General features: G+C 48.1%; 2 protein-coding genes across 4 annotated transcripts; one reads left to right on the top strand and one right to left on the bottom strand.

Moving 5' to 3' along the window:
- Positions 1–66,232: 66,232 nt before the first annotated feature.
- On the top strand, positions 66,233–215,350 carry LOC119444234 (ARF GTPase-activating protein GIT1-like). Of its 2 annotated transcripts, XM_049663219.1 has the most exons (14): positions 66,233–66,412; positions 71,978–72,111; positions 75,041–75,150; positions 78,271–78,373; positions 98,865–98,951; positions 102,523–102,653; positions 112,489–112,583; positions 120,791–120,836; positions 152,988–153,036; positions 165,912–166,079; positions 168,405–168,507; positions 177,699–177,772; positions 204,980–205,101; positions 215,221–215,350. In XM_049663219.1, the coding sequence occupies exons 1-14, from the start codon at positions 66,355–66,357 to the stop codon at positions 215,270–215,272; spliced, it is 1,332 nt and encodes a 443-aa protein (XP_049519176.1). In that variant the 5' UTR covers positions 66,233–66,354; the 3' UTR covers positions 215,273–215,350. The 2 variants fall into 2 exon arrangements, with proteins under 2 accessions (XP_049519176.1, XP_049519177.1); XM_049663220.1 differs by lacking the exon at positions 66,233–66,412 and having other exon boundaries at positions 98,840–98,951.
- Positions 215,351–239,199: 23,849 nt separating this feature from the next.
- LOC119445350 (glutaryl-CoA dehydrogenase, mitochondrial) lies at positions 239,200–283,245 on the bottom strand. Of its 2 annotated transcripts, none has more exons than XM_037709659.2 (10): positions 283,170–283,245; positions 282,856–282,949; positions 276,909–276,932; positions 265,489–265,744; positions 262,579–262,818; positions 249,784–250,003; positions 247,618–247,721; positions 243,418–243,543; positions 239,397–239,557; positions 239,200–239,329 (listed from the first exon to the last, which is right to left on the bottom strand). In XM_037709659.2, exons 2-10 carry the CDS (start codon positions 282,914–282,916, stop codon positions 239,259–239,261), a joined length of 1,263 nt encoding a protein of 420 aa, XP_037565587.1. In that variant the 5' UTR covers positions 282,917–282,949; positions 283,170–283,245; the 3' UTR covers positions 239,200–239,258. The 2 variants fall into 2 exon arrangements, with proteins under 2 accessions (XP_037565587.1, XP_049519178.1); XM_049663221.1 differs by having other exon boundaries at positions 283,180–283,245.
- Between the last annotated feature and the right edge of the window lie 5,113 nt (positions 283,246–288,358).

The raw sequence follows: 288,358 nt of genomic DNA, 5'->3' as shown, positions 1-288,358 counted from the left end.
AACGCGCACGCCATATCATATAATTGTTTGTTTGTCTCCAAGAGTGGCTCATATCATATAATTGAACTTGCGTTGAGGAATTAAGCTGAATTATCCTACAATCGAACGTGATTCTTCAGTACCTTACGAAAATGGGTATTGAATTTCCGTTGTTGATCCGTTGTACTATTATTGATTCAACACTTTGCTGTCACTATCACTGCTTCCCCTTTCCTGGGAAACTGTGACTTTTGGTCACTGAAGTTTGTTTATACCAATTGCCCGATAATTTGATCATTTTTACTCCCTTATCCGGGTAAGAAAATTCTGTCTGTGACAACTAAATGCATAAACGGTCGAATGTACATTCAACTAAATTTCTATATAGTGAAGTGCCGATTTTACTGACTTTGCTATAACGAGGGTTAACTGTACCTGTAAGTGAATTATATAAAATTTCACTGAGTACCTGCTATCCCATCAACCTGTGTTTCCGGCGCGGCAAGGAGTTTGGCGTCAATACTGAGATGTTTACCTTCATTCTGTCTCCACTCTTAACAACATTATGGTGCACACCTGATAACTGCAGACTCTGGCTCAAAGTATAGCTGAATGACTGTGTGATAGGGCAATTTGAAGGCACTGTGCAAAGTTGAATTGCAGATACCTCAAAGCATGAAAGCTGCCTAGTGTATGCGCAGCCACTGAATGTTTTCTCAGGACTTAATTTCTTTTTACGACTTACCGCTGTATTCAAGAACGCAATTTCAGTTAAACCCCATGTCTGGCTTGATCTGAGTGACGCCTGGCGTGAACGTGCCCAGGGCACTCGCGGCTCTTCCTCCGGTGCGTTCACGACAGGCGTCACTTAAGTCAAGCATGTGCTTCAACTTAAGTTGGGTTCTTTAATACGGGCCTTACAGTAGCAGTGTAGCCTGCATTTAAGCATATATATAGCAAGTTCTTCTTTTATTAGGCATAGTGCTTGTCACAAAGAAGATTAGGTTTGCAAATTCTGATGCTTTAATGGTAGTCTAATGCTGTGTTTCTTTTTCAGACTACTCATGCTCCAAGTTTCCTTCGGCCAGCATCTCATACATAAAGAACAGCCTGTCCTCAATGCTCGCAAGGGAGTTGAAGGAATAAATGACAAATAAACTGCAGAGCCATTGTATGTACCAAAAGAACCCCGATTCATGTGCTTTTTCTTAATCACAGAGTTGGAAGTTTCTTTTTGCATAACATTACAGGGAAAGAGGCCTTGTAATGGAAAGCCAAGAAATGCACCTTGAAGATGTCAGTGGAGAATATCAAGATTCATTGATTTCATGTTGCATTCCACTTTACATTTGATGGAAGTACCATAGTTCATCTATGGGAATTGCATAGAAGTATAATTGTTCATCCATGGGAATTTTGTAGAAGTACAATTGTTATTCCATAGAAATTCCATATGAAATCAACGCAATAACTCGTAAATGAAATTACAATGGTTCCACGGTGGCCACTTTTCAATACTGCTCAACAAATCTACAATGAAGGCACAATGGTATTTCAGCAAAAATTTTGTTGATTGAGCAACAGGACGTCAATGGAATTTCTACTAGAATACAAGAAGAATTTTCATAAGGGGTGGCGTCATTTTATGCCGCTCTTCTTCAGCTTCGAGTGGCACGAACTGTAATGTAAGAGCGCCTTCGTGGATCTTTTTGAATAAGTGTTTTCCTACAATAAAAATTGAACTGTTTGTTCCAGCATCGTCCTGTCATCTTGTTGCTTGTGTACGTTGGGTCTTTCTCTGGGTTTTCCCGTTTAATCATATACCAACTGGCCGAGCTTTCGACTTTGTTTCTTCACATTTCTTATGCCATGGGCAACGTTCGTCTTGTTCAACCTCCTGTAGGTCATGCGTCCACTTGCGTGAGTGCCATCGCTGTCGCCACTTTTCATTACCGTTCGATGTCTTACCATTTAAAGTGTGACACCCGGATTCAGGAATTCGTTTCGCCTATTGGACTGTTTAAGCCATTACTGGGCACTGGAAGCGGATTTGTAGAAAGTTAAAATCGGAATAGTGGAGGCAAGTCAGATTGCTTCAAGATTGGCTTTTGGTATACTGCATCATGCAAGAAGATGGGCGGATCAGAATCCAACATTTGCGGGAGCATCGTCGCCTAGCTGCGCAGGCAACCGACTCCTACAGGAACCAGATACGACGCAATATACCGAGTATAAGGAAGCCAGCTATGCGAGACACCATGGTGATGTACTTGGCACATGGTACATGTGCCAAGTACATGGTGATACTTGGCACGTCACTACAATCAGTCCATGATGACGTCCTCAAGAACGGACCAAAGTACTGCTTACCTCTGCGTGTAAAAGGTCTTAAAGCGCTGGCAAGTGTGCGAACTATCGCAGACAAGACGTCACCTCAAAAGAAGACAAGAAGTCGCTCTAAAGGTGCGGATTGCCTGATGCGATGCTAGCCCAAATGAGTTGATGAGTTAAATGATTAAACAAAGATGAGTTACGGCATGTAGTAGGCTATTTGGCGAATGAATAAATGAGCCTGCTTTTGGTCTTATAAAGGAGGCAGGTTCGCATTGGTTCCAAAATATATCTTAACAAGAAAGCTATGGCTGATATAGAAAAGAACTTCAAGGAAGGTAACAATGAAGCCTAGCAAGACGAAAGCTACGGCCATCTGTATACCTTAAGTCCTGTACATTACGGGGTGTAGGCTCCGTCAAGCCGAATCTTCGAGCTTTTATCCTGTACTCTACACATCTGTTACTCGATGTCAAAATGAAAGCGATTTACATCAAGTTTCTCAGGTGGTCAGACCTGGAGTGGTTGGACAAAGAGTCAAAAGCATGTAAAGGTGACGGGTTGCGTGTTTTCTTTATAGCTAAGACACGCGAATCAAAATGCCCGTCATCAACCATTCTCCCAAAACATATATCTTGGCAGAAATTAGTCAGAAATGTATTTCAGCCCAAGTTAGCAGTTACAAAGCTTAGCGGCCTCTTTGCGGTTATGGGCTCAATTGCTGTGACTGACGTCTTCAGAGTAGGGCTTTCGGGTGAAACTTCAGAATTTTCGGTTAGCATTGAAGAGCTCTTCAATACAGTGCCTGATTATGAGTTGAGTGTAGTGGTGCGGGACTTCTTGGGAGACAGCAGCGCTGCTTTGTCGCGACTGCTGTCCCTCTGCTGTCGGCAGTTTTCTGGAGCATCTTGCACAGTGTTTGAATTTTGTGATGGTGTTTATGTACAAAGACCTGGTATTTGTATAGGGTTCAGTGTAGCTCCCACATTAAAAACCGTTTACCTGGCAAGATTTGGTCAAGTGCTAAAAGGGAAAAGGAGTTTAGACTGCTATCAAGTTGTTAAGGTATACCTATATGTTGACGATTTTTTTTTTCAATTTTCTGGAATATATTTTTCCATTGAAAGCCTAGCTTTTATGGTCACAGATGTGTTTGATTGCTTCTAGTTTTGTTCTGAGTCGCTGCATTTTACATGTAGACTTCCAGAAAGGAATTATATTAGATTTCTGGACCTTGAAGGGAGATTTATAATTGCGATATGGACACTCCAGGTGCATAACACCGTGCACAGTATGTGCGAGTGAAAGCGTGCGAGGGGAGCCGACAATCGAGGCTCAATCACACGCGCAAGGGAGGAAAGCGGGAAGGAAGCACGCCGTCTTCCGTCGCGCGCTAGGTTCCGGGGCGAGACGAGGGAAGTGGGCGGCGTTGTACTTCCAATGCAACTGCGTATTCCGCGGCCGCGCACGCCATACCTTGAAAGCGACCTGCGTTCAGGGCAGTCTAGGAGCCTCGACGGCTCATACCTTTGTGCGTGCTGCGTTTTCGCCGCTCAGTTTTCGTTGAAGCGATAGGCAACACGAAGGTCACTTCGCTCGCTGCTGCGCGGCAGAATCTAGGTGTGCTGACAACTCATACCTTTGTACGTGCTCCGTTCACGCCGCTTAGTTTGCTTTGAAGCGATAGACAGCACGAACGTCACTTCTCTCGTTGCTGCTGCAGCGCTTCTTCACGCAAGCGTTTTGACTGCGAGTGTCCGCGCTCATCGAGTGTGATGTCATCATACCATGTTGGTGAAGCAGCTCACTGACCAGGACAAGGTGAAGAGACACAAGAATACACGACGCTCGCTGTGTCTTGTATCTTCTTGTGTCTCTCCGCCCTGCCCTGGTCAGTGCACTGCTTCGCCAACACGGTATGATTATTCACCAACTCGCCCAACTTTCCACATCACCGAGTGTGATGTGTTGATGTTTGCCTGTGCACCATCTTTCTTAATTTAGTTAGTAAGCGAACGTTTTCAAGTTTATAAGGCTGATAAAACTACTGTCCTTACTTTGTATAGCTGTCTATTATTTTGCTATCGCAATGGATGCTTCGTCTTTTGGGCGAGACTGCGCCTTTTTACAGACGCGCATGTTGATTGGAAGTATTCACCACGACCCAAGATGATCCTCTTACTTTACAGTTATTTGCCACCCGAAGCTGACGAAGATGAGCATAGCCTAGCTCTGCGTCAAGATTGTGTTGGGAAAAAAGTTGATTTCCGAAGATGCAATCTAGTTTCTAGAAGCACACAGAAAGACTGAATGCAGCTGGTTTTTCAAGACCTTGTTGAAAAGCGGAAGGAGCAACGGATAGGAAGAGGAAGGGCAGTCGTTGTGCAAAACAAAAAACATGAAGTAATACCGCGTGCACGTAAACTCTTACAGAACAGAAAGAAACTGGCGAACATATTTGATGTCCGCGTGGCGTTTTCCGAACTTCAGAAGCTGTCTAGCTTGTGCAGGCGCATCATCCAGTAAAAGCAAAGAATAAGTATCGACCGCATTGCTAAATATGCTTCCTATTTTACACATGGGATCTCTTGTGTCCATGGAATTGTCATGCGGAATGGTACACATCGGCCAAACTAGACAATGCATCAATAATCGCCTAAGATAATATTGTCACGTAGTAGTGACGGTAGAGAAAACAGTCGCAAAACTGTGTATGACGAAACTGGTTGTTTATTGGGTGAACCTGTGCCCACAAAAGCAAGCTACACTCAAAGCACAAAGATAGCGGCGAACACAGTCGGCGATCGTCGAAAATCTGATCAGCGGCGAAGCGCGTCGGCTTTTATACCTGAGTCATCGAAGGTTCCAGATTAATCCCTGATGCCCGCGTGTCTTCCAGAAAGTTCTAGACAATTCGCGTCGGTCATACGATCAGATAACATAAGCGTCGGTGAAAACAGGCAACGGAAAGAAGCATCGATAACGTTCTAGAAACTTCCGATACAGGCGCGTCCTGCGCCGAGCGATAACGTTTAACATTTGTTAGCCGGTGGAAAGTGGCCACCGGTGCCAAGATAAACATGTATACGTGTCAATATGAAGAATTCCTTTCGACAAACGACAATGCACACTTGCCGAGGCATTGAAGGTAGTGTGGATGCCCTCCGATGTTTGATTGCGCCATGCAAGAACAAAGATAGGAAAATTTTAGCGGCTTTTATATCACTAGGCAGGGAAGTCCATGCGTGAGCGCGACGTCCTTGAGCCGCACAGACTAGGAATTGCGAGTGGTAGCTTGTCGGGTCATTTGTTTCTACATTTAGGCTTTTGCATTCCCATTATGATGGGATTTGACGCATGTGCTGGAGTACTGCTGAAGGTTGCATATGTGTTGTTTCCATAATGAAAAGTCGCAGTTTCGCCCAAAAGGCGAAGCATCGATTGCGATACCTAATTAGCAGAGAGCCATACGAAGTAAGGATAGTACCTTTATCGGCCATATCGACTTGTAAACATTCGCTTGCTAACTAAATTAACAAGCATAGTGTCAGCGCGCACAACAAACATGAACACATCACACTCGGTGACCGCCGACACTCGCTGTCAAAACGCTCGAGGAAACGCGACAGCAGCAGCAGCGAGCGAAGACGCGCTGTTGTCTTTCGCTTCAACGCAAGCTGAGCCACACAGCACGCACAAAGATACGAGCCGCCGACGCACCTAGGGCGCTATAACATAAAATCATTCCAAGCTGTTTTGATTCCAATTCCTGCAATCAGCCTCCACGATTGGTCAAAACATTTTCGAGCCACTCCCAACTTCGCCTGTCTGTCACACGACGTCACGAAAACCACGATACCTCCCCATCTGATATAACGTGTACACACTGATTATGCATGATTAAACCACACAAAAGAAAAAATAATCATTCCTGTTTCGACGCCTTTTCACCATTAGCCCTCTGCTATTGGTCCAATGTTTTCTGGCTATGCCCACTTCGCCTGTCTCTCACGCGACGTCACAAAACCACGGAAACTCACCACGTCAAAGTGACGTGTGCACGAAAAAAATGCATTAATATGCTGAACAAAACTGAATTTTTTTCTGAATAGCGACAGAGTGCCCCATTCCGAAAGGAATAGAAGATGGCTGCCCGCCGATCGCTCAGGCCCTCGCTACTCGCACCTGCCGGTGAGCACGTATTTATTTGCGCATGATAAACCTTTTTGCGTGGCATTAAAACGTTATCGAGCCCTTTCGGCACGTATACGACGTCGCTCTGCCAACTCTTCCTTGCTGAGGATCCGTTTTAGCGGTGTTCTTATCCTTCCGTTGCACGCCGCCGCGATTTTCGACCAGCCACCGCAAGCTAAGTAAGGCGAAGCGGACCAATCGGAGAAGCTGGCACCACCCTCTTCATGCTGTTATCAATTTTCACTGTGCTGGCTTGGCCCCATCGAAACCCTCTCCACTAGAGCCTGCTCCTCGCCTGTTGTCAGCCAATTAGATAAGAAAAACCACTGAGTGTAGACAATGTTATTGGTTTTGAAAGCGAACAAAGATGACCTCCTGTACACGAGGAGAGTGTTTGATTGGACTGTTCGGACAACGCCGCGGGTCACCGCCCGAAGCTTGCGTCGGTGGTTACGTAAATTTGACGTCAGGAGTTGGGAATCAACATAGTGGGGAATCATTTTACGTTATAGCGCCCCTAGACTGTATCCCCAACGCTCTCAAGATACGGCCGCGCAGCCGTCTTATACGCAGTTACATCCGGAGCAGAACGCCGCACCCCCACTCCCCCGGTTGCTCGCAACGTTGCGTGCATCGCGCGCGGCGAAAGACGGCGCACTTCCTCCCGCTTTCCTCCCTTTCTCGCGGGCGTGAGCGTCGGCTCTCCTCGCACGCCTTCACTCGCGCATACACCGTAGGGCTCGCGGCAACGGTGTTATCGCCCTTGGACATTATACGGGACCTCACGGCGACGGCAGAAATTTGCCTACAGTGCCCACATAATTGCTATCGAAATAAAATAAGTATGTTGTTATTTTCAGATTCGTCCCGTCATCTTCTTTCTTGTGTACATTGTGTTTCGTTCGTTTTTCGCCTTCGGTTTCATTTTTGGTCTCTTGATCATGTACCAAGTGGCCTCGTTGTTTTGGGACAGTCTTTGTATGTCAAACTTAAAAGGCGTTGCGGCACCTCCAAACCGTCTTGTTTATACGAGAGATCCTGTGCTAACTTACTTACTCTAGCCTCATTTCCATGTCTGTCATGTACAGTACAAAGCACAAAGGTGATATTGAAATACCCTGGCGCAAGTGTTTGTGAATGCAAACACTATCTCTTTACTGGTTAGTCCTTCCCATACTGTGTGTGCTTTATATTCTCTTATATTTGTTTTAATGACTATGATCATCACTCCTAAGGATGTTCCACAAAAGTTCTGTGTTAACGTTGTCGTATGCACCACTAATGTCCAAGAATGCCAAGTATAAATGTGCATTTTCTGTTCTATCTATTTCGGTAGACTGTGTATTTAACTAATATCGTATCGCCTATGTAACTGCATATTGTCGATTCGTTTTGCAGTTCATCCGGTGTCTCGTTCTCCTCAGATCGTGCTTCAAACTTCAGTTTTATGGCTTGCACTGCTAACCTGCATACTACCGGCGATATTGTGATCAGTCTGAATAATTTGATGTGGTATTATCACCTTCTACGAGTTAGTTCATCCTAGTCCCTCGCCAACTATTGGGGATTTGTTTCTCCTGTACGGATTTTTTACATGTTTTTGTTATGCGTGTTTGCTTCTTAGCCCGTTTATAAACTAGCCTCATTGGTATTCTATTCATTCCTGTTGCCGTAAAGCTTGGTATTTTCTCTCCCGCTGTTTTGAGTTAAGGTTGTTCAGGACCAGTTTCTTTTCTGCATCAGCCTCTCAACTTTGCCTATCCTGGTCTGCACTGCTCTTGAATGACTCCGCTTTGCTTCCTGTGGCGCATTTCATTGAGTATTCCACCTCCAGCATGTTCCACTCGTCATCTTGTATACATATAAGCCGGAACAATTTCACTTCTTCTCCCTAGATACTTCACGTATTCCTGAAGTCAAACGATGATTGTTTTCTTTGACTTTCTCCCGGACCAGGTTCTGGACTTTCCATTTCTTCTGTCGGTATATATTTCATTTTGTGTCTATTTACGCCTCTGACTGCTGCGCCTTTTTTCGTATGTCTTTGTTCTCTGGCTGTTTTTCGCAGCTCTTTGATGGCATCCTGCGAAATCGGTATGCCCACTCCATCCTCTTTTCTCTGTCCTTTTCTTCTGTTACAGATATAGCTGTCGATAAGCGTGGCAGTGCTTCTAAATTCATTATTTGAGTTTTCTACTCAGTTGTGCCTCAAGCTCTAAGCACTTGGCTTCTTTTCTGCCCCGCATGTTATTGTAAGTGATCGTACTACTTTTACGCTTCTTCATTTTGTTGACGTGACCCCTGTCTTTGTTCCTTACACCATCCGTGCTGTTCAGATATTTATCGGCACTTAGTAGGTCTTGCTGAAAGCACATGGGCCTCCTAAGAGACGCTACTGCTTGGGCCCCTATAGTCGCCAGCCTACAGCTCCAGCTGGCATATCACTGAAGCGGGCGCCATCCCTCGGCCTCATCCGTCGCAATCCCCTATTTAGGTAGACTACCTCGAAGTACGTATTCCGTCCAAGCTGCCTTTGTTAGCAGCGACAACTGCTTTTTTCCACTTCGCGTCTTTATCTTGCAACCTCTGGTATATTGCGATCTGTGCCTTCGGACGGGATGCCCTAAATTCTTCCCCTTGTTTGGTGATTTCCTGTCCCACACCACCACCTTCACTCTTAAAAACGCCCAACCGGCCGGCCCCCACCACGACGAGGTTACAACCTGCTTTCAGATTCGACCATTTTTCTCCCGCTTCCATGAGAACCGTTCTCGCTGTTTCTTCCGGGAAACGGGCCAACCCTCATCTCTCCAAAACTGCCTTCTCGCAGCTGGCCCTGTTGGAATCCTCCGGATCCTCTTTCTTTCTTTGCTCACCTTCTTTCCACTCTCCTTGGCGAACATTGTTTCGTTCTTTCGCTCTGTCAGCTCCTGCTTGGGGTCTTCCTCCTTGCAGCTGCTCTTAGCATTTCCACTAAAGTCGTTCTTCTTGCCCGCTTCCATGCTGGACCTCGGCACGTTTACCGCCGTCTCTTGAAGCCTCATATTAAGGCCCAATGGCAACCTCCACTAGTTTGGCCATCAACTCGTATAGCCTCTGCAACAGCTGCTTTTTCTCACCTTTCTCCTCACTCACCGCCACTCGAGTTCGGAGTACGCACCGCCGACATAGGAGCTCCGCTCTTTCCTCCTCTTTCGCACAACCAAATCTAGTCGCCGCCAGCGTTCACTCTGTGGAGATTTATTATAGGCCTCAGTTTCTTGGCCTTAGTTGAGGGCATAGTTCCTCAGCACTCTCTTCCAACAGGAAAATCTGAACTGCACTAGAATAGGCTAACAAAAATAACACTACCGTGTAGAACAACGTACAAAAAGACAACGTGAAATATAAATGTAACACTCCTAGTTAAGAGCCACGTGGCTTTCTCCACGCACCGCTCACGGGCCCTAAAAACAAACCTAAATACTCTAGACATTCCTGTACTCTACTCCTAAAGCTCACTCGTCATTCATACACTTTCAAACCATGTTGTAAAAAAATTTACTTATCGTTTACTTGCTGTCGACTACCTAAATACGCGTGAAAAGGAGCGGCAGGCGCCATGGCTTGGTGCCAACTTCACCTTATTTTTGTATCTTCGAAAAACAATTTGCTTCATTTCAAAATAGTGATCATTATCGGTGAGCTTTTACAACCATCTATGTCGGTCGCCGTCTAGTGGCTCCATCACTGCAGCAGCTTATCTCAAGATAAGCACGTTTAGAGAAATAGAGAGCTCACACAACGTGTGACAAATTTTTAAAGAAGCAAACAAAAGCACTTTCGTGTGCTTTTTCGTTGACCTCGCTTTCACAGACGCATTCTTATTAGCAGGTTCCTTTTTACTAATCCTGCTAACATATTTATGAGACACCGTATTGCCCACCATCACCTTGACTAATACACAAATTACCAAAAATGGTGCTCTCTTTCTAAAGAGTTGAGTCTGTCATTAGCAACCTTGGTACGTTATCCCCGTAATCACAGACTGCAACCTAGATTAACAAAAAAAGATATTAAAAATTATCTTCCGGTGCAACAATCGGTAGTGTTTTAACGATAAGCTGCCACATTGAAGCAACAGAAAAAGACGCACCTGAGGTAAAGCAGTCCTCCGCACTGAGTGCGGTGGAGCATAGCGCCATAACCAGGAGAATCGACGCCAACGCCATCGCGTCCAACTGCGGTGACTAGTCGCGGCCTCGGGAATACGAGGCTCCTCATTTCAGCAAGCATTTATAAATGATAGCCTCGAGCTTAGCGTGTGTTCCAGATGTCTTTGTTTGAACATGTGTTGTGAATCCCGCTGTGTGTGTGCCTGTCATGAAAAGAAACTTGCTCTGTAAGCGGGCACCATTGCGTGCACCATGTTATATCGACATCTCACGAATTTTCCGTTACGGCCTAATAGAGAAAGCCACCAGCGAACCTCGCCATGCAAGCGTGTGCGCAATGAAGCTCGCCCGTTCTGCCAGCTAAAAGCCGCTCACGTGAGAGCCATTAAACGTGTCGTAGCCGGATAAAAGGTTAAAATGCCGGAAGGCCGCCACAGATCCTGTTCCAACAAACCAGTACGCGCTCTAAATAGAAACGCTTTTTTTTTTTTTGGGGGGGGGGGGGGGCAGCTTTCGTCATGTGGCTTTGATCAGTGCGTGCATCGAGCGTTCCTTTCTTCTCTCTGAGGCTACGACACAATGCAAGCAGTAGTGTTTGCACGCAACTGCCTGCTATCACGAACAAAAAAAAAAAAACGTGGGCATAACTGTGGCTCTTAAAGACTCTCGAAATACAGGTGGTGTGCATCCTTGAATATCATACTATATAGCGAATTAGATGAAAGCATCTGAATGCCAAAAAAGAAGATATTTATTTAGTAAAATATCTCACATGGTTTGAAAACGAAGGAACAAAAGAAAAAATATATAGTTCCGCCACTTGACAATGAGAGTGTTCCATTGTACAGGAAGCTTCTACGTTTTTCATAACATTCTAGGTTGTTCCTTAGATTGTCTAGCAGTGGTGAAGCACAAAATTGACCAACGCTGACCAGCTAGTTTGCCGCAAGGTGCCATTTTGAGACCCAGTCATCGGCCGATTGCGAACCGTTTGGAAAACATCAGTTTCCTTATCGCTATCAGTGATCACCAAGGTTGAGAGCAGCGTGGATAGTATTGAGTGAGTTAGGAGAAAAGTGATGCAAACATTCAACTTTTTGAAGTATGAAATTACCTTAGCATCGCGCGGAGCGAGCTGTGAGACTCGTTGTTCATTCTATAACTTTAGGGGAAGCTTTCGGAGCTAGCGTCGGCAGAACTGTCTCGTTGTAGCGGCGTGCAATCTGTTCGCAGTCGTATACAAAAAGCTTTCACTGATTGAATGTGACATCACTTAATCACTAGCCGAGAGCACGGCCCTCTGGCGACTTCTCCAGTGACTTTAACATGTCTTCAAGCAAAAGGATCAGGCTATGTCCATGTTGTTCTTAATTATTCTCATTAATGAATATTTTACCGGGCACGAATGACAAGATAAGAACGTAAACGTGAGATTATACAATCTTGGAACGAAGTGTTTACTGATCATTTTATGTTTTAATGTCAGACAACCCAGAAATAATGCTTAAAAAATGTCATCTAAGCGTTTACGTTATCTTCTGAATCTTAAAACTGATCCACTTAAATAACATTGCTGAGAATTTAAATGTGTAAGCAGTTCTATGCTTACCCAACGAGATTGTGTTATTTATAAGAAAATAACTTGCATGGCCGACGTCGCAGAACTACACTCTGATCTGTCAAGGTTAAAAGAATGATGCAGTAATTGGCAAATGGAAATTAATGTCGAAAAAAAAGAAACACTTAAAATTTACTAACCTTTCTTCTGCATGTTCAAATTCTTATAAAGCAAATGACATAGTAATAGAAAAAGTCACGTCATTTAAGTACCTGGGCGTCATACTTACTTCCGATTTAAGCTGGGCTGCCCACATCGAGCATATTACGAATAAGGCTTTCAAGAAGCTCGGCCTACTTAAACGACGCATCCATTTCGGTAATAAAGATACAAGACTGCACGCTTTCAAATCATTGATTCGGCCCTCTCTAGAATATGCTTCTATCATATGGCATCCTCACCTGACAGGTCTTACTAACATGCTCGAAATGGTACAGAACAAAGCCGCGCGGTTTGTCACGTCATCCTACTCACGTTTCATAAGCGTTTCATCACTAAAAGCTGAACTTAATCTAGCTACGCTTGTGATGCGCAGGCGACATGCTCGACTATCGTTTTTTTTTTACTCACTTTACCACAGCAACACAACGTTCACCCAATCGCACATTTTTCATTTTGACTCTTTTTAGCTTTTAGTTTATGGAGGGTAGTTGCTCTCGGGGAGTTTGGAGAAGCACGACGTTTACACGTTCAAGCATCCAAAACTATGTTCTCAGTGGTATCTGAACCGGTCTCGTGAATGTTAAAGCCCTCAGGTTCGACAGGAGTTGCGGGAGCTGCGGTGTCATCTGTACTGCGAGGCGAGGCCTCTGCCGATAGATGTTTCTTTATATTTTCGTTAGAAACTGTGATTCTAGAAGGAACACTTGGACGCGCAGTAACATGCAAAAGTTGCGACAACTGAGAAGTGAGAACTTGCCGAATTGTCTCTGAAAGGATCGTAAATAAACTGTCAGGGGCTTTTGCCATAGCCTTCTCTACAGCTGCAGCTACATCACCAAGAGATGCATCCATAGCTTTGGAGTGACGAGCAGCAGCTTCAGCATAACCACATGATTTCTCTAATCATGTGGTTATCATGGAGCTTCACGACGCGAACACCGTTTCCTTTCTGTAATTTGTATAATGTCAAGCTTTTGGTCTCTCGCAGGGCATTTCGTAGTCCGCAGGGTGGGAACCTTCAAACAAACAGCATCGCTCGCTCTGAGAGGAACACGTTTTTCCATCATGGCCTTCTCCGCAAATGCGGCACCGAACATCGACCTACATCGCTTAATACTGTGGCCATATCGCCAGCACTGAATGCATTGCACTGGGCGGGAAGAAAGTGCTTCCACCCTGTATAATAAGGGTCACGCCTTGATCTCTGACGGCCTAGTTGTGCCTGCAAAGGTGACAATGACCGACTCTGTGGGGACTCTGATTCTCAGAAACGCGTGAACATCGGTAGACTGAGACGGCACCTGCCGGGGAGAACATCTGCAGGACCTCGGAAGCACACAGACTCGCGTCGACTCCACGAACTAGCCCCTTAACGCAAGCTAGATGAGGAGGAATAAAAGACCTCACCGGGTGATTCGCGAACATTTGACACTGCAGAAGGTTGGAGGCACAGGTCTGGTCCGGCGAACAGCATAGAATGCCCCCTCTGCCAAACTGTCGAACATCGTTTATGCTTTGGAAGAGCGGGGTTGCTTTCCGCAGTTCTTCTTGAGTCGCCTTTGGATTTTTCACGCGGATGAATCCCCCATTGGTCGGCACTAGGGCCACTGGAACGCTGTGAATGCCACTGCGCAAGAAAGCCTCTATAGGAATATCATTAGTGGGAAGCGAAGCCGTCCAGAGGAAAGACCTCTGGCCGGGAGAAGACAGAGACATTAGGAACTCACAATCAGATTAATTACACAATAAGAGGAAAGTACTAAACAAAGCTAAAGAAAAATAAACCGCCTGATACTTGACCAATTCCCCGCAACACGACTCGAACAGCACCGGCGGCGAACCAACAAGCGTTCCAGTTCTTGGAGCCTCGGTGCAGCGATCTTGCTGCACGGCAGGCATTTCCAAATCCTGACTGGGAGCTTACCACTGTCGTTGAAAAGAAAAGTGTACAATCATTGTATTCTACCGGTGCTAACATATGGGGCAGAAACTTGGAGGTTAACAAAGAAGCTTGAGAACAAGTTAAGGACCGCACAAAGAGCGATGGAATGAAAAATCTTAGGACTAACGTTAAGAGACAGGAAGAGAGCGGTGTGGATCAGAGAACAAACGGGGTTAGTCGATATTCTAATTGACATTAAGCGGAAGAAATGGAACTGGGAAGGCCATGTAATGCGTAGGATGGATAACCGGTGGACCATTAGGGTTACAGAATGGATACCAAGAGAAGGGAAGCGCAGTCGAGGTCGGCAGAAAACCAGATGGGGTGATGAAGTTAGGAAATTTGCAGGCGCAAGTTGGAATACGCTAGCGCAAGACAGGTGTAATTGGAGATCGCTGGAAATGCATTTGTCCTGCAGTGGACATAAAATATAGGCTGATGATGATGATGATGATGATGATGATGATGATGGAAAGTGAGTCGGATAGACCGAAAGAAGCCAGGCTTCGTCGCCCGAACGAATCCAAGAGGAGGCAGATAGCCGAGGAGACGGAGGAGTCACGAGCCGCACGCCTCGAGAAACGTCGTAAGTACGAAGCGGCCAGGCGAGTGCATTCAAATGAGGATAGTACCGGAAACGTGTTCAAGTCACTGGAAGACAACATCCCGTCTCACCGACCATCGGGCCGTCTTTGTGGCAATTGAGAAACAACAAGATGAGGACTTTCAAAATAAATGCGTTACCCTTTAAAAATGTCTAGTCTTTAATGTAACCATAACCTAACGAGAGGTAACAACCAAACCTAAACACTCAGACGTACGAAGCTAAACGATAAAGATGTAACCGTAGAGAGAACCAAGCTAAACAATAACATTACCCCGTTCCTCTCGCTACGCACACCCAGGCATAACTCAGTTAAGCCACAGCCATTTTTTTAAGCGAAGCTTTATGAAAGAAACTTTATAAAAAAAAAAGGTGGTAGTCGTCGCGGCGACGGTGTCGCGCTGAAAAGTGTGCCGATCCTGCAGATAGTGCAGAAGGGGTCCAAGCTCAATGGCACATACCGGGGACAAAAAAAGAGAAATAAAGAAAGAAAGAGAGGAGAGAGAAAGAGAGATAGGAAAGAGAGAAAAAGAAAGAGAAAAGGAAAGGAGAGAGAGAGAAATATAGAAAGGAGGAGAGAGAGATAGAGAAAGAAAGAGAGGGAGCGAAACAAAGAAAGAAAATCATCACGAAGGTCAGATACACACACGGCAAGCTTCGCTTACCCCCATTTTCTCGACAGAGAAAGGGCTGGTGATTTTTTTTTATTATTCAGGGGGCTTAGCAGCGAGCTGTTGTGCCATAGTACGTGCCAACTCTTCATCGAGGCGACAGGAACTCCGATTTATCCGCGTCGAATGGATTTGTCGTGGGTAATTGCAAGCAGCACCGGCCATCATCGCCACCCGTCCCTCTGGGTCCTGTCGACGAGTCGCCAAGGGGACGCGACAACACAATACGACGCGGGTGCCGTCAGCGGCTGCCTCGTCTGGGTTCTGTCGACGAGTCGCCAAGGAGGCGCGACGACACAATACGACGCGGTTGACGTCAGCAACCGCCCCGTCTGGTTCCTGTCGACGAGAAGTCGCCGCCAAGGGGATTTAAGGAAGAACCGGCCCATTGTTAAGCCAGAGAGTCGCCACCGGCCGCCACGTCGGTCTGGTGCGCTCTTATTGCTTTGACCAGCTATCGCCAGCTAATGGCAGCTATTACCAGCTATTACCTGCTATATCTGTACATATTTGTACATATTGTATAAAGCTTTCGTCTGCTCCAAGAGTCCGTCTCTCGTTCCTCGACCCCGAGTCACAATAGAGCACACAGACGCGCTCCTCGAGGTGACGTTCCGCTTACGCCACCCAGCAGCGGGCAGCCAGCTCGCTGCGACAGCGAGGAGCGCGTATACGCAGCCATAGAGAAACATACTTACGTAAAGAGCGGACACTCGAGCCCTTTCGCGACCGATCAAGTAAGGGTCTGACCACCTCCCAGACGGCGTAGCGATGTCCGTTTCATAGATTGTAGGGCTTTACGCTTCCACTTCACCTCAAAGGTTGACAGCTTATCATACATCCACCGGGTTACGTCCACGCATCCCGTTTCCATAGAGACGTTGATGCAGCGCCGGTCATGTGCCGCTGGTTACGCCCACCACACCGTGCTTTTCAACGCGTCGCCTCGCTTTTGCGGTAAGGTGTTTCCTTTTGTACGCGGAAATAACTTTGCTCTTTCTTGCGTCAAGAACATTGTCAGCAAGGCGTTTGTTATGCTGGGTGAGCGTATTTTGCACCGGTAGCATGAGCCGTGGCATCCGTTTACAGTGCAGCACCCCGTTTGTTCTTGCACCCGTCTTTTGCGGAAGAGCATTACTTCCAACGCGTAATTTTCTACAAGTCACTCGCAACACGTTCGGTTTAAAGAACAGAATTTGTTATTTGTGGCTCAATCGTATCATCACAAAAACGTTTTATTTGGCGTGGCTCGAGCGTTTTGTGAATACTGTTTACCTCATTGTATATATATCCATAATGCATGCGCTTGGGCGGGTTCGCAAGAGCCAGTTTTATTGACGCGTTGCTTGTCATGGCTAAAACATTTTTATTGTGCTCTGTATTTTTGGTCTGTGTGTTTGTCTTTATCAGGTGTGCGATGTAGTATTTTTTCTGTGCAATTCCCAATGTAAACAAGAAAAAAATCAACTTTTTTGTAAGGTACCACTGCTTTCAATTGTGTGCAACTAAGAAAAGCGGCTCAAGAATGGCAAGAAATTGCAATCAAAACAGCTCTGATCGCAACATTTTTCCAATCTGCATGAGTTAACTCAGCCTTGCTTAGGTTCTTCGAGAAGCTTGGCGGTTTTTCCAGTAAAAAGGTTGCGATCCGCGAGCTTATTACGTATGTATGTACGGCATGCTTAAAAATGAAATATTAAAGCTCTTGCACTCCACTATAGGCACCGGGCGCGGGATGAATTTGGACGGGTGGCGCCTTCATGCGGCGGCGCCGCGACTGTAATGGCATGTGGCGGCCGGCCCGCGCGCAGCAGGCGCTGCCGTGAAACCAAGTCTCATCAAACATGTTGCGTTTTGGGTGCACCAACAGTTACTGAAATATGACTGAAGCTGGTTAGGACATTCAATTCAACCGTTGTTCATCGCGGCATGGCGTTTTTCAGGCGGAAAGTCTGTATACGTGCGGTCTGTAGGCAACAGCGCGTACAGTGCTCAGCAATTGAAACGCGATACTCGAATCGCATGGTCGCCAGCGCTTTTTGCACGGACTGTAAGCGCTGGGGACACCAAACTGATGCATTGTGGTGTAGAGTGAAAGCGAGAACCTTCGTAAGGCATTATGACTGCATTTGGTCCCACAGCGCTCACCTGTGGCGCGAAAAGAAACAAAAAAAAAAAACGGTGGCAGCCGCGCGCTGCCAGTGCTTCAATCGCTGGGCACTGTACATTTCCGACGCTGATTTGCTATGGTCTAGTTGTTCTAACGTTAATAAAAAAAACACCGCATATCCACGGGGTGAATGATGATGAGTGGGCGAAGCTACGGAGGGAATCATCGGTAAACCGTGAATCTTCCGTGTAATATTCGCCCAGTCTCGCCGCACTAAGTCGAACGATTGACTTCCACCAATGACACGCGCCATATGTGACGTCATTCCTATTTTATAACAGCGCCCTTCATTATAATTGCACCATCTCCCGCTTAAGGGGACGCTAGCACAAACGCGTTAGAAACGTGCAGTACTCTCTAGTAAGGGGGAGATGCCACAGTGTCTTACGCAGCCGTTTACACATGCCGGAACGTGCACCGCGTTTGCCGACGCCATCACATGACTGCTGAGAGAGTATAACCCCCGTATTCATAAACGCTCTTCGACTTGAACTTAACTTGCCACCGCCTTCAACGCGTTTCGAACGCGCTGCCCAAGGCGGTGGCAAGTCAAGTTCAAGTCGAGGAGCGTTTATGAATACGGGGGTAAGGCGGAGAGGCCACAGCGTCTTACACCAGCGTCTTACACGGGCCGTAACGCGCTAGCACAAACGCGTTAGAAACGCGCAGTCTTTCGTTAATGTTGGGTATTTATTGTCATCGTGGTGCGTGTGTCCATGTGCGCTTCGTGGCGTAGTGGTTAGCGCCGCGCGTTCGGAAGCGAGGGGTCCCTGTTTCGATTCCGCGCTATGGACACAACTTTGGGAATTTTTTTTTCATAAAAGTAGACGTGGCTACCTACTACTACGACTACGACGACGACTACTACTACTACTACATACTACAGAGGAGGGACAGACCCACACCCTAAGGAGCTTCGCCCCTAAAAAGCCGTTCATACTCAAGAGCTTCGTGTCCCACTTGCCTCTCTTCGCCTCCGCAGTGTAACGGCTCCGGAGCTTGGGCACCGAAGGCGAACACTCAGAGTTGTAGTCATTTTGCAGTCTTATCAGTGTATCAGTCTTCCTTTTAATGTACATTTTCCTTCCTAGCAATTCCCAACTCTGGTTGCGTCCGGCACATGACTGTGCTGTGCATCGAGGGCGAACGCTAATGCAGCAGTGTTCACACTCGCCGCCACCGACGGCTCCCGTCGCGCTAAGCTATATAAAATGGGCCGTGCCTGAAGATCTGGCTAGTTTATAAGCAATTGAGAATGGGGAAGCATTGCAAAGATAAAAGAACTGCAACGAACAGAGAACCGGAACTTACTGACAAATGTGCGATCGGCGAAGCTGCTCAAGAAGCAGAATAAGGAAGATGTATGTCTCCTTTTTTTTCTCTCCATAATTTTTGTGTTCTTCGCCTATTCACATGACTAAATATGCGAGAATGTTAACGCGCACAACAAAATAACATCTGGAATATAACTGCTGGAGTTCCACTTCTTAGCTTGTCGCGGTGAGCTCCATTCGCGTGGTGCATTTGCATAGCAATTTGCGCTCGTTTTCTGCTCTATATACTACCTGATGCCACGAATGTGATCTTCCTCGTACAAGTGACGACCTTTCTGAAAAGCATACACACGAAAATGGTTTATCTGGGGTGTCAGCCCTTTAAACCCGCAGCGCCAAATCACTGGAAGCACCGAGCGCCTTCGTCCCGTCGTCTGCTTCACATGCCAGTGCTTTGTTAGGTGCCGTTCGCGGAGCTGTTCGCCAGCATATCGCCGGCGCGCCGGTGGCGCCTTACGACGGCCGCCCGGTGCCTATAGAGGACGTAGTTGAGTATCTTAACCGTCAAAGCTAAACCAAAATCTAAAGCATTGCTATCGAAACCGAAACCCAAACAGACCTAGACCACGCGTCCAAAATCTCGGAAGACAAAATTAGCGGTCTCTAGCTCCGGGCGCGGGCGGTAGTGCAGTCGCTCGGCCGCAGGGCCCTACGGGAGTGTCTGCTCTTTACCTATTGAACCTTTTCGCGGAGCAGTTTGCTCTGGAGGAACGATATGGCGGCTTCAGCGGCGCACCATACGTTCTTTGCTTGCCCTCTTGAAGGTCAGCGCATTGCCAGAATACACCGTGAGAGGCACTCCCCTGCGAGCAAGGAACCTTCTGAAGGCAAGAAGGAATTAAAGTGTCTGACGAGGGCCGTTACTGTCATTTCTAGATGCACCGCTCGAGTTGCTGCACAGGTAAAGAGCAGAATGTAAACCTTGGTGCACTTAGTTTCTGTTGTGCTCCGCTTTGCATATAATGGGCCTGCAAAACCGATTCTCCCCACTTCAAATGGACGAGACATAGTGGTTCGGTCTGTTGGTAGTGGAGCATAAACTACGCTTATGGGCTTGGTGCGGAATCGTTTGCAGTGAAAGCAGTTGTTTATGATCTTTTTCATCTCCTGACGGGCATGGATAATCCAGAAGCGCTCACGAATTTGAATCAGCGTGGCTGATGCTCCTCCGTGTAGAAGACGACAGTGTGCCTCCATAATGACCAGTCTCGTGAATTCATGATTCTGAGGCAAAATCACAGGATATTTTTCTTGATCTGAAAGTTACGCTTTCTGTAGACGTCCACCCAAATGTTATCTAAGAACGGATGCAAGTCTCGCAGAATGGAGTGTCTCGAGAGAGTGCGTCCACCGGACAGCTGCTCGATTTCCTGGGAGAAAGCGCCATGCTGAGCTCGCTTTATCCAAAACTCTTCGGCAGCATTCAACTCTTCCGCTGCAATAGGCCCGGTATGCACAGTCCGTGCGTGCCTAGTCCTTTCCACAAATCTGGACACTAATGCCGTGAATCGTAGAAGCTTATATAAGCTGCTGTACTTTTTCACGTTTATGACGTCTTCACGTTGTTCTAGTGTCTGGAGAACTTTCTCTGATGCAATTTCTAGTTAATTTTAGCATTCAACTACTGTGACGCAAACGATTGTTGGTTCGACTGGCCACGTCGTTTCAGACCAGTCTGGGCCGAGCCACCAGCAGCGGTTCTCTCGCTGCGATGTTTCAGATAATCCCCGTGTCAGCAAGTCAGATGGGCTTTCCTCACTATGACAATAACGCCACGTATCTCTTTCGGTAGCTTCAAGCTGTCTCAGCCACTCTGCTCTTGACGAAAGGGCTGAGTTTGTCGTGTATTCCGTGAATCCAGCTCAGCACAATTCTAGAGTCCGACCACATGGCATGTGAGAAATGTATGGCGTCCCATGATTTACTTAGGTACTTCAGTAGTCGCGCTCCTACAACAGCACCCATGAGTTCCAGTTTCGGCAGTGTCAAGGCTTTTGTAGGTGCAACGCGAGGATTTGCTACGATGAGTGCCATAACTCAACAGCTATGAAAATAAGTGGTTCTGAGGTACGCGTATGCTCCGTAATCTCTGGGACTTGCATCAACAAATATATGAACTTGCGCCATTGTCATTTCTCCTGTTAGTTGACTCCTGATGCACCTTGTAATCTTGATAGATCTGAGTTGAACTACTTTAGCGCACCACTCTTTCCATGCTGCTTGAATTTCCTTCGGTAGTTCCGCATCCCATGGTATTTCCAAGGACCATAACCTTTGGAATAGCAGCTTGGCGGTTACGGTGAAGGATGAGAGAATACCAAGGGGGTCGAATATCCTGGACGCTGTTCTTAACAATGTGCGCTCGGTATACACCTTGGCAGAAGCTAAAAACTCCACGATTGACTTTGTAGAGCATATCAAGTAGTCATCTTTGGTGTCCCAGCGCATACCTATGACTGCTGTTGAGCTGCTGTCAAATCATTCTAGACACTCTTCGTTTTCCTCAAGAACGTCCTGCAGTTGGCTGTCGTTTGTCTTCCACTTCCAGGTTCCCCATTCCAGCGTTACTCATAATTAACTTCGCCCTGTTGTACACATCCAAGCCTTCGTCAAAACTTTCGGCTCCTATCAGCAAATCGTCAACATAGAAACTCTTCTTTAAATTTCCGGCGAGCGTTCTGTCTTTTTCGCCTACGTTGTCCAAATGGTGGTGTATTGTTGCCATCTGGAGAAAAGGGCTTGATGTCGTTCCAAACGTCACGAGAGTCATTCGCCATTCGACAATGTTGTCGTTTTCGCCACAGGGTACTTTCTCAAACCACATAAAACGAAATTAATCGTCATCCGATTCCCCTACTTCTATCTGCAGGAACGCCTTCTCGATGTCGGCATTTATGGCTATTGGACACCATCGCAAACGAAGCAGAATTTGAAGAAGATCTGGATTAATGTTCGTCCCCTTTTCTAAACATTCTTTGAGTGACAGGTATCCATTTGCATGCAATGACGCGTCGAACACAACTCGCAGCTACGTTGTCAAAAAGCCTTCTCGGATAACCTCGCGATGTGGCATGTAATATACTCTATTTTCACCAGAGCTCACTTTGGGCACAACTTCAGCGTATCCCAACTGTAAGTATTGCCTTATCGTGCTGCCATACTTTTCCCGTAGACCATTATGTTCAGCAAGTCTTTTGACAAGCTTTTGAAGACGATTGACAGCTGTATCGCGGTTGTCCCCCAAAAGGTGCTTCCGGTCTTCTTTCCACGGCAGCGCTACCGTGTAGCTGCCGCTAGACTCTTTGACCGTCTCCTTGAACTGTACGAGGCTATTATCACAGGTACATTCGCTCGAGTCAGTGATGCCCATAGACTGCATAATTTCTGCTGTGGATTCTTCTTCTGCAGCATCCACTCGTAAAACTCTGATCATCAGGTAAGTTCCGCAGTCCAAAAGAACATTTTGACATACTAGGCCTTGGATTGTCCAGCCGAATACAGCGTCAATAGCGACGACGCCTGGAGAGTCTGGACAGCGGATGACTTCACCTTTCACGACTTAAATTGCCGTAGGTAGTCAGAACCTATTAGCAAGCGAATCACAGCGCCTGAATCTTCAAAAACTAGGTTATCGTTCGCCAGTAGCTTGCCCTTTCTCAAAGCTTGCACAATTGTGTTCTCCACCGCCGGCACATCTACATCATGGCAGATGGTAGTGCCGCTTCTAAATCGCAGATAGCGATTCGGCTTTGGCTACCTCCATCCAGAATACCACGGACGGATCTGCTTTTGTCGTGATCTTGGTGAAGAATTTTTGTAGATACACTGCGTTGTCCGTATTGCGTTGGTTGCTTGGAGATGCATTTTCGCAGAAGGACAGAGCGGTAAAAGAAGCACACCGTGCTGCTTCCTGGTGATCTCGTTGACGTCATAGTCATCGTTGTGCTCTTGTAGTAGGGGTCACACATACTTGACGCATGTCTTCCGCGGCAAGAAGAGCAGGTGAGCTTGACTAAGCAATCTTTCGATCGATGGCCTATTGACGTGCAATGGAAGCATCGGTTGTCTTTTGTTAGCAGCTCTTTTTTGACGGCGAGGTATATCTGCGTTGCAGCTGCGCGTCCCTTGTTGATGAGCACGACAGAAGAAACATTCTAATCTTGCAGCAGACGTAGCGTGCAAAACGATGCTGTTAAGTCGCCTGTCCTTGCGCTCATCTATGGCAGGTCGCTGAGATGGTGACACGCATTGCTCTCTGCTTTCCAGTTCCACTCACATAAACTGGAGCAGATTGTTAAATTTAGCGTCTGACGTAACTTCCCGTGAAACCAACTCGGAGGCTTGTTCAGACGACTGTCAGATGAATGTGACCTCAAAGCGCGGCTTCGTTTTTCTCGTATAAAACTGAGAATGACGTCGTGAGGTAGAGCCTGTTGATTGATGTCGATGAGCATCGCTGAGAATGTTGGAAATGGCACGTTAAGTGCACCCAGACAGCGGATGTTTAGCTGTAATTACCTTCGAAGACAAGTTATGTCGTTGGCCGATTTTACGTTCGGAAGGTGTCGCAGTGCCGTCAAATGGTACTGAATGACCCGTGTTCGATCGCCGAACCTTTCCTTCAACAGCGTGATGGCGTCTGCGTAGCACGATTCGGACGTGGCCAAACCAGCTATTGCTGCTGCAGCATGACCAGCCAGGAAACTCTTGAGGTAATAAAATTTAGTGGAAGGCGTCAAATCGTTGTTGAGGTGAATTGTCTGTTCAAATTGCTCCCAGAAGCCTGTCCACTCATTCAGGTCCCCCTTGAACGTTGCGATATGCAGCTGTGGCAGTCGGGGTCCCACAAATCGGCCTGGAGTCTCGTCTCTGGTGGGCGATACGGCCTTCAGCGCTCGAAGCTCGGGATCGCATGCGTTGGGCTCTTTCTATTTGGGCAATTCGGCAACGAAGCACAGCAAGCATGCTAACTGCTTGATCGCTATATTCCGCTGCAGTAGCATACTCCTGTTCGAGCTGTTCGGTGGGAACACATTCCTCAAACTGGGCGTTCATCTGTGAAAGTTCCACGTTTTTCACGGATAGACGACGAACAGCTGCGAGTTTCGCGATGTCGGCGTTGGAAGAATCAAGCAAGGATCGGGCTTCCTGAATGACTTCAGTGCTCTGAGCCGTCGCGCAGATCACCTGCCTTTTAGCCGATCTATTTGGAAAGCGTTGAAACTGGCTGAAGTCTTTGCACCCACGCCGATCTTCACATCCACGATCAGTCGATTCCTCGCCGCCCGCAACGCGAGTGTAGAGTCCGGTCAGGCGTGCGTAGAACAGGGGCAGGTCCGCACGTGTCTTTGGCACCAAATATAAATGCTTAGACGGCAACGGGTTAGAAGAAGACGGGAACCATGGTGTAGCACCTACGTATTCCAAACGTCTTCTTTCTTTTCTTTGCCTACACTGGCTGGCTGCGTCTATTTAACTTCTTTTTCTGCAATGTGTTCACGCGTGATAACGTGCTGGTTAATTTAGTTAGTAAGCGAATGTTTGCAAATTGATATGGTTTGTACAGAGACCTCGCTTCAATTTCCCAATGATGATAAGCCCGCTGAAATTAGAAGCTGAAAAGTCAAATAATAGATTTTGGTCAATTAGCGACTAATTACCGCGTATCACCCGTCAACCCGTAGTCGCCACCACTCACGGCACGTCTTCAAACGAACCGTCCAACTTGGCTATGCTTAAATATTACGCAGAGTCTTCGTAGAAACACCCGGTTATAGAGAATTCATGTGCCGTGCGATCATTGACAACTGTAGTATTCACGATTTCAAGTTACAGGCATCTGAAGTTCTGGCGTGTGCGGACGATGTCGCAGTTTGCTGTACATAAAGGGTGCTGTATTAGTAAAATTTTTCGGTAAGGTTACTGGAAGTCTGGTGAGCCGAGGAAAGTACCTGGGCTTTTGGCATGAAGAGTGGCCATCAATCCCGATCCCTTTCGGCAACGTTAAGTGGGTAACGACACCCGTTAAATGTCTAGGAGTCCCCCTGAAATATTACAAAAATCATGATTACTGTTGGCAAGAGCAAGCAAGAGAAATACAGTTAAAAGCGAATAGATGTAAAATTGGTCATCTGTCAATGTTTGCCAGAGCTACGGTCTGCCATCTATTTTTTGTCTCAAAGCTGTTGTATGTAATGCAAGTATTACATTGTTTAGATACAGAAGCTGCATGCAGTCTTTGCCTTATTCGTGTGGGCATATAATTGGGAGCGATGCAGTCGTACGAATTTGTTTTGACGAGTTAAGGACGGAAGCTTGGGAATGGTGCACCTCTTTCTGCAATTTATAAACAGGTTCTTGCGCACAGTGTGCCAACTAAGGCTGAGGAGCGCATAACCTAGTTATGATGTTGGTGCAAACAACATGTCCGGTTCCATTGGCGTCGCCGGGAGGGGGGGGTGGGGGGGTTTGCTGCCAGCCCCCCCCCCCTTCCCCCCTTTCCCACGGAACAGAAAGTTTCAGGAGCTCAGGTGGGCTCAGATAGTGAGACAAGGATGAAAGGGAAAGCTTAAATGTAAGAAAGCAAGACGAGAGCTAGTGGCGGTCCGAAGGGAGGGGTGTCCCCTCTCCCATGCACAGAAGACTGCGGCCCCACTCATGGCGCACCTCTACCTCATTCCGGATCGTGTTAACCATAATCAGCGCTAAAAATTCCCCACACAGGTAAAGATGGGACGAGCCCGTGCCTAAAACTTGGAGGCAATGTTGCTTCGTGTCGTCGAAGAGCTTTTCATTTCTGGTACTTGACCGAATCGTCGACCACGCTTCGCCGAAGAAAAGCATTCCAAAAATATTGCGACTCGCTTGTCTAGGAAACGCGTATTAAGTAACCCCCCTCCCACCTCCTTTTAAGCGAAGCTTTATAGGCTCACAACTGTCGCGGTGGTGGTGGTGGTGGCGGCGGTGGCGGCGGTGTCACGCTGAACAGTGGGCCGATCCTGGCGATAGTGCAGAAAGGGTCCAAGCTCAATGGCACATACCAGAAACAAAAAAGGAGAGAAAGAAGAGAGAAAGAAAGAGCGAAAGGAAGAAAGAGAGAGACAGACAGAGAGAGAGAGAGAGAAACAAAGAAAGAAAATCATTACGAAGGTCAGATACACACAGGGTAAGCTTCGCTTACCCCCATTTTCGCGACAGGGGAAGGGCTGGTGATTTTTTCTTCTTTTTATTTCCCCTATCTCTGACTTTCATTATGTTAATAAACTTCAGAAGAGCTTGCTGTTAGGCTAGTTTGTACATGCTGTTAAGGATGAAAACAATGCAAAAACGGGGCATGAAGGAAAGACCTACAGATCGCTTATTTGCGCACGGCAAAATATATCAAGAACGGGGATGCTGGGCTATAGGGAAGCTAAGAAACGGCCACAACAAACAGGTGGGAGGGCACGTAGGTGAATAGCCTCAAAGTCCACGCAGGAACAGAAATATAGGACTGTTAGGGGCCGCCGCGCCGTTCAATAACCCGGTGAATGTTGAAGAGTATGACAGTGACTAACAGAATATAATTTTAAGACGGGGATTTGGGTGATGGATATGATTGTTTGTTGATGATTGCGTGATTTATAGAGAAAATACTTACCCTATGGATACTTGCTACTTACAATGTGATTTAGACAAGCTCAGTAAATGGTGTAAGGAATGGCAAATGTTATGTTCAGGCCTATTAACAAGCACATCCGCGATAAGATAACAATTTATTATAACGACCAACGCATCGAACAAGTAAACGCACAGAAATTCCTAGGAGTCTGGTTCCATGAACACCTGTCATGGACACCACACGTGAAACATCTCTTAAATGATCTAGCTCGCTCTGTAGGATGTCTTACTAGAATCGCTTCCCTTCTCCCTTCGTGGTTAACTAAATCACTCTACTATACATTATTTTACTCGAAACTACTATACGGAATGCTGGTGTGGGGAACAACTAAAACCAATTATGATAGGTTAATAATCCTACAAAAACACGTGCTTCGTATCCTAGAAAAATATAAAGGTCATGCCAAGGACCTAGCCACTGAACCACTCTTTCTTAAACATGAAATCCTATCCGCAAAAAAAGTATACAATCTAAAGTTGATGCAACAAATACATAAACACAAATTACAGGATGCCTTCCCTGCATCCACGAAATATGGGTTCAGAAGCTCTAGCCAAAAAACTAGAAAAATACGCATGAACTATGGCAAACAGACCATTGAATATAAGGTAGTGCAATTATTAAAGCTCCATGAATCAAATATTGACTTTACATTGCAAGCCAGGAAACTCAAACGCAACTATCAATCTTTCCTTCTCACTACTAACCTCATAGTCGATCCATAAATGTTGTCAAATTATGTTTGTATATTTTGAAATGATTTTTTTTAGTCTTTTGCTGGTAATCGCGAAAAATTAAATAAACTTGTTAGATACCATTTCAATGTATCTTCTTTTTAATGTATGATATACTGTAGAGCGTGTTGAATACACATTTATAAACAAATACGCATGTGATCCGATGTAGCATTGTACATCGAGGAGCATTGTACTTGATGAAGTGTATATTGAGTCGTATCAACTGCTGCAGACTGTCTTTTTGATCAGGGGCCAAGACCTCGTCAGGCTTTTTCGCCTTTAGTCTTTGCCTCCCGCAGGAAAATTTTGTATTCTTTCTGCAAAATAAATATGTTTGTTGATTGATTGATTGAAATTAACGTTGTTGGGACGCGAGTACGCGCGGAGTAGAGAGAGAGAGACGTCTCGACGGCGTGAATCCCAACTGTCAATTGGTTTTATTTTTCTTTTGCTTCAGCCGCCCTTGGGGCCGCTCGCCCTTTCCACTCGTCACCATTGGTGGACAGTGGAGGACACGGGGTGCAACCGGTATGGTGGTTAAAAAGGTTTCGGAGCTGCGCTCGCTGCTCGCGCTTGCTAGCCCTTGCGTGCACGTTGTGGCCCTCTCGCGGCCACTACAGCACCCCCCCCCCCCCCTTACTGAGTTGCCCAACGGAGTGATCAAAGGTCCAGGCGCTAGGGGCTCTTGAGCACCGCCCACTTTGCGTACGTCGCGTGAGCACCTCTGGAGCTTGCGCTGCAGCTGGGGGCCCTGGCGAAGGCGGGGGGCTCTCTTGGCGGAGACACCGCGGCGGCGTCACTGTCCATGTGTGCTGGCTTGACACGGTCAAGCGACACAACCTCTTGGCGGCCGCATTTATCGATGGTGACATGCTTGTCCCCACGGCGGAGGACCTCAAACGGTCCATCATATTGACACGTATACATGTTTATCTTTCGCCGATGGCCGCTTTCCACCGGCTAACAAATGTTAAACGTTATCGCTCGGCGCAGGACGTTCCTGTATCGGAAGTTTCTAGAACGTTATCGATGCTTCTTTCCGTTGCCTGTTTTCACCGACGCTTATGTTATCTGATTGTATGAGCGACGCGAATTGTCTAGAACTTTCTGGAAGACACGCGCGTACCAGGGATTATTCTGGAACCTTCGATGACTCAGGTATAAAAGCCGACGCGTTTTGCCGCTGATCAGATTTTCGACGATCGCCGACTGTGTTCGCCGCTATCGTTGTGCTTTGAGTGTAGCTTGCTTTTGTGGGCACAGGTTCGCCCAATAACCAACCAGTTTCGTCATACACAGTTTTGCGACTGTTTTATTTACCGTCACTACTACGTGACAATATGGTGGTTGAAGAGGCCGCTGAACAGCGTCATGTCGCACAAACACGTAATGGGCACGATGTGAGCCGCGGGTCGACATGTACAGTCCGCGTCCCTCGATACCGCGGGGGCACAGCACGAAGTTTGCTCATCATATCGCGTAGACGAAGTGCGTAACCACTGGAAGCCGTAGGTGTCTCGTCTGAGCCGTGCACAAAGAACTTTCCCGGCAGCCTTCCACCTACAACAGCGAGCGAAGTACGAGATCTATTGGTCGCTCCACCTGCAGTGAACGCGTACACAACGCTCAAGCAACTGCTCATCAGCCGCCTCACGCCATCAGAGCCTCAGCGACTGAAACAGCTGCTACACGGCGCTGAGCTCGGCGACCGGACCCCTAGCCAATTGTTGCGCCACATGCAACAGCTGCTCGGCACGACGACCACCGACGTGGACAGCAGGCTGCTTCGGGAGCTCTTCCTGCAACGGCTCCCCACAAAAGTGCGGATGGTCCTCGCCTCGGCTGCCGACAAACAGCTTTCTCAGCTCGCCTACTTAGTAACGGCAGTGGCTTCGCCATCCATCGCGGCGGTGCAAACAGACATGGGAATCCGCACATCTACCAACGAGCTGCAGGACATAAGGGAGCAGATCTCTCACCTCGCCGACATAGTAGCAGCCATACGGGACGGCAGCGCGCGCGCGGAGCACCAGCGTGCCGCAGCGCAACCCCAGCAACTGCGACAGAGAATCTGCTGGTACCACAGGAAGCACGGCAACGCGGCCCGCAAATGTATTCCACCTTGCGATCACGCGCGAAACGACCGCAGCCGGCACTGAGGGCTACCAGTGTTCCGGATACCTCAGAGCGTCGTCCTTCAGTGTTCTTTCTCACCGACCGTGATAGTGGCCTGCGATTCCTCGTGGACACCGGGGCTGAGGTGAGCGTGGTGCCGGCTTTGTCAACAGAGCGCCGTGTCCCCAGTGCTTCTCCCGTTCAGGCGATCAACAATACCACCATTGCCACTCACGGATATCGCTCGCTGCCACTGGATTTAGGTTTGATTAAGTCGGCGTGTAAAGGAATATGTTTATCTAGGTCAATTACTCACAGGGGACCCTGATCATGAGAAAGAAATTTACAGAAGAATAAAATTAGGTTGGAGTGCATACGGCAGGCATTGCCAAATCCTGACTGGGAGCTTACCACTGTCGTTGAAAAGAAAAGTGTACAATCATTGCATTCTACCGGTGCTAACATACGGGGCAGAAACTTGGAGGTTAACAAAGAAGCTCGAGAACAAGTTAAGGACCGCACAAAGAGCAATGGAACGAAAAATCTTAGGAGTAACGTTAAGAGACAGGAAGAGAGCGGTGTGGATCAGAGAACAAACGGGGGTAGACGATATTCTAGTTGACATTAAGCGGAAGAAATGGAGCTGGGCAGGCCATGTAATGCGTAGGATGGATAACCGGTGGACCATTAGGGTTACAGAATGGATACCAAGAGAAGGGAAGCGCAGTCGAGGACGGCAGAAATTCAAGTGGGATGATGAGGTTAGGAAATTCGCAGGCGCAAGTTGGAATACGCTAGCGCAAGACAGGGGTAATTGGAGATCGCAGGGAGAGGCCTTCGTCCTGCAGTGGACATAAATATAGGCTGATGATGATGATGATGATGAAGTCGGCGAGACACAGCTATCACTGCTTCACCTGGTTCGCCGCGCCGGCAGTCAGCGTCGGAGCGTGAATGAGCTCGCGCATGGGCATGGCCACGTGAGACCTCACTCCGCAATGCCGGCGCACCTAGGGACAAACGCCTACAAAACGAGCAGACAAACTTCTCCGTAGTACAAGTCAGATATTCAAGGAGCAAAAGTCCTCAGATTATCTCTCTCGCACCCGCTTTTACTAGCGCCTGCGCACAAACGTCGGGCGATTCCTGACATGACTGTCTCGTGCCGAATTCCGCCGATACCAAATTCAGCAACATGGCGGAATTTCACAATGTTCAGAAAAAGTCTGTTTCGCCCGAAAAGCGAACCATCTATTGCGATAACAAATTAGTAGACAGCTATAACAAGTAAAGATATTAGTTTTATCGGCCGTATAAACTTGCAAACATTCACTTACTAACTAAATTAACAAGCACGGTGTCATGCGCGCACAAGTAAACATGAACACATCTCGCTCGATGAGCGCGAAAACTGGTCAAAACGCTGGAGTGGGGAAGCGCGGTAGCAGCGAGCGAACTGACCTTCGTGTAGTCTCTCGCTGCAACGCGAACTAAACGTGGAAAGCAGAGCGCATATACGAAGCTACCGGCACTCCGCGTACTTTGTCTACATCTGTCACACACCACGTGAACGAGGCGCCAACGCCGGGCCAAATTCCAAAGCCGACTTATCAGCTTCCGAAAATAACCCTACGAAAGCAAGGACAATTAATAAGGGGCCATCTGGTGTGCCAGCGAACGCCGGTTGTGGTCCAAAGACCGAGTGAGAGCCCAGATTTGTGTCACAAAAGAGCGCGTAATGCAAGCGCGCGCCGCGTGTCACGCAAGCCAGCGAAAGAACACGCCGGTGACGTTAACCGAAAGAACACAAGGCGACGTTAACCGGAGAGAGAGAGAGAGAGCACACGCGCGTGCCGAGACACCTTCTCACTCGGCGAGTCGACAGACATTACTACAGCAAGAGCATGCACCAAGAGGATGAGTCATCACCCCCCCCCCCCCCCTCGAGAATGCTCCGACGGCGGCGGCCGAAGGAACGAGAAAAGCCTCGAAGGTTCCCAAGCTTTGGCCATGCTACGAGATCACGACACCGATAAGAATGTTCGAGATCGCCTGTGGAAGCTATATAACCGCCGTGCGAGAATCGTTTAGTGGAATTCAAGGAGTTCATGAGTTCAGTCCGCACCGGCGAAGTGATGTAACGTGAAGACCAAGCGTCTGCGGAAGAAGGGGATTCCCCGGCAAGCTAATCGACGGGTTCATCGAGCGTCTGCATTTCCGGAAGAAGTTCCTTCTTCGATATTTGCCCAGAGTTACGCCGAGATCGTCTGACTTCAAGACCAGCACTGGTGAATACGATTGGACACTTAGTGTTCCTTTTTCATTTTGTCGTTTACGTGTTGGACTCTTAGTGCTTGTCGTTAATTATTTTCCTGTGTTTTGTGAATACCCATCTGATTTGTATTGTGTTGTGCCTAGCCTAAGTGTGCAAGTGTATGTGTAACTGCCTTGTGGGAAGAATATATTTTGTTGTGTTTTGACCACTCTGGGCTCTGACTAGGTTTTTGGACAACAACCGGCGTTCGCTGGCGCATCAGAGGGCCCACTCTTAATTGTCCTTGCTTTCGTGGGATTATTTTCGGAAGCTGATAAGTCGGCTTTGGAATTTGGTCCGGCGTCTGCATCTCGTTAACGGGGTCTGTGACAATTTGTCTAAACACAACAAAATATATTCTTTGTAAATGCGTTTATTGCACGCAAGCGTTAGAACTGACCGTCCGATCAGTTCAGGGAACCGCGAGCGCGAGCGGCGTAGTCCGAGCGATGCGCTGGAGAGACTGACCCACTAGACAGCGCTGGTAAAGATGCCCCACTGCATCGTCCCTCTTCTTCACTACAATTACCCCGGGGACGAAAAAGGGAGCCGTCCGGCAACCTAACAGTTCGTCACTGTTAGGGGATCATAATACGGCTTGAGGCGCTCGACGTTGACAATGTCGCGTCCGCGACGGCGCATGTCGGAAGATAGTTCAACGGGCTCAATCACATAGTTGACGGGTGATGCACGCTCGACGATGCGGTAGGGACCTTCATACTTAGGCATCAACTTTGAAGACAGACCAGGTGCCGCGGAAGGAACGGAGAGCCACACAAGCGCTCCAGGAAGAAAGGTGGGCGCAGAGGTGGTGTCACCGCGAGTGTTGTTCTGCCGCTCTTGGTCATTGGAGGTAAAAGCCCGGGCGAGGTCGCGGCACTCTTCGGCATGTCTCACCGTATCAGAAATGGGCGCACATTCAGATGCGTCGGGCCGGTATGGTAGCATTGTGTCGATGGTGTGCGATGGGTGCCGGCCATACAATAAGAAATATGGCGAAAAGCCAGTAGTGCTCTGCGTAGCAGTATTGTACGCGTAGGTGACGAAGGGCAGAATGGCGTCCCACTTTGTGTGGTCGGAGGAGACGTACATTGAGAGCATGTCGCCGAGCGTACGGTTGAACCGTTCCGCGAGTCCATTGGTTTGAGGATGGTACGCTGTTGTTGTGCGATGAACAACGTGGCACTCTTTGAGAATAGCTTCAACTACTTCGGAGAGGAAGACACGTCCGCGGTCACTGAGCAGCTCCTGGGGTGGCCCATGACGTAGGATGAATCGACGAAGCAGGAAGGAGGCAACGTCACGCGCTGTAGCTGCCGGAAGCGCCGCAGTTTCAGCGTATCGCGTAAGATGGTCAACCGCCACAATGGCCCAGCGGTTTCCAGCCGATGCCACGGGAAGGGGCCCGTACAAATCTATACCGACGCGCCCAAAGGGCCGGGTGGGGCAAGGTAAAGGTTGCAGCCCAGCTGGAGAGAGGCGAGGTGAAGATTTCCGGCGCTGGCAATCGGGACAAGAGCGTACGAACGTTTGAACGTAGCTGTACATCCCTCGCCAGTAGTACCGCTGTTGAAGGCGCTGGTAAGTCTTGAAAACGCCAGAGTGGGCACACTGGGGATCGGCGTGGAAAGCTGCGCATATTTCGGAACGCAGGCTGCGAGGCACGACTAACAACCACTGGCGGCCGTCGGAGCTGTAATTGCGCCGGTGAAGCAGGTCGTCGCGAATGGCGAAATGGTGAGCTTGACGGCGCAACGCGCGGGTTGTTGACCTGGTCGATGGATCAGAGAGCCAGCCTATAAGTGACGCAATCCAGGGGTCCTTGCGCTGCTCGGAAGCGATTGTGCGAAGGTCGATGGAAGACACAGTCAACTGAGATATATTGTCAGCCAAGGGAGAGCGCGAGAGGGCATCGCCGTCCGAGTGGTGTCGTCCGCTGCGGTAGAGTACGCGGATGTCGTAGTCTTGCAGGCGAAGCGCCCAACGTGCAAGACGACCGGACGGATCTTTCAATGACGCCAGCCAACATAGTGCGTGGTGGTCCGTGATGACATCAAATGGGCGGCCATACAAATATGGCCGGAACTTAGTAAGAGCCCAGATGATCGCGAGACATTCTTTTTCTGTCACGGTGTAATTGTTCTCGGCTTTCGTAAGCATTCGGCTGGCATAGGCAACGACATACTTAGGGAACCCTTGCTTGCGTTGCGCGAGGACAGCGCCAAGGCGAACACCGCTGGCATCTGTGTGGACCTCTGTAGGGGCAGTCGGGTCGTAGTGGCGCAAAATTGGAAGAGGGGGGGGGGGGGGGTGGAGTCAGCAAACGACGAAGACTCGTGAACGCCTCATCGCACTCTGATGACCACGAGGTGAGGAGCCTGTTGCCCCCAGGAGCTTCGTCAGGGGCGATACGATGGCGGCAAAATTCCGAATGTAGCGTCTGAAGTACGAGCACAGACCGATGAAACTGCGCAATTCTTTGATGGACGTTGGCTTGGGGAATTCGGCAACGGCGCGAAGTTTGTCGGGGTCGGGGAGAATTCCGTCCTTGGATACGACATAGCCAAGTATCGTGAGTTGCCGTGCAGCAAATCGGCACTTCTTTATGTTTAATTGTAGGCCGGCGTTCGATAAACACGTCAAAACACGCCGGAGGCGTTCAAGGTGCGTGGGGAAGTCGGGCGCGAAAACTACAATGTCGTCAAGATAGCACAAACATGTGTGCCACTTTAAGCCTCGCAGAACTGTGTCCATCATGCTCTCGAAAGTCGCGGGCGCATTACAGAGTCCAAAAGGCATGACGTTAAACTCGTACAAGCCGTCGGGCGTGATAACGGCTGTTTTCGGTCGATCGACTTCTTCCATAGGCACTTGCCAATACCCGGAGCGCAAATCCAGAGATGAAAAGAACTCGGCTCCCTGCAGGCAGTCAATTGCGTCGTCTATGCGTGGCAGGGGATAGACGTCGTTGCGAGTGATCTTGTTCAGCCAGCGATAATCGACGCAAAACCTTACGGAGCCGTCTTTCTTTGTAACAAGTACGACAGGAGAAGCCCATGGACTTTTCGAAGGTCGAATTACTTCGCGCCGAAGCATGTCGTCAACTTGCTCGGTAATCACACGACGTTCGCTGGCAGAAACGCGATACGGGCGTTGTCGCAATGGTGGGTGAGAGCCAGTGTCGATGTGGTGCGTTACAGTTGAAGTCCGACCCAAGGAAGCTTGCGCCACGTCGAAAGACGAACGAAATTCTTCCAAGAGGGACAGCAGCTGGGAACGCTGGGCCGCTGTAAGGGTTCCAGCGATGGAAGAACCAAATACATCTGTGGGCAATGTGTCAGATGTAGAAACAGCACTGAGCGTACGGTAGGTGGCGCAATTCGGGTAGTCGGGCACGTCGATAACTTGCACGTCGTCGATGGCTTCCACGGTACCAACACATTCTCCTCGGAGCAGCATGACAGGGTATGGGCACGGGTTACAAACGAAAATTGTGCTAGTGCCCTCGATGATGTCCACGGTCGCAAACGGTAGCAATAGGCCCTTCTGTGCGAGGAAACGGCCAGATGGTGAAAGTAATGCAATGGCGTCCGAGAGGACACTGCAGCGCATGGACACGATCATTGAGGCGTTGGGAGCAACCTGAGTGTCGGCTTCAACGATCAGTTTCCTGGAAGGCGGCGGAGCGTCAGTGGGCGTCAAATCTAGCAGCGGCGATAGTTCGATTTCGGCCCGTGCACAATCGATAACGGCATTGTGGCGCGAGAGAAAATCCCAGCCGAGGATGACATCGTGAGAGCAGCAGGAAAGGATGAAGAATTCTATGGCGTAGACAACGTCCTGAATTTCTACACGGGCAGTGCAAGACGCCAAGGGTCGAATATGCTGAGCACTGGCTGTGCGAAGTGATAGTCCGGACAGGGGCGTCGTGACTTTATGAAGTAAGCGGGAAAGTGTAGCGTCCATAACACATACGGCTGCTCCTGTGTCCACGAGTGCAGACGCGCGGACACCGTCGACAAACACGTCTATCACATTTAATGGGCTGCAATGAGGACTTGTGCACTTCGACGTTGACGCAGCCCTTGCCTCTTGGACTGCGACTGTTAGTTTTCCTCATCCCGAGTGACGGGATGAGGCCGCATCGGCGATAACGAGCGCCGGCGTAGAGATGGGGAACGGCGGGTGTTCGGCGGCGGGCGGTATGTCGGTGACACACCGGAAGGTGGGTCGTAAGATGGACGGGGCAAACGGTTTGGCATGGATGATGCTACGCTGGGCGGCTGCACACGACTACAGAAACGATCCACGTGACCGACGTAGCCGCAGGCAAAGCATATAGGCCGGTTGTCAGACGTACGCCACCGGTTCTCTGTGGCTGGTCCCGCCCACGTCGGAGCACGCCCTGTATGGAGCGGCTGGTGATATGACTGTATAGCGGGCTGCACTGGTGACCTAGCCACGACGTCGGCATAAGTGAGGGGCACAGGCGCAGAGAGTGGGTGGGGCCTCGCGAGGATTTCAGCGTAGCTGAGCGGTGCTGGTGCCAGAGACTGTTGGGGTGGAGCCACGACCTCGGTGTAGCTCAGTGGCACAGGCGCAGGAACATGGTGGCATTGGACGGGCAATACGTCGCCGATTTCTTGCTCGATGGCGCGGCGGAGCGGAGGCACGATAGTCGAAACGGGCTGTGGCACATTCGGCGGCTGAGCGAAGGGTACCAAGGAGAGTTGGCGCGCTACTTCCTCCCGAATGAATGCCTTCATTTCCACAAGCAGTGCGGTCTGGTCGAAGGTGGTAGCCAGACCAGCGATGTGTTCGTCGCGGGAGGAAGACCGACGAGTCAATGAGCGCTGCCTACGTAGCTCCTCGTAACTTTGGCCTAACGTAACAATCTCTGTGACGGATTGGGGGTTCTTGGCGATCAGCATGTTGAAAGCGGCGTCCTCGATTCCCTTCATAACGTTTCTGATTTTGTCTGATTCCGATATCGTCGCGTCCACGCGCTTACACAAGTCCAGGATATCTTCGATATAGCTAGTGAAGGACTCTCCTGGTTGTTGGGCTCGTTCGCGCAAGCGGGATTCTGCTCGCACCTTGCGCGCAACAGGACGACCAAACACAGCTATTATCGAGGTTCTGAACGCGGACCATGTAGGAATTTCCGTCTCGTGGTGGTTGTACCAGAGGCTGGCCACGCCGGCGAGGTAAAAGAGCACGTTGCTTAGTTTCGCGGCATCGTCCCATTTATTGACGACGCTTACTCGCTCGTACGTGGACAGCCAGTCCTCCACGTCGTTGTCGTCTGTGCCGCTGAAAACAGGAGGATCCTTGTGGCGAGGTAGACCAGAGCACACGACGGAGGGTGTAGGAGGCGTTTGCTGGGTCGTCGGCTGAGAGGCGTCCTGAGACATGGTTGAAGAGAGGGTACGGGATCGAAGCTCCAGGATGCGTTCGAGCGTAGCACTCTCCACCACTTGTAAAGGCGTTTATTGCACGCAAGCGTTAGGGCTGACCGTCCGATCAGTTCAGGGAACCGCGAGCGCGAGCGGCGTAGTCCAAGCGATGCGCTGGAGAGACTGACCCACTAGACAGCGCTGGTAAAGATGCCCCACTGCATCGTCCCTCTTCTTCACTACATCTTCAACAAGGCAGTTACATACACTCATGCACACTTCGGCTAGACACATTACAATTCAGATGGGTATTAACAAAACACTGGAAAATAATTAACGACAACCACTAAGAGTCCAACACGTATAGTATAGAATTAATGGGAACACAAAGTTTCCTCTTGTATTCACCCGTGCTGGTCTTGAGTCGGACGATCTCGGCGTAGCTCGAGGCAAATCTCGAAGGAACTTCCGGAAATGTAGACGCTTGAGGAACTTGTCGACCAGCTTGCCGGGGAATCCACTTCTTCCGCAGACGGTCGGTCTTCACGTCACATCTATTCACCAGCGCGGTCTGATCCCCCTGCTGATTCCCGCGCGGAGCTTTTATTGACTTCGCCGGCGCTTCTCGAACCTTCTGACAGAGTCGTGATTCCATAGCATGAACAAAGCCTGGCAATCTTCTAGACATTTCTCGCGTATTCGACCACGGCCGCCGAAGTCTTCGACGAAGGCGGTGACGCACCGTTGGCGCACCTCGGACTGTCGCACTCCTCTCTCGGCTCGCCGTGAGTCTGGGTCTGAGAGGGTGTTTCGGCGCGCGCGCTCTCTCTCTCCCGTTAACCTTCCCGTATCATGACGAAGCTTCTAGTCTCCATTGATCGCGTCGCCTGCCTGTGTCGTGTGCGCTCTCTCTCTCTGTTGAAGCTACCGCGGTGCCGGCTTGCTTCTTCACTGGCTTGAGCGACGCGCGGCGCGTGTCTTGATTTACCGCACTTTTGCGACAACATCGCAGATCGCTTTGAAGAGTAGGCCCGCGCGGGCGCTCACTTTGTCCACGTCGCAGAATTGTAGCGATTTGGGCCTGTGTGTTGTACATCGGAAATATTTTGAAGTGCAAATACAAAGACACAAAAGAGCACATGAGACACAAACGAGCGCAAACTACCAACAAGGTTTATTGACCACCACACGTGTTCAGCCTGTATCAGCACACCTCCTGTACACCTGTCCGATAAAGAGCTGTCCTTTCTTTGAAGGCATTGTGCGCATTGTGCAGCGGTAATGGTGAACATAGTATAAACATGTGTGGTGGTCAATAAACCTTGTTGGTAGTTTGCGCTCGTCTGTGTCTCATGTGCTCTTTTGTGTCTGTGTATTTGCGCTTCAAACTATTTCCCACGTCGCAAATCGCTTGCAAGATACGGCGCCCGCGCGTCCGCGCCGTAAGCAGCAGCCGCCTAATTAGAACGCCCCCCTACCCCAACCCCCGAGGCTTTACTCTGTACCACACACACAACAGAACACGGCGCGCTTCCACCCGCCTTCCTTGGTTGCGCGCGCGAGATTTAGCCGCGATCGTCGGCTGTCGGCTGACCCTCGCACAAACAGCGTACGGCGCGCGGCAACGATGTTATCGTGTATGGACTTTATACGGAACATCGCGGCGACGGCATAAATGCGCTTGGAGTGTCTATATAATTGCTAGCGCAATAATACGCTACCCACGGGATCCTGCCAAAACGAGTGAAGCGACCCGAGGGTGGGGGGGGGGGGGGGGGGGCTTAAGTAGCTGCCGCTTTAGCGACCGCAGACCAATGGATAATGACACGTTGTTACTGAGAATTCGTTTTATTGCGATAGCAAATAAATGAACACTCCAGGCCATTGGTGACCTCCCAGCGAGAGACAGTTACAGTACTGCACTTTTATCTTCTTTTCTTATATAAAAGCCTGTCGGAGCTAACACGAGAAAGATTCAGCCCTGACAGCGTTGAGTTTTCGAACTGATATTTTTTTATTCTCGCTCTGCACCTGCCGCGCGTTCCAATGCCAACTTCGTCTTCCTTGACGGGCGCCGCATGCTGAGGCGCTACAGGGCTCCCCCCCGTAGAGCGTGAGCCATAGGAGTCGCCCAGTGAACGTGCTTGGATGTGGAAGTCCAGACTTGAGATGGAAGCTCCGCGGACGCGAGAGCGGCAATGTATGCAGGTTTTAATCGATCGGCAGCCACGACGTCTTCACGGCCGTTGATGTCCAGCGTGAATGTTTTAGGTGTACGATGGAGGACGCGAAATGGGCCATCATAGGCCGGTGTGAGTGGTGGCCGTATTTGGTCACGCCGAACGAAAACGTGACTGCAGTCATGCAGATCCTGGCTGACGAAGACAGATTGGGGGTGTCGGTCGGCAGGAATTACAGGAGCAAGGTCGTGAAACGTGGTGCGCAGCTCTCGAATGTACGTAGCGGCATCATGAGTGGAAGGGGGCGACGACGGCTCAAAGAATTCACCTGGAAGACGCAGAGACACGCCATAGACTAGTTCAGCTGACGAGCAGCCGAGATCCGTCTTCAATACTGATCGGATGCCCAGAAGTACGAAGGGGAGGTGATCAAGCCAACGTTCTCTTGGCTGGTGAGCAGTGAGGGCAGCTTTCAGTTGTCGATGAAGCCGTTCGACCATGCCATTGGCTGAAGGATGGTAGGCAGTCGTGTGGATGTGTCGAATGCCCAAGATATTGGCAAGTGCGGTGAAAAGGGCCGATTGAAATTGACGACCGCGATCAGTGGTGACGACAGAAGGGCATCCAAAGCGTGATACCCAGCCGTTTGTGAAAGCCTTGGCCACTGTCGGTGCTGTAATGTCGGAAACGGGAAACGCTTCCGGCCATCTGGTGAAGCGATCCACACATGTCAGTAGGTAACAGGCCCCTTGTGATGGTGGAAGAGGGCCGACGATGTCGAGATGGACGTGGGAAAACCTTGCGTCGGGAGGCCGAAAGGGGGATGGTGCAGTGACCGTGTGACGGTGAATTTAACACGCTGGCACTGAAGGCAGGTTCGCGCCCAGCGTCGGACGTCAGCATTGATACTTGGCCAAAGGAAACGAGATGTGACTAGCTTCTGGGTCGCACGAATACCCGGATGGCTCATGTTGTGCAATTGATCAAAAATTGCACGACGAAACGCTTTAGGCACGAAGGGCCGAGGAACACCAGTAGACGTTTCGCACGTTATTAATGAGGTAGAAAATGGAAGTAGGCACTCCGTGAAAGATAGAGACGTGGATGAAGAGCGAAGACTATGTAGCTCAGGATCGTTGCTCTGGGCAGCTGCTAGCTCTTCCATGTCTAGTGGTGGCTGGGTCGACAAGGCATCGATGCGTGAGAGTGCATCAGCGGCGGCATTTTCCGACCCGTGTACGTGTCTGAGATCCACGGTGAATTCGGAGATAAAGCATAGTTGACGGATCTCCCTTGCAGTGTAATTGCTGTGATTGCGATGGAAGGCAAACGTCAGGGGCTTGTGGTCTGTAACGACGTAAAAGTCCCCGGCCCTCCAGTAAATGGCGGAAATGCTTGATGGCGAGGTACACAGCAAGGAGTTCTCGGGCAAATGTACTGTATTTTACTTCCGTTGGTTTGAGTTTTTGCGAGAAGAATCCAAGGGGCTGCCAACCTGATGCGTGCTGCTCGAGAACAGCGCCAACTGCTACACTCGATGCATCGGTGATGAGACGAATTGGGGCATCAGGAACGGGATGTATGAGCATGGTGGCGTCTGCCAGAGCCTTTTTGGCAGTGGCGAAGGCAGATGCGGCGTCGTCGGTCCATTCCAGTGGCGCAGCCGGGTCTTTTTTTATAGCTAATAGGTCGGTTAAGGGCTTTAGGAAAGTGGCACACTTAGGAAGAAAGTGGCGATGGAAGTTTAGTAGGCCCAGGAATTCTCGGAGTCGTTTCATTGATGTCGGGGGTGGAAAGTCTTGGATAGCCTTCACTTTGCTGGCGAGCGGTTGTATACCCTGTGGAGTGACAAGGTGGCCTAAGAACTCGATTGTAGCGACGCCGAAGACGCACTTATTGGGATTTATGACGAGGCCGTAATCATCCAGACGGTGAAACAGGGTGCGCAGGTGGTATTCATGCTCAGGGCCCGATGAGCTTGCTACCAGGAGGTCATCAAGGTAGGCAAATACGATAGTGCGCTGAAAAGTCTGTGCTGCGTTGCGCAGTCCAAAAGGCATCCTTACATATTCGAACAAGCCAAATGGGGTGATGATGGCCGTCTTCGGAATGTCAGCGGGTTCTACAGGAATCTGATGGTAAGCCTTCACTAAGTCAATCTTAGAGAAGATCGTGCACCCAGCCAAATTTGATGTGAAATCTTCTATGTGAGGAAGTGGGTAGCGGTCTGGTAAGGTGTGGGCATTGAGAGCGCGGTAATCCCCACATGGTCTCCAGTCGCCAGGATCTTTCTTCGGGACCATGTGGAGTGGCGATGCCCAGTTGCTGGAGGAAGGCCGCACAATGCCAAGTTCAAGCATGTGCTCAAACTCACGGCGGGCGATGGTGAGGCGTTCTCCAGAAAGTCGACGAGGCCGTGTAAAAACGGGAGGTCCAGTGGTCACAATGTCGTGAGTGACGGAATGCTTCACCGGTGACTCTCTGGTGTGCGGCTTCGTGAGGTTGGGGAAGTCAGCGAGAATTTTTGCATACGGCGAAGCAGGTGTGAGAGCTCGAAGGCTCGTTGACGAGGAAGTGCAGGGTATACCGTTGATGGATAGGCGCGTGTTGAGATCGATGAGGCGATGAGCATGCATGTCCACAGCAAGGTTGAAAAAACTGAGGAAGTCAGCTCCAAGAACAGCTTGCGAGACGTCAGTGAGGATGAAAATCCAGCGGAACGTACGGCGTAGTCCAAAGTCAAGTGTAAGAGAGCGTTGGCCGTATGTGGGAATGGCGGAGTTGTTGATCGCTTGGAGTGGGCAGGTCTGTTCGTTGCGACGGCGATCTGCACAGGAGGCCGGTATGACGCTAACCTGGGCTCCTGTGTCGACGAGGAAGCAAGCGCCAGTGATCTTATCGGAAACATAGAAAAGGCTGCATGACGTTCTACCAGGACCACTCGCCGCCGTCAGTGGCTGGTCGTCGCATTTCCCGACCAGGAGCACGGGCGAGTGCACGTGCGTGCAGAGGCCCCAAATCGGCGGTGGTACCAGCACATGGTCGAGGACGAGTCGTCCCGTGGCGCGTCGGTTGTCTGAAGTCCCGGAGAGCGTGGAGACGTCGAGAAGCGACTGTGGAACTGGAACCTGGATGCCGATCGGCGATGCGCAGGTACGCAGTCATCGAGACGTCTGACAATGGCGTCCAAACGGTTGTCGATGCTCGCGAGCGCGGGGTCTGCAGCGGTGGCCGGTGGCGACGTGGTCATGGCGTTGAGGCTATGTGCCCGCGAGTAGTCTGCCACTCGATCAGCCATTTCAGCGAGCGTGTCCACTGGGACATCTCCTGCAGCGACGAGGACCGGGACCATGCTCTGCGGTAAGCGCTGAAGGAACAACTCACGCAAAAGCTTCTCCTCTTGAGAGGCGGAGGTCCCGCCAATGAGCTGGCGCATGTGTCGCAGGAGCTGGGATGGGCGACGGTCACCGAGCTCTGTGGCTGTGATGAGCTGTTGGAGTCTGCTGTGTTCAGACTCGGACTTGCGGGAAATGATAGCTTCCTTCAACGTGTCGTACGGATGGCTCGGGTGCGGCGAAGCTAAAATATCTGTGAAGTCTTCGGCTACGTCCGGAGGTAAGGAGGACACCAGATGCCAGTACCTGGTCTGTTGGCTGGTGATTTGCCGTAGACGGAAGTACGCCTCGACCTGCAGTAACCATGTGCAGGGGTTGTTTGGCCAAAATGGTGGCAGGTTGACGTGTTGGATCGCAGCCACCGCAGCACTGTTAGGTCTGGCGTCTTCTTGGGCGTCAGGACCGGTAGGCTGGGTGGAAGAGCCGGCGGGATCCATGCGGGATGGTTGGGGTTGCGTGTTCATTATCGGGTCACCATTAACTGTCGGAGCTAACACGAGAAAGATTCAGCCCTGACAGCGTTGAGTTTTCGAACTGATATTTTTTTATTCTCGCTCTGCACCTGCCGCGCGTTCCAATGCCAACTTCGTCTTCCTTGACGGGCGCCGCATGCTGAGGCGCTACAAGCCACTTACTACTACACTCCAGGCCATAGGCGTATCTACCGGGGAAGGGGGGGGGGGCACTTGGACCCCTCCCCACTGTCCAAAGGGGGGGGGGGGGCAAAGTATGCCATTTGCCGCCCCCCTGTGGTGTGTGGTAGTGCGCGAAGACAAAGTTTAGTTAATTGTGCGCGTGTGAACGTGAACATGGTGAGCGCAAGACGACGACGTGGGCAAAGAGCGCCAAGCACGAGGCGCCGCGGCACAAGAAAAACAAACAAACAAACCAAGCGCCAACCAATTGGAAAGGACCACGGCGCTCACGGGGGCCAATGACCGATGCCTACGGAGCCCGAAGATAACCAATCCAAAATTAACACACGGACCAGAGGGAAGAAAAAAGTTGTCGCAGTTTCACCTGAAAGGCGAAACATCAATTGCGATAGCAAATTTGTAGAGAGCTATACGGAGTAATGATATTAGCTTTATCAGCTGTATAAACTTGGACATGCAGCAGCACCGGCAACACGCAGAACTATTGTCGACGCCGTCGGCGTTTTGCCCGCGTTCGCTCAAAATGCGTGCGGCGTTGGTGACTGTTGCCGGAGCCTCTGATATAAATAGGCACTTGGTGCCGCAGCTAAACGTCGCCTCCCTTCCCTCCCCCTCCCCCCCCCCTCCCCCACGGCCTCTCGCGCGTCGGAAGAAAGCGCGTTTGCTCTACATATATGGTGATTGTAAAGGAGGAAAGAGACGCCTACTTCTGCAGCCCTTAAGCGAGCACGGCGCAGAACGCGCGTTTGTTCTCCGCCGTGCGTTCACTCCCCGTGAAAGCTCGCGCCCCTCGCGCCCTTTCACTCGCACATACAGCGTTCGGCGCGCGGCGACGATTTCATCTCCATTGACGTCATACGGAACCTCATGGCGACGGCGACGGCGACGACGGTGGCGACGCCGACGGCAGAAATCTGCTTTTGAGTGTCCATATAATTGCTATCGCAATAAAACGAGGCACGCTGGCGGACGGAGGAAGAGTTCCAGAAGCGGCACCAGGAGAAGGTCGGCCACCGGATCGGAGGTTGAAGACGGCCGTCGGGTTCCGGACCCGAGTCACCAGGACTTCACCCGGCCGGAGCCTCCTGCCAACCCATTCCTGGGCTTCGCTACTCCATCCGTTCGGGAACTGCTGCCCGAGGCCGGCGAGCGTCTGCGCCCGTGGGCAGAACGAGAGCTGTCGGGCTACGGGCCCGAGTTCCACAACCAGCTGCCCGGCCAGAACGCCGCCGCCGCCTGCGCGTGTCGCCAAGCCGCCTGCCTTCCTGAGCATCGCCACTCCACTCGGTCGCAGAGTGCTACTTGAGACCGGCGAGGTCCAGCGTCTGTAAGCAGCGGTCGAGCTGTCGGGCTACGGGCCCGAGTTTGCGCCCAGCTGCCTGGCGAGAACGCCGCCTCGCTCTTCACGTGCCGCCAGCTGCCCGTGTTCCCTCCGCGAGCCAGAGCCGATGCGATCGGGCGCTCTACGCAGTCGTCGACCAGCTCGTCATCCAGTTGGTGAGACGAAAACGCCCTTCTTTCGTCGCCTTACCACTACCCTTCCACGTCGAACTGTTACGCGCGCTGTCACCTATGCCTAGCCCTAGCTCTGTGTGTTGTCTAACTTGGATTTTACTTGTGCCTTCCTTTCTATTCATTTCCTCTGTTCTTCAATTCATTTCTCCTACTTGCCTTCATAACGTGTGTATTAAATGTCTCGTTCTGCTCTTTGAAACCAACGGCTTCGTCCTTTGATTCGGTCCTCTGAGGCTCTACCTCAGAGACCTGCTTTGAAACAAGAACCGGCACATCACCCCCCCCCCGCCCCCCCACTTCTGAAAGCGGGCACTTTCGGCTGCACGCCGGAAAGTCCAACAAAAATACAGCTGAAGCTAAATTTTCTTAATAGAGTGGCCACGTAAGTAATGCTTTTCTTTACTACGTATCCCCTGCTGGGGCAGCCAGGTTTGTCTTTTGTGCTTCCTCGTGACGCGCTGTAGCGGGCGATGTGCGGGATTCGCCATACACGCTCTCATATTGCGGAGAACGCCTGGCACTGGACAGTTCCCGCCCTATAAAATTGCCGCTTGCGCTACTTGCGCGATGCCCAGTTTTTCGGGGCCGCGTAAGCATATTTGAAAACGCAATCGGCTTGCTATATTTAACCTGCGGGCGAGGGAATGGAGAGGTTTGGATAATGTATTATAAACAGCCACGACCAACGATTGGTGTGCCTTTTACGGCATGAAATCGTTGGATTATCAAATGCTGGAACTGTTGTATCTCGGTCCAGAGATAGTCTACATAGCGTTGCAGTCTCATTATCTTATCAACATCAGAAATCTAATTAAACCACTTACAAGTCTGTCGACTTCAATCATTGTGTAATCGCGACTTATCATGGATATTGTCGAGAAAATGACCTTGGTCGAACGTGTAGAGCCATTTCAATTCCAATAGAACACTGAACTGAAGCTTCTCTAAAGGCACGTGTCACTTCTGATATTTTCGGTTTCGTGTTCACGCCGTTTCTAAATAAGAGCAGCACTATTACTCGTTTCCCGGAAGGAGCAAGAGCAGCAGATATTTTATATCTTGAAGAAATGAAAGCCACTTCTTGGTGGCGTGCACCGAAAATTTGAACTGTGTAGGTTGCTTACGTGCTCAAAAAAAAACCGTTACTGAATACTCGCTTTCTCCAAATTCTTATGCTTTATACACGGCTTTTAGTTGTTTCCCCCTGGTATCCTCGGTAAACTATGTGTGGCACGGTGTTTATACTTATTCGAAGTATGAAGCAATGTTCTGAGTGACGAGCGACATATGTTTATTCTGTGTATGTTCATTACAGCCTTTGTAGAAAGTTACTCATTGAAGTGTTCCAGGGTGTCACACTGCTGCTACTCGAAATGTTTCCCAGACTTCTAAAACAACTGCACGAGATGCGGACTTGAAACTTCGTGACAATAGGGAGAACTTAAAGTGCAATGCGTTGCGAAACTTTCACTTTCCTGCTTAAATTCAAGTGTTGCCGATAATTACTAAACCCTCGTTTTCCAATGTGTTTTCGTGCATCATACGAGATTCTTAGTTTTTTTTTCGGTGTCCTCGGTGAGCTAAACCAGGCATCTTGTTTATATCTGAGGAAAATTAAGGGCAATGGTATGGGCAACATGTAGATAAGGCAGAAAGTCGGGCTAGTTGGTAATGAGCATAATCAGACATGATTGCTAGAGTGAAAATACAGGGACAAGACAAAGAACACGCGACCATGGACGCTGTAGATATGTAGACAATGTTCAGTGTAGATAAGTAGACGGTGTTTGTATATGTAGTAGATATGTATGTAGATATGCAGACAGTGTAGATATTGTTGTGCCATAGCACCTGCCATCATCGCCACCCGTCCCTCTGGGCCCTGCCGACTAGTCGCCAACGGGACGTGGCGACACAATGCGACGCGGGTGCCTCAGCAACCGCCCCGTCTTGATCCGGTCAACGAGTCGCCAAGGGGACGCGACGACACAATACGGCGCGGGGGGGGGGGGGGGGGGGGGGGGGGGGACCTCGGCAACTGCCCTGTCTGTGTCCTGCCGACGTGCAAGCAGCCCCGGCCATCATCGCCACCTCGGGGTCCTGTCGACGAGTCGCCAGGGGGACGCGACGACACAATGCGACGCGAGTGACGTCAGCAACCGTCCCCTCTTCCTCCTGTCGACGAGGAGCCGCCGCCAAGGGGATTTAAGGAGGAACCGGCCCATTGTTAAGGAGAGAGTCGCCACCGGCCGCCCCGTCGGTCTGGTGCGCTCTTACCAGCTCTCACTGCTTTGACCAGCTATCCCCAGCTAATGGCAGATATTACCAGCTATTACCTGCTATTCCTGCTATATCTGTACATATTTGTACATAGTGTATAAAGCTTTCGTCTCCTTTTCGCCTGCTTCAAGACTCAGTCTCTCGTCCCCGACCCCGAGTCGCAATAGTGGATGGCAGCTATGGGATTGGCGAACCAGTATCTGAACAGCGGATGGCAAGCTGCGAGATACTAGGCCCGAAGACGACTGCTACACCGCTCGATGGCAGCTACCAGACCGACCGGCGTCAACCACTTTGGATGGGTGAGTGCCCGATGTTTGCTTTTCAAGTCGCCAGACCTCTCTAGCACAGGCAGATGTTAGTAGAGTCTTTTGTTTTGATAGGCTATTATTTGAGTGTTTTGTTTTGGTAGACTATGATTTATTAATTTGCCTTCTTTAAATAGTGGATTTAGTTTGAACTAGGGTAAATTTTGTGGGCAAGCAACACGAGGAACGAGATCGCGATGGAGGAATTCCAAGTTCAGGACCTCATTCAAATTTGCGAGGAGTTGGGCATTTCCGCCGGCTCCGAAAAAGCAAGGAAAGCGATTCTCGACGTGATGCGAGCAGAGGACGTGACGACCGAGGAAGCCGAAGAGGCTTGGGAAATGATTGTGGAGCGAAAGCTCGAGGCAAAAGAACGCGAGAGACGTGAGAGGCGCGAGCTGGAAGCGAAAGAGCACGTAAGTCCCGCGGAAAAGGCAAGGCGAGAGAGCCGCCGGCAGAATCAAACATGGATATGGCGCACAGCACGATATCATCTCCACACCTTCAGGGCGGGCGAGAATATGATTAAATTTCTTGCTGATTTTGAAAAAGTGTGCGAAGGAGAAGGTGTCAACCGGGACCTCTGGTCCGAGCGGTTGATCCTGCTGCTCCCTTGTAGTCTCGCGTGCGTTTTGGAAAGCCTGCTTGATGAGGAGAAGCGGGACTACGATGAAGCTAAGAAGGCTTTGTTGAATCATTTTGATGTCGTAAGTCAGGCCGACTGCCAGGACCAATTTGATAGCCACAATGCCGAACCTGTTGAGGAGAGACCGCGTATTGAGATGGCTACTAGCTCAGTGCGCCAGGGAAATGCTATGGTGCAGCAATCGGTGCACACGCTTATCGACGAGCGCGAACACATTGTTGCGCCGCTGTCTAAAGAAGCCGCTTTGGAAATTGTGGCCGACGATGAAGGCCAGAGAGAAATTCTGCGCCCTTTTGAGGGCAGCGACACAATCAGGCTAGTCAACGATAGACCGCAGGGCGAGCCGGCTAGCTCAGATGGCGTCGGATGCAGTCATGTTCTGTCAGAGGTACAGACATCTAGCGACGACCACGAGCCTAGCTTGGTCTTGCCGCCCCTAGCGATATCGCTGCGTAGAGAAGGCAGCGTACCTGCAAGTACGAGTGCCGAGACCGCGAGCTTTGCGAGCCGCGCCGAGGGCAAACGACGAAGGCGCAAGCCGAGAAAGTCGAACTCGGGCGGCGATACGAGCCAGGTCAAGCGCGCCAACCGCCAACACGTTGAGAAAAAGCGGAATAGGCTAAATCCGAAAGTTAAGCGGCTGCTCAGATCTGTAATAGGCGTGACGCGCGTCAGTAAAGAAAGGATTTCGCAGAAATTCAGACGCCGCAAATGCCGCCTGTTCTCAGTGTTGTCAAGGCATTGTAAGCAGAAGAGCATAGCGAAGCGTCGGGTATGCTCGAAAATCTGCTACAATAGCCGTTCACTTTCTCGCGGAAAGAAAGGCAAGTGCCTAGCGGGTAGAAAGGCGGTGTGCACGCGGGCCTGTAAAGGAGCCGCTCTCCGAGTATTTGGAGGCCGCGGGTCGAAATTGGCACATGTTTCAGGCAAATCAATTTTGTTCTGGTGTCGCGATTGGACGACGCTTAGGGCCGAGAATGGGCGACCTGCACGAGCGCGTCTAAAAACATGTTTGCGAACTCCAAGTGATTAGTAACACGGTACTTTGAAAGCGCATTATGTTTTATGTCATTTTAGTATTAAATTTTCTGAGTGTTTATTGCGATAAGTTTGAGTCGCGTGTTGAGCGTAGGAAAGGGTGGATAGGCCAAGAGCGCATTTTATAAGGCTTTGGTCCTTTCTTTTCGCGAGACACCAACATTTTTTAGTTTGTTAATCATTTTACTGAGACCTGATTGCTGAACGCTCAAGTAGAGAAAGCGTCAGTGTTTTCACGTTTGTTGTTTTTACATATATCTAGGCTAGGAAAAGCCTAAATGCTTAATTTCGATTGTGACTTGTTTTTGTATTGTACGCGTTAGTTGTAAGTGTCAGTGTATAATTTTGATTCACCTTTGCTTTCGTGTCATTAGTGTGAGTTTTAGTATCTTTTTTGTTTGTTTTGTTAGGACCGCTTCTGTGCTGTAAGAATGTGGTACTCGTTTCGCCGAGTGCATTTAGACAACACTAAGCGGCGGGCTCTTTCGGTTGGCATTTACAGTCAGATGTCATTCCGCGCTTTTGTGAAGTGGCGCCCAAGCGCAAACATTAGCGGCGTTCAGCCTTTGCGTCACGGCTTTCGGGGGCAAAATTAAGTCATCTTCGGCAACCTTGATCTTTGCCAACCCGCCCGCATTACAGTTGAGAATCGCTTGCGACGCAATTCTGATTTGATTAAGACTCGCGCATTGACAATTAAAAAAAAAAAGGAGGTCCGTATCTCGAATTTCTCTCTCAGATACGTGTCTCGTGTTGTTCGGGATTTTTTGTTGTTGTTTTATTTTGTTTTGTTTTGTTTAGCGTAGCCAGATCTCGGAAAATGCTTTGTTCGATGATTTTGGTCTGGCGGTTTGGAGAGCATTCGGAGGGTGCTTGCTTTGGCCGGAGTGGTTTGGCGTTGTTGATTCTTGGTCGTTCCAGTGGACATTATCAGGACCGAGCAGCAGAAAAGACCACCGGCGGGAAAAGCGGCAGAGCCGATACCTCCAGACCATCCTAGACGTCGCCCAACCGGCGCATCCAATCTTCCGAGCTGCGTCGGACAGCTCGACCTCTGGATGCATTGTCTGGCGGCGGGGGTGCTGTTGTGCCATAGCACCTGCCATCATCGCCACCCGTCCCTCTGGGCCCTGCCGACTAGTCGCCAACGGGACGTGGCGACACAATGCGACGCGGGTGCCTCAGCAACCGCCCCGTCTTGATCCGGTCAACGAGTCGCCAAGGGGACGCGACGACACAATACGGCGCGGGGGGGGACCTCGGCAACTGCCCTGTCTGTGTCCTGCCGACGTGCAAGCAGCCCCGGCCATCATCGCCACCTCGGGGTCCTGTCGACGAGTCGCCAGGGGGACGCGACGACACAATGCGACGCGAGTGACGTCAGCAACCGTCCCCTCTTCCTCCTGTCGACGAGGAGCCGCCGGAACCGGCCCATTGTTAAGGAAAGAGTAGCCACCGGCCGCCCCGTCGGTCTGGTGCGCTCTTACCAGCTCTCACTGCTTTGACCAGCTATCCCCAGCTAATGGCAGATATTACCAGCTATTACCTGCTATTCCTGCTATATCTGTACATATTTGTACATAGTGTATAAAGCTTTCGTCTCCTTTTCGCCTGCTTCAAGACTCAGTCTCTCGTCCCCGACCCCGAGTCGCAATAATATGCAGACAATATGTAGACAATGTTCCAAATGAGGGGGTTAAATTTGCATTTCCCAATACAATAGAATAGACAGCTGCGCTGTCATAGTTACAACTACAACTGAAGTTTGCTAACATAGGGGGAACAATACGCCAAGTTTATGTGCGATGGTAAATGCGTAGTCATCAAATACAGCTTTTAAAAACTCTAAGCAAGTATTCGAAAGTACCACGCTGCTGTACCACGCTGCTAGCTGTACCAGGCCAGTTATAGCTCAGCGTGTTTACGGGCCAGCGGGCCCAGCGAGCGGAGACGCTATTGCGCATGTGCGGTACGCTGGCGCGGCCAGCGTGTTCCCTCGCTCCGCTGGTTCCCCCCCCCCCCCCCCCCCCCCCCCCAACGGACCAGCGTTTTTGCGAAACAAACATGGCGACCACCCGAGTGAACAGTTGCAGGTCGTCGGCGTCGTATTCAAACGCGGTGCTGGCTCGCCTGCAGGCGAAAAAGCCTCGGATGTGTTTTACCACTGAACAGGACCTCTGTATACTGCGAAAGGTTCCAGCGACGAGGCCGTTTGGCGATGATGTGAAATGGATGACCGCGATCAAGAACCCGAAGCGAGTGCTTGACCGCGAGCTGACGCTAACTCCAACCTTGTTCGACAGGTGGTACAACAAAGCGCTCATTTTCGCAGTCTTAAAGCCCCTTGATCTTGAAAGTAGCGACACTCCCCCCCGCGCACTTTCCTCCTCAATCCGCCTTTTTCATTTTCCTGTGCTGCCCTCTGCCGCACGCCGCCGGAAACGTTTTGCAAGGGTGCCGGGGCTTTCGCCGGTTGATTAGTGAACCTGCGCCCTTGTTGAGTGCGCATTTCGTGGATCGCGAATAATTATTAATGGCTTCTGCGGAGCGCATGTCGTTCCTAGAAGCCATGTAGCACTCACCAACTATATATATCGGGTTAGCAGGCGTGAGTGCGCTGATAAAGGCACGCTGAGTTCCCTCTGCCGGTGCGGCTGCTTTGGAGTTTGTTGTGGCTGTTATGATCGGCTTGGAACTGCACCTGTGAAATGTGGGAATCAAGCTCGAGCGCCTTTCCCGTGACGAGATAATCCTCTTTCATCCCCGGGAGAGCGTCTGACCTCTACGGAGCAGACGAAAACAGCGAGCTACCAAGAAGAAAGACCCGAGGGAGAGGAGGTCGCCAACTTGACCGCCCGACAGAGGTCTGACACTTCCACAAGTTCCCCGAAGGAGTCATCGGCAGGTTATGCCTGGAATCTGTATCTCTCCAATGTGGGAAGCAAGCCCCAGCGCTTTTCCCGTGACGAGATAATCCCCTTCAGCCCCGAGAGAGCTCTCACCTCTACGGAGCAGACGAAAACGGCGAGCTACCGAGAAGGAGGACCCGAGGGCGAGGAGGTCGTCAACTTGACCACCGGAGAGAGGACTTCCCCGAAGGAAATGCCGGCCACCACGAGGGGATTTAAGGCCGTCCTGGCCCCCGTGTTAATTAGAACCGCTCGAGACTCGGATAGAGTCAAAACCATCTACCAATGAAGTGAATACAATCTTTTCTATTTTTCATCATCACGATGCCCGCCTTCATCGTCGTCTCCTGATTCCTGCGGTGACGACCCACCTCACCCGGTCGAGATTATATCATGGCTGACTCCTGCACTTGCATCTCGCTTTTTTTTTTTTTTCAATTCTTTTTGCGCATTCTTTGACATTTTGAATAAATAAGAAGTTTTCGAGCGCGCAGCCCTCCGCGTCGGATTTAGCAAAGCGGTGTACTTGTTTACATCGACATCTACAGCCACAGATCGTTGTTAGCGTCAAAAATTGGGGAAAAGGTGCATTGCTGATATGAAAAAAAAAAGTCAAAACGTCGAATTTTAAAACACACATACCTGCTCATATGAGCCGCGTTATTCCACCGTGAGACGAGTCAGTATGAGCGCCTGAGCTACTCAACGGCGACTGTGATCCAGTTACAAATATCGGGCTGTTAATTTATTACTGATTCTCGCTTTTCTTTAACTTTATCATACTTAGTTTGCGCGTGTCATAAAGCATTATGAGAGAAAAATTTGCTCACATAAGCGCTCATTTAAAGGCGGATGCCATCGCTGACACCGTTGGTATATAACTGAGCGAGGCGGCTGTTTATGCTGCTGTACCGAATGTACCGTACATCTCTTGTTTCGCGTTTGACGCAGAGATAAACAGTATATCTCAGGACTTAAGAAATGCGTGAGCATACCAACACGTACAAACCGACCCATCTACGTTGCGAATACGAGCGGCAGCCTACGGGAATGGTGACCTACAGATGTTGGCACAGCCGTTGGGCACAGCGCTGTGTCGCCGCTTGCAGATTATTGTGTACGCGCCGTGCGAAGCGAAGAGTAGTTTATTTCAAATCGCTAAGGCCAGAACTGAACTACAAAAGCAGTTTCCTTCGTCCTAACTTGCTTACTTTTCAGTACAGGTCCGCCGGTAGCGGGTGCACGAACTCGACGGAGCCAGGCCTAAGCTTCGCTGAAATCAACATTGGCTCAAACTTCATGTGCACGGCTTGAGAGGGTCGAAGCCTTGCGCATTTCAACCTTTCAACTTCGTAGGCATGTTTTGACTCACTTTGAGCGCGATTATTTATATATACCAACGAAGGCGTTGCGGCTATCGCGTTATCGGTTCGACGGCCTATCGCGCGGGTTTGGGTCGAACGATGGTATAGGCACGGTGATTTTATCGGTGCCGTCGACAAGAAAGCCCGTCGCAGTACCAAAGCCAGTCTGCGCTACGCACACTTTCAGTACTGCACTGACGTCGATCGAGCTACCGGTGGAGTTTCAACGCGGTACACGGCACGAGTTGTCAGTAGCGCGCGTCCGAGCGCTTTTTTTTTTTTTTTTTCTCGGGGGACGTTTCCCCCAGATGGGGCAGCACGGCCGCGCGCGCGACGCTTCCAAAACGTTTCGCGACTAATCCGCCAGGGCAGGGCGCATGCGCCGTCGGGCCGTGAAAAAAGGCGGATTCTCCTCGGATTTCTGCCCTCCGGGCTGGCGCGGTGCGCACGGCACGCTGAACCCTCCTTTGGCTGGCTGCAGCCGTATTACCATCAATGCGCGCTCTTGTATAATCGGCCTTTTGAAGCGTTGTATGGTAATTTAACCCTTGTGAAACTGCCATGACGAAAGTAAGCTTCCGATAGATTTTTTTTTTGAGGATGCTTCGATAAAAATGTCACAGTTTCGCCCTAAGGGCGAAGCAATGAATGCGATAGCAACACAGCAATCTCATACGAAGTAAGGTGAGCGGCTTTGGTAGCAACAACACGCAGAACTGTTGTCGACGCCATCGGCGTTTTGCCCGCGTTAGCTCTAAATGCGTGCGGCGTTGGTGACTGTTGCTGGAGCCTCTCATATAAATAGGCACTTGGTGCCGCAGCTAAACGTCGCGTCCCTTCCTTCCCCCTCCCCCACGGCCTCTCGCGCGTCTGAAGAAGGCGCGTTTGCTCTACATATATGGTGATTGTAAAGGAGAAACGAGACGCCTAATTCTGCAGCCCTTAAGCGAGCACGGCGCAGAACGCGCGTTTGTTCTCCGCCGTGCGTTCACTCCCCGTGAAAGACGCGCCCCTCGCGCCCTTTCACTCGCACATACAGCGTTCGGCGCGCGGCGACGATTTCATCTCCAAATGACGTCATACGGAACCTCACGGCGACGGCGACGCCGACGGCAGAAATCTGCTTTTGAGTGTCCATATAATTGCTATCGCAATAAAAACAAGGGGAAGCGCTCCGAAAGAATTAGTACCAAGCAATTGGCTGAGCGGTCTGCCTGTACGTCGCCACTTGGGTTGGCCGTAACGCGGAGGTGTATTAAGCACATATAATATGTGCAGCGTAGAGTATACACGAGAATTTGGTTCATAATCGTGGCTCGGTAACCAAGAAGAAATGTGATAGTTTACTTCAAGTGAATTCGGCGAAATGAGTGGGCCAGAAGCTTTTGTACCAATGCGACTGTGCAAAATACATGCTGTGTTTGCGAAAAAGCCAATATAGAACTTAACACACGCCCCTGTATTCCGTCATAAGGAAACAACGAGAAATAGCATTCCATCACCTCTGGAACTATCGTAAGTCTCTCTCCAAAAAGTTAAAGCTGACTGCTCACACGGAAACTTCGAAGACTATGGCAGTTGATAGAATTATAGAATTATATGATAGAACTTATAGAATTCAAGATGTAAAATTTATCAGAATTGAGGGAGATTATGAGAAGCGCGTCGCATGCACTTTATGAGCATCCACGAATAACACGTGCCAGATAAGTAACTTCGCTTCCGTGCGTATGATTTTTTACTTCACGGCGGTTGCCAAGATATCATTGAGCGGTTGTTAATCGATTTATTTTTACTTTCGATTAACCAACTCAAGTTCATATGCCGGAAAGAGAATAATTGTTTGGTTTAATTCGGCAAAATAATACTTATTCGCGCTTTTTCGCACGATGAAAATCGCTACCAGTATTTCATATCGCCGAAAGTTGCGGACCGGACCGATGCTTGGTTCGATTAAAAAGTGTCACGTTAACTACGAATTATTTCTCCTTGGCGCACACACACAGACACGCGCACATATACTCACATACACACACACATACACGCCCACACACACACACACACACACACACACACACACACACACACACACACACACACACACACACACACACACACACACACACACACACACACACACACAAATTACAGAATAGGAGTTACAGGCATTAACTTATAAATTACGTACATGTGAAAACTAACGCACGCGCGAGAACACACAAAAAAAAAAGCTTTATCACAGCACGAAGAGTCAACAAAAAAGTTTAGCGACTCAGTTGGAAAAAAAAAACACAAAAAAACTATATGCACAGTTATAGGTGCTCTGTATTGAACTGAACGAAGAGTCCGGCTATGAAAAGAGCATTAAAATACCCTTGCAACTTCACCTACAAATACAAGGAAAGCTGTAACATTTCGAAAAGAACGACGTGCTTAGAAGGCGCGAAATCCTTTCTCCCGATGTTATGGAGCCACTGCTTCCGGCGCATGACATTCCGTTCTCCACGGGGGATAGAAAATAACGCTAGCCCTTTCGCTGACCTGCTGCTGCATTGAAAGGCGCAGCAGCAAGGCATTTCCACGGAGAACGAAGCTCAGATTCTTGCGGAAAGGCAGAAAAACTTATGAAACGCACGTTCGGAGTGGCAGGGCGACCACCACTTGGCAAGCGCATGGCGGGCGCAAGAACTAAAAGCGCACGAAAGCAAGTTTCGCGCCCTTTTCGTGACGTCAGGGTCACCTGACAGGGTAGTATCGCGCGCCGCAGCCATTCAGCGTGGCGGATGCGCTGGCTCCGCGAAAGAGGGGAGAAAAAGAGGAGATTGAAAGCGCCGGCGAGGGTTTTGCGGCGTAGATGAGTGCCGCAACTTTCCAACATCAAGAGGTTTTACTCAGTCTAGGCTCCTCTGACCTCCTTGAAGCCCTTGGGTTCAGGGATAGCGGGGGGGGGGGGGGGGGGGGGGGGAGTAAACATGTCTTCTATAGAGATTAATAAAGAGGTGGTTGGAGGGTATGGTGGCAGAAAAGTTGGGATACCTCGAGAAACGGAAACGTACAGAAACAAAGTTCCTAGTAATGGTTCAAAAAGTTTGATGCTTGGAATTCTTAGTAGTTGTGTGTTTTCTAAAACATAAACGTAGAACATTAGGCTAAATAATAGACAGTTTTAGCAGAGCGCCGCTTACGCTCCGCTCCGCTCAGATTTCACGCTCTGGATACTGCAGGGAACTGCGTAGATTTCGCATTTGATAAGCGCGTCTTGCCGAGACGCGAGCGACGCGCTATCAACTCGGGTGCAAAACGGCGAAGAGGCCAAGTAGACACGCTGTCACGCTCCGCTCAGTCGGCTTTGTAGCGGAGCGAGGGATGCGGTCTTCGTTCCGCTGCCGGTATGAGCGTTGTGCGCAAGCGCAATAGCGTTCCCGCTAAGCGGTTGTGTGGCATTTGCTAGCATATGCCGGTTTGAGCGGAGCGGAGAGCAAGCGCTCCGCTAAAACACTCTAATAACAAGAGCTTGGTGGCGCAACTCAGCACCCCGGTGTTTCAAAGGGGATGCTCATAGCTTCCATCCATCCTTCCATCCTTCAATCGATAGAGTTAATACATAGTCAGTTATATTAACTCTATGCTTCAACCGAGTGAGGGATCGCTGAGCTAAAACTTTTCCTTTCGTGCGGAGCTTCGCTGCCCTCTCCGCTCGTCCGCTCGTTCCTATTAGCTAGGCTTTCCAATGTCCCAAGAGAACGCTGCGTTTCAGATACTTTATACTTTGACGGAATAGACAGCATTTAAAGTACAATGTGTTACGAAGTTTTAACGTTTCTGGCTCATTTAGAAGCGCTACAAATTAAGATTGAACCCTCATTTCTTTTTTACTTTGTACTTTTTCATACCTGATATATTGGGTTCGCGTGGTGTCCTCACTGAAATAAAGGAAACAGCTTCTTTATAGTTTGTGACTCTGAGGACCAGGTGACGTTTGATATGCAAGTAAAATTCAAAATAGATGGGTAATTGGGACTTTCGCAATAAATTACGTATATACAAGCACTCTATTGTGTGTTATGAGCCTGTCTAACAAGCGGCGCACAATTGCGCCTACTGCCCTGACAGAACTGTAAATGCCACCAAGACAAAATCTATCGAAAATTGCTGCTACACTATAAAAACTCTCTGTGCGAAGTTAAATGAGGTTGCACCAAACAGAGTCTTTCTAAAAAAATATCATTCAATTGCTAGAGCATGTGATATGGCCACTTTCAGCTATGCTTCCCAGTGTCCCGACATAGCTTCTGGTTATAACTAATTTATATTTTGTGGAAAGGGATGAGGGGTCATGGTAATTGCGCCAAAATTTTTACGCTCCTGGCCTAGTTATCAGCGTTGGGAAAAAATTGGCTGTGGCTTAACTGAGTTATGCCTGGGTGTGCGTAGCGAGAGGTACGGGGCAACCTTATTGTTTAGCTTGGTTCCCTCTACGGTTACATCTTTATCGTTTAGCTGAGTGTCGTAAGTCTGAGTGTTTAGGTTTGGTTGTCACCTCTCGTTAAGTAATGGTTACATTAAAGACTAGACATTTTTGAAGTGTCGCGCATTTATTTTGAAAGTCTTCATCTTGTTGTTTCTCAATTGCCACAAAGACGGCTCGATGGTCGGTGAGGCGGGAGGATGAGGGGTTGTCGCCCAGTGACTTGAACACTTTTCGGGTGCTATCCTCATTTGAATCCACTAGGTGAGTAGGGGCTCGAGGCCCCGCGGAAATCCGAAGCCTGCCCCCCCCCCCCCCCCCCCCCCCCCCCCCCCATTTCTCGCCAAAGTGTCATCGCCAGAGTTCTGTTGCCCACATCATTTGCGGTTTCTTTAGAGTTGCCTCAACGTTTCACTAAAAATTGTATTGTGGCTGAAAGCTTACTGCATCAGCGCGGACGTGCACGACTTTACATTCACACTTTCGCTTTATTTCTGCAAATCCTGACCATAGGACGACAAGCGCATTAGAAGCGCCAGCGGCGGCTACCTCATCAGCATTTTTTCTCACTTCAACGTTTTTTTTTTTTTAATTTCGACTGTGAACACTATACACACACATACAATATATTTAAATATATAAACAGGAATAAGTTTGTTACATTTTTTAAAGAGAAGGATTTAGCCAAGTAACAATTATTTCTAATTGTAAGGATAGGTTATGCCTGGAGAATGAATACGTTGCTCTATGTTCACCTCCAATTACCCCTGCCTTGCGCTAGCGTATTCCTACTTGCGCCTGCAAGTTGGAATACGCTTGGAATACAGGGATAATTGGAGATCGCAGGGAGAGGCCTTCGTCCTGCAGTGGACATAAAATATAGGCTGATGATGACGATGATGATGATGTTTACTTCTCACCCGCCGCGGTGGCTCAGTCAGCTAAGGCGTTGTGCTGCTGAACACCAGATCGCGGGATCGAATCCCGGCCGCGGCGGCCGTATTTCTATGGAGGCAAAATGCAAAAACGCCCGTGTGCTTGCGTTTTACTGCACGTTAAACAACCCCAGGTGATCAAAATTAATCCGGAGCCTTCCACTACGGCGTGTCTCATAATCAGAACTGGTTTTGGCACGTAAAACCCCAAAAGAAGAATGTTCACCTCTCTTCAAATTGCTTTGCGTGCTTTTTTTGACTCTGAAAAAGAAAAACCTGCAGGTTTAGTGGCCCCTTCAGCAGAGTATTTTATCAGCGGCGTGTGAAATGCACATGAATGTTGTGTGTCTGAGTATTGCTACTGTTTCCAGTAGGCAATGCTAACGACTCACGAAAAAAAAAAAAACCAACCAAGAACTGTTGTAATAATTTACAACATTTATTAGGGATGGAAACATCCCCACATGCCTGCAGCGGTCATAAATAAAAATGATTTACTCAGTAACCGAAGTGAGGCTAAGCCGGATTCACTCGCAGTCAGAATCAATAGCCGCCATGCGCAGCAGCGCTTATACTCGCACTAAACGTAAAAAGAAGAAAAAAAGAAAGAGGCGCAGTGTCGCCCGAACGGCGAAGCATCGATTGCAATAGAAAATTAGTAGACAGCTATATGAAGTAAGGATAGCAGTTTTATCGGCCGTATAAACTTGCAAACATTTGCTTACTAACTGAATTATCAAGCATGTTGTCAGCGCGCCCAAGCAAACATGAACACAGCACACTCGATGACCTCTGACACTAACCGTCACAACGCTGGCGTATGAAAGTGCGGCACCAGCAGCAGCAAGCAGTGATCTTCGTACTGTCTATCGCTTCAACGGAAACTGAGCGGCGAAAACACAGCGCGTACAAAGGTATTAGCCGTCTGCGGATCGCTTTCAATATAACGCGCGCAGATTACCGCCAAAATAAAGCGCGCGACCCGCGTATGTAGTACTCCCCAGGCGCGCGGACAGCCGCAGTCACTACAAACTAGCAGATACGCGCCGCGCTTGTCCCCCCCTCCGTTTTTCAAAGCGCACGCTATATCGATAAAGTGACCGCGCGTTCAAGACTTGTACTCTGCGCATGCGCCGCTGCCTTCTCCTCTGAGCCTTGCAAGAACCCTAAGCTTAGCGCGCTGCCACTGCGCCGTCTATAGTGATGTCTTGTGAGCATTAGCAGGAGGCACATTCGCGTTTGAGCAGGTGGAGAATCCGAGATAGGAGAACCAAGCGAAGCGCCATTGTGTCCGTTGTGGTTTTCATGCGCACAACTTTGGAAATGTAGAGGACTTTAAAAAGCTCGCTGGTTTTTCAACGAGGTAGTACCATCGTGTCCAGGCCCTTTGGATGCGCCTCACTCGTCTCACTTGTGAAATTAAGCGAGTGCCTGCCCATGCATACAAGTTGACAACTGACGTCTGCGACCTGATCGGTCCGAACAGGTGAGTGAAGTCTTCCATTATTAACGCATACCCCTTCGAATACACGACGTCTTTGTAGAGGTTCACTGTCCCAGTAAGCGCCGTCAGCACGAAAGCAATGTGAAGTGCATCGTCACATACTTTGACTTGCGTTAACTATAGTACTATACGTGCGCGATCGTACATGGTTCTTTATGGCAGCCTTGCGCATCTGGCGGCGCCAAAGTCGCCTACCACGTCAGCAGGAGCGCAAGTGCCCGCGCTTAAGCCACCCAGAGTGACCAAAAGTGGTCGGCGCTGACTGATTCGGAAGATTGTTCGATCTCGTTGTAATGGAGGGGTGCGTTTTATGAACAGTGCGTGGCGGTAAGTTTTAATAAAAGGAAAAAGTGGGAGCTATCGCATAGTTCTGAGCCGTTCTGTACCAGGACGGCAGTCTTACAGAGAGAGTGCTCCTACAATAAGGCATGTACGAGGTATTCAGTTGGCAAAACTTATCAGGCGCTAATACGAGCCGAGGAGGCAGTGAGGCAACCTTCAGGAACAAGTGAAAAGTGAACGTGCGTGGTTTTGATTGTGAAGACAACTACTGTGTTTATGTAAGGATCGTGTAGGCGCGGAATGCTTGATCGCGTAGAGAATCGGCCTTTGAGGATTATTCGTTCTCGCAAAATTGGTTCCCAGTGGCAGATCTATTATTCCAGTTTAAAGAAATTGAGAGAATAGCTTTTAAAATAGCAACAGTTTGCTCAAGTGGCAATAGATGGACAAAATGGCTTTGTATGTAGTTTGAATAATGTATTCCAAAATGTATGGTCATGCTGCACAACGTATTCACAAACATGCTAACAGCCACACAACTTATTTCTATTTTCACAACAGCCGTGATCTGCACCTTTATGGTAGTTCTTTAACGTGTGACACTTTGTTCAGCGTCCTCATGCCGCTCCCACGCCCGAAAAGTCATTCCTGTGTCAAATTATGAGCCCGAGCTCCTTCGCAGTGAAGCCAGCACACATTGCCATGACGAAAGTTAAAACGCGCATGCGAGCGCCAGCAACGAAAGTGGGTAGACATTCAGGCGTAAGAAAAAGCAAGCTGCATATTCGCTTGGCGCATCGCTCATCGAAACAATTCGTTTTCGCGTATCTCGGCAAAAGAAACGCGCCGACTGCGGTTTAATGTACCGCGGTGTCACGGCGCCTGTAAACAAAGTAACTGCACTGTCTGCACGCCTGTGAGAGATCTAACGGGGCAATCATGGTCCTGTGGCACTTTGAGGGACTAGGAACAGGAGATAGAGCGTGTTATGCCACCGTCGTGCGGCAGTGCGCTCAAAGAATTAAAATAACATGACGTGTGGGTGTAGTTCACAAATGTAGCGCCTGCATCTTCTTTTTACATGAAACGTCTTATCTGCTTTATATTTTTGTTTGATGGCAATAATAATGTAGCTGCAGAGATCACAAGTGTCTGGTTATTCGCGACCGATGATTATACTGTGATATTTTTGTTTGTGTTCTGCTTCTCTTTTATTTCAAAAAGAGAAAAGTTGACGGCGCAGTAATGATGACATCGCAAATTGGACAGCGCAAACAAAAAGATCGCAGTATAGGGGGTGCATCATCGCACAGCACGATCAAACCGGACGTGCGCGCCTGTCAATGGTGATAACTGGACGGCGCGCCCTATACCTTCAGGCTTGTTATGCTTCGGCCACGCGCTCCGCTGCTCGCATTTATTTTCATCGTGATAGTACGTATGCCATGTGCAGGGGCGTAGCCAGGGGGGGGGGGGGGTTCAAACCCCCCCCCCCCGAAATTTTTTTCGCCCCCCCCCCCCCCACTTACCCACCTTTTGTTCTCGTCGCTTTGCGCTGACATAATTCATGAAACCGGTGCTACTATCACAATTTCATTCCTGGGCGCTTCCGTTTGGGTTGGCAATTTACAGCGAATCATGTCTGCATATGGAAAAAACTGTCACGGTGTTTGTCAAGGCTTTGACACTCTGTGAAGTTTTGGGCGATAATGTGGCGGCCGCATTCTGAAGCAACAAATGCGCAACAAATGAAGCAACGAATGCGGCAGCCGCATTTTAGATAATGGCGAAAACGTTCGAGGCCCGTTTACTTAGATTTAGGTGCACGTTAAAGACCCCAGGTGGTCGAAATCTCCGGTATACATTTCCGCCGCTTCCCTTCAGGTGCCGGTTAGGCCGCTTGGTCTCGTTCACACTGTCGGAAGCGGCAAAATCTTGCAAAAATCCGCCCGCCTAGGCGGCAAAACAGGCAGAAAAACAGGCTGCGAACCAAATCGGTCTCGGGCTGATTTTTTCGCCATGGCGAAGCGGAAACGCGGCGGAAAGTCGTTGTGCTTCACTGGAAGCCACACTAGCATGTAAACAACCGGTCGTAAAATTGAACATGGCGCCTAAAGTGTAGGCTGCAATGCTGATCGACGCGATCAAGAACCAGCCCTTGCTCTACAAGAGTGGCACTAAAACGTACTGTCAGCAATACTCGCGATAGTATTCAACGTCGCGCGATCGGAGGTGCCGCAACGAAGCCTTGGCGTGACCTAACTTCTCGCGCTTTTGCAAAGTCAGGCGAACCCACCACCGCCGTTTCCGAGATGTCCGCGTCTTCCGTTTATTCAATGTCCATTTCTAGAAAACAAGTAGGTAGAAGTATAAAAGCCATTTCTTCTTTCACTTCCATGGCAGACAATAGTTAGGCAGATTCCTCGTTGGCGCTCCATAATTATCCTCGCACGTGTACGCGTTATGTTGCAGAAGTCGCGGGGTGCTTTTCTCGTCGCGACGATAGATTGGGAGCGTAGGTCTCACGTAGGACGCGCAGGCTATGGCGAGCCCCAACACAAGGGCCAGCCCGGGTTTTAGCTGTGGTGTTCTGGAGGCGCCGACAATACGAAATGATGAAATGTTATTACAACTTGTAAATAAAAGCTATTAAAGAAATATTATGACGCCTAGGCACCAACCTGTGACTCAGCGCTACCGCGCCCGTGTGAGGAGAATTACGGAACGCCAACGAGGAATTTACCGAAGGTCGCAGATGACACGCGAAGTTGCGTAAAATGATCACTTTTGACGACGGTACGTGGGTCAAAGAATGAACATACCGCTCGAAATAATGCGATAATGAGCGCCACCACACCGACAAACGTACGCAGACTAGATCGATCTGGACGAAAACGGCAGCGGCGGCCGCGGCGGTAGAAAAACAAATGTGAGCAACTTGGACAGGCGCGGAAAAAATTTTCCGGCCGCTTTGGCCTTTCCGGCCGATTTGGGCTTTCCGCTGCTTGCCGCTTAATCAATATCTCAGGAAGCGTGAGCTCCGACGAGAACTGTCAGCGCCTGCAACAAGAGTTTACTTGCAGGTAAACTCTTGCAGGTAAACAACAAGCGTAGCATGTTTTTCTCGAAAATCAGACTCGAGAATAATTTATGTTGTTGACACCCCCAGAAATAAGCCAAAGAACGCAGTCACCTGCTTTTTTTCTTTTTTTAATATAAGCAAGTTCTTCGGTTTTACGTGGCAAAACCACGATATGATTAAGGCACCCGGTTTATATAGTTTTTGCCACCTGGGGTTCTTTAACGTGCACCTAAATAGAAGTACACGAGTCTTTTTCCATTTCGTTCCCATCGAATTGCGCGACCTGGATTGAACCCGCGTGCTCAAGACCGTATCCACTATATTATATAGCCACTAATTAGGCTACCGCGCAGACTTTCTTTTCTTTTTCTTTTTTTGAAGTATCGACTGGAAAAAAAATCCACGTACGGCTTAGGGCCAAATATTAGCATATAGAATGGCCGCTTTAGGCTATGGGATCAAATATCTTTGTACGCATTTTTTATATTATTGTCTAATAAAATTCCCCTTTGATTTGATTTAATTAACGAAAACCGTTTTCGGCGCTCGAGGTCCGACTGCAATAATTAACGACCCCTTAACGATTACTCCGCATTCTGTTACGCGAGAAAGGCGAAAAGTTGAATGAAATGTTGCGCTGCAGCTTTTTTTTTTTTTTTCTATAACAATACTCCTCCCCCCCCCCCCCCCCCCCCCCCCCGCTCCCTCCGGCGCTCGCTTCCCGCTTCCTTTCTTGCGCGTGGAAGATTGAGTGCGTTTGCTCTCCGTGACAGCGTGCGTCCCCGCACGCTTCCGCTCGGGCATACGGCGCGCGGCGAAGATTTTATCTATACGGAACCTCACGGCGACGGCGACGCCGACGGCAGAAATCCGGTGGAAGTGTCCATATAATTGCTATCGCAAAATATTTTTTCTCCGAAGGGAACCGTACAATAACATAGTAGAATGAAAGCCGACACTGCGGCCGCAATGCACGCGCAATGACCGAGCGGTATTAAAAAATAATAAAAAATAAATAAAGAAGAGAAAGAATGTAATTTAATCTTATAGCATAAATACATGTCATATGCAATTATGAACCCCATTTGAGCGGTCTGAACGCAAATACCAGCACGCGAAGTAGTACGAATGACCCTGCCGAACAGTATCGCCAGCAGTTTCCAACGGCGCGACCTTGATGAGGCCCAATCCACTTCGACCGCAGCGCCGCCCCAGTATTTTTCCACGTCGGGCGCCTCACGGCAAAGCATGCGCCGCCCCAGCCGCTCGTCCCACTCAACCATATTATTGCGATAACAATTATATGGACACTTCAACCGGATTTCTGCCGTCGCCGTCGCCGTGAGCTCCCCTATAGATAAAATCTTCGCCGCGCGCCGTATGCCCGCGCGGAAGCGTGCGGGGACGCGCGCTATCATGGAGAGCGAACGCACTCAATCTCCCACGCGCAAGCAAGGAAGCGGGAAGCCAGCGCCGGAGGGAGCGGGGGGGGGGGGGGGGGGGGAGGCGCACTTCTCCTCTGCCAACAACCACGCTCGTCGCTCCGCCCGCACCGTCTCTTATCTCCCCACGGCTCTGACCATTATGCGCCGTGCATTCGCCGCTCAGTTTCCGTTGAAGCGATAGACCGCACGTAACTTCGCCGCTGCGGCGTAGGCGCTTATTGCTGCCACCGTTTTGACAGTCGTTGTCTGCAGTCATTCAGTGTGATCTATTCATGTTTGTTTGTGCGCGCTCACACCACGCTTGTTCATTCAGTTAGTAATAGTCGGGCCACATTTTCCAACGCACGCTACACATGCAATGCTGCCCGGATCGGCAGTGCAGCGCTACAGGTGTGTCCCTTCGCACGCGCTGCCCACGGGAAGCGCTTCTCATCAACACCACCGTTTCACACGCGCCTTCTCGTGGTCATCGAGTCTCTCTTCATGTCGGTCTACTTACGCCGCAGCACACCTGCTTACTTAATCAGCTCATGTTTATATTGCTACCAAAGCCGCTCACCTTACTTCGTATGACATTGCTGTGTTGCTATCGCATTCATTGCTTCGCCCTCAGGGCGAAACTGTGACATTTTTCTAGTACACTCTTCTAGTACACTGTAATTAGAAGCAAGACTCTTGCAAGATTTCCCAGCGATATTTCCTCAGAGATTAGGTAAATGCATATTTAGAAGCAAGATTCCCCAGCATAAAACACACACAGACTTAGCTCACCCTACGGACCTTGTTGCAAGGAACCGCCCAGCCAATTTTGGCCAAGCCTTTGGGAGAGAAATGAGAAAGCGGCCAAGGAGCGGCCGTGCATAGCCGTGCCAAGCCGCTCGCTGAAAGCCGGCCGGGCGTCGTCTGTTCGTTGTGGGGGGTTGTGGTGTGGTTTTGGCGCCTTTGGTGGTGTTTCATGTTGCTCCTATGTCACGAGGAAAGCTGCGAATGGTTGCTGACGTGTGTGGAGACTGCGGCGCTTCTGGTGAGTGTGCCGACGCACCCGCTGCCCGTGTCATCGGCCGAAGTTTGTATACAGACATGCCTGTCTTAACTTGAGTAGTTGCTGCGGATTCCTCCAGACGTAAAGACATTCTATTTTTTTGGAGCAAGCTGCAATAAAGCCGGAAGGCCTGTCATCGTGCAGCTATCAGGAAAGCAGGGCGCTTTGTCAGCGACCCTGTGCGAGAGCATGCATTAAAGGAAAAAACGGCAGCGCGCATCCCGAGAACCTTTGATGGTTTTGTTGTAGCGGGTCCCTCGGCCATCCCTGTAATGTTTGGTTAGTGTTTGACATATATCCTTGTTTTGCTCTCTAAGATGCGTAAGCGTTCGGTTGGTAGTCGCGTCTCGTGTTAATTAGCTCTGGTCACTTTATCGCCGTATTGCTCTACATGTGCCAGCAAGTACTTCGCACTTGTGACGCGCACAGGTGTTTGCGCGACAGTGCCCAACAAAAAGTTGCTTGGGAGACTACAAAGGGAACACAGTACGTAACGGATGCAGGCTCTAAGCTGATATGTAATGAATACGTGGAAATAAAAGATGTGGACTTGTGTAAACTAGCCCAAGCCTTCACATCGCAAATAAAAGCACATACGCATACCAGCTTCCACCTGTTTTAAGGTAAGAAACGCAAATTGCACGAAAAACATTGGACACCGAAACGCACAGTGCATTTGTGTCACAAATGCACTCAATGTTAATTTCTCAGTGTGTCAGCCATTGTCCTGTTTCTCTCTCTCTCTTTACGAGAATGGACGTCACGTGGGTCGCATCAACAGAAGACAACGATAATTTCGTTGGACATATGGCGCTGTGCGTTGAGCACGTTGCTTCCTTTTCTCCACACATTAGAGTTATTGCTGAGGGTAATGTGTATTTGTGTAAACACTTTGTGGTCTGTGTTGATACGTTATCTGCCTCAAATTGCAGGGACATCAAGACATATGAGAAAACTTAGTTTGAACTATGTTTAACATGCAACATATAGCCATCCTTTAGTAAAGTGCTAGACTGCAGCTTGAGGAACAAACTCTGGGCCTTTTGTTGGTTTTATAAGCACTGTTTGTATGCTTAGACACAAGCCTAGAGTAGCACTTCTGCATTTCTGCATTGCATTACAAACTTTGCTATCAGTGGGAGAGTTCCAAGTTCTCCGGACCAGTTCGACGCATCGATGTATTCTCACAACCACGCCCGTACCAAGGGGGGGGGCGCTCAGGGGCCTGCCCCCCCCCCCCCCCAACAAAAAACATTTTTTTTTAATGTTTCCGTGCCCATTTCCACAGAGCTGAGTAACGCTGTTTTATTTCTATTAATGCAATCCGTTGAGATGAGTTGCTCACCTACAAATATTAGGCATATTCATCTCTAAACTAAATATATAGAAGTATTCATAAAATAGTATTAAAAAGTCACATACTTTACTTACTGCAATTTTTACCGAAAATAATTAGAAAATAATTACAGAAAAATAGGTGCTTTCCTCAAATAGTCAAGACCTTCAGGAAGTGCCCCCCCCCCCCTCCCGAAAAAGATTCCTGGCTACGGGCCCGCTCACACCATCACATTTGCTGGCAGGTAATGCGAAGAGCTTATTGCCTTCACCGACTTGGTAACATCATCTGAAGGCAAACCAGCTCATGACTGGAAACAGCACGAATCAATGTCTTTCGCTGTCAAAAATTTGAAATCTTGACATGCGCAACCTACACCGTACACAGTACAAATGGACGACACATGTTTTGCACCAGCTCAGTCACACTTTTGCTACGGAAATGGCGACAGAGCAAGAATATAAACAAATGAGGAGTGCATGTGCTCCCATGTGACAACGGTGGGCCAATAGGGGCGTGGCGGCAGCAGTCCTCGCAGAGGTGGCGTTCTCCTGAGGATGTCGCTACTCTACGAAGTTGGAGGGGCTTTAGGCCAGTGACCTATAAAAGCAAAAGTATCGCTCTTTCTGCTCAACTCGGTGGCCGGATTAGCATGCAGTTGGTCAGGTTGAGTCCAAATTATCGAATGGCACTTTGTGCTAGCGGTGGTTCTGTGAAGCTGTCGAAATGGTTGAGCTGGTTAGTTGGCAACTGTATAAAGGACAATGGGGCAAATAAGCTTAAACTGGATCTTGTGTTTCTCTTCCCCTTGCCAGCCCATCCTGGTCTGTCTGATTTCGCTTCGTTCCAAGCATAAGCGGCACAGTGCCTTACCAAACTATGAGTCACAGTGGTATCCTTTGTCGCTGTATGCTTAGAAACCCTTCTTTCAGTCTATCATGTCTATGTAAAAAAAGCATCCTTATGAGAACAGGCACTATTAAAGTGAGCAATGCCTGTGTTTTCAAACTTTTTAAGGCGTTCTCCTAATTGTTCACAAATACAGTTAAACCTGCTTATGACGAATTCCTGGATATAACGAAGTTTTTCTATTCTCCGCCGTTTGTATTTGAGACCTCTACATAACGAAACTCATGTATTTGAGACCTCTACGTAACGAAGTGGCAGCGAGAGACCCCTCGAAATAACGAATTTTCTCCACCGACAACCTAGAGATTTCGCCCCAAATTTTGTCATTTTTGCGCGAGCAGCAACCGGAAGCACCTTCTCCGCCGCGACGGAAAGCAAAGCGGTGGCGTCGCGCTTGGCGCCCTCGAATTCACAGCGACTGTGAGGCGAGAGCGAGCGCACGTGTGCATGTGCGAGGCGGACCTGCATCCCTCGACCCGGTGATCTTGCCGCCGCGGTCATGACCTTTCCCCCTTCCTTCATTCAAACCTGATCCCGCCACTTGCTGCAGCTGGCCTAGCCAGCCATACCGGCACTCTCCTTTTCCAGTTGATGCTGCCGAAGAAAAAAAAAATTTTTTTTTTCAACTGGCAGAGCCACCCTTTGGTTACGGCGCAAGTCTCTGCACTTAACGCCGCAAGGCTCCGTCGTGTCGCCCCTCCTATTCAACGTGGCACTCCTCAAGCTCCCCCGGCTTCTCGAAAACATCCCAGGCCTGCGTCACGCCTTCTACGCGGACGACATCACGCTCTGGACGCGAGGAACGAGCACCGGAGAGCAAGAACGTTGCCTTCAAGAAGCGGTTGATCTTATCGAGCACTACCTTGATAGCTGCAGGCCTCCACTGCGCACCTGAGAAATCGGAGCTACTCGTACTCAAGGCACGCACGAGGAGTAGACCTCCCACCTACGAAGCTCCAGTCCCATGTGTCACGCTCAACGGGATCCAAATACCGAAGGTCGCCTCGCTTCGAGTACTCGGCTTGCACCTGCACCGAGATGGATCAGGAGTCGCCACGCTCCCACGGCTCCAACGCACAACTTACCAACTCACACACCTCGTAAGGCGAGTAGCCAATCGACGCAGTGGTCTCAAGGAGCAAGACACCCTGAGAGTCGTTCAAGCTCTACTGACCAGCAGAATAACGTACGCAACCCCGTACCTGGCTCTCAAGAATTGCGAAGTCAACAAGCTCAATGTCATCATCCGCAAAGCTACGAAGCTCGCCATGGGTCTACCACCTGTGGCATCTACCACCCGACTTCTCAAAATGGGTGCTCATAACACCTGGCAAGAGCTGGTGGAAGCCCAGAAAACCAACCAACTCGAGAGGTTGAAGCTCACGCCGACGGGCAGATCGGTCCTTGCGCGCCTCGGCTACCTAGAACGCTACATCTCCAACGCGGACCGCAAGGTCAAGATACCGCCATGCTTAAGAGAATCCCTGAGCATCGACAAACTACCGCGCAACATGCATCCCGAGCATCATCGGGGACGCCGGCTCGCTCGAGTCGATGCCATCCGAAGACGCCACAAGCACGATCCAGATGCTCGCTACGTAGATGCGTCCAAATACCCGGGAAAAACTGCTTACGCCCTGAGTGTGGTTAACTCGAGAGGCAAAGAACTGGCATCCGCCACAGTCAGGGTGCGGAACTCAAAGACAGCGGAAGAAGCGGCGATCGCCCTCGCCACCACCACGAGCACGAACGCGGTCGCAGTCTTCATGGACTCCCAATCCGCAGTACGCAATTACACGAGAGGCCGAATATCGGTGGAAGCAGTCAAAATTCTGCAGAAAAGAAGCACTCCGCTCCCTTACACCTACGTCACGTGGGTACCAGGGCACGAGGGGCTTGAGAGAATCGAAGCGGCACACGCCGCGGCCCGCGACCACGTCAACCGGGCCTCTTTCGCCGCCTCGCGAGACCCACGACCGCCTGGTGACGCAACGGAAACGGAGACAATACCCCCCACGTATAACGCCATCCTCCAACACTACCGATTGGGACGCAGGGTGTACCCGCCACCTTATCCAAAACTGACGAAAGGGAAAGCACCGCATTCCGAAGACTGCAGAGCAATACGTACACCCATGGGATCCTCATGCATCGCATCCACCCGACACTACACACATACAACTGCCCAATCTGCGCCGTGCCAGACACTCTGGCGCATTTGCTACTAGAGTGCCCGTGGCACCCCGAAGACGCCGTTACCAAACATACAACGTCCGAAGACGTGAACCTCCTCGCCGAGACGTGGGAGGCCAAGATCTCCACCCCGGCCCTGGACGAACAACGACGTCTTGTCGCCAGAGCCCAGGATGTTATCGCGGCCAGAGGATTCCTGGAATGAGGGACCCTCCCACCTAGAGTGATCCACAGCTCAAACGGTCGGGAACACCGTCTCGAAAATTAAAGTTTATATCATCATCATCATCTCTGCACTTCACTAACCTGACACTAGGTGACACTATACGACGGTACGACGCCATCGTGTCGCTCGCTCTTCGTTTCCGACACCTCGTGCTTGTGCGAAACGACACGCGTCCACACATCCAGTACCGCGTGTGATATTCCAAGGATGAGTGCTTCGACGAAGACACGCAAGATATTGACTCTTGAGGACAAAATGGCCATCTTGGACTCCGTTTCTGGAGGAAACGTGTGCGCGTTACAATCGAGGGCACGTTAGAATCGAGTAAATACGGTAAGCGTTTCTTTTTCGAATTTTCGTGCCAAACCTGCGTATAACGAAATCCTCTTTATAACCAAGTTTTTCGGGAATTTGTCAATTTTGTTATATCCAGGTTTAACTGTAAATGGCATTGCAGCTTCATTTGCTAGAAAGTTACCCTCGCCATCCTTTATGCGGCCCTGTGTGACATTCTACCTAGTGCCTTTAGATGATTCTAAAACTTGTTCGGAGCCTGGTTATCGTTCCTTCATACCTCTGTGACTTTTTTCGGGCAATTGCTTGAGAATTACAGTGTTGTACTCTTCCCATTCCTTTCCATCTGTTCTCTCGTGTACCCTCATTAATCCTCAGCAGCCAAATGTGTTGGCTCTTGTTTGATTGCACCGTGACTACATTAATATTTACCGTGCATTCTGACCAAAACACTGCCCACTCAACCCGAGATATGACCAGTCGTAGCCACAACAGCGTTCTTAGTTTCCGAGAGCTGTCAGAAAACTGGCCACAGCCACCTCGTAAATGTGCCATCCCAGGCCAAAGAAGATGTGCTTGTCCTGTGCAGAGCCCCAGTGGGGGTCCCTGAGCCGAGGCCTGCTGCTCTGTGATGAGTGCTGCAGCGTGCATCGCAGCCTCGGTCCTCATGTGTCCCGTGTCCGCCACCTCCACAAGGCATCCTGGGCACCAGCACAGCTGAGTGTATGCCAAAAGTTTTCACTCATTTTTGTCTTTGACAAACTTTGCAAATTCAAGAGCTAGCAACAAAAGAACACTTAGTGTGTGGGAATTCTTATGGCAACAGAGAGACACTAAAGAGAAAAATGATTTCACCCTTCCACAATGCCTTACCATGAGATGGCACTTCGTGAGCCAGAGAAGAGGTAAAAGCAAAAGACGGGCGGTGATGCCGCCTTAAAATTCCCGCTCCAGCTTGCTGTTGCATCATAGATGTTTGCTTAGGCTTAGTTAACTTTTTATCGGTAAAAATGGTCTGCATTGTATTCTGAAGGAGATAAAGATTGAATTTGGCAAGTTTTGCAAACTGTTTGTGCGTACGTGCAGAAGAATTGACATTTGGGCAAGTTGGTACTGGTTGAACATCTTGATGGGGCAGCGCAAATGACCAAATAATTGGAAGGAAAATTAAAGTATAGCACTGACTTGAGAACTAGCATTAAAGTTGGTTGTAATCCAGCGCTGTGCTGCGTTTTTCCTTCCTTGTGTCTTCATTTTTTGTGGTGCCCCATGTTCGAGTCTGCATAGCCCAAGTACAAAAATATTATCTGAAATCTGATGTCGCATTAACGTACCGGCCACCGGATGATCTGGACACCTGAAGAAGCCGCTCATCTTGAAGCGCGTCGCGTGGAATACCGTGCATAGCAGCACTTAGCATTTCCTAGCAAAACTTAGCCAAGCCTAGTACAACTTCAGTGAACCTCTTTGTTGTCAACTTGAGTCACTGGGTATGCACAGCAACAACAAACAGCATCAATTTGCAGCACATCACAGTAGCAATAATTGTTCACTGCGGAACATTTGTATCATTGATAAAACTATTCTCCATCAAACATTGAGTGCTTCAAATTGTATAGATGTCAACTGGTGTTGAAACGTCTGCTTAAATTTTGCGCATTGAAAGAACAGAAGATGCATGTGTTTCCATCTCAATGTTGGAACCTAACTTGAGTTGTGTATTTTTACCCTTTCAAGATTTTCATTCCTTTTTGTTGGGTTGCTGTATGAAAAGGCATTTGATTCAGTAGAGATACAAGCAGTCATGGAGGCATTGCATAATCAAGGAGTGCAGAAGGCATACGTGAATATCTTTGTAAATATCTACAAAGATTTCACAGATACCTTGGTTCTGCACAAGAAAAGTAGAAAGTTACCTATCAAGAAAGGGGTCAGGCAAGGAGACAATCTCTCCAATGCTATTCACTGCATGCTTAAAAGAAGTACCGTATCTACTCGCATAATGAACGCACTTTTTTGTCGAATAATATGCGTAAAGTGGGGGGGTGTGGTTATTACGCGGGGTATAATTTTGAGCGATCTTTTTTTCCGCAATCACCTTAGATCTAAAGTCGCAGTTTCGCCCGAAAGGCGAATTATCATTTGCGATAGCAAATGCGTAGACAGCTATACGAAGTTTATCGGCCGTGTCAACTTGCAAAGTAATTTAACCAGCATGGTGTCAGTGCGCACAGGCAAACATGAACCAATCACGCTCAACGACCGCAGACACTCACTGTAGAAATGCTGGTGTGAGGAAGCGCGGTAGCAACAGCGAGCGAAGTTCAAAGCAAACTGAGTGGCGATAACGGAGCACGCACAAAGGTATAAGCCACCGGTGCACCTAGACTCAGCCTGCGACGCAGATCGTTTTCAAGATAGGGCGCGCGCGACCGCGCAATCTGCAGTTGCTGCACCGCCTCCCTCCCTCCCCTCCCACCAGCACCATGCACGCGATGAATTATGGCACGTTTCCTCCCCGCTTTCCTCCCGCGAAAGTGGGAGATAGAGCCGCGATCGTGATGATTGCTATCGCAATAAATGGAGGAGACACACGGTACGATACGGTGTCCGATACAATCATACCCGCCGGACACCATATCGGATGCTGAATCATACTGTGTCTCTCCTACTTCACAGCAGCAAGTTTAGGGTGCGTTTGTTACGCGGGAGAAAAAAAAATGCAAATTTTGACGCCTAAAGTTGGGGGTGCGTTCATTACGCGAGTAAATACGGTATTCAAGCTATTAGACCGGGAAGGCTTAGGAGTGAGGATCAACGGCGAATATCTCAACAACCTTCGGCTTGCAGATGACATTGTCCTGTTCAGCAACACTGGGGATGAATTGCAACACATGATTGAGGCCGTTAACCGAAAAAGTGCAAGAGTAGGGTTGAAGAAGAATATGCGGAAGACAAAGGTAATGTTCAATGTTCAAGTGAAGAAGCATTCATGATCGCCAGTAAACCTGCAGAGTCTGTGCAGGAGTATGTTTATCTAGGGCATTTACTCGCATGGGACTCTGATCATGAGAAGGAAACTTACAGAAGAATAAAGTTGGGTTAGAGTGCATACGGCATGCATTGCGAAATCCTGACTGGGAGCTTACCATTGTCATTGAAAAGAAACGTGTACAATCATTGCATTCTACCAGTGCTAACATATGGGGCAGAAACTTGGAGGTTAACCAAGAAGCTCGAGAACAAGTTAAGGACTGCACAAAAAGCGATGGAATGAAAAATGTTAGGCATAACGTTAAGAGACAGGAAGTCAGCGCTGTGGATCAGATATACTATTTTATTTAACATTGAAAAAAAAAATTGAGCAGGGCAAGCCATGTAATGCATAGGGTAGATTAGGGTGGACCATTAGAGTCACAGAATGGGTGCCAAGAAAAGGGAAATGCAGTTGCGGAAGGTAGAAAATTATGTGGGTTAATAAAATTATCAAATTTGCAGGCGCAAGTTAGAATCGGCTAGCGCAAGACAGGGGCAATTTTATATTGCTGGGAGAAGCTTTTGGTCCTGCAGTGGACATAAAAATAGGCTGATGATGATGTAAGAACTTGATAATCTGTGTTTGCACAAAATTGAGCCTCACCTGCTGCTGCAGATGGTGCACAGCCTGCATGCGAGTGGCGCCAACGCCATTTGGGAGCACCAGCTGCTGGAGCCGGGCAAGGCAGCTGGACGACGCAAGCCCAGCGCCCGTGACAGCCTCCAGTGCGTCGTGACTCCCCCATTTATTATGCTGTGCTTGAAATCTCTTATCAATAACGCTTTTTCTATTAGGGATACGATCAGCATGTTGATTGCGCAAATGATTGCAATAACCAAGACCAACATATTTTTTTAGAGATGGACAGGGCTGCAAAAATGTTTGAACAATTGGGCTGTCAAAAATAATGAATATCAATGATAAAATCAATCTAGGCTAGATGGCTAGTTGATTGACATTCATCCTGTGTACTTTCTTAGCTTAGCAAAAAGGCAGAACATAGTCAAGGACAAGGCACTTACTCGCAACTTAACTTATGGAAAAAGCTTCTTACATAATATTCACATGAAAAGTTAGCACAGGCTGTGGCTTTCTGCAGCCTTTCATTGCATGAGTTTTTGCTAACTTCAAGAAAGAATTGAAAGGCATTGAGCAAAATGCATGCAGTAGTGGAGAGCGTAATAGGACGTAAATATATTTACAGAGATTCTTTATCTGCACAGGACAGTGCATGAGTGGAAATATTCTGGTGCCAGAAACAAAGTCGGCATCCTGCTTTCAGCTAAGAACATATTTGCTCATGGGTTCCGAGAAAGTTCCTTGGATGTCCCATCAAAAAGCTTCTTGTGCATTTTAGGCATTTTATATGCGATACGATACCATTTAATGGCAAAGGTTATGTGGGCCAACATCTATAACAATGCTAAGAGCGCACACACCATTGCAGAGCTTGTTCATCAGTGACAGCAAGCAAGAAAACTAAAGGACACCACATTCCAACAGTCGCAGTGCTTCATTCTCATGGAGATCCTCCCATAACTACCACCTTCGTTTATCATAACGTTACACAACAATCAGCACTAAAGTAGTTTCACACGAAAAGTTCAACTGGTTCCAGACTGAACTTACCTTGGGGGTGGTTGGTGTGTGATCTACACCTGGGCTAACCCACAAGGGAGAACTCTGCTTTCTTAAAGGGCCCGTCACCAGGTTTGGCCATATATAACAAACAACCGTAGCATATACATGATGCGCCGACTGTCCTGTCTGCAAAGTATTACACTGCTGCACGCCACGATAACAGCTGAAATTGCAAACCAAATGCCAGGGAGCCACGGTCAAATGCCTCTTCGTGGTGTGTGTTTCATCACTCACTGACTAATGAACCACTGCAAAAGGCGCAATACCTCAAGAAAGGAGGTGTAGCTCAATGCCGTGGTACATCCTTCGGCTCTGGATTGGGATAAGGCGGCGAATTAAAGCCGAAACCACATGAAAGCGATTTCGTGTGCGATGGCGACGAGCGACGAAACGGGCCATCGCGCGAACAGATCGCTGGTTCTTGTCACTCGCTCAGTTCTGGAAATCTAGAATTCGTCGCTCGGTCGCCCGGAAGTGCTATGAGCGACTAGCCAATAGCGCGAAGCCGGTACAGGATGTACATCAGTCAAGTACTACCGGTTGTCGCACGGAACGAGCAAACGACAAAATTTTAATACGTACAAGGATAAGAACCTAGTGCAAGACCTTTAGAAGAATTTATGCTGTTCTTTACAGTAAAACACATCAACTTAAATTAATAAAGCACGCGTCACGGCAGTTTTGGCACATATTTGCTGCCCTCATACCTGCAACACCGGGGAGATGTCGCTCAAAGTCGTCGCTCGCGTGCGGTACGACTTGTAGGCGACGAGCGAACACGACAGCCATCTCCGTCGCGTCGCTTGTCGCTGTCGCGCGCAACATCGCGTGCGTGCGGTTTATACACAACTCCACTTAGGAATGCTGCTAGAGGCAGAGAGTGTCTCTGCTGGCTCTGACGCTCATAGTAACAGGACAGTTAATTTATTCTGTTTCCTTCAATAATGAACGAATGTGACAAATTCTTTTGGTAAAATGCTTTTAAACAGCCTTTTACAGATTCCAGTGTAAACCAAAATTTGCAATGGGGCCTGAGGAGGGGCCCTTTACATCTGGTACATCCTGAGGTCCAAGCTACCCTCAGTTATGCAATGAACTGTCTGGACTTATTAATATTTCAGCTGCAAGCTGTGCACGATGCGATTGAAACCCTCGTCGACAAAGCTCACATCTTTACTGAGTGCCTCAGTGCAGTGAACACACACAGAAGTGACAAAATGCTGCACATTTGTGAAGGGATCTATAGGCTTAAACAATTCCGGCAGGAACCGTCTCAAGAGGACTTGGTAGGATTAGCATTGAAGCCACGTAGCAACGCTGCCAAAGGGCATCGTGTCTGAGGCCGAGCTTATGTATCGCACTGCCCTCTGGACAAGCTACACCATGTAAGAACGGCGCCACGAAGTCCGTGCGTGGCACGTAGCTGATTATGCATCCCAATGAGATTGTCTGAATAATATATATAATGCAGGTTTGATTCCACCCAGCACCAGATAAATTTTACAGCTTTTTTTTTTTTTTTTGATGCCGGTTGCGTTCTTCACACACTTTCCGGGGGCGATGTATGTACGCATGCATGTTTGTACATAACCATTTCCCCACCTACCTAGGTCACTGGGTCGAATGAGTTGCACATCGGGCTGCTCTGCTGAGGGAACCGGGTTCAGTCCGGGTACCCGCACTGAGTGGTATGGCAATGTGTACAGTCGCGAGCAAAAGTTTGGAGATCACGGCATCAGCAAAAAATTTATATATATTCAAGCACAGCTCCGCGGCCTCAAATTGGCTTAATACATTGTATTGGCCAAACATGTACACATAGGCGTGCACTCTTGATTTCAGCCGGAATGCCCAGACTGCGAAGAAAAAAAAATAAAATCGTGGCACCTTTGGTCCACAAACTTTAGCTCGCGACTGTACATATGTGCCACTCTTCAACGAACCTCTTTCACGCCGACTTGGGTCACTCAACCAACATGGAAATAAGCATTGTTATTGTTCACAAGGCAGCCATCTGGCAAGTTAACCGGGGCCTGAGCAATCTGGACCCATCGCTTGCCGCACTGCAAGCGCTCACTTTGTGCACTCATCTGTCATCCTAAACTCGGGCAGCACGTCGCTTCTCGCGTACTACACGGATTACAGATAGCACGCACGCTTGGTTGTGCACTGTAGTTGCCAACCACATGCCCATCTGCTTACAGCCCAGTCAAGTCCGAGTTCATCCGAGCCAAGCACCAGAACCTGGCGTTTGTGCACCGGGTGGCCAAAGAAGGGGAGCAGCCGACCCAGGAGGACCTCAGCAAGGTGGACTACTACTTCTTCTGCATTCTGCACTGGTCGTTCACTTTTTAACTACTTTTTGATGGCACCTCCGTGCACGTATTTGCAGCGTAATGGAGAGTAGCATCCTTCTGTTCTCTTCGGGCAGAGAACAGGTGATACACATTGCAGCACTTAACAGCCTCCTGGATTTGGATTCTCGATGTAGTGTGAGATAACTGCACAGCATGTCAGCAGATAAGGGACATGCACGGCATGTACATATCACAATGACAATCGGTGAAGTACATGAAGGCACTCTGCACCATCTGCTATGCAGAATCAACACGTTCTTTGCAACAGGTCACGTACCCTGCAACGTTACCTGCGCAGTCCTGTTTGCAATAAACTGGTGCACTGTAGAACACATGGATGTGTAAGATGTGCTTGTGAGTATTTGTGTTGCAAGTTTTGTTCTCCTTTTTGTACAGTCAAATCTGCATACCGTATATCGAACTCGCAAAAAACCTGCAATTAGTTTGACATGGCAAAAATGACGTACAGCGCGAAAGACAAGGACTGAGAGAGACGACAAACACTCAAAACACAGAGTAGTGTTTGTCGTTTCTCTCAGTCCTTGTCCTTCGCACTGTACGTCTTTTTTACCATGAAATACCAACTAGCCCAAGCAACCACCCTTGTTTAGTTCGACATATCACGTAATTCAATATAGAACGTTTCAAGAATTTGACAATGTACAAAACGCACTTCATTAAAAAGTGTTCTTTACTTTCTAAATGCATGTATCACGGGCATATTAGTGTCAGAAATAGTCGCCAATCTTCTGCTTTTTCACTTTCAAAGCATTGTTCAGCATACGCTTTTCAGTGTTGTCAAATGACTCGGAACAGCTGAGCCCACAGCCTCACATGGGTGCACAGTGGCGGCGAACAACACTCAGCACATGAAGTGCATCGGAACATGTGGGAGGGTCACAACTCATTGGGTCCTCGCAGTTATTGTCGCCGGTGAGATCCCTAGCCAGATCAGCAGCGATGTCTTCGTCAGCAAGCTCTCCGGTATCACAACATGGTCGTCGACGGAGACGAAGTATGTTGCTTCAGTCCCATCCCAAACGGCACCCGGGAACTCGGGAGGCTTAACAAATCAAGTTTCTCGAGTGGTTCATCGCTATCGAGGGGTTCATCCCAATTTCCAGATAAGCTTGCACCAGCCTCGCCAGAAACACCGAGTCCAGAATGATGGAAACAATTCTGAATTGTTTCTTTTTTGACTTTGTTCCATGATGCATTCAGCATCATTATTGTGCCCAGGAGGTCAATTTTCAACTCCCGGCCGGTGCGAAGATTTAGCAATAGCTGTTGCACAAGGCGCTTCCAGTAGCCTGCTTTCAGTGCACGAATCACACCTTGGTCTAAAGGCTGCAGCACTGACGTGTTCAGTGCGATGTTGCTGACGCTGACGTTATAATGGTGAGCAGAGCAATTAGCGATGAGTGAGCAGATTTTTCTGCCTTGGCTTACCAGGTCGTCATCCCGGGATTTGAGCCACTTGCCAAGAGTTCACTTGACTTCCAAGCTTTCCCGTTGGACCTGTAGTTCACCGGAACAGAAAGTGTGATTCTTTCGGCACCGCGGCGATTAGCTCTTTCCGATCACGAGTGGTCGAAGCTTGGTCGATCCATCGATGTTGGTGGCGACCAACACCGATATTCGGGCTTTTTTTACTTTCCCGCCAGGAGACTTGTCATCACAATACACCGGCATTTTGTTTGGAAGCATTTGCCAGAACAAAGCAGTCTCATCAGCATTAAATTTGTGACAGGGATGGTACCTTGTCGTGATGTCGCTCCAATTTTCTTCAATCCACCTGTGCACACTGCTGACCTGCACCATGCGGCTTTCACTGGTGACACCCCGGCCAGCAATGCTGGGACGCTCTTTGAAACGCTGTAGCCAACCTGAGCCACCTTTGAAGTCGGGTCTGTTGAGAATAGTGGTTTTGGGACGTGGTTCGTGGTTCGTGTATATCGTGGTTTTGGGACGTTAAACCCCATCAATTGTTATAAACATTACATTTTGCACTTGTGGCACAGAACGTGATAGCCATAACTTTTTGCTGGTACTCCATGTCGACATAACATTTTGCACTTGTGACCAGAACATGATAACCGTAACTCGTTGCTGGAACTCTATGTCAACATAACACTTTTGCACTTGTGGCACAGAACGTGATAGCCATAACTTTTTGCTGGCACTCCATGTTGACATAACATTTTGCACTTGTGACCAGAACATAACCATAACTCGTTGCTGGAACTCTATGTCAACATTTTTACAATTGTTGCAACGTGATAGCCATAACTCGTTGCTGGCATTGCTTGCCATAAGAACCATTTGTAATAAACAAATCAAAATAGGTAAGAGCAGGAACACATTGATAACGAACAATGAGACCGTAAAATACATTAGGAAATGAGTAAATGCAAAACAAAACAATGACAAGAAGCGGTATCACACTTTCAGGTGCCATTCAGACAGCAATGAAACAAGGCATCAAGCACTATTGGCATGAGATCACACAGAAAAATGAACACAATTCTGAACACTTCAATCCTCAACTAAGAAATGTGGTTCTCGCTGATGCAGCGTATAATGTAAATGTTCACGGCCGTGATACATCATCACATCACAGCCGCCGTGACAGTACAGTGCACAGTACACGGCCGCTGACACAAGAAGCACAAGTTTGAGCCTGTCGCATTTCGATGGATCAGAAATGCCAGACGCCCATGTACATATTGCTACGCGAGAGACATTCATTCTGGGGCAGACGACGAAGAAGACGGTTCTCTCTGGTGCTGGTGGCTGTCCACCATCTTGGCTACTGTGTCTCTCTCATACTGTAAATACAGTGTAAATAGTCCCGCCTTGTGCCGTTTTACGTAACATCTTTTTGGTGGAGGTGCTGGGTAGTTTCCTGTTTCGATCACGGAGCTTCGCAACGGCCGCCTCATCACGCTTGCGACCATGTCAGTCGGTGCAGGCACATCGTCTTCACCCCCTGCCCCTCCCGTCGCTCCGACCTACATCGTTCTGCCTCCTGCTCATGATCCTGGAGTATTTTCCGGCCAGGATGGGGTTGACGTCGACAAATGGCTCAACGTTTACGAACGGATCAGTGCCAGCTACAGGTGGGACCCGACCCTTATGCTCGCCAACGTGCTTTTTTACCTCGATGGCCCACCGCGGGTGTGGTTCGAGACGCACGAGGCGGAAATTACCAGCTGGGACTCTTTCAAAGAGAAGATCCGTGACCTTTTCGGTGACAGCACTGGTCGGCAGCTTGCTGCGCGGAATGAACTTGCAACTCGTGCACAAACATCCTCCTAGTCATACGTCTCGTACATTCAGGGCGTTATTGCTCTTTGCCGCCAGGTTGACGAGCACATGTCCGAGTCCGAGAGGGTTTCTCATGTGCTCAAAGGTATCGCCGACGATGCTTTTAACCTGCTCGTCTATACCAACGTTGATACCGTCGACACAATCATCAAAGAGTGCCGGCGGTTTGAACACGCGAAGAGCCGCCGTATTACCCAGAAATTCACCCGGCTGCCCAATACGGCTGCAACTTCATCGTGTGATGCCGTTCGCCTGCCGCCCACCTGTGACCACCTTACTCGCATTGTTCGTCGCGAGATTGAAGCCGCCTGTCCTGCACCTATTCAACCCCCCCGTGTTTACAACCCACGCCAGTGACCCATCGCAGCCATCGGTGTCCCTCATCCAAGCTGTCGTCAGGCAGGAGTTTGCTAATCTTGGCCTTCCATCAGCGTGCCCACTGACTCGTCCTGACGCTCGGCCTTATTCCTCTGGACCCACTCGACGCTCCTACACCTTTCCCGGCTCCTTCCGCAATCCTGCGGAATGGATAAGGCCCGACGATCAGCCCATCTGCTTCTCCTGCCATCAGGCCGGGCACATTGCTCGTTATTGCCGTCGCCGTTGGACCTACGTATCTCGCCAGACCTCCATGTACCATACTCCTTTCAGACGTCCAGCCGATGGTTCCCCTACTTACTACTCGTCGTCCTCCCACGAGCCTCGTCCATCTGACGCCACTGCTCCTGTTCGCCGCTTCTCACGCTCCCCGTCGCCGCAACGCCGCCAATCCCGCTCTCCGCAGCCTCGCCGCTTTTCGTCGCCGTCCCTCTCTGGACGATCGCCGCAGGAAAACTAGATAGTGCAGCTTATGGAGGTGAAGCTGCAATGCCATCGTCCCCTGCAAATCCTCTACTTACGCTCCCCACTCACCATAGCCTTCTTGAAGTCAAAGTCGACAATGTTCCTGTGACCGCCCTCATCGACACTGGCGCACACTTGTCTATTATGAGCGCCCCTTTACGCCGCCGCCTGCAGAAGATTATGACGCCGTCTACGACACAGACAATACGTGTTGCCGATGGTGGTGCTGTTCAAGTGATCGGAATGTGCACCGCCCGTGTCAGCATTGCCGGTCGTCACACTGTTGTCCTTTTTGCCGTCCTTGCTCACTGCCCCCATGACCTTATCCTTGGCCTTGACTTCCTTTCGGCACACTCGGCCTTAATTGATTGTTCTTCTGAAACGCTCTGCCTCGATCTTCCTCTTGTATCAGATGCCTGCGATACGCCCGTCAGCCGCTTAAGCCCCACCGATTTTGTTCGCCTACCACCGCGAGCCGTCACGTACGTGTGTTTGTCATCGACCCCTCCCGTTCCTGACAGCGACTATATCGTCTCTCCGATTACAGACGTCCGTCTGACGCGCAATGTTACTGTGCCACATACCATCGCCACATTAGTTGATAACTGTGTGTTTCTCCCGCTACTAAACTTTGGTCTGACCCCCCAAGTGTTGCCCCACAAGATGTCGCTTGCCCACCTCACCGCGATAACAGACTATGACGTCGAGGTTGTCGCCATAACTGCACCTGCGGAAGCTGCAGTTTCCCCGTCACCAAGTTCCGACGACAGCATTTTTCGCAACATGATTGGATCAGACCTTTCGCCTGACCAGGCCGACACTCTTTGCCGGGTTTTGGCCTCATACAACGACATTTTCGACATTCGTGATCGACCCCTGAGCCAGACTAAGATTGTCGCCCACCGTATCAACACTGGCGACTCTTTGCCCATTCGCCGTCGACCTTACCGTGTGTCCGCATCAGAGCGCGAAGTGATTCCAAAAGAAGTGGCTAAAATGCTTGCGAAGGACATCATCGAACCATCTTCTAGTCCTTGGGCCTCTCCCGTCGTATTAGTAAAGAAGAAAGACGGTTCCTGGCATTTCTGCATTGATTATCGGCACCTCAACAAAATCACCAAGAAGGACGTGTACCCTCTTCCACGTATTGACGACGCCCTCGACTGCCTCCATGGTGCCACCTTCTTTTCATCCCTGGACCTTCGATCTGGCTACTGGCAAATCGCTGTAGACGACCTGGATCGCGAGAAGACCGCCTTCGTGACCCCTGACGGCCTTTACCAATTCAAGGTCATGCCTTTCGGTCTCTGCAACGCACCAGCCACGTTTGAGAGAATGATGGACACACTGCTTCAAGGATTTAAATGGTCGACGTGTTTGTGTTACCTGGACGACGTGATAATTTTCTCCCCCACTTTCGCAACACACCTTGAGCGGCTTTCGACCATTCTAGCAATCTTCCGACGAGCTGGCCTCCAGCTAAATTCCTCGAAGTGCCACTTCGCCCTTCGTCAAATTACTGTCCTGGGCCACCTCGTTGACGCTTCCGGTGTCCGACCGGACCCAGCAAAGATACACGCTGTCACGAACTTACCCGTTCCACGGTCTGTCCATGACATTCGTAGCTTCGTGGGGCTTTGTTCCTACTTTCGCCGTTATGTGAAAAACTTTGCGGCGCTCGCACGTCCACTCACTGACCTTCTCAAACAAGACGTCCCGTTTTGTTGGGGTCCTCTACAAGCTGACACCTTCTCTGAGCTCATCGCCGCCCTAACGACTCCACCTATTCTTGCCCATTTTGACCCAGCTGCTCCCACGGAAGTGCGCACAGATGCTAGTGGTCACAGGCATCGGTGCAGTTTTAGCCCAAAACCAACAAGGCGTTGACCGTGTTATTGCGTACGCAAGTCGTCTCCTATCGAAATCTGAACGCAATTACTCTATTACGGAACGGGAATTTCTTGCCCTTGTCTGGGCGGTTTCGAAATTCCGTCCTTACTTGTATGGCCGCCCTTTCCGTGTTGTCACCGATCATCACGCTCTCTGTTGGCTTTCTTCACTGAAGGACCCTACTGGACGACTTGGTCGTTGGGCTCTGCGCCTTCAGGAGTACTCTTACTCAGTTACCTACAAGTCTGGCCGCCTCCATTTAGGATGCGGACTGCTTGTCCCGCTACCCTGTTGACCAACCAGAGGGACCGGACATCGAACCTAACCCCTGCGTTATGTCTATGTCTCAGTTTCTCCAGATTGGTGACGAACAACGCCGTGATGATGCTTTGCGATCGCTCATTGATCGGCTGGAATCCGCACCTAACGACGCCTCACTGCGCATGTTCGCCCTCGTGAATGGCACACTTTACGGTCGTAACGTCCAATCAGATGGCCCTGAGCTGCTTCTCGTTGTGCCTAAACAGCTGCGTTCAACGGTACTGAGTGAGCTTCACGACGAACCAACTGCTGGTCACCTTGGTGTGTCCCGCACGTATGACCGTGTCCGGCGCCGCTTCTTTTGGCGCGGTCTCGCCTGGTCTGTTCGACGTTACGTGACCTCCTGCGACAAATGCCAACGTCGGAAACGTCCTGCCACACCCTCGGCTGGACTGCTTCAGTCGCTCTCCATCCCGACCGAACCATTCTTTCGGGTTGGTTTGGACCTTCTCGGTCCTTTTCCTGAATCACGATCCGGCAACAAGTGGGTCGCCGTTGCTATCGATTATGCGACCAGGTATGCAATCACTCGAGCGCTCCCCACCAGCACTGCTACTGACGTTGCCGATTTCTTGCTCCACGATGTTATTCTGCACCGTGGCGCCCCTAGCCAATTGCTCACAGATCGAGGCCTGCGCATTTTTATCACGAGTAATCGACGATCTCTTGCGCTCCTCCTCAACGCAGCACAAGTTGACCACTGCCTACCATCCCCAAACAAATGGCCTCACCGAGAGACTAAATCGCACCCTCACGGACATGCTCTCAATGTATGTTTCATCTGACCACCGTGACTGGGACCTGGCGTTACCTTACGTGACTTTCGCGTACAATTCCTCGCGTCACGATACCGCCGGTTATTCACCCTTTTATATGCTCTTTGGCCGTGAACCAACGTTACCGATGGACACCCTACTACCGGCTGTTGCCGCGCCGCCTAGCGAATATGCACGTGATGCCATCGCTCGTGCCGATCACGCTCGTCAGATCGCCCGCTCTAGGCTGTTGGCCTCGCAAGCGACCCAGAAGCGCCTCTATGACAGCCGGCATCGCGACGTTCGCTTCTCACCCGGTGCCTTAGTTCTCCTGTGGTGTCCATTCCGCCGTGTTGGCTTATCCGAAAAGTTGCTATCTCGATACACGGGTCCTTACCGAATCGTCCGCCAGATCACGGACGTCACCTACGAGATTGTTCCCGTCTCTCCGACTTTACCGCCGGCGATCGCTCCTAGTGACATAGTTCACGTTAGCAGACTTAAAGCCTACCGCCTTCCTCCTAACGACAATGTGTGAAGTGCGCCGAGACGGCGCTTGCACCGCCGGGGGTAATGCTACGCGAGAGACATTCATCCTGGGGCAGACGACGAAGAAGACGGTTCTCTCTGGTGCTGGTGGCTGTCCACCATCTTGGCTACTGTGTCTCTCTCATACTGTAAATACAGTGTAAATAGTCCCGCCTTGTGCCGTTTTACGTAACAATATGTTTCGGTGCATGTTAAACAACATCAGGTGGTCAAAACTTGTGCAACCCTCTAGCACGGCATGTCGCATAATCACATCGTCGTTTTGGCATACAATATCCCAACAATTATTATCACATCATGGTAACGTAACCAGAACATAAACGAAGTGCAACGAAGTGCAACGAAACATAGAGAGATCAGCAGATTAAACTAAAATGACGTCAATAAGCAATAAAAGTGTAAATAAATAGCAGTGACTGATGGACCTCAAAAGCAATATCACAGTTTCTGGTTAGACACGCGTGTAATCCTTTGGTTGAAGCTTTGAAAAAGCACACATGGAGATGTTCATCGCAGTTCATCAATTCCACTCATGTCAGAGCTGCTCGTAGCAGCTCGACTCATCAGAAGTACTCGAATCTGTGCCCAAAGAAATTCAGACTTTCTCTTTGGCTGTCTATAATGCCATCCCGCTCCCATGGCTCATCCTCAAGCCTTATCGCGTGAGTGCAGTCTCGGAACCAGTTCTGCGGAGTCACACCTGCGATTCCTTCCAGCAGCAGCTTCTCAACTGAATTGATCTGGAAGTCAGTGTTCTTCGAAGCAACATAGCCTTTGACCTGGCTCCACACGAGCTCTATTGGATGGAGCTCGCAGTGGTAAGGAGGCAAGCGCACAACCTCATGACCGGCAGCGCTGGTAAGTGTGTCAATCTGATAAGCAAGGAACATGTGCGTATTCTGCCTAACGAGCTGCAGCACTTCGTTCTTCAGTTGGTCATCAGAAAAAGGGATACTTTTCGATTTCAACCAGCACTGGATGTCGGCTTTTCTTGATGATGAACTTGGCACCTTTTCAACTTGAGCACTGTGATACGACGCATTATCCATCACAATCACACTGTGTGCCTTGATGTTCGTAGCAACTGTTCAACAAACCATTTTTGAAAATGCGCAGCATCCATTTCTGTGTGGTAATCACCAGCGCCCATCTTGGCACGAAACACTAGAGCGGCTCCATGAACAAAGCCTTCCGCACTGCCAGCATGCAAAACAATTAGCCGTCCTTCTTTACCGCTTGGTGCACGGAGACCTGTTGAGAGGCCTTGACGAAGTGTGTCTTGCCGGGACATCACTTTGGTGTCTCTCCATACGGTCTCCTTAGTGTGGCCAGCGTTTACCCAGGTCTCATCAAAGTAGTGTATGGTCCTGTAAAAGAAAAGAAATCAGTCGTATAGTTAAGAGCTTACCTTTAGTGGCAAAAGCCTGTTAATAAACCAGTGGCCTTGATTCAAGGTTATGCCTCTGTTACAGCGCGAGGAATCTACTGACAAAACCCATGTGAATACATATAACAAAGATGAGCTGGCAAAACTTCCCCTGAGAAAGACTGAAGCGAATGTTTACAAAACATGTTTCAGGCTGCTCATAAAAGCTAATGAAACCACATCCCCAATTATGTGCACAGCATATTTGCTGAATAAAATTAGCTATTCTTTTCTTCAAGTCATTTAGATTCCTTGCTCCTACGCGGAAAAAAGGCAGTAAATCTTCCCAAACAATGCGACAGGAAATTCTGCAATAGCGAAACGCTCAGTTACATCTTCGGCACAGAACATCGCATCCTTGGCTGATACTATTATCCACCGTACAAGCGCAAACATGAACAGCTACCTTATTTTACTGGGGAATTTCGCCGCGACTTAAGTTAGGATTATGTAAGGCTTTCGATCACTCGCGTCAATAGCACACGTTTGGCGATCACTGATGCAAAGCATACCTCTCGTTTTCGCTCACCGTTAGGTACACACGCATGCTCACCATTCGCGTCTACACTTTTAACAACAAGCACGCGCAACGAAAGTTTGCAGAAATTAAAAGAACGAAAGAACTTACCGCTGCTGCCTCCGCATTTCTCGGATTGTTCGGAGGTACTTTCGACGCCAAGCAACGATGTCGTGTCTTTCGAGCAATGCGGAATTCCTTTTTCTCTTTCAGAAGACGAACCCCAAGTCGTTCAGCATTCGTTGCATCGTGCGAGTGCTGATCGTCGGCATGTCCATGTCAGGGTCGCTGATCATGTCGTTGCGTAGCTTCTCGGATGTAGGCAGTTCATTGCGCATGAAATAGCTGTGCACTTTGCGCCGCAATGCTGCCAACGCAAACGTGTCGTAACGCAGCAGCCTCGTCTTGGCGGTCATGCGCTTCCCAGCTTCGCCCGAGAAATCCAGTTTCTTACGCTTTGGAGAGGAGAGTGGGGCCCGCAGAGCTTCAGCCTTGATTCGAGTTACCGTTCGCATACTCACTCCGGTGAGCGCGGCGACAGTCCGGCACACAGAATTCGTCGACAGCTTGGGTTGACAGCGCCTTACTCCAGCGTAGACATTGCTGATAACCTGCTTGGTTTGTTTGGAGACACACTTCTTGTCTTAGAGTATAGCCTCCTCGGAGAACGAAATGGACAGTTTGCGGCCACACGCGGTACCGCCGGCACCGGGGACGCCATGTTTACTGCGAGAGCAAGCAGCATGCGTGAGGAAAACGTGGTGCCGTCCAAGAAATAAAAAAGAAAAAAATTAAGGCGCTCGCTAACTTTTTCTCCGTGAACAGATTCCCATACTTGTTCTATATTTATAATTAAGGAAGTTTTATTTATTCGGGCCAAGTAACTCTTAGAATCAGAAAATAAAATAGGTACTATTTCCTGACGCGCGCGCATGCAGGCGGTTCGGCTATGTAGCTTCCAGAGTGCTGTCAAGGAAAGCTGTCGCCGAGTATAGTTTTGGTCCCACCACACCTTGCTCCTATCACTGCTGGCTGTCTGTTTTTTGCTGCATGATCTTCGAGCAAGCCCTTTCTGCATTCCATCTGCTTGCATACCTTTCTTATAACGAGGCCAGTTATAAGGAAAATAGCAATCATATTTTCCCTTGAAATTCCAATATAAGTAGACTTTCTTTAATTTGGCTCTAGCTGATTAGATTTTTCAGATAATTCAACCCCGACTGATCACAACATTTCTATGGGCAAAGGCTTTCATTGTTTCGGTGCTAAAGTTGGCCGCTTCCCAATAAGTGAAACTTGACTTGTTGGCAGAAACATGCCTCGTCTGAATGGGGACCCCAATCGTGATTCCAATGGCCGCATTGCCTGCCTTGGCTGCGCTAGGGATCAGTGAACACATTCAACTCACGTCGTCTCCTACCGAAAATACCCATTTCTGGCCCTGCTTAGAAGATTTTAAAGCAAAAATGATAGCTCATGATGAATGATTGCAATATTTACCTTCCGTAAAATTCGAGCAAGTGCCCCCACCCATGCAAGAACCCCCCCTTATTTCACTGCTAACTTCAAATTACCACGCCTTCCGGGAAAGCCCCCTGCTCCGCACCCTTATCACGCACTGCGCCCAGAAAACACTGGCCTGCGTCATCTAGTCCACGAAAATAATGGCAAATTCGGCAAATCGCATGCGCACCGAGATGCCCCAATGCGCCGTTTCATCCAATCATGGTCGCACCCGAGCGCATTGGTGTAATTTGCCGAATTCACCATAAGTGTCAGTGGCTTCCTACCTCTTTTCTTTCTTTTTTTTTTTATGTGTGTGTTGTGAGGATGCGCGACTCTCGCGCATCTCCTGTAATCCGGCTTCACCGCGTAGCTAAGTGCCGACGGCGGTCGTGGTGGTTGCGGCGCATTGCGAGAGATGGCGCGAGTTTCGCGATGCTAACGCCACCGAACGGCGGGGTAACTTGGGAGAAAAAGGTCGAAGGCGCTCTGCTCTCTCTTGGGCTTGGGATCGGCGACCAACACGCACGGACTCTTCGCGCGTGCGCCGGCCCGCTTCGCGCGACCGTCGCGCGAGGCTAAGAGCAGGACACCGGTATGGACGAACACGGATCGTTCGAGCGCGCCACCGTTCGCGTGACTGTACACGTGAACGACTAGGCGATGGTGTCATAGCATGGGGCGAACGTATTCGCTCGATATCGGGTCGCGGTGAGTCGGACTTCCTTGATTTGTCGTGTGCCCGTGTGAATGTTCTATTGGTTGTAATTCGGTTAGTGTGTATTAGTGTATGAAAGGTGCAATAAATGCCCTTGTGATTGTTTGCACTACTGTATTGTCGTTCCTTTGTCCCAAGAGCACATGTGAGACCCCACAGTGTAGGTCGCTGAGTGGTAGTGTAGCTGCGACCACTCAGCGACAGAGGAGTGGTCGCCGGCAGCTTCACCACTGCTGATCACTCTACCGATATCGTTGCTAGGTCTTTTCCGGTTCACTTCAAATCTGTAGCAGACGGTGCTTCAGAAAGAATCGCCAACGTGCCCAAGCAGCTATGTTTTGTTTCCTTTGTTGCCGCTTTACCCTCTCGTTGCAATAATTTTGCACGAAGAAAAAAAACATGCTGATATTTGCGGCGCCGCCAGCTGCGATGCGAGCATGGCCGAGCCGCGGTTCGCAGTCCGCCGTCGGTAGCCATGCATTGCAGCTGAGCTTGACTTTTTGTTAAATGTTAGCACTCGTTAGTGCTAACATTTTGACCGTGGACATGTTTTTTAATAAAGTTGACATTACATGTCACTTTAATCTAGCAGACATCATTTTGTCCGGAATAGAAGCTGCAATACCAATGTTCGTGTCGCCAGCGTGGTGACGTGCCGGGGCAGCGTCAATGCACTATTTCTCCAGTTCTTTCGATGGTTTTAAGAGTGATAAACAATACTAACAGATCTCTGCTTCATGTTAAATAAAATTTTAAATCCATTTCCACTACGTTGTTGTTTTTTTATGACGGGAAAATTTTGTTGACGCTGAACTGCAGATTCTGCTCTTCGTCGCTGTAGTTGCATCCAATGCACAGAATAACAGTCTTTTTGAGAAGCAGTCTAGCATGTTCATGGCACATTGCAGTGATTTAGCTGTACAGCTGTGCCTTCTACTAAAAGTTCACATGTTACGTCACATTATTGGTCAAATTGATTTTCCACATCGGCCACGATGGCTATGAGTGGCACTGGCTAACACTCCTTACGTTAGATACATACATAAATACCCAAGAATGTGAACGTGAGTACAGCTGCCATCGTAGGTCAATTGTTAGTGCAACGCATGCGTAATGCAGAGGTTATGGGTTCAGCTCCCACTGGCAGCAAGTTGTTTTTTCATCCACTTTTATTTCCCTTTAGCTTATCATTTCTGCACTTCAATTAAAAATAATGCTATGCTATCCTTGGCTTCATTAACTGTTGGAGAGAAAGAGAAGGCAGGGATGTTGGTAACTGTTGGCTTCATATGGTAGAAACACAACAGCAGGTTTAGATCCCATAGACGTCATTGCGCACATTCTGTCCACATTAAGCCCTGAGCAATCTTGTGCTCAACATGGCAGGCGGGAAATTTAGGAACTTATAAGGCATCTGTTTACTGGGCTTCCTGCAGAACGGACAGGAATACTGGCAGCACTGTTGGCAGTTGCCAGCAGATCCAGTGACCATGCAAAAAGACAGTTTTAGTATAGCGTACGCTATATGCTATAGTACAGCGTACGCTAAACAGCGCACGTTTATTACAGTTTTAGTTGGCCTTGAGATCTTCCGATCTCAGAGGCCACATGTCATCGTCGCGCCTATCTCTCGACTTCACCGACAGGTGGCGCTGACATATATCGAAGGTTTTCCTCGTTAGACTTCGTGTCGTTCGAAACAAGAAGCGATCTCGAAAACTCCACAAGGTTATCCATAATGCACTGTTGTCGAAGCGGCCTGAGGCCAAGCGAAAGCCGTTTATGCAGTCAGTTGCTACGAATTTGAAGCTAAACATTTCGACAGAATTACCTGTCTGGCTGGGAAAATTGATTAAGACTTAGAGATTGACTCCGAAGAATACCCCCTGAAGAAGGAGCCGAATTGGTTCCGAAACGTCAGGCTAGTAAATTTCCTTATTTGGTTGGAGTCAATCTCTAAGTCTTAATTTGCTACGAATGAAGCGAATTCTACAAAAGCCATGCCAAATTCAATTCGAAGTGGGCAGCGGGGACCGCTGCCATGTTTTACGTAAACTGTGCAAACCACGCGAAAACGGTAATGCTAAATCTGAGAAATAGCATGCATACGCTATACGCTATCGGTCGGATAGCATTCTGTGCATGCGCAGCGATGACCCGCTATTTTATAGCGTATACAATGGCATAGCATACGCTAAACTAAAACTGTCTAAAGTCTGTCCACTATTTATTCTGCACCCTCCTAAGTTCCAGAGCCATTGATATTCTAGTTGACATTAAGCGGAAAAAATGAAGCTGGGCAGGCCATGTAATGTGTTGGATGGATAACCGGTGGACCATTAGAGTTACAGAATGAAATACCAAGAGAAGGGAAGCGCAGTCTAGGACGGCAAAAAACTAGGTGGGGTGATGAAGTTAGGAAATTTGCAGGCGCAAGTTGGAATCGGCTAGTGCAAGACAGGGGTAATTGGCGATCACAGGGAGAGGCCTTCGTCCTGCAGTCTACATAAAATATAGGCTGACGATGATGATATCTTTAACTACAGTGGCGAAAAAATCTGATATGATGAGACCATCTCACACTGAAATGAGTGATAACAATGATAACCTGATGAAGCGATCATCAGTGAAAAAAAAAATTGCGCAGACATTGTCGACAATAATTGTCAGTGTAAGTGAACAGCTCAAACAAACAAGTAAGTGAAGAACGAACGAATGAGCGCGTGAACGACCAAATGAATGCTTTTCTTGCCGAGTCCGACTACCAACCAATTACGAAAGTGGTCTAAAGAGGCACAGAAAGCTATTCACTTTAAAAGCAAACCAGCGCATAAATGGCAATCTGATGTTGCACTGCTGGTGTGAGATAGCAAACATGCTACTTCTACTGAATCTTTGACCCACTAGAAAAAGGCATGAAAGTGGGCTGAGAGAGTAACAAAAATTATATTATCTTAGAAGGAACAGGCATAGCTCTCAGTGTTCGTCCTGCCTTCTAGAACCCTGCTTTATTGACAAGAAAGACCTCTCGTTGGTGCTCGTTGGTCCAGAACAGGGATCGCTGCACGTCTGCGCATGATGGAAATACAGTGTAGACCGCTTATAACGTAAGTCGCCAGAGTCGTGAATATCTGCACTATAAGCGGTACTGCACTGTAACCAAAACAACGATTTTCAAGCCCTGCACGTATGCAAAACATGTAGACCAAGCAGCCGCGCGTATACAAGAATCGAAGCGTGTGACTGGGAGTTTTGCATCCGTTTAAATTTACGAACGTTGAAAGGTTAATGTCCAAGTACCCACGATCTTTGCATGAAGCAAATAATAATTTTTTTAATGTTGCAGTTTCGCTCGAAAGGCGAAGCATTAATTCCAATAGCAAATTAGCAGAGAGCTATAAGGAGTAGGGATAGTAGCTTTATTGGCTGCATAGACTTGACACATTCGCTTACTGACTGAATTAACAAGCGTGGTGTCAACGCGCACAAGCAAACATGAATAGACTCGATGACCACAGACAACCACTGTCAAAACGCGGGCATTGGGAAGCGCAGCCACCGCAGCGAGCGAAGGTTTGTGCGGTCTATCGCTTCAACTGAAACTGAGCGGCGTAAGCACAGCACATACAAAGGTCAGAGCCGTGTGAAGATCGCTTTCAAGATATGGTACGCGCACAACACCTACAGCCGGCACAGGCACAAAGTACAAGAACGCATTTGCTGGCAGAGTAGAAGCCGCTGCCCCCCCCCCTCCCTCCCTCCCTCCTGTGCTGGCTGCCTTCCCGCTAGCTCCTTTCGCTTGGGAGATTGCGTCGCCAGTTGCCCTTGCGCCCGATTGCAAGACACACATTTGGTGCCGCAGCACAGCATTGCCCACCCTCCCTCCCTCCTTCTCATACCCCCACGGCCTTTCGCGCGACGGATTTGCTCTCCACTGTGCGTTCGCACTCCGTGAAGGCGCGCGTCCCCCGCACGCTTTCACTCGCACATATGGCGCGCGGCGACGATTTTATCGCCCTTGGACTCATGCAGGAGGAGCATGAGACGTGGAGCATGAGTAGTAGTAGTAGTGATTTTACTGAAGAAAAATGACGCTTATTTCTGCTGCCGCTTACAGTGCAGCCGCGTGAGACTAAATACCGGTTATAATGCGGCTTCCGTGGGAAAATCTCGCCGAAAAGGGCGGTAGCGAGCACGCTTCTCAACGAGGTGCACCCACCGATGGGAGAGGAGATCAATGGGGATGATGCAGAGGAGGAGCATGAGTAGTAGTAGTAGTGATTTTATTGAAGAAAAATGACGCTTATTTCTGCTGCCGCTTACAGTGCAGCCACATGAGACTAAATACCGGTTATAATGCGGCTTCTGTGGGAAAATCTCGCCGAAAAGGGCGGTAGCGAGCACGCTTCTCAACGAGGTGCACCCACCGATGGGAGAGGAGATCAATGGGGATGATGCAGAGGAGGAGCATGAGTAGTAGTAGTAGTGATTTTATTGAAGAAAAATGACGCTTATTTCTGCTGCCGCTTACAGTGCAGCCACATGAGACTAAATACCGGTTATAATGCGGCTTCTGTGGAAAAATCTCGCCGAAAAGGGCGGTAGCGAGCACGCTTCTCAACGAGGTGCGCCCACCGATGGGAGAGGAGATCAATGGGGATGATGCAGAGGAGGAGCATGAGTAGTAGTAGCAGTGATTTTATTGAAGAAAAATGACGCTTATTTCTGCTGCCGCTTACAGTGCAGCCACATGAGACTAAATACCGGTTATAATGCGGCTTCTGTGGGAAAATCTCGCCGAAAAGGGCGGTAGCGAGCACGCTTCTCAACGAGGTGCAGCCCACCGATGGGAGAGGAGATCAATGGGGATGATGCAGAGGAGGAGCATGAGTAGTAGTAGTAGTGATTTTATTGAAGAAAAATGACGCTTATTTCTGCTGCCGCTTACAGTGCAGCCACGTGAGACTAAATACCGGTTATGATGCGGCTTCCGTGGGAAAATCTCGCCGAAAAGGGCGGTAGCGAGCACGCTTCTCAACGAGGTGCGCCCACCGATGGGAGAGGAGATCAATGGGGATGATGCAGAGGAGGAGCATGAGTAGTAGTAGTAGTGATTTTATTGAAGAAAAATGACGCTTATTTCTGCTGCCGCTTACAGTGCAGCCACATGAGACTAAATAGCGGTTATAATGCGGCTTCCGTGGGAAAATCTCGCCGAAAAGGGCGGTAGCGAGCACGCTTCTCAACGAGGTGCACCCACCGATGGGAGAGGAGATCAATGGGGATGATGCAGAGGAGGAGCATGAGTAGTAGTAGTAGTGATTTTATTGAAGAAAAATGACGCTTATTTCTGCTGCCGCTTACAGTGCAGCCACATGAGACTAAATACCGGTTATAATGCGGCTTCTGTGGGAAAATCTCGCCGAAAAGGGCGGTAGCGAGCACGCTTCTCAACGAGGTGCACCCACCGATGGGAGAGGAGATCAATGGGGATGATGCAGAGGAGGAGCATGAGTAGTAGTAGTAGTGATTTTATTGAAGAAAAATGACGCTTATTTCTGCTGCCGCTTACAGTGCAGCCACATGAGACTAAATACCGGTTATAATGCGGCTTCTGTGGAAAATCTCGCCGAAAAGGGCGGTAGCGAGCACGCTTCTCAACGAGGTGCGCCCACCGATGGGAGAGGAGATCAATGGGGATGATGCAGAGGAGGAGCATGAGTAGTAGTAGCAGTGATTTTATTGAAGAAAAATGACGCTTATTTCTGCTGCCGCTTACAGTGCAGCCACGTGAGACTAAATACCGGTTATAATGCGGCTTCTGTGGGAAAATCTCGCCGAAAAGGGCGGTAGCGAGCACGCTTCTCAACGAGGTGCGCCCACCGATGGGAGAGGAGATCAATGGGGATGATGCAGAGGAGGAGCATGAGTAGTAGTAGCAGTGATTTTATTGAAGAAAAATGACGCTTATTTCTGCTGCCGCTTACAGTGCAGCCACGTGAGACTAAATACCGGTTATGATGCGGCTTCCGTGGGAAAATCTCGCCGAAAAGGGCGGTAGCGAGCACGCTTCTCAACGAGGTGCGCCCACCGATGGGAGAGGAGATCAATGGGGATGATGCAGAGGAGGAGCATGAGTAGTAGTAGTAGTGATTTTATTGAAGAAAAATGACGCTTATTTCTGCTGCCGCTTACAGTGCAGCCACATGAGACTAAATACCGGTTATAATGCGGCTTCTGTGGGAAAATCTCGCCGAAAAGGGCGGTAGCGAGCACGCTTCTCAACGAGGTGCACCCACCAATGGGAGAGGAGATCAATGGGGATGATGCAGAGGAGGAGCATGAGTAGTAGTAGCAGTGATTTTATTGAAGAAAAATGACGCTTATTTCTGCTGCCGCTTACAGTGCAGCCACGTGAGACTAAATACCGGTTATGATGCGGCTTCCGTGGGAAAATCTCGCCGAAAAGGGCGGTAGCGAGCACGCTTCTCAACGAGGTGCGCCCACCGATGGGAGAGGAGATCAATGGGGATGATGCAGAGGAGGAGCATGAGTAGTAGTAGTAGTGATTTTATTGAAGAAAAATGATGCTTATTTCTGCTGCCGCTTACAGTGCAGCCACGTGAGACTAAATACCGGTTATAATGCGGCTTCCGTGGGAAAATCTCGCCGAAAAGGGCGGTAGCGAGCACGCTTCTCAATGAGGTGCGCCCACTGATGGGAGAGGAGATCAATGGGATGATGCAGAGGAGGAGCATGAGTAGTAGTAGTAGTGATTTTATTGAAGAAAAATGACGCTTATTTCTGCTGCCGCTTACAGTGCAGCCACGTGAGATTAAATACCGGTTATAATTTGGCTTCCGTGGGAAAATCTTGCCGAAAAGGGCGGTAGCGAGCACGCTTCTCAACGAGGTGCGCCCACCGATGGGAGAGGAGATTCTTCCTGCCGGTCATACGCTCGATGACATACTCCTTGAAGTGGCACTGGCACATGACTAATGCGGTTGAAACATTTTTCAGCACGGCGAAGCACAAGCTCACGTCTCTCGGAAAGTTCTGGGTCTCAGCACATCGAAACCAATGATTCTTTCGCGCGTGACTTGCAAGTTTGTAGCCGAACTTACAGTTTGGCACAGAGCAAGTGGTGCCCTTCCGGCTTGTTTTCTTCTGTGCAGGAACACTTTCAGTCTGTCCCGGAGTCTCACGAGCTTGGTATTCACGTTCATCACCCTCAGTCTTCACTTCGCTCCTTAAACGTCTAAGGAAATTACAAGAACTCGGAGAACTATCGTGACTGCGAGCACAGCGCTCCGTGAAGTGAGCCTGTTCACAGACGATATAAATGACCGCTTTTGAAAAATATTCATTGCAACAAGAAACATCGTACTGTTAAGCACTCTCTCAACATAATGTAACCATTTTCTTTCAGGTTTTACTGTGAAAAACATATTATCCTAAATATAACAGGTGCGCAATAACAACACTTTCAGTAGCAGACGACGTGCGCTTCACGGCAAACCTCTGACCGTAGCGCCACCCCTGCTGTCATGATGCGGAGAAGCAGTGAACTACGCCGGTCGGCACACCTACCAATCTAGCCACCGTACCGCTGCCGAGGAACCCCATTAGGTTCCCATGATGAGCCCCAGCTCCTTTTTTTTCTCTTCACTTTCTTCTTTGTTGCACAGTGTATTTCCAGTAGCGGTATGCGCGTTCTGCATTAGATGATTAACTTAAGTCACGTGCCATGCTCGGTGACGTTGCAAGCAGTGCGTTTGCCTAGAGGCATCTGTGTGTGGGGCCTTGACTCTCTTGCTCGAAGTGCAGCTTTCCTCGAGAAGGGTGCGCGGCGTTCTATTTGAAAATTTGACTGTTTTCGTGCCACGCAGCTTTTTTATACTTTGCTGACACGATCGCCACCTCGTGATCTACCATCTGTGCTTATTTGTTTGCAATGCCCAGATCTGGTGCAGCGGGGCCCTTTAAAATAAACACTCAACATCTTACGTGATTAAAAAAAACATTTAGTGTTTTTTGGCTTTGACAGTAGTATTTTTCAACTGACAGGTCAGGCCTCACGTGAACAAGGCGTACTAGTCCTTTGTGAATTTTATTGCTGTTCACTAACAACGGGTATCAAATGATGTGCAGCAACAGAGGAATGTGGCTCTCTCTTGGGGAGAGATCTGTGTGTGAAATGCCTGGAGTATGTATTTACTTGAACAAGTTCACCGAATTCACCACATTTTTCTCGTCAACATTCTCGCGAATGCAAGACATGTGCACATGAAGCGTGTGACACAAAAATTACATTGTGTTGGAAAATTCTAGAAAGTGTGGTAGATTGACTATTGCTTGTTGTCTATTCCTTTTTCTTTTTTGCTTTCTTTTTTTTTCATTTCCATCAAGAGATGCATGGAAATTGTAACATAATGTGCTCATCTACTCAGAATTGTGGCTTAGCATGGGGAACTTTCTGGAACTAAGGCTCAGTCTTGAGCTGTAACTTATTTTGCCAGCGACCTGCTCTAAAAACGATTGGTTAATCGAGTTCTAAATGAGTGTAGGTATGACTTTGTGTCACTGCTGCAGCAACTACATGCCAGTGTGCGCACAGCCAACCTGGAGACCAGCCTGCGCCTACTTGCCCAGGGGGCACTACCTTCCCACCTGCACCCTGTGAGTCAAGTTCCCTCTGCTTGGCATGCTTGACAGGGCATGACAACACCAGTAAAAATTCCAAAGGACGGGGAAGGAAGCTGTTTATTACTTTTAAAGGACAACTCGTCCGGTGACTTTTTACCATATCGGGGTAATGACAATTTTATGTTCCCCGAGACTCTCTTGTTATGCGTCTGATAATAAAATTTCTCCGCAAATTCGAAAATAATTTTAAAAGCATAAAAGCGCAATAACGAAACCGAAACTTGGCAAAGCACCTGAGCGAACTCCTTCATGTGACGTGCAGGTCTCGCCAGTGCGGAGAACAAAAGTGGCGAAGAGCAGACGCTCAGCTAATTCATGAAAGCGCCAGAGCATTGACCCATTGTCTTCGTGTGACCATATCAGCTGCACCAGCTCTTCGGAGTTGTCACAGACAGTGACTAGCACTACACCCGTCACCAACACGTTGCACTGCAACATGAAAACCGAGGGTAGCCCTAACCACTGATTTGATATATGCTGCTTGCTGTTTTAGATGTTTTACCCCTTCTCACTTTAAGATAATGGGGAGTGCTGTATGTCGATGTATAGCGCACACAATTGCCCTGGAAGAACGCTTCTGACACTCCAAAGCACTGACCGATGCATTTGTTTACATCAGTGGGTGCAGCGACCGCTCGTCGTTTGCTTGAAAGATAATGCAAGGCACACATCGGTGACATCAAATAATGTCAGAACATATCAAAACATGCAGAGTTTGTGCGTGTAAGGACTGTTGCATCACTCTGGGTCGCGCTGGTACAAGTGACCGGACAACTTCGAAAACAGCAAGCAGTAGACCGTAGTAGGTGTCGTTATACTGCCTACTCTATTCATGCACACAATTCGTGTGTTCCATAAAGTAGACATAAATTAGGACTTTGCGCGTATGATCGTTCATTTATAAAACATGTAATTTTCTAGAGGGAACGCCGATGCCATTACTGACAACGTTGGCAGCTGAATGAGGCAATTGCTTAAGCTGCAATATCAAAGGTGCCTCTGCTTGTTGCCCGTTTGGGATAAGATGCAAACAGTGCACCTTAAAATCTAAAAAATGACTAAGCATACATCAAGTAAAAATACACAATTATGTAGTAAAATTAAATTTTACTAAGTGTCGACGAGTGCAACAGGCAGCTTTCGAGAACGGCAACGTACCAACGATAACAGTGCACTGTGTCGTCGTTTCTCACTTTTCGCGTGCAAGATGGAAGCTGTATACAGTCGACGACTAATAATTCGGACTTCATGAGGAACTTAAATAAGTCCGAACTATCAAATGTCCGAAAAAACAAATGTGCCCAAAAAAGAGAATTTTATTTACGTTTTAATGCCCCAGTGCAAAAAGGAAGTGGTCGATTCGTTGCTGCGCACACTTCCGCTTGCATGCAACCAAGTATTGTGGGGATGCGCGACTCTCACGCGTCCCCTGATGTGGTTTTCCCCGCATGTCTCCTGTAGTCCGGCTTCTCTGCGTGGCTAAGCCCGGCGGTGGCTGCGGCGCGTTGCGAGAGATGGCGCTAGTGTCGCGATGCTAACGCCACCGAACGGCGGGGTCACTTGGGAGAAAAAGGTCGGAGGCGCTCTCTCTTTGGCTTGGGATCGGCGACCAACACGCACGAACGCTTCGCGCATGCGCCGGCCCGCTTCGCGCGACCGTCGCGCGAGGCTAAGAGCAGGACACCGGTATGGACGAACACGGATCGTTCGAGCGCACCACCGTTCACGTGACCGTACACGTGAACGACTAGGCGATGGTGTCATAGCATGGGGCGAACGTATTCGCTCGCTATCGGGTCGCGGTGAGTCGGACTTCCTTGGTTTGTCGCGCGCCCGTGTGAATGTTCAATTGGTAGTAATTCGGCTAGTGTGCATTAGTGTATGAAAGGCGCAATAAATGCCCTTTTGATTGTTTGCACTACTGTGTTGTCGTTCCTTTGTCCCAAGAGCCCGTGTGAGACCCCACAGTATGCCTATATTTCTGCCAGTTTTCTGTTGTCGCTGTACGCAAGGACTGCGAGTCAGATCCGCACGGCACATCATCATCCGAGTTAGAGTCGCTGTTTGATGGTGGGACAACTTGCTCAGTTATTTCGTCATCGTTCAGTTCGGCACACAACACCGCGCTGTCGACGTCTGCAAAGTCTTCAAATGTAATGGCAGCAGGAATCAGCACCCCGCAGCCTAGCAGGTCATCAATGTTGTCCTCATTTAAGCTCGTCGTGGTAGGCGGCAGTTCAGGCTCTTCAGTTGCGAAGTCGGGGTCATTCGGACTGCAATTCAAGACTCATTCGGAGTCAGACTGCCAGGGGACCGTTGGTGCCATTTGGCGCAGCCTGTCGATAACTTCATGGGAAAGACTTCTTGGAGCCAGCAGAGCTCTGTCTGGAGCGCCAACTAAACAAACAGAATGGCGAGAGCGGGCCATGCGCTGGGATGCCGAATAGGATGTGGTAATCGCGATGCCATCGCAATTCAGACAAAGCCTCCAAGATCAGCATTTGTATTTTAATCTGAGGTGTAGTGCTGCAACCGAGACAAGGCCTCGGGGATTACCATTTTATGTGTAATCTCTGAGGCCATACTTCATGTCTCATTGAGGTTGCCAGAGGAGATAATGGCCTCAGAATCCGCGTATGCTACAGTCATGGACGGAGTCTGGATAATCGAATGTAGAGCTGGCAGCATCATCAATAACAATGATGCTGCCTCTGAAGATAGGCTGTAGCATGCAGGCAACTTACAGACCACTTTTCTTGGAAAGGTGCATTGGAATTAGGTAGAAGTGATAGTCATTCATCGTGAGTGTTGCTGTTCGCGCTTCAAAATCTACTGAAGTTAAGCCGAAAGTCATCATTTTTGGCAAGAGATAATATGTCTTGGGCACATTCACTCTCCCCTAAGTGCCGTCAAGACAGAAGCTACAGCTGTCGGGGTCATGGTTAGGGTCACCAATGCCATTAGGGTCAAACGTGTGCGGGCTGATCAGTCAAGTTGGAATCATCTGGCTAAGGCAAATTTCAGTATTGGAGCCACGAGAGTTTGAGCCCTTAGAAATAGATGGGCACCATTTGGGACCTTCCGTTGGGATTTAATTAAATGAAAAATTTTAATAATTAAAGGTAAATTAATCAGTCTACCGTATTTTCTTCCATGGCACCCTGAAGAATTGACCACAATGTCAGCCATGGACCTGTACTATTGCTGCCCAGATTTAAATGCAATTAGCGTGGCTGTTGATACACGCGGCACAACCCCAACTGTACCCAAGAAAGATGTAGTACGCAGTTCATGGCTTTGCATCTCTTGTTGCTTGCAAACTGTGAGCTTGCCTGTGAGAAAGTGCAGCAAGATGCATCTGGATGCTCTGACATTGTAGGAAAGCTGAGGCTTGTAGCACTCGGCCTGCATGCTACAGCTTCAGGGCAGTATGTGAGCCCACAAATCTCGTATCTTAACTGCGCAGGTGCAGCACCGAAAACTTGGCTGTTTCATTACTGATTGTTGCTGCTTGTTGTAAGGGGTGCTGTGCATGTGTACGTAGGACAAAGGCAGCACGGCACTGCACGTGGCTGCGCGCAGTGGCCAGGCCTGCCAGGTGGAGCTGCTGCTGGTGTATGGGGCGGACCCGACTGCCAGGGATTCGCAAGGCATGACGCCTGCGGACTGTGCCAGGTAGGGTGCTGGTTGGGTGGCCTCGTCTACCACTCCTTACCACTGACGTGTTACAGGAACATTTTCACATAGCCAATTTTATGCTTGTTTCGTGGCTTTTGCTTATTTGCAACCCGCCAGCTCCCTTACTTCCTGTGCCATCTACTTGGCAGTCTTAGGAGTTTCGTTTTTTGAGTAGTTAATGCCATGTTGGGGAAATTTCTAGCAAGCGTGCAAGGGCGTGCACCCAGTAAGATGGCAGACGCTCGGGTAGCTGAGCCCTTGCAAGAACAATGTTGGTCTCGCAATTTTGCTTCATCCTCAGATGACTGTTTGGATGCCGCTAGTAGCACTGACTCTGAAGATGGTGTCCAATTGCATTGTTTTATTTCGGACAATGGAGACACAAAAGGCCAGCCCAGACAGTCGTGACTCGTCAGCTGTTTGGCAGCAAGTTTCGCTTTATGCCTTTTGTGGGCTAACTAAGTTCTTGTGCCAATGAAGATGTTGGCAAGATTTTATATATTTACAGCACCTCTGTAGTGTCTGGTGTAGATTTGCTGCCCTCAACCCAGCAGAGTGTGATGTTTTGCGCAATATTTTGGGCACCTACTGGAAAGAGGCAATTTCAGCTGTACAGAAAGCGGTTTTTGTAGTACAGTTGGTAATTATTAGCTAGAACACTGAAACTTTCATGTTGAGAAATGGTCTTTAGTGCCACAATTGAAAGAAGAAGGGACGGAGGATCAAGCGCTACCACCAATGTGGTAGCGCTTGATCATGGGTGCATTTTATATTGGGTTGCATTTATATTGACATTTACTCGTGGCACCCTTCTGACACGAGTAAACGTCAGCTGGTGGTACTGCTTAATCTTTCATCTCTTCTCTCATTTTCGTTCAGTTGTGGCACTAAAAACCAAGTCGCAATATCGAAACCAATTAGCTGAACAAGAAGTTCTTCTCTAAAGTTTTCACGGTTCATAAAAAATTGAAGTGAAAAGATTTTGCATATTTCAGAATATTTCTGCCTTTTAGTCTTTTTATGTTATCAGCTCATCATTGTAAACAGTTCCTGTACTTTTCAGTAAAGTTTAGTTTGCACAAATTATAATAAACATGACTCACTAACATGTTCTTGAAATTTAAATCTTTGCAAAGTGCATTTCTTTCGGTTTCTATTTATACACAAGCATATTGTTGCAACCCTCATGTTGTATTCAGTAAAGAAGTAATTCTTACTAAGGCATTTATTTATTTACTTATTTGCAATACCTCAGAGGTCCCAGTCAAGGTGTTTTATTGTGATAGCAATTACATGGACACTCCAAGCACATTTCTGCCGTCGCCGTCACCGTGATGTTCCGTATAAACTCCAAACACGATATCGTTGTTGTCATGCGTACGAGTGAAAGCTTCCAAGGGTCTGCCGACGATCGCAGATCAATCTCGCATGCGCGAGGGAGTAAGCGCGCTGTCTTCCGTTGCGCGCGAGGCATGGGGGGGGGTGAGGGAAGGTGTTCTGCTCCTGTGGCTGCTGCTTAGGGACGCCCAGCGTACCTTGAAAGTGATCTGCGGCGTGGTCAAAGTGCGCGCCCGCGTGGGCCTCATCTTCAAAGCGATCTGTGATGTGGACAAAGTGCATGGGCCGAGTGCTGGTAGCTTCGTATGCGCTGTGCTTTCGATGTTTAGTTCGCGTTTATGCGAGACGCAGCACGAAGTTCAATTTGCTCGCTGCTGCTGCTGCCGCGCTTCGTCACTCCACGTTTTGACATCGAGTTTCCATGGTCATCGAGTGAGATGAGTTCATGTTTACCTGTGTGCGCATGACACTGTGCTTGTTAATTTATGTGGCCGATGAAACTACTATGCGTACTTCGTATAGTTGGCTACTAATTTGCTATCACAATCGATGCTTCGCCTTTCGGGCGAAACTGCGACTTCTTTATATGCCGTCAAGAAAGGGTAATTTTTTCCCCTTTTTTTATGGAAAGAGTTAATGAACTGTGGGGTATATTGAAGTAAGGATCCTGGAATTAGGTCAAATCAGCCATGGTGTCAGGGCAAAAGCGATGGCCTCCAAGATCGGTGCAGAGCAGTTACTGTGGGTCTCGTAGGTCATGCAGTGGTCAGTCAATTCATTAGTGCCCCTGAAATATGTCTTGCAAGCACACAGGGCGAACAACACAAAACAAAGAATTATTAAAGGAGTACTGACACAAACATTTGACGTCGAGATAACTCGTGAGATCGATTTAGGTGGACACACACATATCGTCTACAAGATATCAGCGGCAAATACAGTGAAATCTCGATGATACAAATCTCACGGGGTCACGGAAAATATTCGTATTAGCCGAAATTCGTATCATCGAAACACAATTAAAACTTGCTAAATTAAAGAGTCGGAGGTGAACTCGCTCAGGCACGCGCACGTAAAAAGCATTTACGGTATAGATCACTTATAACGTAACTGTTTATAGCGCAGAACTGGCTACAACGCGGCCTTTTCCGACTCCCGTTTACCCTCCCATAGAACTCCATGTATACGCATACCGCTTACAGTGCAGCCGCGTGAGACGAAATACCGGTTATAATGCGGCTTCCGCTGGGAAACTCTCGCCGACAAGGGCGGTAGCAAGCACGCTTCTCAACGAGGTGCGCCCACCGACGGGAGAGGAGATCAACGAAGGCGATGCGGAGGAGGAGCATGAGACGTGGAGCACGAGTCGAAGGGCGATAAAATCGTCACCGCGCGCCGTATGTGCGAGTGAAAGCGCGCCTCTCGCGCGGGGAACGCGCGCCTTCACGCACGGAGAGCGAACGCACAGCGGAGAGCAAACGCGACGGGCGCCCCAGTTGAGCTCGGCCCTGCTTCCGTCGCGCGAAAGCCCGGGGGGTTTGGGAGGGAGGGAGGGGGGAGGCGACGCTGTGCTGCGGGGCACCAAATGCGTATCTTGCAACCGGGAGCAAGGGTAACTGGCAACGCAATCTCCCACCCAAAGGAGCAAAGCGGGAAGGCAACGCAGGAGGGAGGGAAGGAGGGGGGGGGGGGGGCGGCTTCTACTCTGCCAACAAATGCGTTCTTGTACTTTGCGCTTGTGCCGGCTGTCGGGGTTGTCGCACGCACCGTATCTTGAAAGCGATCTCCACATGGCTCTGACCTTTGTATGCGCTGTGCGCCGCTCAGTTTCCGTTGAAGCGATAGACCGCACGAACCTTCGCTCGCCGCGGCGGCCGCGCGCAAAAGCAAGAAAAGCGCCACCGCGTCAGTGTCAAACTCTTCGCGCCCAGTCGCGGCCTCCGCGCTGTCCGACACCGCATCGGCGCCTCCGCACCAAAAGAGAAAGGGAGAAAGCGCATGACTGCGCGCTGTTCTTTTGCGCAGCCGTCGGTGGGGCGGCATTTATTCGTATCAACCGACGCGGGTCGAAAATCGATTCGTAACAACCGTTCTCTAGCACGTTGCAAAGTAATGGGGCTCAGCCGGGACCACAGAAAAATTCGTATCATCCGGAAATTCGTATTAGCCGTGATCGTATCATCGAGATTCCACTGTATAGCTTAGAACATATTTAAAATCAATTTTAAAAGTATGTGCGCGCAGCCACCCGCAAAGCGCAGCACCTCGCGACATTGACATCAAGGAGGGATTGTAAATAACCGAGAAAACGCTACGTCACCGTAGGTACGTCAAGAGTTTGCGCTGCCTTCGGGGCGGGGCCGGCGAGCAAGTTCCTCGCCGCTCCGATCGTCCCGGTGCTTTTTTTTTTTTCCCTCCCTGGTCGAGACGTTGGCCTCGTTCGCCGCTAACGGCGGCACAAAAATCGGCTCAATTGTTTCTGACACGAGATAACTCTTAGAGTAAAGTGACCTCGAGAGTGTGCATGTTATGAAACATTGTGCGATATGGTTAATCCTTGGCATGACTTTGGTTCACAAGCGATCAGCACAGCCGCCGCATCAATCGTCTCTACGAAGCAGCTCACCTTGCTAATGTGTTTTCTCATCGCTACCAACGCCGTCGGCAAAACTTATTGTACTGTCAGTTATGAGCGTCATAAATGTGCAGACGTTGATTGTGTTGACGAATATAGGCATTTTATTACGAGCTGCGGACGGATCGCAAGGGTCGTCGGCCCCGGATCAGACGGCCAGCGAGCTAGGCCTATACGGTTTTCCAGCGATCGCCAGCTCGCCTGTGGTGGATCGAATCAAAAGTGGTTGGCCACGTCTAGTACAGTGGTGACTCCCACCTGGAGGAAATAGTCGCCGCTGGACGACGAAAACGAGGACGGCGACGACATCGGAAAGCTCGTGCAGGCGTAGCAGACAAACTAGCAACACGAAGCTCGCTTGCCTGCGAGCGCGCTGGCTTGAACACGTCACAGTTTTGTGCGATCACGTGCTCACTGTGTTTACAAACCCGCTTCTCCCATCTCGTTGCTCTATGAAACCGAAACGTGGACTGGTCGCTGCAAAGAAGACTCCAAATAATTACCTGTAGCGCTCTGAAGCAAATGAGGTTTCGAGCCGTGATTACTGGGTCATTAGCTACTTATTATAGCAGAAAAAACAAGTTCGAAAATTTTTGTGTCAGTACTCCTTTAAAACGATGCGAACACGTCACGGCTGGCCTTTCCTATCAATACGGGCTACACGGATATGTTTGCTCTTTTTCTGTCTACGAGATAGATGCCCGACTGACACAAGCTTGTCCTGTCTTTTTAATGTGGCATGCCTCCATAATTTTCCTGTTAATGTGCCGGTTTGCAGCCACAGCTACAGGAGTAGTCTACCAAGTGCGTAGTGGAAAGGGTTAATGGCATCTGGTATATTACAGCAGTCTTGCACTAGAGTGTACTAGAATGGGGAGTGGGTCCAGCGGATGCCTTGGCAAGTGCGGAAGGTGAAGCAAAAAATGTTGAAATTGTGGCGGCGCTGCCGTCGTCTTATTATGAATCTCCGGCCAATAAACGTTGGCTCCGGCTGTTTTGGCAGCGCTCATTGGTTGAGGCGAGCTCACGGGCTGAGTAGCTGTCGTCTGCTTGACGCTCCATCGTTGTTGCATCGTTTGCATTCTTTCCGCCGCTCTTTTTCCATTTTATTTGCAATAGATCGGTGGGGAATAATATCAGTGTTGCCATCACCGAGTGTCCGCCTGTCAAAGCTCCCTGCAGCTGTGGTAAGGTCTCCAACGCGACAAGCGTCCGACCAGCGCATGGGGCCGCTCATTTGGAAGAAAGCGACGGTGGCGCCAACAACTTTTCAATAAAGAAAGCCTCAGCGGGGAGCCTTCGTTGGACCCACTCCCCCAATTTAGTACACTCTACTTGCACGAAGTGCATTACAGCAGTATTGCACGCCCGTGACACAGCGTAGCACTTCTTGTGCTACACTACACACAACTGGCTTCGTTGTGCTCAACTGAAGCTTCAATTTTCTTCCAGACCCACGTGTACAACTGTGAAAGTCTCTTTGGTGCGGTAAATGCTGCCGTGACACCATAGCGTGAGGGAACATTTTTTAGACTGTGTGAAAGCGTGTGCACGTACGAGGAGATTGCAACCGTTTTTGTGCCCTCATCATGTCCGCGACTGCTAATAACATTTCCTTTTATAACAGGGATGAGTCTGCTGCAAGCAGCACCTATTATGTGACTGGGGTATCTGGCTGATTCTAGCGAAACGATCTGATTGTGAAAGCTGGTTTCAAGCTCGTTACTGCAAGACCTGAGCAGCAAAGAGTGCAAGAAAGCCACAGTTTCGCCCATAAGGCAAAGCATTGATCGCGATACTAGCTAGATATTTCGCAACTACACAAAGTAAGGTTCAGAGTATTATCAGTTGTGTAAATTGCAGTAAAAATTCACTTACTAATTAACCCTTTTAAGGTTGATTTTTTTTATTGCTGATTTAAATTCTTTGAAAGAACCTATTTCGAAAAATATGGTCGTAATTTTTTTGGAGTGACGAAAAGTGAGGAAAAAATTGTAAATTGTTTGTGTTGTAAAATTTATAATTTTTATTCATGAATAAGAAGATAAGCGCTCTGAAAAATGTTTGTGTGCACGTCCGGAAACCCAAACAAGTGAGAAGGCTTCATCTTATCGCCAACAAGGTGCGCTAGAGCTTTTGTGGTCTCCAAAAAAAGGAAACACAAGAACGGCAGCATCGTTTGTGTATATACGCGCCTGCGTGGGAACAGATGTAATTGCGCCGCTGTGGGCGATAAACGATCGAGTAATAAGCGGTCACCCTTTGAGAGATTTGAAACCAGATAGCCATCAGTTTAGCGTGTGGAACAAGCGGGATCCGCCGCAGGAGAAAACTGAAACTTGCTGCCAGTGCCACGCGTTCGCGCGCCCGGATGCGCGAGCGATAGCCGACGCACCGTTGCGGCGCAAGTAAAAAATTCCACGTGTTTCGGTCGAGTGGCAGCACATGCCAAGCGAAAGAAATGATCTAAAGAGGCGCGCTTTTTAAATGTACAAGCGATATCGTAAATGTACGTCATTGACCATTTTGAAGGTGTTCGCGGAGGACGTACATGTACGATATTGACCCTGAAAGGGTTAAATTACATGCGCACAGGAGAACAAAAACCCATCTCACTTGATGACCGTGATCACTTGCTGTGATAATGCTGACGTAATAAAGAGTGCCAGCGTCAGGGACCAAACAGTTCATGCGGTCATCGAGTGAGATTTGTATGTTTTCCTGTGCGCGCGTGACACCCCGCTTGTTAATTTAATTAGTATGCAAATGCTTGCTGCAATTTACACGGCAGAAAAAAACTATGAACCGTACTTTGTGTAGTTGTCTAATACTTTGCTATCATTGTTGATGTTGTAAAGCCGAATGTTCAAATAAGACTATTTGCAGATGATCATGTCTTGTTTAAAGAAATTACCCCCACTAGTGACCGACATGATCTGAATGATAGCCTCGGTAAAATTTTCTATTGGTGCTCTCAATGCTGGATGACCTTGAATGATGAAAAAAGTGTTTTTCTTCCCATTTCCTGCAAGAAAGCATTTCTCTTATAGTTATATGCTAGGCTCCTCTGCACTTAAACGAGTTACTAACTATAAATATTTAGGTGTCACCCTTTGCAGCAACCTGTTCTGGAACCTTCACGTGCAAAATATATCCTTCTCTGCTTTCTGTAAACTGTGCTTTCTCAAATACAAGCTTAAACACGCCCCATTCTCTGTTAAACTACTCGCTTATTACTACTTCATTCGACCAAAGCTCGATTACGCCTGTATTATCTGGGATCCCTACACTCAATGTAACAAAGAAACTTGAACTGAATCCAAAGACAGGCTATCTGGTTTGTTTACAACAAATTTTTGGCATTCAACTCTCCAACTTAACAAATGAGGTCTAATAGTATTCCTACACTTGAATCGCGTCGAAAATAAATTACAGCTCGACTTTCTTTCTCAGTTACTTAATAACAAATTGGCACTCAACCTGGCAGCGTATGCAAGTCCACTAATAACGAGACCTACTCGCCAACATCACCAAAATGCTATAACCCCCTATTTTGCCGGAACCAACCTATCTAAATACTCTTTCTTTCCACGCACCAATCATGACTGAGATGACTTGCCTTTGTAAAAGTTGTATCAGCATTATTGCTGAATTGTTGCAGCATTTTGTTGTATTGGCATTGTTTTACTTCTTGTGACCTAATATTTGTATTTTATCCACTCTGCATGGACTTCGTGTCCACAGTATGTATTAAATAAAATAAATAAAACTATGGTTTTCTTTAGTTCCTTGCTCTCATTATTGTGGGCGCAGCTCACTTTAGTGTAGACAGGAGCCAAAGTGCCCAAGCGACTGTTTTTTGTTAGGGGTGTGCGAATATTCGAAAAGTTTGAATATTATCGAATATTATACAGTCGAATCTCGTTAATTCGAACACGCTTAATTCGAACTGCCGGTTTATTCGAACTGACGCTCTGGTCCTGTCAAAGTTATGTGTATTTCAATGGGCGAAAACGCTCGGTAATTCGAACGCGAAAGCATTTGCGACGGTTAATTCGAACAAAGCGCGGACCGGCAACGATCTCAGCAGCGCGCCGAATAACGCGGCGGCGCCTCCGACCGGCATTGTTACGACACCGTCATAGAGCAAAAGCTTAGGAGAGACCCCTTCATGCAGCGGCGGAGGCCCACGCCGGCCAACGCTCGCTTCCCGATAACAGCAGAAAACGAAACTTCAGGGAGCGGCCTAAGGGTACGGCCACGCTAGCGGCAACGCGTCATGCCGCGGGCGGCAAATGCGTCAGGAGTCTGGGGTGTTGGGGCGTGCCGCGCGAAATGGGTTCGAGACCCATTTCTGCGGCAAATGCTGCATGCCGCGAGATGAAGAAGCATTCAAGAGCGACGAGGGTGACGTCACGGAGCCATCACAACCGCACCGCCGCCGCTCCGCGCCGGGTTTTCAATCGACGATCGTTGTCTCGCATGAAACACCGAGCACTCGCGGTGTTGCTCGCGCGTCGGAGAGCGCGGGAGATCTTATCGCGCTGCCGCGCGGCGCGCGTCATGCCGCTCCCGCTCGCGGCATGACGCGCGCGTTTTTCTTCTTCTTCTTTTTTTTTTTTTTTTTTCGGCCGCTGGCGTGGCCGTACCGTAAGCTGGCGCTGGGCCGGCTGGACCGGCGGCGTCGGCACCCAAAGCCAGCAAACGCTCGCTTCCCGATAACGGCAGAAAACGAAACCTCAAGGAGGCTAATCTGCGCTGAACCGACTGTACCGGCGGTACCAGCGGGCGCGCACGAAGACAGTCGAAGGTGAGGGAGCTGCGAGGGAGTTGAGAGAGAGGGCGAGCCACCGAAGCACGGTGTGCACCGAAGCCACTGCCACTAAAGCGGCAACTCCGCTTTCCTGCCGCCCTCCTCCCTCCCCTTCAACGGTCCCCGCGCGCGCGCGCGCGCGCCCGTCGCCATGTCGGCGCCGTTCGCTCCCTGAAGTTTCGTTTTCTGCCGTTATCGGGAACCGAGCGTTGGCCGGCGTGGGCGCAACTCGCTGTGCGCTTGCGCGCCGCGAAATTTCACGACTCGCGCCGTTCGTTCAACTTGCTATGGTGCTCGAATACTTCAAAGATACGTCCTTGCGTTAATTCGAACAAATTTTCGGGCCCCTTCGAGTTCGATTTATCGAGATTCGACTGTATTTTTAACATTCGTATTAATACGATTCGAAAAATAGATATTCGAAAATGTTCGAATATTCTGTTGGATACGAATATTCGAATCAAATCGAATATATTGCTGGCTGTGCGGGAGTAAACACGGTTATTAGCATTTGTTTCTATCTAATGTAAGAATATTGGGCCGATCTTGTGCTGAATTTTCTGATGATTTCGTGTTGCTAGCGAAATTTCGCCTGTAAAGCACACTTGGCCACTAAACCGCTAAACTGTGCGGGAAAGCCAGCCTCTCAATAGCAAGGGGCAAGCGTTTGCAGACAGCGAGGGTGCACTTTTTTTTTTTTTTTTTTTTTTGCAGCACCACCTCTAATTCTGACCTTATTGCTTGACGCTTGACAGCAAGTGGGATGGGTGGCGACAGGCACAGGGTCAAATGCCTCAGAGTTTACGTGCATTTGATGCGGTATAATAAGGCACGGGATGGCAAGGACAGCTAGTGGGAATTAATAAATTTTCCAAGTTAACATGAGGCAAATACACAATGTTTTAGTATAACGGCTTTCTAGCCTAGCTTTTTAACATTTACAATGTAATTGCAATGTTCCGACATAACAAATTAACCAACTTGCTAATAAATGCATCTGCATATCATTGTTTGATATTCGCACACCCCTATTTTTTGTCTTTCAGGGAAGCCGGCCATGCTGACCTCGAAGCACGCCTCATAGAAAGCCAGTACGAGGTCACTGACCGACTGGCCCACCACCTCAGTGGGCGAAATCCAGGTTAGTACAGTGGAGTCATGTTGATACGATTCTGCATAATACGTACGATTCTTTTTCTTTTCCCGATAATACGATTTGGTTGGATGATACGATTTTCTGATGATACGCTTTATTTTCCGGTTCCCATGAAGATGTATCAACGAGATTCCACTGTATTTTATTGATGACAGCCAGTGAAACGTGGATTTCTTTGCTGAGTATGTTGTGCTGTTTCCACAGTATCGCGCGAATGATTCTGGCAACGAGCATTGTGCATCAGTGCGCCATCTTTCTGGCACGTGTGGTCTAGCAAGGCTGCATTTTACATAAAAAATGGCACACTTCTCTAGAAAAGCAGTGTGCAAAAACCAAAGGCCAATGTTTTGGCTAGGGCACTTGTCAGTGCAATGGCTGTTTTCCTTGGCAGTGCTTATGCAGCTCCTTCAAATCCAAACCTGCAACTAAAGCATTCAACTATTTGGGGGATTTCTATGCAACACACACATTCCATGACAGCAATGAAGAGAGAGACATATTGATGAGGGAAATTAGCGCAACAAAATACATGCACACTGGAAGACAAGTGCCATTTCCTTCATCAGCTATGCAAGACCAACTAGACCAACAATAAATCCTTCTAGAGTGACTTTCTCTGCTGTTGTACCCAAGCCCGTTAACCCTCCTGCCAGTTTCCCTGCACAGTGTAAGCAATATTATGCCTCAGCGCAGACAGGTCATTCATCTTGGCTACACATGCAGCGCAAGACTTCATTTCAAGGTGTGTGCTGCTGTTTTTGTCACGCTGCTTGGAGTGTCGGCAGCCTATGCGTGGCAGCATGCTGAGGATCCACACCATCACTGCACCCCAGTAGAAACTCCGTAGTATCCATAGCATCCTGGCTTCGGCTTCCTTGCTAAGGCCATCCATCCAGCGGCTGGGCTTGACGCGGACGTATCTGTTGCAGATTGGGCGCTATTGCTTCAATATACTGTGGAACCCTGTTGATATGTCTTTCGAAGAACCATTGAAAAAAAAAGCATAACAGCCAGGAAAATGTAACAGTGTTAGGAAGGCTGCAAATCGCCACAGAAATGTCAGAAAGAACTCTGAATGACTGCCTGTACAGTTATCACATGTCTTGGCACTCGTACTGTGGCGTGTACCGTGTACTGTGCGTATATAATTAAAAGATCTTGTACTACGTTCTGTGACAGCAGACCTTTTCCACCCCCTCACCGTACTAGCTTGTGCATGCTTCACCGCCTAACGTGGCTGTATTGCGGCAAAGCTGACTTTAGGAAACTGGAATAACCACAATCGCGCCAAGACATGCTTATAGGGACTGACTTCCAGCTCTTTGGGGCAGCATGTGGGGCTTGACAGGCTTAACCACGAGTATACTTTTATTGTCTTCATAGCAACATGCAAGAGCAAATTTCCCTCTGCATCACTAAACTTGTGTGACCGCAACATTCAAATGCAATGTAAGATGCAAGGAACATTACAGAATGGCGACATATAAAATGGGAACATAATGCTAAGGAGTCAATAAACTTTAGGTCTGGATTGAGAGAATGCGATGCAGAAGCCAGGAAAAAAAGCAACAGCAAGGAAGATATCGACGGGGTCCCACTGTACTTAAGGACCCCCTTGTGTCACCTTGGCCCATTCATTCTTGGGGATTAACAATGATTGGGCACACACCGATATGACATGCCCAGTGAGCCAAGTCGTCTACTGGGACAGGCAGCAGCAATTCATCTGTTTGGGCACCTGCCCAGTGGCCCATCTTGTCTGCTCTGCAGTACACAACTTGGGCTGTGTGCAAGAGGTTAGAAACACACCAAAAACTGGATGCCCAGAGAATGCAAATCACATAAACAGTGGACAGAATAGGAGAAAGTAGAGAGAGAATAGTGGGAGGAAGAAAAGTGTGGCTATTTGCAGTCTTTGCATTACACTCGAACCTCACTATAACGAAGTTGAAGGGGCACACAAAATTACTTCGTTATATCCATTATTGTAATTTACTGCAATATATGCCTAATGGAGTGCACAATTGTAAACATGGAAATAAAAAGACGTCCTCGCTGCCACCTGAATCGCTACAAGGCCACGCATGCAATGAAATTTGACTAAAACAACAAATAATGTGGTTGATCCCTCTTATATAGGAATCGGTATAGAACACGAAAGTGAAACGTGTCTTCACAGAAGTAGTGTAATGTTTATTGCACATTGATATATAATGTCTATTGGTGTTTTGTGGCTAAAGCGCCCTTAGGCGTTGATGCACCCACGCTGACGCCTGGTGGCACGTCTCCTCCATCACGACTACCAACGTCGATGACCATGAGCAACCGTCGTGCATATGGAAGCTGCACTACGCTGCACACGCTAGCACAACGCGAAAGACGAAGCACGTAACTGACACACTAATACAACGCGCAAGACAAAGCACGTAACTGAATCGTCACCGAGTCAAATCAGCGCGTACAGCGCGTCGTAATTGCAGCCTCCGCGATCAACTTCAGAAACATTTTCAGAGCTAATTGCGGAGGCCACGCTCCGCTGTGCTGAGTACGGTGAACGCCGCCACCTAGGTGGCGTTGGTAGTGCTTCTTGATGCCAGCGTCCCTTCGAATGCTGGCATCGAGGCGTCGTAGTGCTGAGACCACCGAAGCGTTCACTGTCGGTGCGCGTTAGTGTCATAATGCAGTACTTCTCTTTTCTGCTCGTAGGCGGCGGCACCGCCCCGAGCAAGAGCGCGGGTACACGGAGGAGTGTTAGATATATAAGGCGCGTCTGTGTAGCTCTCTGCAAATGCGTTTGTGGCGCAATGGGTTAAACGCTCGGCGATCTATCGTCGCGGACCGAGAGGTCGTGGGTTCGATTTCCAAATTTTGCATGTTTGTGGAACTTTTTCTTCTGGTTTCTTTCTTTGTATTATGTTCGTGTACATTGTAAGAACGTCATTCCGTATTTCCGTATGACGTATTTCCGTGACGGAAATACGTCAGTGAAGTCTTGGTGGACCCCGGCATAAAACACTTTCGTGTTAAAATATCTTCAGCATGTGCAACACGCGACTTAGCACCTCACGCGACAGCCTTTAGATAGCTGCCTTCTGTTCTATTGTGATGGTCTTTCACGTCCACTTTCCACTTGACTCGTCGCGGTTGACCAGCACGTTGCACACAACACACATTCCGCTGTGGGATAGAAGATGCAAGTGAACTTCACCGTGCCGACTGGTGTTAGCCGAGGTTGCACCATGGTCAATGCGATCTCAGAGGTCACACCCTGCTGCCAGCCCACACGGCGCACCGCGGGGAGAGGAAGAGGTCAATGCACGGCTTGCCCGTGACCCCCGAGTTTGCACTGGGGAGATCTCGGAGGCCATGCCCAGCTGCACCTGCTTGCATGGTACGCTGCGCAGAAGTGAATGCACTGATCTTTTGCACTGCCACACGTAGCTGCAAAGCGGGGCGCGGCTCGCAGAGCCAGGTGCGCGTAAGAGAGAGAGGTCAGTGGAGAATCACACCTGCGCACAAGTGCAGGTGCATAGCTACGCGAGGCAGTCAGAAGGACCAGTGTTGCTCAATGACGTATTCAACACGGGGACGTGGGAGTTTTGAACTGCTGTGGCAAACGAGTGCCGAACCTTGTGGAAAGCAATGTACTCGGAGCGCTACGGTAGAGTATTTCTGGTTTCAGAGAAGAATTTAGTTTGTTGCATCCATTGGCAGGATAATTTCACCTCATTAAAACGAGGTTTTAAATACTTAAATCTTTATGGGAATTTCAAGGGGAACTTTATTTACTTCATTATAACCATTATTTCGTTATATCCAATTTCGTTATAAAGAGGTTCGAGTGTATTTACAATAGTACCAACTATTGGTGCCTCTCCCGTGCAAGAGACATCCATCAGTGCATGCCAGATAGTGGACACAGATAAGGTGGGCACACAACCTATTTCAAGACCTACCTGGCCTTTGTGGATCGATTCCAGGAAATTGCAGGGGCCTAATCTTTGTTTGCAGGCCAGTGTCGAGGCGTTATTAAAATAGACGTACCACGTCCCCAACACAAGCATTTACGCCAATACCTGGCATGTGCAGACCTGTGTAGTATCAGCAAGTCTCCCTAACACTTTCGTGACCGTGCCTATTCCCGTCGACAGTATGTTGTCGATGGTACAAGTTGAATTTTCGCGCCTCTCCGAGCGCTCCGGACAGCTAACGCCATCGAGCGGGTTAAAAGAGAGACTATTTTATCGGTTTCGTTTTTGTGTTTCTCTTTTCCGCCGCGCGGGGATTTTTAAAGCGCCTGCATAGTCGGGGTGACGAGCGCTCGTCGTTTGGCACCTACGTCGCGCGCGTCCGCTCCACGGAAACGGCGAGTTTCGACGGTTTCCGACGCATCTGGGCTCGAATTTGCGGATGATCGCAGCAGCACAGACTCGGAAGACGACTTCGATTCGTCGGACTTCATTACGGACGAAGAAAGTGCGGCAAACCGCCCCGGAACATCGACGGGTATCCGCCGTTCAGTTTTGCTTTCTTCTCGGACCGTGTTATCGCTGCCGCGTATCGACGTAAGGATTTCCGGCGTGTTCTAAAGGTCACAGTTCTTATCTGCAAGATGTAAACGTCGTTCGGACGGAATCATTTACCGGCGGACGCGCAGAGAGTCGAGTCTTGTCCACGAAGACGGCCGGTAGTGCACCTTGGAATCGCGCTCCGAAGTGTTGTGTGTACCCGTGTGCCTCAAGAACTTTTGTAGATACAGAGCTTATATTTGCAGGCTGATTTCATATATCCCTTTTCTTGAAAACGTATATTTCGATTTTTTAAAATATTTTTTTTGTGCAAAGCAGCATTGATGTTTTTATCGATCTTTCTCGTTCTTGATGCGATTTTTTTGTTTTGATAATTTTTTTCGAAGTATTTTTAATAAATATGCTGTTTGAAATTAATACCATTGGAAATATAATTTCTTCTTCTACAATTTGATACCATACACTTCAACATGAATCATTTCCTGTGGCAGGAAAAAAAATAATAGCCAGACTACCCGAAAACTACCGATTTTCCCGCGGTCACGAAAGTGCTAAGCAAGACGTGCATAACAAATGCATACTGATTACAACAGAGGAGCAATAAGGACACTTTATTGAATGAAGTCGTTCAGTTTTCAGAGGCTCTCAATCTGGAGCTTCGAAGTGCTACAGGTACCGAGGCACCCTGTATGTTGGAAATGAGATAGAGACGCTTTAGGGCTATTAAAAAAATGAATGCAGTGCAGGTTAAAGTTCTGAAAAAGCACCGTCCTGAATTGCCATGCCTCTCAGATGCAAAACCTGAAGTGCTTTTCTTTTCCAAAGTATGCAACGGAGATGGCAGAAACAATGGAAAGTAGCGCAAAAATCTAGGAAAAAAGAAGGGCAAAAGGACAGAGAGCTGCCAGTTCCCTGACGAGAACCTCTGCATGTACATGAATTTTTAAAATTTTCAACTGTAATTAATATGCCTCTAAGACAATTCACCTTTCTTATTCTGCTGTTTCCTTCCCCATATAAATACCGGGTGCACGAGGTATTTGAGAACACTATTCCTTATCACCATAGGCATCAGCAGGCTCATCATATTTATCTAGGCATGCGGCTTCTTGCTGGTTGGCCCCTTAACATTCATACTGTGCAGTTTGTTCAAAGATGGAAGCGTACAGGTTGATGCAGGAAATGAAACGCCATGCAGTCCTCGTCGCCCTGGCTGCACACTACAGTGACTTAGAAATTGCCACCTTTCTGAATGTAGCGAAGTCTTTCGTTTACAAGGTGCGGACAGAACTGATGTGTTCTGACGGTGACGTGGCAGCTGTGGCAAAAAGGGAAAACACAGTCAGCGGTCAGACGTCGTCAGAACCCCTGATCTTCTCCGGCGGCTACAAGTCATTGCGAGTGGTGACCCAGGGAAGCCAATGCGGGCCACTGCAAAGGAGCTCCAAGTTGCAGAGTCGACTGTCAGGCTCGCTGTACACGAGGACTTGAGGTACCATTCCTATGTCATGAGGAGGGGCAATTCATGTCCGATAAAACTCTGAAGAATCATCTACTCCAGTCCAAGCGCTTGCTAAGCAAGCTAAAGAGACCTGAAGAGCCTGGAATGCTCTGGTTTGTTTCAGATGAAAAGAACTGTGACCAAAAAGTTAACCGCCATAATGACAGGCGGCTTTGCGCAAGCACTGATGAGTTGCCTACAGGGATAAAGCCCTGGATAGAGACTTTCGAAAGGAAGACCTAATGTCTTTCAGCAAGATTTGGCTCCCGCCCACACCACCTGTGTCACCCAGGAGTTGCTGGATGACAACTTCTACTACCACGTCACTCCCAGAATGTGGCCTCTTAGTTCTCCAGATTTAAATCCGCTCGACTACTATGTCTGGGGCGTCATTGATAAAGAGGCCAACAAACAGCCACATAATACAAAAGACTCGCTGAAGGCCACCATTGATGACTCAATGGCCAACTTCTTTTAAGGACCACCTGATCCGTGCATGCAGCCATTTCTGAAGTCGAATTGAATCTGTTATTGCTGCGGATGGCGGGTTCATTGAGGAATTGTGTAAATAAACCATAAGAGAAGTATTTCCCAAAGTTTGGTGAAAATACAGTCGAATCTCATTAATTCAAACACGCTTAATTCGAACTGCCTGTTTATTCAAACTGACACTGTGGTCCCGTCAAAGTTATGTGTATTTCGATAAGCGAAAACGCTCGGTAATTCGAACACAAAAACATTTGCGACGGTTAATTCGAACAAACCGCGGAACGACAATGCTCTCAGCAGCGCGCCCAATAATGCGGCGGTGCCCCCCGACCGGCATTGCTCCGACACCACCATAGAGCAAAAGCTTAGGAGAGACCCCTTAATGTAGCGGCGAAGGCCCAGTCTGGCACACGAAACTGCCCATGCCGGCAAACGCTCACTTCCCGATAACAACAGACAACGAAACTTCAGGGAGCGGGTTAAGCTGGCGCCGGGCCAGCTTAACCGGCGGCGGGTGCTCACGGAGACAGTCGAACGGGGGGAGCTGCGAGGGAGCTGAGTGAGAGGGCGAGGGGAGCCAACGAAGACACTGCCACCGACGCGGCGGAGTTGTCGAAACCAAATCCGCTTCCCTGCCGCCCTCCTCCCTCACCTTCGACGGTCTCCGTGCGCGCCCGCCCGCCCGTCGCCATCCGGCGCCATCCGCTCCCTGAAGTTTCGTTTGCTGCCGTTATCGGGAACCGAGCGTTGGCCAGCGTGGGACAGTTGCGCGCCGCAATATTTCACGACTCGCAACGTTTGTGCATCGTGCTATGGTGCTCGAATACTTCAAAAATACGTCCTTTCTTTAATTAGAACTTCTTTTAATTCGAACAAATTTCCGGCCCCCTTCGAGTTTGAATTATCGAAATTCGACTGTATGTCTATTTTTGCTCAAGATATTCTTCTCTGTCTGAAGCCAACATTGTGTTCTCAAATACCTCGCCCACCTGACATGTGTGAGCAGCTTTCCAATGTCAAGGGCCAGAAACGCAAACTAAAATGGTGGTTCTGTAAAGAAACAGAGTCAGTGCGCAGAGTTTACAGAAGAAAATAAATGCCGGCAAATGCCTGCCGAAATTTGAAAAGATACGTCCCCAAAAAAATTCAATTTTCAGCTATAAGAAACAGACTTTGTTTTTCTTAGGTGCTAGTGAAGCTTTCACTTGACGACAAATACACTGAGGGACAACTGGCGCAGGGTCAACTGCCTCTGATTTAAGGGGCAATTGATGCTGTATAATAATGTACAGGTTGGCGAGACCAGACTTATAGTGCAACTGACTCAATTTTTTTTAATGAGTGAGGGTCAAATAAACAAGCTTTTATTGTAATGGCATACTGGTCTATTTTTTACTGTGGGCAGCCTAACTGTGATGTTCCCAACATGCAACATTAAAAAACTGGCTATGTAAAGGCACACGAATACCATTCTATGATGTTTAATTTAATATTCAAAGTTAAGAGTTTGTGTTCAATTTGTATTCGTATATTTAGAAATTTGCATATCCCTAAAATTTTGCAACCAGGCGTTTCATTAGATCAAGGTATGACTGAACTCGTAGAGTTTAGAATTAAGGAGTCTTAAAGGAACGCTGAGAAGTGAGCCATGACACTTTCTCGTGCATTCGCAGAGCACCACCTGGGACAGCACTTCATCCTGCCTGAGATGGCTGACTGGTGAGTGGCCCTTTCCTGTCACCTCACTGTGTTCATGTGGCACCAGCAAGGGTGTTGCAAAACATTGAACACAAATTACGGACAGTTCATGGTCATTAGATGGAATGCACAACACAGGAACCTTTTGGACAGTGCGGAACCTTTATGTGGGAACAAAGCTTGTACGACAGAAAAACCATCTAATTACATCTAAGAAAAAGAAAACCCAAACACATTACAAGTTGCACGCTAAACATGTGCTACAAACTACAAGTGCAATAGAACCATAAAGAAAATTAAGTCCTGTAGTATTTACAACTTTGTTCGGTTTACGATTCGGAATGTGTTATTCCGTCAACTCTTTTAAAACTTCTTTGATGTATTTGACATTAATTGGCGCACTCAACTCCATGTGACTTTCCTTCATTCGCTGCTTTATGTCAGGTGCATTGACTTGTTTCTGCTTCCTCCGTGTCTCATCGTCTTCTTTCTTCTTGAACTTTTTGTTCATTGAATTATGACATGGTCTTAACGCTGTCCTGGTGGATGTCTTTGGTATGCTGAATACCAGCATTCAAATGCCCATTAATTATGCAAGCAAACAAGTTCTGCAAGAATGCACAAAGTGGAGGATGCTTTTTGAAAGGAAAACTCATTCACTGTTCATTTGGATGGCTAGGGAATGGCCATTATTTTCCCCATCACTTACAGGAGTTTCAATTCTATCTCTTTAAGATGTAATTAATTAAACACTAATCTTATACAGGACACAATCGTCAGCATAAAGCCGGATCATAGATGAGGTGTCATAGGGCAGATCATTGATATTGCCACGGGCATGAGAGTAGCCAAAATGGATAGGAAATTGTATTTACAAAATATATACAGAGAGAGACCGCTGCAGGCAATATGGCAGAACAACAGCACGAGCGCTACTCTGATCGTCGTCTTCACCGTCTCTCTGGCGCATTCTTCCATGCTCGGCAGGATGCGTACTTCAGTGCGCAGGAATAGCACATAACAATATGTACAATACAGTAGAACCCTGCTGATAAGTTTTTCACGGGACCGTAAAAAAAATATAAGAATCGGGAAACGCAAGAGCCTAGAAATGGGAAAGATTGAGAAATGAGAGTAGTGGTGAACTGCACACCATTTTATTTTAATTCCTATGTTTGAAAAAAAGTCGCAGTTTCGCCCGAAAGCTGAAGCATCGATTGCAATAGCAAATCAGTAGACAGCTATATGAAGTAAGGATAGTAGTTTTATCATCTGTATTAACTTGTAAACATGTAAACTATATAACAAGCACAGTGTCAGCGTGCACAAGTAACATGAACACATCACGCTCAATGAGCGCGCACACTCGCTGTCAAAATGCTGGCGTGAGGAAGCGTAGCGTCAGCAGCGAGCAATGTGACCTTCGTGATGTCTACCGGCTTCAACGCAAACTGAGCGCCAGGAACACACAGCACGCACAAAGCTATGAGCCGCCGATGCACCTACACTGCCTAGACTTTGCCCCCAACGCAGATCGTTTTCAAGATGCGGCCTGGGCGGCCGGGCAGTACGCAGTTGATGCCAGAATACAACGCCTCCCCCTATCCCACCACACCCCCTGGTGCCTCGAGCGCGACAGAAGGAGGGGCACTTCCTCCCCTCTTTTTTCTCTGGCGCGCACGAGATTTAGCCGCGGTCATTGGCTCCCCTCACATGCTTTCACTCGCACATACAGCATACAGCGCGCGGCGTTATCGCCCTTGGACTGTATACGGAACATCTATGCGCCAAAACCAATTTTAGGGCCCCAACACGTCATAGACACCATCTTTAGATAGCAAGTACGGATCTCAAAGGCCATGCTTTTGCTGGCGGAAACCGAAAATACATCATAGGTGACACCCTCGGCAATTTGGGCAGCCAATCCCATCGTCAAGCCATCAAGTTAAGGGACATGATAAGTCAACCTGGCTGTTCGGGCCGGCGTGAGGTGGCAGTTCGCAACGCATGATGCAGGAACGGTCCCACAGTTGCGACGCAACAGCTGGGTTACCAATGCATTGGGTCCTATGCTGGGACCGGCCGAAAACGATGTAACGGCAAGGAAAACGCAGCACCTGGGAACGTAATAGTGGGGTTCTAGTACTATATACTTTGGGCAGCGAGGAACTGGGCATGTCCAGCATTACAAGGCCCCCCACCAGGCCACATAGCAAATTTTGGTTATATGCTGGAAGTTGTTACGTGCCCTCTGGGGAGTGTTCTGCCGCAAGAATTTTTCAAATTGGTTCATTAATAGCCGAGATAGAAATATTTCAATGCCGCACAACCATGATTTCAGGAGGCGAGCGTCACTGCCAACATAACGCTTTCTCCACTTGCCCTTGTCTTGCCTCAGCACGCGAAATTCCTTCCGTGTGTTCTCCCGCAATGGAGCTTGAGAATCGTGCGATATGTGTGTGTGTGTTTTTTCCCTCACTTTTTTGCTGCGCACCACATTTCCGCTGACGGTGCCGCACGTGAACTGTTGCATTTTTCTTGTTGCGCACAATGCACAATTTTGCGCACTGCACACGAGAACACCTGACTAGCGGTACAAGGCAGTGCTACACGGACACTGTGGCAGACACAGGCGGATCACAGAGCATGATTGTGCGCTGGAACACGGCAGAAAATCACATAGTTTCAATGTCCACGTACGCGAATGCACGACGTGGTTACAAGCAGACGAAACGGAAGTACATCCATCTTGCTACGGTACGAAGTAAAACAAAAACACGCAGACATTCAGTTTGTTTGTTTTATTATTTCTCTAAACTTTAATTTTACTATGGAAGCAACAGATTACACAAATAACAGATGTTGCCTTGAATAATTCTCTAAGTGTTACTTGTCACTATGAGTGACGTCACAGCATAGACATGTACGTAGGCGCGCTTGCTCATATAAGTCATCATGCCATCTTAGAGCGTGGTGCCCATGAGGAGAAGGGCAAACGGTGCTTAGTTTAAAATTTCAGCTCTTTCTACAGCGCGTAGCGTTTTAATTATTAGCAGACACAATTGTGAGCGTGCATCGTATGCACTGCGCTTGTCAGCTCAATGTAGCCATAGCTGGTGAGGGGCCCTTTAAGGCGAGAAGGTGGGCAAGTTGAAATTGATGCGTGTTTGTGTTTGGTGCGTGATGATGTGTTTGTGAATATGCTCCAACATTTCATGCGAGTGGTGGAGTAGACATATTGATCTGTGATTAGAGAGAAGCTGTTTATCGCCTGATTTATACGATGAAAGATCTTTAGCTGCTTTCTACGAGCTTGGCACTTGGCCAGAGTCTAAGGATATGTGGAAAATAACGGTAGCGTACTGTAATGTTCATAGGGAATAGCGTGGGAAAAAAAGGATACCACGAGAACAATGTAGACCTTTTTGTGTCCAGATCCAAGATTGAGCTTAGGACACTATCAGAACTGATAACATTGTTAATGACCAGGTTAGGCAGCACATCATAAACAAACTCTTGAACATTGTTGTTATCTAGCGTTGAGACGAACTGGAAATAACAGTTAAAGCGTTAATAACTGGGTCATTAGTAATTGTGTCGTCAGTCGGGAAAGAGGTACGTACTAGATGTTGCAGTTTGTTAAACGCAAGTCCAGAACATGTGAAAATTTGGTTTAAAGGGATACGGACACAAAAGTTGGCGAGTGGTTTTTTTGCGTCGGAACAAAAGTTGAACTGTTGAAAATGACGAATACAACAAGCTGCTTTGAAAAAAAGAACGAGAAACATCTTTTTTCTGTTGCACCTTGCCTCCAAGCGACCGCCGGCAGAAGCTGAAATTTGACGTAACACCCACCCGTGGCCAAGGTCAGGCCACAGCTGTCGCAGTGTTTCCAGGGGTGTCGGTCCCTTGCAGCGTTTGTTTAACCCCTTTCGGTGATCTTCACACGTGGTCCATCCGAAACACTATCCCCGTCGGCGCTCCACGCAGGTTGTGCGTCTTACATGAGGCTTCCCGCGGTTGTCGCTCGGCATTGACGCGTTCGTCGCAGCGGAAGGAAATGCCCAGACATTAATGTTATAACAGCATCGTCGGTCGTGACACGCCGTCGCACACGTTTCCCAGAGACGAGAAGGTGCCTAAACTTTGGATACCTGCCTGTCGCAGAAACGAGAGGAGACAGCTGCGTTCGATTCGACAGCTGCGGTCGTGATACGCCGTCGCACACGTTTCCCAGAGACGAGAAGGTGCCTAAACTTTGGATACCTGCCTGTCGCATAAACGAGAGGAGACAGCTGCGTTCGATTCGAACGAAATCAAGATTCCTCTTTTTCTTTTCTTTTTATTGCTTTCTTAGCGCGCGCGCCTTTGGAGCCTGCCGTCTTCTTTCTCGTCTTGTCCGCTCCCATGAGTTTCTATAGCTTCCGGCCGCGAAAAGTTTTCTTCTCATCAGTGGAAGCAACCTTCGAGTGTGTAAAGGTGTTGAACAGGTCTCCGAACGAGTTTTCTTTTGGATTTTAAGAGACAGGAGCGCGGCTTCCCGTCGACTCCAGAATATACTTCAATGACTTTAGCCAGGTTCCAGAAGGATCTAGGAGTACTTGCACCGATCAAAACGATATCTCCTTGGTTCACTGTCATTTCTTGCTTTCTTGCGATACACTGCTCTCTCAGTTCTTTCAGATATTCCTTGTTCCATCTTTTCCACCAATCTTTCGTAATTTTTTGCCTATTTCTCCACATTTCTTCTATGCTGATCTTTTTTTCACCTTCGGTACTGTCTTTGATCCTATGCTTTCCACCTATTATATCAGCTGGCACAATAGGTAGAGGCTCATCCGGTTCTCTGTATACATATGTCAACGGTCTGTTCTTAAGTACAGCTTCAACTTCAGTTATTGTTTGCATCTCTTCTCTTGATAACAGTCTTTTTCCAATAACTTTCCTGATTGTTGATTTTATGCTTCGTACCATCCTTTCATAAAAGCCTCCCCACCAAGGCGCTTGTTCTGCGATGTACTTCCATTTGATTTGATCTCCTTGGCTTGCTCTTTTGGAGACTTCTTCCTGTAGTTCTTTAATCATACGATTTATGTCTCTGTTGGCCTTCTTGAACGTCCTTGCGTTGTCACTGTAAAGGATGCAACATAGCCCTCGTCTCGCCGTAAATCTTCAGAATGCATGTAAGAATGCTTCTGTGTTCGTGTTGTCCACAACTTCGAGATGTTGTGGGTTCTTGGTGTCTCACAGGAGACCAACCACCGCGGGTTCGAGCTTAGCGAGCCACAGGGCCGCGTCAGCCGTCGCCTCCAGCACCGCTCGCGCGCGAGCTCAGAGGCCGCAAGGGGCTACCGAGCGACGCACGCAAAAACACAGTAAAGCCCTGAGTTGACGGAAACCGTTTACTGAAACCGTCGGCACCAGCACTGCACAAACGCCCGTACGAAGGGGAGCCAAAGGGGTCCCGCACCAGGGTGAAAATACAATAACAGGCGCCTATAGCACGTCGCAGCGAGAGCACAGGCTCAAGCTGGGACACGCCGCTAGGAAAAGTCCCGGCGGCTATGCTACTTGCTCTGGCGATAACCAATGGGTCAACTCGCGAGAGCACGGGCAATATCCTTCGGCTTAGGCTTTCGGCAAGTGCGACTCGGCCGGGTACGACCTCGTGCGAGCACTAATGGCACCGCTCGTCGGCTTAGCGTCGGGAAAGGATCAGCACAAAGTACGCGCTCCCCGCACGGGCAAAGGCACCGTGCGCGAGCTCCAGTCCTAGTCACAAAGGTGTCGGCGGACGAGAGGAAAGCATGAACGTACCGTGCGCTGGTCCCGGAGAGAAGTGCCGTCCTTCGCCTTTATTCCTCGTCCGCGTTAGGGTGGCTAGAACCCTCTCCGCGCTAACCGGTTCCCGCGGCGGCGCTCCGCACGCGGTGGTTTGCGGTGAGGGCGGGGTGCTGACGTCACTACGCGGCGTGAGCGGTGCTGGAGGCGACGGCTGACGCGGCCCTGTGGCTCGCGAAGCTCGAACCCGTGGTGGTTGTCTCCTGTGAGACACCAAGAACCCACAATGTACAGCTCGTGTAGTAGCACATACAAATATTGCAACATACTGTGTTGTAGTACCTTTCATCGCGTCCTTTATAAGTAACGGAGCCGCAAAATCCACTCCAATCACTTCAAATGGTTGTCGCTCATTGACTCTGTCAGCAGGAAGTGGTGCTGTTTCTTGGTGTAGCGGTCTGGCGTCAAATCGTTGGCACTTTAGAGATCCATGAGCTTACAGTTAAACCTGCTTATAACGAACCTCGATATAACGAATTCCTGGATATAACTGAAGTTTTTCTATTCCCCGCTGTTACTCCATAGAAGCGCATGTATTTGAGACCTCTATGTAACGAAGTGGCAACGGGAGACCCCCTTGATATAACGAATTTTCCCCGCCGACAACCTAGAGATTTCGCCCCAATATTTTGTCATTTTTGCGCGAGCAGCAACCGGAAGCACCTTCGCCGCGACAGAATGCGAAGCGAGCGCACGTGTGCGTGCGTGCGTGCGAGCGTGTGCGAAGCGGGTCTGCATCCCTCGACCCGGCGATCTTGCCGCCGCGGGCGTGACCTTTCCACCTCCCTTCATTCAACTTTGATCCTGCCGCTTGCTGCAGCTGGCCTAGCCTGCCAAGCCGGTACTCTCCTTTTCCAGTTGATGTTGCCGACGTGCTGGCAGACGCTGTGACACATCACACTCGATGAGCGCGGACACGCACTGTCAAACGCTGGCGGCCGTGGAAGTGCCCCTGCTGGAAGCGCCCCTGCAGTAGAAGTGGAAGCGCCCCTGCAGAAGCGAGCGAAGTGACCTTCGTTCTGTTGTCTATCGCTTTAACACAAACTGAGCGCCGAGAACACACAGCACGCACAAAGCTACGAGCCGCCAACGCACCTACACTGCCTAGACTCTGCCCCAACGCAGATCGCTTTCAAGATACGACCCGCGCGACCGCACACCACCGCGCAGTACGCAGTAGATGCCTGTACGCAGTACGCAGCAGTATGCAGTAGAAGACTGCAGGTTCGTGTGATGTCGCGGGCGCCAATTTGTGATGACAGGTTCTTTTGTGTTAATGTTTCTGGCAGTTCTCTGAGGCGGAGCCTCCCAGAACCCAATCGAGGACAAAGCCGTTTGTTGAAAAACACACAAACTTTTAATAAAACTAGAAGCGAGAATAAAGAATCAAAGTAAACACTTAGCAATACATTACAGCAACAAACACAGGAAAGTTCGGGCAGGAAACGGGCGTGTGCGCGTGCTATAGTCTCGACGCGAAGCAGCGGAGACGAGACGACGAGAGAAGTGGTGTTGGTCTCACCATAGAAGGTCGTTGTATCGGACCGTCGTACAGGCTACCAGTGCAGGGCAGCTCTGGTGTGGAGTGAGAAGACAGGCGGCTCAGCAGCACGGGAAGACGGCGCTGGCGTTCTGGCCGGGCAGCTGGTCGTGGAGCTCGGCCCCGTAGCCCGACAGCTCTCGTTCTGCCCACGGGCGCAGACGCTCACCGGCCTCGGGCAGCAGCAGTAGACTTATCGGGCAGAGTGACGATGCCCAGGAAGGCAGGCGGCTTGGCAGTACGGGTTGACGGTGGCGGCGTTCTGGCTGGGCAGCTGGGCATGGAGCTCGGGCCCGTAGCCCGACAGCTCTCATTCTGCCCACGGGCGTAGACGCTCACCGGCCTCGGGCGGCAGTTCCCCAATGTATGGAATGGCGACGCCCAGGAATGGGTTGGCAGGAGGCCCTGGTCAGTTGAAGTCCTGGTGGCTCGGGTCCGGAACCCGACGGCCGTCTTCAACCCCCGATCCGGTGACCGACCTTGTCCTGGTGCCGCTTCTGGAACTCTTCCCCCCTCCGTCTGCCAGCGTGCCTCCTTTTTCTGCTGCTCTGTCCGTGTTCCTTTGTGATTGGATTGGCTTTGTTTAGTTGTGTTTCTTGTGCCGGGGGGGGGGGGGGGGGGGCGTGTTCACGTGCCGGACGGTCTTTGGCGTCGTCGTTTTCGGCGCGCGCTCTCCTTGTCGTCTGCTTCTTGTTTGAATGCACCGTACCTTGTCGCACACCACAAATATCACCGTCGCGCACCACACATCACAATGCCAGAGTACAGTACAACGCCGCCCGCTACCCCCCCCCCCCCCCCTTTTGCTCCCTCGCCGGTGCCTCGAGCGCAATGGAAGGCGCGCTTCCTCCCTGCTTTTCTTTCGTGCGCGCGTGAGATTTGGACGCGGTCGTCGGTTCCCCTCACACATACAGCATACGGCGCGCGGCGACTGCGTTATCGCCCTTGGACTTTACACGGAACATCTATGAGCCAAAACCAATTTAGGGCTACAACGCGTCATAGACACCATCTTTAGATAGCAAATACGGATCTCAAGGGCCATACTTTTGCTGGCCGAAACCGAAAATACGTCATAGTTGTCGCCCCTGGCACTTTGGGCGGTCAATGCCATCGTCAAGCCACCGAGCCATGGGACATGAAAAGTCAAAATGGCCGCTCGGGCCGGCGCGGGGTTACAGTTCGCAACGTACGATGCGGGAACGGTCCCACAGTTGCGACGCAACAGCGGGGTTACCAATGCATTGGGTTCTATGGCAGCTGTGCCAGGACTGGCCGAAAACGACGCAACAGCCTGGAAAACGCAGTACCCGGGAACGTAACAGCGGGGTTCTACTCTAATACTATACGACGCTACAACGCCATCGTGACGCTCGCTCTTGGTTTCCGATGCCTCCTGCTTGTGCGAAACGACACGCGTCCACACATCCAATACCTGGTGTGACATTCCAAGCAGGGGCGTAGCCAGGGGGGGGGGGGTTCGAACCCCCCCCCCCCCCCCCGCGAATTTTTTTGCGCCCCCCCCCCCACTTATCCACCCTTTGTTCTCGTCGCTTCGCGCTGACATAATGCCAGAAACCGGTGCTACTCTCACTATTTAATTCCTGGGCGCTTCCGTTTGGGTTGGTAATTTACACCGAATCATGTCTGCATATGGAAAAAACTGTCACGGTGTTTGTCATGACTTTGACACTCTGTGAGGTTTTGGGTGAGAATGTGACGGCCGCTTTGCGGTGGCCGCATTCTGAAGCAACAAATGCGCAACAAATTAATCAACAAATGCGGCAGTTGCATTTTAGATGAAGGCGAAAATGCTCGAGGCCCGTTTACTTAGATTTAGGTGCACGTTAAACACCCCAGATGGTCGAAATTTCCGGTATACATTTGCGCCGCTTCCCTTCAGGTGCCGGTTAGGCCGCGCTCTCGCGCGCGCGACATGTCTCTTGTTTGCGATTACGCCCCTACGGAAGGCTGGTAGTTACTGTTGTGTTGTTGAATCCCAAACCAGCAATTACGGAAGGCTGGTGGTTGGTGTTGTGTTGTGGAATCCCAAACCAGCAATGTACACACGAAGGGGTTGATGCCAGCAGTAAAATTCCACCGACTCGCAACAGAATGCACGAAACAGACAGCCGACAAGCATGGATTACTGCTGTGCGCAGTACAGCGTAAGTAAACTCTTGTTGCAGGCGCTTACAGTTCTCGTCGAAGTTCAGGCGTCCTGAGAAATTGATTATGTGCACTATGCACTGAACAAGACAGGAGTTCATTCCTGCATCACTAGTACACCAATCAGTCGAGATTCTGTGAGGTACAAGGCCGCTTCCTGTTTGCACCGGCGTAAGTGAAGCAGAAATTAGTTGCACGCACTACTTAAAATGCGTACACATGCCATATCTGTGCTGTGCGGTGAAATATTCTGTACAATTCTGAATCTGTTGCCATAAAGGCAAATGACGGCTGCACGCTCGCACACAGCGGAAGATACAGCGGCCCATGCACTTGCCGCATGAAATGCAACCCTCTCGTATGAGGGAGCAGGGCGACGAAAGCTTCGAAAAAAAAAAAAAGAAGGCTTACGCGTTTTTGCGCGTATTTAAGTTTTCTAGCGCAACGACGCAGCGAACAAGCTATTGCTATGGGAGTAGGTATAGCCTGGTCACACGTGCATTTTCACGTGTATAGCCGTCCTTGACTTGTGAAACGCACTTTGCCCCGACGAGGACGACGCCATATACGCTTAAAGCTTAAAGCTAGTGTCATTAAAGGCTCATTCACACCGGCGACTCGAGGAGGTCGCGCGACCATTTGCGACTCGCGAACAAAAAGCGACCGAAGGCAACTGATGTTCACACCGGCAAGCCCGGCTGAGCGCAACCTGCAAGTCGCAATCCCGGACATTCTCGTTCTTCAGCAAGAATTCTAGGGATCTACGCAGTTAGCGCGCGCTTCGCTGGCACTGTGTAAATTGGTTTCGCGTTCCGGCAACAGCCATGGATTTGATTCGAGCGATGGCTGGATTTTGATTCGAGTGAACAGGAAGACATCGTCCCTGTGCTGATGTGCTCCGCCGGGGTGTCAGTTGTGGCAGCGCGGAAGCCTCCGAAGAAAACGCAATGCTCGTGGGTGCGCCCGTGCTTCCGCTCGCGTGAAGTGACCGGCCACGCAAGCCACCTCCTGCTCGAACTTTGTGCGCATGACAACGAGTATTATCGATAGCAAGTTGTAATTTGTAGTTCGCATTGCGTGTTATTCGGTGTATTCGGTGCATAATATTAAAGCAAAGCTGTTCACCCGCTGTTCACCTTTAGGTGGTGTGCTCATCCAACGAACGGCAGCTGGAAAAAGCGATCGTGTTGTGCTTTCTTTTCCTGCTGTTTAGCTTCCAGCGAATGCGACCACGTACATTGGACACGTTGCTGCAACTGCTGCGTCCCAGCATCACAAGACAAGACTCCCATTACCAGCCTCTAGTCTGCATATGGTTGAGCAGCTTTGCATAGTCTGCGTAGGTTGAGCAGCTTTGCATGGCCTGTAGTTTGCTTGGTTGAGCAGCTTTGTGACCACGGTCACGTGACTGAAAAATTGAGCAGTGAGCGACTGCGCCAAAATGGTCGCTTTTCGAGAAAAGCGACCATTTGCGACTGGTCGCTGTGCGACCACTGTCAGTCGCCGGTGTGAATGAGCCTTAACAATTAATGATGTCTTCTCCGATCGGGCGGGTCGTCTCAATGACGCGCTCTCGAAGACTGGTCCATTCAGCGGCGCGATGAGAGACCGTTGCTCCAAACGCCCACTGTACCTGTCATACTTACGGTATTTGACTGAGCTTACGTTACTTTTTACTTAATTTCTTCACAAGCACGCGCACACGCGAGGGGGGGGGGGTCCCATGTCTTGGATATACATGTATAGAGTCTGTTTAAACTGCCGATATGCATTATCGATCACTTCACGTAGAGAAAAGCAGACGCTTGCCCCCCCCCCGAAAAAAATTTCTGGCTACACCCCTGATTCCAAGGATGAGTGCTTCGACGAAAACGGAAAATGGGTGCGCGTTACAGTCGAGGGCATGTTAGAATCGAGTAAATATGGTAAGCGTTTCTTTTTCGAATTTTCGTGCCGAACCTGCATATAACGAAATCCTCTTTATAATGAAGTTTTTCTGGAATTTGTTAATTTCATTACAGTATAGACCACTTATAACGTAACTGCTTATAGTGCAGGACCGGATATAGTGCGGTCTTTTCAGACTCCCGTTAATTTTCCCATAGCACTCCATGTATACACGTATCGCTTATAGTGCAGTTGCGGGAAACGAAATACCGGTTACAGTGCGGCTGCCTGGGAGTACGGAAGTTCGTGGAGACAGCGAACGCTCCCCTCAAACCGGCGCCCCAAGGAGTGCTCGAGGAAGAAAGAGAGACGAAGTGGAGGAGAAGGGCACATGGTGCGAACGAACAGCCAGTGAGGCTGAAAGCAGAACCTTGAGTGCGAGAAAATATCGCGGCGCGCATAGCGAGCGAGAGCCACGAAAGTGCCAACGCCGGCAAACGCTCGCTTCACGATAACGTCAGTAAACGAAACTTCTGGGAGGGAACGGGCGGCGCCGGGCACGGCACGGCGAAGGGCGCACGCAGAGACCGTGGAATGTGAGGGAGGAGGGCGGCGGGGAAGCGGATTTCGCTTCGGTGGCTCCCCTCGCCCTCCCTCGTAGCTGCCTCACTTTCGACTGTCACCGTGCGCGCCCGCAGGCGTCGCCGCTCCAGCCGGCCCGGCGCCAGCTCCTCGAAGTTTCGTTTTCTGCCGTTATTGGGAAGTGGGCGTTTGCCGGCGTTGGCAGTTTCGTTGGCCAGCCTGGGACAGCGCCGCTGCTTCCCTCTGCGCCGTAGCCGCAGCGTGCAAGGTCAACACGTGACTAAAAAGTAGAGGAAGCATAAAGGAGAAAGAACGTTTCACTGCCATTTTCTACACGTGGCTATGGTAGCGTGGCTGAGACGTCAGCACGTACACGCAACGTACACGCATGTTCCGGCGCAACGCAGAATCGGCGACCTTGCCAAATGAGAGAGAGTGAAATTTCCGCCGGGTTTTTTTTTTTGCGTTCGTGCGCGACATTGAGGGGTCTCTCCTAAGCTTTTACTCTATGGCAGTGCTGGAGCAATGCCGGTCGGAGGCGCCGCCGCGTGATTTGGTTCGCATTAACGAGATTCGAGTGTAAATTGAATGCAAACGTTCTAGCCGCATTCCTCGACTGTCGCATTCGCGTAGCGGCTCGGTGCACATGTTTTGCATGTGTGGGGGCCTTGAAAATTGTTGCTTTGCTTATAGTGCGGTACCGCTTATAGTGCGGATATTCGCGACTCCGGCGACTTACGTTATAAGCGGTCTACACTGTATATCCAGGTTTAACTGTATCTTCTTCGCGAGCTGTCTTCCTTGTATTATCCAGTACTTAGTTCGAAGCTGATAATGTGATGCTTATTCCTCCATGCAGCGTGAGTTGATGGATATGGCATACCAGCAGCTTTGTACCAGCCGTCCATTTTGGCAGCACAATAGGATGTCTTTCATTGTATGATAATCCACTTTGAAGTAGCCAACCATTGTGTCTTATCAGACCTTGATCGTCTTCAAAGACTTCCGTACCATGAAGAAACATCCTTGTTGTCTTCGTAGGAATGATCTTGCTCTGTACGATGTTTTCTCGTATGTGTTGTTGTTCTAGCTTAATTACTGTCGTCTCAGCATTCTTCAGTTCCTCAAAATTCAGATCTCCGATGATCGGTCTCTTTTTTCGTATATTCTGGATATACCTGAGAACCCAAGCTGTGACTCTGAGTAATCGTATGTATGTGCCCTACTTCTCCGCGTCTATCACTGTCGCATTTGACGTGCATGTGTTAATCGCATAACTTTCATCATGCTCAGTGTCGTCTTCTGCTTCGGTTTCTTCTGTAGTTTTCTTTTTCAGAACTAACCATTTTGGACCATGCCACCATAGTTCTGAGTTTATCAGATGCTCTGCGATTTCACCTCTAGTCATCAAATCAGCTGGGTTTTCTTCACTTGCAACGTAATTCCACTCTGACAGTTTTGTTTGTCCTTTATCTCCTTCACTCTGTTTTCGACAAAATTGTTGCGTTTTTTCTTTTTGCGTAACCAACTTAGAACAGTGGTCGAGTCTGTCCAATGTCTCATTTCGTTTCGTTTTCTTAGAAATCCTCTTCTGATATATTCAGAGAGGCGTGCAGATAGCGTCGCAGCCATTAGCTCGAGTCTTGGTAAAGACATTTCTTTCATTGGAGCTATTCGTCCGTTTGCTATGAGTAGCTCAGACTGTTTTTGGTTTTCGTAGGTATTTATCAAGTAGGCTGCTGTTCCATAAGCGTACGGGCTTGCATCGGAAAACAAAAGAAGATCCGTGTGAAGAGGCTGGCTGCCTTGGTTAATATCAAACCATCTAGGTATGCTGAAGTCTTATATTAATCGTAGCTCTTGAATCCAGTTCCTCCACGACGCGGTTTCATCTTCTGGTAGTGGGTTGTCCCAAGATGTTCCCTTCCTCCACATGTTTTGTATTTCTCGCTTAGCTGTCACTGTGAATGGAGTGAAGACACCCAGCGGATCGTATATTCTTGCTGTTAGCTGTAGCATTTGCCTCTTCGTAATTGGACCGCTCATACCGATGTCCTTTATGTCAAAAGATGGGAGATACAATCTATCTTCCTCGTAATTCCATCTGATGCCAAGTACCTTTAACTGGGTTGAGGTTTCCATGCCTGTGTTTTATGTCTTATCTTGTATGTTTATAGTTCACTGTAATCGAGGTTCATTCGTTTTGAACTTTCTGAGTGTCATTGACGCCTCTTGAAAAATGTCTTTTGACTCTTTATAAAGTTTTTCGGCTTCTTCTGGTGAGTTGGCTCCCAGTATCACATCGTCGACGTAAATGTTGTTCTTCAGCTGCTTAATCGTTTCCGGAAAGCTATCTTCCAACTTGCTTAGGTGGTTTTGCACAGTTGCTGCAAGTAAGAAAGTACTCGGAGCTGTTCCAAACGTAACTCTTGACATTCTCCACATCACAACTCTTGCATCACTACCACTTGGAATTCTGTCCCACCAAAGAAAACGCAATGCGTCTCTATCTTCTTCGTGTATTGAAAGCTGCAGAAATGCTTTCTCTGTATCAGCTGTCATTGCTATGTGATGGTGTCGGAAGTTCATCAGCATATGCACCAGATCACAATTGAGCTTCGGTCCTGTTTCGAGGTTATCGTTTAAAGAAAACACTTTTGTCGACGATGAAGATGCTTCAAATACAATTCTTATCTTTGTGGTTTGTCGATCTTCCCTTATTACTGCCTGATGCGGCATGTAGTAGCAGTGTGTCATCGGTCTACTTTTTTAGTCGACCACTTCTGCTACTCTACCATTTAAATAATCTCTGATCGCACTGTCGTAGCGCCGGAGTATACTTTCATCCTTCTGTAGCCGTCGAGTGAGTTGTCGTAATCTGTTCATAGCTACGATCTTGTTTTCATCAAGTTCCACGTTATCTTTCCATGGAAGTCTGACAGAATATCGCTTTTCTTCAAATTTTAAGTGCCTCTTGAAGTGCTGAATCACTTCCTCTTCTCTCCTGGTTTCTTTCTCAGGGCACTTTATGCCTAGATTTTCAATATCCCAGAAATGGCTGAGTTCTGTCTGTATGTCGCAGTTATCCACGTTGATGTTAAGTACAATTACGGTTGACTTCTCCATTATTGTTGCTGATATCCTAGTTTGACCTTGTACTGTCCAGCCAAATATGGTTTCTGCTGCTGTCAACCTTTCTTCTAGTCTTTGGATCCCACCTGCCATTACTTGCCAATACTGGTCTGATCCAATAAGTATTCCAATTTCTATGCATGATGTGCTTCTACATGAACTGTCAGCCAGCTTGAATCTGTCCTCTTCATACTTCTTTTGCAGTGAAATAGGCAGGAACGGTAATCTTTCTTTTGAAATTATGTCTACCTCCAGTGCTTCCAGTACCACTTCTTCACTACTGGAGGTACTTTTCAGTTTAACTTCAACTGAATTCATGACTCTTTCATTTTGACCTCCTCCGAATGAGCCTATCGTGAGTCTTTCTTTGCCTTTAACTTTACAGCCAAGTTTCTCAGATAGGCTTTTCAGTATGAATGATCTTTGGCTGCCATTATCCAGCAGAACACGACAATAACATGACTGCCTTCTACCTTCTGCTAATGCAACTGCAGTCTGCAGAAATACACTTGATGAGATGTTCATAAACTGGCAAGTAGATGTTTTCTCTTCCTGATTTGCACTTTCACCAATAGTAGATGTACACTGTGCTGTCAGTTCTTTGCTTCGGCATATAGATGTCGCATGCCATTTTCGACATATCTTGCACCTAATGTTTGTCTTACATATTTTAGCAGTATGGCGAGGCCTGGTACAGCGGAAACATCTCTTTGTCTCTCTGAGCTTCATTTTCTTGTCTTCATAAGGCATTGCTTTCCTACAATCATCAGTATAATGAGTGGTATTCTCGCAAAATATGCAAAACTTTGCAGCTGTGCTTTGAAAATTAACAGTTCTTGTATGCTGCTTACTCTCAGTCCTGTGGCTGTAGCTTTCTCTCCTTTCTGTTGACCATTCCTCTCTGCACTCTACTTGATCTTCGATGTATTTCATCAAGCGCCTAAGAATATCTTCTTGACATAAAGCCACATTCTGATCTCGTGATGAAGATCCACTGATCGCTTCTCTTTGTTTTAACTGGAATCCAATGTTCATATCCACTGGCAAAGCTCTTTTCAGGATCGGAAGCAACATCATTGCATAGGACTCTCTTTTCAATCCTAAGGATTCCAATCCACGTATGTGCACTTGCACCTTTTGCAACAGCTTTCTTAAACCGTCAAGGTCATTGCAGCTTGCTACTGTATTCAAGTTGGTTAGTTCTTTCATGTGCATTTCTACCAGCACGTCATCTTTTCCGTACCTGTGCTTGAGTAGATCAATGGCGTTGCCATAGTTACTGTCGGAAAACTGTAGTCCCTCCACGGCAGCTGCCGCTTTCCCGGTTAGTGATGACAGAAGGTACGTAAATTTCTGATTTTCGTTCAATCTGTTCTTACGTGTACAGCTATTTCAAATTGCCGCCAAAATCTCTGCCATTTCATTTTATCGCCGTCAAACTTCATAAGTTCTAGCTTTGGTAGCTTCACTGTTGTTGCTTGCTGAGATTGTCTAGCTTCGCCATTAAAATTGGGTTGCTCCCTCGCTGTTTGCCGTACTTCTTGCCAAGAAAGGTATGCGTTGATGTTGTGCAGAGCACTTATTATCTTTAGCTCGTACTCATTAGTTTTCGCAAACTCCGAGTCAGCTGTTTCGGGTGTTATGAACTGCTCCATCTGCTCGTCCGCTTTCTTTAGTGAGTACACAATACCTTTATTCTGGCTGGTTATCAGCAACATCGCTGTAGGATCATGATTCTCCTCCAGTTTCTTTTCGGCATCGTTCACTAGGTTTGTTATTTGCGTCCGCAGCGTTTTTCGCTTCTTCAAAATCACTTCTCTGTTCATCTTGAATAACTGAGGAAACTGCTGGTCGCTTACAGATTCTAGCGGCGAGGCGTCATCCGAATCTTGGTCGCCCTCTGTGTCCGTGCCGCTCCTTGCCGTCGATGTCTCATCTCGCTGCCGTTCGTTCGCTCCCGGGCCTCCTATTCGTCCATCTTCTGTGGCCAGTCCGTCGTTCTGGTAGTCCGCGGCCAGTCGGAAGAGGAGTAGCCGCTAATCCTGGTCACGGCACCATGTCGCAGAAACAAGACGAGACAGCTGCGTTCGATGCGAACTAAATCAAGATTCTTCTTTTTCTTTTCTTTTTATTGCTTTCTTAGCGCGCGCGCCTTTGGAGCCCGCTGTCTTCTTCTTTCTCGTCTTGTCATCTCCCATGACTTTCAATACTGCCTATTAGAGAGCTTTAGCTTGTCCTGTTATCGGGTAAACGCGGGCGTTGGGGCGTTCGGGAGGAACTGTAAATGTGAGCGGCATGTATGGTGCTGCCACCTGGTGGCGCATAGCTCACAGACAAAAACAGCTAATATTGCAGTAACCAAGTGTATTCTACTTCGCCGCTGGTGTAAATCTTCGGCAGCAACATGATTACGCCACTGCCGAAAATTTACACCAGGAAATGATCAATAATTCTTGCGTAAGTGTCTGGTGCAGAGCGAAATCTTCGCACCACGGTCTGCAAAAATCTGACCGGCACTTCCACGGCCGCCTGCTCTTCTTCGTCACTTGACGTGGAAGGCTCGTAACCGTAAGCGGCAATATTTCTTGCCAAGTTGGAATGGTCTTCGTCATCAGACGTGTACTCATCGCTGGTAGACGCACCAGAACTCGAATCCATGCTCGCGATGGCGGCGTCGGTGCGCTTTGAATGACTGCGGCCGGCCGGCTGGCTTTCCGACGAGGGTGTCGTGACGTCACACCTTCCAACTCCTGCGGGTGGGGCGGCAACGCGCGCGCTCACAAAAACGCCAAAAATAAAGCCATTGGCTAAAAAATGAGCTAAGCGACTACTTCTTTTAGGTGTAATTACACACTGAGGATTCATTTTCAGCATTTTCGTAAAATTTTCAGATTCTGTGTCCGTATCCTTTTAAGGGGTAAAGGCAGCTGCACAGAATAGAAGACGTCTTTACCTCATTTAGTCCGAGATTGAAGTTCTTTCTTGGAACATTCAAAGGAAAGGCCGACTTCACGATTGGACTTTGTTGATTTCTGCAGCCTGCTGTTTGCTGTTTCATTCAAGGAAGCCGATTTATTCTTTCTTTAAAGGAACATGATGATCAATGCATGAGTCCACGAAACAATAATGTTCAACAAGACCATTGACACTAGACACAGTAGTGACAAAAAATGATCAAAGTTGTCCACCAATGCGTTCGTAATGCACATATTGTCAGCTCTATCAAAATCACAAAATGTGAAATAGCATTGCTTTGGAGTAGGAGAATTAAGGTCTATAAGAACTGCATTGTGATTGGAGATTCCATTCAAAATATCACATCTGATACTTGAATCAAGCTGAGGGTGCACACTAGGGGAGGGAACCTCTAGTGCTGCCGTGGCTGCGCAAGGTCGTCCACGTGGCCGAACGGACACGCAGCCCGTGTGCCCCATCTCGGAGGCAATATTCAGCGGGGACATACTTTGGGCTAGCCGAGATAGCTGATGGCTTCGTGTGCACTGTCTTTTCGTCTGCTTAGTTAGTGTTTGAGGTCACAAAATCTCGAGTGTCGGACACATGTTGAAGCGAGAGGAGGCAGCCGGAAGCATTCGCTCCCTTCTGCCTGTGCTCTTCATCACGCCAGCATTGTGACAGCGAGTGTTCGTGGTCATCGAGTGAGTTCGGCTCGTGTTTGTCTGTGGGCCAGAGTTTCATACAACAATTACTAGCGAGAACTGTGCTGCTAGTGTCCTACATACGGGAGCCACAAGCAGGGTCCTGGTTATGTCACCATGGGAATGGTTGCATGGCATGCAGTTGCCTAAACTTTGAACGGCTTCGGGACTCTGCAAACTGCTCATTTTAAACAAGGACTGCCTTTTAAGTAATGAAATGCAGGGTTTGTCCGTAAAATAATGCAACTGCCTGCCGTGCGGCGCATTAGTCGCCAGTAGCACGCTCCCCTGAGGCAGGATCTGTGGTGGGGGTTGTTAGCTAAGTAACGCACCGAGCGGCAGTCGCGTCCAAGTCCCGACGCAGTGAGGATCTGAAGTTGCGCAAAAGTTGTTTTCGAGTTTTTGTCACGACAGAAAACGTTAAAAATGCAGCGTTCGCTAAATCAGCGGTATGCGATTACATTTTGCTTGCAGCTGGGCAAAACTGCTTCCTAGACACTTGCCTTGGTTAAGGAGGCTTACAAAGAGGACACCCTGTCAAGGGCCCAGGTTTTCCGGTGGTTCGGCGAGTTCATAAACGGATGGGAGGCCCTTGAAAACGTGGAACGATCTGGACACCCTTCAACGAGTGGTTTGGACAGAAATGTGTCCAAAGTAAAAAAACCTCCTGGACTCAGACCATCGTTTGAGTGTCAGATTAATCGCCAAAGACCTCAATGTGTGCAAAACAATGGTTCTAAAAATTATTTCTGAAAACTTGAACATGCGGAAGGTTTGTTCGAAAATGGTGCCGAAAGTGTTGAATGATGTATAAAAACAACGACGAGTTGACGTTTCCCGTGAGATGTTGGTGCACTTAGAAAGTGAACGGGACTTTTTAGATGACGTAATAACAGGTGACGAATAACGAGTGTTCCAGTACGACCTCGAAATCAAGCGCCAACATTCAGAGTGGCACACCAAGAAAGCGAGAATGTCAAAAGTCCAAGGTAAAGAAAATTTTCATTGTCTTTTTTCACAAGAGTGGGGTGGTCCACAAAGAAATTGTAGCTCCAGGATGAACCGTCAATGCCGTGTTATCCAGAGAAGTCTTTGAGCGTTCACAGAGCTGTCAAACGGAAACCACACCGCCTTTGTTTTGACCGCCTACCTGGCCCACATAGGGGTTGCAGCCTTGCCGCAGCCACTGTACAGCCACGATGTGAGCCTGGCAGACTTTTTCCTGTTCCCAAAGCTCAATTAAAGCCTGCAAAATCACCGTTTCGACGATGTTCCCACTATCCAACAGCTGTCACAGTCTCTCTGATAGAGGCAACAGACTTCTATCGAACCTTTGCGGCACGGGAATCATGTTGGCAGCAGTGTATCAACGCCCAAGGAGACTATTTTGAAGAATTTTAATTATATGTACCGATCGGATCAATAACTTCTTTTTACCTGACCCAGACTCATTACTTTATGGACAAACCCTGTAAACATATATAAAATTGTCCAACAGCAGGATTCAAACAGACAATCTCTAGCACACAAGCTCGATATTGAAACCATTACACCAGGGACGTGTACATCGACGAGCGGCGGAGAAAACCTTCAAGAATTTTTCGCGAGCAATCCAGCACATTGCCACGCTTAACTTAAGTCTTTCGATTTGGCCACTTCGACAGGCGAAACCGCTGCATTTAGTACAATTATGCATGTTCGCAGAGTTTTCTGCATTTAGAAAAGTATATTTTACTATCGAAACTTTTTTTTTTTATTTAGTAATACTGCAGGCCAATACTTTGGCCCAAGCAGGAGGGGCATTACAGCAAGCAAAAAGAAAATACAGACCGGCGTAAATAATGTTGTATTACAGCAAGCAAAAAGAAAATACAGACAGGTGTAAGTAACGTTGCAAATAACATTGTGCATAAAAAGAAGCGGGGATCACACTACGACATCACTAAAATTCACAAAAATGCTTTTCCAATGCAGCCATGAAATCATCTAACTCAAATACACCAATGGGAAGTGAATTCCACTCGCTCACCGTTTGGGGAAAAAAAAACGTTCTTGTAAGCGTTTGTTCTAGTGAAAATTGGGGTCAGCAAATATTCGTGACTGTGTCGTGTTCTTCTCGTAGTAGGCTGACATACAGAAGCGGGTAACACTATATTATTTTTTCCAGAAAGAGTATTGTGTACAAGGCGATTAATTTTTTTGCGTGTTTGTAGTTTCTGTATTCTGTTTTGTAACATTAATGAGGACGGAGAATCTGTCCTGGCATATTTTCCGTATATAAATCTCACAGCTTTTCTCTGGACTCGCTCCAGTTCCATGATGTCCTTTATAGTATGCGGGTCCCAGACTTCTACAGCATATTCTAATTTGGATCTCACTATTGCATTGTAGGCTAATATTTTAGTTCTTATAGGCGCGTGTTTAAGCTTTCTCTATACAAACCACAGTTTCTTTAATGCCGCTGAGCAGATATCCGAGATATGTGTTGACCATGTGAGTTTATCGGTAAGAGTAACGCCAAGATATTTATATTTTTCCACTTCGGTGACAGCTCTGTTTTCAAGCTGGTAATTAAATTTGCTGGGAAATTTCTTTCTTGTTACACCTAAAAGTACGGTTTTTTCCACATTGAGCTGCATTCCCCAGTTCGAACACCAGTCAGAGATTGCTATAAGGCATCTCTGTAACACATGGTCATCATGAGACACAATTTCCTTTAAAATAACACTGTCATCAGCGTATAACCGAATGGACATATTAGCAGGAATAACATCAATCATATCATTGACTTACGCCACTAAAGGCAGATAAAGTAGCAAAGCCACAAGAACATCTGCAGTCACAAGCATGAAGATGAGACAAATCCATGCACTGACCATCATTCCCATGGCAGCCAAACAATCTCAGCAGTCGTAGCAGCTCGTAGCAGCTGTGCCAAGTGGTTGCTAGGCAATGCGCGGTGACGTCATCGCCAGGCGCAGTTTCTGATCCACGCTGTATGGGCCAACCTCTGGCTTAAACAGCTCCACTGTTAAAAAATAGAGGAACAAGATCATATATATATATATATATATATATATATATATATACACACACCATTGACATCACACAGCCAAGAGTGCATTCCATTTTTGCATGCTGATGCATTATTAAAACAGTGGGCATATTTTGGATAAAAACGGCAGGACCAGAACCAGACACACAAATGCTTCACTTGAACATTCTGAAGAATATCCTCCAATGCGTTAACTGTATAGTTGCTGGGTGACTGCTGGGCAGCAATTGTTGGGGATGGATGGCGACACAAGATCGGTGTACACTTTGAGTATTCTGTACGCCTTGGTCAATCAGATGAGCAACCGAGCACAAACAAAACCTTGCTCACCAGAAGTAGCTGCTGGCTTCGTTCACTTGCCTCTTGGTGTAATTTCATTGTTTTCACATAATCAGCTGTTAAGAGGAAGCTTTAGCTCGGGCCTATCTCCGAAGCCGCCTATTCAAATACATATTGTTACGGGTTATTCTCTTAGGAGAGGGTTTATTTGGACACGACGTACCCAACGGTTTTGAGTGCCAGCCTAGGTTCCGTGATCCCTTGGCAAAACGTCCTTTTCTTCCACGCCTCTTATCTGCGTCCCACTATAGCTTATGGCACATACCCAAATAACACAAGACTTTCACGCTTGTAACACATCCCCCCGCGCAGACGAAGCCCACCGGGCAAGTCAAACAGCATCTCGAGAGGTAAAGGTCTTCAAGCGGGCAACATGAGTTGCTTCAGTCTTTGAAGAGCGTCGACCATTTGAATGGAGGCGCGCTATACGGTAATTCAATTCTCTTATACGCTCTAGAACAACATAAGGTCCAACATAGTGTGCCAGTTGTTTTTCACACAACCCACGTTTTCTTGTTGGCGTCCATAGCCACACTAAGTCACTTGGATCATATGTGACGTGTCGGCGGTCGTAACGTGCCTTTGAGCGATCTTGTGAAGCACGAGTGCGTAAATAAGCAAGGCGTCGGGCTTCTTCTACACGACAGATGGCCTCAGATATGCAGGCATCATCGTGGTTCATAAATGTAAAAATCGTATCAATGGTATAACGTGGCAGCCGGGCGTCAAGGAGAAAGAAGGGGCTGTAGCCAGTAGTTTTGTGCTGGGCGGTGTTAAATGCATAAGTCACGAAAGGTAGAACACTGTCCCAGTTCTTGTGATCTGTTGAGACGTACATGGACAACATGTTCGTGAGAGTTCTGTTGGTGCGCACTGTCAGACCGTTCGTTTGGGGATGGTACGGCGTAGAGTGTCGAAAACTTGAACAACATAGCAGTAAACTGTCACCCACAATCGCTAATAACGACTTTAGGAGGCCCGTGTCGGAGAATGATAAATCGTAGCAAGAAAAGGCACACGTCGGCTGCAGTAGCCAATGGTATTGCAGCCGTCTCACAGTAGCATGTCAGGTGGTCAGTGCACACAACGATCCAACCATTTCCGTTAGAGGACCGTGGAAACGGGCCGAGAAGGTCGACGCCGACTTGCTCGAATGGAGTCCTTGGGGGTGGAACAGGGTGCAGTCTACCAGGAGGAGTACTTGTGGGACGCTTGCGACGTTGACATTCGTTGTAGCTAGACACGTACTGCCGCGTCGTCTGATGCATATTAGGCCAGTAAAACCTTTCTTGAAGACGGCAAAGTGTTCTAGCTGCTCCCAAATGACCGGAGGTTGGGTCATCATGCATAGCCCGCAAGATGGAAGTGCGTAGACTTTTCGGGACCACGAGAAGATATCGTGAGCCTGTGGTAGAATAGTTCTTATATAGGAGCCCATCAAGTGTGCAAAAGCGATTGGCTGTTGATTTCTTTTTGGCAGCCAGCAGTTGCTTTAAAGTGTCGTCATTTTGCTGCTCAGTTCTAAAGGTATTTAGATTAGGAAATGCTGGCTCCAAGGATACGATGTAGTGGTCGAAGTTGACCACGTCACAGTCCGTCGTGGGAAGCGGTAGCCGCGAAAGGCAGTCTGCGTCGGAGTGCCGTCGACCGCTTTTATAGGAAACGGTGATGTCGTACTCCTGTAGACGGAGGGTCCAACGTGCAAGCCTACCAGATGGATCATGCAGATTGACGAGCCAGCACAAAGAGTGATGGTCTGTGATGATCGTGAAAGGGCATCCGTACAGGTATGACTGAAAGCGCTGTACTGCGAAAATCACTGCGAGACATTCCTGTTCCATGACGGTGTAATTGCGCTCGGGCTTGCTTAGAGAGCGACTCGCGTACGCGACGACGTGTTCTTTGGTGTCGAAGCGTTGAATAAGAACAGCGCTAACACCAATACTGCTAGCATCCGTGTGTAGTTCTGTTGGAGCCGCAGGGTCGAAGTGTTTGAGAACGTGATGGGACGTCAAACGGAACTTCAGTTCACGAAAAGCAGACGCACATTCTGGGGTCCAGTCAAATTGAGCGCCTTTCTGAAGCAGACACGTCAGTGAATGCGGGATGTGAGCAAATCCGGGATTAAACCAACGGAAGTATGAGCAAAGGCCCAAGAAGCTTCGCAGCTCTTTTACTGAGCGAGGCTGTGGAAAGGCTTCAACCGCAGCCGTTTTCACTGGATCAGGTATAATGCCCTCTTTGTCCACTAGGTGACCTAGAACCAGCGTTTGGCGTTCGCCAAAGCGACACTTCTTGGAGTTTAATACCAAGCGTGCTTTGCCTAGGTACTCTAGCACAAGATTGCGGCGTGCGTTGTGTTCACAAAACGTGCATCCGAAAATCACGACATCATCCAAATAACACATGCAGACTTCCCACTTCAAGCCACGCAATATGTTGTCCATGAATCGCTCAAAAGTTGCGGGCGTGTTACTCAGCCCGAACGGCATCACATTAAATTAGAAAAGTCCGTCTGGTGTAACGAATGCCGTTTTTTCCTTGTCTGCCTTGTGCATCGGAATCTGCCAGTATCCAGACCGCAAGTCTACATTCGAAAAGTATGAGGCCGAAGAAAGGCAATCTATACCATCATCAATCTGTGGCAAAGGCTATACGTCTTTCTTGGTAACGGCGTTGAGGCGGCGGTAATCAACGCAAAATCGCCATGTGCCATCTTTCTCTCTGACTAGAATTACTGGGGCTGCCCACGGACTACTCGACTCTTGAATAACGTTTTTCTTTAGCATGTCACGGACTTGGTCATTGATCACCTTGCGCTCCGAAGGGGACACCTGGTATGGCTTTTGTCGCAGAGGCTGGTGAAATCCTGTGTCTTTGCGGTGCTGTCCACGAGAAGGGGGAAAGGATGGTGGAGCTTCTTGCTGGGAAAAGTCAAACACCGCGACGTGCTTTTGTAGAATATTCGCGAGCTCCTGACGTTGGTTCGTACTGAGCGATTTGTTTACCATTGCCATTATGGAAGTGTCCGTCGCGCATGCAGCTTAATGGGACTCATCCGTGGCATCGGGGCCTTCTGCGAGGATGGCGAGCGCCAACACTTGATGTTCACGAATAGCTGCAAGTTTCAGACCCTCTGGTAGTATTGTGGGTTCATTGGAGCAATTTATCGTCCATAAGACAGTTCACCCGTCAATAACCGACAGCGTGCAATAGGGGACCAGAACATTCTTCTTAATGCAACTAAGCGAGACGGGCCCTACAGTAGCATCAAATGTTCTGTCGGTGGCAGGAGAACAGGCGACTGGGACACATTTCGCAGAGAACAGCGGTACAATGGTATCTGTAGACACACAAAGGGCACTTTCACTTTCGTAACACGGCGGGTGATCCACAAATACGGCCGGAAGGCTAGAATCTACAGTTATTTCGCCCGTTCGGCACTCAACATTGGCACCACACAGCTTCAGAAAATCGAGGCCCTACGCATGAGGTAAAACTACGAACTCCGCGTTATATGTTTCACTGCCCAAGCTAATTTTCACACTGCACAGACCTACAGCGTATAATAGTTCTCCACTTACTCCACGAAACATGTCGGCACGCTCCCATGAAAACATCACTTTTCGTCCTAGCAGGCATTTGAATGCGAGACTCATTACTGAAATGGTCGCTCCTGTGTCCACTAAGGCCATTGTTGGCGGAGGTATTTCTGTCAAAATCGAAGACTGTCCAGCGGCCTCACCTCCAACGGCCGCGCTAACTAGTTTTCCGGCGAAGGCGACGGGTAGAAGCGCCGGGGAGATGGTGACCGGTGTACGCGAGGAGCAGGCGGTGGTGTCAAGCTCTGATTGGAGGCAGGGGAACGGTTTCGCAGTGTTCCCAAGGTCTCGTTGGACATACGGCTTGGATAGGTGTACGCACGGCCAACGCGTTGCTGGCCAGGTATTGTTGATCGGTCGTACCTCAGCGGCTGGCGGCATGGTGGGGCCGCGTTACAGTACCTGGCAATGTGGCCCTCGACACCACAGTTGTAGCACAAAGGAGGAGGGCGATCGATGACACGTCGCTCAAAGCGCTCAGCCGGCAGAGGTCGTCGAACTGGGTACATCATATCAGTACGCTGAACAGGAGCCATACGCCACTGTGCACCACGGTTGGGTTGAAAGCGTTGCCCATATCGCTGTTCTGACGGACACGTCTCCGGATGTGCCCACATAGTTCCAGCCACATCGACGTCCGCGACACACACAGATGGTGGAAAAGTAGCGCATGGTGCTGCGGGCGCTGAGTGAGGTACTGGGTAAATAGCCGGCGGTTGAACTGTGTTGTACATTATTTCATTGTGCCGCCGCAGTTCGCATACTATTTCCCGGATAGTAGAGGCAAGGTCGGTGGACGGGCTCGTATCGACTCTGGCGACAGTGGTCACGTTTCCCAGTCGTCCAAATTTGGGTGCGATACGACGGGTCCTCAACGTCTCAAATGTGGGGCAGTGACGCAAGACACCAGAGACGGAGGTGAGGTCTTCTCTACATATCAGGAAATTGTAGACGTCTTCCGCGATACCTTTCAAAAGATGTCCGACTCGGTCTTCTTCAGACATCCGCGGGTTTACGATCTTGCACAGCTTGAGCACCTCTTCTATATTGACCCTTTTCGCGGAGCAGTTTGTTTTAGAGAAACGAGATGGCGCTCACGGTGGCGCGCCATACCTCTTCTCAGCGACCGCGCACAAATATGAAACCATTACCGCCTCTACCTTGCTTCTGTGCGATCAGCTGTCGGAAATGCGACTGAATTTTCGCTAACACACTGTGCTCCAATCATGCTAGATTGAATCATGTGGATTGAAGACGTGTGCAGTAGTTGGCTGCAAAAATAGTGACTGGCATGTTAAGGAATAGAATGAATCTGTGTGGCTAAATTAGCGGACCTCTGCTGCAATTGTCCGAACGAGTTACCGGCATTTCGTGATGTGCGGCTTTCCTGGAGGATACAGAAATTTGCTCATCCGCCAGCCGTGTATAGCTAACCTTCAAAGAAAGCGCGTCATCCCCAGAACGTCGGCAAGATAGAGTACCACTCGTTAAACAATGACAAAGGGAGTAGCACCGCTTGCTGTCATAGTAAGTTTCGCGCACGTTATGTATACACATTTGTCCCAAATGGCAGGAAAACTTACGCCCACTATATCGCCGACGTATCAAGAATAAGTGAATGGGCGCACACCTGAATATATGCGCACTGTATATGCACAATAAATGACGGACTACACCTATGGCGCACGAATGGTCAAAGCTGAATGTTTCGTGACGGTCCACAAGAGTAAGCGAGTTACTAGATGTAATATATGTTTGCTACAAGATATTACTATGTACAAAACAGCCACGTTTCAAGCCTTGTGCGCAGTAAGAATAAATCTATCGAAACTGAGCACACCCGCGAGCGATTAGGCAGAAAATAATCAGATAGTGGCTGCACCGAGGAACTTCACTGAGTCAGAAACTGGCAGGCCACTGCTTCAAAATATTTGCCTAATAAAGAACAAAGAACAAAACACACTAATCCTGACTGAATTCATAATCGGAAAGCTTGGATAGCTTGGAATACATATTTAGCCCCGCTTTTAGAACAAGCACCATATACGCTGCCTGCGCCGTTTGGACATAGCTTAATCAGATCCGAAAGCGCTTTTGCATGTTCTCTGAAGCTGTGATCAAAGCTTCGTGTCGTCCACCTAGGGCGCGATCTTGTACGCGTTCCAAAATGGAACGGAGGCGTTACGTTCCATCGAGCTGCACACGATTGGTCAATTTGAACGTCGCGGTTGAAATTGACCAATTGTGTGCGGCTCGATGGAACGGAATGCCTCCGTTCCATTTTGGAACGCGTACAAGATCGCGCCCCTGGTCACCGTCTACAATATCTCCGACAACAGAGGTTTTCTAAACCGCGCCGGCGTCATATACTTCCATTGTAAACAACGAGGCAATGGAGGCAGTTGAGGCAAGCAATGGACGCGTCACCACGTGATCAAACGGCAGCGCCCACGGGATCGCCGCGAAAAGGGACAATAAGTAGTGCATGTCTCTCCCAGACTTTGAGCTCTTTAGGCAAGCGTTCGCTCCGCACGTTTCTTTTTTGCATCAGAGTCGCCAAAACATTTTCCGATTTCCTCAACAAACCGTTCCCATGTTGTTAAAGACTCTTCGTGATTCTCGAACCACATCAGTGCGGTTTCTCTCATAAATAGGACGATGTTGTCAAGCTTGGTGACCGAGTTCCAGTTGTTATATAGGCTCACCCGATTATAGTGCATAAGCCACTCGTCCACGTCTTCTCCCGCTCTTCCCGCGAACGAGCGTGGTTCCATGTAATGTTGTGTGGGTGCAGCTGCCGTTGACCCTTGCGCGGTTGCAACTGGAGCTGGGTCTGGTTCTCCGTGCTGTGGCATGATGACTGTTGGCGAGAGACCAGCAAGGCGGCGGCTTCGGCGAAGTTAAAGCACTTGGGACTCCGTAGTACGTCGACGTCGTGTACCCAGCATCTCCACCACTCTGTTATGGGTTATTCTGTTAGGAGAGGGTTTATTGGGACACGACGTACCCGACGGTCTTGAGCGCCAGCCTAGGTTCTGTGATCCCTTGGCAAAACATCCTTTTCTTCCATGCCTCTTATCTGCGTCCCGCTATAGCTTATGGCGCAAACCCAAATAACACAAGACTTTCACGCTTGTAACAATATGAGACGCTTTTCTGAGATAACCACTGGGCCGATTTTAATTAAATGTGTTGCATTTGAAAGAGAAAGTCAAGTTCTAGTGACTGTTGGAAGCGGAATTTTGATTTAGAGCCAGAATTTTTCTCATAGAATTTTCAAAATATTGGTAAGTTTGAAAAAAATAGAAGCACAATGTTTTCAGATTTGTAGTTCAGCACCTAGAACAGATATCCCAGTTCTGTAAGCTGCATCCTTTAGAGCATCCAAAGCGGACAAATTTGAAATGTCAATTTATATCTTCCGTCATTTTGTCACTTTGTTTACAAGGGTATTGCAAAAGTTCTACTCACAATTTAGTGGTCTGTTTGAGAGCCATGTATAATATATCAATTTTGTCCACTTTAGGTGTACTGTTAGGTGCAATTCACAGAATTGTGATATCAATTTTCATTGCTGAGTTACAGAGTTGTAAGCGTGATAGTTTCATTTTCTGAAAATTTGCAGTTTTTTGCAATTTTTATTAAGGAATTGATGACCTAAATATTCGCAGCCAACAGTCACTAGATTTTAACTTTTTCTTTTAAATGCAACAAACCTCATTAAATTTGGTGCAGTGGTTGCCGAGAAAAACAATTTCTCCTTCCTCATGTACAGTAGAGTCCAGCTACAATGAAATTCATGAGACATGCGAAAAATTTCGTTGTGGCAGAACTTTGTTGACGCAAAATTAGTATGTATATACGTATGCTAAATGGCAAAGCCGTGAACGAAACCAAAACCATTGCCTGGGAAATTTTCGCGATGGCATGGGAGCTAAGGTTGAGATGTACCGAAGGAGGTCAATAGAGTGTCAACTTCATGAGAGAATGCATTTCACGCCGCTGCTATAGCATTTTTCGTACATTGCGTCTCACGCCTACCTCAACATGCGTGCCCAGCCAATCGCGAAATGCTCATTTTGCGGCACATGCACCGCCGCAATGAAGCGTTTGAATTATCACAATTTCATTGCATATTTATGACAGAGTCGGCAAGCTTGGCAAGCTTGCGCTTACCGGAAGTTTTATTTCCAGAAGTCGGTAAGTCTGGATTTCTTGAGCTTCACGGCAAGCAAAGGCGTTACGCGAGTCTCACAGTCCGTTAAAAGAGCCATTGCAGTGTCATTGTCGTGGGCTCTGATACCTTTTAAGGTGAGGTCAAAAAGATCTATTACTTTCAAAGCAGTCGCCGGAGTCAGTAGTGTGTCTAGTGGGTTGTCATTTTCCCCAGACAACGAGATGTTGGCATCATGTTGACAACAGCAGCTGCGGCGCGGCCGCAGTATCTTAAAAGCAATCTGCGATGTGCACAAAGTGAGCGGCCGCACGGGCCTCATCTTCAAAACAATCTGCGATGTGGGCAAAGTGCAACTAGTGCCGGTAGAGTCGTGTGCGCCGTGCTTTCGACGTTTAGTTCACGTTGAAGCGAGAGACAGGCACGGAGGTCAATTCACTCGCTGCTATTGCCACGCCTTCTCACTCCAGCGTGTTGACACCGAGTTTCCGTGGTCATCGAGCGAGATGTGTTCATGTTTACCTGTGCGCGCATGACACCGTGCTCGATAATTTAGTTAGCGAATGTTTACAAGTTTATACGGCCGATAAAACTACTATTCTTAGTTTGTATAGCTGTCTACTAATCTGCTATCGCAATCGATGCTTCGCCTTTTGGGCGAAACTGCGACATTTTTTCCTTCGGCTTTCTGCCTCGGCGATCATATGTGCCTTCTCCTCGTGAGAGAGAAATTTAAGCTTCTTCATTGGCATAGCCATTTCGACCGGACACAGACCACAGAAAACGGCAGCGATTGTGGTGATTCTGTGCAGTTTCACGCAGGCGCGTGATGACCACGCGAGGCTATAGATTGCAGTGGCGCAAATCGGTACTTTGAATTTGATTTCATTCGCGAAAACCTCGTTCAGGAGGATATACGATCGTCACAGCTTTGGAAGGGCCTTCTAATTTGACTACTCGGCAGTTCCAATTTCAATTCAGTCCCAGTTTCGTTCTCGAAAAGTTCATTGAAGCGGAAATACCGAATAAAATGTCTTCATTATGAAGATACTTTTTTTGTATTACTTTCTATGGGCAGCTGACGGGGAATTGGAAAATCTTCGTTGTGTCGGAAATTTCGTAGCGGCATTCGTTGTAGGGGGATTCGACTGTATTTAGATAGGAGGCTCCGAGCTAAAGCTTCTTCTTAAGGACCAAACATTTTTTTTTAGTACTCCCAGGGAGTTCATTAAAGGGCCTTCATATAGCTCTAAGCACTTCAAACCATTTACTACCAAGACATATTTCATCATTGGCAGTAAGCAGGCTGTCGTGAGGTGCTTAGGTGGCTATGGCTATGGTGGCAGAAAAAAAGGCTATGGTGGCAGAAAAAAAAATTAGTTCTGGCATGTTTTTTGCTACCTGTTCTCCTGCTCCTCCAAAGTGAAAAGCAACGGAGAGCAAAATGTGCGGTCTGCTCATCATTTGCTTGCTGTTGCATAGCCAAGTCCAGCTGGGGTCCTGGGGCTTTATTGGCTGTTTTGATAGAAGCACAGCTGTTGAAAACTACTGTTATGCTGCATCGGTCTGCCATCTTGAATTATGAGCACAGTTTCTAATCGCCAGAAGTGTGTGCTTTTGTCAAAACAGTTCTTAATTTGTTTACCCTTAGAAGCAAATATTTGTATCTTTTTATCATTTCCCTTATTTTTCAACTAAATTTTCGCCATAAATAGTGTGCTGGCAATGAAGAATAGGCATATATTTAAGTTGCTGCACTACTAGCAACTTAAACTGCTAGCCTGGTATGTTTTTAATTTTGAACAAAATTGGCAAACAAATTGCTGTCACTGAACCAAACTGTAGTCGTTGACAGCCACACAAACACTCCAGCTCTTTCCTGATGTATGCCAGCACCTCTTTAAGTTTGCCGTACATCTGTTGAGCCAACCTGTAGTGATAACTGCACTTGAACACCACTGTACATCTGCAGTTGACATGTCGTATTCACATCAACTTATGTCACCCTAGCAGAAACCATTTGGAAGCATTGCATTAGGTCAGCCAATAGTGTGCCTAATCATTCATTTCTTGCTGCTTGTGTTGTTTCTTGGTTTTAAATAAAATTCAGCAGGATAAGTGTAGAAACGTAAAAATTTTGTGCAACTAATGTGAATGAGTGAGTTATGTGACGGTTCTTTCCTTTGGGCCTGCAGCCTGGACTTGTCAGCACATGCACGGGCAGCCAAGTACAAGCTCCAGTCGGTAAGTTTGCTTGGCAGACAGTCGGCACATTGATTGCATTGGGTTGCCTCATCACATGCGTGACATGTGCAGGACAGGCCTGTTCATGGGGGGCCGCAGTTCTCTCGCTTGTGTTTGTGCAGAACAAAAGGAACTGGTTAAACTGTGAGGCACTCTGTTCAGGTCTTGTGAGGAGGCAGGCACTAAATCAGTCTAGACTGACAAAGTATTCTTTAAAAACTATATATATTGTTGTTAATTCCGTGATAAGAGGCTGATTATTAGAAGCAAAAATGAAAGCTGAAGTTTAATCTATTTTCTTTTTCGCACCAAAATCCTAGTGACGGTACATCAGTGTGATGTCACGGATTTCAAATTATTTCTTCGTATTTGGGCATCGTTGGTTCATTAAATGTTCTCGAAACTTGCCTAGTTTAATATTTTATCTCCTTTAAAATACCATTCAACTCGTTTTTATAGATACCAATAACTAGGCCCTACCAGAACTTCAAGGGGGCGTCGCCACCCGTCTTCTGTTCTTGCAGCTTTCCTGGCTTGTATAACAAGCCTCTTCTCAAGGTATAAGAGAGGCTCAGAATTCTCAAATAGGCTTGTAAAGCGGGCAAATTGGAATGAATTCATGTTGTTCAGCACACACAAACACTTAGACAAGAAAGTAAATGAGCAAAGGTTGTCCTTGTCCTGTCAATTTTCTTACTTTGAACAAGTTTGCATGTGCACTGAGCAGTATGAGTCAGTTCCAACTTGCGTGTTTGGTAACATGTTGGCACGAGCCACAGCTTCTGATGGAAGCGTCTACGTTACGAAACCATCCCGACCTGTGCAAGTCTTGCTACAACCAGTCCTTACTGTGCATTCTTTTCAATGATGTGAAGTAGGCAGCACTCAGAAAATCAGATGCGTGCAAGGTTGCAGTAGATTCTCATGGTGGCCCTGGGCCACAGGCGATTGAGAATTTTCACCCTCTTTTGGAGTACAGTCGAACCCACTTATAAAATTACCGGTTTGGACAATAATCGGGCGTAACAATGCGCAGCCACGGCACTGTGAGCTCTTGTGTGTCTTCTGTGGCAAAATAAACCACTTATTACAGGGGTAAGTCAGAAAGTCTTTGTCCCTTTTTTTAGCCAAATTACAGCTGTAAATGCGAAGTCAACATATCCATTCCCAGCGGTGGACCTTTCTTGAACCTGCCTGACCTAATCTGCCGGTAGATCCGCCACGCTGCTGTTGAACATGGCGGTTGTGCTTCACACATCCACAGCGTACGAGCAACGAAGTGTGATTCATTTTCTATGGAGCAAGGGACGAACGCCCATCGAATTCCATAGGGAAATGTAGCCCACGTACGGGGAAAAGGTGTCTCGCTTTGAGAAGTGCCAGGTGGTGGTGGTGTGACTTTGCAAAAGTCCGTGAAGCCAAGACAGCAGTCCGACGGTGGTTCCACAGTCAGCCGGATGAATTCTACCTCAGGGGCATCTCAAATTTAGTGTTGCAGTGGGACAAATCTCTGAACCGGTGTGGGGACTATGTGAAAAAATAGTGCAAGGTACGTAGAATAGTGAATATATTTGTAATTACCTTTATGTACCTAACTTGGTCTAATAAAAAGTAGAGGCAACGTCTTTCTGATTCACCCTCGTATAATGCTCCCATGCTGCATTATTGGTTATAACAAATAAATCTGGCTACTGCGTGTGTGCACCGTAAGGAAAGGGAATGCGAAAGCCGCACCCGCCTGTGTGCCATGCATGCGAGGTGTTTTTGCTGCATGGGCAGCCTTGGTCTCCCTTCCACCTTTCTGGAACACGATTGCTAGTAAACAAAATATGGGGCTTCAGAACAGGAGAATGAACGAGACCTTAACTACAGTCGGGAAGCTTTTTTTGTTTGTAGAGCTTTTGGTATCATCCAAATGTCAGTTGCAAGTCAAATGCAAGTTTGTGAAGGAAGATGATCCGTTTTCAAACTCGTATGCGTTGGCAACAAACGTGCAACGCCGACGACCGTGGCACTGGCAGTAGAGACACTGGCAAAATAATTAGAGTACCAAAGACGCACCGTGAAGTGGCACACTTTATGTTACATGTGGCCCAGTGACGTGGGCCAACCACCGACGACAAAAAAACTGCGGTGATCGTTACAGCTACGTCTGGACGTAACCCTAGCGATGGTTGTTGTTACGTATAGATGTAACACTAGCCACAGCTTTCATAAATAATAAAAAACTGTTCAATTCATTAGAGATACCTGCAGTCACGGAAGCACTGCACAGTTGGAGTACTTGAAGCATACATGAATGTCTTAGCAAATATCTATGAATATTCCACAGCTGTCCTAATCTTCAGAAGAAAAGCAGGAAAATACCGATTAAGAAAGGGGTCAGGCAAGGGGACTCAACCTCTCCGATGCTATTCATTGCATGCTTATAGGGCAATTTTATGCCAACTGTAGCACAAACAAGACGAGACAGCTGTGTTCGATGCGAACGAAAATCAAGATTCTTCTTTTTTTGTCTTTCTTTATTGATTTTACTGCGCGCACCTTTGGTACCCACAGTTTTCTTTCTTGTCTTGTCTGCTCCCATGAGTTTCAATAGCTTCCAGCCCACAAAAAGTTTCTTCTCATCAGTGGAACCAACTTTCAAGTGTGTAAAGATGTTGGACAGGACAAGTTTTCCTTTGTTTTTAAGAGACAGGAGTGGCAGCTTCCCATCTACTCCAGGATAAAGGTCCATAATCTTAGCCAGGTTCCAGAAGGATCTAGGAGAGTGTGCGCCAAGCAAAATGATATCTCCTTGGTTCCCTTTCGTTTTTTGCTTTCTTGTGTTACTTTGCTCTTTCAATTCTTTCAGATATTCCCTGTTCTAGGTTTTCCACCAATCTTTTGTGTTTTTTCATTTATTTCTCAACATTTCTTTCACCTTCGATACTGTCTTTGAGCCTATGCTTTCTACCTACTATATGAGCCGGTGCAATAGGCTCATTCAGTTTGCTATACACGTAGGTCAATGGCCTGTTATAAAGGACTGCTTCTACTTCAATTGTGATTGTTTGCATCTCTTCTCTTGACAAGTCTTTTTTCGATAACTTTCCTCATTGCTGATTTCATGCTTCGTACCATCCTTTCATGGAAGCTTGTTCAACGATCTACTTTCATTTGGTGTGATGTCCTTGGCTTGTTTTTTTTTTCAAAACTTCTTCCTGTAGTTGCTTAACCACACGATTGACAACTCTGTTGGCCTTCTTCAACCTCTTCTTTCTCGTCTTGTTCACTCCCATGAGTTTCAATACCAACTGCTCCAACCTTGGCGCTTGACCAACCGTGAATTCTTTAAAAAAATTTGGTTCCCAACTCAGCCGAAAAAGTGGCTATCACGCTAGCCACATCAACGTGCACCAACAACACTATCATACTGAGCAACTCCCAATCGGCATGCCGCAGCTACCAGAAAGGTCACATATCCACGATCGCGCTCAAAATCCTGGACAATATCTCGAGCCAGTAGCAACTTCTCGAGATCGGCGAAGCGGCGCATGCCGCAGCCCGAGATCACACAAGCCGGGCCTTCCTGCCAGAGGGGACTCGTAAGGTGACGAGGCCGGAAGACATCCCCAGGAAATATTTGGATATCCTACAGCATTACCAATTGGAAAGAAGAAAATATCCACTACGTCACCCCAAACTCAGCAGGGAAGAGATGGTTGCCCTGCGGCGCCTCCAGACCAACCCTTATGTGCTGGCGTTATATTGCACAGGTTGTATCCCACCTGCGTCCGATACTTCTGCTGCTACTGCGGAGTGCCCGGGTCACTCTCCACATAGTGGTCGAGGGTCCGCGCCACCCAATATCCATCAACCAAGCAGGCGCCACAGAAAACCAGGACGAAGCAGAAGAGCACCGTGAAGAATCGTGCTAGGCTTCGCTCGCAGCCTCAGACCTGGAAGGTCAGTGCAAGCTGGTGAACCAGGCACGTGAAGCAGCGGTCGCCAACGGCTTTCTGGACTTAGGGGAGCCGCCCATCCTGAGTGAAGAAAGAAAAACTCTTTCATGCTGATTCTCAAAGTAAATGTTTACTCTCTCCTTCAACATAAGAAAAAGTCATGTCATGAAAAAATTTTTCGCTAGCGCAAGTACCATGTGGACTTTGTTGTAAGGCACAAAATTATGCGTCGCAAAGGGTGTCACCAAAGCAATGCTTCCTTCTGTGTGAGAGCAAAACAAGTTTTTCTCAGGAAAATTAATACAGGCCTGCTATTACACCAAAAATTACATTCTTTATTCCCTTTCTCTCTTTCTATCTCTCGCGTGCTCTCTCTCTTTTTTAACATCGGCCTAGGAATAGACAAAATGGTCCATTTAGAGGTTTTCTTTTTTTTTTTTTTCTGAGCAACTGGCCTCCAGTAAAAGCTTAACATTTACAACAGCCAACTGCACAGCAGTGCATACAATTACCAATGAACTTGCAAAACTCAATTTTGGCGTATGTTCATTTGGCAATTTAACATAGAGGTGATCTTGCCTAAAATATTCCAAACAGTACATCTAATAGTGCACTGTAGCACACTGTATTGTTTTTAAATTGAGAAAGCTTTATCAAAGTAATTTTTGTTTTAGGTGAGAAAAAAATTTTAAAGTGGTTCTCCACTGGTCTCGAAATTTGTAGTATTTTATCTTTCCCGCAATGTCTCTTGTCAGCAGAGACAAGGTGCATGAATATGAGCTTTCCTGCACCAATATAAAGAATTCGAGACTACTTCTAAGTTCATTCTTTCACTGCTGGGTTTAAAGCAAGGTATAGGTGTAAAAATTCTGTTTTTCTTTCTTTAAATTGTTTTTGAGACTTGGTTCCAATATTAGGCTTCAACATTCTATTTTTATTCGCAAAAAAAAAAAGTCTGGGCATTTGTCTTAACAAAAGATGTGGAGATGGGTTTGCACAAGGCTTAACCCTACGAGCGACGGTCAGGAAAGGGCACGACGCTCGTCAACTCCGCAACGCACAAAGGCGCTACGGCAGGGTTCGTCGACTCTCCGGCACGGCGCAGAGAAGGCTCCGAAGTCAGATCGCCAACAAACATGGGTTTATTCACCCAAGATACAGCACAGTGCGACAGTCACGGCGCTTACAGGCCAAGGCTCACCGCAAGACTGATCGAGTACGCGCGCCCGCTGCGCTAGGGCTAACCGGGTAGCGGTCCGCCAAGCGCGAGAACGAGGAGTCGCGAGAACAAAGGTCTAATGTAACCACGTTGGTAACCACCTCGTTGCGGGCCTGTGAGCATCTGCCGCAGCGAGGAAGCGCTCAGCGGACGAGAGCTCGGGTGGAGAGGGTGCCCGGGGGCCGCCGCTCGGGAGGCCAATTAGTGCGCGTCCCGGTGACGTGTTCTCGCGGGGCAAGTCCAATCCCGGGGAGGAGAAGCACGGTTTGCGCGGGAAAATAGGTCCGGCACGCTAGTCATGTCCACCATGTTGCCGTTACGGCGGCGGTTCTCGAAGATTGAGCTAAGCGTCGCGCGCGAGCGAGCTGGGGGACGAGGCGCGGGAAGGCACCTCGATCCCCACATTCCCCCCTCCTAAAGACCGAGGCCAGCCTTTGATGGTGGCTGACCGAGGCCAAGTGGCAAGGTTGACTCAGCCAAAGAGGGCTAAGCCAACGGGGCAAAGTCCAAGAGGGTGTCGTCGTCTTCACTTGATACGAAGCCAGGTGCTTGCCTTGGCTACCAAAGTTCTGCACACCAAGAAGGGCTCACTGCCAGGAGGAAGGGTCGGCAGCCCAGGAAGGACGGGGCGGGGCAGCACCATGGTTTAGCCAGCAACACTCGAGGTCCGCCGGACAGGATCAGCCAGGAACGCGTTAGGCGTGGCTGCCATTTTGGCGCAGCAGCCACTACGGAGGTCCCAGGGCCTTCCGGATTGCGCGCTAGCAGGAAAAGCAGGCTGGGATGACCGGCAGCCAGGTCAGCAGCGAAAGCCGGAGTGACCATCCTCAGCCAGAGGTCAGCGTTTGATTGGGCAGACCAGCCGCGGTTAGCGGCAGCCTAGGCAGCAGGAAGCAAGGCTGGCACGATTTCATGGCTCCCAAGGAGGGAGTCAGTAATGGCAGAAGGTCCAGGAGCAGCAGGCCTTGAGGTCGGCAACAGGCTGGCATGGTAGGACCAGGGACAGCTGGCTTCGTGGTCAGCAAGACTGAAGGCACAGTGGAGCCAGGCACAGGGAGAAGACTTGACACAAGGGAAAATACAGGAAAGCCCCCCAGCATAGCCGGCATACCAAGAAAGCTGCCCGCCTGGCTGACTGCCCAAGAAGGGGCGTCTGGCTGAGGCTTGGGCAACACATAAGAGGGTATACTAGGCCACATGGGCCTGTCACCGCTTCGATGTGCGCCCTTGCACCGTAGCTACATTTCTCCATTCACCGGCATGGTAGGGAATGAAGTCCAGCTACCTGCTAGTGGGAGAAAGCTGACTAGGTGCGTTTCCACAGGTTGTACCGGTGGCATGGCCTGAAGCCAGCCATGTCACAGTTTGCCTGCGGTTCATTGACCGCCTCCCCCTCTCCCCAGTCGTTGCTACGGGCAACGAAAGGTTTGAGGTCCTAGACGTGAACTGGTCCACCGACTGGTCTCCCTTGAGAGTCAGCCAGCTTGTATACCAGAAGGGACATTTTGGTCTCGACTCGGTACGGGCCCAACCATTTAGCCGACGGGGAGGCGGAGATGCCTTTGGCAGCGTCACTCAAGACATGGTTCCGTCTGAGGACGAGATCGCCGAAACCGTAGTGCACGTCCCAATGTGACCGGTCGTATTGGGCTTTTTGTCCAGCTCGCGCTTTGGCAAGCTTGGAACGGGCCAGGTCAAGGGCTGCATCCATCCGCGAGCGCAGTTCCGCCGTGTAGCTGGAAAGGCTGGCTTTCGTGGCGCATGCCCTGCTGCCGGGCCGCAGAACGCGTTCCATGGGGTTTGGCAGCTCTCTCCCAAAGTTGAGGAAAGCGAGCGTGTACCCGGTCAAACTGTTCACCGTGGACCGCAAGAAGAAGCCTATCTCATTAAGACAGACATCCCAATCCTCGTGTTGCTGGCCAAAGGCTGCAAGCAAGGGCTTGAGGTTCCGGTTAATCCGCTCTGTCAGGTTGGCCTGTGGTTGATACGTGGTTGTCTTGCGATGCTTAATGCCAAAGGCAGCACACGCATCCACGAACACCTTGGCTGTGAAGTAGGACGTGTTGTCCGTTATCAGCTCCGCCGGAAAGCCAAAGCAGTTAAAGACTTCAGTCCCAGATTGCATGTGCCGTTAATTTCCGAAGGAGAAAAAGTTCAACCCATTTCATGAAGTGATCTGTGACAGCCAGGAGAAAAACGTAGCCTCGCCAGCTTCTGGGAAAAGGTCCCATAATGTCGCAAGCCGCGACTTGCCAGGGTAGCTGGCTGTCGATTGGCTGCATGAGCTCGGGGGGTTAGCCCGTGCGAGGCTTTACACATTGGCACGCGCGGCATGAGCTGGCGTAGTGAAGAGTGTCACGCTGCATGCCTGGCCACATAGCAGAGCGGCACAACTTTTGGAAAGTCTTAAGGCCACTCGCATATCTGGCCCCTCGCGAGTCGTGGAAATAGCTCAGGGTGACTTTCCTTAGACTGTGGGGTATCACCACCTTGAAAGACTCCTGGGGAGCCTCCTCAGATGGGATATAGCGCAGGAGAACTCCATCGGCGTCAAGCAGATACGTATCCAACGTGCCCGCAGCAATACCAGCTGCGTGGCACTCGGCGCCAACAGCAATACCAGCTGTCAGTGTGCGCCCGACGGCTTTGCCACCCCGCTCCTCTTGGGAGCTCGGCTCTTTGAGCCTGTCAACGATTTCTATTTACAAAATGTATCGCTCTGCTGAGCCTTTAGCAGCTCTTGCCTGCTGAAGACGATACCAGCGGGAGTAATGGGGCTCACCGGGTATATACGTCCTCTCTCGAGGCTGGCAATCCGGGGATCGCTTCGCCGTCGAGGGTCGCGCCTTTCGAGCCATTGGAGACACAGACTCCCTTCTCTACTAAGTGCGTGAGGTTCGTGCCTTTTGAGCCATTGGAGACTGAGGCTCCGGCTTCTACTTGGTGCGAATGCTCACGGAAGTGGCGGACCAAAGGATCAGACGCCGAAACGGGGCTTGCTACAAGGCGTCCGCCACCACGTTTGAACTCCCTTTCCGGTAGCGCCTAACAAGGTACCGCTGCCATGTCAACACCCAGTGCGCGAGGCGGCCCAATGGCTCGCACAAGTGCTTAAGCCGGATTGTACGTCTCCACGGCAAACGGCACGTACGCTAGCACCAACTTCCAGAGAGCAAAAAGGACCAACGGTCAGGTGGTCCGCTCAATGCGCGACCGACCCAATGGGGCCAGTAAATGGCAATGAGCAGAGCTGGGTTGCCACTTTGACAGGCGCATGAGGCCTCACATGACCGGCAGATGGATCGACGGCGGAGCAGGGTGGCTCATGCACGTCGAAAATGTCGCTCGGCTGTGCATGAGGCAAGCGGTAGTCGGAACGCGCGACAATTTTGCTGGCTGAGCGGGGCGGCTCGCGCTGGACATTGCTTCCCAGCTGCGCTCGGGGCAAGGAGAGGCCAGCGAGCGGTTTTTCACCAACAGCGAGGCAGGGAGGCTCAGCTGCGGTGCACGGGACACCGAACTGCGCTCGGGACAAAGGAAGGCTGCACCACAGCGTATTCGTCCGAGAAAGGCGCTCGGGACAAAGGTAGGCCCGCGAGCATATGCCTGCGAGCATCTAAGCAGGGTGGCTCCGATGCGGCACTTTGGGCACTACACTGCGCTCTGGACAAAGGGCAGCGAGCTAGTTTGTGCCAGCACTTAAGCAGGGTGGCTCCGGTGCGACACCAGCCTATGCTCGGGGCAGGGGAAGGCCTGCCCCGAGCACAGGTCTGCCGCTTTGTCGGTGGCACCAGCAAAGTGGTGTGGCTCCGAAGCAGCACATGGCGTCGTGAACGACGCTCGGGACAAAGGAAGGCCGGCGAGCGTATTCGTGCTGGCATCTAAGCAGAGTGGCTCCGATGCTGCACATGGCGCAGCGAACGACACTCGGGACAAAGGGAGGCCGGCGAGCGTATTCGTGCTGGCATCTAAGCAGGGTGGCTCCGATGCGGCACATGGCGCAGCGAACGACGCTCGGGACAAAGGGAGGCCGGCGAGCGTATTCGTGCCGGCATCTAAGCAGGGTGGCTCCGATGCTGCACATGGCGCAGCGAACGACACTCGGGACAAAGGGAGGCCGGCGAGCGTATTCGTGCCGGCATCTAAGCAGGGTGGCTCCGATGCGGCACATGGCGCAGCGAACGACACTCGGGACAAAGGGAGGCCGGCGAGCGTATTCGTGCTGGCATCTAAGCAGGGTGGCTCCGAAGCAGCACATGGCGTCGTGAACGACGCTCGGGACAAAGGAAGGCCGGCGAGCGGGGCCCGAGCAGCACATGGCGTCAGCTGAACGACGCTCGGGACAAAGGGAGGCCGGCGAGCGTATTCGTGCCGGCATCTAAACAGAGTGGCTCCGATGCTGCACATGGCGCAGCGAACGACACTCGGGACAAAGTGAGGCCGGCGAGCGTATTTGTGCTGGCATCTAAGCAGGGTGGCTCCGATGCGGCACATGGCGCAGCGAACGACACTCGGGACAAAGGGAGGCCGGCGAGCGTATTCGTGCCGGCATCTAAGCAGGGTGACTCCGATGCGGCACATGGCGCGGCGAACGACGCTCGAGACAAAGGAAGACCGGCGAGCTTATTCGTGCCGGCATCTAAGCAGGGTGGCTCCGATGCGGCACATGGCGCAGCGAACGACGCTCGGGACAAAGGGAGGCCGGCAAGCGTATTCGTGCCGGCATCTAAGCAGGGTGGCTCCGATGCGGCACATGGCGCAGCGAACGACGCTCGGGACAAAGGGAGGCCGGCAAGCGTATTCGTGCCGGCATCTAAGCAGGGTGGCTCCGATGCGGCACGTTGGGCACAGCTGCGCTTGGGACAAAGGCCAGCGAGCGGAGACAACACGCCGGAGGGGCTAGTAGGCACCTGCTCCCTGCGCGTCTCAAACGGTTGAGAAAACCATAACTGGCATGGCTATATAGGACTAGCGTACACAACCGAGCGGTCGACATCACCTAGGGCACTCGAAGGAAGGGATCACTCTTGGTGGCCGAAAGCAGAGGGTCGCGAAGCCGAACCTACGTCATGCTATCGGCGTGTTTCGCTTCGAAGGACCATAAGTCCACAGCCAAGGGGTCAAGCAGGAACGAGGGCCGTGAAGGGGCCTGCTCTGATGCCATGCCGAAACCGTGTTGGGTGCCAGTTATGTGGAGATGGGTTTGCACAAGGCTTACCCTACGAGCGACGGTCAGGAAAGGGCACGACGCTCCTCCACTCCGCAACACACAAAGGCGCTACGGCAGGGTTCGCTCCGAAGTCAGATCGCCAACAAACATGGGTTTATTCACCGAAGATACAGCACAGTGCGACAGTCACGGCGCTTACGGGCCAAAGCTCACCGCAAGACCGATCGAGTACGCACGCCCGCTGCGCTAGGGCTAACCGGGTAGCGGTCCGCCAAGCGCGAGAACGAGGAGTCGCGAGAACAAAGGTCTAATGTAACCACGTTGGTAACCACCTCGTTGCGGGCCTGTGAGCATCTGCCGCGGCGAGGAAGCGCTCAGCGGACGAGAGCTCGGGTGGAGAGGGTGCCCGGGGGCCGCCGCTCGAGAGGCCAATTAGGGCGCGTTCCAGTGATGTGTTTTCGTGGGGCAAGTCCAATCTCGGGGGGAGAGGCACGGTTTGCGCGAGAAAGTAGGTCCGGCGCGCTAGCCATGTCCGCCATGTTGCCGTTACGGGGGCGGTTCCCGGAGATCGAGCCAAGCGTCACGCGCTAGCTGGGAGACAAGGCTTCGGGAAGGCACCTCGATCCCCACAAAGACTGAAAAACAATTCTAATTGTGGCATGGTAGCTGTAGGGGCTCCATTTTATCCATCCACACTTGACCGTTGAGGATCACAACCACAAGTTTTGCCTAGATGGTGAGCTTTGCTGGTGTAAGTACAAGCAAGCACTAGCCCTGGCTGAGTCAGCATAGTTGGCATCTTCAAGTTTCACAAGTGCTCAGGTGAAGGCCGTGCTTCTTGCACATGAGAGGCTGATAGATGAAAAGCTGCTGTCTCGCTGTGTTCATAGCAAAACCCAGAATGTCTCCCAACAGCAAGCTTTGGCTACTGCACTCCAGAACAAGATTTGCTTCACACACTGTTGTAGGGAGAAGGCCACTTCTACAGCCACCCTATTGTTTAACAAGAGCCACAGAGGTCTTGAGCAAGCTCTACAAGAAGCTTGCAGGGGTTCTGAGGGTATCACCTATGCAGTATGAGAATTTTCAAGTTTTGCCCTTCTTCTGGAAAGACTAGTCTGCATTCTGGGCAAATTTCATGCCAATTGATCATTGCAATAGTAACAAAAATGTGTAGAAACCTTCAACGTTGTTTTTCTCTTTTGTCAATCTAAGGCTGTTTTACTGCTTGCGCAAAACATTCTTGTACTTAATTTGACTCAATCTTGGACAAATTTCGCAGGAACATGCACTAGGATTTTTAGCACACAAGTATTAAGCTTTATCTTAGTATGTAACAGTTTTGGTCATGTGCAATACAGCAAACCAATCATAAATCTTCTCGATAACAGTGGTCAAGGTTAGCTATTTTTTCTTTAAGTAATAGAGTGAAAAGGAAGTTGTTTTTTTAGCTTATTTGCAATGGATCATCTATAAAGAGCAGTATAGGCTATTTTATAGCGCCCTCCTAGGCCTATTGTGAAGCCTAAACCTTGCACAAAGACCATACCTTTCCCGCTTCAAAAATATTTTCGATAATAATATATTAAACACTATATTCTGCATAAATTTAATCTAGCTAGCAGTATTAAAAAAACTGTGTCTCAGAGGCTTATCTCCATTTAAAGACAATACAGTGTGTTATTAGATGCGCTATTTGGAATATTTTTTCTAGGACCACCTCAGTGTTCAGTCAGCAATTAACTATGTACTAAAACTGAGCTTTATGCAAGTTCGTCATCTGTGTGCAGTGCTGCACAACATTTCTCGCGCATAGTATGGGTCTTTATGTAAAACCTGTTTAGTGCGAAAAAGTAGTCCCGTGGCAGTACATGCTTCATACGTAACTTGTTTTGATGGTGGCAATACGTGGTGTTGGCTATATTGATTCAATGCTAATGCATTACCATCAACAGTCATGAGATGGGGTCTGCTGCAATTTTTTCATTGCTTGAAGTGGTCTGTTGTCATTGACAGGCTAGTATATTGTTAAAACAGGTATCATTATAAGCGGGTTTGACTTTGGAAGGCCCTTCAGAAGGGAAGGGGGGGCCCCCCTTCCCTACATTTGTTGTAGCGCAGACAGAGGAGTAGTGCAGATGACTGCCATGTTCTTTCTTCGGGCAGTTAGATAGGGCGAGGGAATTATTAGAAGCTTTTCTTATCAGGAAGAAGGGTCAACTTGTGTTAGTGGCACATCTAGTATGTTGTTTTCCTCGAAAATCTGCCTTTTTGAGAGGCAGATTTCGTGATTCTGTGTTTCTACGTCACGCATTTTCTGCACTGCACATGGGTGGAAGTTTTCTTTGTTCTTGTGTCTGTCTTCTAATCAGCAGTTGGTAGTTTGCCGTTCTCTGTCTCTTTTTTTCCTTTTCCCCTGCTTCATGTTCCACTACTTTGTGCCAGAACGATATGTTTAGTATGCCCAAGCACCAACTTGCCCAAAAGCAAGTTCTGTCGCAGTTATATAGGAGTGCCATTGAGGTCATCACGGGTGTTGCAGTTGCCAGAGCGGTTATTTGTGGAGCTTGCACGAGACCTGTATGATGAGGTGGACCGGCGAGAGTGCGAGGCCGTGTGGCTCGGGGGTGGGGCCAGCCTGGTGGGGGCCGACAGACAGGCCGTGCCCTTCCTGCCCGTCAGTCCCGAGCTGTCCTCCACCAGAAACCAGGTCAGTGCTGCACTCTCTTGGCTTGTTGGTGGCATTGAGGCCTCGCATACATCTCTCAAGGGATCTTTTGCACTACTGCCTTCAAAGCCTTGCCAGCCAGCTCGGATGTTTTTGCCCCACAAACAGCAGGACTGCCTTATATTAGTGCAAAGGATAGTCTCAGTACTTGACGGATCAGGCCTGCAGAAAGGTGCCATCGTATGAGATGTCAAGATAACCAACCTTGCTGTGCAGTTCCATACCTTGATGCATGGTCTCAACAGAGCCACAGTTAATGTGGTCAGTTGTAACACGACTGCCTTGGTTTAAAGGGCCCCTAAACCACCCAGAAGTCGAAATTTAGTTGTGGTGTTGCAGTTGTGCACGAGTCTACAACGAACACATAGCCGCGATAATTTTTCGAAATGGTGCCGTAATAGCGGAGTTACACGCGTTTGATGATCGAAAAACGGCCCTCGCTCATTTCGCTCTGTCCTTCGCTTCTCTCCTCGTCGGCTGGTCTCCCCTCCTCGCCGAGTGCTGCTCGAAATGTCACGTGACATACGTCATCGCCAACGCGCTTCTCAAAACGCCTACTTCCGGTTAAGGCACGTCCACGCTAGCCATGCTAGCGGCCTCCTGTCTGCCGCGCGAGAGGTGTCCAAAGTAGACGGCAATTCGGCCGGCACACCGCCCGCTGCACCATCAACGGGCGAATCGACAACCGCGAAGCTGCTCGCCTCCGCCACCGGCAACGAAAACATTGGCTGCTGCTGAGTGCACGGCTACCCACGGGAGACGACTGGCTCGGCTGTGCTCGCATCGCAGCCGACGGCGCCGCTAATATCAGCGTATTTTTCTTCTTTGTGTACAATTATTGCGAAGAGCGATAACAACGATAAGAAAATATTGCGGCTTGTAAGCGTCGGTAATTCATTTCGAAGCACCGTCCGCTTTAGCTTTGAAGGGAACCGGAAAAGGCCTAGCGACGATATGGGCGCCGTCGAGCGATCAGCGGCGGTGAGGCTGCCGCACAAATGAGTCCCGGTATCATCCTCTCTACGTACGGCAAGGAAATCTCGCCGCCCGCGAGCAAAACCGCTGTCGAACGGCGGCCCGCGAATGGCAAACGGCGTGTGGCGAGTTAGCGTGCCGGTAACGTGGACGTGGACTCGGCGCTTCTCGGCTACCCGATGTTGCTTCGGTGCTGGCGCGTGTTATGCGAAGCGTGCCGCTATAGACCCAGTGTTGCGCGCACGTCTGGAAAGACCAACACTGTCGCACTCTATTCGCGCATCTAATCAGACCGCTAAGCATGACTGTGTTTTAACACGAGCGATTTGACACTTGCGTTGCGGGCTGTAAATACCGATGCGCAAGCGCGCACAAGCGAGCAACACGGCGAGGACGAGCAGGGAGCGCGCGTACCTGCTAGCAGACAAACCGGAAGTCGTAGGTTCTTGTTCGACCGATGGACATCGTTTCCACCGTTGACATCAGCAGATTCCCCCTGCTGACGTCGTGACGACCGCTGGGGTTCCGGAAAGGCGAGGGGAGGAGGACGGCATTGTTTTTTTGGTTTTGTGGCGCGCCCTCGGCGCGTAGCGCTGCAGCGTTTGGCATCGTTGGTCGTGATTGCATTCTGAACTCGACGCGCGTGTTTACTTGAAATGTTCAAAAAATATCTGAGGTGGTTTAGGGGCCCTTTAAGTGAAGACCACAACAATTCTTTTTTCAATAAACAATTGCTATACAAAGATAAATGTACAGAAGAAGCCATTTGAGGTAATGAAGGTTTGTTAATTTAGCAGACTTTCGTACTGCAGACCCTCATTTTATGCTGGTTGTCAAGATAACAATGCATAAGCACCATTAAAAAAAGGAGCCGCAGTAGGGTAGTGATATGCACTCCGATACCATTCCTAAAACAGATGCTCAAGCAAAGTACAAGTCTGATCAAACTGGTCTAGATTGTACTGTAAAATAAATGAGGAAATGAATTAATTCATTAATTAAGTTAAATTTTTAGAGCTTACGTTTCTAAATTTTTCTAAATTCAACTAAGTTTTAAATAACTCCAAAGTGCACACAGAGCTGATGTTTTCGTTCATCCTCAAAAGGACATGTCCGTAAAATTCGAGGATGGTCATTGGCATAAGGGCTTCATCGAAATGGCACAGGACTGAGCTTGTTGTGAGGATCTGCGTTAGGCTCTGTAAGGGACACAAAGGGAATGCCAAGGGGGGGCTGCAATACTCGCATGTGAGTTGACAGAACTATGAGACTAGGCCAAGGAAAGTGGCACGGCTGAGGGAATGTGGCATTGCCTTCTCACCACCCACACAGGCTCGCCAGAAGCTTGCGCGGCTGACGGCTCGGGAATTTGCCACCCTGCTCATTGACGTCCTGTCAGAGGCCAAGCGACGACACCTGGGGGCCAAGCAGCCCGGTTTGTGACATTATTTCCATCTTGCCACTGTTTTTATGTAATGCCAGCTTCTGTGTTTTACACCTGGAGCTGTCATAAGAGCTCTTAATTTAATTTTAGTGACATTGAAAGACAGTGAAGTAAAACATTAATCCTAGCTAAGTTGATAAGCTTTACATTCTAGGATGTAAAGTTCGGGTGTGATAATATTTGTCAGACTTCACAGTGGCACATGACACACATAATTATTTACCTTGAGCGAAAGTTTTTTCCTTGTGTGTGCGTCCGTGTGTGTCTGTGTGTGTGGGGGGGGGGTAAAAATTTATGGAATTTTGAAGCTTGACCTTATTATTCCTGTACATACAGCACCCCCACGATATCTGGGATTAAGGCAGATAATTGATCAAAAATGCAAGAAATGCACTGGGTTCTGAAGCTTGGCAAAATTTATTCTCACAACATTTGTAGTGAACAAAGCTGAGCGAAAATTGGGACAAAGACAAGACTGCACTAGATAGTACTGCACAGTCTCCAAACTTGTGCTTGACATTTTGAATCTCCCCAACAATGTTCACTGCTAATGAAACTTATGCAAGATCTTTTTTTTTCCTGAGAAAGAAACACACAGTTCTTGAAAAAAACATAAAATATGCAACCCCAGCATATGTTCATGCAGTTAATATGTGAGTAAAATTTGAAAATGAGTATTCTGCTCCCAGATAACATTTGTCAGACATCACAGTGGCACATGACACACGTAGGCTACCATGACAGGCAAAAATAAAATGCGAAATGTGGCCTCAACCATCACGAAACGTCAAGAACATTTAAACCTCTATATAACGAAGTCGGTAAAATAGGCACTTTACTTCAATATATTGAAATTTTGTTATATAGAAATTCAACCTTTTATGCAAATAAGTTCAGTCACCGACTGGTTTTTCTTACACAGTAGGGGCGGTAAAAATTTCCGAATTATTGGTGAATAGCAAAAACTGAATTTTAAGGGGGAAGAAAATGTTGTTGTTGTGTTGAATTTGAGAGTTGGCGACCAAAGATACGGTTTCATGCCATGTTGACGATATCTTCACATCGGTGGTACGAAGCGAAGCCTTCATGCCTACTGGCTGACAGTGTCGCCTGCAGTGGGGCGACGCAATCAGTGGACTGGCCTCTACACAGTCAGACCAACACTGCATCAAAATTCATCAGATGCCACAATGAAAGCTTCACCGACAGTGAGGTGATGGCTCACTGTCAGCAATCTTTGAAGATTGAGGCTTACAGCATATTCAAGTGTCAACACTTTCTGAGATCAACCTTTGTGGCCTCGTACTCGGGGGCAAGGACAGCAACCTGGGCCTTGTTGTCGCAGTCTTCAGAGCAAACTTGCACAGCAATGCAGGACGTGTGTCATTTATCGAATACTGTTATCCTGTGGGAAAAGTTACATTGGGCAAACTGGCAGATGCGTAAATGAGCAGCTGAGAGAGCACTCTAACAAAGTGAACAAAGTGTTGCTAGATGGTTTTCTTAGTCCTTCATTTTCACAAGTGCGGTTGTGTTCCTCACCTTAAAGATGCAGTTATTCTCGTAAAAACAAATGTGAATCGACCTGTCTAATCACTGAAAGCGCTCACATTGAGGCACACGGCAAAGAATGTGTGAGCAAGCCGTCCTTGTCACTGTCAAAGAAAGTAGTGGATTTTTTATGCATGCATTAGCGATTGCAGTGATTGGCTGCATTGTTTCCCATGTTTGAACTGTTGACATCGATTATGTTATCACTGCGAGTGGGTCACTTGTCCGTGACGTAAAGTGTGGAAGGTATAAGTGCTGTCTGTGGGTCTTGTTCTTCTTTGCGTCCATGTATTAGTTGCGCAACACCAAAAAAACCTTCATGATGTACCAACAAGCCCAAATATGAACACTCCAGCTGGGGCACTACACCAGTGCTTCTGTCCTAATTCTGCCCATGCAATCAACCACTTTCATCATACGAGGGTCATCCACAAAATAAAAGACCGTTTAGTTATACAGAATCAAAAACACAATATTTACTTTAAAAAAAAAACAAATCTGTTACATACTGACACGTGTTCATGTTTATCTTTCACCGGCTGTTAAACATTATCACTAGGCGCAGGACGCGCCTGCATGTATCGGAAGTTTCTCGAACAGTTATCGATGCTTCTATTCGTTGTCTCTTGTCACCGACGCTCATGTAATCTGATTGTATGAGTGACGCGAATTGTTTAGAACTTTCTGGAAGACACGTGGGTACCAGGGATCAATCTGAAACCTTCAATGACTCATGTATGAAATCCGACGCGTTTCGCCGCTGATCAGATTTTCGACGATCGCCGACTGTGTTCGCCGCTATCGTTATGCTTCGAGTGTAGCTTGCTTTTGTGGGCACAGGTTCGCCCAATAAACAACCAGTTTCGTCGTACACAGTTTTACAACTGTTTTCTTCACTGTCACTACTACGTGACATCTGGTGGAGGTGTGGGGTATTGCGTTGTGCGATGAAAGCGTTATCGACTTGGACCTTAAGTCGATGACTGCACCGTGTTGGTTTAGAAAGTCCATGCCTAGGATGACATCCCTGGAGCAGTGCTGCAGGATTATGAAGCTCACCGGGTAAGTGCAGCCATCACTGACTTTCCTCCGCCCGCCGACAAGAAGGCAGTGCGTAGATTTCTTGGACTGTGTGCCTATTACAGGTGCTTCATCAAGGGCTTTTCACGGATTGCCGAGCCATTGAAATACCTTACGAAGGCTGACATCGAGTTCAAGTGGGAGACGCTGCAAGTAGAAGCAGATAGATCGCCGCTGATCAGATTTTCGATGATCGCCAACTGTGTTCGCCGCTATCGTTATGCTTCGAATGTAGCTTGCTTTTGTGGGCACAGGTTCGCCCAATAAACAACCAGTTTCGTCGTACACAGTTTTACAACTGTTTTCTTCACTGTCACTACTACGTGACATCTGGTGGAGGTGCGGGGTATCGCGTTGTGCGATGAAAGCGTTATCGACTTGGACCTTAAGTCGATGACTGCACCGTGTTGGTTTAGAAAGTCCATGCCTAGGATGACATCCCTGGAGCAGTGCTGCAGGATTATGAAGCTCGCCGGGTAAGTGCAGCCATCACTGACTTTCCTCCGCCCGCCGACAAGAAGGCAGTGCGTAGATTTCTTGGACTGTGTGCCTATTACAGGTGCTTCATCAAGGGCTTTTCACAGATTGCCGAGCCATTGACATACCTTACGAAGGCTGACATCGAGTTCAAGTGGGAGACGCTGCAAGTAGAAGCATTTGAAGAACTGAAGTGACTCCTGCAGTCGCCACCAATACTTGCGCATTTCGACGAAAACGCCGATACCGAAGTCCACACCGACGCAAGCAGCGGAGGACTCGGCGCCGTGCTTGTGCAGAGGACTGACGGACTAGAAATGGTTGTAAGTTATGCTAGCTGGTCGCTGTCGAAGGCGGAAGCAAATTATTCCACAACAGAAAAGGAGTGCCTCGCCATCATCTGGGCTACATCAAAGTTTCGCCCCTACCTCTATGGTAAGCCCTTCAAAGTTGTGAGCGACCACCACGCCTTGTGTTGGCTAGCTAACTTGAAGGATCCTTCAGGTCGCTTAGCACGATGGAGTCTGAGACTTCAAGCATTCGACATCACCGTCGTTTACAAGTCCGGGCGAAAGGTGCCCCAGAAGTCCTCATCACCGACAGAGGTACGGCCTTCACGGCTGAACTAACTCAAGCCATCCTGCGTTACAGCCACCGCCTACCACCCCCAGACAAATGGCCTCACCGAGCGCCTAAATAATACTATCGCCGACATGCTGGCAATGTACGTCGACGTCGAACACAAGACGTGGGATGCCATCCTTCCATACGTGACCTTCGCATACAACACGGCCGTGCAAGAAACGACGCACACGGCGCCATTCAACCTGGTCTACGGAAGGAAACCGGCAACGACGCTTGACGCCATGCTACCGGATGCCACCGACGAAGAAAATCTCGACGTTGCCACCTATATGCAGCGTGTCGAAGAAGGTCGACAGCTTGCCCGCCTGCGCATCAAGAACCAGCAGAGAACCGACAGCCAACGCTACAATCTTCGACGACGCTACTTTGAGTACCAGCCCGGCGACAGTGTTTGGGTCTGGACTCCGATACGCCGACGAGTACTTAGCGAGAAACTCTTACATCGCTATTTCGGACCATATAAGATCATCCGACGTATTGGTGCACTGGACTATGAGGTCGTGCCAGATGGCATTTCGCAATCACAGCGGCGCCGCGCACGACCTGAAGTCATCCACGTGGTGCGTCTTAAGCCTTTCTACTCCCGCTGACGAACTTAGGTCCTTTGTTGCTTTTATTTTTCTTCCCTTTCTGTACATGTGGTTTTGTTTTCGCTTTCGTGTTTGTAGCATCGAGACGATGCTATTTAAGGGGAGGGTATTGACACGTATGCATGTTTATCTTTCACCGGTGGCCGCTTTCCACCGGCTAACAAAGGTTAAACGTTATCGCTCGGCGCAGGACGCGCCTGCATTGGAAGCTTCTCGAACGTTATCGTGCTTCTATCCGTCGTCTGTGGTCACCGACGCTCAGGTAATCTGATTGTATGAGCGACGCGAATTGTCTAGAACTTTCTGGAAGACACGCGGGCACCAGGGACTAATCTAGAACCTTCGACGACTCGCGTATAAAAGCCGACGCGTTTCGCCGCTGGTCAGATTTTCAACGATCACCGTCTGTGTTCGCCGCTATCTTTGTGCTTCAAGTGTAGCTTGCTTTTGTGGGCACAAGTTCGCCCAATAAATAATCAGTTTCGTCATACACAGTTTTAGGACTGTTTTCTTCACTGTCACTACTGCGTGACAATACATACTTTCTCTTTTGAGGGTCAGCTGGCTTCCGTAACAGCTGTGCTCGTAACGCTGTGAGTGGAAGTTGCAAGAAGTCGCCCTTGTGCAGTTGGTGTAATGGTCTAAAACTCTAAATGAACTGCGTGATTGCAAATCCCGCCGACTGTGAGGTAAGGAGTGTGTTATTTGATATCTGGATGCTCAAAATGTGAAACTGTCAGAAATTTACCGGCAGCTGAAAGCAGTATATAGTTATAATGTAATGAACGAAATAAATGTAAGAAAATTGTGTGAAATGTTCAACAATGGATGAACAAATGTTCACGATTGCATGACTATCTATAACAAAGGAAGGAGGCGTCCCTGAGGTATAAATACAGCATCGGTTCACAATGAACCAGAAAGAGCAACAGAATATAAATATTTAGGATTAATATTTACCCCAGACTTGAGGTAGAACACACATCAATGAAGTCTGTGGCAGGGCAAATGCTCTGTGGGGCCTCAGGCGAAGATTGTATTGTGCAACTCCTGAAGTGAAAAACCTGGCATGTAAGATAACTAATATGGCCAAATATTGAATATGCTAAGATAGTATGGGACCCTCACACAGCTACTAACCGTCACTAATTGGACAGAGTTCAGCGACTGGCTTCCAGGTTCGTATTTAACAAATGTTAGCGTGCACTCTCCTACTGAACTATGCAGTCGTGCAAACCTTTCCGCTTTAGAACTAAGGACTAAGTTTTATCGATTAATATTTTTATTTCTAATTATTCAAGATCAGGTTAAAATTAATTTATCTGAATGCTGTGTAATTTCACCAGATTAACGCTTCAGACACGGTCACAGTTTATACATACAGCCGCCAGTTGCACGGAATGATACATTCAAATATAGCTTTTTTTCCCAGGGCGATTAAAGAATGGAATGAATTACCAAATTCAGTCGTGATACCTTCCTTCGTCAGTGCTTTTACGGCTGCTTTAGAGACTCTTATCTTCTCTGATATGAATGCATCTTAGCATGTATTCCTGTTTCTGATGTGCATAAAGCAAATGTGTTTTGTCTTTGTTCACCGCATGTCACTTTATTTTATAAGTAAACAAACGACAAAACTCGACCTGGCATAATGAACTGGCTGCAGAAGAGTATAACACAAGAATTCTGAAGCTCGTGACCAGATACGACATATGTTTAAATGTATGAGGTGATTATGTAGAGAAGTGCAGCAGGCTTCATGTAGGTAACATAATTGTGTTTTCCAATAAATATTGTGCTTTTATTGCGATAGCAATTATATGGACACTCCAAGTGAATTTCTGCCATCAGCGTCGCTGTGAGTTTCCATATAAAGTTCAGGGGCGATAATATCATTGCCGCGTGCCCTAGGCTGTATGTGCAAGTGAAAGCACACGAGGGACGAGCGCTTTCACGGAGAGCGAACACCATGTTTTTCATCGTGCGAAAGGCCGTGGGGGGATGGGACGTAGGGAGGGAGGCGAGATTTAGCTGCAGCACCAAATGCGACCGGGCGCAAGTCAAACTGGCGACTCAATCTTCCACGCGAAAGGAGGAAAGCGGGAGGGGGTGTGGCTTCTACTCCGCCAGCAACTGCGCACTTGTACTTTGCGTGGCTGCCGGCTGTCGCATGCACCGTATCTTGGAAGCGATCTCCACACAGCTCGTACCTTTGTATGCGCTGTGCTTTCGCCACTCAATTGCCGTTGAAGCGATAGACTGCATGATCCTTTGCTCGCTGCTGCTGCCACGCATGCTCACGCCAGCGTTTTGACAGTGGTTGTCTTCGGTCATCGAGTGTGATCTATTCATGTTTGCTTGTGCGCGCTGACACCGTGCTGGTTAATTCAGTTAGTAGACAAATGTGTGCAAGTTTATGCAGCCGATAAATTGCTATCCTTACTCCGTATAGCTCTCTACTAATTTGCTATCGCAACTGATGCTTCGCCTTTCGGGCGAAAGTGCGACTTTCTTATTTTCTATCACCAAACGGTCTTTATTTTCTCGATGACCCTCGTACAGGACGTTATTTCTTTGTTTCTTTTTTTATTGCAATAGCAATTATATGGACACTTCAACCGGATTTCTGCCGTCGGCATCGGCAGTGCAGCACTACAGGTGTGTCCCTTCGCACGCGCTGCCCACGGGAAGCACTTCTCATCAACACCACCGTTTCACACGCGCCTTCTCGTGGTCATCGAGTGTCTCTTCATGTCGGTCTACTTATGCCGCAGCACACCTCCTTACTTAATCAGCTCATGTTTACTACAATTCATATTGCTACCAAAGCCACTCACCTTACTTCGTATGACATTGCTGTGTTGCTATCGCATTCATTGCTTCGCACTTAGGGCGAAACTGTGACATTTTTTTTTAGGTAGCCGCTACATTAATGCTAGCGTTTCGATTGGTTTCATGCAACAAATCAGTGGCATTTACAGTGATTTTTGATGACTTCGACTTGGCAGTCTGCTTACTGCTAAACATGACTATGCTGACGGCAACATGCTGCAAACAATTGAAGATAAATTTTTCAATTGCTAAAGAGTTAAACTTATAGGGCCCCTAAACCACCTCAGATATTTTTTCAACATTTCAAGTAAACGCGCATCGAGTTCAGAATGCCGTCACGATCAACGATGCGAACCGCTGTAGCACTACGCGCCGCGGGAGCACCACAAAATCAAAAAAACAATGCCGTCCTCCTCCCCACGCCTTTTCGGTATCCCCAGCGGTTGTCACGATGTCAGCAGGGGGAATCTGGTGATGTCAACTGCGGAAACGATGTCCATTGGTTGAACAAGAACCTACGACTTCCGGTTAGTCTGCTAGCAGGTACGCGTGCTTTCTGTTCCTCCTCGTCGAGTTGCTCGTTTGTGCGCCCTTGCGAATCGGTAATTACAGCCCGCAATGCAAGTGCCAAATGGCTCGCGTTCCAACACAGTCGTGCTTAGCGGTCTGATTAGCTGCGTGAACAGTGTGACAGTGTTGGCCTTTCCGGACGTGCGTGCAACACAGGATTTATAGTGGTATGCTTCGCATAACACGGGCTGGCACCGCAGCAACAGCGGGTAGCCGAGAAGCGCTGAGTCCATGTTACCGGCACAGTAACTCGTCGCATGTAGTTTGCCATTCGCGGGCCGCTGTTCTACAGCGGTTTTTGCTCGCGAACGGCGAGATTTCCTTGCCGTACGTAGAGAGGATGAGACCGGTGCTCATTTGTGCGGCAGCCTCACCGCCGCCGATCGCTCGACGGCGCCGATATCATCGCTATGCCTTATCTGGTTCCCTTCAAAGCTAAAACGGACGGCGCTTCGAAATGAAATACCGAAGCTCACAAGCCGCAATATTTTCTTATCGTTGTTATCGCTCTTCGCAATAATTGTACAGAAGAAAATACGCTGATATTAGCGGCGCCGTCGGCTGCGATGCGAGCACAGCCGAGCCCGTCGTCTCCCGGCGCGTGCGCTGCAGCTGAGCTGCAGTCGATGTTTGTTGCCGGTGGCGAAGGCGCGCAGCTTCGCGGTCGTCGATTGGCCCATTCATCGTGCAGCGGGCGGGGCGCCAGCCGAACTGTCGTCTACTTTGGACACCTCTCGCGCGGCAGACGTTCTACGGCACTGGTGGCCGGTTTGCCGTCGGTATATGTGCCGCTAGTGTGGACATGCCTTAACCGCAAGTTGGCAGTGTTTTGAGAAGCGCATTGGCGATGACGTATTTCACGTGACCTTTCGAGAAGCACTCGGCGAGGAGGGGAGAGCAGCCGATGAGAGTAGCGAAGGAAAGAGCGAAAAGAGCGAGGGCCGTTTTTCGATCATCAAACGTGTGTAACTCCGCTATTACGGCACCATTTCGAAAAATTCTTGCGGCTACGTGTTTGTTGTAGGCTCGTGCACAACTGCAACACTACAACTAAATTTCGACCTCTGGGTGGTTTAGGGGCCCTTTAAGGATTGAAAATCTGCAGAATATAACAATTGAAAGTAAATAATCATTACAGATCACGTAAATGAAAACAAGAAATAATGGAACCTATTTCAGGTTGCTGCTGAGAGCATATAGTTGCTTGCATCTACATAGAAAGGTTTGCTTTCTTTGAAAACATGATGCAGGATAGCTGGAACACCCTGTCTAAATGTGGTTTTAACACACGACAGGGACAGCTTCTGTGGCACAAAGGAATTGCCCGAGGAATTTATTCTTCACATATGAGGTCCACGAGATAGACGGGAGCGCCACCTATCTGCGAAGATGAGATGCACTTCCATCTAATAAACTCAACCATTTTTGTGTGTCCAGGCTGGGAAGAGCATCGGCTAAGTGATGACGAACCCCTCTACGACAGTGTTGCATCCGATGAAGACAACAACGCTGTAAGTACCATTTGTTAGAATTGTTGCAGTGCTTATACAACTAGACGGAGCAGCTTATGAATGTGTAGCAGGCTCTCAAACACAAGAGTAACGAATCGCCAACATTTGTAGCAGTCATTATGTGTAGCACATGTACTGCTGATGCAGCCTCTGTTTTTTAAGACAGACGGGTTTGGTGTATCTGGGATCTGGGTACCATGTAACCATTTCCAAAATGAAACGGTCGGTTAGGTGAATTGTAGATGTTGTGCGAACATGGAAATGGTATCAAATGATTCTTTGCCATGCTGAGAACATGTAGCAATAGTTGGCAACTAAGGATATAATCAAATAAGATTATAATTAAACTGAGATGGGATGTGAATGCTTTTGTCACCCTTTGCTGTGACGCTGCAAAGTGTCATCTAATTTAACTGCTGCACCCTCCACCGGATGGCGTGAGGTGCCTGACTATAGGACGGAGGAGAAGCAGGGAGAGTGGTGAGCCACTGGTTGGGCATGTGCGTCACCCAAGCCTTGGCCGTGTGTTTTGAAGAAGCCATAATCAATCGGGGCTAATAGGCCATATGCCTCGTGGTAGCGTGGAAGAGCAAAAAAAAGCTGAGGCGATGGGTGCTTTCCAGAGTGTCAAACGCAGGAGAAATAAAGAACATTCAGAAGGAAATTCAGCACCTGATGGTCCTGGAGGCAAAGTCTAGACTTGACACATCTGGGAGTGACTACATTCAACCCATAGTCATCCAACTGTGTGAAGATGACACTGAAGAAAGCGACTCCGACTGCGAGCTGTCTGGCATTGAGCCGCTCGACTAAGCATAACAGCTTCTTATTAACGAAAGAACAGCCAATTAGGGCTACCAAAATTTTGCCACTGGGTACGCAACAGCCAACCATCCATCCCGTGACCAATAAAGTAAATAAGCAGTTCATTTGATGGCATACCGTATTTACTCAAATGTAACATGCACTTTTTTTTTGATAAGACGGGTCCAAAAATTGCATGCGCGTTAGAATCGAGTACGACCCTAAATCTGCATTACCGTATCGCCATCGGCATTTCAAAATGGCCACCTCGTACACGCTGCCGTAGCTTCCTCCATGTGCTGTAGTACGTGTGCTTAGGCTTAGTACGTCTGCTTAGTACGTCTGCTTAGTACGTGTGCTTAGTCTTCCCATTTTCTGTGTTTGCACTATCAGCATGAAGTGCCAAGTTCGTCATGATGCCGCATTTAAATGGAAAGTGATCATGTGTGTGGAGACAGACAGAAATCGGGCTGAGTCACGGGCGTTCTGAGAACCCGAAACTTGTGTGCGGGACTGGTGCAAACTGAAGGAGAGGATTTTTGCTACCAAAGCAACGCGGAAGGGTTTCAATGGACCGAAGCAGGACGTATTCTGCGACAATCTACTTCGGCGATACGATCGCCTTGGCCCTTTCTTAAAAGCGATCTGCGACGGGGAGAGAGTCCGCTGCGCACTGCTTTCATCGCTTATAGTTCACGTTGAAGCGAGAGGCATGCTAGTACGAAGGTCAATTCGCACGCGACTGCTGCCACGCTTCGTCACTCCAGCGTTTTGACAGCAAGTTTCCACGGTCATCGAGCAAGACGTGTTCGTGTTTGCTTGTGCACGCTTGACACCGTGCTTGTCAATTTAGTTAGTAAGCGAATGTTTACAAGTTTATATGGCCGATAAAACTACTATCCTTACTTCATATAGCTGTCTAGTAATTTGCTATCGCAATCGATGCTTCGCCTTCTGGGCGAAACTGCGACTTTCTTTTATTCATCGCAACTTTAGTACATTAGGAGTAAATCTTTGTTTTTCCAAATGAAACAAAGTTGTATTTCTGTATTAAAACATGAGGTGCACGGTACTGTAAAGGATCTTTTTTTTCTCTCTCTTTTGGTCACGGAAAACGGGTGCGCGTTACAATCAAGGGCGCGCTAGAATCGAGTAAATACTTTATTCCTTTTAATCGAAGCTCAATTCTGATAAGCAACATACTGCACACATCGTGCTCACTTTAAGAGCTGGCATGGAAACATGCTTAAATGCTGGCAAATCTGAATGAAAACAGAATTGTTAACCCTGTTTAACTTTGTCGGGTCTAAAATGCTCATTCGGGTAGCCATTGTCGAGCTTGACGGTACCCGTGGTGAAATAGCAGTAGTCAGGGCATGCTTGAAAGGCACTGTTAGCAGTCTGCACTTCAAATCGCAGTCATGTCATAGCTAATGTTGGTGAAATAGCAGAAGTCAACGCGAAGTTGACAGCCACTGTTAGCACCTTGCACACCAAAGCACATTCATATGATTGCATTGATGATTGCATTGTTTATATTGGTTATCTGGCTCAGACAAGTAATGCAAATAAAAGAACAAATATAAAACATCATTAGCTTAGTGAGGCCCAGAATACTCATTCGGGTAGCCATTGTCGAGCTTGACGGTACCCGTGGTGAAGTGACAGTAGTCAGGGCAAGCTTGAAAGGCACCGTTAGCAGTCTACACTTCAAATTGCAGCTAATGTTGGGGAAGTAGCAGTTGTCAACACAAAATTGACAGCCACTGTTAGCAGCTTGTCCGCCAAACCACATTAATGGGGTTGCATTGTTTATTTTGGTTATCTGGCTCGGACAAATAATGCGAATAAGTGAACAAATATAAAATATCATTAGCTTAGTGAGGCGCTAAATGCTCATTTGGGCAGCCATTGTCGAGATAACAGTAGTCGGGGCACGCTTGAAAGGCACACTTAGCAGTCTGCACTCTAAATCGTAGCCAATGTTTAATTCATTCATCTGACTCTGGCAAGTAATGTGAATGCAAGCATAATTATTAACCTGAATAACTTTGCTAGCATTTTTTTGTCATTTTTTTATACCGAAAAGTGCTCAGTAAAGTTGAATGTGTTTTAGTGAGGCACATTGTTAATTGCACAAGTCGTAGGCAAAATGACGGCCAGATTCAGACATTGAAATTGGTAAAGTAATAAATGGTGAAAGTTGTAAAAGCTCTTAGAGCACTGCTTTGCTGGACTCCATTGACTGACTTGATTGACTTTGTAGTGATGAAAGCATCAAGACATGAAATGACAACCTGCTGCACAATGTTATAAACGTGCACCACCATATGTGATGGGCAGCGAAACCATCTGTTTACTAATACTGGAAGCGTGAAAAAAAGCAACAACATAGCAAGGTGTGGTTTTACAATATGGAACCCTTTCATGTGCACTTCTGGCTAGCTGCCGCATGCACTGATGCATAAACACATTAACAGGGGTAAGAGGTGAAGTTACTGTGCAAGCCACTTGATGCTTTTAACATAATGTATCTGTCAACTTTTCTGTTGTCATAGCTGATAGACCTTTCTTTACTGCAAGTTGGTGAATCACATTGTGGCAACAACACAAGAAGCAAGGACAGAATAGTAGTATAAAACACAGCAAGATGACAGATTGAAAAGACAAGGCAGATGAGAGAGAAGGGATTTAACGAGATCGAAGAGGCCAGCCCTGCTATTCACAGGACTTGGTGCTTTGAATGAGACCAATTAATGAACTTGTGAAGAAAGACGTGGCTGAAAGCATACTTACAAAAACAGATGCAAAAATAAAAGGACAGAAATAATAATAAACACGAACATGCATGGAAGCGCTCATATATTCACACACATGCATGCAAACGCGAGCACAAAAATTAAGATCTAAAATATTAAAAAATGAAAATAAAAATTATACGAAAACACGCATGAAAACATGCACGCACATTTACACACAGATGCGGGTAGAGGTATTAGGAGTCAGTTCTCCAGCTTGTGTTCCTTCGCTGTCATAGAAACTTTTAGTAGCACCATATCATGAGAATCGAAAAGCAGCACAGAGCTGTGCTGTAGGAAAACATGTCGAGTGCTGGCAGCACAACTTATGCGTGATTGTGTCACAGTAAGCAAAAAGTACTAAGCCACACAGCGACGCGAATTTATGCCAAGCTCCCTTGTAAAGGCATGAGTTTAGCAGTCATAATTTTATATTAGTACTGGGGCAATATTAGTACATTAAGAAAACAAGCACTGCTACCAAACACCTGACCGTTAATAATTCAATCACATTCACTCAAGCAGCACGTGTTAGTCACTCATTGTTATCATTGGTGGATAGCAATCAGTCGACACTGCTACACAACGCTCGAACGACGCTTCTAGACACTCGGCTATCTTATCGATTGCTGCCAACGATCGTTTGCGCACTGAGCTGACAGCAACGAATCTTTGCGTTGGAGGTTGCTTTCACAAATCTTTTCTGTTGAGACACTCGTAGGTTTGTTTCATCCGCATACACTTTTCTCATTTATCCTGAGAATGGTTGTGCTCCATCACTTCACCACGTTCGACAAGAAACACAGCGATATTGCGACACAGTACACGGACACACCCGCCGCTCCCAGTAAGGTACCAGACTTTGGCAAACTTCATTTTGGAGCAAAACAAAACACGTAGGATTGTTTGCAGCGGTGTGTTGCCGCGAGATCCTGTTTTCAGACGAAGCATAGCGCAGCGTCACCGATGCTTGCTGCAATCTTTTTTCACCAGATCACAGCTTGGAACAACCGCACGCAGCACAAATTGTGCATCGTAAGCTCGCAACAATATTTCTGGCATGATAGGCCGCCACAAACAATTTGGGAATACACTGTGACGAAGGGCAGGCACACACAGCCGACGCAAGTCGGCCCAGCTCGAAGCGTTGGCGGCCACGTTCTCCATCGCCTGGGTCACCGGTCGTCCAGCTCATGACATCAGTTTTGTGCATCTGCCTTTGAGAGGCAAATGCCGCTGACTTATAAAGTTATACCCGAGTGCGTTTGCCAACCTACTGCTACACCTGAAACTGTTTATGCTGTATCCTATGTCTAATCCTGTGTCTGTGGACCAGGCGAGCCGTTTCCTTAAAACGCTGCAACAGGAGTGGAAGATGCGCTTTGCTGCAAGGTGTTTTAGCCAGAAGAAAATAAAGTACAGTTAAGCCTCGATATAATGAAGTCGATAAAATTGGCACCTTACTTCTTTATATTGAAATTTTTCTACATTGAAGTTCAGGCTGACACTAAAAGGAGTACAGTCACCGACTGATTTTTCTTGCATGGAAGGGGCTGTAAGAAACGTCAGAGTAATCGGGCAGTCTGAAAAAATGAATTTCACTAAAGAAAAAATTAGTTACGTTAAAATTGTATGTCGACAACCAAAGTCATGATTTGATGCTTTGTCAACGAAGGTCTCTTCGCAGTAGCCATGCGACACTCGAAAAGCCTCACAGTCAAAACTCGCTACAGTAGAACCCCGCTGTTACGTTCCCGGGTGCTGCGTTTTCCCGGCTGTTACGTCGTTTCCGGCCGGTCCCGGCACAGCTCCCGTAGAACCCAATGCATTGGTAACCCCGCTGTTACGTCGCAACTGTGGGACCGTTCCCACATCATACGTTGCGAACTGCCACCCCGCGCCAGCCCGAGCGGCCATTTTGACTTTTCATGTCACTTGGCTGGGTTGCTTGACGATGGCATTGGCCGCCCTTAGTGCCGGGGTGACACTGCGTATTTTCGGTTTCCGCCAGCAAAAGTATGGCCCTTGAGATCCGTATTTGCTATCTAAAGATGGTGTCTATTACGCGTTGCGGCCCTAAAATTAGTTTTGGCTCATAGATGTTCCGTATGAAGTCCAAGGGCGATAACGCCGTCGCCGCGCACCGTATGCTGTATGTGCGAGTGCAAGCGTGTGAGGGAAGCCGACGACCACGTCTAAATCTCACATTCAAAAGAAAGAAAAGCAGGGAGGAAACGCGCCTTCTTCCGTTGCGGTCGAGGCACCGGCGAGGGAGCGAGGGGGGAGGGATAGCGGGCAGCGTTGTGCTCTGGCATCAACTGCGTACTACGCGGCGGCGCGCGGTCGCGCGGGCCGTATCTTGAAAGCGATCTACGTTGGGGGCAGAGTCTACGCAGTGTAGGTGCATTGAAGCGGTAGACAACAACATGAAGGTCACTTCGCTCGTTTCTGCAGCAGCGTTTAAATTCCTCACGCCAGCGTTTGACAGCGCGTGTCCGCGCTCATCGAATGTGATGTGTTCATGTTTGCCTGTGTGCGCTGACACCATGCTTGTTAATATACAGTATAGACCACTTATAACGTAACCGCTTATAGCGCAGGACCGGATATAGTACGGTCTTTCCCGACCATATAGCCACGTGAGACGAAATATCGGTTATAATGCGGCTTCCGCAGGAAAATCTCGTCAACAAGGGCGGCAGCGAGCACGTTTCTCAACAAGGTGCGTGTTCCCGGCCGGCGTATGCATTATTCAGTGGAATCAAACTCTCGTTTATTCGGGCTTATTTGGCCGCACATCAGTTAATTCGGACTACTTTCAGAGCTCGGTGAGCGAGGAGCGCCGCAAATGTGCGAGAAGCGCCGCAAAAGAACGGCGCTAGCGTCCAACCCAAACCAAGCAGCGGAGTCGCATCGCCACAGCCATCAGTTGAAATCGTACGTGGATGACAGCAACACGGGAACGCTTCGAGCCTATTTGTGTCTTTGAAGCCCCTATTTTTTCGTTTACCGCCGCGCATACCGCGTTGGCCGTGGGCTTTCGTAACTGTGTAGTCGTCATCCACGATCGCATCGATAACGGCCGCGGTTTTCATCAGTTGTTTGGTTTTGACTCGGTGCAAAGCTGTCGAGCTTGAAGAGCACCGACTACATCGCGATTATGCTTTCGCCAGCTCACTGGGGAAAACGTAATCGCGATGTGCGCGCGATAGTACAAAGCGCGTCTACATGCTTGGTCTACATGTTTTGCATATGTGCAGGGCTTGAAAATCGTTGTTTTGGTTATAGTGCAGTACCGCTTATAGTGCGGATATTCGCGACTCCGGCGACTTGCGTTATAAGCGGTCTACACTGTAGTTAATAAGCGAATGTTTACAAGTTTATACGGACTATTCTTATTTTGTATAGCTGCCTACTAATTAGCTATCGCAATCGATACTTCGGCTGTTGGGTGAAACTACGACTTTTTTTTCACAAGTAAGAATTAAAATAATATTGTGTGCAGTTCAACACTACTCCCATTTCTCAATTTTTCCTCTTTCCCGGCTCTTGCGTTTCCTGGCTCTGACGGTTTTTAGGTGGCGTAGCTCCTCTTAGTCTAACCTTGTCACGTCTCTGTTGTCCGGCGTATCTCCCGGCAGTAAACGGCAGTATCTCCCGTATCTATTGGCGCTGTCTATAATAGACAGCGCCAATAGATGGCGCTGTCTCATAGAAGTACATACAAACTGCAGTTCAGGGACGATATTCTAGATGGCGCTGTACACAATCTGTGTCGTCATCACCATTTCTCGTCTCATTTCCTAGATGGCGTTGGTCCAATAGAATTGTGTGCAATATGGCGCTTGTGTGAATCGACACTAGATAGCGCTGGAAGTGCCGCTGCTCTCCGATTGGCTGCTGCGCGGGGATGCGCGGGGAGCGAGCGCCTCTCTCATTTCTTGGATCGTCGCCGTACGTGTCGGATCGTTGGTGGAGCATGGACGATGCGCAGCGGCGGGCGCGGATGGCCGCTGCGGCTCGTGCTCGTCGGCAGGATCCCGCGGTGCGAGCTCGAAAAGTTGCCGCCAAGCGAGCGCGGCGCCTGGCAGATCCCGAGACGGTGCGCGCCAATGACGCCGCGGCGAAACGGGCACTGCGTTTAGCGGACCCCGGAATGCGAGAGTGGGAAGCGGCGGCTCAGCGAGCACGGCGCCTGGCGGATCTCGAGACAGTGCGCGCCAATGACGCCGCAGCGAAACGTGCACTGCGAGCAGCGGACCCCGAAAGGCGAGAGCGGGAAGCGGCGGCTAAGCGAGCGCGGCGCCGGGCAGACCCGGATGGTGCTCGTGCGCGGGAAGTGGTGACCAAGTGGCGGCAGCGGTCTCACATTCAAGGAGCCGACGCGCGGTTCGAGCGGGAATTTCTTGCTCATTCGTTTGGCCACAGTTGCGACGTGTGTGATCGACTTTGGTTCAATAATAACCTGACCGCGGTTTCTGGCATCAGGAACGAGCAGAATCGGGCCGCCGCCATCGCCGTGCTCCGCCGCGAGTTTCCCGGTGGCGAGAAGGCGCACAGTGATCTCCCTAGACCACCTTGCACCTACTACCGTGCGGGGGTCGTGCATAGACATTGTGTTTGCTAACATTCCCCTTAAAACGGTACTCGAACCCCTAGCTATGCACTTCTCCGACCACAAGTGCGTAATATATAAAGGTAACTTGTAATCTCAATAAAAGTTTTCTTCACCGTACCTCACGTGTTTGCATGATGATTTTATCGGGCGAACTTCTCGGAGGATTAACGGTATCACCTATAACCTCCGGAGCTTCGCCCACCTCACCATCATTCACCTCGTGGATATGCTGTGATATTTTTTTTCTTAGGGTCCTGTGAAAAACATATCAGCGGGGTTCTACTGCATCATAGTTGACCCGGGTTAAACATTTCAATGACTGGTTTACATGACAGGGGAGCTCTAGTTTGATCAAAATTATGCTGTGCTTGATTAGTCCATTCAAATACCTGACCTTTTCTAAGCATTTTTCACAACAGTTTGACCAAGTCACTATAATGATATAAGAACTTGGCATAGTACCATGCTAGTCCTAAAAAAGATTGCAGTGACTTGATGTCTTTTGGTGGGGTGCGCATTAACTATAGCTTTTATCTTACACTCAACAGGAGAAAGACCTTGAGAAGAAATTTTATGGCCCAAGAGAGTAAGCTCTTCTGCTAAAAAAAATACACATTTCTTATCTTTATTGATTTTATTTATTTATTTATTTATTTATTTATTTATTTATTTATTTATTTATTTATTCATTCATTTATTTATTTACTTAGAAACATACTACTGCACTCCGAAGACCAATCAGGGCGGGAGAAAAATTGAACATAGTGAACGAAACTGTACAAGATATAAAACATAAGCATTACCACTCAAAGACAACCATTGGACTAAGAAATATGATTAAAATATGTTGGAGACAAAAATTGCACTACTCTGCAAAATCACTTTTATGCGCACAAAGAAAAAGTTGTCGCAGTTTCACCTGAAAGGCGAAGCATCAGTTGCGATAGCAAATTTGTAGAGAGCTATACGGGGTAATGATACTAGCTTTATCAGCTGTATAAACTTTTTACGACATGCTGCAGCACCGGCAACACGCAGAACTGTTGTCGACGCCGTTGGCGTTTTGCCCACGTTCGCACAAAATGCGTGCGGCGTTGGTGACTGTTGCCGGAGCCTCTGATATAAATAGGCACTTGGTGCCGCAGCTAAACGTCGCCTCCCTTCCCTCCCCCTCCCCCCCAAGGCCTTTCGCTCATCGGAAGAAGGCGTGTTTGCTTTACATATATGGTGATTGTAAAGGAGGAAAGAGACGCCTACTTCTGCAGCCCGTAAGGGAGCACAGCGCAGAACGCGCGTTTGTTCTCCGCCTTGCGTTCACTCCCCGTGAAAGCGCGTGTCCCTCGCGCCCTTTCACTCGCACAACAGCATTCGGCGCGCGGCGATGATTTCATCTCCATTGACGTCATACGGAACCTCACGGCGACGGCGACGACGACGACGACGGCGACAACGACGGCAGAAATCTGCTTTGAAGTGTCCATATAATTGCTATCGCAATAAAAGCAAACACAAGTTAGTTCACAAGTTGTCAAAATATAGACAAGAGTATGGCGTTATCAAGAATGAAGTTTACATGAAAGGATATATGTGTTTTTCAAAGTCGGGAAAGCCATGTTCGGAAAAAACATTTGAAGGCAATGCATTTCATGCTGCCCTCTGAAATGTTGGGTTGTACTCTCTGTAGGTTACAGTCATGCTCAATCTTGGGTCTTACCCCAAACATTGTCTTGGTAATACTAGTACCTTCTTCTTCTTCTTCTTTCTGGGGTTTTACGGGCCAAAACCAGTTCTGATTATGAGGCACGCCGTAGTGAAGGGCTCCAAATTAATTTTGACCACCTGGGCTTTTTTAACGTGCACTACAACGCAAGCACACGGGTGTTTTTGCATTTCGCCTCCATCGAACTGCGGCCGCCGCGCCTGGGATTCGATCCCACAACCTCGTGCTCAGCAGCGCAACGCCTTAGCTGCTTGAGCCACCGTGCGTGTAAGTAATACTAGTACCATTGCAACCGCTGTCTTAAATGCCATACCAAAACACACTCTCTCATATCTAAACAATCCCTGATGAGTTACGAACGTGGTTAACTCATGGCTGGACAGCTCCATTTGATGATAAGTGAAGTCCAGCTATGAGAACCAGGTATCCCTAGCCAGCAGTGCATGTGGAAGAGGAAGTTTGTCCCCAACAATGACCTCCCTGAGGTCAGACACAAGGGGCCGTCCTTTGTCCTGAAAGTAACCCACTCCGAAGCTGTGACCCATTTAATAATGTGATTGCGCTCCAGACGCACAAGTTTGTCTGTCACCTCTTACCGAAGCCTCTTACTGATCGGGGATACCCCAGGATGCCGCATGATCGTGTGGACGAAGCCTTTGACGGAGCCCAGGTCTTCAGTGAATAGATGCTCGAAATCAGCAGGTGTTGTTGCGTAGCTTGTAGCCAAGTTATCCAACCCAAGGTATCCAACTTCTGGATAGCGTCAACGCCCAGCAGCAAAGATCTGTCACATTGAAGGTGCCTGGACTGTCCCTGTACTGTAGGGCTGTTTTGAAACAACCGAGGGGGGGGGGAGGCTCTTAAACCTTCTATGGAAGTAATCTTGAAGATGTAGTTCCTAGAACCTTGAAAAATACTCCAGTAGTCAATGCAGCTCACTAAGGATATGGGAGCTGCTGTGTCAACAATGAGCAACAAGGTTGTATCCTTAAATAAAATGTTTACTACAGGTTCCTTCGGGCAAGCACTTGGCTCTACGGTCAGGATGAAAGCAGGATGGCAGATTCTTAATGGACAGGAGTTGGCTGCATCTCCTACCCAGAAAGACGGCTTGAACTTTTGCAAAATGGCACACCTTGTTGCTGGAATTACATCGGTACCAGGCTGTACCACTGTTGGCAAACCATCGTGCCGATCCGACGTGATAACACTGATCGCATGATTAATATTTGCAGGGATGCAGAGAGCTTGCATGTACGGTATATTTGTGCATATAACCCACTCCAAAAATTCTAAATGTTTAACAGTAAAGTCAGGGTGCAAATTAGAAGGTGTATGTAAACTGGTAGCAAAGCTTCCATGCAAGCGTACTTGTCTAGAAATTAGTGGTGTGTCGGGGGGAGAACTTCTGTCAAGAAAAAAAAAGAAAGAAAATAAGTATGACGTCACACCTGTAAGTGGAAATGATGTCGTGACCTTACACTGCTCGGCGCGAATGTTTGAATTCCTTTAAAGGGCCCCTCACCAGGTCTGGCCATATTGAGCTGACAAGCACACTGCATACAGTACACACTAATGATCGTGTCTGCCAAGTATTACATTGCGACCCGCTGTGGAAAGAGCCGAAATTTCAAACCAAACTTAGTTTGCCAATTCCTCGCGGCACGTTTGCCGATTCCCCGCGGGTGCCGTGCTCCAAGCCGGAGGGTTGATGTATATGTGCACGTGCGCCTACGTACGTGCTGTGACGTCGCTCATAGTAACACGTGACTTCGAGAATTATCCAAGGCAACATCTGTTATTTGTGTTATCTGTTGCTTTAATAGAGGAATTGAAGTTTAGTGAAATAAAAAAACAAACAAACCGAATGTCTGCGTGTTTTTTTTGCTTTACTTTTCACCGCTGCACGAGAAATGTACTTTTGTTTCGTCTGCTTGCTCCCGCGTCATGCATTCGCGTGTGCAGACTACAAAACTGTCATTTTCTACCGTGTTCTAGCACACAATCATGCTCTTTGATCCGCTTGTGTCTGCCTCAGTATTCGTTTAGCACTGACCTTTACCGCTAGTCAGGTGTTCTCGTTCACAGCGGGCAAAATTGTGCGCTACACGAAACCAGACAAATGCAACAGCTTATACAGTGGTAAAGTGGAAAACGCTGTGGAACATTTTTTATCAGAACTTTTCTATCAGCATCAAGGATGTAGTTGTGCTTGGGAAATTTGCTGGGAAAAGTGATAGGGGAACGCGATAGCACTTGTAATAGAAGTTATAATAGTAGTTATAAGAAAGTAATACAGCCGAACCCAAGATATATTGAATCTGAAGGGGATCACAAAAAAATTTGAGATATAAAATAAAAATTTTATACAAATATTTTCAAGGGGACAATACACAATAATTCCTTATATGTGGGTTCGGCATATCCGGGTCCGACTGTATTTTGTTTATCAAGCCGATGTTTCTGCAGTACACGTTTTTTGAAGTGTTGCATTATTTTCACAATAATAGGTGGTGAGCGACGGCTCCCGCCAAGTAACGGAGACCAATCTTGAACCCATGCTTTTGCTGGCTACATGTGCCAGGCTTTTTTTTTTTTTTTAAGTCAAACTAAGCAGTAGGTTATGCCAGTAGAGCTAGTGCTGGCACCCATTCCTGGCCCAATTTGTCGATGGCATTTTGTGCTCACAGAGAGACCGCAGAACTTGGGGTACTCGCTCACAAACTTGTGGGCGCACAAAAGCACTCATGTGGGCCACCATGCAATGAGGGTTGCCATCGCTCTGCCTCCCCACTTGTTGCCGCAAAGGCAGCACCACTCGTTAACGTGAACTTTTTTTTAGTTCATACAGAAGAAAGCACAAGCGCCTATGTAACAAAGATTGCAATTTTAAGCAATAAGTATGCGGCACTTAATAACTGTCAACTCTGTACAGTAATCTCATTGACTGCATCTAAACTAGCAACTTCTCACCACCAGTTCGCGCCACTTACCATTTTTTGAAACATTTTGTGCCAATTTAAAATTGTAATTCCTACCTAAATCGCAAACAGCATGCTTGATTCTATCACTGTGGACCATGGTCTTCTCAGTTCCACCAACGTCTCATGACACGCTTTGGGCAGTTGCCAGTCCCTTTAAGGTTAACATAATTAGGCTGCTAATGATAGCAATGGCATTTGTACGTGCCTAAGAACTTGAGGGAATAAGATGGGAATCAACGACAGTGCCAGATTGTTTCATTGGATGAGAAGTAGTAGAATCAACACACAGTCACAATATAGCATATTTGCGAAACCTATTCATAGAGTCCTTGAAGCATCCATAATTCTCGGTAACACCGAATATTCATATTGATTAGACAAGGCAGCTTTGCGCCATAATATCATTCAAAAAGCATTTGAACAGACCACTTTTGCTGCCTGTTGTGCACCCAGAGCCTGCATTATGAAGGGTGAGCAAACACACAATGATATTTTTTCATCGTCACAGCAGGATGCAACACGTCGGATACAGCAGCGTCAAGGTGCACGATAACAGTCTGCAGCCACACCTTCCTTTGCCAATACATGCCGTGCACTAGTTCAGGTGAAATTTGAAATAAAGCTTACGCCGCATCTTGAACAAACGCAAATGAAAGAACTTGAACCAAACCGCCACGGTCAAGTAAGCGATGCCATTCCGCACGACATAAAAGCTTCACAGAGGCTTGCACAGGCTGGCTATCTCTTGTTACAAAAGTACTGGTCTGTCGGTGTCGCCAAGAACCAATGAATGCTTTCTAAAATAGAAATAACATACATTTCCTTTTTTTTTTCTGTTTGCCACAATTATCTCACAGGAAGCTGTTACCTTGTTTGACAATATTCTGATTAAACCTTTTATTTATTTTTTTTTCATGTTTTTTTTTTATTTTTTTCGAGCGTTTGTCAAACTTTAGCCCCTGCATCTAGTCACGCTTCAATTGTGCTGCACTACATGATGTAGTGTAATAGGTTTTTGGCAAGCTTTTTGTTCCAAGTTTTGCGTCCGATATAAATCAACTTTGCAGGTTACAGTATAGACCACTTATAACGTAACCACTTATAGTGCACGACTGGATATAATACGGTCTTTTCAGACTCCCAGTAATTTTCTCATAGCATTTTATGTATACGCATATCGCTTAGTGCAGTTGCGGGACACGAAATACCAGTTACAGTGCAGCAGTCAACATTAAACCGCAAACACTCCCCTCAAGCCACAAATACAGTGTAAACCGCTTATAACGTAAGTCGCCGGAGTCGTGAATATCTGCACTATAAGCGGTACCTCACTATAGCCAAAACAACGATTTTCAAGCCCTGCACGTATGCAAAACATGTAGACCAAGCATGTCGACACGCTTTGTACCATCGCGATGTAGCCACTGCTTTTCAAGCTCGACAGCTTTGCACTGAATCAAAACGAAACATCCGTTTGCTGCAACCGCTGTGGGAAAAACCGTGACCGCTATCGACGTGATTATGAACAGCGACTTTGTGGTGCTGAAGGCACGCACCCGACGCACACACCTAGTCTGGACGAATTAACTACCATTCGCTGCAACAACTTGGGGGCAGTCGAAACCGCGGTCGCTATGCGATTATCGATGGCGACTACACAGTTTTTAGGCACGCGGCCGACACGTGTACCGAGTAAAAACAAAACTACAGTTCGCCGCAACCGCTGCGAAGAAAACCGAGGCCACTATCGACGCGATCGTGGATGACGACTGTGATGTTATTGGGTGCAGGATCACTCCAGAAACAGGTAGAAGCAGCACGCAGAAGCACAACCACACATCAGACTTGTATTTAGACAGACGCAATACATTGAAACAGCACATATGAACATTTACCCAAAATACGTTCTGAATATATGTAGCTAATATAGGTTAGTCAAATGTAGTCGGCCTACAGTTCATGTAGAAGCAGGTGTCGCCATGTTGGAGACGTCGGGGAACCGGTGTCGGACAGCAGTGTCGGACAGCAGTGTCGGACAGCAGTGTCGGACAGCAGGGTCGGGCGGCTGGGTTGGACAGCAGGGTCGAACTACAAGGTCGGATCGCCTTGTGGAGCTCAGGTGGCCCTGCGCCACAGTCGATGTACCGGAGCCTCCGCTTGCCCGGTTACTCGATCACAGGGGGTTGCGCCCCGGAGAACGCTGCGACAGCCCACCGGGTCACATCCACAGCTGGCGAGGTAGCCCTGTGGCCACTCACCCGAACGCTCGATCAGCCAGGCTCAGGACTGCCAGCCCTCCTGGACCAGTTGCCCAGCGGAAGAACTGGACGAGGTGGCCTCTCAGCTGCTGCTAGCTTTGATTGGGGTGCAGCCGTAGTGACGCGGGTGGCGATAGCTCCTATGGGCCGGATGCCCAGCAAGGAAGCTCCGCCATCGAACGCCGAACCTCGCGCACTGCTCACGCCACGGGCCACGCTCTCTTGAGCCACGCTTTTCAAGGCGCCACTGTGAATGCTCACCAATCGGTATCGATGATGATGATGACAACCTTCAAGTACATACCCACTCATGGGTATTGGCCAAGAGTCGGTGTCCTCTTCGCCACCACACGGCGCACTGTCTTCATATGTTTGTTTGCCACTCCCGCGTGCAATATATTATCACAATACCCCCCTTTTCGAGAAAGTTGTTCACAACTATTCTAACAGAAGGACGCGGGATGAAAACAAAAAAAAGGATAATGTCCTGTACGTTTGCCCGATTACTCATATGAGCACAAGGCACAAATTGTTCACAGGTCACTGCGCACAGTTAAAGTACGAATTAAAACACAAAGTGCAGTTCTGTTACCAAAGCATCACACAGGGGAGTACGATTGGTTTGCACAGCTCACTATCAATGGGACGCCGGCTCCGTCGCTGCAGCAGCTCGGCGAGAAATGGTCAGGCTCTGGAACGATGTTGCTTCGGTGTCAGTTAAAAAAGGTAGACGCGGGGCTTGAGGTCACACGAAGCCTTACGCTCCGACACGTGGCTCTCACCAGGTAGGTTAACACTCGGGCCTACACCCGACCATGTCACTGGCTCCCACGATCCTTCCTGGTTTCCTTGGAGGATGACGCTGAGGTTGGAAACCACGAGAAGCCTTGCAACTCGACTTGTGTCTCTCCTCTGGCAGGCAAACAATCGGTTGTGTAGGTTCACGCTCTTTGTACTTCTTTAGCATATTTATATGAAAGATGTTCTTTCCAGAGACTTCAATAATGTAATCAACGTAATTTTTTTCATTCAATGACTTGGAATGGCCCTTTCCATTGCATTAGAAGTTTGTTTGCGTCAGTTGGCAACAAAATGAGCACTTTGTCACCTGGACGTAATTTCCTAGGGCGACTTTTCTTGTCATAGTTGGTTTTTTGTTTGCCATGCGCTTTCTCCAGCTGTGCATGTGCGATCTTGCATGTCTCCTCCAGGCGATTGAGCAAATCAAAGGCATAAGTGTATGTCGTTCGCGTTGTGCATCTAGTTCCTCCTTCGTCCATAGTTCCCTTAATACAGTCAACGCTCCTCGCACATGCCGGCCATAAATGAGCTGAAAGGGAGAGAACCCGAGGCTTGCCTGTGGAACTTCTCAATATGCAAAAAGCAAAGGGGCAAGGTATCTGTCCCAAGATTGCGGTCTCTCTTGGCACATTCTCTTTAACATCATCTTCAGGGTGCCGTTAAACTTCTCGACGAGACCATTTGCCATCACATAGCAGGGTGTCATCTTGAGTAGCTTCACTGAGAGCAGTCGACCAACCTCTTTCATCAAATCTGAGGTAAAGCTTGCTCCTTGGTCAGTGACTATTTCTTTTGGGAAACCGACGCGAGAAAAAATCTCGATCAGTGCTTCTGCAACATGAACTGCGTCGATTGTGGGGAGTGCCACAGCATCCGGATAACGAGTGGCAAAGTCGATCAACGTAAGAACATATCGGTTCCCCCGGTCCGACTTTAGTGAAAAGGGCCCGATTAAGTCGACAGCCACCCTTTCAAAAGGTGTACGGATCAAAGGCATGTTACCCAGCGGGGCGACTCCTACTTTCCCTTTAGGGATTGTCCTTTGGCACTTGTCGCACGACTTCAAGAAGCGTTTTGCGTCTCCGTGTACATCTGGCCAATAAAATTCTTGTAGGACACGATAGGTTGTTCTCCTGATACCTTGATGTCCTGTCATGATGCTTTCATGTGCCACTTCTAATATGTCATGTCTAAATGCTTTTGGGACGATCACCTGCTTAAATGTTCTACCAGTAGCCAGGCGGTAAAGGCAAAACAGCAATCCTTTTTCTTTTATAAATTCGTAGCTGTGACCCTTTCCAGAGTTGAACGACTTGCCCACTTTGGCAAAAATATCTTTCAGCGTCTGGTCTTTCCGCTGTTCTTCAATGAGTTGTCCTTTAGTCAGGTCACGAAATACAATTCTTGGAACGCACAAGGGACGAATCTTGCCTTGTTCTTCCTCTTCAGTTTTGGCTTTAGCCACGCTCGATACATGCTGAGGCTTCATAGGCGCCTTAGTCAGCTTCATTTATATCGACGACGACTCCTCGTTGCGAGCAACAGGGTGCTTCCAGTCAGAATCCGGATCGTATGGTCCTCTGACGCCTGGAAGATTTCCCAGAACAAGGTCGTAGAGGGGCTGTTCCATACAAGCCACTATTATATTGCCTGTAAAGTACGGCGTGTTCACTTGTATGACAGCTTCAGGCAGGTAGTTTGTTGAGCCGTCTAGAAGAACAACGTTGTTCGTTTTTCTTGTCATATACACCTCTGGAACAAGTTCTCGTCTGGCAATTGCAGTATTACAACCGGTATCTCGTAGTACACGCACATTTCTTCCTAGCAGTCGGCCTTCAACCACTGGCATCCCTTCGATGAGGAAAGGTACAGCATTCCCAGGGTCCTCGTCGTCGCTGTCACTTGATCGGCGAGTCTTCTTTCCTGGACGCTTTGATGCTTTCGCTGGACGAGTCCGAACTGGTTGAGATTCAGTGAGTGCACACAAAGAATTCGGTTTGTTGTCCCCGTACTGATTTCGGCAATTGTCAGCTGTATGTCCCGTTCTGTCACATGACTTACACTTTTGCGTAGGTTTAGGTGGGTTACGGCAGTCAGGAGCCAAATGTCTAAACCGTTGGCAGAGTATGCACTTGAGTTGCGGTTTCCTAGGAGCTTCAATGGTTTTCCCACCGGAATCCTCTGTGTTATTGGGACCTTTTCCTAGGTTTGACAAATTCTGCGCTTCGAGAAAACGATCCGTTAAGCTAGCAAGTTCGTCGAGGGATTTGCAACAAACGTTCCTTCAAGAAAATCACTGGCTTTGGTTGACAACAGCGCAGAAACTGTTCAGAGATCATGTTATCTCGTAGACCTTCATACGTTTTAGGCACGTTAGCCATCTCAATCCAATTATCAAAATAGGCCGAAATTCTTGCTGCTAACTGTCTTCCAGTTTCGCCATCTACTGCTCGTGCTTTCCGAAACTTCTCTTGGTAGCCTTGAGCCGTGAACTGAAACCTCTGTAGTAAAGCTTTCTTTACCTTCGGGTAGTCTAATGAATCGGCGGTAGTCATCCGACCAATCACAGTTAAAGCTTCGCCAGTTAACCACATGCTCACAGCAAGAACCCATTTTTATTGTGGCCAGTCCTGCCCTATTGCTACGCGCTCAAATCGCTGTAAATACGCGTGCAAGTCGTCGCATTTCTCGTCGAACATAGTGTCACGTAGTAGTGACGGTCAAGAAAACAGTCTTAAAACTCTGTATGATGAAACTGGTTGTTTATTGGGCGAACCTGTGCCCACAAAAGCAAGCTACACTCAAAGCACAACGATAGCGGCGAACACAGTCGGCGGTCGTCGAAAATCTGATCAGCGGCGAAACGCGTCTGCTTTTATACCTAAGTCATCGAAGGTTCCAGAATAATCCCTGGTACGCGCGCGTCTTCCAGATAGTTCTAGACAATTCGCGTCGCTCATACAATCAGATAACATAAGCGTCGGTGAAAACAGGCAACAGAAAGAAGCATCAATAACGTTCTAGAAACTTCCAATACAGGCGCGTCCTGCGCCGAGCGATAACGTTTAACATTTGTTAGCCGGTGGAAAGCGGCCACCGGTGAAAGATAAACATGTATACGTGTCAATACCCTCCCCTTAAAAAGCATCGTCCTGATGCTACAAACACGAAAGTGAAAACAAAACCACGCGTACAGAAAGGGACAAAAATAACAAAGCAATAAAGGACCCAAGTTCCTCAGCAGGCGTAGAAAGGCTTAAGACGCACCACGTGGATGACTTCAGGTCGTGCGCGGCGCCGCTGTGATTGCGAAATACCGTCTGGCACGACCTCATAGTCCAGTGCGCCAATACGTCAGATGATCTTATATGGTCCGAAATAGCGACGTAAGAGTTTCTTGCTAAGTCCTCGTCGGCGTGTCGGAGTCCAGACCCAAACACGGTCTCCGGGCTGGTACTCGACGTAGCGTCGTCGAAGATTGTAGTGTCGGCTGTCGGTTCTCTGCTGGTTCTTGATGCGCAGGCGGGCGAGCTGTCGACCTTCTTCGGCACGCTGCAAATAGATGGCAACGTCGAGATTTTCTTCGTCGGAGACATCCGGTAGCATGGCGTCAAGCGTCGTTGCCGGTTTCCTTCCGTAGACCAGGTTGAACGGCGCTATGTGCGTCGTTTCTTGCATGGCCGTGTTGTATGCGAAGGTCACGTACGGAAGGATGGCATCCCACGTCTTGTGTTCGATGTCGACGTACATTGCCAGCATGTTGGCGATGGTCTTATTTAGGCGCTCGGTGAGGCCATTCGTCTGCGGGTGGTAGGCGATGGTTCGGCGATGGCTTGTCTGGCTGTAGCGCAGGATGGCTTGAGTTAGTTCAGCCGTGAAGGCCGTACCTCTGTCGGTGATGAGGACTTCTGGAGCACCGTGACGCAGGAGGATGTTCTCAACGAAGAATCGGGCTACCTCGGCGGCACTGCCTTTGGGCAAGGCTTTTGTTTCGGCGTAGCGGGTGAGGTAGTCCGTAGCTACGACGATCCATTTATTGCCGGACGTCGACGTCGGAAAAGGCCCCAGTAAGTCCATCCCGATCTACTGGAACGGTCGGCGAGGTGGCTCGATCGGCTGTAGAAGTCCGGCTGGCCTTGTCGGCGGTGTTTTGCGTCGCTGACAGTCTCGGCATGTCCTTACGTAATGGGCGACGTCGGCAGAGAGGCGAGGCTGGTAGTATTTTTCTTGTATCCTCGTGAGCGTTCGGGAAAAACCGAGGTGTCCAGCCGTTGGGTCGTCATGGAGAGCTTGCAGAACCTCTAGACGCAATGCTGCGGGTACCACGAGGAGGTAGTTGGCTCGGAGAGGCGAGAAGTTCTTTAGGAGAATGTCGTTTTGCAAGAAACACGACGCCAATCCTCGCCTGAACACCTTCGGCACAATGACGGTCTTGCCTTCCAGGTGGTCTACAAGCCTCCTTAGTTCCGGGTCGGCTCGCTGTTTTTCGGCGAATTCGTCGGCACTGATGGGTCCCAAGAAAGTGTCGTCATCCTGGTCGTCTTGTGGCGGCAGTTCGACGGGGGCGCGAGACAAGCAGTCGGCGTCAGAGTGCTTTCGCCCGGACTTGTAAACGACGATGCTGTCGAATGCTTGCAGTCTTAGACTCCATCGTGCGAGGCGACCTGAAGGATCCTTCAAGTTAGCTAGCCAACACAAGGCGTGGTGGTCGCTCACAACTTTAAAGGGCCTGCCATAGAGGTAGAGACGAAATTTTGATGTAGCCCAGATGATGGCGAGGCACTCCTTTTCTGTTGTGGAATAATTTGCTTCCGCCTTCGATAGCGACCGGCTAGCGTAACTTACAACCCTTTCTAGTCCGTCAGTCCTCTGCACAAGAACGGCGCCGAGTCCTACGCTGCTTGCGTCGGTGTGGACTTCGGTATTGGCGTTTTCGTCGAAATGCGCAAGTATTGGCGGCGATTGCAGGCGTCGCTACAGTTCTTCAAATGCTTCGACTTGCGGCGTCTCCCACTTGAACTCGATGTCGGCCTTCGTGAGGTACGTCAGTGGCTCAGCGATCCGCGAAAAGTCCTTGTATTGCAGGAGCAGAGCTTTTAGTTGTTCTTTCTTATGCCTGCGAAGGTTCTGATTGATGTCAAAAGTTGGTTCAGGTATTATAGTCGTCGTTGCAGGTGCACTGGAATCCGTGAAGGCGAAAGCACTGCTGGCTTGTACTATTTCGTCGATGTAGGCGACCGTGGTGCCTTTGTTAATGTGCTTGTATTCAGGGCTGAAGTTCGTGAGCATCACCCTTGCTTTCCCTGCACGTAGCTCAGCTATGCCTCTAGCGACGCAAATTTCACGGTCGAGCAGTGGGTGATGATCGCCCTCGATGATGCCCTCCATGTCTGCAGGCACTTCGGTACCGACGGAAATCATTACGCTGGAGCGAGGCGGAATGGTGACTTGGTTCTTCAAGCACATTTAAGTCATGGTAACTTATGCTTGTATCCGGTGGTATCGCGTTGTGCGTTGAAAAACGTTATCGACTTGGATCTTAAGTCGATGAGTGCACCGTATTGGTTTAGAAAGTCCATGCCTAGGATGACATTCCTGGAGCAGTGCTGCAGGATTACGAAGCTCGCCGGGTAAGTGCGGTTGTTTACCGTGACTCAGGCTGTGCAGATTCCAGCCGGCGTTATTAGGTGGCTTCCCGCTGTCCGGATATCGGGTCCTTGCCAAGCCGTCTTCACCTTCTTTAACTTGGCGGCGAACGCGCCACTGAAGACGGAATAGTCGGCGCCAGTGTCGACGAGAGCGGTGACGTTATGACCATCGATGAGCACGTCTAAGTCGGTAGACCGTCGTCTAGCATTACGGTTAAGTCGTGGCGTCGGATCACGGCTGTGTCGGCTTGCTCCGCTGCTGCTACGCCGCGTCGGCCGGTCTTCTTGCGGCGGCGAAGTGGTGTCAAGGCTGTTGCTAGGCGGCGTGCTGATATCTCGTCGTGATGATTCGCGAATCGGCGGCGGCGGCGGCGGCGGAGGATCTTCGGCATTGCGTCGTACAGCAACCGCACCTCCATCGGTTGCTGCCTTTAGTTTCCCGGGTAAGGGCTGGGAGATCGGCCCCGGGTGGGACCGGTGTACTGACGGCGATGCGGCGAGATGTAGCAGCCTGGTGACGGCGAGCATGAGGGTCGTCGGGGTTGCCACTGGGCTCCGGCGAGGTAGTCGGCAATGTCGCGCGGTCGTTCACCCCGCACTGGACCCGGCGCTTTGACAACGAACCCTCGTAGGCCCATCTCGCGGTATGGGCATCGGCGGTAGATATGACCAGCTTCCCCGCAGTGATAGCAGAGCGGGCGGTGGTCGGGGGCGCGCCAAATGTCCGTTTTTCTCGGGTAGCTGCGCTGGACGACGGACGGGCGTGCTGGCGGCGGCGGTGGTGGACGTCGGAACTGCGGCGTTAAGGGGCCCTGGCGCGAGCGCGGAGGGGGGCCTTGACGACGGGCGACGGCGGCGTAGGTCAGCGCTTCCGGCTCGGGTTGCGGCGATTCGGGAAGTCCTAGCGATTGCTGGATTTCCTCCCGCACGATATTGGCGATGGAAGCAACTTGAGGCTGCGACGGCGGTAGCAACTTCTGCAGCTCTTCGCGTACTATCGCCCTGATGGTGTCTCGTAGGTCGTGGGAGAGTCCTTGGACTTCGGTGTAATGTGGCGTCGAACGGCGATTGTATTGCCGGTTGCGCATGTCGAGTGCTTTCTCGATCGTCATAGCCTCCGAGAGAAAGTCTTGGACTGTCGGTGGATTCCGCACCAGTCCGGCGAATAGCTCCTGCTTAACTCCCCACATGAGCAAGCGAAGTTTCTTGTCTTCTGGCATAGTGGGGTCGGCGTGCCGGAATAATCGAGTCATTTCTTCAGTGTACATACCGATGCTCTCATTCGGGAGCTGTACACGGTTTTCCAACAAGGCTGCAGCTCTTTCTTTATGGACGACGCTCGTGAAGGTGTCCAGGAATGCGGGCTCGGAAGAGGTCCCAGGTTGTTAGTGCACCCTCCCTATTCTCAAACCAGGTTCTGGCGCCGTCTTCAAGCGAGAAGTAAACATGGCGCAGCTTGTCGTCGTCGCTCCATCTGTTGAACGTCGCGGTCCTCTCATATGTCTCCAGCCAGGTTTCAGGGTCTTCAGCCGATGATCCACGAAAGGTCGGTGGCTCCCGAGGTTGTTGCAGCAGGATGGGGGACGCTGGTTCTGCCATTCTGGTTGTTGACTTGGCCTTGATTGCAGTGGTCTTTTCGGGAAGAAGTCCGTACTCCGGCAGAAGTCCTTGCTGCCTACGGCTAGCTCGCTGTTCCTTGGCGACGTCGGTCTCGTCCTCCGGTTTCGGGCTTGGGTCGCGGCTTTGCGGGGGCGTTCGGTGCATGAACGAACTAGCACCTCCACCAGATGTCACGTAGTAGTGACGGTAAAGAAAACAGTCGTAAAACTGTGTGTGACGAAACTGGTTGTTTATTGGGCGAACCTGTGCCCACAAAAGCAAGCTACACTCAAAGCACAACGATAGCGGCGAACACAGTCGGCGGTCGTCGAAAATCTGATCAGCGGCGAAACGCGTCTGCTTTTATACCTAAGTCATCGAAGGTTCCAGAATAATCCCTGGTACGCGGGCGTCTTCCAGATAGTTCTAGACAATTTGCGTCGCTCATATAATCAGATAACATAAGCGTCGGTGAAAACAGGGAACGGAAAGAAGCATCGATAACATTCTAGAAACTTCCAATACAGGCGCGTCCTGCGCCGAGCGATAACGTTTAACATTTGTTAGCCGGTGGAAAGCGGCCACCGGTGAAAGATAAACATGTATACGTGTCAATAAGTAGTAGCTTCTGCGGATTGAGGGTAGACGAAGAAGTGGTGGGCACCGGCAAAATTTCAGAAGCCGCTGCCGGCACATTCCGAGCTCCTTCCTGAAGCTGTAGCTTTAGCTGGAGGATCTCACGCTGCCTCTCGTCGGCTAAGCGCGCTAATTCAGCAGCTTCCTTAATCGCCTCTCGCTCCACAGCTCTCTCGTTCCTTTGTTTTGCCTGTTCGGCCTCAATCCATCTCTGAAGTTCTGCGCCTGACAATCCTAGTTGGAGTCCTATGGCGGCGAGTTTCTCTAAATCCATGGTGCCGTCTACTAATGTGTGCCTGCGCTCAAGCGAAACTGCCCTCTTTCACTGAATTTACGAGTGAATCCTGGCAGGCTCGCCAGTTTGTGATGTTATTGGGTGCAGGATCACTCCAGAAAGAGGTAGAAGCAGCACGCAGAAGCACAAACACACATCAGACTTGTATTTAGACACACGCAATACATTGAAACAGCACATACGCAACATTTACCCAAAATACGTTCTAGAAGATATGTAGCTAATATAGGTTAGTCAAATGTAGTCGGCCTACAGTTCATGTAGAAGCAGGTGTCGCCATGTCAGAGATGTCGGGGAACCGGTGTCGGAAAGCAATGTCGGACAACTGGGTCGGGCGGCTGGGTTTGACAGCAGAGTCGAACCACAGGGTCGGATCGCATTGTGGAGCTCAGGTGGCCCTGCGCCACAGTCGATGTACCGGAGCCTCCGCTTGCCCGGTTACTCGATCACGGGGGTTGCGCCCCGGAGAACGCTGCGACAGCCCACCGGGTCACATCCACAGCTGGCGAGGTAGCCCTGTGGCCACTCACCCGAACGCTCGATCAGCCAGGCTCAGGACCGCCAGCCCTCCTGGACCAGTTACCCAGCAGAAGAACTGGACGAGGTGGCCTCTCAGCTGGTGCTGCTAGCTTTGATATGGGTGCAGCCATAGTGACGCGGGCAGTGATAGCTCCTATGGGCCGGATGCCCAGCAAGGAAGCTCCGCCATCGAACGCCGAACCTCGCGCACTGCTCACGCCACGGGCCACGCTCTCTTGAGCCACGCTTTTCAAGGCGCCACTGTCAATGCTCACCAATCGGTATCGATGATGATGATTACGACCTTAAAGTACATACCCACTCATGGGTATCGGCCAAGAGTCGGTGCATACAAGTCTGATGTGTGTTTGTGCTTCTGCGTGCTGCTTCTACCTCTTTCTGGAGTGATCCTGCACCCAAAACATCACAATGACTACGCAGTTATGAAAGCCCTCCGCCAACGCGGTGTTATGCGCAGCAGTAAACGCAAGAATACAGGCTTTAAGGACACAAATAGGCTCGAAGCGTTCCGGCGTTGTTGTGATTTTCCTACGATTTCAACTGATGGCTGTGGCGATGCGGTCTCCGCCGCTTCGTTCCGGTTGGACGCTAGTGCCGTTCTTGCTCTTTTGCGTCGCACATTTGCAGCGCTTCTCGCTCATCGAGCTCCGAAAGTAGTCCGAATTAACCGATGTGTGGCCAAATAAGTCCGAATTAACGAGTTTGATTGCATTGAATAATGCACACGCCGGCAGGGAGCACGCACCTTGTTGAGAAGCGTGCTCGCATGCCGCCCTTGTTGGCAAGATTTTCCCGCGGAAGCCGCATTATAACCGGTATTTCGTCTCACGCGGCTGCACTGTAAGCGGTATGCGTATACATGGAGTTCTATGGGAGGGCAAACGGGAGTCAGAAAAGGCCGCGTTGTAGCCAGTTCTGCACTATAAACGATTATGTTATAAGTGGTCTATACTGTACCGTATTTACTCGAATCTAACGTGCACTTTTTTTCCGATAAAACAGGTACAAAAATTGCGTGCGTGTTAGAATTGAGTACGACCCTAAATCTGCGTTACCATATAGCCGTCGGCATTTCAAAATGGCCACCTCGCACGCGTGTGGAGCCTAGCTACTCTCGAGCCTAGCTACCATATATTCCTCCATGTGCTGCAGTACACGTGCTTAGGCAATAGTCTACCGTCTGTGTTCATGTTCTCTGCGTCTGCTCTATCAGCATGAAGTACCAAGTTCATCATGATGCTGCATTTAAAAGGAAAGTGATCATGTGTGCGGAGACGGACGAAAATCGGGCCGCATCACGGGCGTTCGGAGAATCTGAAACTTGCATTCGGGACTGGTGCAAACAGAAGGAGAGGATTTTCGCCAGCAAAGCAATGTGGAACGGTTTCAGTGGACCGAAGCAGGACGTACTCTGCGACGACCCACTTTGGCAATACAAGCGCCTTGGCCCTATCGTGAAAGCAATCTGTGACAGGGAAAGTCCACCGCGCGCCGTGTTTTTGCCGCTTATAGGTCACGTTGTAGCGAGAGGCATGAAGCACGAAGGTCAATTTGCTCGCCGTGCTTCGTCACTCGAGCGTTTTGACAGTTCATTTCCATGGTCAACAAGTGAGATGTGTTCATGCTTGCTTGTGTGCGCGTGACACCATGCTTGTTAATTTATTTAGTAAGCGAATATGGAACCTAGAGCATGGTGAGAGCGACGGCAGAAATGTGCCTGGAGTGTCCATTATCGCAATAAAGTAGTTATTTTGGTTATAGTGCGATACCGCTTATAGTGCGGATATTCGTGACTCCGGCGACTTACGTTATAAGCGGTCTACACTGTATACGTAAATTTCACCTTAAGGTATGACTTCACGGCAGTACATGCAGCGCTGACGGGAAGCCACACCTCAAGGCAACGTTCTCTGCCATTTAGGGCTTCATTGTCTCCTCATGGCTTGTGTCCGTCTCTTTTTTTAGTCCTCCATCTGTGGGGTGCTGTTGCTTACATTGTGCGACCAACTAGCCCGGTTTTCCGCCTTGCTTTAATATATTTCTAGTAAAGATTAGATTGGATTTCAGCAATGTTCAATGCCGATCACAATAGGTTTCGTTATTGCATCTATGGTTTCTACTCAACTGTAATGTGCATGTAATTTTTTTTAATTTTTTTATGTAATTTTCTTTAATGACGTAATGTTTTGTGAAGGATCGAGTGAATACCACCTTCCTGCTTCTGTCACTGCAGTCAGTACCAGTCTGTGCCTCGGCTGTCTCCACTGCCCTGTGTGATGAGAGAATATCCGTAATGCATTTCGTGCACAAAGGTCAAGCAGGCACAGCTCTCGTGTTATGCACTGCAGTCAGCCGGGCAATCATTAGCTCGTGACACCTAAAGGCATGGTTTGCTGTGTTTCATTACACCGTGTTGTAGCCAGCTGTGCCCTGTGGGGGGCAGCAGTTGTGTCATCCGTGCATCCCAACCAGCTTGGGCCTGACCGTGTTGGTGTGACATTTGCAGGGCAAGCAGCTGTGGCAGCGCATGAGTGAGCTGCAGCGAGAACATGCAGGCCATGCGGCTGGACCTGGAGGCTGTACAGACCACGCTGGCGGCCATGGTGCGGCAGCCATTGTCACCCCGAGGTGCGTGTGTGTTTCCTTGTCCTGGGGTAACACATACGACGTCTGTTAGAAAAGTATCCGACCTTATTTTTTTTTTTTTCGAATACCTGATGGATATGAAACAAAGCACGCTTGCATCAGCCGACCTTGAAGCTTCGTGCACATGCGCGAATTTTTTACCGCCTGCCGATAGCGTCAGTCGCTGGGACGCAGCATTTGAGTGAGGTAGTGCACAGTGCTCTCGTCGGTTTCTTTATTGCAAGGAAAATGACGAAGCAACTGGAGCAGCGCTACTGCATCAAATTTTGCCAGAAACTGGGCGACAGCCAAGTGGAAACCATTTGGAAGATTCAGACGGCTTTCAGTGATGATGCTATGAGCAGCACACAGATTAAGGAGTTGTACAACCGTTTTAAAGACGGCCGCACATCGGTGGAGAGCGAGCCACGCTCTGGTCGGCCATCAATGTGCCGAAATGACCAGATCATTGCCGAAGTGAACGCTGCGGTGATGCGGGACCGTCGTGTGACTATCTGAGAAATTGCGGAAGATGTGGGCCTTAGCACTTTTTCTGCACATTCCATTGACCGAAGATTTCGCCATGAAGAGAGTTGTGGCGAAATTCGTGCCGAAGCTGCTCACGGTGGAGCAAAAGCAACTTCATGTTGAAGTCTCACAGGACATGCTGGATTCCACGAACAGTGACCCCGACTTCATGAAAACCATAATCACTGGTGACGAGTTTTGGGCGTACGGGTACGACCCGGAAACCAAATCCCAGTCGTCACAGTGGAAGCATTCCATGTCACCAAGACCAAAGAAGGCCCGCCAAGTGCGCAGCAATGTCAAAGTGATGCTGACTGCTTTCTTTGGCTCCCACAGTGTGGTACACCACGAGTTGCTCCACAGGGTCAAACAATCACCAAAGAGTACTACAGGGATGTCCTCCGTCGCCTACGTGATGCTGTGCGGCTCAAGAGACCGGAGTTGTGGTCAACAGGAAATTTCCGCATCCATCATGACAATGCTCCTGCACATTCCTCGTACTTGATTCAGACTTTTTTGGCAAAAAACCAGACTCCTGTAGTTCAACAGGCTCCTTACTCTCCTGATATGACCCCCTGCGACTTCTGGCTGTTTCCCAAAATCAAGAGGCCATTGAAAGGAGCGCGATTTAGGAGAGGATGTTATGGCTGCAACGACAGCTGAGCTAAACTACATTCCGAAATAGGCCTTCTCCGAATGCTTCCAACAATGGCAGCACTGCTGGGAGAAGTGTGTGGAGTCCTAAGGAGACTACTTTGAGGGTGATTAGGTTTCCAACGCTCCAGTTATGCCAGTTTTTTTTCTCCGGCCAAAGGTCGGATACTTTTCTAACAGACCTCACACCTAGTAGTGCCTGGGGACAGGTACACCCGTGAGCAAAAGTATACGGACCAGGGGTTGCACAATAAAGCCGATTTTTTTCCTCTACCTATGAACACAACTTGGAATTGAGAATTGCAGTCCAAACCTGGCACTGCGAACTTAGTGTACCCATTAATTCCAGTTTATGCTTGTTAATTACGAAGAAATTAAGTTTTTTCGGTGACGCTGTGGTTCGTGTACTTTTGCTCACGGGTGTACAAGTGCAGTGGACTCTCCCTAAATGGAGCATCAAGGGGCCAGGGAGTCCTGTTGATCAGGCATTCCATTTACTGAGAGATTGAGCTCAGGGAGTGGTACTCAAGATGTTCATTTGAAAGGAGCAGTTACTTTATTGCCAACAGCAGATAACAGGTGCAGCAGATCTGATTACACAGGGTCTTAAATTTTCTGCTTGCACGCAGCTACTGGCTAGAGCTACTGGCGCAAAACATTATTACAAAAAGAAAAGAAAAAAAGTCATTGAGTAAAAAAAGAAAAAAACTAGTTTTTTAATACCCATTTCAGTGACGCTATCATGAAAAGCGCCAGCAGCGGGAGCAAATGCTTCTTCTACCTCTTGCTTAAAAACGTGAAACTCAAGATTCCGCGACCTCCAGTGCTAAACGTGCAGGAAGACGGCGTACGATGCCACGCCATCTCAACTCGCCCACTCTTGGCACACACAGCAGATTACCTGTAAAGCAGGGCACATGAGATGTGACCCATGTGCTCAAGGAAGACAATCTCATCCGCATTATACTTGCTTTTGTGCTCTGCCACCTTTCATACTCGGCAGCCATGCATAATTGGCATGTTGCAGAGAGGAACAAGTTAAATTCCCTCATCAGAAAGGTCTTCAAGCTCGCCCTCGGCTTACCTGTAAGCACTCGCACCGAAAACCTGTTAAAGGTCGGAGTGCACAACACGCTCGAAGAAATAATAGAGGCGCAAGAGCGTTGACAGCTGCTCAGGCTATCCGGCACCCCGGCGGGCCGCAAGATACTCGAAGATACTCTGCCCTGTCGACCAGTGCCCCGACGCCGTGCGGATTCCCAGCGACATCAGATCTCAGCTGCACATCGCGCCCATTCCCCGCAATATGCACCCCGCACACAACGTCGGCAGGCGTCAGGCCAGGGGTAGAGCTCTACTCGAACATGCCCGTAACATCCACATTGAGGCAAGCTTCGTGGATGCCGCAGCATATCTCCAACAAGAGATGTTCACCGACTCCATCGTCGACTCTAATTCCAGGATCACTTGCTGCGCTACAGTACGCACTTCGAAGCCATTAGTAGCCAAACAGGTTGCAATCACGCTGGCTGTGCTCGATGGTCGCAGAGAGGCAATATATAGCGATTCTAAGGCGGCCATGAAGGCCTACCAAACCGGGATGGTCTCCCCTCAGGCCCGTCTCATTCTCAAGTATCTCTCCTCATTCTCTCATTTGGTTTCCCGCTCACTTGGGGTCGACTGAGGGCTCTCCCTCTAACCCTAACGCGCACGAGGCCGCGCGAGGACTCACTGACAGCGCCGCCTCCGCAGTCCCCCTACCCTGCGGGGAACCATTGATGACGTGTAATGAGATCACCAAGCATTATTATCTGTCAAGACGGGTATTCCCCCTCCTGCACCCTGCCTTATGCAGGGTGCGGGCGGTGACCCTTCGACTTTTACAAGCTTGTGCGTATCCTAACCTTGCGGTTCTTCACGCTATATACCCTGAAAGGTATCCCAGTGCGGACTGCCCTGCCTGGGGACTAACGGCAACATTGAACCATGTGTTGTGGGAGTGTGAAGCCATCGGCTCCGCCTTCAGTGAGGATAGGTGGGCTGCGCTTTTGGGCAGCCCCGAACTCAACGACCAAACCCTGGCCGTCCAGAGTGCCCGCGATCGGGCCGTCAAGCTCGGCTTGGCGGTCCCTACGTGGGACTAGCCGGGTGGCACAGGGTCTCCCCTGCGTCTTCTCTGGACCTCAATAAAATTATTTCACTCACTCGCCCATGTGCGATCCATCCCTGTCGTGCAAATGGCAAACCTTGCGCTATAGCGGCTACATGCACTGCAGTTAGCCACTGCAGCTGCAGCTGCAGCTGCATCTGCTGCATCCGCTGTGTAGTGTAGAGATCACGGCCACTGTGGAGTGCCGCAATGAGCCCGCTCGCTGTACATTGAGGCACCCTAGTTCGCTGAGCTTGCTTCGGCTTGCTGAGGACAACCACATGCTCTGACTGGTCTCTGTGGGTGACATGAGGCGCATGGCGAGCCGGCCCGATGGAGCAGCAACATCTGGCTGGAACAAGTTTGTCTGCTTCCCGAGTTGCACACCTTGGAGGTGTGTTGCCTTCATGGTCGAAGCTCATAACGTTAGGAACCCTTTAAACGCAAAAGGGCAGCCATCGCAGAAAGTGCTGACCATAGTGCGGCGTTTCCAGCGTGCCAGGCAGCAGCAAAGTCGGATATGACATGCCAGCGACACCAGGATCATCTAAAGTTTGCCCCCCATGTAGTCCAGCACGTTGAACGTGGTTGGCAGCAGCACGCTGATGAGCTATGGCCGCAACACATGCACACATGTGCAGCTCAAGCGCACACTTTTGTATTTTGCGAAGGCGCAAGCTCGGCACGCTTGCTTCAAATACACCCTAACCGCAGACCAGCAAGCTGCCGGCCAGCCGAGCTCGCACACGATGCACTCTCGTCGTCTAGCAGGTCTGGTGTTAGGTAGGACATGTTCTAATCCCACTCTAGCCATGCCAAAGTGCACTGGACACTGGACTGTCTAGCGTGTAATTTTTCCGGCATAGCCTAACTGTTCCATGTGTGGCACACATTCGTGTTACGCCGGGCTATGTCCATGCCTTTAGCCGCTGTGTGCGCTGCCGATGTACTCGGTCCTCAGAAATTGTGTGATCGCCGTAGAGATAAATGCGAAAGGAAATGATGCCACTCAGTGCGAGAAAACACGGCAGCAGTTTAGCTGTCTAGTACACTGTAGCACAGCTAAGGGATGAGACTTCTGTGGAGACACTTTTGAACTCAACTGTAAGTTGAGAGATAGCCTCTGAGTTCGGCGCATTGTAGGGACCAAAATCGGAAGTAGTGGTGTCTTCGTGAACATCCAAAATGAAATTTTAACTGCGCACCACAGTGACGTTCAGCAGATGGAGCATTTTGGACACGCCCCGCCCCGCCCTAGCCTTCGTAGTGCAAGGCATTTAAGAAGGACCGGAAGCACCGCAAAGGGGATCAGAGGCGATCTTTGATTGCCAATAACTGCAGTTCTGCTGAATGCGTTCAGGTACTTTTTGCTGTAAGGTATTTCTGAAATAGTCTACTTTAACTTCAAATGCATTTCTTGACTTCAATAAAGAGTGTTTCAGGGCCCTTTAACACTCATGTTTTGTTATGCATTGCACTTTCAATTTGATCTGCCATGTGATATATCTTTTTGTGTGTTTGACCAACTTAACAATTATTCAGTGTGTTGAGTTTTTTTTGTGTAGCTTTCTGTAATATGACTTTAAAGGGCTTTCAGAGGGTCTAATTATAATTAGTGCATATATAACATGACTTAAAAGCGCAAAAAAGCACAGACACAGCGCGAAAGAATATGGTAAACGGGACAAGTGTCTACCATATTCTTTTGTATCGCGTCTATGTTTTTTTGCACTCTTATATCGTGTCTGTTTTGTAATATGTCTGTCTGATACGTATGCAAATGTTTTATCATTGTACAATTCATTGTAAGTCACTGCTGCTGTCACATCCTACGAGACCAGGACCCAATCAGGAGACTAGTTTCTCCTTTAGTCTTGGCTCGTGGGCAGTGGTTTTGTATTACCTGAAACAGCAATAAACATAAAGCTTCACATTTGGGTGAAAATATGTCAACACTGGTGAGCCTACAAGAATTTGCTTGGCCTCTTGATATGTCTTTATCCTGCTGTGTCCCACATCTAGTTCGGTCATTTCTTGAGCAGTCTATTAATATGTGATAGTATTCTAGAAAACCCAGAAGGAGTACAGCTCACTTATAATTGTGGGCCGAGGCAATTCGCACATTACTGTCAGATTATTTTCTTAGGAATGCAGCCCATCTTTGTTGGTGCGATGGCCCAAGTACATGACAACATCTGTTCAAAACTGGCACTCGTTCATTTCCAGCCTGACACCGTTGTCTTGGAGGCTGCACAGAACTTGCCCAAGTGTCATGTCCTTTTCTCCAGGACGTTTAGCCACTAAGACCTTTAAGGTCCACCAGTATGGTTTCTATGCAGTGCTAAAAAATTGCAGGAGCCAAAGCAACTCATGACAAAGTTGGTTATAACAAAACAAAACCTTGTGTGTGTTTATTCTCACTCTCACTTCTAATTTCCTGACTTCGTCAACCAAGAGTTATTAGTTATAGTACACATCTTTGAGGTCAAGGGTGGTGAACAGCGATCCTCCGTGAAGCGAGGCAAAACGTCCTCAATGTTCGGCTGCGGCGGCCACATTTCGATGCAGGCAAAATGCAAAAACGCCCGTGTGCTTATGTTGCAGTGCACGTTAAAGAACCCCAGGTGGTCAAAATTAATCCGGAGCCCTCCACTACGGCGTGCCTCATAATCAGAACTGGTTTTGGCACGTAAAACCTCGAAAGAAGAATGTCCTCAATGTTGCGCTGTGGGTAATGCTTGGTTATGCAGGCAGCCTTTATGGTTGTGTTGAAGTCACCACAAATTTGAACAGACCTATCTTTCTTCATGACTGGCATGATTGGCACTTCCCATTAAAAATAGGCAACTGGCAACAATATTCCTTTTTGTACCAAGTGGCACAACTTTCTCGCGGAGGTACCGGCCATGCTTTGCAGAACTTGGCCTGAGCTTTTTCATCAATGAACCGCAAGGGAGGTCCCTGGATAGAACCAAGTCCTGATTTAAACAGTTATGGGAACTCATTTGCTACATCATCCTTAGAGGCTTTGAGGGACGCTTCTGTCATGGCAAGAAATGTTGTTGGCAAAAGTGCGAGTACGTGAATCAAGACTCTTCCGCCGAGGCAGTCTTCTTTTCTTCAGTCCTAATGTTTTTAGCTTCAAAATAGGCTTCAATGCAGACAAAATAGGTGTCTCATCTGTCTTCGGTTTCATCAAAGCTTCGAAAGCAGTAGCTTGTAGCCAACACATTGTGTGTGAGGAGTTAAAGGAATACAGTATAGACCACTTATAATGTAACCGTTTATAGTGCAGAACTGGCTACAATGCAGCCTTTTCGAACTCCCGTTTACCCTCCCATAGAACTCCATGTATACGCATACCGCTTACAGTGCAGCCGCGTGAGACGAAATACCGGTTATAGTGCGGCTTCTGCGGGAAAATCTCGCCGACAAGGGCGGCAGCGAGCACACTTCTCAACAAGGTGCGTGCTCCCTGCCGGCGTGTGCATTATTCAATGCAATCAAACTCGTTAATTCGGACTTATTTGGCCACACATCGGTTAATTCGGACTACTTTCGGAGCTTGGTGAGCGAGAAGCGCCGCAAATGTGCGACGCAAAAGAGCAAGAACGGGGCTAGCGTCCAACCGAAACGAAGCGGCGGAGACCGCATCGCCAGAGCCATCATTGAAATTGTACGTGAATGACAGCAACGCCAGAACACTTCGAGCCTATTTGTGTCTTTAAACCCTGTATTCTTGCGTTTACCGCCGCGCATAACACCGCGTTGGCCACAGGCTTTCGTAACTGCGTAGTCGTCATCCACTGATCGCGTCGATAGCGGCCGCGGTTTTCTCCGCAACGATTGCGGCGAACAGTAGTTTCGTTTTTACTCAGTACGCGCGTCGGCCGCATGCCTAAAGAACTGCGTAGGCGCCATCGATGATCACATAGATGGCGACCGCGGTTTCGACTGCAGGTGTTGCAGAGAATGGTAGTTAATTCATCCAGACTCGGTGCGTGCGTCGGGCGCGTTCCTTCAGCGCCACAAAGTCGCCGCTCATAATCGCGTTGATAGCCGTCACGGTTTTTTTCCGCAGCGGTTGCGGCAAACAGTTGTTTCGTTTTGACTCGGTGCAAAGCTATCGAGCTTGAAGGGCACTGGCTACATCGCGATTATGTTTTCGCCAGCTCACTGGCGAAAACGTAATCACGATGTGCGCGCGATAGTACAAAGCGTGTCTACATGCTTGGTCTACATGTTTTGCATACGTGTAGGGCTTGAAAATCATTGTTTTGGTTATTGTGCGGTACCGCTTATAGTGCAGATAGTCGCGACTCCGGCAACTTACGTTATAAGCGGTCTACACTGTACGTTGAATTAACTTGCGCTGTGTATAGTTTGTTGTTTATTAAGGTTTTCCGTGTAGTATGCATTCATTGATGATAGATGTACTTTTCTTTTATGCTCATGCCCCATAAAGGCATTTCATAACTCAAGCGTTCCTTGCATTGTCTTTACCACCACAAGACCTTGACGCACACTGATGAAATTGTGTGCCAAAAACTCGCACATGTGCACAGGGGCATTCTCGCAGTGCAAAATCCTGTGCCCCTCTATATACAAATTTTGCAACATGCGGTGCATACAATCTTTCAGATGATTGAGGACCGTCACTTAGAAAGTTGCCTTGACAGTTTGGCCTTCAGGTACAGAGTCGTGGTGAACAATTCCGTGACAGTCAAAAAACACAATCAGTATACTGGTTTTCACTTTGTTCTTCCACACTTTTTTTTTTTTTTTTTGCCTTGGCTCATCTTTCTTTTTCAACACTTCTTGCTCTGCGACTTCAGCTCACCATAGCATTCGTAAATTTAAGTTTTGTTGCCTGTGATGACTCTTTGCAAGAATTCATTACTGTCATCTGAAGTTTTTCGATCAGTGCTGTATTCTTTTCATCAAAACATATTGTTGGGCTAGTTGGTTCATTATAGTGGCAAACGGCACCAGACAGACAAGAAAAAGAGACGGGGACAATCACAAGGCACATTGCGATTGTCCCCATCTCTTTTTCTTGTCTGTCATGCTGTCTGGCACTCTTTGCCACTGTTCTTTTCATCACGTCTTTTGTTCAGGAGTCAGCAGTTTTGCCACCATCTTGGCACAAACCTTTCTCATTTCCAAATATTCTATGAAAATCTGGTGAATGAACGACTTTCTCAAACCAACTGCTTCTGCTATCATTCTGATAATCATTCAGTTGTCACTGAGCACAAGAGAATGCACATGATTGATGTCTTCGTGGAGACATCATGGAGACAAGGTGGAGGGGTGTCTTGATTTTGCATTATCCTCGGAGTCTTCACGGCTTTCCTGAAAATGATGGATCCACTTGAGCACACTCCTTTAACTACATTTGATTAATTTCTGCATCATTCTTGCCTGATTTCAAGAGAAATTTGATATAGATCCTTTGTTCCATCTGTTCATCGATCTCAATTCCGACTAAGACTGAAAATGGGTTGCACATAAAATGCACCCTGTACTGAAGGCAGTGGGCCACGGTGCTGGTGAAGGAAGAAGAAGACAAGCGACGCTTGCTCGCGTGCTTCGCCATATCTCCCTTTGACTTGTTTCGGTCTACCGTTGAAACTCTAGATCGAGTACTGCTAGGCAAACATCCCCATTGCATCTGGTGGAGGCGCTGGGTTTCTCTTCCACATCCTGGAACTCCGCAGTCAGATGCTACCACCAGCTCCTGCGATGAATGATCCCGGACCGTCCCAGGCTACTGCTCCCGTACCCCCGACCATTGTCTGCCCTGGCGTAATCCGGCAGCGCGATCCTGCTATATTTAGCGGAGCAGACGACCTCGACGTCGAGGACTGGCTCACCGAATACGACCGTGTAAGCGCATATAATAAGTGGGCCGACCCGATTAGCTCACTAATGTAGGCTTTTATTTGACGGGTGTGGCGAACCCATGGTTCAGAAATCATGAATCAAGTTTTACCACCTGGTCCGCTTTCACGAGCACTTTGACTGAGGTCTTCGGCCGTCCCGCCGTTCGCCGCCTTCGTGCTGAGCATTGCAACCCATAAATTTCTGCCCTTGTCATCCTGCAGTCTGGCTTGTACTAGAGGTTAACAAAGTCCTTTCGAGTGGAGAGAGCCGGCGCCACCTTTTCGTACCTTTTTGCTGGCTCGCTGCATGCACTTTTGGGACAGACTAGGTACATGTACTTGCTTTTCACCAATTAAACTTGTGGTTGTGAGTCGGCACTCGCCTGACTTACCTTTTTTTTTTTCTTTGTTCTCAAATTATGGGGTTTCACGTGCCAAAACCACAATCTGATTATGAGGCACGCCGCAGTGGGGGACTCCAGGAAATTTGGACCACTGGGTTCTTTAACGTGCACATAAATCTAAGTACACGAGTATTTTCGAATGTGGCCCCCATCGTATTGCGGCCGCCGTGGCTGTGATTCGATCCCGTGACCTCGTTTCTATAGGGTGCCTGTCTTTCCCTCTCTCTTTTTCTTTCTTTTTTTTTATAAAGCAGCATTTCTCACGTTTCTGCTTGCTGGACTACAACCTTGTTGCCACTGGCTTGAGTGGGTATTTTTTAATAATTATCACAAATATTGACGTGTTTTTACTTTGAGTGACTCTTGTTTGCATGTGGCATGTTTACACGTCAACATCCCAAACACATGTTTTGAGTTTGACAGTAGCCTGCACGTAAGCACGCCTTTGGGATGTTCCTCATATGTGTATAACAAGCTCATCTCGTTATGGTTCACACCACAGGCACGTCATCCCCTCAGTCACTGCGCAGCCCGAGGCCACAGTCGATGTGTGAGTGGCGCCACCTGGCTGGAGCCACAGGAACACCAAGGACAGGTGTCCACTGAGCTTCCAGTAAGTGTTTAGAAGAACTTGTTGTTGGGCGAGTTGGTGCATCTTAGCAAACATTTTTTAACTGCGCGAACTAACGACCACAGAGAGAGCATGAAAAAAGGGACAGGTGCACTGCTTGTTTCATGGCGGGTTCATCCATGTTTCAAGGACAGCACCTGACCTTGTTTCGTGCTCTCTCTGTCGTCGTTAGTTCGCGCAGTTAAAAAATGCTTCCAGTAAGTGCTTTGCTTTCATATTGACTTGTCAACACTGCAGAACCACCTTTGTTTTCACTGTGCACATTTCACAGCACCGTGTCTACCACAACACTACACAACAGTATCGAAATTTAGAGCACAGCAAAAGACAGTAGACAAGGAAAGGAACACACAACACAAGCACTGCGTCCTTTCTTAGTCTATTGTCCTTTGCTGTGCTCTAAATTTCACTACTGTAATGCAATACCAACTAGCCCACCTACCCTTCCCATTGAAAGTACACTTTGTATTTTGCATGCTGGTTTGTCAACAATTTAACACACCATTCATAAAACGAGTTATTACAGTCAGACATCGACATAAAGAAGACAGATATAAAAAATTCTAATATTCAAAAAAAGTAATGTATATAAAATCACTGACTTTCATTCATATTGGTTGGTTCAAAATCACCTCACAATTCAGATTTAAAGGGGCTCTGCAACACTACCCGAGAAAACTTGTTGGGCAGTATTGATAGCAGCATGACGATGCTGCAATTTCGTGCACTTTGTGTGACATACATGACATCACTGAGTGGTACTGATCATTGATCGAAATGTGATGTGTGGTTTACGTTCGCATAATATTGTTACGTGTGGAATTTTACTATTTACAATATATTTACAGGCTATTTACGATATATTTACACTGGAACCTAACCGCCAGGCCGAGACCTTGCTCGTGCCAAAAGCCCCGACACACTTCATCGTCTTTCTCTTGAGCATCTCTAGATGATATCGTAATAATACTCCTCCGGTGGCAAAAGCACCATAACGGTGCTGTTAAATATCCAAGGCGCTTGGAGAGGTGTAGGGTTTGAGTCGGGCGACGTGGGACAATATCACTGGTTGTCACAGCGGAGGACGTAGTGGGCGTGGCTAGAACGATTTCATAGGTAACGCCGGTCACTTGGCGGTGCAAGCGATATGGGCCTGTGTAACGGGAGAGCAGTTTTTCACAAAGGCTAACTTTACGCGATGGTGACCAAAGCAACATGAGGGTGCCGGGCGCAAAATGCACATCACGGTGATGGAGGTCGTACCGTTGCTTCTGTTTGTCTTGAGACACTTGCAGACGAGCGCGCACAAGTTGGCGAGCATGGTCAGCACGGGCGATTGCATCACAGGCATAATCGCTAGTTGAAGCTGTGGTGGACGGAAGCACAGTGTCTAGTGGTAGCGTCGGTTCTCGGCCATACAAGAGGTAAAACGGGGAAAAGCCAGCAGTTTCAAGACTGGAAGAGTTGTACGCAAAGGTAATGTAAGGTAGAGCCAGGTCCCAGTCACGGTGGTCGGCTGAAACGTATTTAGATAGCATGTCTGTAAGGGTGCGGTTCAAACGTTCAGTGAGGCCGTTCGTTTGTGGGTAGTAGGAGGTGGTAATTTTATGCTGTATTGAGCAGGCATGCGTGATGTCGTCAATGACTTTGGACAGAAATGTACGGCCACGGTTGGTGAGCATTTGACGCGGAGCACCAGGCATCAAAATGATATCGTGTAGGAGGAATCGGCAACATCAGTAGCGCAACTGGTCGGAAGAGCGCGTGTTATGGTCGCTGTGAGTATTGTAAAAAAAAACACTGTGGCATTACTTTTTACAACCATTTTAAGTATTGCCCGACTATCACACAGCCACGGGTGAGGTATTGCTACCATGGGAAGTACTTATCAACAGGCTGAGCAGGCATGGCAACCATGGCATGCCAGCTTCCTTTACATGACATCAATGTTCTACGACTATTGTGCGCCACACTATGATGTCATGGGAGAGTGAAATGTGGCATGTAGAGCCATGAAAGTTTGAGTTGAGGGTTGCTCTCAGTTTGCTTGCATTTTGAAGCTTCTGCTGCCAATAACTTGGGTTTGCGTGCATTAATTACCATAATTTATTTCTGCTGTTGGTGCTTCAGCATGCTAAGAAAGGGCCTAGAGCAAGAATGGTGGTTTTAAATAAGTGTTGCAGGGCCCCTTTAAGGCACGGAAAATTTAACACACAACCTTTGGGAGCATTTTAGTTATATGAGAGCGAATGTAGTTATGAAAATTAGGTAATTTATTACTATACGAAATAAGATTTCATGCAAATAATGTTTTATTCTTTGCTTATTTGTTCAAATGTGTGTTTCATGGCCAGAAATAAAGGTAAACATGCTCTAATTTTCCTTTATGTGCCCCCCCCCCCCAAAAAAAAAAAGACAAAAAAAAAAGAGAAATTCCTTAACAGGGTGCACCCCATTTATTGAGGATGAACGGGCATGCACTGGCGCAGTTTATCGAAGACAAACGGGTACCCTGGTGCGAATTATCAAGGATGCCGTTACTCTTAGCTGTGTTAAATTTGATTAAACGTGCTGCTTTAAACTTTTCATACTAGCGTGGAAACGTTATTCACGCTGACTACTTCGCTGTGAGAGCTGGAATCAGATCTGTTAAGATCATTTCCTTATCCCTTTACATAGGTACAGCCTCATTTCATAGAATGGTACATTAAATGAATTCATTAGTCATTTTAACTGTTCTTGCACATTCGCCACTCTCCTAACAAGCTTGCAAGAGTGATCAACGATCAGATGGCAATTCAGGGCTGAGACTCTTGTTGGCCACCTCTTTGCTGCTCGTCACATTATTGTGCAGTTTCAGTGAACACAGGGGTGGGACCCACTCCTGTGCCAAACTGTGCCAAACACAAAAAATTGACTGAAATTGCGCCACGCTGCGGCAGAACAGCTTCGGCATGTGTGCTCCAGCAGTGACCGCGAACAGCGAGCGGATTCATTCCCTGAAAAGGAGTGCAGCCGTTCACATTCCGCACACCACGTGATGGCGCCTCCCTACAGTTTCTTGTAATTTTCGCGCTTATAACACTGGACTTTTCGGCGCTTCCAGCAAGTGGCCAGCGCACGCACGGCCACTCCCAGCTCTTGTCGCTGCTGTCGGAATGGCCAGGGCGGCTGTATTTAGAGTGTACTAGAATACAATTGAGTGGGCCGAGTGGTACAACGCTCCCTAGCTGAGGCAGAAAACAACGAAAAGGAGGCTGAAGACGCTGCGAGTGAACTAAATATTAGGGAGGCGCATGCTGCAGCGGGTTCAGCGGGTGGGCATCTGTGTCCCCAGGGCCAGTATACCGTAAAACTATTCTAATCTGTTTTTATGCCCATATGGGCGAGGCCTGCACCATTTTGACATATCGCGAAGGGCTAATGGCGGATTTGAAATAAAAAGTCACAGTTTTGCCGAAAAGGCAAAGCATTAATTGCGATAGCGATTTAGTGGACAGCTGTACGAATTAAGTATAGTTTTATCGTCCCTCTAAACTTGTAACATTCGCTTACTAACTAAATTAACAAGCATGGTGTCATGTGCGCCAAGCAAACATGAACACATTTCACTCGATAACGGCGGAAACTCGCAGTTAAAACACTGGAGTGAGGAAGTGCGGCAGCAGTAGTGAGCTGCTGCCGTGAGCCGCCCCCCCGGTGCATCGCGTGCAATGGAAGACAGCGTGCACCGTGCTGCCGCTCGACTCACTCTTCCATATTCTAGTACGCTGTAGCTATAAAGTGCACTTCTACTACGATCTTCATGTTGGTTTATTCTGTTTTGTCGTGGTTTCGAAGTGCGCTGCCAGATTCTATATTCTATTATTCCACCAAAATTCAAATTGGCCTGCTCCAAACTGCTTCAAAATGAAACTTTCTCTGCTCCAAATTGCTCCAAAATGAAATTTAGTCTGCTCCAAGCTTCTCCAAAATGCAATTTTGTCTGCCCCAAACTGCTCCAAAACGCAATTTGACCTGCTCCAAAAATTGCTCCAAAGTGAGTTTGGCCAGTACCACCCCTGTGAACAGGAAAAACTGAAAATGACGCTTTAAAGATAACCTGCACCAGCAGTACTTACATTATAACCCACAACACTGCACTTGAAGGGTCTTTATTTGGCAGGAAGAACACACAGCAAGGATGTATAGCAACAGGAAAAGAAAACTGGGCGAGTTGGAATATGTTCATGATGTTCTTATCCATCTGGGACTTTTTTTGTGCTGCCACATCATGATCTGTAGCAACGACAGCAATTGCATCCACCACTCTAAATACCCTTGAAGTAGCCCTGCCTGAAAAAATTATCTCTAAATCAGGTCTGTGAGGATGGGTCTAAATTAGAAAGGAGATCAGCATTAGCCAGAAAGCAGCCTCGTGTGACAACCATGTGAAGTAACAGGCGATCAAGTTAATCATTACATTTAGTTGTTACATTTAATAAAATGTGCAAATAATGAGGTATAAAGGGAAATTAAAGTGGATAACTTGCCGCAGGTGGAGACCAAATCTTCTGCGTCACCCAAACACTTTCTTGGGTGTGCAAGATTAGCCCTGGAAGTGTTAGCCAGTCAGTGCCCCTTCATGGCTGAGGAGGCAGACATGGAACATTCCTTTAACCGCAGGTGTCGCACAGTATGTGATCATAAGCAGGCAACTGGAAATGTCGGTGGGAGGATGGCCGCCACAGTAGCTTAATTGGTAAGGCACCGCATACATAGTTTGGAAGATGTGAATTTGACCTACTGAAAAATTACTGTATTTGTGTGAGGCCTGCGTAAAGCCCGTACATTTTCTCCACAATTTCTTACAGGCTGCGGGATTTACACGAGACAGGCTTATGGATAGTCACCAAAGCCTCGAACTGCACTCAGACTGCTATGCAGAATAACACAATCACTACCGGCCAATTATGTACACTTTCATTTTGTCGTCCTTGTGCTTTTGCTTTTCTTGTTGTCTGAGAAGTTTGCCTCATTAGCGTTCTTCAAAGCTGGTTTTCTTCCATGCCGTTCATTGATGTTCTAGATTACCATCACCTTGAAGCTCTTAATGACCGTCTCGAACGAAACTATGCACCATGCATTCCAAATTCATGGGCACACTTCTTGATGCTCTGTTAATGCACCTGAAAGCATGATGCATCTAAACCTGCTAAACGACGTGCCTCAGCACAGGTGATACCACTGAAGCGCGCTGGATCTATGCCACATGATTGCAATCCAGTGGAATACTGTGTGTATGGCGACGCTACCGTTATTGGGATGGCAGTAACTAGCGCCATCTACTAGTGGCTTACGTAAATTAAGCGGTTCATGTGCATGGTCTGTTTGATCGCACCGGTGTGCCGGTGCACTCTCGGAGGCCATGCACGTAGGTATGCAAGTGATGCATAATAAAACGTTCTTCCAAATTTTCGGGCTCCAAAATGGGGGTCTACCGTATTTACTCCTTACACAAGTAAATACAGTGGATCAATTCTGTCATTCCTGTTAATGTCGAATTAAAGAAAGCCAACTGTACTTAAATAAAAAGAATGGCGGTTCTAGGTGTCATGCTCAGCATCTGTTTATGTTCAGTAAATTACTGTGAATGTGACCACTGTTTTCAAAAGTATGATCAGAATGAAAAGTTATGCCGAGTTTAATTTGATGCCAATGGAAACAACTAAATTTTTTCAGTGTCGACACATGGTGGCCAGTCCTTCACATGGTGAACATGAAGGCGATGGAGCATTTTGGTGAGTTGTAGCTTAAGTTCGAGTTTTTTGCTTACAGTAGAATCTACTCTTGCACTCGCCTGTCTAGCCATTAGGCATTAGCATCATTCTTCAGAAATTAGATTAGGGCACGCATCTGAAAGCATGTTGTCAGCAATTTCATCCGAAGGTAACGTGCGCATTGCTTCCCCTTAATGTACATTGTAATCCGACGACCTGCGAGGGCAGTTGCTTCCATTCCCACCGAAAAAACATTCCAAGGATTTACCGACACCGACAGTGAGCTCAGCCTCTGTGTGGAATTGGCCAACAATGAAATCGTTCGTCGAGTTAGGGCAGGTTAGGGTGACTGGGACTTGGTAAATGAAGAGCCAGCACCTGCCATGCCAGTGAGCTTTGAATTCACACAGGCACTGATCAGTGTACAGCATTGACATGACCCTAGGTGGTGGAATTTAAGCAGATGTTATTGCGTGCACAGTCGAGAAGGGTTACCGGTAATCCTCAGAACATATTGCCACAATGACGGGTGTGAAATGAAAGAAGCTTGGGAGAAAGACTGACTGCGGAAGAGATGGGGAGTGATTGTCACCTTGCTCAGAGACTTGCTAGAAGTTAGTAGGCAGATGGAGACTGTTGCTCATACACTGAGTATTAGATTGGTTCTGCAGTGGAGGATTCCCAAAGCAATGACTGTGTTCTCTGTTTGTTGGTAATCAAGCGAGGGAACCCCACTTTCAGTGATGCCGATTGTCTCACTGTATGCAGCTCTCTGCCAACATATCAGGAAGTGCTGGCACAGACGGAGCACATCACACGCTGCATCCACAAGTTGCTAGCATGCGCACAAGACGGAAATCGAGATGCCTTTCTGCCCTGTACGCAGAACATCTTGCAGGTAAGCAAGATTTGGGTGTTTCAATCACAGAAGGCAAGTTGCTATAAAGTAGGTATGTGTGCAGCTCAGGTGTTGAAACAAACTTTATATGTTAAATGACATGTCAAAGAACACCTGGCTCTAACCTTTTTGGACAGGTGATCTGTCACAAATGTGCAATCCTTGAATTCAAACACTCTGTGGAGTCCAAGTCTGATGAGATGCCATCTGCCATTTTGACTGAGCATGATCTGGGCTGATATGACGTAGCGATTTCTATTGCCCACTTTTTTCAGTGCTCACGACCAGCTAATTGTGGCAATAATTTAGGGAGAGCGCAGCTCACAACTGTGAAAGAGAAAATAATTGTCTGTGGCCCTGCTTTCCTTTCAGTTCATTCCATGATATGAGTGGAAGGGTTGTGCAAGTTTCCATCTGGAGCAAGTTTTGGTGCCTGTCTCTCTGCGTTTCTTCTTGTTGCACCTCCTTTGCGGCAAGAATTTAGGAATTGCAGGCACAATTTGGCTGTGCCTGCATTGTTTTGGTTGATACGCAAATTTTGTTTGTTTTTGTGCCACAAAAACGGCTCAGTGTAAGTGGGAAAAATAAACGTTTCAGCCTATGGCCTAGCATGCCATGTGACTGTCCAATGCCCTCTCGAGAACAAAACAGCAATGCAAAATTTACAAGTTAATTGCTGTGCATAGAACCACAATGTTGCAACTCGTGTAGTGTCACGAGTGTTTTGCAACATCTCGGGCAAGCAGAAAGGTTAGTTAATTAAACTCCATGTGTTGATTGCAGTTAAAGTTTCAGATAAGGTGAAACGACTCCTAACAAGCATTTGAAATGCACCAACTGTAGATGTTAGTGAGACCCTTAAAAAAAGATATGGGCTCGTATCTGACAAAGTTGACAATTCTCGCAGGTCTTTATGGCTTCGCTCTTAGCTGACATTGATCTTGGTGTATGTGCACTAAGAGGTTGCACGGATGTGTTAACGTTTTTGCTCGTAAACTCTGTTGTCTGCTTCCACAGTGGCTGTAGGCTGTCGCAAAGAGAAATGCATCACTACCGATGGCTGTGCCATTATGCTGTCATGAAATTGTGGTGCAAAACGAAAGCGATTTGGACAACACCATAACGCAAGACTCGCTGATGAAGGCTGGTGTTGTGTGTGCAGGCAGTGCTGGGCATGAGTTCTCTGTTTGGTGGACAGCAGCCCCCAGGTGGTGCAGTGAGCAGTGCCCTTGCTCGTCTGGTGGGCAGTGCACAGCAGCTGGAGCGGTGGGCATCCAGTGGCCTCGAAGGAGGCCAGCTCATCCAGGGAGCCTACGAGGTGGCCAAGGGGGCCAAGGAGCTTGTCCAGGCGTATCCTGCCACACCTCCACCTTGAAGCCATAGGGGGGGGGCACACCGGCATGTGCCACCCTCCCCCTGAAATTTCTGCGTGCTAGGATACCTGGCATTAAATTATGTGCAACAACACTGGCCTTCCCCCTCCCCTGAAAATTCTGGCTATGCCACTGCCTTGAATTAAGGCTCATTAACACCAGCAACTTGCATAGGTCAAGCAGCCAAGTTTGTCACAAATATTCTAGTGCAATGTTGCAAAGCAACCAAGCGTAAGTACTAGTCACAAATACTGTATTTACTCGATTCTAACGTGCCCTCGATTGTAACGCACACCCGTTTTCTGTGACCAAAAAAAAAATTCTTTACAGTACCGCGCACCTCATGCTTTCATACAGGAATACAACTTTCTCTTATTTAGAAAAAACAGATTTACTCCCGATGCACTTAAGTTGCGATGAATAAAAAAAGTCGCAGTTTTGCCCAAAAGGCGAAGCATCGATTGCAATAGCAAATTAGTAGACAGCTATGCGAAGTAAGGATAGCAGTTTTATCGGCCGTCTAAACTTGCGAACATTCGCTTACTAGCTAAATTAACAAACACAGTGTCACGCGCGCACAAGCAAACATGAACAGATCTCGCTCGTTGACCGCGAAAACTAGCTGTCAAAACGCGAGTGACGAAGCGTGGCGAGCGAATTGGCCTTCGTGCTAGCACGCCTCTCACTTCAACGCGAAATATAAGCGGTGAAAACACAGCGCGCGGCGGACTCTCCCCATCACAGATAGATTTCAAAATAGGGCTAAGGCGATCGTATCGCCGAGTGGATCGTCGCACAATACGTTCTACTTCTGTCCACTGAAACCCTTCCGCGTTGCTTTGCTGGAGAAAGTCCTCTCTTCTTTGTGCCAGTCCTGCACGCAAGTTTCGGATTCGCCGAACGCCCATGATGCGGCCTGATTTCCATTCGTCTCTGCGCACATGATGACTTTCCTTTTAAATGTGGCATCGTGGTGAACTCGGCAGGTCACGCTGATAGAGCAAACGCAGAAAACGGGAAGACAGACGGTAGACTAATGCCTAAGCACAAGTACTGCAGCACAAGATGAAAGTTATGGCAGCTAGGCTCGAAGCGTATACGAGGCGGCCATTTTTAAATGCCAATGACTATATGGTAGCGCAGATTTAGAGTCGTACTCGATTCTAACGCGCACGCAACTTTTGAACCTGTTTTATAGGAAAAAAAGTGAGTGTTAGGTTCGAGTAAATACGGTAGTCGCTGTTGGTCAAAAAGTGACCGGTTTGGGTCAATCGTTCGCTGCACGGTTTTCCAATTGTGCAACTGCATTAGCAAACCTACAACCTACTAAAGCAATCAGCAGCACAGGAACAAGACGTCTGTACATGCAGATACTTACTTTATGTAGCGACGGCGGTGCAAGCAGATGCAGACACGAACAGCACCGATTGCAAGACATTTTGGTGTGGCGGCAGGCAGATGGCACTTGCAAGTGTGAATATTGTTACAGAGCGACGAAGAAGACGTTTGGTCATGACTTGAAGAAGACGACGCTCTGGACTTCGCGAGCTATGATCTTGTCAGCCGCTGCCATACTTGTAAATACAGTGTAAATATATTTCTTGCTTCTTTTCCCCGTAACATTTTTGGTGGAGTTTGCGGGCTCAAGGACAAGACGGATTTACGCAGCGGGCGCTCCTTGGCTGCATCTACCATGCCAGCTCAAGGCGAGGATGCTTCGGGCTCGTCGGCCCCCACGCCAACCGTCATTCTGGCACAACCGCGTGACCCCGGCTCCTTTTCCGGCACTGACAACACGGATGTTGAAGATTGGCTTCAACTTTATGAGCGGGTGAGCAAGAGCAACCACTGGAACCAGACCGCCATGCTGGCTAATTTGATATTCTATCTCGCGGGGACGCCGCGTCTGGTTTCAGACCCATGAGGAAGAACTTACCACCTGGGACATTTGTAAACAGAAGCTCACGGATTTGTTTGGCAGGCCTGTTGGACGTCAGCGCGCCGCTCAAAAAGACCTCGCTTCGCGTGTCCAGACGTGCACCGAGTCCTACCTCACATACATTCAAGATGTGCTCGCTCTGTGCCGCAAGGTGGATCCGAGGATGTCCGAAGCTGATAAAGTGGCACATGTCATTAAGGGCATAGCAGATGATGCCTTTCACCTCCTTGTGTTTAAGGATTGTTCTACTGTACAAGCCATCCTTACCGAATGCCGGCGATTTGAAGAGGCCAAGAGCCGTCGCATTGCCCACCCATTTCCCCGCCTCCCCAACACGGCTGCTACGTCCACCTGCGAAGACCTCCGCAGTCTGCCTACGCCCAATCGCTCTGATGACATCGTCCACATCATCCGGCGTGAAATCGAAGCCGCATCTCCTATGCCAACCCCAACCCTTGGCTCCGACAATTGCCCGGCCACCGTTTCCCTGATCCAGACCGTCGTATGCCAGGAATTGGCCAACGTTGGCTTGACCAACGTCTGCTCCATTAATCGGCCTGACTACGTTTCGTCCACCTCTGCCATGCGCCCTGACGGCCCTGACCGACTCTTAGTTGTCCCTTCGCATCTGCGCCGGACTGTTCTCGCCCAGCTTCATGATGTGCGGACTTCCGGTCACCTTGGCGTGTCACGGACTTACGACCGCGTTCGTCGGCGCTTTTTTTGGCCTGGTCTTTACCGTGACGTCTGCCGTTACATCGCTGCGTGTGACCTTTGTCAACGACGGAAAAAGCCGACCACACTCCCTGCTGGCCACCTTCAACCACTTGACGTGCCATCAAAACCATTCTTTCGTGTAGGCATTGATCTTTTAGGCCCCTTTCCAACGTCTGTTTCGGGAAATAAGTGGATTGCTGTCGCAACAGACTACGCCACCCGATACGCAATCACACGGGCTCTTCCGACAAGCTGTGCAACCGATGTCGCCGCTTTCCTGCTAGAAAACGTTATCCTTCACCACGGTGCCCCTCGACAGCTCCTTACCGACCGAGGCCGCTGCTTTCTTTCTAAAGTTGTTAATGACATTCTACACTCGTGCGCGACTAAACACAAACTTGCTACTGCTTACCATCCACAAACGAATGGTCTCACCGAGCGTCTCAACCGGACCCTTACTGACATGCTGTCCATGTATGTCTCCGCTGACCATCGCGACTGGGACGTTGCATTACCATTCGTTACCTTTGCCTATAATTCTTCTCGCCACGATACCGCAGGCTTCTCTCCATTCTTCCTCTTGTTCGGCCGCGACCCTACGCTACCTTTCGACACCCTTCTGCCTGATAGCCTGCATTTCACATCAGAGTACGCCCGGGACGCCATACTCCAGGCACAAGAGGCACGCCATATTGCCCGACGTCGACTTGCGGACTCGCAGGAAAATCAGCGGCGCTTATATGACACCCGCCATCGTGATGCCCACTACACGCCGGGCGCCCTGGTTCTGCTTTGGTCTCCGTCGCGACGCGTTGGCCTCTCGGAGAAGTTGCTTTCACGCTACTCTGGCCCTTACCGCGTCTTGCGTCAAGTAACCGACGTCACCTACGAAATCGCCCCTCTTGACCCCACCGTGGCTCAGCCTCGTTCCGATGTAGTCCACGTGGCGCGTCTTAAGCCGTATCATTCGACCGCCTCCTAACCAGCACCGGGTCGGTGCTTCAGCCGCCGGGGGTCATGTTACAGAGCGACGAAGAAGACGTTTGGTCATGACTTGAAGAAGACGACGCTCTGGACTTCGCGAGCTATGATCTTGTCAGCCGCTGCCATACTTGTAAATACAGTGTTAATATATTTCTTGCTTCTTTTCCCCGTAACAATATCAGTCACTGCGAGTCACTTCTTGGTCGCCATTTGCGGTTGTTCGCGCGACTGCTGTCAGTTGCTGGTGTGAATGAGCTCTTAGGCTTTGAGTTTTTGTACGGCTGACATAATCATGGCAAATAAACTAGCCCAACCACAGAGTGGCTGGACTGTGCTCATTCAGACCTGCAACATCAGTTTTGTATTGTTCTGGGTACACAAAACTAGCAAGGAAATTTTTGATGTGTACCGATTTGCTAAAAAAACTGAAGCATACGTGAAATGTGTGTGTGGACATGCTTTGTGTCAGTGTTTTGTTTTTATTTAACATCATGAGCTTGCCATGTGTGTATGGCTTCAACAAATATCACACTAGTCATTGGCTAAATCATACAGAAGTTACAGTTCTGTTCAAAGTGTCCAAAGGCTGTAGGGTCTAAGAAAAATCGAGTTAGGGATTCGGCAAGGCCGTAGCGCTTATTGCAGTAGGGACGCAGGTTCTCGGACTCGGCTTTCAAGAAAGGCCGAGACCACAAATGGCTAATGTTCTTTCCTCAAAGCCAGCTCTGCTGGCTCGGACTTTCGGCCCACACCATCCTCCACAAAGCTTACCAGGACTGAACATCACTGTGCACATTGTATTCAAATGTACGAACAGGGTCGATCAACTTATGTCCCTTAAATCAATGATTTTATCAGTGCTGGCTTCCATATATATTGGGAGTGTGAGCCATAGCAAAAAACCAACCTTAATATTTTCAAGATTGCATTTTAAAGAGAACTTAAGTGCTTTTGGAATTGGTATATTTGTGGTGCTTTTGAAAGCTGTCACTATATAATTCAACTCCCAAAGTTATTTTCTTGATTGTGCGTGTCAGTGTTGTAATCGTCTTTTAAATTTCCATCATAGCTCCACCCTCCTTGCGTACCAAGCGTAGCATCAGAAGACCGAGCAATAGGAAAGCCACCGGAAATGTTGTCAACACAGGCGTCACATCAGCCTTCCACCGTGCTTGAAGGCTTGCGAGCAGCCTGTTGCGCACATTTTTGGGGCTTTCTGTTCCGATAGATTGCAGAAAAAAATCTGCTCAATAAGCGTGTGTATTCTTCGGAAATCAAACACAGTTGCTGGCATCACAAGCACTTGCGGGTTTGTTTTCTTTCTTCTCTCTTTTTTGGCAGTGTTTTGCTCTGCGACCACCGGGTGTCACAATTGTGTGTCTTCCATTCACACAACAATAATTTGAATAAATAATTCGCCACTGTGGTGGAAAAGAGAGGAGTTAGAACCTTAAGAAGTAATCAGTTTGTCCGAAACACTTTCTTGACAGCTATTACAACTATTGCTCATGTGTATTGAATGAGCACAACTGTGGAGCCTGTGGCTGCGGTTGGGAGGAGCCCACTTTCACCTTTCAGTGTTACTTCGGTTTAGTTGCGGTAACGCTATACATAAAATTGCCATTTACCATTACCACAATGGCTACCTTGGCAGTGCTTCCGTACTCCCAATGTTGAACAGCTAGCGCAAATAACTTTTGCAAGTTTTGCAATAACTAAGTGCAAGCGGTTCACTCAAAAGCTTCTACTGACTAGTAATCACTACCTAAGAGTGGGGTGCTGAAATAACGTCCATTTTGTCAATTTCTGGCTTACACCCAAATGGGGCACAAGACGAGAGGACATCACGAATTATTTCATGCTTTTATTTTAATGGCAAGGGGTGCCTGTGAATTTGCTCTATGCACATAATTTCTCCCAGTTGATATTGCTGTCCTGTAAACATCTAGGCAGGGATTCCTGATTTGTATGTGTGATCTTGCAGTCACTAAGTGTGACGGAATAATTGAAGCTTTGTCAAACTTTAACCTATCTGTGCTGACACATGCACAATGTTTAGTAAGGTTTTCTTTTTTCTTGTGGGGTGTTGTCCTTGCCCAATGTTATTTATTGCACTTCAAGGAGTAGACATGACATTTTTTATTTTTTTGTGTTAATGAAGATCCTCAACCTTTAAGAACAAAGAAGAAATCTTTTTTTCAAGCATAATATACTACAAAATGGTTGACAGTGTCATCTGGATCCTTAGCCTATGTGGCGAGTTCTGGATCCATACCATAAACATCAGCATAAATTGCAATCCAAAGCAAAAGTAGGTAATCCTATATACGTGATTTAAAGTGATGTTTTAATGATAGAACAGCATTTGGAAGTTTTCTTATTAAGCTGGGTATTTGATTCCAGATTTTTGCACCGACAAATGATAGGAAACGTTGACTGTATACATTATGAGCTTTCGGTAAGTTGAATTTATTGTGCTCAGTTTGTCTAGTGTCCCTTGTAGGCCTGAGAAATATTTATTTATTTATTTATTTATTTCACATGCTTTCAAGGCCCGAAGGCGTTACAGAAAGGAGTGGAGTCAAAAAACAAAAATAATGCAGTAAAAATACAAACAAAAAATATTACCAAATGGCATTCTGAACAGCGGTCTTGAAGTTGGTAGGGTCGGTGATGAGTGCGACTGATGCGGAAAGGCGATTCCAGTCCATGCTTGTCCTAGGGATGAATGAGTCACTGTACCAGTTTGTGCGGCACAAAGGCACCCCGACTTTGAGGCTGTGGTCAGTGCGGGACGAAATATAAGACGGAGGGGCAAGAAGGGTTTCTTTTAAAAAGGGGTTCAAATGAAAAACTTTGTGAAAAAGGGAGAGACGGGAACATTTGCGGCGTGACGAAAGATCAGGTAAGTTAAGAGTTCGTTTCATTGATGAGACACTTGCATAGCGAGAATAATTAGATGAGATAAAGTGTGCACTGCGGTTTTGAATACTCTCTAGAGTGGAAACTAATGAGGACTGAGACGGATCCCAGATGGCTGAAGCATACTGCAATTTGGAGTGAACAAAAGTTTTGTATAAAGTTAGTTTCAAGGAGGAAGGGGCAGAGCTAAAATTATGGCTTAAGTAACCAAGCATGCGGTTAGTGTTATTAGTAACACAGTCAATATGCGAATGCCAAGAAAGGCTATTTGATATGTGAAGGCCGAGATACTTGTAAGAGGTAACTGACGTCACAGATGCACCATTAATAAAGTACGTGTGAATGGCAGTTTTACGAGATATGCGCATGGCCTTGCATTTATTTGAATTTAGTTGCATACACCAATTAGAACACCACTCAGTTATGCGGTTAAGATCGTCCTTCAGTTTTTGGGAATCGGAAGGATTAGTAATTTTGCGGTAAATAACACAGTCATCCGCGAATAGTTCTATGGAAGAAGGAAGATTGTTAATATAGATTAAAAAGAGAAGTGGACCCAGGACTGAGCCTTGAGGAACACCTGCTGGTACATTAGAAAACCGAGAAGTACAGTTATTAGCGTTTACAAACTGCGTCAGGTTAGAAAAATTTTTTTATCCACTCGAGTACCTTTGCGTCCAGGTTAAGTTCAGTCAGCTTAAGCAGAAGTAAATCATGCGACACAGAATCAAATGCTTTAGCAAAATCGAGAAATATGCAATCGATGTCTGTACCTAGATCAGAGATTGCAAAAAGATTGTTCGTAAATGATAAGAGCTGTGTTTCACACGAAAAAAACTTACGGAAACCATGTTGACAGGGGTTGAAAAAGGAGTTGGATTCTAAAAACTCAGCCAAATGCGAATATATTATATGCTCGAGAATTTTACACGAAATGCTTGTTAGTGAGATAGGCCTATAATTGCTGGGTAAGTATGTGTTACCTGATTTGTGAACTGGAATCGCCTTTCCCACGCACCAGTCGTATGGAAGAACAGACTGCTGCAATGACTGAGTGAAAATGTGCGACAAAATAACAGCAGAAAATACATTGGTACACTTCAAGATTTTTGAATTCAGGCAGTCTGGGCCGGCAGACGAAGACGTTTTTTTATTCTTAATTAGGCAGCTAACACCAACCCAGTCAATAGAAATAGAATCCATGGGCAAAAAACCTGAATTGGATACAAGGGGTAATCTATGTGGCATCACGGTAACATTGGAAGAAAATACATCATTAAATACATTATAGCACTCTTCAGGAGCAACAGGTTCATCATTGGGGTATGTTAATTGGATTATTTTACTTGGTGTACCGTTAACTATGGTCCAGAATTTACGAGGATTGGTTTGCAAAAGGGATGGAAGTGTGACAGAATAAAAATGCTGCTTCGCACTAGCGGCAGCTGTGTTGTAATCACTTTCAGTGCGGTAGTAAGCGGACCAAGTAACTTCACTGCGTAAAGGTTTTGCGCGACGAAACAACCGCTTTTGTTTTTTGTTACGAAGTCTCTTCAAAAAGGGGTTGAACCAAGGCGACCGAGGCTTACAAACGACTGTTCTCTGCGGCACGAAGCGTTCGATAAGTGAAAACAATTTATTTTTGAAAATGCACCAGTTTTCTTCAACACAACGCTGATCACAGTCAGCGATGTAAGAAGCTGCGAAAGTTTCCATTTCAGCGGTAATGGAAGCCAAGTCGGCTTTGCTGTAATCGCGGATGACCTTCGCAGTTTTTTTAGCAGTTGTCTGTGTGTTGATATCAAAAGTGAGTGCAAGGTGATCACTTAAGCCTTTTAAATAATTAATTGGGGAAACTACATCAGGGTTCGTGGTGAGAATCAGATCAAGAATGTTAGATGAAGAGGCAGATACGTGTGTAGGTTTCAGTACAAGCTGAGTGAAGTGGAAGACCAAACAAGTGTTCAAAAACTGGGTACTCTGAGAAGACTGGGACTTTGCCGTGTCATTATGCCAAATGATATCGGGAAAGTTGAAGTCCCCGAGAAGAAAAAGTGGCGAGTTAGGGTATCTGACAACTAATTTGTTTAATGCATCATGAAGGTCATCGCAAAATGACGTCGAAGCACTTGGAGGGCGGTAGCATGTGCAAAAAATGACATGTCTGTTGTCGAGTACAACGTGCACGCAAACAAGTTCTAGTGGTGTTTCTATGGAAACGGAGTTAGAAGTGAGCGTTTCAGTAACTGCAATCAAGACACCTCCACCTGTTCGCCCACCACGATCGCAGCGATAACCATGAATACTGTTTCTCACAATCAAAAATTTCGCTAGTTTTTATCTTAGCAGAGAGCCATGTTTCGGTGAGACATACGATGTCAGCAGCGCATGAGTCAATCAGTGAGGACATTGCAGCGCGTTTATTTAGTAAGCTTCGCACATTAGTGAAAAAAACTGATATGCTGTTATTCCATTGTGCATGTGCTAGTTATGTTGTAATATTACCTTCGAAGAGCATGCTGCACGTGGCATGTCGACTTCACATACATTGTCAGTGGTAGAACAGTTAACGTAACACTTCTTGTTCAAAAATAGCTTGTTTAGCCGCAATGAGTATGGTTGGCCTGATGCCTTAGCAAAATCTAGTAACTTTTTCCTAGACTGGCGCGTTGCTCGGCAAAAATCTTTGCCCACAGATACCCCGGTGGATTTCAGATTAGATTTTAATGCCAGAATTTTATCCCTTAGTTTTGAGCAAGAAAATTTAATGATAATCGGGCGAGTCTTATTAGCAGTGTACGAGCCAAGTCGGTGGGCTCTACATACCATATTCTCGGGGACTTCAAACTGAAGATGACGAGATAAAAGTTCACATACCAATTTTTTGGACTGCGCCCATGTTTCTGACGGATTGTCGGAAATACCATAAAATATAAAGTTATCACGGCGGGAGCGGTCTTCTAGATCATCGAGACGCGTCAGGAGAGAGGCATTTTCATTCTTAACGGCGTGTCACGGAGCGATCATAGGCCAGCTTATTGTGAAAAGTTGTGCAGTTTCTGCGCCGGACCATTTCATCCGAGAAGCAGTTGTCCAGCGAAACAAGAAAGATGCAGGTTTTGCCGAAAGTTGGGCCACTTCGAAAGGGCGTGCCGAAAAAAAGAAGCAAGCAGACGGGAAACTTGACAACATTGCCGAACCTGATAAATTTTTTGGCACGGTCGAGCAATCGGCGAACACACCATCTGAGCACTTCGTCACAGTACTGATAAATGACCATAAGCTCCGCATGAAAGTAGATACGCGAGCCGAAGTGACCGGCGTCAGGGAAAATTTTCCTTTACTTCTGCGTTCTCTGGACAAAGCAGGTGATCTTAAAGGACCAAACAATGCAAGCATCCGTACGATCGTAAAGTTTGACGCTGAAGTAGCTTGGAAAGACAACTGTTCAAAGCAGACCATTTACATCGTGCACAACTTGCGCACACCCTTGTTGGGACTACTAGCTATCAAATCCCTAGGAATCGTTCACTTCCTAGATGACTTAGAGACTGCTGAGGACATCGTAAGCAGGTATCCTAAGATATTCCAGGGCACAGGTTCCATATCTGCAGAACATATCATACGTCTCGTGCCGAATGCAACACCATACACCCTGTCTACACCCAGACGGATTCCTATTCCCATGGAGGAAAAGGTCAAGCAAGAACTGCAGTTCTTGTTCTATAGCCTGTCCATGGACAGGCTATAGAACCGACAGAATGGTGCGCTCCTATTGTAGCCGTAATAAAGCCGTCTGGAGCACTAAGGATATGCGTCGACTTAACTGAACCAATTTGTCAGACGGGAGCGTCATCAGCTACCAATAGTAGAGCAAGTTATGGGAAGCTTCCAGGAAGCCAAGGTCTTTTCTAACTGAACGCGAATGCTGGATTCTACCAGATAAAGCTTTCCAAAGAGTGTCAGAAGATAACCACTTTCATTACGCCGTATGGTCGGTACTGCTACCGCAGGTTACCGTTCGGGATCACATCTGCACCAGAAATTTTTCAAAGAAAGTTCTCGCAGGTCATCGAAGGCCTAGACGACATACTGAACTACATGGATGACATTCTGGTGTACGGCAAGAACAAAGTGGAACATGACAACCACCTTCGTAATGTGCTCGGCCGACTGGAACAAACAGGAGTAACCCTTAACAGGGAAAAATGTTGTTTTGCTGTTGAGCAAGTAGCATTCCTGGACATGATCTTTGACGCCAATGGTATGCACCCAGATCCTGAGAAGATCAGAGCAATCAAGGAGTTTCCTCGACCCCAAAATGTCGCTGAGGTTTGTTCCTTATTAGGCATGATGAACCACCTTGCAAGGTTTCTTCCTGATGCTGCGTCTACATCTGCGCCTCTACGCAGCCTCCTCAACAAAGACAGCAACTGGTGTTGGGGAACTCAACAAGAGGAAGCTTTTGAGAAGATCGACTACTCTCAGCTCGAACAGATGCCTGGCAAGGTACAACCCCATGTACTAGACAATCGTTTCGGCGGACACGTCTTCGCTAGGACTTGGTGCAGTACTACTCCAGGATTAGCCATCTGGCGAAAGACGCCCAGTAGCATATGCCTCCAGATCGCTCACGAAAACAGAGCAGAGGTATTCACAAATCGAAAAGGAAGCATTGGCTTTGACCTGGGCAGCAGAACGCTTCGACGAATTTCTGAGAGGACTCACGTTTTTATTTGAGACAGACCACAAGCCCCTCCTTCCACTACTGGGTCGCGATCCTCCCAATTCTCTTCCATCAAGAATCCAAAGGTTCAGAATGCGTCTTACGCGGTACTCGTTCACGCTCACACACGTCCCGGGTAAGGCCATCGCTACAGCGGACACTCTTTCTCGAGCCAGAGTGATGAACAAGGGACTGTCTATGGGGGAATTGTCTGAAGCTGACGTCTCGGCTCATGTGAATGAAGTCGTTCGATGTGCGCTCTCAGATGACATGCTCGACTGCATACGCTCAGAGCAGGCAACGGACCCTGAGTGCGCATCGTTGCTCGAAGCTTGCATGCAAGGTTGGCCCGCAAAGGACCGGAAACCGCAAGTTATCAAACCGTTCTGAGCACATCGTGGCAACATCACAGTTTGCAAGCAGTTGCTTCTGAAGGACTCCAGACTAGTAATTCCAAGAGCTCTGCGGAAAGAAATGCTTCAGAGAATCCTCGAGGGGCATCAAGGCACTGCCAGCTGCCGCGCGAATGCTAACGAATCAGTCTGGTGGCCAGGAATTAGCCAGGAACTTGCAACAACCGTAGCTAACTGCCAAGCTTGTGCCGCAGCGCGCACCCAATTTTCCGAACCGATGATCCCATCTGAAACAACGGAGCTTCCATGGGAGAAAATTGGAATTGATTTATTTGAGATGAAAGGAGCCGTCTATCTTGTTGTTGTCGATTACCACTCCAGGTATCTTGAGCTGGCCCTGCTAGATCAAGGAACATCATCACAGGTGGTTATCCAGCATTTGAAAAGCATCTTTGCCAGGCACGGGATCCTGAAAACGGTAATATCGGACAATGGACCACAGTTCATCTCATTTGCTTTCATTGATTTTGCAAGAAAATACGGTTTCAAGCATGTCACAACAAGCCCTCGTTACCCACAAGCTAACGGGGGAGCGGAGCGCATGGTAGGGACTCTCAAAAGACTACTGGAAAAAGCGCAGGACCCCTACATTGCCATGCTGAACTATTGAAACACACCGGGCCCAACCAGCTAATGAGCCGCCGCTTACGCTCACGAGCGCCATGCATGCCATCCGCGTTAAAACTGCGAGTGGTAACCGTTTCTTGGGGAAAGCAGGGCGAAAAAATGCAGACAGAAACAAAAGATGTATTTTGACAGACGTCATGCTGCAAGACCTCTTCCCAGTTTATCCGCAGGCAACCAAGTATGGCTGAGAGACGGATGCGCCGAAGGCACAGTCCTTCGTCCTTCCTCAACACCAAGATCCTACTGGGTCCAGACTGCAGGGAGGACCGTACGCAGAAACAGATGCCATCTGTTCCTACTCCCAAACGGAGGAGAAACCAGTCCCGTCCTGGCCGAACAGCCTCAACAAAGCAGCCTGCCAATGGACACGACCGACGAGGACATCGTGGCTAAGCAATCGTCCGACACCCAAGACTCTTCCACCAAACGAAACTTCGAGACCAGCACAAAGAACGACGCGATATGGGCGCATCGTACGAGCGCCAAGAAGACTCAGCATTCACGACTGATTTGTAAAGTGCTTACCTTTCTTGGTAGGCACACAGTGCTTGTAAAACGGGAAGATGTGACGTCATTCTGATACGCATTGTGTGCGCCTGTGCCATAGACACGCGCTGAGATAAGCGCTATGCTTTCATTTCCTTCACCCAGTTCTCATACAAGTCACGTGACCATTCTGGCTCTACATATTTTATGACGGAACATTAAAGAGGATAATTCTTGGTCATGATACGACGAGCATCTGTCTGTTAGTCTGACATTGCGTTGTTCCCATTACAGTTAATTACTGTACTTTAGTGGTATTGTATTTGTCAGTTACCTACTCCATCCCTATGGGCTGCAGTAGTACAGTTAAACCTGGATATAACGAAACTGACAAATTCCCGAAAAACTTCGTTATAAAGACAATTTCGTTATATGCAGGTTCAGCACGAAAATTCAAAAAAGAAACGCTTACCGTATTTACTCGATTCTAATGCGCCCTCGATTGTAACCCGCAGACAGCTATACAGCTATACGAAGTAAAGATGGTAGTTTTATCGGCCGTATAAACTTGTAAACATTCGCGTTTCTTCGTAGAAGCACTCATCCTTGGAATGTCACACCAGGTACTGGATGCGTGGACGCGTGTCGTTTCGCACAAGCGTGAGGCGTCGGAAACGAAGAGCGAGCAACACGATGGCGTCGTATAGTGTCACCTAGTGTCAGCTTAGTGAAGTGAAGCGCAGAGACTAGCGCAGTAACCAAGGAGTGGCGCTGCCAGCGCATTGAAATAAAAAAAGTTTTTTTTTTCCTTTGGCAACGTCAACTGGAAAAGGAGAGTGCCGGCTTGGCGGGCTAGGCCAGCTGCAGCAAGCGGCAGGATCAAGTTTGAATGAAGGGAGGGGAAAAGGTCACGCCCGCGGCGGTAAGATCGCCAGGTCGAGGGATGCAGGCCCGCCTCGTGCACGCACGCACACATGCGCTCGCTCTCGCCTCGCAGTCGTCGTGAATTCGAGCGCGCCAAGCGCGACGCTGCTGCTTCGCATTCCGTCGCGGCGGAGAAAGTGCTTCCGGTTGCTGCTCGCGCAAAAATGACAAAATTTGGGGCGAAATCTCTATTTGTCGGCGGGGAGAATTCGTTATTTCGAGGGGGTCTCCCACTGCCACTTCGTTACGTAGAGGTCTCAAATACATGTGCTCTATGGAGTAACGGCGGGGAATATAAAAACTTCCTTATATTTAAGAATTCGTTATATGGAGGTTCGTTATAAGCAGGTTTAACTGTATGTACGAATGATTTCCGGCCATATCTCCCCCCGCCCCGACATAAATCCTGGGTGTGCTGATGGTCATGAATAGAGCACATACATGCGATTGAGATTATGCTGAAGTTTGAATGTTGTAGGGTGAGTGAGGGAGTCACAAAGAAGTTCCCAAAATAATTAATTGCCGGTCCATCCAGCACTGTTATTTTCCTAAACATGAATTCCCACCAACTTGCCCAAGTTTCTCTTCTAGTAGAATTAATTGCCAGCAAGCATGCTGTAAAACAACTGTTGATAATTTGTACAAAAGGATTGTGTCTGGAAGGGAAAAAGGGGTTCGGGGAGTGCTTACTTGCACAAGTGGCATCGCTGAATTGAATCCACAAGGTTGCACAATCCATCGGTTTTTCACAATGTGTTTAACACACGCACTCACAAAATCACCTTTTTATTCTAAATACACTTCCCACGAATTTTCGCTTATTATTTCAACCATTTCAAAGAAACAGAACATGCAGTGCAACACTGCGTACATTCTTTGGCTGCCAGTTCTACTGCTTAATCTTCACGATTCACAGAAGCCTTCTTTTTGTACCTCTTGGAAATTTAAACATTCAACAGCGATTTCGTGGGAGGCTGCGATCTCCAAGCCGGACCTGGTCGACCAGCGCGAACTCCTTGCCCGGGCCCGGAGGGCGATTCAAGCCAGAGGGTTCCTGGCATAAGGGACCCTCCCACCTCGACTGCCAAGTCACTGCTTCAAATAAAGGTTTATTCATTCATTCAATAGCGATTTCTTGAATTATTACAGCACTGAGAAATGCAGTTGCAAACAGCACAATAGTAGGCATCTGAGGTGGGCTTGAAATGGCGGAATGCTCCGGGGTAACTAATTTCAAGGCAGTCATCGATCCCTTCAAGGAAAGTTGCTACCGTGAGGGAGAGAGGGAGCAAATTTCAAGGCACTCCTTCTGACTTCATGCAACGCTCATTGCTGGACACCAACATAAAAAAAATGCCTTTTTGTTTTTGTAAGGAACATTTTTCTGTGTCCCTTGTGTGCAGCGATGAGCATTCCACGAAATCAGAGGATTTCAGCAGTGCCCCTCGGCACACTCTCGTAATGCTAAGATGCGGCAGGAAACAATCTTTTGCAGCTGTTTGGCAATGCACTGTGGCTTACTTAGCGGTAACTCACCACAACCGTTCCCCCTCTGCACACAAACTTGTGGACAAAGTTGGTCGTGAGGGCACACAATGGTTACAACGAAGTAGTGGATATAACATAGCAAGGCAATGTGGAAACCTCTTGTGGCAACTAAATTAACACATTTCAATTGGTTAAGAATATTAATATGAAGGCTGCATGGTGCTACACGATGCTTGTTAGTAAATGACATTGCCGAGTAGTGACAATGAGAATGCCAGGATGTTGACCTCGTGGCTAGATTATCAATGTAAATACTTGATAACATGACCAATCCACACTTGCATACCTAACAAAATATATGGAGAAAAATACAGCCGCTAGTGGTGTGTCAACACCCCACACACAGACTATGGTTCAATTCTGCATGCACTCGAGCGCTTGTCCCATCTCTGTAGCTTTTGTCATATAATGCTGTTAATTTCCTCAAAATAAATAATGCAGGCAATCTGTGCATGCTCAAACTGCCTGATGCATTTCATTGATTCTTCACAAGACTAAAATGTTCCAGGCTGCACCAAGTAAAATGGGCGTTAGTTGAGTAAAAATAAGCTTTATTGCACAGCGCTCATCAAGAAATATGTCTTGCCAGTCATCTAATCTGTTGAGAATGCTTGAATTCCTGTGATGGCTCTTCCTAGGATCAGTGCATGCACGTCGTGGGTTCCTGCAAAGGTCAGAGTTGTAAGAGTTGTAGCTCACGTGCAAGGCATGTGGAAGAGCGGTGGACTCACCTTCATACGTGTTGACTGCTTCAAGGTTCATGACATGGCGGATGATGTGGTACTCGTCACTGATGCCATTGCCACCCAACATGTCACGGGCAGTGCGTGCAATGTCCAGGGCTTTACCACACGAGTTGCGCTTCACGAGTGACACCATCTCCGGGCAGAGGCTGAAAGCACAATCGGAACTGCTTTGCGCACATCTCAAACAAGTAGGATCCATTTTGATGATAGTGAATGAATCATGTAAAAATTTTTTAAATCACATCGTTTGGTTTAAAGTCCTTGTAAACATTAAGGACCAACTTTAAATGCCATGAGGAGAAAGTAACAGAGAAACGAAGGGGCTCAAGTGTTCTTACTTTGTTAGTGACAAACATATCAAGGCAAAGAAAGCATAGATGTAATCAAATGCATTTTTTAATGAAATTGCAAAATTAATGAGCGAAGGAGAAACGAAAGTTAAAGACCAATTGCTGCCAACGGGAGCTGAGCCCACACTCCCTATGATGCATGCGTACCATATTAGTTAAACAAAAAACCGCACAAAAGAGAGAAGGACAAAAAGAAGATAGATACAACAAACAGGCGCTGTTCGCGCTGTCTCTTTTATACTGTTTTTTTTTTTTCTTTAAGTATGTTACACCAACACGCTCACATCAAACTCCTGCTGTGCCAGATTAGCCCTGGGAGTGACAGCCAGCACCGCAGAGCGGGCTGGGGCAGTTGCAACGTGAAACATGTACAAGTAGTATATGAGATAAACCCTATCATTTATACTTTATAAAATGCTTTTGAAAATCTCATATCCTTATTCACCAAAGCAATGCTACTCCGTGCATTTTGCTCACCCCTACCCATTCTACAGTGGAAACCCGGTTATGCGTACCTTGATTTTGCACGTCCCAGGTTTAATGACAGATTAGTGCAGTCCCAGCGTACTCCCCGTAGAGAGAATGCATTAAAAACTTTGATTATACAACACAAGATTATGCACGTCCTGTCTCGTACAACCCGCGCAAAACTGCGAACTGAACGGCAGATGCGCAAGAAGTGTCACGAGCCACCGGCAGCTCCCTCGCAGCACCATCCCCTCTGTCAGGAGGGATGGTGCCACTGGAAGCCGTAGCCTCCACCGCGGCAATGCGAGGCCTAGCTACTGCGACGTTCGCTACCAAGCTTTTTTCTGTTCGGTGCCGTGTTTTTCATAAAAACAATTCGCACTGTTAGCAATGGCGCCGATTCCGCCTTTGTAATCCTATAAAAACAATTCGCACTGTTAGCAATGGCGCCGATTCCGCCTTTGTAATCCTAGCCAATGGCTTCGAAGCTCGGAAAGCACGGCGCGTTGCACAATGCCGGTTCCCGAAAGCCAGCTTTGCCTCAATACAGCAGTATTACACGGTGAAGCATACCATGAGTGGGAAGGAGCAATTGTCACGTGACACGATATGTATTCCTTAATTATACACGCGTGCACCGCCGTCTCCTATCACAGTACGAGCATCGATACGCCTAATAAGTGTACTGGCAGGCCTTCAGAGCTATTTCGGACGTGCCTGTGGTGATTTGTGCCCTTGGGGGCAGTAACCAGGCATGCATTCTTTTTTTTTTTTTTTCGGACGTTTTCGCGGTCCCTAGGGAGTCTGAGAAATCGAACGCTGACTATATTTAAATGAAAATGAAAGTGGACGAAAAAACGACTGTCGCATTACGCATGCAATGTCCTTACCCATTGAGCTACTGCGGTGTTGTTTTTCCGTCCACTTTTTTGGGTATTTATGCATGTGCACTAGAATTAACCCTGGGAGTGTTAGCCAGCGTGACCACTCACGGTCTTGAATGTAGAACATCCTTTCTGCCGCAAGGCATCATGTGGTACATGAAATTGGGAAAGGGCAACTGGCGAATAAGCCCTCGTAGGCTACCTGAAGGCATCAAAACTGCCAGAAATGAGAGCCTTATTATGTAATGAACCAGAAGAAAGAGAACCGAGGGGTCCGAGTTTTGTAAGTCACAACCACATAAAACCAACAGACAATGAATGACAACAATGTAATGAACAATTCATTAGTGATACATACACACCTTATTTACTTTTAGGTGCAGCACATAAGCAGCAGCAAACTTGGAATGGCAAAGACTGACAAGAAGAAAGGGAACCGAGGGGCCCGATTTTTATTAATCATATCATAAGAAGCCAATAAACAATGACACCAAGTTTGTTTGTTGGCTTCTTATGATATGATTAATAAAAATCGGGCCCCTCGGTTCATAAGAAGCCAACAAACAATGACACCAAGTTTGTTTGTTGGCTTCTTATGATATGATTAATAAAAATCGGGCCCCTCGGTTCCCTTTCTTCTCGTTCTTTACATAACGTGGGCTCGAATCCGGCAACATTGATGCCTTCAGGTAGCATATGTGGGTTTATTCACGAGTTGCCATCACCCAAAAAAAAAAAAAAATGATCACGTGCTCGTGATGCCTGCGGCAGAAAGGATGTTCCACATCCGCCCCTAGGTTTGTGAGTGGTGGCGCTGGCTAACACTCCCAGGGTTAGTTCTAGTTGTAAAACATAACTACCCCAGAAAGCGGATGGGGAAAACGGCTCCGCGGTAGCTCAATGGTGAGAGCATTGCACGCGTAATGAGAAGACGTGGGTTCGTTCCCCACCTGCGGACAGTTGTTTTTTCATCCGTTTTCATTTCCATTAATTTATTATTTCTTTAATTCAATTAGTAAGTACAAGTAATTTCCCCTATGTTGTCTTGGTGTCATTGTTTGTTGGCTTCTTATGATAAAGACTGACAAGAAATACATTGTTTTTAGATCTCAGTGACTATGCTGCTGCTGACTTTGCCTCTCATGCAGGCAAAATCGGGAAGTCTGAATAAACTTGCATGATGCAAGTACGTCTCAGGTGCCATTTAACCATTAAAAGACTTCAAAGGGGCGTGGTTGGAGACTGACGGCAAAACTTTTTCGTAACACTTGACAAGAATTCCTAAAATCACAGAACACTTCTGCCTAAGAATGCTGCTGAATTCACATGTACATTTGTGCGCACTTGCGAGGAAAGGAGTGGAATAGAGTTTTTTCCAAGAAGCTGGGCTTTCAATTAAAGTTCACCGAGGTTGAGCGTTGGGCTAGTTGGTGCTGTATATTTGGTGTTTTCCCAGTGCGTTAGACACGCAAAGCACTAACAACTGAACATTATTTTCCTGAGTGCAGGTATAAATGCGCTTTGCACAAAAAAATGCAATTAGCAGAAAACATCCTACCAAATGTCACTTATTTCGCAATAGGAAATCACACTACTTTCTTGACAAGGATAGCAAAGCCACATTGACACTTGCTAGCTCATTTCAAAATTTTTTGCACTTCTATGATTTCTTTTGTAAACCACAAAACAACAACGGTAACCCAACGTGCCCACTAACAACCCCTTCTACATTATAACTATATTTGCGCAGTCACCACCCAGTTTGTCTTACATGGTCAGTCTTGCATGAAAAAACAATACAGTAAACTATGCCTTCACTACACGACAAGATCTTATCTTTATGCTTGGCGGTGCATCTTTGTCTAGGGCCCGAGTTAACATTGACCTGACAAAACATTTAAAAAGAGTTTTTCATGTGCCGAAAACGTGGCTTTCACACCAAATCATTTGCCAATGTGCTTAACGTTATGGCTAACCTGATGCAGATACAGGATAACCACAACATTTGTGTCTTGTTTTGGAGTTTTTGTTCTGGTATCTACAGCAGCGCTACAAGCGTTCTTATTTGAACCACAGTGCATGATGCCTTTGCCTTTTTTGCTGAATGTAAGAGCCCATGCCACAGCGCGCAAGTCTCCCTAAATGTTCCTTTTTTGCACATTATATCATTAAAAGCTAGGCTTCACCAATCATGCACTTGGCATCCGAGGATGTGTTACATAAGGTGACTTTCCTACATGGCACAAGTACCTTGTGGTTTAACTTCCCCGTGGATATTTATGCCTCAAGGCCTTCTCGACATACCTTCCCTCGTCAAAGAGGCGACCCACACGTAGGCAGGCCTGCAGCCCCAAAGAGATCTCGGTCAGCATGTCAGCCAGCTTCTTCTGCACCAACTGGTTGGATGCCAGGGGCCGCCCAAACTGTTGCCTGCACAATTCATTATGAACCGAGGTGCCCCATCAACAAGCATTATCAAGTTGGTGCTTATTTAAATTGCACAACACATGCTTCAAAAAAAAGTAGTACCTGCATCAACCACGCCCCTTCAACTTCATGAATATCTTTGTCCACACACCTCAGGCAAGCCCTGACATTGTGTCCGTTGCTTTGTGCAACAGTTACAACAAGTTCACATCTGTTCCTTAACATCACCAAGATGCTTTTAGGCTTTCTCACAGCCGGTAAGGTCACGTGAAGGAACAACATTCGCATCAGGCCTCGCCATACTTTGCTTCTCATCAAGGAGAATTGCAAGTTGGATGACGTGCAATTCAATATTGATTCCAATGCTGCAACAAGTAAATGCATCCAAATTTAGCATACTTGCAGACTTACAGAAATGGTGGCTGACCGGTTTTCTACCTCATAGCTGCTTGGCACAGTGACATTTCCAATGGCCATTCGTTTCATGGCTTTTGCAGTGAGAAGAGTAAAAAAAAGTGTTCCAAGGTTGCATGCAATGTGTAATGCATATCTCTGGTAGTACTGCATTCACCAGTCATGTAACCAATGATTTATTTCGAGAAGAGTTCTCCAGCAGCTGCAAGTAATCCCCCTTCCCTGTATCACCAACAAAGGAACAGCAACCGATTGGTCGGTCAGCACTACAATAGGGAAGCCTGAAATTCAACTCGCTCCAACGGAAGCACTGCCAACGCACCTGAGGCCTCTTGGACCACAGTTCATAGAGTGGCTTGCACCCTAGCTTTGAAAGTCTGGCCCTGATGCCAGCCACATTCAGCAGACTTTGCTGCCTTGTGAAGGAGAGAGAGGAGGATGCAGAGAAACGATCAAGGAGAGGGTGAACGAGAGAGGAGCAGCGGAGGTGACAGAAAGAGAAGGGGGTCAGTGCCGTTTTCTTCGTCCCTTGCTCTACCTCTAACCTTGACCAACCCATTCTCTGCTTCTTCTTGAGGGTGGGCAAATGAAAGAGGGTGAGGGAGAGAGAGGGTTCGGAACCCATTGACCAATAGCAAAAAAACTGGAAAATAAAAACGAAATTTAATCGAATAAATTAACAGAATCAATAGCGTGTAAATCAACGGATTTATAAGCTAATTTCACAACCACACATAGCAGCGCAGCGCCTTGCTTTCAGCCATTTTCCAGATGGTGGCTGCCGACAAATGGCAGCTTCCTCATACAGGAGCACAAACTCTACCCCCCACAATGGCGAGGCTTTCCTTTCGGATAAAACATGAGTCCGAGCTTCTGCCATTGCGGTCAGCTGCACGTCAAGCCGGGAACACGTCGCTGCCGCCAATGACACAAACATTATCTACAGTTTGTTTTTCACACAAAACAACAGTCGGTAAATAAACCAATATTCTAATTTTATCTTTTGTGACAAGCAACGACCACTGTCAAACAAGCTGCATGAACAAGAGCTGCGATACGACGTAAGTTACATTTGAAGCCCACTGCAGTGTACTGCATGTAAGACACATGCAATACACATGTGAGCATAACGAGCTTTGTAGTCTGGACACTGTGAATAGCAGCCTCTTATGTCGTGGCCTTTTTTCTTTCTTTTTTTTGTGCAAATTGATGTGATCAGTAATGAAGTGTTCTCAAAACAATGAATTTTGCGATCGTCAGTGGTTATTTCTGAAGCATAGAAAGCTACAGCTTTGAAGCGAAGCGGGTTAGGTTTAGCAGCACTGTCGGCACTGAGCAGACTGGCTGAGCCACTTCCGTTGTCGTCCCGAAAACGTTTCATTGGTGGTGCATCGTTCAGTACGCTGCTGCGGCAAGCTTGCCGTTAGTATTATTGTGCGTGCAGTGCAGTGTCACACGCATGCTTTACCGCAACAAAGTATGTTGTATATGCACCATCTAGACAAAATTTGCATAAAATTTTGTGCATTTTAGGTGATAGCCCATTTAGATGGGTCTGTTCAAATCAGAATTTGTCGCACTGATAATAGTCGACTTCCATTACTTCAACCCTGAATAAGGGGCCGGCATCGACCGAATAAATCGACCGAATTATTTGGCGGGTCGAATTAAACAAGATGCAGAAAAAGCACCATAAACACATCGCCAATTCATTTGGCAGTACAGTTAAACCTCGATAAAACGAAGTCAATAATATCAGCAATTTGCTTCGTTATATTGAAATTCCGTTGTATTGAAATTCGACCTTTTATGCAAATAAGTACAATCGCCGATCAATTGTTTTTCACACAGAAAGGGGTCGCAAAGTTTTCAGCATTATCAGGCAATTAAAAAAAGAAAATTTGAATAAGAAAACAATTTTGTTACAATTTGGCAGTCGGCGACAAATGATACGGTTTCATGCCACGTCGATGATCACATCGGTGGTACGAATGCGAGCCACGCTTTCGTGTCCACTCCGCCCACGCATCACCCGCACTGGGACGACATTATCGTGAAAAGCACCAGCAACGGGAAGCGAATGCTCATCTGCCTCTCGCTTCAACTGGTCTCTGAAACTCGAGATTACGCAGCCTCCAGTACTAAACACACGGGAAGACAGCTTAGATGATGCCACACCGTCTTGGCACGCCAACTCTTTGCAAGATTACTTCTAAAGCAGGGTGCGAGGCTGCGTATGCGCTCAGCCGCACTTACAGGCGCACGCAGACCACAGCCACACTAGAAAACAAGACACACGCCAACTTAACCCCCCCCCCGCCCCCTCGCGCGCTTGATCATGCTATCGCGATGTTGCTCTCCTCCCCCTCTTTCCCTTTGCTCGTGCAGGAAAACAGCGTTCGTGAAGCCACCATCTTTCGTGTCTCGCCCTCGCACGCTTTCACTCGCACCTGAAGCACATAGTGATAGGAGCTTATCGCGCTTGGACTTTATATGAAGCATGACGCAGCTCCACGATGGCGGTCACTTCTGCCACGCGGCGCGTGATTTCAGAGGTGCGTTCGCAAGCAGCGCTTGTAATTTAATCATTTGATCATCCACGGAAGCTTTAATTTATTGTTTTGGTATTCCTTTACGGCGGCAGTGAAATTTTGTTACACTGAAATTGCGTGTAAACACACTTCGTTATACTGAGGTTCTAAATACATAGTGTTTTATGAACAAGAGCTTATGAAAAGGTAAATACTTTGTTATATTGAGAATTTCGTTATATTGAAGTTGAATGTATCGAGGTTTAACTGTACTTGCCAGAGTCTAACATGCCCCCAAATCAAATGCGCACCCACTTTCCATGAATCCAATGTAAAAGAACTAACATAGAAACGACATTAAAGCTCCCAACGCGCACGCGATTGTTTGGCAAGAAAAATTAGCAAGGGTACAATATGTGTTGCAGAATGATGGCCAGTTTCCTAAAGTCAGCTTCGCTGCAGTACATTTGTGTTATGCAGCAAAGCATACAAGCATCGCGAAAGCGGTTTTGGTTTCCAGCCCAATTTCCTCTGAAAAAAGAAAAGCATGCATTAGAATTGGGTAAATACCGTAATCAGATATTGTGAGCTCTAGTTATTGCTCAAACGAAAATCTTCCTAGGGCATGCCGAAAATGGGTGTTTTCGACGGGAGATGATGTGTGTTTAGCACATTCACTGTCCCCTAAGCTCCGTCGCGACAGATATTAACACTAAAAGGGTCGCTACTGGAGTCACCATAGGAGTCGGGCACATGTATGCTGATTAGTCAAGTTCGAATTATCTGGTGAAGGCCAATTTTAGGATCGAAATAACGAAAGCTTGGGCCCACAGAAATGCATTGGCGCTGACTATGACCTTCCGTCAGGATCAAATTAACTGGAGCCGAATTAACAGAAGTCTACTGTATATGCAGACTAAACTAAGTGTGAATAATCATATGTTGTATGTGGGTACATTGTAAGAGGTGTGAATTGTATTGATGCAAAGTAGGCTGCCAACTGCAGCCGCCCGAGTGAGTGTGCACAGTGGTTGGTGCATGAGCAATTGGCCATTATTAAAAAGGATAACCGTTTGATGAGCATCAGCTGTGTAACAATATAAGTTAGAGCTGTGCTGAAGACAAGACTCACCGATCAAGAGTGTACTGTCGCGCTGTCTCAAAGCAGAACTCAGCTGCACCCAGGGTGCCCCAAGAGATGCCATATCGGGCGCTCGTCAGGCACTGGAATGTTGACTGCACACACACACACACAGCAGATGACGCATGCACTTATGCACCAGACCTGTTTGCCTCTATCTCTCTGCACACAAACGCCCTCGCTCAGCAATGGTGGACACTCTTTCGTGTGAAATGGCTTGGCTAAGAATGGTTGCTACAAGTGCATCTAAAGCACAGCACTTGTACGCTGTCAGCACCGTCCCCTTGTTTGCGATGTGAAAGCTGTTGTTGGCTTGTGTACAGCAAAAATACCCATCACTGAAACATGTCTGGAATACCAATGTTCCCTCACAACACCGTGTTGCATCAACAGCCGCAGATTCACAGTACCATGACATTAGTGGAGTAGAAACGGTGTTCCAAGCACATTGCAGCATTAGTTGATATAAAAGCGAGTGTCAGTGAGTTCAACCTACATGGCCATCATCTCTGAGATGCCACGGAGCACCACTTTCTTTTCTATGCAAGCAACAGCATCATCCATAAATGTGACAATACATTCGTGGCACCACCAGACAAGTTAAGGCCAAACTACATGTACGCGTGCCGGGGCAAAGCTTGCGTCCACGCGCCTCGCCTGTACGTGTAGTTTGGCCTTTAGGAGAAAAGAAACATGAGGATTTCACTTGTTGTGAAAGTCAGTTTAAGCGCAGCTTTCCTTGTTGTTTACGAGGAGCACTGTTTTTATTTGGCAACCGTTTGCTTAAACCACACAACCTAAATAATGACTACTTGGGCCGTATTCTGAAACGTTCCACTTTGGCGAAACTTCTTTTTTGTTTTCAGGAGAGCTGATTGGCTGGCTGAGCAAAATTGAATGACATCACGCTCAACCAGCCAATCAGCTCATCCAAGTTTGCTAAAACAGCCAATCATCGCATGCCTGAAAGCGAAAAAGAAATTTAGCCGAAGTAGAACGTTTCAGAATACGGCCCCTTGTTAATTTAGTTGATAATGCATTTCGATTTTTCATGCAAGTTATCTTATATTTATTTATTGTTATTTTATTTAAAAATACCTTACAGGCCTCAACAGAAGCATTGTGTAAGGGTGAGTCGTACTAAAGTCTACAAATTAGGATAACAATAAAAAAATATAACTGCAAGACAGACGTTAAGTACAAAACTAGTGATCACAGATATAAGATTGCAAGATATTGCAGTTCGGAAAAGATGATACGAAGTACAAGATGACAACTATGCATGATAGAACACAATAAGGGAAATGCACAAAGTTTTATACATGCGCAAAAAAAAAAAAAGTTGTATGAATCATGAGGACAAATGGACGTGCTGAGTGCTATCAATGAAGTGTTTAAGCAGATGTTTACGAAAGATGTCGTTATTGCGCTGCAGGACAATGCAGTCCGAAAGATTGTTCCACAGGCGGATTGTTCCACAGGAGAAGTTAAAAGCATGTGTAGTGCCATAAATGCGGGTGTAGCTGTAGTTATTATGTAATCTATGCGATAAGTAAGAGGGACGAAGTAAGAGTGACCAAGTGGCATGGGCGTATTTATGACAGAGAGATAAAAGGGCAATGTCTTGTTGGGTTTTTAACGGGTAGAGTGAAAGTTCGCGCTTAAACTGGGTTACGCTGAACTCGTAATTCTAATTCTGCGAAATAAAACGACATACCCTGTTCTGGATCACTTCTAGCTTGTCTATTAAGTATTTTTGATTACGTGACCAGATGGATGAAGCAGTACTTTAAGTGTCGTCTGACAAATGTCCACCACTTTGAGTAATCCAGCTCAAGGACTTGCTATCTGCCACAGACAGTTCTTTACAAACTCTGGATAGTGTAAAAGAACCGTATTTTTCTCATTGGCAGAATCAGAAAATTGGTATATTTTTCTTGCTAAAAAATTATGTGTGCCATCTGCACACCTTTGATTTCTACTTGGAACCCAGAAAAACTGGGTGCGTGTTAGAATCAGGCAAATACTGCCAAATGAAACAGTGGTAGGTGTGGGCTTGATTGAATGATTCAATCAGGTTTGTCAGTCCTGTCAAAGTCAAATGAATAGAATTCAGCTCTACCACTGACACTTTTGTTGTGAGGGACGCCGAGATACCTTGAGGCCTCGCGATGCTGGCAAGAGGGCGTCCTCAGGCACGATGACATCCTCCATCATGATCATACCGGTGGGCGAGGCACGCAACGAGAACTTGCCCTCAATGCGTGGCGCTGTCAGCCCCGGGGTGCCCTTCTCAAGCACGAAGGCCCGGATGATGCCGTCCTCCTCACATTTGGCCCACACCACAAACACATCGGCTTCGGGTGAGTTGGTGATCCTGCACAACAATGCACCCTTCATCTGCTAGTGTTTGCAGTGCATTCATAAAATTTGCAAGCTGTTTAAAACAGATCCTTGGCATCACAGGTTGTCTGTAAGATTGCACACAAGATTAGTACACGTCTTCATCAGGAACCATCTGGGGCAGCCTCAGTGGTGCAAGATGTCTCACACTGTGTACAAAGCATAAGAATTTAAAGTTGCACCGCTGCGGGATGTCTGTAGCTTGGAATACGTGTGTATACAAAACCAGGCATTCCAAGTTGAATTATAAGGAGAGAATAAGTGACACAACGGACATTAACTGTGCGGGGACGCTCGACTCTCTTACGCCCCTGTTTTCACCGTGCAGCTGTGCGTAACTGCTAGATGGGGTAGTTGCAGAGTAGTACAGAGATCAACACTCATGTCTAGAACAACGGAGCGCCGCGCTCGGGACTGCACGAGTGACATCTACAGTTTGAAATAGGCCACATCTGAGCATGCGCGGTGCCAATGACGCGCCTGCCTCGCATTTTCTCTCCTTGTTTATCGCTGCGGCTGCAACAACTGCTTTGGCCGGCAGAAGCACTGTCAACGGTGTAGCGCCGCCAAAAAAGAAAAACGCGAGGAATCGCCCGGCTCGGTGCCCTTATACTGCATGCTTATTCTCAGTTTGCGGTATCGTCATACCACCATTGCATCGCACATATATCTCGTGCATCGCGCTGTGGATTTTGCATAACGCATTGCATTTATTGCCATCTGTTAGGAGTGAATTTTACAAACCTACTTTCATCATTTATTGGTTGTCAACCCGCCAACGTTAATTGCGAATAATTGTAGGTTTCGATCGCACATACAGAAAAATGTTACCTAGATGTTCTGAACTTACGAGATTTATTGAAATCAACACATGTAGGTTCCTCAAGAACGCTGTCAAATTAAGCACAACATACATGAGTGGTAAGCGGAGGCATTTCCTTGTGCGTTTCGTGAGCGAAAATTGTCAATAATAACATTGTCAATAAGAATAAGCTGAAAGCATAGCTTGCACCGGGCACCGAGAACAATTTGCTGCGTTTTTTGTTTGTCTGTTTGTTTTTGCGCTACACTGTTGACAGTGCTTTTGACGGCCAAAGCAGTTGTTGCAGCCGAGGCGATAAACAAGGATAAAAATGCAAGGCCGGCGCATCATTGGCGCCGTGCATGCTCAGATATGGCCTATTTCAAACTGCAGATGTCGCTCGTGCAGTCTAGACATGAGTGTTGACCTTTGTACAAGAGAGGGCGCTAGTGTTCTGATGCTTGCGCCACCTGATGGCATGGATATTACAGGTGCAAAGAAAACAAGCTACCATCTCTTGGGATTGGGGTCGCTAGCGCACGCCCATCGGCATACTTCGAGGGACCGTCCCGCAAAAGCCTTCGGAGTGGGGCACCCAAATGGACAAAACACGATCGTTTGAACGCACCGCCATTCGCATGACTGTACACGCGAATGATTAGTCATTGGTGTCTGCAAGGGTGAGTTGGACGTCCTCAATTCGTCAGCACCCATCAGTGTGTTCCATTAGTTGTAATTCGGTTAGCTGACATTGGTGTATAAAAGGCACAATAATGCCCCTTTGATTGTTTACACTACTTTGCCGTCATTCCTTCGTCCCAAGACCACATCTGAGACCCCGCAACTGATGACACATGCAATACAAAGCACTTTGTGGTGATGCACGCACAGCATATTGCTGTCTGGTGTGTGCATTATCACCTAATATTTTCTCTTATTATTTATATGATCATTAATAAGTACGAGAATTTTGAGTGCAGTCAATATCAAATTTCTTTTACTCTCTAAGGAATGTAAAAATGTAAAAAAACAATATGAATTCATACAGAAAAAAGCAATTTTCAGCCTCGTGCACTAATATGGTGGCACTACCACTCCACGACAAGCAACGTAACCTGCAGTGTAATTTCGTGCATTCCAGTTGGGCTCTTCCAGGGGCACAGACTAACAACAGCGGCAGAGCGGGAGCTGCCACTTTGATGTCACCATGTACTACACAAGGTATCACTGAAGGCACTGCCGCAAGATGCTCATCCGCGTGGATGAGGAATGGGCGTGCAATTACTCGGTTTGCAGGCAAGCACTTGCAAACCGGTGATACTGTCACACATGCGTCTCTTTTTGCAAGACGCACAACACTAATAAAATCTCTAAATAATCTAGCAATTGAGTACTGCAACTTTCTCGCTTCGTTTTTCTGATGAATATGCATCACTGAATTAGCTTGCGGGCACTCACATGGCACGCCTCGCTTTCGCTATGGCCATGTATCCCTGAGGCCAAATTTTAATGCGATAGCGTTAAGGGCCCCGTGTTGCAGAAAATCCAGCATCGGCATAAACATCAGTGCGTCTGGGGCATCCCTAGCAGAGAAATTCATTCAGAACCACCCCGATCGCGATCAGAAGTGTACATGTGACACCGGTGTAACAGTTTCTTGTTTTTTCGATGCGAAGTTCTCGCGTTCGCGCACCCTGTGTTTGTATATATATTCAAGTGCCTTCCAATTAAATACAGTGTAGACCGCTTATAACCTAAGTTGCCGGAGTCACGAATATCCACACTATAAGCGGTATCACACTATAACCAAAACAATGATTTTATTTCAATAGCAATTACATGGACACTCCAGGCGCATTTCTGCTTTCACCATGACATTCCGTACAAATTCCAAGGGCGATAAAATTGTCACTGTGCGCCGTATGCTGTATGTACAAGTTAGGGATGGGCGAATAGTGAATTTGAGGTTCGAAGCGAATTCGAAGTGAATAGTGATTTGGTCGAATAATTTCGAATCGAGTAGTTAAAATAATATATATCACATATTACAGTAAAACCTAGTTAATTGCCAAATTATCAGGGTATCCAGAAAACAATAAGCAAATGCTTACTACGTCAGCACGATTTTATTAGTGTAATGGATGAGCAAATCCTTTTGCTATTTTGCACAAAAGCAGTGCGGAAGCTGCAATTCTCGTCATCTCGTCACTGATTGGCTCTCGCAGCAGCGATCGAGGCCTAGCGACTTCCTTCGCAGCACAGCCGCAGCGCGCGCCATCATATGCGACACGCTTTGAACTACCGCGTGCAGATCCCGATTTTTTCGCCAGTAAGCTGACCGCCAACAGATCGCACGGCCATCACGGTGTAGCCGGTGCTCTTCATCCTCGACAGCTTTGCCTCGAGTCAAACCGAAACGACAGTTTGTCGCAACTGCAGCCGCTTTCGACGCGATTATGAACGGCGATTTTGCGGTGCTTAAGGCACGCGGCCGCAAGGATGCTGAAACCTACAAAGCACATCTACGTCAACTTTTCACTAGACTTCGTGAATAATCTCATCATCAATGTTGATAAATTTCAGTTTGGGGTTCCGGAGATCGATTTTCTCGGACACCAAATCACCAATCATGGCATCACTCCGCTGTCTGACATGGTTCAGGCCATCATCGGCTACCTGCTACCAAAGTCCACACGTAGCTTGCGAGATTTTCTCGGACTCGTCAATGTTTATTGCCGCTTCATCCCTGCATGCTCTAAGTTGGTGCAGCCTCTTGAAGCACTCCTTTCCACTTCAAAAGCCAAGTCTATCGACTTCCTTGGGACACGGTCGTTGATCAAGCTTTCGCCACCGTTAAGACCGAACTTGTCCAAGCTGCCCTCCTGCACCACCCTTCACAGACTGCTTCCGCTAGCCTTATGGTGGGCGCTTCTTCGGAAGCCGTGGGAGCTGCTCTTCATCAGTGTATTAATGGTGCATGGGCCCCCATCTCCTTCTTTTCCTGTAAGTTACAAGACAGTGAACGCCGGTACAGTACTTTCGGATGGGAGCTCCTCGCGGCCTACCTTGTAGTGAAGCATTTCAGGTACATCCTTGAAGGGCGACAATTTATCATTCTTACCGACCACAAACCACTTGTTTCGGCTTGAAGTTCCTGCAGTGCCAACCACACTCTTAGAGAGTTCCAGCATCTTGCTTTCATTGCCAAATTCACGACAGACATATGCTACGTCAAAGGCAGCCTTAACAGGGCAGCGGACGCTCTCAGTCATATTAGCATCAACACCACAACAAGTCCTATCCACCTTTCCTTGCCTTCACTCGCAGCGGCACAAGCATCTGATGATGAACTTCCACGACTCCGATCTTCTACATCCCTCTGCTTGGAGCAGGTCAACTTTCCCGACCACAACGTCACACTCAATGTTTCACCTAACTGTACCCACATTTATGTTCCTTCTCTTCTTCGTCGTGCTGTTTTATTGCGATAGCAATTATATCGACACTCCAAAGCAAATTTCTGCCGTAGGCATCGTCGTCGCCGTTGCTGTGAGGTTCCGTATGACGTCAATGAAGATGAAATCGTCGCCGCGCGCCGAACGCTGTATGTGCGAGTGAAAGGGCGCGAGGGACGCGCGCTTTCACGGGGAGTGAACGCACGGCGGAGAACAAACGCGCGTTCTGCGCCGTGCTCAGGGCTGCAGAAGTAGGCGTCTCTTTCCTCCTTTACAATCACCATATATGTAGAGCAAACACGCCTTCTTCCGATGCGCGAAAGGCCGGGGGGGGGGGGGGGGGGGAGGAGGGAAGGGAGGCGACGTTTAGCTGAGGCACCAAGTAAGTGCCTATTTATATCAGAGGCTCTGGCAACAGTCACCAACGCCACACGCATTTTGTGCGAACGCGGGCAAAACGCTGACGGCGTCGACAACAGTTCTGCGTGTTGCCGGTGCTGCTGCATGTCCAAGTTTATACAGCTGATAAAGCTACTATCATTACTTCGTATAGCTCTCTACAAATTTGCTATCGCAATTGGTGCTTCGCCTTTCAGGTGAAACTGCGACAACTTTTTTGATACACTGCACTCAATCTGCCATCCAGGCACTTAGCATCTTAGCATCTTAGCGCACATTGCAATCCCTGCTCATGCGAGCTGTACTTTTCGCCACGTAACACCTCAGCACTGAATGGTACGTCTGGCCGTGCATATGCGCTAATATATGTGACTGGGTCCGCTCTTGTACAGCGTGTCAACGTATCAAGGTGCAACGACACACCAAGCCTCCACTGAGAAAATTCCCTCTCCCCGATGCACGTTTCGACACCATTCATTTGGACATCGTTGGACCCTTGCCACTATGCTATGGTTGTACGTATTTGCGTACGTGTATTGATAGGTACACACAGTGGCCGGAAGCAGCTCGATGCCCGATATAACGAAGGAGACAGTTGCTCATACTTTTTTGTCTATCTAGCTTAGCCGTTTTGGTGTGCCATCAACGGTGACTACTGATCGAGGCAGACAGTTTGAGTCAGCACTTTTCACACCTGTAACATCCCTTCTGGGTTGTGTGTGCATTCGCACAACTGCTTACCATCCTGCATCCAATGGCATCGTAGAGACTACGTCGTCACTTGAAAGCAGCACTCACCACTGAGCCTCACGCTGAGAATTGGGTATCGCACCTTCCAATCGTGCTGCTCGGCCTTCCATCGACACTCCGACCAGACCTCGCCTGCTCTGTAGCTGAGACGGTTTACGGCTGCACCCTCCGTTTGCCGGGTGACCTCATCAACCCAGTATCTACGCCAAACGTTTCGGATCCATCTTCTTTCGTCCAGCGTATACGAATTTTCATGCAAAACTTGCATCCATTGCCAACCACTGCTCACACGAATAAGCACAGCGTTTTCCTACCCTCAAACCTGCAAACATCCTTACACGTTGTTGTCCACGTTCACACGCCTTGTCGTTCTCTTCAGCCCCGCTATGACAGTGCTTTCCCAGTCATCAAACGTTCTGAACACCATTTCACAATCCTGCGCAATGGGCGTGAAAACACTATCGCAAGGATCAAACCGGCTCCCATTATCAACACCTCCATCTGACCACCTCTCCATGGCCACTTTTCCATCTATAGAAAACTTTTCTTCTTCTTCTGGCACGTCGCCAGTTTAGGTGAGTGAGGTGAAGAGAGGAAGTGAAACAATGGAGTACGTCAAGTGAAGCCCCAGACTGTGCTTGGTGGTCTTACAAATGTATTTAGATATCTTGACGATTTTCTAATCCTTTTAGAACATGACTCCCAGGTGCCTTTCCAGCTTGCTGTCGATTTGGTTTTAGCTGATTTTAGGCGATGTGGACAAGGACTGTCATTCACCTTTGAAGTACTTGTTAATAACAAATTACAGTTTTTAGACATAAACACATGTTTTAGACATGTTTTTACCTCGCCATGTTTGCTTTGCATATTCTCCGCACACCAAGAAAGGATTGCTGCCGTATGACCTGGCCCACTCGAAGGCCATGTAAATACCATGTAAAACATGGTATTGCTTATCTTTGCCTAGAGTCAGCACTGCGCAAGTCATGTTCTCACACAATGCAGGCTAGCTTTTCACGTTAGATCACCAGGCTTTTAAAAGCCGCTTCCCTCAATTGATTGCAGGTGTGCCGTGGCTGAATCCATCCATCGTGCGGTGTCCATCCATCCAGTCAGGTACGGTGTCCCTGTTATTTTTTTCCTCCCCAGCAAACTAGCCCAATTAATGTCCTCGTATCATGGCTACTGAGAGACAAGGGTGCTTGAAGAAGCAGGCCAAGCAACTTGTGCGCTGCGTCCTGTGAGGTGGTCAACGAGATACCTCTCGACTTGAGAATGTCCTATGTGGGCCAAACAGGCCAATGCTTGGCTGACTGTGCGAGTTGAGTAAATTTAATAGTGCACATCTTAGCGCACATTGCAATGCCTGCTCATGCGAGCCGTACTTTTCGCGTGTTGATATTGTGGGCAGAAGCGGCAACAAAACAGTGCGCAATCTCTTGGAGGCACACTTTATCAGAAAGAAAAGCCCCACGTGTCTCAGTGATACTTCGATCGTGTTATATTCATCATAGATGCACCTGTTTGAAGCAAAGCTGGAACAATGTAGATAGTCATCACTGTCATGTCATCAGTCTTGCGCGTGACCAAAAATTGCACTTTGCTTTCTTGTAGCAATAAATTAGTTCTAGTTGGTGACGTGTATGTGCGTGTGCCCAAACACCTTGCTTAGTTACCTTGCATTGTAGCTCCCATTGGTGCAACATGTTTGACAGCAGTTATCACATTTCGCGAAAGGCAATTTAGACAACACTTTATTAGAATGGTCAATATCTTGTGTGCAAAACAAGTTCTATGTGATGCTTTTGTTGCCTAGGGTGGGTAATATCGATGAATGATTAGTCGATATTACCAATTATTAGTGTATACCGCAAAAAAATTAATTGACTTAATCAGTTAGGCCTGTTCGATTAATTGTTTTCGAGAGTTCAACAGGTGAGGCGACAAAATTTTGAAATCATACTGGAGTGGCGGCGCACGAGCAGTGACTGTGCGGCTGTGGTGGAGCAACTGTCGACTACTTTTTCCGGGTCCCGAGTTATGCTTAGCTGAGTGCTTCCCCTCTCTTCCCCCACATCACACAAGCCACCGCACCGCCCAAATTAAGCTGGAAGTGTGAAATGCCCTCGCAATTCAAGAAATCTTATAGCAACCCAGTCGTTGATGGTCGTGCCACTCCCAGTCCACTAAAGACGTGGCAGAGCACGTGTACCGTGCCGGTTTGAAGCAGGTTTTTGACATAGCGATGGCGTTCATGTCGATTCCAGCAAATCTATAGTGTCTGAGCATCTATTCTCGCATGCCATTCACAGAAGGAGTCGGTTTCACCCAGACATCACAGCCAATTCACATTCCTTCGCTCTAAAGAAAAGAGCATGTGGTTTAAAATTCTAAACCAGCACTTTTCTTTTCCCCTGTGCATATTGCAATTTCTTGCATATTTCAGTTGGACTTCACCTTTCACTTTTGCCATTTTTCTTATTTCTTGTTTAACTGTACTATACAGGGATTCACCAGTCCCATGTATCTTATTTAATTCTGCACTAAGTGCCATTTTATAACATATACTGTTTATCTTCTCAAAAGCCACTCGTACCAACTATATTTAGTCTTTAACAAGTTAAAGATTATCCTTTATCAAACAATTATACACTTGTGTTTCAAACCTGGTTCCACCTCTGAAACGTTAAAATAGGGTCCTGCAAAAGTAGATAACTGTGTTTCAACCTTTTTAAAAGTACCCGGCAAAATTTCAGCTAATGATTTAATCGATGAGAAACCCTGCATGGAAAGGAATTAATTGATTAAAGGCTAAAATGATGAAGGATTAATCGTTAAGCAAATAACAAAATAATCGACCATCCCTATTAGTGCCGATGGCACACTAAGCATCCCGTTCTCGCTTTGGAGCCATAGCAGACGACGCTTCAAAAATAGCCGCTGACGGTCACAAAATGCATATGTTTGAAATAGCCTAACCTACTCCTCGTCATAACTTGACAAAAGAAAGGATAGGCTGATAACTGCAGCACTATAGGCGATGAGCTGTCTCACATGCAGTGCACCGTGGTGGCCGGCGCTGGTTCAGAGTTGAACTTGTCTCGTATCGCCAGCTCGCATTGACTAAAAGGGCTTAGTGGACTTTGCTCGCCATGAAAGATACAATTTACGCCTCACTTTATTTCCTCCAATTATTTTTTATGAAAAACAAGTTTTAGCCATGTTTGTCTTCTCACCGGCGGCGATGCACATGGGACGGCCCTGCCTACAAGGAGCTGGCCACAGCTCTGCGCTGACATCACAAAGTACCACGGTCGTCCATTGGTTGGACCCATAGATGTGAATCTAAAGCATGGTGGCCATGACTTGTTTCCAGCTCTGCAGTCACTTCCGGTGCATGCAGTAGGCAAAAGCATAGCCTTGAATATTTGTTTCTGTTACCCCAAGGCAATCGTTGCCGGGGCGTGGTTTTGCAAAGCAGAAAAATGTCTATGACAACTTTACATCAATAACAAGTTCCTGCAGCGTTTTTTAAGCCCGCAATCGCAGCATTTGATAAATAGCTATTCTTTTGCTTAACATGCACCATATGAGTGTCCATACACAGTAAGTAGAGGCGGCACTACAGACCAAAAGATTACATTTGATCAATTTCCAGACGTTTCCCGAATGAACCGCTGTGAGTATTGATGCTTCAGAAATAGCTCAGACAACTTATAGACCTACACCATGTTTGTAAACAGCGGTAGGCACCGTCGATATATTTTAGGCCCTATAGCGACGTCGCGTAGGCTCCGCCCAACGTTTGGCTCCGCCCACGTTCGCCGCCACCGCTTGCACGCGCGGATGGCGCATCTTTTTTTAATGGGGTGGGGGAGCTAAAACCACGATTTCATTATGAAGCACACAGTAGTGGGGGCGCCGGATTTAGTTTGACTACATGAGATTCTTTAATGTGCACCCAGTGCACGTTCTTGCATCTCGCCCCCATCGGGATACGGCCGAACGAGACGCTAGGCCTAGCTCGTTGACCGCCGCAGTGACAGCCGACGGCGCTCGCGACCTGGCCTGCTGCTCATCATTGTGCGCTTATTTTTGACAACACGATTAACGTGGGCTTAAATGAATTGGGTTTGTTGGTGTCGTTGGTGCGAATCGCAAACGAAACGTAGTACTTGCAAGCCAGCCGAGCCGCCTCGTTGAGACGGCCGATTCTTGGTTCCCGTCTGCAAGACGAAATGCCGTTCGCGCCAGTGGTTTAGTACGGGACGCTGCTTTACGAAACACGCGCAAATTCGAGATATTTTTTCTATTAAGCGCTATTTCATGTTAAGAACAAGCTGTAGCCGATTTCTACGTCGCCGTGAGCGGTGATAGAAGCGATCGCCTCGGTGATGGGACCGGCGAGGTACCGGCTCTACGGCGACGCCGCCTGTGTAGGCCCGCGCTATGTGAGCTAGCTGTTGTACGCGGCCGTCCGATCGCTCCAACTCTGTACTAACACTGTACATTTTGTTTCGCGCTCGAAATTTAACTCACACGTTTAGGTGCGTTTATGACTTCCACACTGCAATAAACGCAGCTGTGACCCTGCTGCCTGCGTATGTGAACGTGTGATAGGATATTTACACTGCTGGGGGCTCAATTCTTCGAGATGAAAACAAATTCGAATGTGACGTGTTTTGTGGGGCATCTGCTCGCTCGACCTACATTCAAGGCTAATCCTAATCTAGCTTTCCCACAGTGCGGCAAGCAATTATAATGGCACGCTAATAACGATCCTAAGATCGTATATGATCCTAAGATCGGCTAATGCATGCCAATCAAAATAAAAGAGAAGCTTAACAGTTACGAAATGTATTGTGCATAATGGATGATCTGGTATCATAATCCAACTTTCGCTTTTTACCGCGGCGGCCCATTAATTGCTTGCGACGGTTTTCATCAACAGGAAACCTATGAAAACTTTAGTCTCTTGCGTATTTCGACGCAACTCAGCTCGTCCACATACTGCGTTTCTTTCATTATAAAATCATAGAATAAAGATCTCACAGATGGAACCGCACAACCACCCGCGAAACCCAGCGGCTGCTGTGGTAGGCGCGACACGGGCGGCGGCTCGGCGGCGGAGTGCCTACCAAGCGAAACTAAATTCCGACGACAGCGCCACCGCATTTTCGTGACGTAGCGCCGTGGCGTAGGTCTATAGTGTAACCGTGTATAGGCCTAACCAGCACCATCTCGTCGGGAGTGGACGGCTAAAGTTGCGGTTTGGTGCAGAGTCAATGAAATGCTTCGCAGTGGCTTTGCAACATTAGAAAGGGGAGGAACCTTCTCGCCAACAAAAGTGAGGGCACACTCCAGTCAAATGCTTAGATTCCCAGACACACGTGCAGCTGCTTGGTCTGCACGGTTTGCATGTGCACAGCCTCTGAAAAATTTGTTTTGGTTATTGTGCGGTACCGCTTAATTAATGTGTGGAAATTTGTGACTGGCAAATTACATTACAGGCTGTCTATGCTGTCGTAGGGTTTACACAAAAGGGGAATTCTTGGAAATCGGTTGTCTTTCCCTTTAAAAGCTTCGTCCTGAGCACACACCATCGTGGCATGCGTGCACACTTTATTCATGATTTTGCTTTAGATGTAGCAAAACTTGGAACAGCAGAGATTGACAACAAATACATTGTCAACACACTGTCTTTTTTTGTGACCTTAATGTTGCCGATTTTGCCTGCTTCAGGAACTATACTGAATAAACTTGTTCAAAGCAATTACCATAAGGTTGTGTCCATGCAATGCACTCTTGCACTGACACAAGATGGCGGCACAAGTACCATCAGAATTTTTTCGCAGACATTTTTCGCAATCTCACGCCACCTAATTTTTCAACGCCTTTAAAATTTTTCGCAAACAGAATTTATTTTTGCGGAAAACATGATACAGCATTCGTAAAATTGTAAACCGAGCCAAATTTGTAAACTTTATGAGAAAATCGGAAGAGTTGGCAAGTATGTTCTGTTGACATGTAGAGTGTGCATGCGGAAAGTGCGTCACTAACATTCTGAATGCCAGGTTTTTCTACGAACTGCTCTAGGGCCCCTGCCGGATTTGTTTAGTGAGTTGGTTCAATGACATTGATGTCACATATAAGCCGGTTCTTCGTCATCACTTGCTCCCAATCCAGAATTCCCTCAACGGTTCATAAATATCTTTGTTGTCATAAGTGCAGATAGACGTGCCACACTTGCTCACCATACCTTCCCAGCTGACAGAACCACTGGCAACTACTGGAGGGAAGCCCCTCTCTCGGACCTGTAACCAGTTTGATTTGGCCTCTCCAGGCGCCCAAGCACAACAGCCTGCCTCATCAGTTGCACCATCTTTGAAATCAATGCCAATCAGCTCAGCAGTGACAAGCAGCGATGCGCACCAGGAAAGCATGTGCTGGTTGTGCACAGGAGTTTCCAATGCTGTCTCTCTGGATGTGGAATGCATATGTGAAGAACAACAGTTTGTGCCCACACCAGCCTCTTTATTGTTGAACTGAATGGCACATGAGCCACGACGAAGGGCTTGCCTTGCAATGTATCACCACATGCATGTCTGGAGACACCAACACTAGTGCAGCACACACGACAAGCTGCCCACGTGTGTGCTGTGCCCCACAGCAACTCATCTCAAGAGTGCGCTTTTGGGCACCCCAACGTGCACTTCTATGAGAACTCAATGTTTATGAGCGTATTTGGCGGCATGACCTTGTCACAACCTGGCAAGAATTAAGGCACACTTGTAGCTCACAGCACAGCACCCTCCACTGCAAGTACATTTCGCTACCAGACATGGACTGGCTGGATGCCTAGATCTGTAGTTTCACAGGTATAGGAAAGCTTACATAGGTAGCACACAGAATACAATGCTGTGGTGCTAAAATACAATAAGAGACCCATACCACAAAGAATATATCAAAATGTTACTTGTAAAATGTGATAGAAATAGTGCTGCCTTTGAATCCCTTATAACAAGTACAGTGCAATACAGTGAATACAAGAATAAAAAACAATTTGAAAGGACAACACACATCACCACAACAACGTCAATTGATTTCTGGTAAACTGAAATTTCCAGGACTAGGCCTCCTCACCAGGTCTTTGAGCCATTGAGTGTGTAGGTGCGTGCAGCAGGGTCATGCCGAGCACGGGTCTCCAGGCCCCCTGGGTTGCTCCCATGGTTGGGCTCGGTGAGACCGAAGCAGCCCAGCAGCTCGCCTCGTGCCAGCCTCGGCAGGTACTTCTGTTTCTGCTCCTCAGTGCCAAACAGGTAGATCGGCAGCATCACCAAGGAGGACTGCACGCTCATCATCGAGCGATATCCACTGTCCACCCTGTCGGAAAGATTGTCATCAGAATGATACAAGGGAAGATGTATCATTCTCCACATTGAATGGCTTTTGAAGCTCCCGAAAAGTGCCCCAGCACATTTGTCTTGCTTTTTCACGCCTTTGTCACAGTGGCTTTGTCTGCACACTTAGGCCTAGGTGAAGAGAACGACGAAACATGCAGTGCATTGCAGACGTTCTGGAGCTGCTATCTTTGGCAGTAGATGGACCGTCAACGAGACTGTATTCAAGATGCCCCTGCAAGCGAAGCCTTGCAAGCCTTTTAAATCACTCACCAACAACGAGGCTCAAGTCCCATGAGAATATACAGTTAACGCATGTGTACGTGTGAGCGCACGTGTGCGAGAGTGCGCGAGGCGGGCCTGCATCCCTCGACCTGGCGATCTTGACTCCGCGAGCGTGACCTTTCCCCCTCCCTTCATTCAAACCTGATCCCGCCACTTGCTGCAGCTGGCCTAGCCTGCCAAGCTGGCACTCTCCTTTTCCAGTTGATGTTGCCGGAAAAAAAAAAATTTTTTTTTTTTTTTTTCAACGCGTTGGCAGCGCCACTCTTTGGTTACTGTGCAAGTCTCTGTGCTTCACTTTACTAACCTGACACTAAGTGACACTATAGGGCCGTTTAGAGTAAAGTGACTGGAACCTGTGACTTAGTTCAGGTTCCAGTGACTTTAGTTTATAGTCCGACGTAACGCGAGCGCGCACGCGGGTTCACGCTACGTCACGTTGGCGAAAACGACCCCCTCTATAGTCGAGCGCACCGGTGGCTTCCGACGCGCCCCGATGGGCCCAGCACCGAATTGGCTCCTGACCCATTCGCGCGTTAGTCGCGCTGACTGCGCCGACCCACAATGCCATTTCGCGCGAAGAAATAAAAGTGCCCACGCCGCTTCGCCGATGGTCGCAGACAGCCGTTCAAAACGGCACGCGGGCTTGGGATCGTTCTGTGCATGCTCTGAAGATAACAGCCGACGGCGCGCGCATCGGAGTATAGAGGAGATGGCGTTTCGGCTGGCGCAGCGCAACCGGCGTAGCGTGACTGACCGCAAACGACGCTGGCCCGCGCGCCAATAACGTCGGACTATGAACGGGCCTTATACGATGCTACGACGCCGTCGGTAAGCGGTAAGGAACGAGTAAATACGGTAAGCATTTGTTTTCGAATTTTGCTGCCGAACTCGCATATAACAAAATCCTCTTTATAACGAAGTTTTGCGGGAATTTGTCAATTTCGTTATATCCAGATTTAACCGTATGCCATATGATAATAAGCCATGTTTGAGTTACTCTACATTCCATCGGTGGATTTATTCAGGCCAGCTCTTCATCCAAATTGAACACCAGGCAACTGAAGCTTCTCTGACACAAGGAATGTGGCGGCACATACGGCTTCCCAGTATCGTTTTTCGAGATGCACTCAGTGCATAAGGGCGAGGGCAGTAGCTGCAGAGCCAGCATTTGCAGTGCCACAGCCCAACAGCAAAAGGCATTTATATTGGTGTGGTCAGAAGAGCTAAAAACAGTTCACGTAATGCTGCACCAAACTGGGTGTTGCGACTTCCAGCTGCAGGCACTACTGGTGATGAAATGTGCAGTCCAGATCATTCTGCAAACATTGTGCCTGCTCGTCTTACTGTCACTCATAGAAAGCTGCCTCCAAACACAGGAACAGATCAAAGTTATTGCGTACCAATAGTAGTCTGCTTGGCGTCTCAATAATGTCAATTTTGCCTCTCAGGGTTAAGCACGGCATACTCCTCCTGGGACTGAAGAGGCGACATGTCCTGGCTATGTGGCAAAAAGCAACTAACATGGTAGTCATGCCGAGGAAGTGTCTCACGTTAGCTGGCGCCATGGGCTCCTCAAAGTTTTGTAGGGCTTGAAGAGATGTACTCTAGAAGAATTAATTGTTTGGCTGGTTGGTCTTGCACTGCTGACAAGGAAGATTAGTGCAAACAAAAAGACAACTCACATGCGTAACTCACACACAATAGCGCTTGTCTTTTCTTGTCACCAGGGAACTCATTCTCACGCCTGCTGTTCTGAGCAGCACCAGCCTAGCATGCTCCTTCTGGCATTTGCCATCAGTCATGTTGACCAGATCACATAGTGCCTTTGGCTTAACAGGATGCATGTACATGATATGACAACTGCTTGCAAAATACTTTCACACAAGGTAGGACTGTGTTGTTCCTGCATGTCAAGGAAGGCGCCAAGCCACATTCTACAGCGCCATCTACGGAAAATCGTGCTGACTGGAGCCGAAGCAAAACTCGGCATTGTCAGCATGCTGCTACTTGTTTATTTTCGCATTTTCTTTTTAAGCATCACACAGACAACTGTCTTTCTATAGTAATAGTAAAACATGATTGCATTGAAATTCGGCATGTGAAGATATGACGGTGTCAAGCAACTACATTCACGTTATTGACTTGCCAGTGTCAGAGTTGCCGACTGTCTTCTCTGTGTTACTTTTTTTTTTTTTTCCTAAATTGAACCTCTAGAACTCTGCTGCATTAGTAACCTCTACAATGTGGTTGACAACAGACATCACAAGTAGTGTCCCTTTAATGACCTCAGCTTATTCATAATTTCATTAACCAAGAGCATTCTTTCCCCTGTGATAAGCCGTCTGGGATCAACCAGTCTCTATCGTACCTCTCAACTTCACGGGCAGTGAGGCCATATGCGACGTAGGAGGTGCCCGCACAGCCATATCCCTGCAGGGTGCTGCCCAGTACACCCAGCTCTCCCAGCTCATAAATTATCTCCCGGTCGAAGGTCTCATGCCGGTTGGCCAGGAGCACACGTGGCTGCAGCCGTGCCTGGCAGTAGTCGCGCACCGTGTCTCGCACCAGACGCTCCTCCTCAGTCAGCTGCTCGTCCAGCAGGAACGCATCCCGGTGGTCAAAGCCTGTGACACAGCACTTTTATGTTTTACACGGCAGAGCAAAAGAAAGCCCTCAACTGTTCTTGAAGAATATTGCGGCAAGCATACATTCCCAAAACTAAGTATGCCTCATCTATTTGGGATCCTTCCCAAAGTTATCTCATTCAGGATATCGTATTGCTACAAAACCATGCGGTCCACTACATTTAATCAGATGATTCACCATACACTAGCATTTCTGCACTAAAAGATCAGACTCAGCTTGACGACTTATCACATCGTCGCAGAATTGCTTGCCTTTCGCTGCTCCATACGCTTTATCATCACCCGTACTTGAACAGGATCTTGGAACCACCCAATCTTAACAGGATCTTCGAACCGCCTTCTTGCCCCGCACAGATCATTCTTTCGGGATAGAATGTGTCACTTGTCCATCACTTTATGCCCCCGAACAATAATTGAACGGAATAACCTGCCATCACACATTGCTATTCAAAAAGATTTCCCATCTTTCCAAGAACTGCTACACAAAGAATTAGTTGACTGCTCATTAACTACACCTGCACTGCTTGTTGACATATTTATCAGCGTATCAATTACTTGGTTAATGTTATCTTCAATTGTCTAAATTGCGAGTAAGACCATGTTTTCTACCACTTTTCCAGTACCTTTTTTTGTGCCTTTATTACATATTACTCGTCTGATGAGCACGTATTAGTATATTTATTTTCAATTTTGTATTTTATTTGTTTTTAATGTGTTGCAGTTCTGCCGTTTGTACGTTTTTTTCCCTCACTTGTAAATCTGTTGCATTTGCAGATTTCGTTTTTTCGTCCAATTATGTATATTCTTGTAGCTTTTGTATAATATAGTTCACCTCATATTTACCCCCTTATGTAATAGATTTTCAAGGGCCGTTAGGGGTACTGTGAAAAAAAAAAAATAAAAGCCTCAATTTCCTTTAAAGGGATACGGACACAAAATCTGAAAATTTTACGAAAGTGCTGAAAATGAATCCTCAGTGTGTGATTACACCGAAAAGAAGTAGTCACTGAGCTCACTTTTGAGCCGAAGGCTTTATTTTTGTTGTTTTTATGAGCGCGCGCCTCGCCGCCTGACCCGCGGGAGTTCGAAGGCGTGACGTCACGACACCCTCGTCAGCTAGCCAGCCGGCCGGCCGCGGTCATTCAAGCGCGCTGACGGCGCCATCACGAGCATGGATTCAAGTTCTGGTGCCTCTACCAGCGATGAGTACACGTCTGAAGACGAGGACCATTCCAACTTGGCAAGAAATATTACCGCTTACGGTTACGAGCCTTCCGCGTCAAGCAACGAAGAAGAGCAGGCGACCGTGGAAGTGCCGGTCAGGTTTTCGCGAACCGTAGCGCGAAGATTTCGCTCTGCACCAGACACTTGTGCAAGAATTATTTGTCATTTCCTCTATAAACTTGCTTTTTCAAGAGCGCACACAGGCGAGGCAGCTGCGGGGTACTTCTGCACTGCATGGATGACTGAATAGCAGTTTATGCCGTCGGCGTGAGCAACTGCTGTAAGGTGTCAGTACCTCCGAGACTCTCACGTCACTTTGCCCAGCCGACCGACAGATGGCAGCACCTGTCTAGTGTTCTGCCCAGTTTTTTCTGCTGTTAGCCTTATTCTATGGTTAGCCTGTGGAGAAGCAGAGCTGTGTGTGTGTCTGATCTCGTGAGTCGCACTCACGCGCTAGCCTTGTATTCTTTTACTATGCTTTGCCAACATTCTTAAAGACATTACTGCCTTCGTGCCCAGCCTCGGGCATCTCGCCCCAGCCTCGCCCTCACACTGCTCAAGAAGGCTGCAAGTGAATGAAAACAGCACCGACATCTTTTCGCTTCCTCTTTTCCAACGCGCCCTGATCATTTCTGCCTTGCGTTTTCGTGAGAAGACCGATGGCACAGCGTCAGGCTTTAAGCATTGCCTTTTGAGCGGTATGCCGAGGCTTTTCAGCACAGCCGGGCTGGTCACATAATTATCGTCGACGAAGTGGTCCACGCAAATAATTTTTTAAAGGTCTCCAGGCTGTGCGTGATGGCTGACAAGCAGGTATCCAAAGTTTATGCACTTTCTCGTCTCTGGGAAACGTGTGCGACGGCGTGTCACGACCGACGATGCCGTTAGAACAGCAATGTCTGGGCATTTCCTTCCGCCGCGACGAACGCGTCAATACCGAGCGACGACCGCGGGAAGGCAATGTAAGACACACCACCTGCGTGGAGCGCCGACAGGGATAATGTTTTGGACGGACCACGTGCAAAGATCGCTGAAAGCGGTTAAACAAACGCTGCAAGGGACCGACACCCCCCGGAAACACAGCAACAGCTGTGGCCGACCTTGGCCGCACGCGCGCGGGTGGGTGTTATGACGTCAAATTTCAGCTTATGCCGGCGGCCACTTCGAGGCAAGGTGCAACAGAAAATCGCAAAAAAAAAAAAAATGCTTCTCGTTCTTTTTTCAAAGCAGCTTGTTGTATTCATCATTTTCAACAGTTCAACTTTTGTTCCGACGCAAAAAACCACCCGCCCACTTTTGTGTCCGTATCTCTTTAATGTGTTGTTTTCACAATAGTTCCTTGTTCCACATTTTTGCAACAAACAAAGATTCTGCTTGCAAGGCTTTGTTCCATTCCCCACTGTGCCTGTGGCATTTATTGTGCCTCACAGTCATCGTCATGTTTCACTGCTCTAGGCTGCAGAAGTTAGGCCCACTAGTATCATATAGCCTTATGAAGTCAAGGCTGTGATGTTGGCCTGTGCACTGTAAACATGTGTACAAAACAGCACATTTCCACAGAGCATATCCAAAAATTGTTAGCACTCAAGCCAGTTAAACACATGGCATTATCTCTTCAGCCATGTAATCTTCACAACAATACTATTGCCAGAAGATGGACCTCCGTTCAACATTTACATAATAACGAGAGCCACCATCTTTTTCCAAAAACATGCTATGAAATATGAGTCAATGCTGCTTCCTATTTACATCCCTTTTTAGCACACAGGAACTTTTTTAAAGTAAAATTTTTGTCCTGTCAACTGTCTACTATGAAAAAAGAACAAGTATTTGTTATACAATCTTTAGCTATGATGATAGCGCAGATCTCGCTTGTTTTCGATGGACAAAAAGTTCACCTCATATTTACCCCCTTATGTAATACCCTTTCAAGGGCCTTTAGGGGTACTGTGAAACAAAACAAACAAAAAAAAAATCTCAATTTCCTTTAATGTGTTCTTTTCACAATAATCCCTTGTTGCACATTTTTGCAACAAACAAACATACGAAGAATGCACAGTGCAGGACGAAGGCCTCTCCCTGTGATCTCCAATTACCCCTGTCTTGCGCTAGCTGATTCCAACTTGCGCCTGGGAATTTCCTAACTTCATCACTTCATGCTGTTACACAAAACATTTTTCATTTTTCTTTGACAAGAGTCGGAAATGCCTACAGCTGCTTGGTGAAATGAATTTTACGAGCAATTTAATTTAAGAGATGTGCTGTCAAGGTAAGCCACGGAGCAGTTGTCGACCAAATGTGTAGTAGTGACAAGCCTGCAGAGAGGTGCAACATGGGCTGGTTGGTGGGGCATTTTTGAAAACATCATAGCTCGAAAAGACTAGGACACGTTAGGTGCTGCATATGCATCCTCTTACTTTGTTGCACTAATTCTTTTTTTTGGGATCATATTGTATGTCCTTGCTTTGTCCGGTTTGTTGAAAGGCACATCACATCGGTGTGCCTAGATGGACGGCTGACAATACTGCTTCACAGTACTAGCCTTCGTGGGTAAGCTTTTAAGTGACATCATGTCACAAGTGCTTAAGCATTTATTTCCATGAACACTTGTACTGGACAAATCGCCAGTCCACATAATGACATCAAAAACAATAGGCATGCAAGGCAGACAGCCATCATGGTTTGAATGTCAGCTAAATTCGACTTGCGTTAATTCAATCTTGACAGGAATTATTCGACGAGCCAAATAAAAAGAAGAGACATGAAAAACGTCTGAACACGCCACTGCTTCATTTGGCAGTATTTGGCCAATTCTAACATCCACCGAATCAAATGTGCATGCACACCATAATTTTATAATGCACATACTAAAACAAAATTAGTATAACTCCGATTTTGGCAATCACAAATAAGATGAACTTGTAGCATTTACCTTCACAGAAAAGAAGTTTATTTACACTTAACGTTTATCGTCGTCACTCTAAAACAGCTTTTTATTGCTGCATACAGACTACGACACCTCCTCCACGCAGTCCACTGTGTGATATTCCGCCTTTCTTGGGCGACCATTGCGAATGGGATGATGGCCTACGCCTAGACCACGGAGTAAGATAAGACAGGAGCGCCGACTCTGCTCGTCTGGAAGAGACACATTCTGAAACGCCGGCTCCTGCTTCACGGCGTGTTCGCCAGACGGTGCTACGAATGATGAAAAACTCTGCAGCGGAGAGGCGGGCCCAACAAACCGAAGGAGCAAAGGCGTGGGGACTCTCGCGGCACCTGCTTGCCTATCCGTTTTGTCGTCTGCTCCGCGCACGCCCTGACGCCTGTAGCGCACATAGCTCTTGCGGTTCACGGAGTGACGTTAGCAGGAGAAACAAGTCATATATCATTTTATTTATTTTATACAAGCCAAATGCAGGGCATTTGTCAGGTGGCCTACATGGAACTTTACAAGGCACAGGAACAAATTACGGAAACTAAGACGGAAAGAAAAACTATAGCAAATGGTAAGGCGATATAACGGCAGTTCGGGTGGTCTCAAGCAATGACAGACAACAACGAAAAGAAGTTTTTATGGAAAAGCTGACGTTTATCACTCTTTTTTTATCTGAACACGCATCAAGTGCTAAGATGCTTCGCTTGCTTCTTTGTTTCTCGCGGTGCTTTTCGTGTCACCCGGTTCTCTTGCGAGCAGAATCTCCACATCCTCATTAAACATAATAAATGGGAATTCCTGCCAGTGTTTCCTGCTTATTATTTCACAAGAGAAGCCCCGATTATGTGTCTGCATAACTGGGGGAATCATCTCAAAGGCAAGGCTGAGAATTTACAGGGTAGCCAGCCGGTATTTACACTGGCTATCCTCCTTGTCTTTCTTTCCCTTTCTCTCTCTCTACATTACGGCATGTCTCTGGACAAGGAAAGGCACCTGGACTGTGTGTAGTTGTAGAGAAATTTAAATTGAGCTCCTCTCGTCCTTCCGCATTGGCGTCTTCTGGTTCCTCCTGGCATTCAGCATCATTGAGCTACACCAGGCTTCCCTAAACAATATGAAGGAACGGCTCCGCTTCGAAGTCGAGGCACTTTCTTTACATCTAGCAGGACATCACCTTTGTGATGTCCTAATATCAAAACTATCAAGTAACTATCAAAAATAAGCTGCTTCTTGAAGTGTCGCGCACATATTTTGTCCATTGCTTTAAGCGCTCTCTTATTTCAGGAATTTTTTGTCGCCACTGGTGCAGTAGAAGATCAGATGGCGAAGCGAAGAGCGAAAACTTTTCGTGTCCTTTGCCATAACCAGATTTACAGCCGGGAACAAAACACTGTCCTGTTGCTCAGTCTCTTCACGCACAAGTATCAAGATACCTTGTGCTATCAGGCATGAATAAACATACTGCAGACATGGTAAACAAAGCGAGGAAGGCGAAAATTTCGCACCTTCGCTTCCGCGCAGACGTAGAGGAGTGAAAAACAAGTACTTCTGTTGTGTCTTTTGGTACATCGGACTTATTGGACTTATCGTCTGTTTCCTCTAAAGACATCTAAAAATGTTTCGTATGCATGCATAAAAGCGCTACCGCGTGTTTATTTGCGCTTTTATTATTTGTGCACATATATTTTTTGTGTTTGATTGCTGTCGAATTGAGACGGCCGAGGGTCCATGTTTGTTGCAGACGACATGCTCTGCGGGTGCCACGCTGCCCGTTCTACGCCGCCGTCGCCGCCGGTCTCCGCCACTCAGCGCATGCGCACATGGAAGCAAGCTGTTGAGTGTTTTCCACGCGCCTCGACAGATGGCGCTACGCGATGTATAATTTGCGTTGCACGGTTTGTCCCGAGCAAATGCGTTGCGCGGCGGCGGAGTCAGCGCTCCTGTTTATCTTACTCCGTGGCCTAGACTAACCACTGCATCCTGTGATGCATGCAAGTCTCCGGAGCTACGATACACGTGACAGGCACAACTCCATTGCTGCTAGCTTAGCAGGTAAAATAAGTTATCTTTTAAATGAGCCTACGTAATCAAAGCTGCGCATCGTCGCCAACCTAGGCAAAAACTTCTTCTTTGGACGTTGATTCGGCTTTACCTTTAAATCGGGTCACCATGCGTGGAGAGCACGGCGAAGCCAAAATGTCATACAAATATACATATTTGTGTAGTCTATACAGGGTGTTTCATTTTAGCTGCACCAAATTTTTAAAAATTGCCTGTAGCAGATAGCACAATTATAATCCTTGATCTAAACTACTCGATAAGGCGGCCATTACTTCCACAAGAAATCAAAACTCATAATTGAGTAATTAGCATAATTACGCTAGTTAACTTTTTAATTAATGATTTTATGGCACATCTTTCAATCTACGAATTATAGCCGCTGAGTTCGCAAGGCGTATCCGCTTGGAACTAATTCTCAGGACTGAACCAGTTTCGAGATATTAATTTTTAACGTGTCCGACGAAATGTATGGGCGTTCCAGTTAACTTTTTGAGGAAAATGCTGTTTTATGCATTGAAGCACAAAGTTAGCTGGAACGCCCATGCATTTCGTCGGACACTTTGAAAATTATTATCTCGAAACTGGTTAGGTCCATAGAATTCGTTCCAAGTGGATACGCCTTGCGAACTCAGCGGCTATAATTCGTAGATTGAAAGATGTGCCGTAAAATCATAAATTAAAAAGTTAATTAGCGCAATCATGCTAATTACTCCATTAGGCGTTTTGATTTCTCGTGGAAGTAATGGCCGCCTCATCGCGTAGTTTAGATCAAGGATTATAATTGTGCTATCTGCCACAGGCTATTTTTAAAGATTTGGTGCAGCTAAAATGAAACACCCTGTATACATATATATAGATACATACAAAAAGATGCTGCCACCTTGTGATGACCTTAGCGATGACACTGGCTCTGACAGTAGGCCAGGAATGAATGCGATTTTGGTTTCGTATGCAGTGCGCAAGCAATTACGGACCATTTGGAAAAAAGGCAGGTGCTAGAATTAGATAAAAATGGTAATACGTCAGCTAAACCTCCATATAACTATGTAAGTCATAAAATTGGCAGTTCAGTATATCAAAATTTCGTCATATTCAAATCGGACATTTTAAGCAAATAAGTGCAGTCGTTGACAGATTTTTTTTGCATGAAAGGGGCCGTAAAGCTTTCCGAATTATTGTGCACTTGAAAAAAAAACGAATTTCAATTAGAAAAAAATTGTTTCATTGAATTTGAGAGTCGGCGACCAAAGATGCGGTTTCATCCCACGTCAAGTATATCTTTACATCGGCAGTACGAGAGGAAGCCTGTGAAACTTTCGTGCCCGCTCCGCCACCGCAGCTGATAGCGTCGCCCACAGTTGGATGACGCTTTCGGCCATCTTGGCTACTCTTTACACTCGCCACAAGTTACCTCCAAGATAAGACGCGAGGGCCACGTATGCGCTCAGCCCACCCCTCCCCTCATTTGCACACGCATCATGCCGCAGTCCTTCTCGGCTCACCCTCGAATGCTTTCCTTCGCACCCACAACATACGGCTCGCGGGGCACGATAGGATCTTATTGCACTTAGACTTAATACATAACATGACAGCAAGAGGGTCTTGCATTTAGTACTACACCCCCACTGACTGCTATCGCCACATGAGGAAGAGATAAAATTTGTCACAACAAAAGCACCAAATCGGCTGCTGATGCAACGCACACTCGGAATATGCGACGTAGAATGCGTCGATGCGCAATACCTTGTGCCAACGCCACACTCGAAACTTATGACCTCCAAAATCTCGCAACATGCGCTGCCTGATTTCGGAGGCCATGACCGGTTAAATTTGCTGCCACCGGCAAAGACGCTGCTCCGCTTCGGCGGCCGCATTCTGTCACGTGATTCGAAAGGTGCATGTGCAAGCAATCGCATGTAAATATTCTACTTGGCTCATCATCATCATTTATTGTTACCTTAAAGGCCCCTGCTTGGGGTATTACATAAGGGGGGGGGGGGGGGGGGCAGTACATATACAAAATACACTAAAGCTGGTCAGTGATCAAAATAAAAATGTCTGGGTACATGGCAGTTTCCCTTAATTGCCTTGGTATTCCTTCGTGGCGGTTGTGAAATTTCGTTATATGAAGTCGCATTTAAACACACTTCGTTATATTGTGGTACAAAATGCATGTTCCGTGGACCAGAAGTTAGAAAAGGTTAAGTACTTCGTTATATTGAGCTTTAACTGTGTTTTCAACGCATTCACTGGCCATGAAGTGCTGCCAAGACAGATGCTGCCACTATTTGCGTCTCAATTATGGCTGCCATTGGAGTCAATTGCGTGCTGACTGGCCAAGTTAGAATTGTGTGTAGTGTAGCACACAAATAAACAGAGCACGAAGGACAAACAAAACGAATGAGCACTAACTTCCAAGTCACTTTTTTGATCACATGTGCACACATAAATATGAAAAATCAAAGCGAATATATATATATATGAACAAGAACAGCAATGTTGCACCAAATTTTCTTGGCAGCTAAGCCACAATTCAACATGCAGAGGAGAGCCTTTTTGTCAAGCATGCGCATCCAGTTCGGTATTTTGTTTAATCCCTATATATCACAATTTCTTGTTTGACAGCAATAACGAGGCGACACTTCTTCTGCACTTTAAGGACACTGGTAAGCTCCGACTATTTGAGCTAGACTCATTGCTTCATGATGAAGCTGACTCTCTTGTTCCCTCATTGCTGCATATTAGGCCTCAAACCTACTCATTGTGACAGTGTCCACATGTGCAGGTAGCGTAGTTTCCACCACGAAAAGCAGCAGCAGCAGCTATAGATAAATACAAGATCTGCCTCCACTGTGGTGATCAACAATTCTCCAAGGCAAAGGTGAAAAATGGGCAAGTCATACAACTTTTTTCAGACGACACACTCAACGAGAGAACCCCCTTGAGTGTAGACGAGATCTGCCGCCTTCTCGAGCTATGCCTATCAAATACCTACTTCACCTTCCGAGGCAGCTACTACAAGCAGGTGAAAGGAACTCCCATGGGGGCCTCAATTTCCGTCACCATGGCTAACCTAACTATGGAAAATATTGAAGACAGAGCTCTGAGTACTCTTTCCCCGAAAGTTTTCCTCAGGTACATGGATGATTGCTTCTGTATCGTGAAGGAGTCGCAAGTCGAAAACCTGCAGAGCCATTTAAATTCCACAGACCCGGATATACAGTTCACGTCGGAGCGCGAACAAAACGGATCGCTACCGTTCCTAGATGTACAAGTTGCACGAACCAACGGCAATCTAAAATTCTCAGTCTACCGAAAACCAACCCACACAGGCCGCTACCTACACTTCTCATCCAACCATCCGGCAAACCACAAGGCATCGGTCGTAAATTCTTTATTGAAAAGAGTCGAAACTCATTGCACATTGGAATCAGATCAAAAGAAAGAAAGGAGAACGGTTCTCAACGAACTCAAAAGGAACGGCTATACAACGGAATTCATTCGAAAAACAACCCGACAACAAAAAAGAAAAAACAAACTACGAGACCTACAACCGTTGACTCCCCCTCGACCACAGAAACGAGTGTCCATCCCATACGTCAAAGGTACCAGCGAAGCTCTCAGCCGAATATTGAAAAAAGAAGGCCTCAAAGTCGCGCATAAACCGATGAACACTTTGAATATCCTCATTCCTAAACCAAAAGACCGTCCACCAAAAGAAAAAGCTCAAGGCGTCGTCTATAAAATCAGCTGTGCCGACTGTCCGGCGTCGTACATCGAGGAAACCAAAAATCTAAAGGAAAGAATCAGACAACATGAAAACGACGTCAGAACATTCAACCGAATACGCAGCGCCGTCGCCGAACATTCCGAAGACGCCGACCACAAGATTTCTTTCCACGAAACCCAAATCCTTCAAACAGAGACAAACTGGCGAAAAAGGCTACTACTCGAGTCTTGGCACATTCAGAACACGGCGGGTAATATAAACCGCGTGAAGGGCATTCTTCCTTCTTTGTATGTTCATGGCCTTGCAGACGCGACAAAGGGAAGAAAGGACCCCCCGCTCTAGGTCAGCAACACCAAAACAACTCGTCCCCCCCCCCCCCCCCTGTCCCTCGTCAACGCATTCCCGCGACTAAAGGGCGCCCAGCATCAGTCAACCCAGCCGACCAGCGACGCCAAACCCCCCCCTCCCCCCCCCCACACCACCACCTATTTTGTCTCTCTAGAACAGGTGCCCTGCCAAGTGTCTCCGCACCTTACGCTCTCTCCCCCTTCCTCTCCTTTGTTACGACGGACCTTTTAAAAGCGGCACACCGCCACCTCCGAAGAATACCCCCTGAAGAAGGAGCCGCATTGGTTCCGAAACGTCGGGCTAGTAAATTTCCTTATTTGGTTGGAGTCAATCTCTAAGTCTTAATCAATTTTCCCAACCAGACAGGTAATTCTGTCAAAATGTTTAGCTTCAGACTGATAATGTATTACACATCTAAAGTGCTTCTGGTGTGACTGAAATAAGGTGCCAGAGCAACAGGTTCTGCACAGTTTGTTCGGCCAGGGTGCATTTTGGCATCATTCAATGACAAAGCCCCAAAGAACACGGACAGTGCAACTCTGCTGCTTTATTTTAGTTGTTCCTTTTGCTGCCATAAAATGCTTTGGTACCAAGATTGACTGAATGGACACCAAGAGCTTAGCATGATTCTGTGCGGGCACAGCTCGAATGACAGAAAAGAGCACATTCATCGCTTGCAAAAGTCATTACTAGGCATGTTGCACACCTTTACTAAAAAGTGATGCAGGGCCCCATTAAAACATAACTGCTGCTGTTACAAAGAATGAAGCTCAGCACTTTAAGAAAGCCTTCATCAGAGCAAAGGAGGCTTGTCCAAATGTGTGTGCTGCAGCACCACTCACGTTTCGTTGAGGAGGCAGCCCGACCTGATGACGTCAAGGTTAAGTATGAAGGTTAAGGACCACGTGATGCACAGAATATTTTCACTCATTCACATAACTGTATTGGAAGCCTAATGACCACCCCCCAACTAGTCTTCAGTCTTGAGTCTTTTAAGACAAGCAGTGCCATTAACTCTTTCATTACCATGCCTATAGAAACTGATCAATTTGATCGACAGTTTTTCTAAGCGTTGTTAAACATTTACATTGGAATTCTACTCGCAACATCATGCACTGTCTGAAATGACGACTTAGCTTTAACTGTTTGTCAGATTTGACAATTTCAGGCAGATTGGGGAGTCTAGAAAAATAAACTTTTGGCTGGAGGTATCATTGAAACTAGGCTCCAGTGCTCCTAGCACTTCAATAAAAAGCCAAAAAATTTCCGCTTTGGTCAACTTGGCAACATAATTTTTACATGACAGTAGCAGTGAAGACAAAGATGCTTCTATCAGGTTGTCAATTTTCCAATGCGACATATAGGCCATTTTAACCCTGTAATTCCCATATGGAGTTCCACATCAAGGAAAATTGGAACGGAACAAATTGTTGACATTTATTTTTGGCCATGGAGAGTACATCAGAATAAAAAAAAAAGTTTTTCAGTTACAACTCAATTACTTAAAGGGAAACTGAGACTTCCACCCAAATGTAGCAATTTGCTACAATGGAAACCCAACCGGTTTCCTCGAAAGAAAGCCTCGCAGTTGAAGAAAAATTCGTCCTGGTCCGGGACTCGAACCCGGGACCACCGCCTTTCCGAGGCAGCCGCTCTACCATCTGAGCTAACCAGGCGGCTAGCAGATGGCAGGGCGAAGTCGAATTTGTCGACAACTCGAAGCAAAGGCAAGTGTATGACATAATAGTTCAGCGGAAATCCGCTAGGTGGAGATAAGTAATTAAAGGGAAACTGAGACATCCACCCAAATGTAGCAATTTGCTACAATGGAAACCCAACCGGGTTCCTCGAAAGAAAGCCTCGCAGTTGAAGTTTCCGGTGGTCCCGGGTTCGAGTCCCGGACCAGGACGAATTTTTCTCGATGCATGAAATGTAGCAAATTGCTACATTTGGGTGGATGTCTCAGTTTCCCTTTAATTACTTATCTCCACCTAGCGGATTTCCGCTGAACTATTACGTCAACTCAATTACTGTACTAATTAATTATTTAGGTTTGTTACACTGTCCACTGCTGAAACTTCACTCCAGCATATTAAAAACGCAACTATGGGCTTTGTTTTCCTGCACTTCAATCAGCATTTTGAGGCATCAAACTCTGCGCAGCAGATATGATACGTTGGGCATATCCCCCGAGTGCGTATTATTTTGATAATTGTGTTCGACTAATATAAAGTGCAACCTTATTTTCCCCACTGTGGGTTGCTTTCATCCATCGGTATTTTGACAGCACGTGTGCATATCATGCACATGTCGACGGTGGTGGCCCGCACTCATTCAGTCCATTTGCCTTCTGACCGTATGCTGGCTTGCCCGTTACCTTGAGCCACCTTGTGCAGCTGATGAAAACTTGATACTTGCGAGTCAACAACCACTGCATTATTCAGCCAGATCTGCCTTCATCCAGCACAAGCGCCTGTAGTTCTTCACACTGCTGCCTTATTTATCGCACAACTGCATTGTTCCCTTAGGCATTACCTCGTCAACGCTCACATCACCATCAAAGGCAACAGGATTGCTTTGCAGTGGGCTTGGCAGCATGTGAACACATTCAATCGCATTTTGTGAAAGTAAAATGTTGCTAATACTCCTTCACCTGCCCTACTCTATACATGGTGTTAGAGTGTACTAGAATGGGAGAGTGGGCCTTGGCAAGCGCCAAGGGTGAAGCAAAAAACGTTGAAATTGTGGTGGCGCTGCCGTCGCCTTATTTTGAATCTCCGGCTAGTAAACGTTGGCACCGGCTTGTTTTGACAGCACTCATTGGCTGAGGCAAGCTCACGAGCTGAGTAGCTGTCGCCCACTCGACGCACCGTCGTTGTTGCGTCGTTTACATTCTTTCCGACCCTCTTTTTCCATTTTATTTACAATTGATCGGTGGGGAATAATGTCAGTGTTGCCGCCACCGAGTATCCACCTGTCAAAGCTCCATGCAGCTGCAGTAGGGTCTCCGACGCGACAAGCGTCCGGCCGGCGCGCGGGGCCGCTCATTCGGGAGAAAGTGACGGTGGCGCCACCAACTTCTCAATAAAAAAAGCCTCAGCGGGGAGCCTGCTTTGGACCCACTTCCCCAATCTAGTACACTCTAGTGCTGCCAAGCCCACATTGTTATATTGCTATGATTGCCAGACCTGCCTTAACGAAGGCAGGCCTAGATTAACCTACAAAAAACTGCATGATGGAGCTATTTAACACAATAGAAACATGTCGAGCATTCCAAGTTCCTGCGAATGTCGCATGATAAGCATTTCTTAATTTGACGTTTCACACCCTACACCAGCATCTTTTTTCATTTTTTTTCTCTTTCGACACTCTTTCGAACGGCTCTTTCGACACTATCTAGCATTTTTATGTTTTCTAAGAACTGTATACAAGCACATGTGGGGTAAATATCAGTCAACTGTGACAACATATTGTGGCTGCTGATCTATATGATGCCAAGTTCCATATCCAAAGAACTTTGAAAAGCTTCTCTTTACCTAACAAAGATGTCGTGTAGTGCACTTATGACCTTGTCCTGTCATTCTCTCAACCGTAGAACCAACTGTTCCAGCTATTTCATGCTTTTTTTTTTTTGAAATCTGATTGGCTAGCAGGAAAAGCATGCCAGTTTTCATATGATTTCAGCATTGCTTTCCAAGTTGTTCACATCACCATTTCCTGCTCCGTACAGCACATCTGTTACTCTGTCACCAAAGCCTCACAGAAACGAGACAGTGCAAGCAGACAAAATGTTAACTTTTTTTCTTTATTGTATTATAGCATCCACGTCCGAACGATATTCACCCTTTCAGATAATTTTCTACAATTTACACAGATTCCACTCGTGGCATTGAACTAGCCACTACACATCCTTGCAAGCCAACCTCATGTAACGCTTGACGCTAACCCCTTAACTGACGACGACGAGATGACTCTCCATCACAAGGGGCCTCTTCGATTATCAGTCCCTGACTGCTTGGGACTGCTGTGCCGCATTCGATTTTGCTCGGACAGCTTCCGAAGCTCCGCCCACTAGTCCGAATGTTGCTAGAAGCGCGTTCGTTTTTTCACGGATCGGAATTTCCGGACTGCCCTTGGACTGTTGGAGCTGTCAGCAGATGTTTGCTCAGACAAGCGCAAGTAGCTAGCAGACGACGGCTGTTTTAAAAAGATGCACGCGGTGTTTGACGCCATGTTGTGAAAGATTCCGTGTTCTTCTGCGTACTTTGCGCGCTCCAGACGGCAACTACTGTGCATTGAGGTGTCGCTTCTGTTACATCGGTGCTTTGTGTGCCATCATGCAAGTTTTTTACGAGCCGTCTAATTGCTGTAGCTTTAGTCTTTGTGTTTTTTAAAGAAAGAAGCACAGCGATCAGGCACACATGCTTGCTTTTCTTAACGTGTTTCACGAAATCTGTCATGCTCATTGCTATATACGTACGCAGTAAGCAGGTAAACTTTGCTTTTCAGGTAAGTGAAACTAGCGTACGTGCAAGGAATCATATATTGCATGTGGCTATTTCACGCCGGTAGCTGGGTTGGTATACAATAGGAGCTTCGTGGATTGCTGTTGACATATATGTTGATCCCTTTTGCTACCAAGGTCGAGCGTTTGATTTTTGACGTACAGGATTAGTAGACGGTGTACACGCGCTCTCTCACGCGTCGGGCCTTTAATTAGCAGACGGTCTCGCGAGCTTTGAGGATGTATGCGGGTGCTTTCTGCATGAACAGTGACGTGGCATGACCATGATTTCGGAGTCTCTCCACAGCAATTTTAGGGCCAATAAATATATTTCACCACCACCACCACGACTTTGCTTACATTCGTGTGGGAATTCCGCTTAAATTTTTCAGGCAATGAGCTGGCTAGCGCGACGTAATAAACTGCGCTTTGCGAAAACGTTCTATGCGCTCAGGCTACGATTGCACTGTGCTAGCTTCATGGTTGTGTCAGCGACATACGCCTCTGAGACTGCACCATTTCGGAGGCCATGCTAATAAAAACGCTGGGTAGGGGGCTATCTACGAGCAAAGAGCAGACGACGGCAGCCAGGAGAGTGACATCCGGTCGCGGTGCTTCGACTGAAATCTCGGACAGTCCCCGACAGCTGGATCACGTGACAGTGATGCGCTCTTCTGTCAGGGCTAGTCAGACCGGAAGCCGCGGGACGGTTCGCGGACAGTCCGGGATTGCATAATCGAAGAGGCCCAATGAGCATCCTCTGGTGCCGATGAGTTAACTCGTCATGAATTTTTGGCAATTTTTGCACATGAGTTTGTGTTCAGTTTCTTGGAATTTTTACAAGAAAATACACAATAACCTTCGCCAATTTTCTTGCGCTTCTAAAATTTTTTTCCAGAATTCGTCAAGGCAGTTGAGGGATTAAAGCCGCTAGTATGAGCTAGCCAGTGCTTGAGTGCACTGGATGTATCAAGCTGTTGATTATGCTTTCATAATGCATGCCACCTTCCTGTGCCAATACAAGCGAATTTGTATTACGTTAGTGTTCTTTAATATTGTAGACCTTTTAAAATGCTTGAGGAAAAAATATGCAATGATTATAACTTAAATGAATCATTAATGGTAAATCATGTTGTAATAGCATGGTTGTCCTAGAAACAAAAAGGCAAACCTATTTTTCAAGATATATGCTCAAAGCATACCATTTCACCCCACCTTGGTTCTAGGCAAGAATGACCTTGTTGACCATACCGTAGTGATTTTTTTAGACAGCACGAGACACTTACACAAAATTTTAAATCGATGTGGCTATCTCTACCTATTCAAAAACTTTTAGCAAAGGAACTTTTTTCTGCCTTTATTGCATCATTTCCTTTTATCATATCTGGCACATCACAACCTCAGCTGTTCTTGCACCACATTTAAGATGCACTCTGTTAAATCAAGTACGTGACTTCAGAACTAAGGTGACACACTCACGTTGCAGTACTTGACCAGCACTAAAACTGTGCTTAATGTTTAAGTTCATCAGAACTACTAACAACTATGAACTTGTAGACTATTGTTTTGCTCAAGCACTTTAACAGGCCTACAGTATCAAAGAACAATAACAAAAATTGGCATTTATTGGAACAGGAAGGTGACATGCATTATGAAAGCATAAAGTGCTTGAGACCACGAAAAATGGTGCTGCCGGCAAGATACACAAGTGACTGGTGCCTGATGACATTTGCCTTTGTTGGAAGACAAATGGGCCGCAGTAAGGCAATAGAGAAGGAAGGAACACCGCAAAGTACTAAGAATATAACACTGTTTTGCGAGGCCCTGTCAAGTTTACGACAACCATGATTGAGTAATCCAAGACATGGCAATACCTAAAAATATGTTAAAAGCTGAGGTACAACAACAAACATATTGTGACCATGAAACATGAAAAAGTGTACTTTGAACCCAAATCAGACTTCTGAATGCCAACTGATCTGAAACGTTTTGTTCCCATCGTGCTGTCGTCACTACACCGTCGACAGACATTGAACGAATATTACTGATTATCTAAAATGTCAAGAAAGGTCAAACTCTTGATCACTATTCCCAGAGTACTGCAGCCTCGCATCTCTGGCACCCTCGGTTCGCGAGTCTGTACAAGCTCACTTCCGAAGGCCCACACAGAGGTGACTCCCTCACGTCATCACTGTCAGCACATAATATCCATGTAAACGCGCGCAAGTTCGCGCGATCGACTGCGCACCAGGGGGGTGGAAAGCAGGGGCGCAAGGCAAGGATACAAGAGGCGCGCTGCCTCGTGGCGGCGCCGCGCAGCAGAGTGCACGCCACCGAGCGCAGCATGGTCGTCGCCCTTCGCTGCCCTTCGTGGTCCTCCTGCAACAGGTGTGCACGCGCGAGCACGCCCCGCGATGTTGCCCGGCCGGCGTTATCAGGAGTATAAAAAAAAAAGCACTATCAGCAGCGACACCAGAGAACACCTGGCGGCGCAACGACGCTACCACCTAAGGAAGACTTCTTTCTGTCACATCCACCACATCACTGAGGAGGAGTGCCGGCACAGAACAAGCATACAAGTACTACAGAACACCCGTACAAACAAGTACCGGCTGAACCAGCCGTGGCCTCCGCGATCGTCCGCCAGGTGCCAGCGCGTCCGCAAGAGCCGCAGGTTCCAAAGATTGCCACAGAGCATAGAATTTCATACTACTATAACTTTTATTTAGAAATTCTATGCCACAGCGCGTAAAAAAAAACGGCGCTGAGAAAGGAAAAACAGTTTTTATCATAGAGTTTCTAAATAAAAAAATTATAGTAATATGAAACTCTATGGTTTTTATCCTGCGGCCGAATTGACTGCAGCACACCAAGCCGTCGGCACTACACTTCGGGTTTCGGTTTTAGCGCGCGCGTTTTGAACGCTAGCTGGCTCGTGTAGACGCCGGCGCGGCATTTTCTAGCTTCTACTGCTCAACCGCAAGCTGTCTGGGGGCGGAGTCGTTTTATTTAGTCAAAATGATTGCGGACGATTTTTACAAGCCTCCATCGTATCTGCACCACGTGCGCTTTTCGTAAAGTAGACGCAAGGCACCTTGTGCAATGAGGAAACGTTAATTTTGCTCCTTCCAGGCTTTTTGTGCATTCATCCAACGTTGCGGCACCGGGTAAGGAGCAGTAGTTTCCGTACGAAGCTCCGCCGGACAGCATCAGCTGAAATAAATAAATTACAAGCATGTGTCATTTTGGTATTTGGACATTATATTGCCCTTGCCTCTCACAAGGCACGTGACAATATGAATACTGCGTGTAAAATGCGAAAGTGGTGAATGGGCGGCATTATAAACAAAAGCAATTCCCTTTTACATACATGGCGAACAAAATACCCGACTCATCCCAAACAATACCATAAAATATTGCCGCAAAGTCAAAAACAGAGATCTCGCAGCACTGATCAAGAGGAACAGCTGCTAGGTCGCCTTTTATTGCGATAGCAATTATATGGACACTCAAAAGCAGATTTCTGCCGTCGGCGTCGCCGTAGCCGTCGCCGTCGCCGTGAGGTTCCGTATGACGTCATTTGGAGAAGAAATCGTCGCCGCGCGCCGAACGCTGTATGTGCGAGTGAAAGGGCGCGAGGGGCGCGTCTTTCACGGGGAGTGAACGCACGGCGGAGAACAAACGCGCGTTCTGCGCCGTGCTCGCTTAAGGGCTGCAGAAGTAGGCGTCTCTTTTCTCCTTTACAATCACCATATATGTAGAGCAAACGCACCTTCTTCCGACGCGCGAGAAGCCGTGGGGGAGGGGGAGGGAAGGGAGGCGACGTTTAGCTGCGGCACCAAGTGCCTGTTTATATCACAGGCTCCGGCAACAGTCACCAACGCCGCACGCATTTTGAGCGAACGCGGGCAAAACGCCGATGGCGTCGACAACAGTTCTGCGTGTTGCCGATGCTGCTGCATGTCCAAGTTTATACAGCTGATAAAGCTAATATCATTACTCCATATAGCTCTCTACAAGTTTGCTATCGCAATTGATGCTTCGCCTTTCAGGTGAAACTGCGACCACTTTTTTAATACTGCGCGCGCTACCGCGACTTCTTCTTCACTGCGCCATTATAAAAGGGCTCATGTTGTTGTTGTTGTTGTTGTTGTTGTTGTTGTTGTTGTTGTTGTTGTTGTTGTCCTGAGTGGTTGTGGCGCATACCCACAGTGGGGGATTGGCCATGAATCGGGTGGTTATATTCGGTGCATAAAAACAAGGGAATTAACGAATAGAATACTGGAGTTTAGACAGGAAATTTTTGTGAGAGGAGAAGAAAAAAAAAACACTAATTAATAATAGGTTTAAAAAAGTGGTCGCAGTTTCACCTGAAAGGCGAAGCATCAATTGCGATAGCAAATTTGTAGAGAGCTATACGGAGTAATGATAGTAGCTTTATCAGCTGTATAAACTTGGACATGCAGCAGCACCTGCAAAACGCAGAACTAATGTCGACGCCGTCGGCGTTTTGCCCGCGTTCGCACAAAATGCGTGCGGCGTTGGTGACTGTTGCAGGAGCCTCTGATATAAATAGGCACTTGGTGCCACAGCTAAACGTCACCTCCCTTCCCCCCCCCCCCCCCCCCCACCGCCTTTCGCGCGTCGGAAGAAGGCGCGTTTGCTCTACATATATATGGTGATTGTAAAGGAGGAAAGAGACGCCTACTTCTGCAGCCCTTAAGGAAGCACGGCGCAGAACGCGCGTTTGTTCTCCGCCGTGGGTTCACTCCCCGTGAAAGAGCGGGAGTGAACCCACGGCGGAGAACAAACGCGCGTGAGTGAACCCACGGCGGAGAACAAACGCGCGTTCTGCGCCGTGCTTCCTTAAGGGCTGCAGAAGTAGGCGTCTCCTTCCTCCTTTACAATCACCTTTCACTCGCACATACAACGTTCGGCGGCGCGCGGCTACGATTTCATCTCCATTGACGTCATACGGAACCTCACGGCAACGGCGACGGCGACGCCGACGGCAGAAATCTGCTTTGGAGTGTCCATATAATTGCTATCGCAATAAAAGAAATATATATGAATAAAAGAAAACTATGGTGGCAAAGGTGACAATAAGTTTATCATGGTAATCGATTTGATTCAATGAGATAATTTTGGATTGCCATGCCTACTCGCACTGTCTTCTTCTTCATCGGAGTACAGGCGCGGAATTTGCGTCCCTCCGAAGGAAGCATATTCGCACCACGGCCGAGCTCGTTGTCGCTAACTGCGTCACAGCGCCCTGTGCGGTCAGCGTGCCTCAAAGGTACCCAAATAAGTTACTATAATGTTGGGGCCCATAAAAAGCGTCGGAAACATGTCCAAGTACGATTCATTAACACAAATTAACTGCGCCAGGACGGCCGAGCTGTTAGTGTGCCACAAGTCTCAGTTTCGTGCCGTAAGCATAAATGCGTCGCTGTCTGTCAAACAGTATTTCTCCCCTTGCCGTAGCTTAATAGTGCGATGGTGCCGTGTCGAAGTGCAGAAGGAACGCAAGAATACGCCGAGAGCCCAAGAAACCAGGCTACATTTTTAAAAAATCACCGCCCCTTCAACTCCGTGAAGATGGTCGAAAAGCGAAGCTGTGTATACACGGACTGTAATTACACCATCCAAGTCAAACTTCGCAAGCGGTCTATATTGTAAATATTTTGTTTCACCATTATTTCACCTCATTTTCGCGTTTGCGAGCTTCGCAGGGTGACTATGCTTTAAAAAAAAAGTAGCAGTTTCGCCCGAAAGGCGAAACATCAATTGCGATAGCAAATTTGTAGAGAGCTTACGGAGTAAGGATAGTAGTTTTATCGGCTGCATAAACTTGGACACATTCGCTGACTAACTGAATAAGCATGGTGTCAGCGCGCAGAAGCAAACATGAATAGAACACACTCGATGACCACAGACAACCGCTGTCAAAAATTGGAGGACGCTTAAGCTATCGGGCCCCGTTCGCATCGCATTTTATTGCGATAGCAATTATATGGACACTTCAAAGCAGATTTCTGCCGTCGGCGTCACCGTCGCCGTCGCCGTGAGGTTCCGTATGACGTCAACGGCGATGAAATCGTCGCCGCGCTCCGGAAGCTGTATGTGCGAGTGAAATGGCGCGAGGGACGCGCGCTTTCACGGGGAGCGAAACGCACGTCGGAGAGCAAACGCGCGTTCTGCGCCGTGCTCCCTGAAGGGCTGCAGAATTAAGCGTCTCTTTCCTCCTTTCCATATATAAAGAGCAAACGCAACTTTTTCCGTCGCGCGAAAGGCTGTGGGGGGACGGGAGGGAGGGAGGGGAGGCGACGTTTAGCTGCGGCACCCAAATACGTATTTATATAAAAACGCCACGCGCGTTCGGTGCGAACGCGGGCAAAACGCCGACGGCGTCGACAACAGTTCTGCGCGTTGCTGGTGCTGCTGCATGAAACTACTATCCTTACTCCGTATTTTACTACTATCCTTACTCTACTAATTTGCTATCGCAATTGGTGCTTCGCCTTTCGGGTGAAACTGCGACAAACTTTTTTCTTTATGAGTAGGCTTCACTGCAACACAGAACGTGGGAAAGCCAGCTTACAAAGACCAAGCTTATACCAATGCCCTTAGCTAGAGCCAGCTTCATTTTTAAACAGAAATGCATTGCTGGGAAGAAGTTTTTCCAGGGGCAATATAGTCTTCTTATATGAAAATGTGAAGGCCCTAAGACCTTTTTTATTATTTTACTAATTGTTTGCTATTGCCCCGACGCGCGCGCGTGTCCCAATTTGACCTGCCGAGGATGCGAGCGCCAACTGGATAGGATCTTCGCAAGTAAGCTACCCGAGCGCGCTGCTGCTTGTATGGTGTAAATGCTGGAAAGGGGGTTTGAGTTTCCTCGTAGCATAATTTTGTTTCCTCGTACGTGGGACGTGGGATACGGAGATCGACGCTTCTCCGTGCCTCATCAAAATAAAGTTTTCTCTCTCTCTCTCTCTTCCTCGTACATTCAAATTACAATCCGACGCCACCATGTCTGTAGGTTGTGGTTAAGTCGTATACTTTATCATTTTTCTGACGGATTTTACTCTGAGAAATTCAATTTTTGTTCACTAACACCTTGCGCCACGCGGGGGGCCTGCGCGGTCGGGGTGGTTCGGGATTATTTTCTCCGCCGCGGACGCCGGCGCTTACGCCGACGCCGGAATTTCTGTGACACGGGGCCCTTAATGTCGCGTTAAAACGCTGGCGTGAGCAAGCGCGGCTGCAGTAGCGAGCGAAGGTTCCTGCGGTCTGTCGCTTCAACGGAAACTGAGCGGCGAAAGCACAGCGCATACAAAGATAAGAGCCGTGTGGAGATCGCCTTGAAGATAGGGCGCGCGCGACAGCCGCAGCCGCGCAAAGTACAAGTACGCAGTTGGTGGCAGAGTAGAAGCTGCGCACCCTCCCTCCCGCGCTGCCTTCCCGCTTTCCTCCTTTCGCGTGGCTGTCACGGAGCGCCATATTTTCGAATGGTTTGGACGCTGATTAACGTTTTATAAACTGCGCAAGAAAACGAAGACACAAGAAGGAAAACACACACGACACCACGAGCGCAGTGTTTTCCTTCTTGTGTCTTCGTTTTCTTGCGCAGTTTATAAAACGTCTAAAAGCTATGAACCAACTAGCCCACCAGAACGTCCTACTGCTGATTAACGACACGCCGAATTACGAGCGTCAAAAAAACGTGGGCTCCTGACTGTGCAGCGTATAATATATTCGACATTGACACGCCGAATTACGGGCGTC

Source organism: Dermacentor silvarum, chromosome 3 (assembly GCF_013339745.2).
Source record: "Dermacentor silvarum isolate Dsil-2018 chromosome 3, BIME_Dsil_1.4, whole genome shotgun sequence".
Taxonomy (NCBI): domain Eukaryota; kingdom Metazoa; phylum Arthropoda; class Arachnida; order Ixodida; family Ixodidae; genus Dermacentor; species Dermacentor silvarum.
This window is presented reverse-complemented; position numbering and strand designations above follow the sequence as displayed.

Excerpts from the sequence above, each read along its gene's own strand:
- LOC119444234 (XM_049663219.1), top strand. The coding sequence starts at position 66,355 with ATGTCACGAGGAAAGCTGCGAATGGTTGCTGACGTGTGTGGAGACTGC. Across the intron at positions 72,112-75,040 it reads GGGCACCAGCACAGCTGAGT|ATGGTGCACAGCCTGCATGC; the intron begins GTATGCCAAAAG and ends CTGCTGCTGCAG. Across the intron at positions 98,952-102,522 it reads TACCTTCCCACCTGCACCCT|GACAAAGGCAGCACGGCACT; the intron begins GTGAGTCAAGTT and ends ATGTGTACGTAG.
- LOC119445350 (XM_037709659.2), bottom strand. The coding sequence starts at position 282,916 with ATGCTGCGCTCGGTGGCGTGCACTCTGCTGCGCGGCGCCGCCACGAGG. Across the intron at positions 265,745-276,908 it reads GGCTGCCTCCTCAACGAAAC|GCTTTGACCACCGGGATGCG; the intron begins GTGAGTGGTGCT and ends GCTGTGTCACAG. Across the intron at positions 239,330-239,396 it reads AGCAGTCAACACGTATGAAG|GAACCCACGACGTGCATGCA; the intron begins GTGAGTCCACCG and ends TGACCTTTGCAG.